The 288,358-nt window shown below is 47.0% G+C and overlaps 1 long non-coding RNA gene across 1 annotated transcript; it reads left to right on the top strand.

Annotated features, from left to right (window-relative positions):
• The first annotated feature begins 146,805 nt into the window (after nucleotides 1-146,805).
• LOC141191728 (uncharacterized) lies at nucleotides 146,806-156,817 on the top strand. The gene is made up of 3 exons (XR_012265447.1): nucleotides 146,806-147,052; nucleotides 151,670-151,787; nucleotides 156,232-156,817. It is a non-coding gene; the product is annotated as an uncharacterized lncRNA (long non-coding RNA).
• Nucleotides 156,818-288,358: the final 131,541 nt, after the last annotated feature.

The raw sequence follows: 288,358 nt of genomic DNA, 5'->3' as shown, positions 1-288,358 counted from the left end.
CAACACTGCATCAAGCAGCTCAGTAAGTAACACATCGCTGGAATCCAGGTACCACGGGTTTACCGTAACTAGAGGGGCCAGAAGACTGCGGCGTCTGAGCTCCTGCACTGATTAGAAGCACTTCACTATCATATTAAACCGTGAAGGTTTCTGCTAGCAGTGCAAAGGTTAATCTGTTCAGTTGAGAGCTGCTAGAGCTTTCCAGCATTGATGGTCTCAGCTGTTCAGTGTTGGCCTCTCCCCTCTCCTATATATACTCGCCTCTGGCAATCTTGGATTGCCAGTGTTAGATTTATGCTGCCTAGTTCTGGAGTCGGAGGTGTTGGTTGTTTTGAAGAGGCGTTTGTGTGTTAACCGCTGTCTTTGCCAGAGACATAAGGAGACACTCCAATTTGCAGGGGGCCTGGGGTCAAGGGCCCCTAGGTTTGAGTTAACTGAGGAACCCATGCTGTTGGGTGTGGCGACTTGTTCTGTTGGTCCAACTGTAGTTTGGCGGAAAGGGGGAGTGTGTGTGTGTGTGTCTTTCCTAAATTCCTAAACACCCACCAGAAAACTAAGGCGCCCGAGTTGCGGGGTGAATTGGCAACTCGGGGGTGTACTTATTTCCTCTGTGGGTAGGTCACAATTTTTTTTTTTTTACCGTCCAAGATCCATCTTGGCAAAAGTATGGTGGTAATTTCTGCCTTTCTGGACAGTGGGGCGGGGTTTATTTTGATCGACGCTAGGTTCGATCAGGACCTCAAACCTCATAAATTTTCTGGCTCAACACCCATAATCGCCATTGACTCTGCACCCTTGAGCTAGGGGTATTTTACTCTTATCGCTCGTGTGCTACATCTGCAGGTAGGGGCCTTGCACTCAAAATTTATTGACTGTTATGTGCTAGAGGGCTTGCCCTCTCCTGTGGTCCTTAGACTACCTTGGTTTACGCTGCACAATCCTGTGGTAGGTTGTGTGCCCATTTTATCTTTTAAGCGTTTCCGCAGCGGCAATTCCATTGCAGAAACGCTTAAACGCTTGGTAGAAGGTCTGCAATGTTCCCCAATGATAATCCGCATGTGCTGTGCACATGCTGCGGAAATTTCCGCTGCGCATTATCAGTGCGGAAAAATCCGCAGCACTACCAGTTATTTTGCGTAATCGCGACGTTTTACCTCCATTGACTTGCATTGAATCGCTTAATATCCGCATGACTACATGTGCACATGCGGATATTAAGCGATTCAACGTGCGGATGGTACCCGGGTCTGGAGAAGAGGAGACTCTCCTCCAGACCCGGGTACCATGGTACCTGTAAAAAAAAAAAAAAAAGACAAGAAAAAAATACATTATACTTACCTTGTGATGGCCCCCGGTCTTTTCTCCGCTGAGTCGAGTATCTTGTACGGCTCGTCGGCGGTCGCGTGACCTGTCACATGACTAAATGACGTCATGGAAGGTCCTTTCACACCACCGTGAGCCGTACAAGAGACCAGGGGCCATCAGAAGGTAAGTAAAATGTTTTTTTTTTTTTTTTTTTTTACCATTTTTAATCTTTTTTCTTCAACTATTAACTTGGTCACACTATATAAATCCATGCCGGTTGCCGGTTGCATGGATTTATATAGTGTGACCAAGTTGTCAAGCACTTTCCAAGTGATGCTAAAATCGCTTGGAAACCGCTTGACAACCCGCATGCGGAAATGCATGTGAAGAACGCTTCACATCCGCATGTCCCTGGCAGGAAAAACACATGTAAAATCCGCATGCATTTTTTCTGCCAGGGAGATGCAGAAACGCTCAGGAAAAATCCAGAGCATTTCTGCATCGTGGGCACTTAGCCGTAGACTGGCAGACTCGGGAGGTGGTAAAATGGAGCGAGTATTGCCAAGAACACTGCTTGGTCACTCGGATAGCCATGGTGGGTCTGATTTCAGGAATGTGTTTTCTGAACAGGGGAGTCAAGAACTTCCTCCCCATCATCCTTATGATTGCGTCGGTAATATTATTCCTGGGGCCAAGCTGCCAAAAAAGCAGGTTATATAATATCTCTGGTTCAGAGAGGCAGGCCATGAAAAACTAGATCACTGAAAGTCTACCAAAGGGCCATATAAGACGTTCTTCATCTCCCGTTGCAGTGGGGTTTTTCTTTGTCAAAAAAAAAAAAGACTAGGGGTTGCGCCCCTGCCTTGATTTTTGTGAGTTTAATCAGATCACGGTCTGGGATGCATATCCTCTCCCTCTCATCCCAGACCTCTTTAGAAAACCATTTGGCTCCTACAATTTGATTAAACTAGACCTCAGGGGGGCTTATAATCTCATTAACATTGAGGAGATGAGTGGAAGACGGCCTTCAATACTCCTGAGGGGCACTATGAAAACCTTGTGATGGCATTTGGGTTGACTAATGCTCCCATTTTTACTCATCTGGCATGTAGATCACAACATACCCATCTTGATGACATAATGGTAGACTCCATACTAAATAAGGAGGGAGTCACTGACTGTGGTGGCCCCTCCCCGGGCCATGGCGATTGGTGACCCCCCCCTTCGCTGCCCCTTACTGACCAGTGATCCTGAAGCCCCCAGAAGGATCCAATGAAGCGAAAGGGACGGCTGCTACAAGCCGTCCCATGGATACATAAACACCAGGACATCCCACGTTACTTCCTTTCTTTGCTGGTCCCGGAGTCGAACGTCATGGAGATTTCAGGATCAGGTCAGATTGCTGAGGCCCTCCAGGCTGGGTTTGCACAGGGGGGCGAGCGCTGGTTACAGGCTCTCATGTCGGGGCTCAGCGCTCATCCCCCTGGCCCCAGCTCTAAATCCCCTGATCACCCTGCCCCTGGCCCTCAACCCCTTATGGGAACATCATATTCCCCAGTCCCAGTCCCCTCACCACTTGGGCCTACTCACCCACTCCAATTGCCCACGGTACAACGGTCCCCTCCACGGCGGTCGGGTCATCTGGAACGGGGGGCTGCATTACTTCCGCGGCTTGGTCCCGATCCCCTTCCTCACCCGATCGCCGCATCCGCACAACTTTACAGTGTTCATCGGGCCACTCAACCCGGGGCGGTAGGCGGCTGCGGTAGTGCTGCGGGCGCTCGCTGACTCGGGGAAGCGGGCAGCCGTGGCGGTCCGGTGGCCGCACGCCAGTGGGGAAGGGCGCGCAGCGACAGCAGGGCGGCGGGCGCGCGCCGGCGTGGGGTTGGGGGGTTCCTCTCTGCGGTCGCGCGCCGGAGCAGGGAAGCAGGCGCGTGACTCCACTAGGCTGGAGAGGCATGTTGGGGGAGGCGGAGCTGGAGGGCAGGAAGCGCTCGATGCGCATGTACAGAGCGCGTGTCCGCCCCACGTGACCCCACAGGTCACGCCCCCCAGTTCAGAATGCTGCGGGGCGGAGCAGGAAGCTGAAGCTAGTGCGGCGGTGGACCCTGCGCCTCACTTACTGCGGGCGCAGGGCTCCTCTGCACTAATAAATGAGTGCGGGCTGTCTTCCATGTCGGCGGCGGGCACAGAGGGGATTCAGGTCTCCTGCCTGCCACCGGCGCTGGAGACAGCACACAGCCTGTTGTTCCCCACCCCCGTTAACACTCCTGTCCCGCATCCTGCCGAGGAGCGCCCTGGAGGGCGGAGGTCCAGCAGGCACTCCCGTCCTCCAGAGCGCTTTAGGCACAGCACCCCGAAGCCTCACAGAAGAAGCTGCGGGCCACTTAGTAACCATTCCCCGCCCCCTCAACACAGCAGGGGCTGTGGCAGAGCAGAGCTCCGGACAGGAATCCTCTGCCGGGGGCAGTGCTCTGCTTCCCCCCCAAACAATCCCCCACAGAAAAACTCCTATTAAAAATAAAAGAAAAAGTTCCCAAAACAGAACACGTGACACTACACATCCTGGGGACATTGCGGCCCCTGTAATCACCGCAGCCCATCCAGCGCCCAGTCACAGTATCAATACCCCCCTGATGGACACGATGCGGAGCCTAAACACTTCAGCGACCATCCTCGCCTCCCCCATATACCCCTATAATAGCGCAGCGACGCACGTGCTTGACTCCGTTATAGCATCGCCCTGGCCACAAATAGCACCGACATGTCCCGGCGGGACACATGTAAACTGTGCAGAACCCCCCATACACCCTTAGGGACACAGAGACTCCAGGCGTACTCACTCTGGGTGAACTCGCTGTAGTTCCTCCGACGACAGATCTACGCCATCGCACACAAGTCACTGGCGAAGGAAGCGGACATCTCAAGCAAAGTGGAGATCGGCATCCCACAGGAGGGGTCACAGGTCGCGGTCCTCAAGGTGGCGCTCACCATCCTCTGCATCAGAGATGTCGAGCCCCAACGATCCCGTCCTCCGGGGCACAGAAACGATACAATGGCACCCTCCAGAGCTTACAGTCTGCACGATACAACGATTTCACGCAGGTCTAAGAGCAGAGGCACGCCGCTCACCCCGAGCGAGACTGGTGTCAGAGTCCCTCCACACATCGGAGTCCCTCCTCCAGCCGCAGGAATGGGTACGTGCAATATAAGTATCACTGAAATGGGAAATAGTAACACCAACTTAATAGCGGCCCTTAAGGCCATAGTCGAACAACTATCCGTGCCACCAGGCGCTATACATAATTCTACTAAAACAACTCCACCATTAGCCAGCGTACACAAGGACGCATTCTTTTGCAGGATAAGCCCATTGGGCTCACACATAGACAAGGAAACCAGAATTAAAATATGGAATAATGACTACATCGACATTTGGGCACTTGTAACCGCTGACCAACATACTATAGACAAAGAGAAAAGGATAGTCGACAGACCATTCAACAGAAATAGACAAAAGGTCGCGAAGACAATGAGTAACTGGTTACAGGCGTTTTCAGTGCTGGGTTGCATCATGGGCCAAAAGCATCCGGAACGCTGCTCAGAACTATTCATATACCAGGATACGGTGTATAACTCGTACAAAGCCCACGGCGGTTCAGCATGGTGGCGCTACGATGAAGAGTTCCGGAGGCGGTTGGCCCTGCAACCACAGCTAGGCTGGGGGGTAAAAGCTACAGACATATGGTTGCGATTAATGCTGTTACAGAAACACCATCCCTTTCCAACAACGGCTACTGGACAACAGGCAACAGCAGGCCAAAATTCAGTGGTAGTACGTAGACCAGGGGCCTGCTGGCAGTACAATGAGGGACGCTGTCGTTTCTACGCCTTATGCAGATACAAACATGAATGCTCAGCCTGGGGTGCAGCCCACCCCGCGGCAAGATGTTCTCATCCTGCAAGCAAATTATCAATTAAACTCCCACAGTCAGAATCCAAGGACCCCGGTGAGCGTAAACGCGATGGGCCCCTGGCTAGACCAATATCCTAAGAAAGACGCAGCGGGGCAGTTACGTTTTGGTTTCACATACAGTTTTTTCCTCCCTTTCAAACTTAATAAATCACCCACCTTTGCAAATAACCTTAAATCTGCAAAAGAGCACCCTGAAATACTTAGGCAAAAAATACAAAAAGAAGTAGCTCTAGGCAGAGTGGCGGGCCCTTTCCCAACCCCACCATTCAGTAACATAAGAGTTTCCCCTCTGGGAATAATCCCCAAAAAAGAGCCAGGTTCATTCCGGCTTATCCATCATTTATCTTACCCAAAAGGAGAGTCTGTGAATGACGGTATTTCGTCTGAAGACGCCTCGGTCTCCTACGCGTCTTTCGACAGAGCAGTAATGTTAGTACGCGATGCGGGGCCCGGAGTGCTGCTCGCTAAATCCGACATAGAATCCGCCTTTCGCCTACTACCGGTGCACCCAAATTGCTACCACCTGCTGGGATGCCAAGTGGACAATGAATACTTCTACGACACTTGCCTCCCAATGGGTTGTTCAATATCTGTTATTACTTCGAACTATTCAGTTCCTTCCTAGAATGGGTGTTGAGGTACAAAACCGGCAATAGGTCCGTCACACATTACCTAGATGACTTCCTATTCGTCGGACCCAAAGACTCAAATCAATGCCAATCATTACTTAACGAATTCACAAACATCTTTTAACGGTTTGGAGTCCCATTGTGCCCTACAAAAAACATAGGCCCCACAACAAAGCTATCGTTCTTAGGCATCGAAATCGACACCACAGCAAGGTTATTCCACCTCCCAACAGAAAAAATACAAAAAACACTGCACCTCATCGAGGGATTTTGCACAGTACGGAAAGTAACACTACAACAGATGCAAGTGTTACTAGGTCTCCTCGTGTTCGCGAGCCGGGTGATGCCAGTCGGAAGGGTTTTCTCTCGTCGTTTATCCCTTGCAACAAAACGTGCATTAAAACCGAGTCATAGAATCAGAATCAGCAGGCAGCTTCGGGCAGACTTAGAGGTGTGGAAAACCTTCTTACAATCATTCAATGGTCACACGTTATTTATGTCAGCAGAACAGTCCAACATTGAACTAAAATTATTCACCGGGGCAGCAGAGGCGGGCGGATATGCAGCGATACTAGATAACTAGTGGTGCACAGGCTTATGGCCTCCGTATTGGTCTGAACAAGGGTTAACAAAAAAACAGACACTCCTGGAACTCTTCCCAATAGTGGTAGCCATAGAAATATGGGGCACGTACCTAGCGAACAAAAATATACGCTTCATAACAAATAACACCAGCCTAGCGCACTGCATTAATAAGATGGCATCATCGTTTCTCCCAGTGCTAGGCCTACTACGCCGGCTAGCATTCCTGTGCCTAAAACACAATGTATGGGTCCGCGCTAGCCACAATGTGGAGGGGGGATCTAACGCTGCTGCTAACGCTTTATCACAATTCAATTGGCAGGTTTTCAGAGAGCTCCTCCCCAACGCCCACCCGTCGGGCACCAGTTGCCCACCCTCCCTATGGGATCTAGTGGCGAACAGCTGATGCCATTAATCAGAGCGTCAGTCGCCCCGTCAACATGGAAAGCATACGGTAAGGCATGGGAAGACTGGATACGACTAGTAGCAGGCAGACGGGTTAACCAATGTGAACAAGCCAGACTAGATGTAACCATAGAATTTCTCCACCAGCTAATGATGAGGGGCATATCAGGGGCGTCAGCGCAGCGGTGGCGGACCGGAGTAGCATTTCATTTCCAACTACTGAATTGGGGAGATGTGACAAAAAGATTCATCATCAGTCAAGCCTTAAAAGGGTGGAAAAGAGGTCAGCCAAGTCAGGAGTGCAGACGTCCTGTGTCACTAAATCTGCTCTCAAAAATCATATCCCTAACACCATTAACATGCCACTCACAATTTGAAGCAACACTACTGTCTACTGCATTTGTGATCGCCTTTTTCAGGGCGCTACGCATAAGCGAATTAGTCCCTCGATCCAAAATCACCACCAGTGGAGGCTTATTACACCAGGACGTAGTCATAGCCAATAATGCAATACGCCTACGCATACGCAAATCCAAAACAGACCCAGCGGGCAAGGGCACTTGGGTGCTTCTAAAACCCACAAACAGTACACTGTGTCCGGTAACAATAGAAAAAACATATGCAGCCATCAGGCCACAAAGTAATTTCTTCCTATCACACATTGATTGTACGCCATTATCAAGATACCAGTTCCAATTTATATTTAATAAATGCCTAACATCAGCAGGGAACCACCCCAAAGATTACAGGACACACTCATTCCGCATAGGCGCGGCCACGGAAGCAGCTAGAGCAGGACTGTCAGAAACGGAAGTGCAGAGGATAGGGAGATGGCGATCCACGTGTTTGGCGAGATACATAAGACCGGACTTGTTATCCTAACGTGGTTTGTTTCTTTTACAGGTGACGATAAGCCAACAGTGTGGGTGATAGGCCACTCGTACATATACTGGGCAGAAAAAAGGGCGACAGTCCGCCCAGGCGGGAGGAATATGGGGTTTCATGACACATATTTCAACTGGAGAGGTATTAGAGGCCTGCGTTGGCCACAGGTACTAATGGAGGTAATCAACAGAGGGAGAGAAGCAACAGGTCCGGTTATCTTAGTTATACACGCTGGGGGAAACGACTTCGGTCATTACAAGAGCGCAGAACTAATGGCAATAATGAAGCTAGACACTGAGTGCTTCAGAGCATTTTTTAGTAAACTAACTATAATATGGTCAGAGATTGTGCCGAGAACGGTATGGCGAGGTGCGCGAGACAGTGCAGCCATCGAACGGACAAGGCGGCTAATAAATATTCGGATGGCAAGATTTTTAAAGGAAAGAGGTGGTGTAGTGATAAGACACCGAGAACTGGAAGGAGATAAAGCTGGCCTCATATGGCCCGACGGTGTTCATTTAACGGATATTGGACTGGACATATTCCTGTCAGGACTCCAGGACGGAGTGGAGCAAGCGTTAATGATGATGGGTGGGGGTCTGAGTCCTGCATACGAGTACGCAGGAACCTCCTTGACCTGAAATAGAAAGGACATGTTGGAAAGTTACTCTTGTTGGCCAACTTGCCGGTGTGGAGACACAGGGCATGCTGCAACAAGAGGAATTATTTTTGGAAATAAAATGCCTTTCTAATGGAATGAGTTAAAGAGTTAATAAAGCTGTGACCGATCCTCACCCATCCAGTTGTAAGAGTTACATTATTGTATTGTTAAGGAAGGGGTGGCGGTAGGGGGCCTGAGCGTCGGGGTTTGGTTGGGGGTCCCCACAGTCTAATTTATTCACCTCGTATCACATCAGGTACATGTCAGGCAGGTCTTACAGATACTCAAAGATAATACATTTCTCTGGTTTGACAAATAATTTATGTTCTCCATTCAGGAGGTCCCTTTTTTGGGTTATTTCTTATCATTCACTGTTTTTGCATGGATCTGGCAAAAGTCCGGACGGTACTGGATTGGTATTATATTAAGGACTTAAAGGCGTTACAAAGTTTTTTGGGTTTCGCCAGCTGCTACTGTAAGTTCATCAAAAACTTTTTGGTAGTGGCCAAACCTCTGATGGATGATTTTGCCAAATAATAAAATCTTAATTTTTTTTTTCTATTTTTCTTTCCAGTCTTGTAGCTAAACACAATCCAGCTAAGTTTTAAAATTGAAATGAAGTCCCTGTACCCCCCTCTCTAGGTGCTTCTGTACCAACTCCTCCCTGGTCCAGGATGGTCTCTGTATCACGGCCTCCATCAATAACCTATTGACACATGATTGTGGCAGCACTCACGTGCTGGTATATCACGCTGCCAATAGAAATGGGAAGCGGCACAGAAATCACAAAATAAAGGCAGTGTTTGTGGTAATGCAAGAATCCAACAAGCAGAGTAGTCCACACGTCGTACGACAGCCCAACATGGATGATGAAAAGCAGTGACCAGCCCAGGGGATGGGGATGACTCGGTACCCGGGCCTTTGCCTGGCCTTGGGGATGTCGCGGTGGTCGGCTCCTGGGCCCGTACCCTGGGGTCACTCTTTAAAAGGGTGGTTGTTTGTTCATTTTATGAAAGTTCGTGACGCCACCTGTGGTTTCTGATGATAATCACCAGCGCTGCGGCAGTCCACTGAGGCCGGTGATGAGGCAGCTCGATGGTATAGCTCCCCACAGGTGGATCTAGGCCTCAGGGCAGCGTATGCAAGGGGAATGCAGGACAGGCGAGACCCAGCCGGGTCAGAGCAAGAACGGGGACGGACACGGTAGTCACTTCAGTACCTTTTACTGATGGAAAGTCAGGCACATCCCGGAGCACTGTAGTGTGAAGGGTGCATATCAGGATCCTCCCCAATGAGCGGGTGTAGGGCCTCCTGTTTCTTGCCTCTGCGTAGTAAGTTTCTGACCTGCCTGGAGCTAGGCCTAACTTTGTCTCTGTCCTGCGCTGGCTGACCTTGTGGTAGGGCCTTTTCTTGGAGTGCACGCTCCTCAGCTTGCGAGGCCTATGTGTCTCCTGGCTCTGTTACGTATCAGCACTCTAGCGATCCTGGGACCTGTAGTTCTCCAGGGATTCCGGTTATGCTTTACTGGGTCGTAGAGATCCCGGTAAGCTTCGGACCCAGTGTCCGGTAAATGCTTCCGGGTGAGCTAATTAAGCTCCTCTGCCCCCTATGTACTCACTCTCCACTCGCCTTCGGCCCTTCTCAGGGCCCTCACTAGGCTACACACACTGCAGCCGGGACACGGTATCCACCGTTTGTCCAGAAGCATGCTTCTGGACAAACGGTGGATACCGCGTCCTGCGTCCTTTACAATTCAGCATACAACTTCCTAGCGGGCTACTGCCTCTGGTTATTCATTTTCTCCTACGGCCTATGGCACCGACCAGGCCATTACCTTTAAGTACCTACCGCAAGCAACGGTTTACAAATTTCTACAGACAGCGGCCCAAATGCATCACGCCTTTAATAAAACCGTACACCGATGAAGGTCTATTGTGACCGAAACGTCTGTTTATTTGTTATTTACTACATTACTTTATTAAAAATCACTAAAAGAACCCATGAGTCTTCTGAGTGCCAGGTTGTTTTTCTGGAATCACTCTACAGACTGTACTGAACTCTTTGTGCAGGAACTGCTAGGCTCTGGCTCGACTGAACTGAGTCCTTCTGTGTCTGAGCAGGAAACTGCTGAATCACTTTCTGGGCTGCCTGGCTCCACCTTCCCTTTATATATCCCTAACGGTCTCCCTCTGGTGGTCTGAGGTGGAAGGTGGAGGTGTGTGAATGTGTGGCACCCCAGGGGTCTGGTTTCCACAGTAACGGCAATGTTATGTCTGAGAGCAGGTGGGAGGTCTCTTGGTCAGGGATCCTGTGCATGCCACACCTCCTGCCCAGTCCTGGGAGGGGAAGAACTTCCCCTATATATAAACCTAGGGCTGAGGCAGGGTTAGTGAGTAGAGAAGAAGTAGAGACAGAGAAGAGAAGCAGATATAGGAAAGAACATCAGGAGCTCTGTGGGAGCAGTGCTACAAGGAGTCAGGGGCTGGCAGCTGCAGAGCTCGCCCTGACTGAGAAGTTATCACCGGACCCGGAGTCCGAGGCTGTGGGGACTAACTCCTATCCAGCAGCAGAAACCGACCGGCAGGGGATTGCAGGTCCTCTGGCCCAGAAACCCGAAGGCACGGTCACACGCGTGGGACCAGCACCGCCGTCGTGGAGCGGAAGCTACTAGAAGGCCCCGAGTCACCGGCCATACGGGTGAGCACCACACGGTACACTCAGGGACGTGGGCTACTTATACCCGCTTCTAGCAAGGTAGCCAGAAGAGTATCGTTAGTTTGGGAGGCCTACAACTCCGCCTGGCCAGGGGAGATCCCATCTGCTCAAGGACTGACCAGGCCCCAATCGCTAGCCAGTACTCCGGGAGGGTCTATCGTTGTCACCAGTAAAGACCCTGAACTACACCGTACCGTCTCTGAGTGGTTCCTGCTACCCCCATCATCCACGTCGGCTGCCCTGAGGCCATACCCCTCCCGTTGGGGGTTATACTATCACGCTGCACAATCCTACCACCGGCCTCAGCGGTCTGCCCTGCAGCAGCAGCTCCTTAGCTGTACTCAACGGGTGGCGTAGTCGTCCAACATCTACCGCTAATACAGCGCCACTTAGTCTGACTCCCTGGGCACGGACCGGATCACCGCCACGAGACTACAACCCTCAAGAGATCCGGCTCCGGGTAAGCTCCCGCATGCGCAACGCAGCGCGACACAGGCCCAGGGGCGCGTCAACTTTTGGCGTAGTCGGCAGGATTTCGTGCCCGCAACCACCGGGTACTGCGTGCCTGAAAAAGACTGTTCAAACTTACCTGTGGTGAAGATTCCCGCCATCTTCCGCTTCCTTCCCGCCATCGGTGGAGTTTTCCCGCCATCCGGCGCCATCTTCGGCCTTCTTCCCGCCACACGTGGAGTTTTCCCGCCATTGGACGCCATCTTGAGGACGCCGCGCGGGAAGAAGAGGGGCGTGGACTCCGAAAGCGCACGAGAACTGAAGCCCCGCCTCACGTCCGGACGTTGCGTAAGGTCCTGGAAGGAGCCCAGCAGACGCCGACGTCACAGGAGCGCGACGGAAGGTCCTCAACCCTGACGATCCACTGCGGAGCCGCGGCCTACGGAAGAGGATCATCGCAAAGTAGGCCACGGTCCACTAGGGGGGAGAAGGATGTCGGATACGGAGGAGAGCTTCACCGCTTCAACCCCCGCCAGCGCCACCGCTGTTGCGGTCATGCCTTTCACCATGCCCTATATCCCGGGGGCAGCCTGGCTACCCCAGTACTCAGGGGAGTCACATACCCTGCATGACTTTAGAGAAAAGCTGGATAGCCTCTTCCAGGTGTACCCCCTCACAGAGGAGCAAAAAGTGAGCATCCTGGTGGCCCAATTAACCGGAGCAGCCCAAAGGGAGGTAAAGTCCTGGCCACCTGGGGGGAGGACTGTCGCAGGGATACTAACCCGGCTGAGGGACACCTTTGATACCCGCACCTCAGCCGAGATCAAGCTTAGATTCTACGGGTGCAAACAGCGGGCACATGAGAGTATAAGGGACTATGCCCTGAACCTACAAGAGGCCCTGAGAGCCATTAAGCAGACCGACCCTGACGGCGTGGAAGACGAGGACAGGCTGTTGACTGAACAATTTATAGAGGGTTTATATTGCAATGCCCACCGAACCCAGTTGCGGGCAATGGCCTTACAGGACCCTCATCTGGGATTTGCACAGTTCAAGGACAGAGCCATCCGGGTGCTTCGAGAACCGGCACCAGGTGGCGTTGTGACCCCCAGACGCCCCACTACCACTTACCACCAGGAGGCGGCGCCCTTGTCGGCAGGGCCTGTGGGAGCTGATGCGCAGGCTTTGAACAATGACCCGGCTCCAGACCTGCACCATCAGGTCCAAGAGCTAGCTAAAAGCGTTGCTGCGCTAACCCGAACTGTGCAGTCTTTACAGGTTTCCACTCCAGGGAAGATCCAGCTGGCATCCGGACCGGAGGACATCCCGTGGCGTCGACCAAGGAGGACCCCACCGGCCAGAGGAAGACCCAGCGACCGATACAACGAGGACGGACGACCCATCTGCCGCCGCTGCAATCAACCCGGACATATGGCAAGGTACTGTCCTTTAAACTGGCACAACCTGGGGTAGAGGGCCAACCCCCAGGAAAAAGATCACCAGGCCCATCGAACTGGCGCGACAAATATGTGGGAGGACGTCCAGTCTTACCCGTGGTACTGGATGGCATTCCTATGAGTGCCCTACTGGACACCGGGTCACAGGTCACCACAATCCCGTACGTGCTCTTCAAGCAGTACTGGAATGACTCGGATATCACCCGCTACCCTGACGACGACTTGAGTATCATCGCCAGCAATGGTCAGCCCGTGCCACAGATTGGATTTAAAGAGGTGACCATTAAAATCGGTAGAGTCGAACTGGCAGCACAGGGACTGATCATTGTAGACATTGACAAACACGAGAGTCACCCAAAGATAACTCTAGGAACTAATGTAATTGAAAATTGTCTTGCAGAGGTGATTTTCCTTTTACAGCAGGTTGCCAAGAACGCCAGCTCCGGCCAGCAGCGAGTGCTCCAGAAAGAGATCCGGGCACTGATGCGACGGCAACAGCTAGAACTCTCCGGTGGTGAGATTGGTAGCGTGCGAATGTGTGACCCTTTCCCTATTGCCATGCCCCCGAAAAGTGAAATGATGATTTGGTGCCGGGCAGCTATTGGTCTGAGAGGTAGAGATTACCAGGCAATGGTAGAACCAGTTTACTCAGACAGTAGGCCCACCATTTTGACAGCACGGGGGGTGGTCAATGTACGCCATGGGAGGGTGCCCGTTCGCATAATAAATATCGGGAAGAGGGAAGTGTACCTGCCCCGGTATGCCACGCTAGCCAAATTGTATACCATCAATCAAGATTCCATACAGTCCGTAGAACCCTTGCCTCCATCTTCCCCGGAGGAAGGTAACGGCTCTCAGAAAACAATGGAGGACTGGTGTCAGCAACTACATTTGGGTACTGACTCCACTCCCTCACACCAGAAACAGGGAGTCTATCGGGTGGTGCAAGAGTACGAGAGAGTGTTTAGTAAACACCCGTTAGACTTCGGGCGAGTCAAGGGGGTAGAACACCACATCCCCACGGGAGACCATCCTCCCATAAAAGAGAGGTATCGACCCGTACCCCCTGCACACTACCAACACGCCAAGGGGATGCTTAGAGACATGAAGGAGGCTGGGGTGATCAGGGATAGCTGTAGCCCCTGGGCAGCTCCACTAGTCTTAGTCAAAAAGAAAGACAACACCATGAGGATGTGTGTAGATTACCGGAAAATCAACCGTATCACACACAAGGATGCGTACCCCTTACCAAGGATAGAGGAGTCTTTGGCTGCTTTAAGATCTGCTAACTTCTTCTCTACCTTGGATCTCACTAGTGGGTACTGGCAGGTTCCTGTAGCAGAGGCGGACCGGGAGAAGACCGCATTCACCACCCCGATGGGACTTAGCGAGTTTACCTGCATGCCGTTCGGACTCTGCAATGCACCAGGAACCTTCCAACGATTAATGGAGTGTTGTCTGGGCCACAGAAACTTTGAAACGGTCCTGTTGTACCTGGACGATGTCATCGTATATTCCAAGACGTATGAGGACCACCTGAAACACCTGGCGGAAGTGTTCGAAGCTCTGGCAAGCTACGGCCTAAAGGTGAAACCCTCCAAGTGTCACCTCCTGAAACCAAAGGTGCAGTACCTGGGACACGTGGTGAGCGCTGATGGAGTGGCTCCCGACCCTGATAAGATCACCGCAATTAAGGAATGGCCAAGTCCCTCCAGTGTAAAGGAAGTGCGGCAGTTCCTCGGGTTGGTAGGCTATTACCGCAGATTCATCCCCGGTTTCACCAAAAAGGCAGCTCCTATGCAGGACCTCCTGATAGGCCATTCCCGGAAGGCCAAGAACCAGAAGCCACCCTTCAGATGGGAGAAGTTAGAAGAAGAGTCCTTCCGCCAGCTGAAGATGGCCCTCACGGGGGATGAAATCCTGGCGTACCCTGATTACAGCCAGCCCTTTATCCTCTACACCGACGCAAGTAACATCGGGCTAGGAGCCGTGCTGTCCCAGATCCAGCAGGGGAAAGAACGAGTAATCGCTTACGCCAGCCGAAAACTGCGACCCACCGAAAGAAACCCTGAGAATTATAGCTCATTTAAGCTAGAGTTCCTGGCAGTGGTGTGGGCAGTCACCGAACGCTTTAAGCACTACCTCGCTTCTTCCCGGTTCACCGTGTACACGGATAACAACCCGTTGACACACCTGGACACTGCAAGACTCGGTGCCCTAGAGCAGAGATGGATGGCCCGTCTGTCCAACTACGAGTTCACAATCAAATACCGGGCAGGACGCTCCAATACCAACGCGGACGCCCTGTCCAGGATGCCAAACCTACCGGACGTAGGAGAAGGTCCAGAGGGACTGGAAGAAGTCGAACTCCCCGCGTTCCACCGTCATGGGACTATCCAGTATTCCCATCGGGTAAGGAGTAAGCAAGCCGCTTTGTTTAACCCCTTGCCTCACTACAACTGGGAGGATACGCAAGACAGTGACCCTGCCGTCCGGCTGGTGAAGGAGGTGCTGACTCGGCCAGAGGCTCGCCTTGACCCAGACGCGCCGGAGGAAGCCAAGCAACTGTGGGCTGAGAAGAGTCGACTGTTCCTTTACAAGGGGAAGTTGTGCCGCAGAATGGTTAACTCCCGGACGCATGAACTAATCTGGCAAGTAGTGGTGCCACGGAGAGACGCAGCCATGGTGATGGAAGCATACCACGACGGGGCTGGACACTTCGGATGGAAGAAGCTGGAGTTCCTGCTGCGTGGGCGGTTCCACTGGGTAGGCATGAGGGGAACCATCGAGAGGTGGTGCAGAGACTGTGGCCCGTGCAACCTAAGAAGGAAGGACCGTGCCAGTCAGAAGACTCCCCTGCAGTCCATCGTCACCCGGCAGCCGTTGGAACTGGTAGCCTTGGATCATGTAAAACTGACCCCAAGCAGAAGTGGCTACGTCTACGCGTTAACCATTGTGGATCATTACTCCCGGTTCTTGGTTGTCGTCCCCGTTAAGGACTTAACGGCTCAAACAGCAGCTAGAGCCTTCCAGCAGCACTTCTGCCGTCCACACGGGTACCCGGACCAAGTGCTGACGGACCAGGGACCTGCCTTTGAAGCGGAGGTCTTCCGGGAATTCTGCAATCTGTATGGCTGCCGGAAGATAAGGACGACACCCTATCATCCGCAAACTAATGGACTTTGTGTGAAAATGAACCAGGTGGTAATGGATCTCCTGAAAACGTTGCCCCTGGAAGAACTCAGTCTGTGGCCTGAGAAGCTGCCCGATCTAGTGGACCTATACAACCACATCCCGGTAGGTTCCACCAACTGTACCCCGGCTTACCTAATGAGGGCGAGACCTGGTAAGTTACCTATTGACCTGGAAATGGGAGTCCTGACACCCGAGGACACTTCACCAGAAGCAGACTGGGACACAGAGAGGCAGCAGCAGTACCGGAAAGTACAGGAGAGCGTGGAGCGAAGTCTCTGTCAGGCTAGGGAAAGACAAGAGAAAACTTACAAGCAGTATGCTCGCGCTGTTCCCCTGGTACCCGGAGAGCAGGTCTTGAAGAGAAAAAGACGGCTCCACAAGTTGGACGACCAGTGGGAGAAGGACCCGTACACCGTACTGCCCTCAAGCCACGAGAACCCGAAAGTCTGTACCATCAGTAAAGACGGAGGGGAGACCATAGCCATTGTATCCCGGGATCACCTGAAGAAGTGTCCTGAACAGCTACGGAACCCTGAAGAGGAACAAGAAGACCATCGACCCGTAGAGGAAAGGGAAGATATGGTTAGTACTGTGCTCGGAGACTTCCCTCGGTCCTGGACTCAAGTCAATGGTGCAGTTGTGGTACCCGTCCTCACGTTCCTCCAACCAGCATCCCAAGTGCCTACGGAGCAACAGGTAGAGCTGGAAGAGCAGCCGGTCCAGGAGGCAGAAGACTCCACACAAGCAGAACAGGAGGATCAACCCTCTGCTTATAGTGAGCCTGCCGTACCCCTAGTGAGCCAAAGAGCCGGTAGACAGCTGCCCAGTTTACCCTTGACAGCTCCTACACCCTGTAGTTCAGGGCTAGACAGTCAGCTCCGTAGGTCCACTAGGGCCACTAGAGGCCAGTTACCCGCACGTTGGAGGATTTGAAGTGTATAAATTGTTTTATTTGTGGTTACCTGTTTTTCTTGTTGCTTGTGTATAATTATGTGCTTCTAGTTATTTATATGAGTCCTTGGTGGATTTACCAGGAATCCTTGTACATGGTTGGAGCGTAACCTAGGAATGGACTAAAGACTGTTAAGGACTCGGGGCAGGACAGACCCCTACCTGGTTACGTCTCCCTGTTTTGGTGAAATGGACACCTTGCTTTTCTTCAAAGACTGCACCCGGTTGCGGACACGCTGTAACCATCTTTATGTGTTTTTCTTATTGTATTATTATTGTTTATACCTTGTTATGTTTTTCTAAAAATATGTTTAGTCCCGGAGTACTAAATTTCACTAGGGGGGAATGTGGCACCCCAGGGGTCTGGTTTCCACAGTAACGGCAATGTTATGTCTGAGAGCAGGTGGGAGGTCTCTTGGTCAGGGATCCTGTGCATGCCACACCTCCTGCCCAGTCCTGGGAGGGGAAGAACTTCCCCTATATATAAACCTAGGGCTGAGGCAGGGTTAGTGAGTAGAGAAGAAGTAGAGACAGAGAAGAGAAGCAGATATAGGAAAGAACATCAGGAGCTCTGTGGGAGCAGTGCTACAAGGAGTCAGGGGCTGGCAGCTGCAGAGCTCGCCCTGACTGAGAAGTTATCACCGGACCCGGAGTCCGAGGCTGTGGGGACTAACTCCTATCCAGCAGCAGAAACCGACCGGCAGGGGATTGCAGGTCCTCTGGCCCACAAACCCGAAGGCACGGTCACACGCGTGGGACCAGCACCGCCGTCGTGGAGCGGAAGCTACTAGAAGGCCCCGAGTCACCGGCCATACGGGTGAGCACCACACGGTACACTCAGGGACGTGGGCTACTTATACCCGCTTCTAGCAAGGTAGCCAGAAGAGTATCGTTAGTTTGGGAGGCCTACAACTCCGCCTGGCCAGGGGAGATCCCATCTGCTCAAGGACTGACCAGGCCCCAATCGCTAGCCAGTACTCCGGTAGGGTCTATCGTTGTCACCAGTAAAGACTCTGAACTACACCGTACCGTCTCTGAGTGGTTCCTGCTACCCCCATCATCCACGTCGGCTGCCCTGAGGCCATACCCCTCCCGTTGGGGGTTATACTATCACGCTGCACAATCCTACCACCGGCCTCAGCGGTCTGCCCTGCAGCAGCAGCTCCTTAGCTGTACTCAACGGGTGGCGTAGTCGTCCAACATCTACCGCTAATACAGCGCCACTTAGTCTGACTCCCTGGGCACGGACCGGATCACCGCCACGAGACTACAACCCTCAAGAGATCCGGCTCCGGGTAAGCTCCCGCATGCGCAACGCAGCGCGACACAGGCCCAGGGGCGCGTCAAATGCTTATGAGGGCCTCTTGTGGAGGAATCCATCAATGCACACTTCTAGGATCTGTGATACCAAGCGCAGCTGGGTGTCACCGCAGCGAACGTCGCGTCTTCAGGCGTCTGTGTAAGAACATCACATTTTTATTTTCCTCCCTGAATAAGCACCAAATGGAATAGCTGAATGCCAGGATACAGAGACCGGCGGGGGGCAGGGAGGCGCTGTCCGCTGGATTTTGTGCTGGTTTCACAAGCGGTCACCCTGCAGTTTTCTCTGAATTTGCTGTGGAGACTTTTCACAACACATCTAATAATTGTGAACCTTCCACCTCACATGTTTATTACCTTGTCAGCTGGGCGGGATGAAAGCCGGACAAGAATGATCCTTATTATATATAATGGCTGCACTGAGCGATGGGGAAAAGCCGCAGAGGACTGAGAGCAGAAGGGCAGAGGGGTTCCTCTTCCTCATAGGAGAAAGTCTACAGGGACCAGTACAGAAGCCGGTGCAGAAGGGGAGACAAGGGCTGAGCCACTTACACAGACAGAAAGCTGAGGAGAGGAGGACATGTTATTACTCCAGGATCCGCTCCATTCCTTCCCTATGTGGCATTCAAGCCCTGAGCTCGGCTTTTCTGGAGCCCCATAGAGAATGAATGGAGCTGCAGTTGAATCCTGACTTTCCACTCCTTCCCGATCAGACGATGGTTCGCAGCGGTCAGACCCCCACGATCAGTAAGTGATCACCGAGCCTGTGGATAAGTGATAACTTGTTTTCTTCAGACATCCCCTTTAAGCAATGGAGCATGCCAGCAGAGAAGGTGGGAGAAGGCGCTGGTTACAGGGGAGACTTTACCTCTGGAGGCCGCATATAGGATATGTGAGGGGCGGACACTTCCCGTATTCATCATTACTGAGCCCCCGCTCTGTACGGCTCTTATCTGAGCTGCAGGAGACGCAGCAGTTACTAATCAGCCGTTCTCCGTTCACTTGCAGCCATCCGAGCTCTGCTGTGCCTGTTAGGGGTGAAGTGTAGCGCCCCGAGGGTTCGGCCGCTACAGGGGTATTGCACCTCTGCCAGAGGTGTGATATTCCACTCCCGGGTAAGGATGGAGTGTGGACCAGGGCTCAGTTAGCTGCATGCAGCACACGCACCCCATTTCCGAGGGACAGCTCAACGGTGCTCCCACTAGACAGTAGTGCAGGCACGACCGATTATGTCCCTGCCTGGAGTGGGGAGGGCGGTGGAACACCCAGTGCTGTAGGGGCAGATAGGGGTTGGTTCCTGAGTGTAGGTAGGAGCCCATTGGTTGCTGGTCACCTGGGCTCATGGTCAGAGGGAGGTATAAAAGGTGGGCACCATCTTAGATCTAGGTTCTGTCCAGAGAGGAGAAGACAGGGAGTATAGGCTCTGTAGGAGCTCTACTCCAGGAGGGCCTAGTGAGAGGCCGAGGAGGAAGTGAAGGGGAGCTGTGGTGCCACCTGAGCCCAGCTCCATGAGAAGGGAGGAGAAGAAGGAACAGGAAAGACGGAGGAGAGACAGAGAAACAGAAGGGCTCAGGAACAAGAAGGTGGAAGGGACCCTAAGAACCCATGAGAATCCAGGGTCAAGGGTCAGGCAGATTAAGGGTACCGGATCCCAAGTTGGTGGAGGAGAAACAACCTTCAGCCAAAGACCGGTCGTCGTGATCATTTATTGGTGCGACACCTCATCAAACCTGCTAGGAAGGCACCATATAGGACAGCGGAGGACGGGGCCCACGTTTAACCGCACAAGTCCGCGGCAGCTGGACAGAAGTGGGTCACTGGTGAGGCAGGCCAGAGAAAGGAAAGAAGGGGGTCCTGTGCCATATTCCTGAGCTGCCTGGGAGTTGACCGAGCCCCTCACCTGGTGGACGCAGCACGGCTCGGGCGGTCACTACGTGCACAGAAGTGACCCGGAGTACCTGAACTGTGAGTAAAAGACATTGGACGTTGTTTGTGTGCTCTTTCGCTCCTCCAGCACTACCGGTACTGGGACTCTAACTACCATTACTCCCACCATCCACTACACTGCCCTGGGGCCGCACTCTTCCCGTGGGGAGTAACATCAGCCCCAGCGGACTGCCTTGCAGTGGCGGATCCTAATAACCGCAATCCACGGGTGGCGTAGTCGGACATTATCTAAAGTACAGCAGCAGACTACCATTGGTCTGACCACCCTGAGCCGCGGGACCGGGCCGCCACTACTACTCCCAGAGTCTCCCTATTGCCCGGTTCCGCGTGCCCCACGGCCCAGGGGGCGAGTCAGAAGTTCGGGTCCTAGGAGGCATCGACTATGCAGCCTGCACAGCAGATCACAGCCCGGGCACCACGTCTCCGGGTAAATCTCCACCTTTTGAGTTACTTCTTGTGCAGCTGCCCCATGCAAGTTGCTCCGCTCTCCTCGGCCAGCTCCTGCTGAAGACTGAGCTCCTCTGCCCAATCTAGGAGCTCAATAGCCCTGATCACGTCAGTGGTAGCCCAGCGCTGCTGGATCAGATTTACAAATGGAAAACTAATCAGCCCTAGGCATTTCTAATATGTGCAGAGCAGGCGACATAAGTCTCACCGGCATCCTCATAGACCTTTGCTCAGCCGGGGTCTAATAGGAGCAGTAAGATGGCCGTCATGGGGTCTATTGTTAGATCTCGGCTGCCATAGAAACTCATCGGCACCATGATCGCGCCTCCCTCTCCTGTCTAAAGTGCCTAAATGCTGTGGAAGCCCCCTACTGTGTCATACAGTGGATTAAACTGCCAGGGTCAGGGTTGGCTCCACTGTCGGAGGCTGAGGCAGGAGCAGGAATGTGTTATACAGCCACACTTCTGCCGCAGATCTTGTAAGAGCCCTGACAGGACCTGCCTGATGATAATGTGTCCTATAGAGCGGGTCCTGGTACCGGACTGCCCTGTACATATTCACCACTAGCTGGGAACCAGTTACTTACAAGGTCTAGTTTCGGATGTGTTTCCAGGTTCTGTAGTTGTCAGCATTTTATCCTTAAGGCCGAGTTATAATATCACTGTAACACTCTCGCCCTGTACCTGTATACCTGCCCTGTGTGCTGCACAAAAGTGTATAACAAAGTGTGTGTGTACACAGATATCTATCTCCTGAATGGAATTACTGCTAGATCTCCTGTACATAGAAATATGAGGTTCTTAGCACACATTTTGAGCAAATTGTGCGAGCCCATCTGCCAACGTCAAGGCGACCTCTTCAGATGGGTCCCTACACTAACACTACACTAACTTAGTAACTGGGACTAGTTTTTTTTATTGTTATTACCACCATTTTTACTATTTATTATTATTGCATTAATCCAATTAATTGTAACTGTTATAAAACTAATTAAAAAATTTAATTCAAATTTTTTTCTTATTCTTGTGATTCTAATAATGGTATTACTAAAATCCCTATGCCTGAAGCTGTTGATCCAGAAGAAGGCAAAAACCCCAGGACACCTACCGCCAATTTGTGTCACGGGAAAAATTCCTTCTTGACCCCGGGAAAAGGCGATCAGTCCTAGGACCCTGGATCAAACCTAATAATGCTATTACAAGTTATATATTACACTAATTATTGTACTACTGGAGTTATTTTAATTTGTTTTTATAAATCTAACTATTTGATATGGTTATTATTAACATTGTGCTATCTTATTACAGTATTATTCTTCTTTCCTATCACTACTAATACTGCCCTATACCTACAGTGTTGATCCAGAAGAAGGCAGAAACCCCAGGACACCTTCAGCCAATTTGTGTCACAGGGAAAAATTTCCTTCTTGACCCTGAGAAAAGACGATCAGTCCTAGGACCCCGGATCAAACCTAATTATGTTACTAGTTATGTAATTACTATTACTGTACTAAATGTACTACTACAGTTGTTTTTAATATAGTTTTTTATATATTTTGTCTTATGTCCTGCTTTCTTATTAAAGTACTACTCTAACTTTTCTATAACTATTTAATATTACAGTATTGATTGAACTACGTCTATAATTATTTTTATTTACTCTTTGTTCTTTCTATAGATATAACTAGTTTATATTTATTAATAATAATAACCTGATGTCTTATTACGGTATTATTCTTCTTTCCTATTGCTACTAATACTACCCTATACCTAGAGTGTTGATCCAAAAGAAGGCAAAAACCTCAGGATACCTTCAGCCAATTTGTGTCACAGCGGAAAAATTCCTTCTTGACCCCGAGAAAAGGCGATCAGTCCTAGAACCCTGGATCACACTGCTATTCTACCTACTACTATTACTATTGTTATTTTATTACTTTCTTACTATTATCACTAGTATTATTACTCAAATTACACTAATACTCATATACTACCACTATATAACTACTATCCTGCTATTATTACTTTGGTGGATTTATACTTACCAGCCGGTATTGCCGTATAATGTTATCGGCAGAGAGGTCCCAGCAGGATGGTCCACATGATGTTCCTCTTTCCTCTCAAATACCGGTTGATGTAATGGCGGACGTTGTTCTGGTTCTGCTTCTTCCTTTTTGTTGTAGGATCGATTGTTGTCTTTTCTGGCATTTGGCCATCCCTTTCCCCCTAGGGATCTTAAGGTGCAGTTCTGTCCTCTTCGGTCTCCTCTTCGGTGGGACTCCTCTTCGGTGGGTCTCCTCTTCGGTGGGACTCCTCTTCGGTGGGACTCCTCTTCGGTGGGTCTCCTCTTCGGTGGGACTCCTCTTCGGTGGGACTCCTCTTCGGTGGGACTCCTCTTCGGTCTCCTCTTCGGTGGGTCTCCTCTTCGGTGGGTCTCCTCTTCGGTGGGACTCCTCTTCGGTCTCCTCTTCGGTGGGACTCCTCTTCGGTGGGTCTCCTCTTCGGTGGGACTCCTCTTCGGTGGGACTCCTCTTCGGTGGGTCTCCTCTTCGGTGGGTCTCTTCTTCGGTGGGACTCCTCTTCGGTCTCCTCTTCGGTGGGACTCCTCTTCGGTGGGACTCCTCTTCGGTGGGTCTCCTCTTCGGTGGGTCTCCTCATCGGTGGGACTCCTCTTCGGTGGGTCTCTTCTTCTGTGGGACTCCTCTTCGGTCTCCTCTTCGGTGGGTCTCCTCTTCGGTGGGACTCCTCTTCGGTGGGACTCCTCTTCGGTGGGACTCCTCTTCGGTGGGTCTCCTCTTCGGTGGGACTCCTCTTCGGTGGGACTCCTCTTCGGTCTCCTCTTCGGTGGGTCTCCTCTTCGGTGGGACTCCTCTTCGGTCTCCTCTTCGGTGGGTCTCCTCTTCGGTGGGTCTCCTCTTCGGTGGGACTCCTCTTCGGTGGGACTCCTCTTCGGTGGGTCTCCTCTTCAGTCTCCTCTTCGGTGGGTCTCCTCTTCGGTGGGTCTCCTCTTCGGTGGGACTCCTCTTCGGTGGGACTCCTCTTCGGTGGGTCTCCTCTTCGGTGGGACTCCTCTTCAGTGGGTCTCCTCTTCGGTGGGTCTCCTCTTCAGTGGGACTCCTCTTCGGTGGGACTCCTCTTCGGTGGGACTCCTCTTCGGTCTCCTCTTCGGTGGGTCTCCTCTTCGGTGGGACTCCTCTTCGGTCTCCTCTTCGGTGGGACTCCTCTTCGGTGGGACTCCTCTTCGGTGGGTCTCCTCTTCGGTGGGACTCCTCTTCGGTGGGTCTCCTCTTCGGTGGGACTCCTCTTCGGTGGGACTCCTCTTCGGTGGGTCTCCTCTTCGGTGGGACTCCTCTTCGGTGGGTCTCCTCTTCGGTGGGACTTCTCTTCGGTCTCCTCTTCGGTGGGTCTCCTCTTCGGTGGGACTCCTCTTCGGTGGGACTCCTCTTCGGTGGGTCTCCTCTTCGGTGGGACTTCTCTTCGGTCTCCTCTTCGGTGGATCTCCTCTTCGGTGGGTCTCCTCTTCGGTGGGACTCCTCTTCGGTGGGACTCTTCTTCGGTGGGACTCCTCTTCGGTGGGTCTCCTCTTCGGTGGGACTCCTCTTCGGTGGGTCTCCTCTTCGGTGGGTCTCCTCTTCGGTGGGACTCCTCTTCGGTGGGACTCCTCTTCGGTGGGTCTCCTCTTTGGTGGGTCTCCTCTTCGGTGGGTCTCCTCTTCGGTGGGACTCCTCTTCGGTGGGACTCCTCTTCGGTGGGTCTCCTCTTCGGTGGGTCTCCTCTTCGGTGGGACTCCTCTTCGGTGGGTCCCCTCTTCGGTGGGACTCCTCTTCGGTGGGACTCCTCTTCGGTGGGTCTCCTCTTCGGTGGGACTTCTCTTCGGTCTCCTCTTCGGTGGGTCTCCTCTTCGGTGGGACTCCTCTTCGGTGGGACTCCTCTACGGTGGGTCTCCTCTTCGGTGGGACTCCTCTTCGGTGGGTCTCCTCTTCGGTGGGTTTCCTCTTCGGTGGGTCTCCTCTTCGGTGGGTCTCCTCTTCGGTGGGACTCCTCTTCGGTGGGACTCCTCTTCGGTGGGTCTCCTCTTCGGTGGGACTCCTCTTTGGTGGGTCTCCTCTTTGGTGGGACTCCTCTTCGGTGGGTCTCCTCTTCGGTGGGTCTCCTCTTCGGTGGGACTCCTCTTCGGTGGGTCTCCTCTTCGGTGGGACTCCTCTTCGGTGGGACTCCTCTTCGGTGGGTCTCCTCTTCGGTGGGTCTCCTCTTCGGTGGGTCTCCTCTTCGGTGGGACTCCTCTTCGGTGGGTCTCCTCTTCGGTGGGACTCCTCTTCGGTGGGACTCCTCTTCGGTGGGTCTCCTCTTCGGTGGGTCTCCTCTTCGGTCTCCTCTTCGGTGGGACTCCTCTTCGGTGGGACTCCTCTTCGGTGGGTCTCCTCTTCGGTGGGTCTCCTCTTCGGTGGGACTCCTCTTCGGTGGGTCTCCTCTTTGGTGGGACTCCTCTTCGGTGGGACTCCTCTTCGGTGGGACTCCTCTTCGGTGGGTCTCCTCTTCGGTGGGTTTCCTCTTCGGTGGGACTCCTCTTCGGTGGGTCTCCTCTTCGGTGGGTCTCCTCTTCGGTGGGTCTCCTCTTCGGTGGGACTCCTCTTCGGTGGGACTCCTCTTTGGTGGGTCTCCTCTTCGGTGGGACTCCTCTTCGGTGGGTCTCCTCTTCGGTGGGTTTCCTCTTCGGTGGGACTCCTCTTCGGTGGGTCTCCTCTTCGGTGGGTCTCCTCTTCGGTGGGACTCCTCTTCGGTGGGACTCCTCTTTGGTGGGTCTCCTCTTCGGTGGGTCTCCTCTTCGGTGGGACTCCTCTTCGGTGGGACTCCTCTTTGGTGGGTCTCCTCTTCGGTGGGTCTCCTCTTCGGTGGGACTCCTCTTCGGTGGGACTCCTCTTTGGTGGGTCTCCTCTTCGGTGGGACTCCTCTTCGGTGGGACTCCTCTTCGGTGGGTCTCCTCTTCGGTGGGACTCCTCTTCGGTGGGTCCCCTCTTCGGTGGGTCTCCTCTTCGGTGGGACTCCTCTTCGGTGGGACTCCTCTTCGGTGGGTCTCCTCTTCGGTGGGACTCCTCTTCGGTGGGACTCCTCTTCGGTGGGTCTCCTCTTCGGTGGGTTTCCTCTTCGGTGGGACTCCTCTCCGGTGGGTCTCCTCTTCGGTGGGTCTCCTCTTCGGTGGGACTCCTCTTCGGTGGGACTCCTCTTTGGTGGGACTCCTCTTCGGTGGGACTCCTCTTCGGTGGGACTCCTCTTCGGTGGGACTCCTTTTCGTCTCTGTTCGGTGGGTCTCCTCTTCGGTGGGTCTCCTCTTCGGTGGGACTCCTCTTCGATGGGTCTCCTCTTCGGTGGGACTCCTCTTCGGTGGGACTCCTCTTCGGTCTCCTCTTCGGTGGGACTCCTCTTCGGTGGGTCTCCTCTTCGGTGGGACTCCTCTTCGGTGGGACTCCTCTTCGGTGGGTCTCCTCTTCGGTCTCCTCTTCGGTGGGTCTCCTCTTCAGTGGGTCTCCTCTTCGGTGGGACTTCTATTCGGTGGGACTCCTCTTCGGTGGGACTCCTCTTCGGTGGGTCTCCTCTTCGGTGGGACTCCTCTTCGGTGGGACTCCTCTTCGGTGGGTCTCCTCTTCGGTGGGTCTCCTCTTCGGTCTCCTCTTCGGTGGGACTCCTCTTCGGTGGGACTCCTCTTCGGTGGGTCTCCTCTTCGGTGGGTCTCCTCTTCGGTGGGGCTCCTCTTCGGTGGGTCTCCTCTTCGGTGGGACTCCTCTTCGGTGGGACTCCTCTTCGGTGGGTCTCCTCTTCGGTGGGACTCCTCTTCGGTGGGACTCCTCTTCGGTCTCCTCTTCGGTGGGACTCCTCTTCGGTGGGACTCCTTTTCGTCTCTGTTCGGTGGGTCTCCTCTTCGGTGGGTCTCCTCTTCGGTGGGACTCCTCTTCGGTGGGTCTCCTCTTCGGTGGGACTCCTCTTCGGTGGGACTCCTCTTCGGTCTCCTCTTCGGTGGGACTCCTCTTCGGTGGGTCTCCTCTTCGGTGGGACTCCTCTTCGGTGGGACTCCTCTTCGGTGGGTCTCCTCTTCGGTCTCCTCTTCGGTGGGTCTCCTCTTCAGTGGGTCTCCTCTTCGGTGGGACTTCTATTCGGTGGGACTCCTCTTCGGTGGGACTCCTCTTCGGTGGGTCTCCTCTTCGGTGGGACTCCTCTTCGGTGGGACTCCTCTTCGGTGGGTCTCCTCTTCGGTGGGTCTCCTCTTCGGTCTCCTCTTCGGTGGGACTCCTCTTCGGTGGGACTCCTCTTCGGTGGGTCTCCTCTTCGGTGGGTCTCCTCTTCGGTGGGGCTCCTCTTCGGTGGGTCTCCTCTTCGGTGGGACTCCTCTTCGGTGGGACTCCTCTTCGGTGGGACTCCTCTTCGGTGGGTCTCCTCTTCGGTGGGTTTCCTCTTCGGTGGGACTCCTCTTCGGTGGGACTCCTCTTCGGTGGGTCTCCTCTTCGGTGGGTCTCCTCTTCGGTGGGACTCCTCTTTGGTGGGTCTCCTCTTCGGTGGGACTCCTCTTCGGTGGGACTCCTCTTCGGTGGGACTCCTCTTCGGTGGGACTCCTCTTCGTCTCTGTTCGGTGGGTCTCCTCTTCGGTGGGTCTCCTCTTCGGTGGGACTCCTCTTCGGTGGGTCTCCTCGTCGGTGGGTCTCCTCTTTGGTGGGACTCCTCTTTGGTGGAACTCCTCTTTGGTGGAACTCCTCTTCGGTGGAACTCCTCTTTGGTGTTTCTCCTCTTTGGTGGGTCCCCTCTTCTCAGGAAACACAACCAGATATTAGGAGCAATGCTCAACTGACAGAGTGCCACTACTGACCACCGTGCTGCCCTCATCCCACTAAGTAAAAGTGTTTTTTCCTGTTTTACGCAGAATGCGGACTACTGTGCAGCAACCTATACTCCCGAGGGGCCGCAGGAAACTGGAGTGAATAATGTCCTCCTCTTCCTTTAAATTACGCTTATGCCATGTTCTTACTGGTGAGACGTAATAAATAGCATTAAAGCTGCAGTAATTTTTTTTTTTATATACACTGCTCAAAAAAATAAAGGGAACACTTAAACAATAGAATATAACTCCAAGTAAATCAAACTTCTCTGAAATCAAACTGTCCACTTAGGAAGCAACACTGATTGACAATCAATTTCACATGCTGGAAATTATTGGCAATTATCAAGACATCCTCAATAAAGGAGTGGTTCTGCAGGTGGGGATCACAGACCACATCTCAGTACCAGTGCTTTCTGGCTGATGTTTTGGTCACTTTTCAATGCTGGTTGTGCTTTCACACTCGTGGTAGCATGAGACGGACTCTACAACCCACAGAAGATGCTCAGGTAGTGCAGGTCATCCAGGATGGCACATCTGTGAGAGCTGTGGCAAGGAGGTTTGCTGTGTCTGTCAGCGTAGTGTCCAGAGGCTGGAGACGCTACCAGGAGACAGGCCAGTACACCAGGAGACGTGGAGGGGACCGTAGGAGGGCAACAACCCAGCAGTAGGACCGCTACCTCCGCTTTTGTGCAAGAAGCAACAGGAGGAGCACTGCCAGAGCCCTGCATAATGACCTCCAGCAGGCCACAACTGTGCATGTGTCTGCACAAACGGTTAGAATTGACTCCATGAGCGTGGTATGAGGGCCCGACATCCACAGATGGGGGTTGTGCTCACAGCCCAACACTGTGCAGGACGCTTGGCATTTGCCACAGAACACCAGAATTGGCAAACTCACCACTGGCTCCCTGTGCTCTTCACAGATGAAAGCAGGTTCACACTGAGCACATGTGACAGACGTGACGGAGTCTGGAGACACCGTGGAGAGTGATCTGCTGCCTGCAACATCCTTCAGCACGACCGGTTTGGCAGTGGGTCAGTAATGGTGTGGAGTGGCATTTCTTTGGAGGGCTGCACAGCCCTCCATGTCCTCGCCAGAGGTAGCCTGACTGCCATTAAGTACCGAGATGAGATCCTCAGGCCCCTTGTGAGACAATATGCTGGTGCAGTGGGCCCTGGGTTCCTCCTAATGCAGGACAATGCCAGACCTCATGTGGCTGGAGTGTGTCAGCAGTTCCTGCAAGATGAAGGCTTTGAAGCTATGGACTGGCCCGCCTGTTCCCCAGAGCTGAATCCGATTGAGCACATCTGGGACATCATGTCTCGCTCCATCCACCAACATCACATTGCACCACAGACTGTCCAGGAGTTGGCGGATGCTTTAGTCCAGGTCTGGGAGGAGATCCCACAGGAGACCATCCGCAACCTCATCAGGAGCATGCCCAGGCATTGTAGGGAGATCATACAGGCATGTGGAGGCCACACACAATGCTGCGCCTCATTTTGACTTGTTTTAAGGACATTACATCAATGTTGGATCAGCCTGTAGTGTGTTTTTCCACTTTAATTTTGGGGGTGACTCCAAATCCAGGCCTCCATTGGTTAATAAATTTGATTTCCATTGATGATTTTTGTGTGATTTTGTTGTCAGCACATTCAACTTTGTACAGAACAAAGTATTCGATGAGAATATTTCATTCATTCAGATCTAGGATGTGTTATTTGAGTGTTCCCTTTATTTTTTTGAGCAGTGTATTTTAACCCAGCTAAAAAGTGAACTGGCCCCTCCTGAGGGGAAACTTGAAAAAATGTCTGAAGTCAGATCAAGTCCATTCTCTTCCTTCAGCTTGGCTCCGCTGGGCGCAGTTCTTCTTTAGCAAATGTTCATACAAAATCATCAATGGAAATCAAATTTATTAACCAATGGAGGCCTGGATTTGGAGTCACCCCCAAAATTAAAGTGGAAAACACACTACAGGCTGATCCAACTTTGATGTAATGTCCTTAAAACAAGTCAAAATGAGGCTGACACACTCCAGCCACATGAGGTCTGGCATTGTTCTGCATTAGGATGAACCCAGTGCCAACCGCACCAGCATATGGTCTCACAAGCGGCCTGAGGATCTCATCTCTGTACCTAATGGCAGTCAGGCTACCTCCGGCGAGCAGATGGAGGGCTGTGCGGCCCTCCAAAGAAATGCCACCTCACACTATTACTAACCCACTGCCAAACCGGTCATGCTGAAGGATGTTGCAGGCAGGAGATTGCTCTCCACGGCGTCTCCAGACTCTGTCACGTCTGTCACATGTGCTCAGTGTGACCCTGCTTTCATCTGTAAAGAGCACAGGGAGCCAGTGGCGACTTTGCCAATCCTGGTGTTCTGTGGCAAATGCCAAGCGTCCTGCACGGTGTTGGGTTGTGAGCACAACCCCCATCTGTGGACGTCGGGCCCTCATACCACCCTCATGGAGTCGGTGTCTAACCGTTTGTGCAGACACATGCACATTTGTGGTCTGTTGGAGGTCATTTTGCAGGGCTCTGGCAGTGCTCCTCCTGTTCCTCCTTGCACAAAGGCGGAGGTAGCAGTCCTGCTGCTGGGTTGTTGCCATCCTACGGCCCCCTCCACGTCTCCTGGTGTACTGGCCTGTCTCCTGGTAACGCCTCCAGCCTCTGGACGCTACGCTGACAGACACAGCAAACCTCCTTGCCACAGCTCGCATTGATGTGCCATCCTGGATGAGCTGCACTACCTGAGCAACTTCTGTGGGTTGTAGAGTCCGTCTCATGCTACCACGAGTGTGAAAGCACAACCAACATTCAAAATTGATCAAAACATCAGCCAGAAAGCACTGTTACTGAGATGTGGTCTGTGGTCCCCACCTGCAGAACCACTCCTTTGAGTGTGTCTTGATAATTGCCAATAATTTCCATCTATTGTCTATTCCATTTGCACAACAGCATGTGAAATTGATTGTCAATCAGTGTTGTTTCCTAAGTGGACAGTTTGATTTCAGAGAAGTTTGATTTACTTGGAGTTATATTCTGTTGTTTAGGTGTTCCCTTTATTTTTTTGAGCAGTGTGTATTTTCTTATGTCCATGTATTTACTACTAAAAGTAATTTTTTACATTTAGGTTTCATTTTTCACTGGTTATTACAGACTTATTGCTTCCCTGCACATTCAAGTTTCATGTTTTCTTTGGGCATAGATCAGCTAAAAGGCACTCAGGAAAAAAAACAGATGAAAGATCTACAACCTCTCCCTTAAGACTGTCAGAAGGAGCTCACTGATAGATTCTCAGTTAGCTAATTTTGCAGCCAGGAATAGACAGTGCAGCACAGATGCTACAGAAGGCAACATTTTTCATGAAACTCAATTACAGAAATCAATTTTAGCCCCAAATACTTGCATTAAAGTAAAAAAAACAAATGGCCGCAAAGCAGGACAACCGCTTTAACTCCTTACCAACATCTGCCGTACATGTCTGGTATAAGTCAGTAGCGGGTGTATGGAGCAGAGTCAGCTCGCCCCGTACATGGCAGATAATGGCTGTGACAAACAACCAGGACCTGCCTCTAAGAGCTGCGAGTGGAGCGAAGATCTGTCCACCACTGTTAACCTGTTCAGTGCTGCTGTCAATCACTAACAGCAGCATTAACAGCGCGCCGGCATTGGGACGCATCGTTCCATGCGCCCACCGGCGCTCCTGTGACGCGATCACAGGGCGCAGATGGACTGCTATGACATCCGGGGGTCTGCTGAAGCCTCCGTGCCTGTCATCATAAAGCTTCATTTGGGCTGTAAAGAAGACCGTGATTTTGCTATATGGAGCATTACTGTGGTATCGCTGTATATAGCACAAGCAATCAGATAATGTATACAAATGCAGTGAAAATTAAAAAAAAAAAAAAAAAGTGTAAAATATTAAAACCCCACACGTTCAACTCACCTCCCACTAAAAATAAAGATAATAAAAATCTACACATTTGTGGTATGGTCTCTTTCAGAGAAATATAATCTATCCAAATATAAAAAAAAATAAACTATCAGTGAACACAAAAAAAAATTCAAAAAGCCAAAATTACATTTTTTTCGTTCGCCACAATACTACAGAAAACCCTGTAAGAAGCGATGACCGTGTCATATGTGTCCCAAAATGTTATCAATAAAGTCCTCTTGCCCTTCAAAAAATAAGCCCCCACACAGCTCCATCAACCCGAAAAACGAAAATGTTACGGGTCTCAGAAAAAATGGTGACACCATAAAAAAAAGTTTTTTTCTTTTGCCAAAACTATTGGAGAAGTTTGGTCTTGCTGTGATCACACTGAGGAGTAGGATCCTATTACCAGGTCATTTTTACCACACTATGTACGCCGTTAAAACCCTTCCCAGATAAACAGGGTCAGGCTTTTTTTTTCCTCGCACTTTTACTGCACTTGGACTTTTTTTCCCGTTTTCTAGTACTATGTGGTAAATGAATGGTGGGATTTATAAGTACCGCTCATCCTACAAAATAACAAGACCTCACACTATGTGGACAGACATGAAAAAGTTATAGCCCTTGGAAAAAGCCAAGGAAAAAACAGAAAAAAACCATCAATTGGTTCTGTTGGGAAGGGGTAAAGCTGAAGAAACGCATGTAACAGCAGAATATGGAGGAAGGTGAGATATCACCGGCTGGTGGATACTACCTGCTCCATCGCTGGCAGAGTAACCCATCCCCATGGAGGCCGCTGAGATCTTCTCTTGTAGAAACGGATCCAAAATCTATAAAACATGGGGAACAGTCAGCAGAGGGTTTGGTGATTGGCTCATATTGGCGATATACCCAGGGGCATTACTGGGCACAGGGAAGATTGGGAATGAATAGGATTGGCTGTTAGATATGTGATCTCTTCAATTAAAGGGGATGTCTAGTTGGAACAAGTTCTCACTGATCTCTGGATAGGTGATGACTCTTAGATCGGTGGGTTTGGCCGCTATGACCCAATCAGCAGAACAGCACTTATAGATAGAAGTGAGCGAAGTGCAAATGTTCAACCGCCGGTCCGTTCATTCTCTATGGGCGGCGCTGTACTCAGTTTTCTCCTGCATAGAGAATGAATGGAGCGGTGGTCCGGGGAGGGTCTAGCAGGGATTAGTTGGGTTCCCAGCAGATCTAGAAGTTGTCACTTATCATGTGTTGGGGAATAATGACTTCTCCTCTGATAAATGTGCTGATTCCTGTCAGTTGTGGTCGCTGAGTGCGTGTGATGGGATGTGGCTCCGTCCGTTATATTATATCACGTCTTATACCTATAATCTCGCTGATCGCAGGTGTCTGTCTTCACACTCAGATGAGATGGAACAAACTGACCATATAGGACTTTTTTTTTTTTTCTTCTAATTCAAACCGAGCAATCCTATTGGCTGAGTATGAATGCAGTTACCATGGTGACAGAAGTAGCTGCAGATTTAAAGGGACAAGATACTAATATTGTACTAAAGTGTATTTTATTATATACTTCACATAACTGACTGGGTACACCTTGGTGCTGGTGGGATGGCTTTTTTTTTTTTAATCAAAAACCATGTTTACTAAGTACCCTATATTATATATATTTCCTATTGCTTTTTACTTACTTATAGCAGGGTATATGTTCATATTGTTTCTATCCTAAGTTTGTCTATTTTCTAATAGATGGGCAAACTTCTTCCTCGCCTTTGAAGCACAGCGTTCAATTATTCCTGTCGTAAACAAGGTAAAAAGCTTCGAGCCGAGCGCGATCAGACTCCTTCAGTCCCGCAGCAGGTAAATCTGTGACCATCGCCGGCACTCCTGCTGTTCCTAGTACCGATCCCTCTGAGCGGCTGTGCAGTAATGAAGGCTGGATTCACCCCAAACTTGCTCGTCTTTTTTTTTGATTTCCAGTTCTGGTAATTAGTGATACACATGTGTATATCCAGTGGTCAACTCAAAACCTATGTATGGAAAATCAATTGTTTGCTGTATGCATCTCATTTGTAGGATGCACACTATTCATTTCAATATGGAGCGGAGTAGGAGGAGACTTTCATTACTGTCGCCCTTTACTTCCTCCCTGCTGATAGGAAATGCCATGCTGTTTGCTTGTGTCCTGTGATTACAGCAGCCTGCAACAGTTTTCAGCGTGCACTCCCCGGCTCAGGCATCAAGCAGTAAATGATAACATTAAAACGCTGCTACCCCTTTGTTAGTCACTTTTTTATCTTCTTCCCCTTCTACGAATGCTATAGTCCATTATTCTAGAACTGCTCTGAAAATGGTTCTCTCTGGAGTGTTGGGATTTGGGTTTAGGGTGGGTTATGGGAATTGAAGTTCAGATACTTTGTTCATATTTTTACTATGGAATTACTATGTCATGTATGTTACTTGAAAGATGGAATATTTGTAGTTGAAGTTTTTCAATAAAAATGATTTGATTAAAAAAAAAATGAAATTAAAATTCCTCTGTTCTTGAGAAAGCATAGGATTTTACTAAGAGGTAAATTGCACGTTCCTTGTTTTCCGGGCACTTTACATTTTTGCTAGTTTTGTACGATTACACAATCCCTTTTATAGGCCAGTGCCAGTTGTACATCTCTCCCTAAACTCTTGTTCACACTATATTTTATGCCAGTTTTCTTATATGGTTTCTAGATGTTGTCCAGCTTTGATAAATAATTAGTATTTATACTTTTGCTTTTAGATAGACTTGAAGAATGCAGATCTGGAAAGGGTGGAGAAACAAATTGAGAAGATGTTTGACGTTCCCGCTAGTGACTGTATCCGGGTACGATGCGCTCCAGATCAAAATCATTCCTGTAGGCAAATTTAACTCCGCTGTCTGCACCTTGTCTTTTATTTTTTTCTACAAAATGTGGCTGGAAAAGGGGCAATGTAGCGAGGAATTTACATCAATTTTTGGTGTTAAAAAAAACAAAAAAACTTTTGTGATGCATCATTTTTGCGCAAAAATGTGCAGCTTCCTATTTTACAGCACTCTTGCAACTTTTAGAAATTGGGCTTGGTAAGCTACACCGGTCTAAGAACGACCCATTGGGGTTTTAGGTGTTAAAAAAATGATCATATGAAAGATTTTGTGATCTGCGTTTACCTGATTGTAATAACAACATTAAAGCCCCATTCAGATGTGCAGGTTTTATCCATGAGAAACTGAGCAGAATGATATATAGGTTTGTGGGAGAAGATTCAGTATGAATTGTAATTTATTCATTAGATTTGAGAGTCCTCAGTGGTTGATACCTTTAATGGCTAACGGAAAAGATGGTAACAAATTGCAAGCTTTCCAGACGACTCAGGCTTCTTCATCAGGCAGACCTGAGACCTGAGTAGTCTGGAAAGCCTGCAATTTGTTACTTTTTAATGGCTAACGGAAAAGATGGTATCAACCACTGAGGACTCTCAAATCTAAATACTCTTCTATCTACTGGCTAATACGGTACAAAGATAGATGTTTTTCCTGTATCAATTTATTCAGTGGAATCCTGCTGTTTGTACAGATGAGTCCAGTGGGTGGTCCTACTAGTGATTGACAGCTATCTTTGCCTGCATGGTCATACAGGGAACTGTCAATCACTTAGTAGGACCGCCCACTGGACTAGTGTACATACGGCAGGACTTTTCACTGCATAAAATGCCAGTTTTGCTGACTCTCTTCCCACAGATATGTCTATCAGTCTGATCAACTTCTCTGCTCTACAACACCCCCTACAGATCTTATACCATTTCAACATGACAGGTTCCTTTAATCATAGTTAGTAAAGCCGAATAAAGACTTGCGTCCATCAAGTTCGACCTGTTAGTTCTGTAATTGCTAAAGTTGATCCAGAGGAGGGCAAAAACCCCAAATGATTTGGCCAATCTTCACCTGAGGAAAAATTCCCTCCTGACTCTGAAACCAGCAGTCAGAATAAATCCCTGTATCAACTTACTATTTTATTTTATTGTTAAGTATATGCTGAAATCTGCCTGGTATCTAGAAATGCATCCAGTCCCCGCTTGAACTGGTTTAGTGAATCCGACATTACCGTCTCCTCACTCAGTGAATTCCATATTCTCACTGCTCTTACCGTAAAGAACCCCTTCCTATGCTGGTGCTGAAACCTTTTCTCTGCCAGTCTTAGTGAATGCCCTCTTGTTACCGTAATATCCCTCCTTTTGAACAAATCCTGGGCAAGATCTCTATACTGTCCCCTAACATATTTGTACACATTTATTATGTCCCCCCTCAACCTTCTCTTTTCCAGGCTGAATAGTCCTAGTTTTGCCAACCTCTCTGGGTATTGCAGTCCCTCCATTCCCTTTATTAATTTTGTTGCCCTCCTTTGTACATTTTCAAGCTCATTTATATCCTTTCTATATATTGGGGCCCATAACTGAGCACAGTATTCCAAGTGTGGTCTGACCAGTGCTTTGTACAGTGGAAGAACAATGTTCTCCTCCTTTGCAGCTATACCTCTTCTGATACATCCCATTACCCTGTTTGCCCTTACAGCAGCGGCCTGACTTTGGGCACTCCAATTTAGTTTGCCATCAATCAAGATGCCCAAGTCCTTCTCCATCTCTGAATTCCCCAATGATTTCCCATTCAGTGAGTACTGGTGACTTCCATTTTTCCTTCCCATATGTATGACCTTACATTTCTCCTCGTTAAACCTCATTTGCCATTTAATGCTCCACCTACCCAGCTTATCCAAATCCCTCTGTAGGTCTGCACTGTCCTCTTTTGTATTAATTGTTTTACATAACTTTGTGTCATCTGCAAATATTGATATTTTCCTATTTATCCCGTTGACTATGTCGTTAATAAAGATATTAAATAACATTGGGCCTAGTACAGACCCCTGTGGTACCCCACTAGTGACGCTTACCCAATCTGAGTATATTCCATTTATAACCACCCTCTGCCTTCTATCCCTTAGCCAGTTAGCTACCCACTTGCAGACATTTTCCCCCAGCCCCATCATTCTCATTTTGTATACCAACCTATTATGTGGCACGCTATCGAAAGCTTTTGAGAAGTCGAGATACACGACATCCACTGGTTCCCCCTGATCTACTCGAGAGCTAACCTCCTCGTAGAAGTCAATCAGGTTTGTTTGGCAGGAGCGATTCCTCATGAATCCATGTTGGTTCGGGATTAAAAGATTATTAGCATCAAGATGCTCCGTAATTGCCTCTTTAATGAAGCTTTCAAAAATTTTGCCCACAACGGACGTCAGACTCACCGGCCGATAGTTTCCGGCGTCACTTTTCGCTCCCTTTTTGAATATTGGCACTACATTCGCCTGTCGCCAATCAAGTGGCACAGACCCAGTCTCAACAGAGTCCTTAAATATAAGATATAACGGTCTGTCTATCACATTACTTAGTTCCCTTAGTACCCGTGGGTGTATGCCACCAGGTTCTGGTGATTTGTTTATTTTGAATGTTACTGAGGCGTTTCTGTACCCCAGCTTGGGTTAGATTTGTCATACTTAGTGGAGGATTAAGCTTGTCACTTCTCATTTCTCCTGTTAGTTTGATTTCCTTTGTGAAAGTTGTCGAAAAAAAATTATTTAATAGATTAGCTTTATCCTCATCTTTCTCTATGATTTTGCCTTCCTCACTTTTTATTGGTCCAATATTATCCGATTTAATCCTTTTACTATTTATATACGTAAAGAACAGTTTGGGATTTGATCTACTTTCCCCAGCAATACGTCTCTCTGTTTCCTCCTTCACTATTTTTCTTTGTTTTTTACAGGTTCTCGTTTTTTCCTTGTAACACATTAGTGCCTCCTTGCTGTTTTCCTGTTTTAATCTCTTGAATGCCTCTTTTTTGCTATTTAACGCCCCTTTTACGTTCTTGTTCAACCATATTGGTTTCCTCTTATTTCTGGCCCTTTTATTCCCATACGGTATATACCTCTCGCACTGAGTATTCAGAATTCTTTTGAAGGTTTCCCATTTACTATTCGTATTCCTTTGATTAAGAACTTTGTCCCAGTCAATAAGTTGAAGGCTTTCTTTCAGCTGATCAAACTTCGCCCTCCTAAAGTTTAATGTTTTTGTTGTTCCCTTATTGATAACCCTACTGAAGGGCATTTTGAAGTCGATAATATTATGGTCGCTATTACCTAGGTGCCCCCCTATCTGTACCTCAGTTATTCTATCAGGCCTATTAGTCAATATTAAGTCCAACACGGCCTTCCCTCTCGTTGGTTCCTGCACTAGTTGGGAGAGATAATTATCCTTAATATTTGTCAAGAACCTTTTTCCTTTCTGAGATCTACAGGTTTCTGTTTCCCAGTCAATATCCGGGTAGTTGAAATCCCCCATTACAATCACTTCATTATGTTTTGCTACTTTGTCTATTTGTCCTAATAGCAGATTCTCATTCTCCTCTGTTATATTGGGTGGCTTATAGCAGACCCCCAGTAATATTTTATTATTATTTTTAGTTCCCTCTATCTCTACCCACATGGACTCGACCCCCTCTTCTCCCTCTCCTATATCTTCCCTTAGTCTGGGTTTTAGACATGACTTTACATATAAGCAGACTCCTCCGCCTTTCCCCTGTTTCCGGTCCCTTCTAAATAAACTATAATCTAATAAATTTACCGCCCAGTCGTAGCTATCGTCTAGCCAAGTCTCTGTTATACCTACGATGTCATACCTCTCCTCCCATATAAGCGCCCGCAGCTCATCCGCCTTATTGGTCAGGCTTCTTGCGTTGGTCAGCATGCAAGATAAAACTTTGGGGTTATTTAGCATCCTATTCTTCTCTAACGATCTAACTGTACTATCCCCACCCCCCTCTCCACCCTCATTATATTCACTTCTCCCCTTCCCCCTTGCTTGCCTCACATCCCACCTATTTCCTTGGTTTCCCCCCCCCGTCTCTAGTTTAAAAACTCCTCCAACCTATTAGCTATCTTCTTCCCCAGCACCGCTGCACCCTCCCCATTGAGGTGCAGCCCGTCCCTACGGTAGAGCCTGTATCCGACCGCGAAGTCGGCCCAGTTCTCCATGAACCCAAACCCTTCTGCCTTGCACCAACTCTTTAGCCACTTATTCACCTCCCTAACTTCCTGTTGGCGCTCCTGTGTGGCTCGCAGGATTGGTAGTATTTCTGAGAAAACTACCTTGGAGGTCCTTGCCCTAAGCTTCCTACCTAGGTCCCTGAAATCATTTTTAAGGACCCTCCATCTACCACTCACTTTGTCATTGGTGCCGATGTGGACCATGACCGCTGGGTCTTCGCCAGCCCCACCCAGTAACCTGTCAACCCGATCCGCGATGTGCCGGACTCGAGCGCCAGGGAGGCAGCACACCGTTCGGCGATCCCGGTCTTTGTGACAGATTGCCCTGTCTGTCCCCCTAATAATAGAGTCACCCACTACCAGAACCTGTCTTGCCTGCCCTACACTTCCCCCCTCCCCCTCATTACTGGAGCATACACTCCCCCGGCGGTCAGAGGATCTGTCATGCTCCAATAATGCCGGTTCTGAACCAGCCTTCCTATACTTCTTCCCTCTATCCCTCCTTACTGTTATCCAGCTCCCTGCCTGTTCAGCCTGCACTTCCCCTCTATGCTCCACCCCCAGTATTGACCCATTGAGTGTCTGCTCGGTGAGCAGCAAACTCCGTTCTATGTTGTCGATGCTCCTCAGTACCGCTATCTGAGCACTTAGATCCAGAATTTGGGCTTCCAAGTGCACGATATGCTCACATCTCTCGCAGCAGTATGGATCCTCGAGTGGGTGCTCACGGAATGCATACATTGCGCAAGATGTACACTGCACGGCTCCGTCCAACATGGACGTCATTCTAAATATGGGGATACAGTCAGTATATATATACAAGTACAAAACACAATTATTTATATATAGGTGTATGGACGGGGATCAATTAGGGATGTGCAAGTGTATCAATTAGATATTGGCAGGGGATCAGTTAAGTATGGACGGGGGATCAATTAAGTATCAAGTATGGACGGGGGAATCAGCTAAGTAGGTCAGGTGGATTAATTAAGTAAAAAGTAAAGTAAAGAAAGAATGAAATACAGTCAGCAATTCAGTCCTAAGTCCTCCCTTCCAAACTCCCTGAATCCAAAGTCACTGAAAAACAAGTCACACACTTACTTTCGTTCGCACTTACGCTCCGGACACACGCAGCTCGTTCACACTCGCAAACTAAGAGATTTAAAGTGTTTGTTTTTTTGTTTTTTTTTTTCTTTTTCCAGCAATGTACCCTTCACCTCAATGCACTTCCAAAGGACTTTATGCCCAACCAGCTGCCCCTTATAAACCCTTAATTATGACCCCTTCCCCTTAATTAACCCCTTGTGAGTAAATCTACACCTCAGGATTTTAGTGCAATGTAGTTAACCTTTAAATACACAGGTAGTAAACTAAGAAACTAAAACTGTAGTGAGAAAATAGATTTTAAAAAGCCCAATAAATCTAAACAGGTAGAAAAGCACTCAGCAGATCACAATGCAGCACTCACCGCAATTCACACAGGTATTTTCTGCAGGATTCCCAATACCTCTTCACGCAATTCACACAGGTATTTTCTGCAGGATTCCCAATACCTCTTCACGCAATTCACACAGGTATTTTCTGCAGGATTCCCAATACCTCTTCACGCAATTCACACAGGTATTTTCTGCAGGATTCCCAATACCTCTTCACCTTCACCTCAATGCACTTCCAGTTCTAGGCTTTATCAGGTAAGTTTTGGCAAACTCCGGCCTGGCTTTTTTATGTCTCGGGGTAAGAAGTGGGGTCTTCCTGGGTATCCTACCATACAGTCCCTTTTCATTCAGACGCCGACGGATAGTATGGGTTGACACTGTTGTACCCTCAGACTGCAGGGCAGCTTGAACTTGTTTGGATGTTAGTCGAGGTTCTTTATCCACCATCCGCACAATCTTGCGTTGAAATCTCTCGTCAATTTTTCTTTTCCGTCCACATGTAGGGAGGTTAGCCACAGTGCCATGGGCTTTAAATTTCTTGATGACACTGCGCACGGAAGACACAGGAACATTCAGGTCTTTGGAGATGGACTTGTAGCCTTCAGATTGCTCATGCTTCCTCACAATTTGGTTTCACAAGTCCTCAGACAATTCTTTGGTCTTCTTTCTTTTCTCCATGCTCAATGTGGTACACACAAGGACACAGGACAGAGGTTGAGTCAACTTTAATCCATGTTAACTGGCTGCAAGTGTGATTTAGTTATTGCCAACACCTGTTAGGTGCCACAGGTAAGTTACAGGTGCTGTTAATTACACGAATTAGAGAAGCATCACATGATTTTTCAAACAGTGCCAATACTTTTGTCCATCCCCTTTTTTAGGTTTGATGTGGAATTATATCCAATTTGGCTTTAGGACAATTCTATTTGTGTTTTTTCATTGAAGACAAATTAAATGAAGATAATAATACCAAAGAATTTGTGATTGCAATCATTTTCAGGAAGAAACTGAGTATTATCTGACAGAATTGCCGGGGTGCCAATACTTTTGGCCACCACTGTATTTCATGCGGCAGAAGTTAGCCTCCAGCAATGGAAGAGGGAACCGAGAAAGTGTAGAAAATGCTCTATCATGGCAGCAGTGGTAAGAGACATTGGAAATGCACGATCAAACCTATCATATCATAGGATTATCTATCATCTATCTATCCTTATATTCTCTATTTCATATCTATCTATCCATCTATCTATCCATATATGTATCTATCTATCTTTCTATCTATCCATGTATGATGGATGGATAGATAGATGGATAGATGAATAAATAGATGGATAGATAGATGGATAGATAGATAAATAGATAGATAGATAGTGTAGGGATTTGTACTCACTGAGCCGCGTTGGAGGTAGGCACAGGTTCACACAGTGATGCAGTCCACGGGTTCAAACAAACTGGTGGCTTATTTTAGTGTCCATACACCAGTTAAGAAACAAAAGTTACAGCCTTTTCCTGGCACAAAAAGGAATAACAGAACAAAGCTCAAAATAACAAGTCCATGCAGCACGGCTTCAGCCGTTTAAACAAGGTGCTTTTCTCTGCCTCCTGCAGAGTCTAAGAAGCACCTGCAAGGTCTGCTCACCTTGCCCAGCAAACACAGACAGACAGAGACAGGCGCAGCTGTCTTAAATTAGCCTTCCAAGACCTGGACTGGAGGTAAGTGAGCAGCTGTTCCCCCCAGCTCTTTCAGCTGCTCATAAAACCCGGCCCTGTAATCCGGACCCATTAAATTCCTCTCAGCACTATGTGTGCTGGAGCCTGCTTCTCCGGATCCTACATCACCGAAGCATGGCACTTCGAGGACACATACCTCCCGTCCACGATCTGTCCGGCAGCAACCTTACATACACCCCCCCTCTGTCCAAAGCCGTAGGGCTTGGCACCTTCTGTCACCATACAATAAATCCTTGACAAGGCAGCGGCATTCCCATGTTGTTTCCCAGGCCTATGCTCTACCCGGAAACTAAAATCTTGTAGAGCCAGGAACCACCTAGTCACTCTGGCATTGTTTCCCTTCTTTTCTCGCATCCACCTCAATGGGGCATGGTCTGACACTAACCTGAACCTTCTACCTAATAGGTAATACCTCAGAGTGTCTAACGCCCACTTAATGGCCAAACATTCTTTTTCTACAATGGAGTAGTCCTTCTCACAAGCGGAGAGCATCAGACTGAGGTATTTTACAGGGTGTTCTTCTCCGTTAATCTCCTGGGACAAGACTGCTCCCAGCCCGACATCCGATGCATCCATCTGGACCACAAACTCCTTGGAGAAGCTGGGTGCCACCAAGACTGGTTGTTTACAGAGGACCAGTTTCAATTCCTGGCAGGTCGCTTCTGCTTCCGGGGACCACTTGGCCATAGCTGACTTCATCCCTTTCAGAAGATCCATCAGTGGGGCTGCTATCAGGGCAAAGTTAGGGACAAATCTTCGATAGTAGCCCACAATGCCTAGAAACGCCCTGACCTGCTTCTTCGAGAGGGGCTGTGGCCAGTTCAAGATCGCCTCGACCTTATTTATTTGTGGTTTTATTTCCCCTCTACCAACCACGTACCCTAGGTACTTGGCTTCCTCCATCCCCATGGCACATTTCTTCGGGTTGATAGTAAAGCCCGCCTTCCTTAGGGCATCAAGTATGGCTTGAACTTTGTCCAGATGACTTTCCCAGTCCTGGCTAAATATGACGATAGCATCTAGGTAGGCCGCTGCATACTGTTTGTGGGGTGCTAAGATCCGGTCCATGGCTCTCTGGAAGGTGGCCGGAGCTCCCTTCAACCCAAACGGCATCCTGACGTATTGGCGTCGAGAAGGCTGTCTTCTCCTTAGCCTCTTTGGACAGGGGAATTTGCCAATATCCTTTGGTGAGGTCCAGAGTGGTGATGTACCGAGCGGGTCCTAGCCTTTCGAAAAGCTCATCTACCCTAGGCATTGGGTAGGCGTCGAACTTTGAGACCTCCTTCAGCTTCCTATAGTCGTTGCAAAACCGCCATTCCCCATCTGGTTTCGGCACTAAGACTATAGGACTGGACCATCCACTTTTGGACTCTTCAATGACTCCCAGGTTTAGCATCCGCCTTACTTCTTTAGAGATCACCTCTCTGCGGGCTTCGGGGATCCGGTATGGTTTTAGATTGACGCGAACATGAGGCTCTGTGAGAACCTCATGCTCTATGACCTGAGTGAGTCCTGGCAACTCCGAAAACATGTCTTTATTTCGCTGTAACAACTCTTTGCACTGTTGCTTTTGGGCATGTGACAGTGACTCTGCCACCTTGACCTCTTTCACATCGGCCTCAGCCTCAGCCACTAAACAGGGAGCTTCCGCAGGCTCTCTATCTTGCCATGGCTTAATCAAGTTAACATGGTAAATTTGGTAGGGCTTCCTCTTCCCTGGTTGGTGGATCTTAAAGTTGACTTCCCCCACTTTCTCTACCACCTCATAGGGGCCCTGCCACTTGGCCATGAACTTGCTCTCCACTGTGGGACTAGCACAAGCACTCGATCTCCTGGGTTGAACGATCTCACCCTGGCCGACCTATTATACACCCTGGACTGTGCCTCTTGTGCCTTGAGGAGGTGCTCCCTCACAATGGGCATCACATGGGCAATCCTCTCTTGCATCTGGGCAACGTGCTCCACCACTCTCCTATAGGGAGTGGTCTCAGCTTCCCAGGACTCTTTCTCCACCTCCAGGAGTCCTGAGGGTGTCGTCCATAGAGTGGTTCAAACGGGGAGAAACCTGTGGAAGCTTTGGGAACTTCCCTCATGGCGAACAACATATAGTCCCAGTCTCGGCCATCCTTTTCCACTGCTTTCCTCAACATTGCTTTCAAGGTTTTGTTAAACCTCTCTACCAGTCCGTCCGTCTGGGGAGAGTACACGGAGGTTCTCAGTTGTGCAATCTGCAGTGTCTTGCACAATTCCCTCATGACCTTCGACATAAATGGAGTTCCTTGGTCTGTTAGGATCTCGTTAGGCAACCCGGTTCTTGAAAACATGTGGACTAACTCCCGGGCTATACACCTGGTGGAGGAGTTTCGTAGTGGTACGGCCTCCAGATACCATGTAGCATAATCTAATACCACCAGGATATACTGATGCCCTTGGGCGGACTTGACCAGAGGCCCCACTAGATCCATTGCTATGCGTTCGAATGGAACCTCGATGACTGGTAGTGGCACTAGGGGACTGCGGAAGTGGGCCACTGGGGAGGTTATCTGGCATGTGGGGCAGGAACGACAATAACTCTATATTTCTCTATAGCAACCTGGCCAGTAGAATCTTTGGAGGATCCGTTCTTGAATCTTGTCTGCACCCAGGTGACCACCCAACACATGAGAATGAGCCATGTCTAACACCCTGCGTCTATAGGGCCCTGGCACCAGCAACTGTTCTATTACCTCACCCCTTGGCTTGGTTATTCTGTACAGCAAATCCCCATTCACAGCAAAATGAGGGAACCGAGTGTCAGCCCCCGGTTCCTGAGGCACCCCATTTAACACAGTAACATTTTCAAAGACCCCTTTCAGAGTTAAATCCCTGAGTTGGGCAGTTCCAAAGTTTCCCTCGGACACCTCCAGCTCAGGGATATTGGACTCAGGGGATGCTACTTCATCCTCATTGCCCACCAGCACACACATGGGAAACTCATCTACTATGTTCTGCGGGTAAGTTTCCTTAGGGGCGATCTGGCTGTCGTCCAAGCAACCAGGTGTCCCCGCTTTCCCCCACATTTCCCAGAATAATGCAAAGTAACGTCCAATTATTATGGGATGCAATAGGTCCTTAACGACCGCCACTTCATGAGATGTGGTGCCACAGTCTGTGTTTACATCCACCTGGGCCACAGGATAGTTCTTAGCGTCCCCATGGATACACCGGACATCCACCACCTTCCCAGAAACCAGCCGATGAGGGAGTGTGGCCCTTATCAGGGTCACCAAACTTCCTGAGACCAGTAGTCCAGAGACTTGTGCCCCGTTAACTGACACTGAGCATGCCTGAGGGCCCTCGCCATGTTGACGAACCGCGCTGCAGGCGGGGTAGGCAAAATAAGAGCAACGCCGGCCCATGTTACAGTCCATTGGTTCAGAGGTTATGGGACACCGGGAGGCAATATGGCCAGGGGTATGACATCTCCAACACACTATATTATGGGGTGGGACCTTGGGCAGCAACTCAGACCCCTCCTGAACTCTAGGATGCCCCCCAGGTGTGGCGCTAGCTCGCTTCTTTTGGGTGTCCGCCATCTTTTGGGAACCCCAGTATTGAGAGGCTACGACCCCTTGTTTTCCCAACGGACTCTCAACCGCCTGGTATCTTTCCACCAACCCCACCAAGTCATCAGCATTATAGGGATCTCCCTGGGCAACCCAGGATTTTACCGACTTCGGGAGAGAGTGTATAAACCTGTCTATAACGACCTCTATCTCATATCATAGGACTATCTATCATCTATCTATTATCTATATGACGCGCCCCCTGGGCCATGGGGCACCCGGGACCGGACTTCAGGGCAATGCTGGGAGTAGTAGTGGCGACCCGGTCCCGTGGCTCAGGGTGGCCAGACCAATATTGTGGCAGTCTCTGTATCAGTATAATGCAATGTCCGACTACGCCACCCGTGGATTGCGGTCAATAAGAACCGCCGCTGCTGAGCAGACCTCTGAGGCTGATGTTGTGAGGGCAGCAGAGTGTAGTATAACTCCCCACGGGAGGAGTATAGCCTCAGGCTAGTGAGTGTGGATGATAGGAGTGATGGTGCACGAGCGCAGCAGGAACGACTCAGAGGCTTTGCAGTGCAGTTCAGGGTCTTTACTGATGGTGATAAGGCAGACCCTCCCGGGAGTACTGGCTAGCATAAGAGGCCTGGTCAGTCTGTGAGCAAACTGGAGTTCCCCTGGCCAGGTGGAGTTGTAGGCCTCCCTGACTATCTGCACTCTTCCTGGCTACCTTGCTGTAAGCGAGTGGAAGTAGCCCACGTCCCTGAGAGTTCCGTGTGGTGCTCACCTGTATGGCTGGTGACTTGGGGCCTTCTGATAGCCCCCGCTCCTCGATTGCAGTGCTGGTCCCTTGCTCGTGACTGAGCCTCCGGGCTTCTATGGCCAGAGGACTTGAAATCCCCTGCCGGCGGGTTTCTGCTGCTGGGTATATATAAGTCCCCGCAACCTCGGACTCCTGTGTCCGGTTCTCAGAGTCTTCTTCCAGGACGAACTCCGCTTAGCTCAAGTCCCTGGTCTTCAGCTCCTGCTCCTACAGAGCTCCTCGCTGTTACTTTCCCTGTGTCTGGAACTAACTCCAGGCTCTGACTTCACTAACCCCGCCCCAGATCCAGTTTATATAGGGCAGGTTCCTCCCCTATCTGGTCTGGGACAGGAGGTGTTGCATGTTTAAGGGCTCCGAACCAAGAAACCTCCCACTTGCTCTCAGACATAATATTTCTATTACAGTGGTAACCAGACCCTGGGGTGCCACATATCCATCTATCTATCTCATATCTATCTATCTATCAATCTCATATCTATCTATCTTCTCCACTTTTTATCTGGTCTCAGGTATGACTTTCATATTACCCACGACTGTTACTTGCCACAGGTGAGTTTTAACGAGCATCACATGCTTGAAGCAAAGTTGTTTTTCCACAATTTTGGAAAAGTGCCAACAATTTTGTCCGGCCCATTTTTGGAGTTTTGTGTGAAATTATGTCCAATTTGCCTTTTTTTCCCATTTTTTTGTGCTGTTTCAATACACACAAAGGAAATAAATATTATAACAAATGTATAACAAAACATGTGTAATTGTAATAATTTTCTGGGAGAAATACTTCACTTTCTGGAACAATCTCAAGGTTGCTAAACACTTCCAGCCATGACTGTGTGTATATATGGGCCCTCAATAAACCATCCCTCTCAACGAAAAGGCCACAGCAAGGGTCAGGAATCGGTGGCCTTCCCTCTCCGAATCTTAGGGAGAGACGGTTGTGCTTCCAGCATCCACCTAGGCTGCCACCCCAGTGGAACTAATAGCAGGGTAGCCAACTGTCCAGAAATTCTTGGACAGTCCATAAAAATAGGGCACTTTTTTCCCTGTCCGTAAAAAAAAATGTGATGCGTCCATAATCTTTCTGAAGCTGGAGAGACTTGTTCAGATGGAGGGAGATGTAGGGGCATCATATTGTGTATAGGGAGATGTAGGGGCATCATATTGTGTATAGGTATCATATTGTGTATCTGCATGTGTGGGGACATCATACGGTGTATATGGAGCTGTGAGCACATCATACTGTATTTAGGGAACAATGAGGGAATCATACTGTATACAAGGAGCTGTGGAAACATAATGCTGTGTAAAGGGTCTGTGGGGTCATCATCTAATATACAGTACAGACCAAAAGTTTGGACACACCTTCTCATTTAAAGATTTTTCTGTATTTTCATGACTATGAAAATTGTACATTCACACTGAAGGCATCAAAACTATGAATTAACACATGTGGAATTATATACTTAACAAAAAAAGTGTGAAACAACTGAAAATATGTGTTATATTCTAGGTTCTTCAAAGTAGCCACCTTTTGCTTTGATGACTGCTTTGCACACTCTTGGCATTCTCTTGATGAGCTTCAAGAGGTAGTCACCGGAAATGGTTTTCACTTCACAGGTGTGCCCTGTCAGGTTTAATAAGTGGGAGTTCTTGCCTTATAAATGGGGTTCGGATCATCAGCTGTGTTGTGCAGAAGTCTGGTGGATACACAGCTGATAGTCCTACTAAATAGACTGTTAGAATTTGTATTATGGCAAGATAAAAGCAGCTAAGTAAAGAAAAATGAGTGGCCATCATTACTTTAAGAAATGAAGGTCAGTCAATGCAAAAAATTGGTAAAACTTTGAAAGTGTCCCCAAGTGCAGATGCAAAAACCATCAAGCGCTGCAAGAAACTGGCTCACATGAGGACTGCCCCAGGAAAGGAAGACCAAGAGTCACCTCTGCTTCTGAGGATAAGTTTATCCGAGTCACCAGCCTCAGAAATCGCAGGTTAACAGCAGCTCAGATTAGAGACCAGGTCAATGCCACACAGAGTTCTAGCAGCAGACACATCTCTTCAACAACTGTTAAGAGGAGACTTTGTGCAGCAGGCCTTCATGGTAAAATAGCTGCTAGGAAACCACTGCTAAGGACAGGCAACAAGCAGAAGAGACTTATTTGGGCTAAAGAACACAAGGAATGGACATTAGACCAGTGGAAATCTGTGCTTTGGTCTGATGAGTCTAAATTTGAGATCTTTGGTTCCAACCACCGTGTCTTTGTGCGATGCAGAAAAGGTGAACGGATGGACTCTACATGTCTGGTTCCCACCGAGAAGCATGGAGGAGGAGGTGTGATGGTGTGGGGGTGCTTTGCTGGTGACACTGTTGGGGATTTATTCAAAATTGAAGGCATACTGAACCAGCATGGCTACAACAGCATCTTGCAGCGGCATGCTATTCCATCCGGTTTGCGTTTAGTTGGACCATCATTTATTTTTCAACAGGACAATGACCCCAAACACACCTCCAGGCTGTGTAAGGGCTATTTGACCAAGAAGGAGAATGATGGGGTGCTACGCCAGATGACCTGGCCTCCACAGTCACCAGACCTGAACCCAATCGAGATGATTTGGGGTGAGCTGGACCGCAGAGTGAAGGCAAAAGGGCCAACAAGTGCTAAGCATCTCTGGGAACTCCTTCAAGATTGTTGGAAGACCATTTCCATTGACTACCTCTTGAAGCTCATCAAGAGAATGCCAAGAGTGTGCAAAGCAGTCATCAAAGCAAAAGGTGGCTACTTTGAAGAACCTAGAATATAAGACATATTTTCAGTTGTTTCACACTTTTTTGTTAAGTATATAATTCCACATGTGTTAATTCATAGTTTTGATGCCTTCAGTGTGAATGTACAATTTTCATAGTCATGAAAATACAGAAAAATCTTGAAATGAGAAGGTGTGTCCAAACTTTTGGTCTGTACTGTATATAATCGTCTTATCCCGTCTGTCTGTCTGTCCTTCTGTCCAGGAAATCCTGCGTCGCTGATTGGTCCAGCTGCGGCCAATCAGCGACGCGGGATTTCAGAAAAAGATGGCGGCCGTTAGCAGCTCATCTGCCGCACGGAGGTCAGCGGCGATGCAGCCGGGAGATGACCGGCGCTAGCCGCTCATCTCCCGGCTGCTCGCAGCAGAAGTACCGCGACCGGCGGCGTCGCTGACCTCCATGCGGCTACCGTCGGGAGATCAATGGCTAGGGCCGCTGATCTCCCGACGGCAAGTGTGAAGCGAGGACCGGGGAGCGGCGCCGCCAGTCGGGATACTTCGGCTGTGAGCAGCCGGCCATCTCCCGGTTCCTTGCAGCGGAAGTACCCGCACAGGTAGCGTCGCTGCCCGGTCCTCAGTAATACGATTCGCTGATTGGTCGGAATCAGCGATATTGGTGCCGCGACCAATCAGCGATACTGGCGCCAAATTTAAACACCGCTCTGCTGATTGGTCGTGGCCGGCGGCCGCGACCAATCAGCGATTTTGGCTCCACATTTAAACACCACTCTGTTGATTGCGCCTGGTCGGCCGCATACAGATTCTAGAATACCCGATGCGTTAGAATCGGGCCACCATCTAGTACTGTATATAAAGAGCTGTGAGAGCCATCACACTATATATAGAGACCTGTGAAAAGCTTATGTGTTGATCCAGAGGAAGTAAAAAAAAAACATGAGGCAGATGCTGCTTGCCCAAAATTAGGGGAAAAATTCCTTCCCGACTCCACATATGGCAATCAGACTAGTTGCTTGGATCAACGTCCCATAACAAAATCTAGTATGAATAACCTGTAATGTTATTCAAGAAAGTCACACAGGACCTCCTTGAACTTTTTTTTAGAGAATTAAGTATTACAAGGTCATGTGGTAGAGAGTTCCATACCTCACACAATAAAACATTGCCATCTAACTTCCTTTAGACAAAGCGAATTAGGAGCTTGATGCTAGAGTAGTTGAATTAAAACTGAAAAAAATTATTAACACAGCAAAAAAGAGGAACAGTATTTATTCTCCAGCCCAGGTCTCAAAACTAATGCACTAATCAGGATGAAGCAAACCATATAATAAAGGCAGGGGCAGCACAGGTGCAAAATACTGATGAGACAACCAACTCATAACCTACCAATTCTTGGAGGGGGTCATTGCTTAGTATTAAAACTGCACACAAAAAATGGCTTGTATAGGTCACTGGTCACACACAGATTGTTAGGGGAATGGTTGCAAACAACTTTATTAAATAATGGAAAGCAAACGAACCCGGGGTCCGTGATGCAGCCTGGAGGACTGCGGACGAACACCTTCCGGGTAAGAAGGTAAAACAACCAACTGAAATAACAATCCCCCCCGTGTTACTGCACACCGGAACGGGAATAGGGATTCGCACTATCTCCGTTAACTGCACGAGAGATGTGCGACAAATAATGGAGCCGTAGCCCTGTTAACTGCACAGAGGCTACGCAGCAGGCGCTAGGATGCGTGTGTGATTCACGCAGGCGTATACATGCTCCCAGCCAGCGTGCTACCGGACTGAGGAGTATCTCTCCACGTGGCTAACAGGCGGTGCCGGGAATACGGAGTCCGCAGTCTGCTCGGGGTGTATAGCGACCCCCTTGTTGGAGCCAGACTGTCAGACGAAGCTACCTGCCTCCCTCCATCTAAGGCTGTCTATCCCCTGCTAAACCTGCCTGTCAGAAGCTATAACAGCAAAAGCACACGTGGAGCCGAAACGACCAAGCGTCCACACAATAACACCAACTCAGCTCAATGATCAGAGTGCGCCGCCATGTTTGTGGGCGTGCTATTTAAATATTAAGCCCTGCCCATCGTCACATTATTGGTGACGTCACCCGCGACCAATCAGGCGGTGCCAGGTCACCGGATCAGCTGACTCCCAAACCACCAATCACGGTCCGCCATGTCACGGGCATGCTCAGTGCAGTGTATCCTGGACTTAGGCTGTAACAGCCCTGTTTCCCTCCGCAACCTATCCTTCATGTTGCTAGGAACAAAGACCCAAGAGACAGCTTGTACATCTCGTGCACCAGCTAGGCGTTGGGACCGATGACGATGCTGAGAAGCATCTGGACCGGAATGGGAGACCACAGAATCCACTGATGATTCTGAACCCATTTCGGATCCAGAAAACACCTGACGCCTAACACAGATAGTGCTCAATATAGGGCTTACAGCCTATTAGTGACCCTCATACTGTTAGATTAGGTGGGCTGCAAAGCACTATCTAAGTGCACCCCATGAGGACAGACCCCCTAGTTTACAAATCCAGCATTGATGGGCTTGTCTGAACCCTGAATAAAAATAACGTGCAAAATCTATATATGAGGTTCTGGTAAATATTTTGGCGCTGGTCACGCACAGTGTCTGGTTTACAGCCTATTAGTGACGCCCATACTATTAGATTAGGCGGGCTATGCTCCCCTCATACACCTTACCACGGTGTGTAGTGTGACATGGAGCTAAACCCCCTGTCTTCTTAAGAAAAAGGCTGCGAAAAACCTTCTCTTTATTGATAGTAGAGAAACCTCCATACAGTAGATGCGGAAAACATACGATGAACCCCAGTATTGTACCACATAGATAGGACTCTTACCGGCTAAGCTTGGAGCAGGCTGTGTGCACAGAGCCCAAGATACAAAACTGTAGGGATGTGGACTGTCTTACCCTGTTCCTGCCCCTGAAGACAACAAACGCGTCATGTGAATACTGTCTTGCGGTTTTATATCTAAAAGTGATATGTGTCTTATGTAATGTATAATGGTGATGTAACAGCATGTGAAGTGTTAATGCATAATGTGAGTATAGCATAAGATAAGCTTAGGATACCATAAGACATAAGTATAACATAAACCCTAAAATACAAATTTTATTAAATCTCTTTAAAATCGGGACATGCGGCATAAAGATGATCCGCATCAGTATTGCACTTTATCAAGATAAGTTCCTTTTATTGTTTAGTCTTGTGATCATTTATGTCATTGATACCTCTATGGGTGATTAATTCCAGGGCTGGCTAGGGTTATCCAGGGATAGCCGCCGTGGAGCGGGGCGCCACAGTGTCAACATTAACTAGGGTGTCACCCTCCACTATAAGGCAGGTAATCAGCATCTAGGGTGTTGAACAGGGCTGATTGTAGCCTTTGTTTGGATGCCCGAATGTATCCTTTGGCTTGGAGGTCCAAAGATATTAGGAACGTTCTTGGGTGTTTTTATAAATTTGCACATTGTCACTTTATTCACTGTTGTCACTTTAATCATTTAGTACACACTGAGGATTGATTGTTTGATGTGATATCTGTACCAGTTTCTGGTAGACTGTCAGATCTTTGGTCTATGTAAATACGAATAAGGGACTTTTAGGGTCTAGGGGCAGCTGCCGTTCAGCAAGGGTGCCATTGTCATCTATATGTAGGATGCCCATCTCCGTTGACATGCAGGTTCAGGCTAGGGTATCTATAGGGTGAGTTTTATTGAAGTACAGTGGGTACGGAAAGCATTCAGACCCCTTTAAATTTTTCACTCTTTGTTTCATTGCAGCCATTTGGTAAATTCTAAAATGTTCATTTTTTTCTCATTAAAGTACACTGTGCACCCCATCTTGACTGAAAAAAACAGAAATGTAGAAATTTTTGCAAATTTATTAAAAAAGGAAAACTGAAATATCACATGGTCATAAGTATTCAGACCCTTTGCTCATATTTAAGTCACATGCTGTCCATTTCCTTGTGATCCTCCTTGAGATGGTTCTACTCTTTCATTGGAGTCCAGCTGTGTTTAATTAAACTGATAGGACTTGATTTGGAAAGGGACACACCTGTCTATATAAGACCTCACAGCTCACAGTGCATGTCAGACCAAATGACCAGTATTGAGTAGAAGCCCCCTTTTGAGCTAGTGCATCCATGAGTCTTCTTGGGAATGATGCAACAAGTTTTTCACACCTGGATTTGGGGTTCCTCTGCCATTCTTCCTTGCAGATCCTCTCCAGTTCTGTCAGGTTGGATGGTGAACGTTGGTGGACAGCCATTTTCAGGTCTCTCCAGAGATGTTCAATTGGGTTTAGGTCAGGGCTCTGGCTGGGCCAGTCTAGAATGGTCACAGAGTTGTTCTGAAGCCACTCCTTTGTTATTTTAACTGTGTGCTTAGGGTCATTGTCTTGTTGGAAGGTGAACCTTCGGCCAAGTCTGAGGTCCAGAGCACTCTGGAAGAGGTTTTCATCCAGGATATCTGTGTACTTGGCCGCATTCATGTTTCTTTCAATTCCAACCAGTCGTCCTGTCCCTGCAGCTGAAAAACACCCCCATGATGCTGCCACCACCATGTTTCACTGTTGGGATTGTATTGGGCAGGTGATGAGCAGTGCCTGGTTTTTTCCACACATACCCCTTAGAATTATCACCAAAAAGTTCTATCTTAGTCTCATCAGACCAAAGAATCTTATTTCTCATAGACTGGGAGTCCTTCATGTGTTTTTAAGCAAACTCTGTGCAGGCTTTCATATGTCTTGCACTGAGGAGAGGCTTCCGTTGGGCCACTCTGCCATAAAGGCTCGACTTGTGGAGGACTGCAGTGATAGTTGACTTTATGCAACTTTCTCCCATCTCCCTACTGCATCTTTGGAGCTGAGCCACAGTGATCTTGGGGTTCATCTTTACCTCTCTCACCAAGGCTCTTCTCCCACGATTGCTCAGTTTAGCTGGACGGCCAGGTCTAGGAAGACTTCTGGTGGTCCCAAACTTCTTCCACTTAAGGATTATGGAGGCCACTGTGTTCTTAGGACCCTTGACTAATGCAGAAATTCTTTTGTAAACTTGGCCAGATCTGTGCCTTGCCACAATTCTGTCTCTAAGCTCCTTGGGCAGTGTCAGGATGCCAGGTTTAATTTTACTTTGCCAGTAGTTTTTCCCTTAGCCAAGATGGCTTCCATTGCCTCACTGGGGTCATGTGTTTCCTGCCTGTGGACCTACTTAAACTGTATGTGTTGCAATCATGCCTTGCCTGAGTATTGTGTGCTTTTAGCTTTCTACTCACCTGTGCTAGCCCTCTGAATAGAGTCTTGCTGACCTTGTGTTTACTCCTAGTCATCCGCTGAAAGGATTGCTGCCTGAATCCTCTGCTAAGGGGACTTCTGCTGAAAGGAACCACTGGCTGTTGTTCACTCACGCTGGGATCTCTGAACTTTTGTCTTCCTGAAGAAAACTTCTCCTGGATCTCTACACCTCTGGTATAGTCACCATCTTGCTCTGTGTTTAAATACCCGGCTCCAGCTCTGCTTAAGACATCGCTGTTTCCTCCGCTGCACCTCCTGCATTCTTCAATATCCAGATCCATATTCCAGTTTGTCTTCTCTTCTGCACTACGTGAGTCCACAATCAACTGAGGAATACCTACGTCTGCTTACTATCCTTATTTCTGTTTGCATATTACTGTACCTAAGTAAACTTGGACTATCGTTAACGTTTACATACCCTAATAGTAATGAAGGCCGTGCCTTACAGATTAGGTTCTAAGAAGTATTGTTTGGAATGAACTTACCTTCATAAACTGTTTGCTGTGATCTTTTGCACTTGAGTTTAAAATAGACTTTCACACTACTCTTGTCTCAGTCTCTGCTTTTGGCCCACGCCATTGGACTTCAGGGTATCTACTAACATCGTAACAGGCAGTTCCTTTGAGCTCATGATTCTCATTTGGTCTGACATGCACTGTGAGCTGTGAGGTCTTATATAGACAGGTGTGTGCCTTTCCAAATCAAGTCCTATCAGTTTAATTAAACACAGCTGGACTCCAATGAAAGAGTAGAACCATCTCAAGGAGGATCACAAGAAATGGACAGCATGTGACTTAAATATGAGCAAAGGGTCTGAATACTTATGACCATGTGATATTTCAGTTTTCCTTTTTTAATAAATTTGCAAAAATTTCTACATTTCTGTTTTTTTTCAGTCAAGATGGGGTGCACAGTGTACTTTAATGAGAAAAAAAATGAACTTTTTAGAATTTACCAAATGGCTGCAATGAAACAAAGAGTGAAAGATGTAAAGGGGTCTGAATGCTTTCCGTACCCACTGTATATAGTACTCAATGTTCCAGGCAGTGGGAGGCATTACTGGGATCCAGAGCAGTCGCTCCAGTCACGTCCAGAGCCTAAGGTCTGGCATAGGAGCTGCCGGACACTTTGTGTGCTCTGAAGTACAAAGGAAGATGGACAGGGACCTGCATAGATGGAAGTTGAAGGCCAGTCCCGGGTGCACTGCAGAGGTGGACGAGAAATACAGGATGAGCTAGCAACAGGGCTGAAGAGGAGTTATGCTAAGAAGGAGGATAATGTGAATTGCTGTGCCTTATCCCATCTGTACCCACCTGATGAACTTGAACTGTCAAGTATATGTTTGACTGTTACAAAGAACTTTGTGTCCCCTAAATTGTGTGCGGCGGCTTCTGAGGACAGAAGCCTGAAGGCAGTGGAGGCCTGCGGCCTACAAGAGAGTGTGCTGCACCCCACACCCTAGAGCACACTGGGACTGGGACACCCATTGTCTGTAAAGTGCCAGAGCGAAATCAGACCGACGTTCAGTCACGACTACCGCTCTGTGCCACTTTACAAGATGAGTGATAAGGGAACTTCTCCATCAGAAGAGAAGAGGAAATAATGGTCGCTGCCCAAACTGTGACAAGAACAGGACCACAATGCAACAAGAACTGTCTCACAATGCTCTTGGAACTTTCCCATAATGCATTGCAAATTGAAACTAGAGCAAATACATTAAATCACTAGCAGACAGTGCAGTTATCAAACAATAAAAAAGAGACAGGATTCAAATGCAAGCAACATAATGTCAGAACTGATATACACATAAAGTGACTAGATTCCCTGGATAGCTAAATTCGCTGCTGAGGCAAGAACACGGGCTGCCCAGCACTATTTAAGTGCACCCCATGAAGATAGACACTCTAATTTACAAGGCCATAACATATAGGTGCATCTCACAAAATTAGAATATCATCAAAAAGTTAATTTATTTCAGTTCTTCAATGCAAAAAGTGAACCTCATATATTATATAGAGTCATTACAAACACAGTGATCTATTTCAAGTGTTTATTTCTGTTAATGTTGATGATTATGGCTTATAGCCAATGAAAACACAAAAGTCATTAACTCAGTAAATTAAAATAATTAACAAAAAACACCTGCAAAGACTTCCTAAGCATTTAAAAAGGTCCCTTAGTCTGTTTTAGTAGGCTCCACAATCATGACAATCATGATGAAGACTGCTGGCTTGACAGATGTCCAGAGTTCCAATTTTCATTTGAAATCAAGGTCCCAGAGTCTGGAAGAAGAGTGGAGAGGCCACAATCCAAGCTGCTTGAGGTCTAGTGTGAAGTTTCCACAATCAGTGATGGTTTGGGGAGCCGTGTCATCTGCTGGTGTAGGTCCACTGTGTTTTTTCAACACAAAAGTCAGCGCAGCCGTCTACCAGGAAATTTTAGAGCACTTCATGCTTCCCTCTGCCACAGTATCAAGCTACCAGGGGGGCAAAGGGGGCGGTGGCCCCGGGCCCCTCGCTCTTAGGGGGCCCATCCAGGGCTACGCCAGTGTAACTGTATCTAGCATGCCCCTGGTGCCAGCATCGGGCCCCACTGCCCGCCACCGCCGCAAGTTTACTGATGAGAGAGGGAGCGCGGATCTCTCTCCCATTAGTCCCTTCTGTGACTGACGTCTCTGACATCATCACTTGGCGCCCAGCCCGCTGTGCTGAAGATGTGTGCGTGCTGGGTGCTCTGAGCAGCGAGGGAACCAGGAGGAGAGATGAGTACTGTTTATTTATTTTTTGCCGGGTGGGGGGCGGCATTATATTACAGACTCTGCCTATGGGAAGGGGGAGGTGCATTATACTACAGACTCTGCCTATGGGGGAGCATTATCCTAAAGACTCTGCCCACAGAGAGGGGGGGCATTATACTAAAGACTCTGCCTATGGGGAGGGGGGGCATTATACTACAGACTGTCTATGGGGAGGGGGGGAGCATTATACTAAAGCCTCTGTCTATGGGGGGGCATTCTACTACAGACTCTGCCTATGGGGGGCATTATACTACAGACTCTGTTTATGAGCAGGGGAGAGCAGTAGACTACAGACTCTGCCTATGGGGGGACATTGTACTACAGACTCTGCCTATAAGAGGGGGAGCATTATACTACAGACTCTGCCTATGGGGGGTGCATTTTACTACAGACTCTGCCTATAGGTGGGGCATTATACTACAGACGCTGCCTATGAGATGGTGGGGGCATTATATCACAGACTCTGCCTATGAGGAGGGGGGGCACATTATACTACAGACTCTGCCTATGGGGGCGCATTATACTATACGAAGGACTATGGGGAGTGCATTATACTATATTGAGGACTATCTGGTGCATTATACTATATGTACTCTATTTATACAGTGTGGGAGATAATGTGGGTTCTTTGAACAGTGTGGGGGCCATCATACAGTGTGGGAGATAATGTGGGATCTTTGTATGGTGTGGAGGCCATCATACAGTGTTGGAGCCATCAGCTTGGGGGCTACTAAGGGGTCAGTATACTGTGTGGGGGTACAGTGAGGGGGAATTATATAGTGAATAGGAGAACATCATACTGGTTAGAGCGGAGCTCTACATGGGGGGAGACTCAGGACATTATTAAATCTTAGGTGGGCACTTATTGTTATAGGGGAACTCAGGTTATCGTGACTGTCGAAGGGGCACTATTACTTTCTAGGGGGCACAATGTGGGCACTGTTTTCTAGGACACTTGCACACGGCATTACTTTATTTTAGAGGTTTGTTTTACCATCTAGAGGGCACACAGTAGGTGCAGTAATAGGGACACATTTTGCAGCAGAGGCTCAGTATTGGGGTATCAGCAGGATGAGAAGTTTGTGCAGGTTGGGGATAGATGTGGTCAGTGCCTGAAATGTAAGGAGTCAAATGTGTCTTTGTTGTGAACTCTGCATACCTGAGACTCTGAGTCCTGGCTGGAGAAGTTGTCGTGTCGGTCTGGGCCAGATGGAAAAGACGGGAAAAGTGAACAATTTAATCAGAAAGAACGTCAGCTGTAAGGTACTATATATAACTGAGCTGTGATCTCTTATATGTTCTGCAGGACTGGCATCTATCAATATATGTCACCATATGGCGGTAATATCAGTGCTGGTCTTTGTATAGAGATTATTTTTAGTAACAGCGCGGTCATCTGCTGAGGTTTTCCTACATCAACTATCTGGGTGCGCCGCTATAGCTGGAATCAGGGTTACCTGGTTAGAGGCCTACTCAGAAGTTTCGGCCCCCTGAACCAAAACCTTAGCTACGCCAAGCTTTTTGGAGATGGACATTTCATTTTCCAGCAGGACTTGGCCCCTGTCCACACTGACAAAAGTAATAATACCTGGTTTAAAACAACAGTATCACTGTGCTTGATTGGCCAGCAAACTCACCTGACCTTAACCCCATAAAGAATCTATGGGGTATTGTCAAGAGGAAAATGAGAGACACCAGACCCAACAATGCAGACGAGCTGAAGGCTTCTATCAAAGCCACCTGGGCTTCCATAACCCCTCAGCAGTGCCACAGGCTGATCGCCTCCATGCCACATTGCCGCATTGATGCAGTAATTGATGTAAAAGGATCCCCGACCAAGTATTGAGGGGATTTATTGAACATACATTTCAGTAGGATAACATTTTGGATTTTGAAAACATTTTTCAAGCTGTTGTTATAAGGTATTCTAATTAATTGAAATAATGACTTTTGAGTTTTCATTGGCTGTAAGCCATAATCATCAACATTAACAGAAATAAACACGTGAAATAGATCACTCTGTGTGTAATGGCTCTATATAATATATGAGTTTCACGTTTTGTATTGAAGAACTGAAATAAATTAACTTTTATGGTGATATTCTAATTTTGTGAGATGCACCTGTAGATGGGCTTGGCTGCACCCTGAATAAAAATAGCATGTAAAAAATATATATGATATATATGAGGTATTGGTCGATATTTTGGCCAAAATATACAAGCTCGCAACCTGCTCAAGGGTCCTCATACTTGCGAGTCCCTACACTAACATTAAAAGCAAAGTCACAAAAACAAGGAATTAAAGTTCCCACCAAAATTCAAGAATTAACACAGCAAATACAGCAACAATAATTACAAGGATGCAGCAAACCCATATAATGAAGAAGTCAGCAACACAGGTGCAAAATATTGATGAGACAACCACTCACAACCTACCAATTCATGGAGGGGGTGATAGCTTAGTATTAAAACTGCACACAAATAAGCCTTGTATAGGGCACTGGTCACACATAGGTAGTGCACAATGTCTGGCTTACAGCCTATTAGTGAAGCCCAAACTATTAGATTAGGCGGGCTGCCCAGCACTTTTTAAGTACACCCCATGAAGACAGACACCCTAGTTTACAAGGCCAACATTGATGGGTCTGGCTGCACCCTGAATAAAAATAACGTGCAAAAAATATATATGATATATATGAGGTATTAGTAAATATTTTGGCCAAAATACACAAGCTCGCAACCCGCGTCAAGGGTCCTCATACTTGCGAGTCCCTACACTAACATTAAAAGCAAAGACAAATTTAAATTCCCACCAAAATTCAAGAATTAACACAGGAAAAAAGGGCAACAGTGTTTACCTGCCTAGGTCTCAGTACTAATCATACCATATAATAACGATGACAGCAATACAGGTGCAAAATACTGATGCGACAACCACTCACATATTACCAATTAATGGAGGGGGGTGATTACATAGTATTAAAACTGCACACAAAATTATATGGGATTGCTACATCCTAATAGTGCATTAGTTCTGAGATCTGGGCAGGTAAAAGCTATATTAATAATTGATTTTTTGGGGAAAGTTAAAATCTCTTTTGTTGGCTTTACTTTTAATCTAACTGAAATACACATAAGCTTTTTTCCTAAACATTAGGATCTGTTTAGAGCCATCAGCTCAAAAAGGCTTCCTTTGACAGACTTGGCATAAGCAGGTCAAAAGGAACCCTGATCTTTACCATTACGCCCCTTTACAGGAATGGAGACTTACCACATGCTCAGGGTTGCATCTACAGAGTAGCTGCTGGCCAGAGGAGCGAGCTTGAGGCTATAACTCTAACTAAAGCATTTTTATTACTAAATGATGGGTTCTGTCTAAGGCCATTGGCTCAAAAAGACTTCCTCGGACAGACTTGGCGCAAGCTACTCCATTCTGCAGATCCCAAGGGAACCCTGGCCTTTACCATTACACCCCTGTACAGGGATAGATACTTACCATAGGCCCAGGGTTGCATCTACAGAGTAGCTGCTGGCCGGAGGAGCGAGCTTGAGGCTATAGTGGTTGATTCAACTCTAACTAAAGCTTTTTTTTCCTAAATACTGGGATCTGTTTAAGGCTGTTGGCTCAAACAGACTTCCTCGGACAGACTTGGCGCAAGCTACTCCATTCTGCAGATCCCAAGGGAACCCTTATTTTTACCATTACACCCCTGTACAGGGATAGATACTTACCATAGGCCCAGGGTTGCATCTACAGAGTAGCTGCTGGCCGGAGGAGTGCGCTTGAGGCTTGAGTAGTTGAGTCAATCCTAACTAAAGAAAAACCTATCTAATGACACTTTCTTGTTAAGACCTGTCTGAGGCCCATGGCTCAAAAAAGCTTCTTTGGAAAAACTTGGCAAAAGCCAGTCTATCCTACAGGTTCCAAAGGAACTCTGACCTTCACTCTTACATCCCTGTACAGTGATAAAGACTTATTACAGGGCCTTGATTGCATCTACATAGTAGATGCTGACTGGAGGGGCAGACTTAAGGTTAGAATGGTTCAGCCAACCCTAACTATTGCTACTTTCTTAAATGTTAGGATATTTCTGAGGCCGTTGGCTCAAACAGGCTTCCTTGGACAGACTTGGCGCAAAACACACCATTTCTGATGTTTCCAAATGAACCCTGGGCTTCACCCTTGAACCTCTATACAGGGACCGTTTCATAGTTTTAAGGTTGAAAGACACAAGTCCATCAAGTTCAACCTAAAAGCTAATGTGTTGATCCAGAGGAAGGCAAAAACCCCATGAGGCAGATGCTAATTGCCCCATATTAGGGGAAAAATTCCTTCCCGACTCCACATATGGCAATCAGACTAGTTCCCTGGATCAACGTCCCATAACAAAATCTAGTACGGATAACCTGCAATTTTATATTATTCAAGAAAGGCACACACATGCCCTCCTTGAATTTTTTTTAGAAAATTAAGTATTTCAATTTCATGTGGTAGAGAGTTTCATAACCTCATTGCTCACACAATAAAAATTTGCCAACTAACTTCCTTTAGACAAAGTGAATTAGGATCTTTATGCTAGAGTAATTGAATTAACTCTAACTGAAATAGATTAATGCTTTTTTCCTAAATGTTGAAATTTGTTTAAATCCATCAGCTCAAAAAGGCTTTCTCGGACAGACTTGGCGCAAGCTACTCCATTCTGCAGATCCCAAGGGAACCCTGGCCTTTACCATTACACCCCTGTACAGGGATAGATACTTACCATAGGCCCAGGGCTGCATCTACAGAGTAGCTGCTGGCCGGAGGAGCGAGCTTGAGGCTATAGTGGTTGATTCAACTCTAACTAAAGCTTTTTTTTCCTAAATACTGGGATCTGTTTAAGGCTGTTGGCTCAAACAGACTTCCTCGGACAGACTTGGCGCAAGCTACTCCATTCTGCAGATCCCAAGGGAACCCTGGTTTTTACCATTACACACCTGTACAGGGATAGATACTTACCATAGGCCCAGGGTTGCATCTACAGAGTAGCTGCTGGCCGGAGGAGTGCGCTTGAGGCTTGAGTAGTTGAATCAATCCTAACTAAAGAAAAACCTATCTAATGCCACTTTCTTGTTAGGACCTGTCTGAGGCCTATGGCTCAAAAAAGCTTCTTTGGAAAGACTTGGCAAAAGCCAGTCTATCCTACAGGTTCCAGAGGAACTCTGGCCTTCACTCTTACAGCCCTGTACAGCGATAAAGACTTATTACAGGGCCTTGATTGCATCTACATAGTAGATGCTGACTGGAGGGGCAAACTTAAGGCTAGAATGGTTCAGCCAACCCTAACTATTGCTACTTTCTTAAATGTTAAGATATTTCTGAGGCCGTTGGCTCAAACAGGCTTCCTTGGACAGACTGGGCGCAAAACACACCATTTCTGATGTTTCCAAATGAACCCTGGGCTTCACCCTTGAACCTCTATACAGGGACCGTTTCATAGTTTTAAGGTTGAAAGACACAAGTCCATCAAGTTCAACCTAAAAGCTAATGTGTTGATCCAGAGGAAGGCAAAAACCCCATGAGGCAGATGCTAATTGCCCCATATTAGGGGAAAAATTCCTTCCCGACTCCACATATGGCAATCAGACTAGTTCCCTGGATCAACGTCCCATAACAAAATCTAGTACGGATAACCTGCAATTTTATATTATTCAAGAAAGGCACACACATGCCCTCCTTGAATTTTTTTTAGAAAATTAAGTATTTCAATTTCATGTGCTAGAGAGTTTCATAACCTCATTGCTCACACAATAAAAATTTGCCAACTAACTTCCTTTAGAAAAAGTGAATTAGGATCTTTATGCTAGAGTAATTGAATTAACTCTAACTGAAATAGATTAATGCTTTTTTCCTAAATGTTGAAATTTGTTTAAATCCATCAGCTCAAAAAGGCTTTCTCGGACAGACTTGGCGCAAGCTACTCCATTCTGCAGATCCCAAGGGAACCCTGGCCTTTACCATTACACCCCTGTACAGGGATAGATACTTACCATAGGCCCAGGGTTGCATCTACAGAGTAGCTGCTGGCCGGAGGAGCGAGCTTGAGGCTATATTGGTTGATTCAACTCTAACTAAAGCTTTTTTTTCCTAAATACTGGGATCTGTTTAAGGCTGTTGGCTCAAACAGACTTCCTCGGACAGACTTGGCGCAAGCTACTCCATTCTGCAGATCCCAAGGGAACCCTTATTTTTACCATTACACCCCTGTACAGGGATAGATACTTACCATAGGCCCAGGGTTGCATCTACAGAGTAGCTGCTGGCCGGAGGAGTGCGCTTGAGGCTTGAGTAGTTGAGTCAATCCTAACTAAAGAAAAACCTATCTAATGACACTTTCTTGTTAGGACCTGTCTGAGGCCCATGGCTCAAAAAAGCTTCTTTGGAAAAACTTGGCAAAAGCCAGTCTATCCTACAGGTTCCAAAGGAACTCTGACCTTCACTCTTACATCCCTGTACAGTGATAAAGACTTATTACAGGGCCTTGATTGCATCTACATAGTAGATGCTGACTGGAGGGGCAAACTTAAGGTTAGAATGGTTCAGCCAACCCTAACTATTGCTACTTTCTTAAATGTTAGGATATTTCTGAGGCCGTTGGCTCAAACAGGCTTCCTTGGACAGACTTGGTGCAAAACACACCATTTCTGATGTTTCCAAATGAACCCTGGGCTTCACCCTTGAACCTCTATACAGGGACCGTTTCATAGTTTTAAGGTTGAAAGACACAAGTCCATCAAGTTCAACCTAAAAGCTAATGTGTTGATCCAGAGGAAGGCAAAAACCCCATGAGGCAGATGCTAATTGCCCCATATTAGGGGAAAAATTCCTTCCCGACTCCACATATGGCAATCAGACTAGTTCCCTGGATCAACGTCCCATAACAAAATCTAGTACGGATAACCTGCAATTTTATATTATTCAAGAAAGGCACACACATGCCCTCCTTGAATTTTTTTTAGAAAATTAAGTATTTCAATTTCATGTGGTAGAGAGTTTCATAACCTCATTGCTCACACAATAAAAATTTGCCAACTAACTTCCTTTAGACAAAGTGAATTAGGATCTTTATGCTAGAGTAATTGAAGTAACTCTAACTGAAATAGATTAATGCTTTTTTCCTAAATGTTGAAATTTGTTTAAATCCATCAGCTCAAAAAGGCTTTCTCGGACAGACTTGGCGCAAGCTACTCCATTCTGCAGATCCCAAGGGAACCCTGGCCTTTACCATTACACCCCTGTACAGGGATAGATACTTACCATAGGCCCAGGGCTGCATCTACAGAGTAGCTGCTGGCCGGAGGAGCGAGCTTGAGGCTATAGTGGTTGATTCAACTCTAACTAAAGCTTTTTTTTCCTAAATACTGGGATCTGTTTAAGGCTGTTGGCTCAAACAGACTTCCTCGGACAGACTTGGCGCAAGCTACTCCGTTCTGCAGATCCCAAGGGAACCCTGGTTTTTACCATTACACACCTGTACAGGGATAGATACTTACCATAGGCCCAGGGTTGCATCTACAGAGTAGCTGCTGCCCGGAGGAGTGCGCTTGAGGCTTGAGTAGTTGAATCAATCCTAACTAAAGAAAAACCTATCTAATGACACTTTCTTGTTAGGACCTGTCTGAGGCCTATGGCTCAAAAAAGATTCTTTGGAAAGACTTGGCAAAAGCCAGTCTATCCTACAGGTTCCAAAGGAACTCTGGCCTTCACTCTTACAGCCCTGTACAGTGATAAAGACTTAATACAGGGCCTTGATTGCATCTACATAGTAGATGCTGACTGGAGGGGCAAACTTAAAGTTAGAATGGTTCAGCCAACCCTAACTATTGCTACTTTCTTAAATGTTAGGATATTTCTGAGGCCATTGGCTCAAACAGGATTCCTTGGACAGACTTGGCGCAAAACACACCATTTCTGATGTTTCCAAATGAACCCTGGGCTTCACTCTTGCACCTCTATACAGGGACCGTTTCATAGTTTTAAGGTTGAAAGACACAAGTCTGTCAAGTTCAACCTAAAAGCTAATGTGTTGATCCAGAGGAAGGCAAAAACCCCATGAGGCAGATGCTAATTGCCCCATATTAGGGGAAAAATTCCTTCCCGACTCCACATATGGCAATCAGACTAGTTCCCTGGATCAACGTCCCATAACAAAATCTAGTACGGATAACCTGCAATTTTATATTATTTAAGAAAGGCACACACATGCCCTCCTTGAATTTTTTTTAGAAAATTAAGTATTTCAATTTCATGTGGTAGAGAGTTTCATAACCTCATTGCTCACACAATAAAAATTTGCCAACTAACTTCCTTTAGACAAAGTGAATTAGGATCTTTATGCTAGAGTAATTGAATTAACTCTAACTGAAATAGATTAATGCTTTTTTCCTAAATGTTGAAATTTGTTTAAATCCATCAGCTCAAAAAGGCTTTCTCGGACAGACTTGGCGCAAGCTACTCCATTCTGCAGATCCCAAGGGAACCCTGGCCTTTACCATTACACCCCTGTACAGGAATAGATACTTACCATAGGCCCAGGGCTGCATCTACAGAGTAGCTGCTGGCCGGAGGAGCGAGCTTGAGGCTATAGTGGTTGATTCAACTCTAACTAAAGCTTTTTTTTCCTAAATACTGGGATCTGTTTAAGGCTGTTGGCTCAAACAGACTTCCTCGGACAGACTTGGCGCAAGCTACTCCATTCTGCAGATCCCAAGGGAACCCTGGTTTTTACCATTACACACCTGTACAGGGATAGATACTTACCATAGGCCCAGGGTTGCATCTACAGAGTAGCTGCTGGCCGGAGGAGTGCGCTTGAGGCTTGAGTAGTTGAATCAATCCTAACTAAAGAAAAACCTATCTAATGCCACTTTCTTGTTAGGACCTGTCTGAGGCCTATGGCTCAAAAAAGCTTCTTTGGAAAGACTTGGCAAAAGCCAGTCTATCCTACAGGTTCCAGAGGAACTCTGGCCTTCACTCTTACAGCCCTGTACAGCGATAAAGACTTATTACAGGGCCTTGATTGCATCTACATAGTAGATGCTGACTGGAGGGGCAAACTTAAGGCTAGAATGGTTCAGCCAACCCTAACTATTGCTACTTTCTTAAATGTTAAGATATTTCTGAGGCCGTTGGCTCAAACAGGCTTCCTTGGACAGACTGGGCGCAAAACACACCATTTCTGATGTTTCCAAATGAACCCTGGGCTTCACCCTTGAACCTCTATACAGGGACCGTTTCATAGTTTTAAGGTTGAAAGACACAAGTCCATCAAGTTCAACCTAAAAGCTAATGTGTTGATCCAGAGGAAGGCAAAAACCCCATGAGGCAGATGCTAATTGCCCCATATTAGGGGAAAAATTCCTTCCCGACTCCACATATGGCAATCAGACTAGTTCTCTGGATCAACGTCCCATAACAAAATCTAGTACGGATAACCTGCAATTTTATATTATTCAAGAAAGGCACACACATGCCCTCCTTGAATTTTTTTTAGAAAATTAAGTATTTCAATTTCATGTGGTAGAGAGTTTCATAACCTCATTGCTCACACAATAAAAATTTGCCAACTAACTTCCTTTAGACAAAGTGAATTAGGATCTTTATGCTAGAGTAATTGAATTAACTCTAACTGAAATAGATTAATGCTTTTTTCCTAAATGTTGAAATTTGTTTAAATCCATCAGCTCAAAAAGGCTTTCTCGGACAGACTTGGCGCAAGCTACTCCATTCTGCAGATCCCAAGGGAACCCTGGCCTTTACCATTACACCCCTGTACAGGGATAGATACTTACCATAGGCCCAGGGCTGCATCTACAGAGTAGCTGCTGGCCGGAGGAGCGAGCTTGAGGCTATAGTGGTTGATTCAACTCTAACTAAAGCTTTTTTTTCCTAAATACTGGGATCTGTTTAAGGCTGTTGGCTCAAACAGACTTCCTCGGACAGACTTGGCGCAAGCTACTCCATTCTGCAGATCCCAAGGGAACCCTGTTTTTTACCATTACACCCCTGTACAGGGATAGATACTTACCATAGGCCCAGGGTTGCATCTACAGAGTAGCTGCTGGCCGGAGGAGTGCGCTTGAGGCTTGAGTAGTTGAGTCAATCCTAACTAAAGAAAAACCTATCTAATGACACTTTCTTGTTAGGACCTGTCTGAGGCCCATGGCTCAAAAAAGCTTCTTTGGAAAAACTTGGCAAAAGCCAGTCTATCCTACAGGTTCCAAAGGAACTCTGACCTTCACTCTTACATCCCTGTACAGTGATAAAGACTTATTACAGGGCCTTGATTGCATCTACATAGTAGATGCTGACTGGAGGGGCAAACTTAAGGTTAGAATGGTTCAGCCAACCCTAACTATTGCTACTTTCTTAAATGTTAGGATATTTCTGAGGCCGTTGGCTCAAACAGGCTTCCTTGGACAGACTTGGTGCAAAACACACCATTTCTGATGTTTCCAAATGAACCCTGGGCTTCACCCTTGAACCTCTATACAGGGACCGTTTCATAGTTTTAAGGTTGAAAGACACAAGTCCATCAAGTTCAACCTAAAAGCTAATGTGTTGATCCAGAGGAAGGCAAAAACCCCCTGAGGCAGATGCTAATTGCCCCATATTAGGGGAAAAATTCCTTCCCGACTCCACATATGGCAATCAGACTAGTTCCCTGGATCAACGTCCCATAACAAAATCTAGTACGGATAACCTGCAATTTTATATTATTCAAGAAAGGCACACACATGCCCTCCTTGAATTTTTTTTAGAAAATTAAGTATTTCAATTTCATGTGGTAGAGAGTTTCATAACCTCATTGCTCACACAATAAAAATTTGCCAACTAACTTCCTTTAGACAAAGTGAATTAGGATCTTTATGCTAGAGTAATTGAAGTAACTCTAACTGAAATAGATTAATGCTTTTTTCCTAAATGTTGAAATTTGTTTAAATCCATCAGCTCAAAAAGGCTTTCTCGGACAGACTTGGCGCAAGCTACTCCATTCTGCAGATCCCAAGGGAACCCTGGCCTTTACCATTACACCCCTGTACAGGGATAGATACTTACCATAGGCCCAGGGCTGCATCTACAGAGTAGCTGCTGGCCGGAGGAGCGAGCTTGAGGCTATAGTAGTTGATTCAACTCTAACTAAAGCTTTTTTTTCCTAAATACTGGGATCTGTTTAAGGCTGTTGGCTCAAACAGACTTCCTCGGACAGACTTGGCGCAAGCTACTCCGTTCTGCAGATCCCAAGGGAACCCTGGTTTTTACCATTACACACCTGTACAGGGATAGATACTTACCATAGGCCCAGGGTTGCATCTACAGAGTAGCTGCTGCCCGGAGGAGTGCGCTTGAGGCTTGAGTAGTTGAATCAATCCTAACTAAAGAAAAACCTATCTAATGACACTTTCTTGTTAGGACCTGTCTGAGGCCTATGGCTCAAAAAAGATTCTTTGGAAAGACTTGGCAAAAGCCAGTCTATCCTACAGGTTCCAAAGGAACTCTGGCCTTCACTCTTACAGCCCTGTACAGTGATAAAGACTTAATACAGGGCCTTGATTGCATCTACATAGTAGATGCTGACTGGAGGGGCAAACTTAAAGTTAGAATGGTTCAGCCAACCCTAACTATTGCTACTTTCTTAAATGTTAGGATATTTCTGAGGCCATTGGCTCAAACAGGCTTCCTTGGACAGACTTGGCGCAAAACACACCATTTCTGATGTTTCCAAATGAACCCTGGGCTTCACTCTTGCACCTGTATACAGGGACCGTTTCATAGTTTTAAGGTTGAAAGACACAAGTCTGTCAAGTTCAACCTAAAAGCTAATGTGTTGATCCAGAGGAAGGCAAAAACCCCATGAGGCAGATGCTAATTGCCCCATATTAGGGGAAAAATTCCTTCCCGACTCCACATATGGCAATCAGACTAGTTCCCTGGATCAACGTCCCATAACAAAATCTAGTACGGATAACCTGCAATTTTATATTATTTAAGAAAGGCACACACATGCCCTCCTTGAATTTTTTTTAGAAAATTAAGTATTTCAATTTCATGTGGTAGAGAGTTTCATAACCTCATTGCTCACACAATAAAAATTTGCCAACTAACTTCCTTTAGACAAAGTGAATTAGGATCTTTATGCTAGAGTAATTGAATTAACTCTAACTGAAATAGATTAATGCTTTTTTCCTAAATGTTGAAATTTGTTTAAATCCATCAGCTCAAAAAGGCTTTCTCGGACAGACTTGGCGCAAGCTACTCCATTCTGCAGATCCCAAGGGAACCCTGGCCTTTACCATTACACCCCTGTACAGGGATAGATACTTACCATAGGCCCAGGGCTGCATCTACAGAGTAGCTGCTGGCCGGAGGAGCGAGCTTGAGGCTATAGTGGTTGATTCAACTCTAACTAAAGCTTTTTTTTCCTAAATACTGGGATCTGTTTAAGGCTGTTGGCTCAAACAGACTTCCTCGGACAGACTTGGCGCAAGCTACTCCATTCTGCAGATCCCAAGGGAACCCTGGTTTTTACCATTACACACCTGTACAGGGATAGATACTTACCATAGGCCCAGGGTTGCATCTACAGAGTAGCTGCTGGCCGGAGGAGTGCGCTTGAGGCTTGAGTAGTTGAATCAATCCTAACTAAAGAAAAACCTATCTAATGCCACTTTCTTGTTAGGACCTGTCTGAGGCCTATGGCTCAAAAAAGCTTCTTTGGAAAGACTTGGCAAAAGCCAGTCTATCCTACAGGTTCCAGAGGAACTCTGGCCTTCACTCTTACAGCCCTGTACAGCGATAAAGACTTATTACAGGGCCTTGATTGCATCTACATAGTAGATGCTGACTGGAGGGGCAAACTTAAGGCTAGAATGGTTCAGCCAACCCTAACTATTGCTACTTTCTTAAATGTTAAGATATTTCTGAGGCCGTTGGCTCAAACAGGCTTCCTTGGACAGACTGGGCGCAAAACACACCATTTCTGATGTTTCCAAATGAACCCTGGGCTTCACCCTTGAACCTCTATACAGGGACCGTTTCATAGTTTTAAGGTTGAAAGACACAAGTCCATCAAGTTCAACCTAAAAGCTAATGTGTTGATCCAGAGGAAGGCAAAAACCCCATGAGGCAGATGCTAATTGCCCCATATTAGGGGAAAAATTCCTTCCCGACTCCACATATGGCAATCAGACTAGTTCTCTGGATCAACGTCCCATAACAAAATCTAGTACGGATAACCTGCAATTTTATATTATTCAAGAAAGGCACACACATGCCCTCCTTGAATTTTTTTTAGAAAATTAAGTATTTCAATTTCATGTGGTAGAGAGTTTCATAACCTCATTGCTCACACAATAAAAATTTGCCAACTAACTTCCTTTAGACAAAGTGAATTAGGATCTTTATGCTAGAGTAATTGAATTAACTCTAACTGAAATAGATTAATGCTTTTTTCCTAAATGTTGAAATTTGTTTAAATCCATCAGCTCAAAAAGGCTTTCTCGGACAGACTTGGCGCAAGCTACTCCATTCTGCAGATCCCAAGGGAACCCTGGCCTTTACCATTACACCCCTGTACAGGGATAGATACTTACCATAGGCCCAGGGCTGCATCTACAGAGTAGCTGCTGGCCGGAGGAGCGAGCTTGAGGCTATAGTGGTTGATTCAACTCTAACTAAAGCTTTTTTTTCCTAAATACTGGGATCTGTTTAAGGCTGTTGGCTCAAACAGACTTCCTCGGACAGACTTGGCGCAAGCTACTCCATTCTGCAGATCCCAAGGGAACCCTGTTTTTTACCATTACACCCCTGTACAGGGATAGATACTTACCATAGGCCCAGGGTTGCATCTACAGAGTAGCTGCTGGCCGGAGGAGTGCGCTTGAGGCTTGAGTAGTTGAGTCAATCCTAACTAAAGAAAAACCTATCTAATGACACTTTCTTGTTAGGACCTGTCTGAGGCCCATGGCTCAAAAAAGCTTCTTTGGAAAAACTTGGCAAAAGCCAGTCTATCCTACAGGTTCCAAAGGAACTCTGACCTTCACTCTTACATCCCTGTACAGTGATAAAGACTTATTACAGGGCCTTGATTGCATCTACATAGTAGATGCTGACTGGAGGGGCAAACTTAAGGTTAGAATGGTTCAGCCAACCCTAACTATTGCTACTTTCTTAAATGTTAGGATATTTCTGAGGCCGTTGGCTCAAACAGGCTTCCTTGGACAGACTTGGTGCAAAACACACCATTTCTGATGTTTCCAAATGAACCCTGGGCTTCACCCTTGAACCTCTATACAGGGACCGTTTCATAGTTTTAAGGTTGAAAGACACAAGTCCATCAAGTTCAACCTAAAAGCTAATGTGTTGATCCAGAGGAAGGCAAAAACCCCCTGAGGCAGATGCTAATTGCCCCATATTAGGGGAAAAATTCCTTCCCGACTCCACATATGGCAATCAGACTAGTTCCCTGGATCAACGTCCCATAACAAAATCTAGTACGGATAACCTGCAATTTTATATTATTCAAGAAAGGCACACACATGCCCTCCTTGAATTTTTTTTAGAAAATTAAGTATTTCAATTTCATGTGGTAGAGAGTTTCATAACCTCATTGCTCACACAATAAAAATTTGCCAACTAACTTCCTTTAGACAAAGTGAATTAGGATCTTTATGCTAGAGTAATTGAAGTAACTCTAACTGAAATAGATTAATGCTTTTTTCCTAAATGTTGAAATTTGTTTAAATCCATCAGCTCAAAAAGGCTTTCTCGGACAGACTTGGCGCAAGCTACTCCATTCTGCAGATCCCAAGGGAACCCTGGCCTTTACCATTACACCCCTGTACAGGGATAGATACTTACCATAGGCCCAGGGCTGCATCTACAGAGTAGCTGCTGGCCGGAGGAGCGAGCTTGAGGCTATAGTGGTTGATTCAACTCTAACTAAAGCTTTTTTTTCCTAAATACTGGGATCTGTTTAAGGCTGTTGGCTCAAACAGACTTCCTCGGACAGACTTGGCGCAAGCTACTCCGTTCTGCAGATCCCAAGGGAACCCTGGTTTTTACCATTACACACCTGTACAGGGATAGATACTTACCATAGGCCCAGGGTTGCATCTACAGAGTAGCTGCTGCCCGGAGGAGTGCGCTTGAGGCTTGAGTAGTTGAATCAATCCTAACTAAAGAAAAACCTATCTAATGACACTTTCTTGTTAGGACCTGTCTGAGGCCTATGGCTCAAAAAAGATTCTTTGGAAAGACTTGGCAAAAGCCAGTCTATCCTACAGGTTCCAAAGGAACTCTGGCCTTCACTCTTACAGCCCTGTACAGTGATAAAGACTTAATACAGGGCCTTGATTGCATCTACATAGTAGATGCTGACTGGAGGGGCAAACTTAAAGTTAGAATGGTTCAGCCAACCCTAACTATTGCTACTTTCTTAAATGTTAGGATATTTCTGAGGCCATTGGCTCAAACAGGCTTCCTTGGACAGACTTGGCGCAAAACACACCATTTCTGATGTTTCCAAATGAACCCTGGGCTTCACTCTTGCACCTGTATACAGGGACCGTTTCATAGTTTTAAGGTTGAAAGACACAAGTCTGTCAAGTTCAACCTAAAAGCTAATGTGTTGATCCAGAGGAAGGCAAAAACCCCATGAGGCAGATGCTAATTGCCCCATATTAGGGGAAAAATTCCTTCCCGACTCCACATATGGCAATCAGACTAGTTCCCTGGATCAACGTCCCATAACAAAATCTAGTACGGATAACCTGCAATTTTATATTATTTAAGAAAGGCACACACATGCCCTCCTTGAATTTTTTTTAGAAAATTAAGTATTTCAATTTCATGTGGTAGAGAGTTTCATAACCTCATTGCTCACACAATAAAAATTTGCCAACTAACTTCCTTTAGACAAAGTGAATTAGGATCTTTATGCTAGAGTAATTGAATTAACTCTAACTGAAATAGATTAATGCTTTTTTCCTAAATGTTGAAATTTGTTTAAATCCATCAGCTCAAAAAGGCTTTCTCGGACAGACTTGGCGCAAGCTACTCCATTCTGCAGATCCCAAGGGAACCCTGGCCTTTACCATTACACCCCTGTACAGGGATAGATACTTACCATAGGCCCAGGGCTGCATCTACAGAGTAGCTGCTGGCCGGAGGAGCGAGCTTGAGGCTATAGTGGTTGATTCAACTCTAACTAAAGCTTTTTTTTCCTAAATACTGGGATCTGTTTAAGGCTGTTGGCTCAAACAGACTTCCTCGGACAGACTTGGCGCAAGCTACTCCATTCTGCAGATCCCAAGGGAACCCTGGTTTTTACCATTACACACCTGTACAGGGATAGATACTTACCATAGGCCCAGGGTTGCATCTACAGAGTAGCTGCTGGCCGGAGGAGTGCGCTTGAGGCTTGAGTAGTTGAATCAATCCTAACTAAAGAAAAACCTATCTAATGCCACTTTCTTGTTAGGACCTGTCTGAGGCCTATGGCTCAAAAAAGCTTCTTTGGAAAGACTTGGCAAAAGCCAGTCTATCCTACAGGTTCCAGAGGAACTCTGGCCTTCACTCTTACAGCCCTGTACAGCGATAAAGACTTATTACAGGGCCTTGATTGCATCTACATAGTAGATGCTGACTGGAGGGGCAAACTTAAGGCTAGAATGGTTCAGCCAACCCTAACTATTGCTACTTTCTTAAATGTTAAGATATTTCTGAGGCCGTTGGCTCAAACAGGCTTCCTTGGACAGACTGGGCGCAAAACACACCATTTCTGATGTTTCCAAATGAACCCTGGGCTTCACCCTTGAACCTCTATACAGGGACCGTTTCATAGTTTTAAGGTTGAAAGACACAAGTCCATCAAGTTCAACCTAAAAGCTAATGTGTTGATCCAGAGGAAGGCAAAAACCCCATGAGGCAGATGCTAATTGCCCCATATTAGGGGAAAAATTCCTTCCCGACTCCACATATGGCAATCAGACTAGTTCTCTGGATCAACGTCCCATAACAAAATCTAGTACGGATAACCTGCAATTTTATATTATTCAAGAAAGGCACACACATGCCCTCCTTGAATTTTTTTTAGAAAATTAAGTATTTCAATTTCATGTGGTAGAGAGTTTCATAACCTCATTGCTCACACAATAAAAATTTGCCAACTAACTTCCTTTAGACAAAGTGAATTAGGATCTTTATGCTAGAGTAATTGAATTAACTCTAACTGAAATAGATTAATGCTTTTTTCCTAAATGTTGAAATTTGTTTAAATCCATCAGCTCAAAAAGGCTTTCTCGGACAGACTTGGCGCAAGCTACTCCATTCTGCAGATCCCAAGGGAACCCTGGCCTTTACCATTACACCCCTGTACAGGGATAGATACTTACCATAGGCCCAGGGCTGCATCTACAGAGTAGCTGCTGGCCGGAGGAGCGAGCTTGAGGCTATAGTGGTTGATTCAACTCTAACTAAAGCTTTTTTTTCCTAAATACTGGGATCTGTTTAAGGCTGTTGGCTCAAACAGACTTCCTCGGACAGACTTGGCGCAAGCTACTCCATTCTGCAGATCCCAAGGGAACCCTGTTTTTTACCATTACACCCCTGTACAGGGATAGATACTTACCATAGGCCCAGGGTTGCATCTACAGAGTAGCTGCTGGCCGGAGGAGTGCGCTTGAGGCTTGAGTAGTTGAGTCAATCCTAACTAAAGAAAAACCTATCTAATGACACTTTCTTGTTAGGACCTGTCTGAGGCCCATGGCTCAAAAAAGCTTCTTTGGAAAAACTTGGCAAAAGCCAGTCTATCCTACAGGTTCCAAAGGAACTCTGACCTTCACTCTTACATCCCTGTACAGTGATAAAGACTTATTACAGGGCCTTGATTGCATCTACATAGTAGATGCTGACTGGAGGGGCAAACTTAAGGTTAGAATGGTTCAGCCAACCCTAACTATTGCTACTTTCTTAAATGTTAGGATATTTCTGAGGCCGTTGGCTCAAACAGGCTTCCTTGGACAGACTTGGTGCAAAACACACCATTTCTGATGTTTCCAAATGAACCCTGGGCTTCACCCTTGAACCTCTATACAGGGACCGTTTCATAGTTTTAAGGTTGAAAGACACAAGTCCATCAAGTTCAACCTAAAAGCTAATGTGTTGATCCAGAGGAAGGCAAAAACCCCCTGAGGCAGATGCTAATTGCCCCATATTAGGGGAAAAATTCCTTCCCGACTCCACATATGGCAATCAGACTAGTTCCCTGGATCAACGTCCCATAACAAAATCTAGTACGGATAACCTGCAATTTTATATTATTCAAGAAAGGCACACACATGCCCTCCTTGAATTTTTTTTAGAAAATTAAGTATTTCAATTTCATGTGGTAGAGAGTTTCATAACCTCATTGCTCACACAATAAAAATTTGCCAACTAACTTCCTTTAGACAAAGTGAATTAGGATCTTTATGCTAGAGTAATTGAAGTAACTCTAACTGAAATAGATTAATGCTTTTTTCCTAAATGTTGAAATTTGTTTAAATCCATCAGCTCAAAAAGGCTTTCTCGGACAGACTTGGCGCAAGCTACTCCATTCTGCAGATCCCAAGGGAACCCTGGCCTTTACCATTACACCCCTGTACAGGGATAGATACTTACCATAGGCCCAGGGCTGCATCTACAGAGTAGCTGCTGGCCGGAGGAGCGAGCTTGAGGCTATAGTGGTTGATTCAACTCTAACTAAAGCTTTTTTTTCCTAAATACTGGGATCTGTTTAAGGCTGTTGGCTCAAACAGACTTCCTCGGACAGACTTGGCGCAAGCTACTCCGTTCTGCAGATCCCAAGGGAACCCTGGTTTTTACCATTACACACCTGTACAGGGATAGATACTTACCATAGGCCCAGGGTTGCATCTACAGAGTAGCTGCTGCCCGGAGGAGTGCGCTTGAGGCTTGAGTAGTTGAATCAATCCTAACTAAAGAAAAACCTATCTAATGACACTTTCTTGTTAGGACCTGTCTGAGGCCTATGGCTCAAAAAAGATTCTTTGGAAAGACTTGGCAAAAGCCAGTCTATCCTACAGGTTCCAAAGGAACTCTGGCCTTCACTCTTACAGCCCTGTACAGTGATAAAGACTTAATACAGGGCCTTGATTGCATCTACATAGTAGATGCTGACTGGAGGGGCAAACTTAAAGTTAGAATGGTTCAGCCAACCCTAACTATTGCTACTTTCTTAAATGTTAGGATATTTCTGAGGCCATTGGCTCAAACAGGCTTCCTTGGACAGACTTGGCGCAAAACACACCATTTCTGATGTTTCCAAATGAACCCTGGGCTTCACTCTTGCACCTGTATACAGGGACCGTTTCATAGTTTTAAGGTTGAAAGACACAAGTCTGTCAAGTTCAACCTAAAAGCTAATGTGTTGATCCAGAGGAAGGCAAAAACCCCATGAGGCAGATGCTAATTGCCCCATATTAGGGGAAAAATTCCTTCCCGACTCCACATATGGCAATCAGACTAGTTCCCTGGATCAACGTCCCATAACAAAATCTAGTACGGATAACCTGCAATTTTATATTATTTAAGAAAGGCACACACATGCCCTCCTTGAATTTTTTTTAGAAAATTAAGTATTTCAATTTCATGTGGTAGAGAGTTTCATAACCTCATTGCTCACACAATAAAAATTTGCCAACTAACTTCCTTTAGACAAAGTGAATTAGGATCTTTATGCTAGAGTAATTGAATTAACTCTAACTGAAATAGATTAATGCTTTTTTCCTAAATGTTGAAATTTGTTTAAATCCATCAGCTCAAAAAGGCTTTCTCGGACAGACTTGGCGCAAGCTACTCCATTCTGCAGATCCCAAGGGAACCCTGGCCTTTACCATTACACCCCTGTACAGGGATAGATACTTACCATAGGCCCAGGGCTGCATCTACAGAGTAGCTGCTGGCCGGAGGAGCGAGCTTGAGGCTATAGTGGTTGATTCAACTCTAACTAAAGCTTTTTTTTCCTAAATACTGGGATCTGTTTAAGGCTGTTGGCTCAAACAGACTTCCTCGGACAGACTTGGCGCAAGCTACTCCATTCTGCAGATCCCAAGGGAACCCTGGTTTTTACCATTACACACCTGTACAGGGATAGATACTTACCATAGGCCCAGGGTTGCATCTACAGAGTAGCTGCTGGCCGGAGGAGTGCGCTTGAGGCTTGAGTAGTTGAATCAATCCTAACTAAAGAAAAACCTATCTAATGCCACTTTCTTGTTAGGACCTGTCTGAGGCCTATGGCTCAAAAAAGCTTCTTTGGAAAGACTTGGCAAAAGCCAGTCTATCCTACAGGTTCCAGAGGAACTCTGGCCTTCACTCTTACAGCCCTGTACAGCGATAAAGACTTATTACAGGGCCTTGATTGCATCTACATAGTAGATGCTGACTGGAGGGGCAAACTTAAGGCTAGAATGGTTCAGCCAACCCTAACTATTGCTACTTTCTTAAATGTTAAGATATTTCTGAGGCCGTTGGCTCAAACAGGCTTCCTTGGACAGACTGGGCGCAAAACACACCATTTCTGATGTTTCCAAATGAACCCTGGGCTTCACCCTTGAACCTCTATACAGGGACCGTTTCATAGTTTTAAGGTTGAAAGACACAAGTCCATCAAGTTCAACCTAAAAGCTAATGTGTTGATCCAGAGGAAGGCAAAAACCCCATGAGGCAGATGCTAATTGCCCCATATTAGGGGAAAAATTCCTTCCCGACTCCACATATGGCAATCAGACTAGTTCTCTGGATCAACGTCCCATAACAAAATCTAGTACGGATAACCTGCAATTTTATATTATTCAAGAAAGGCACACACATGCCCTCCTTGAATTTTTTTTAGAAAATTAAGTATTTCAATTTCATGTGGTAGAGAGTTTCATAACCTCATTGCTCACACAATAAAAATTTGCCAACTAACTTCCTTTAGACAAAGTGAATTAGGATCTTTATGCTAGAGTAATTGAATTAACTCTAACTGAAATAGATTAATGCTTTTTTCCTAAATGTTGAAATTTGTTTAAATCCATCAGCTCAAAAAGGCTTTCTCGGACAGACTTGGCGCAAGCTACTCCATTCTGCAGATCCCAAGGGAACCCTGGCCTTTACCATTACACCCCTGTACAGGGATAGATACTTACCATAGGCCCAGGGCTGCATCTACAGAGTAGCTGCTGGCCGGAGGAGCGAGCTTGAGGCTATAGTGGTTGATTCAACTCTAACTAAAGCTTTTTTTTCCTAAATACTGGGATCTGTTTAAGGCTGTTGGCTCAAACAGACTTCCTCGGACAGACTTGGCGCAAGCTACTCCATTCTGCAGATCCCAAGGGAACCCTGTTTTTTACCATTACACCCCTGTACAGGGATAGATACTTACCATAGGCCCAGGGTTGCATCTACAGAGTAGCTGCTGGCCGGAGGAGTGCGCTTGAGGCTTGAGTAGTTGAATCAATCCTAACTAAAGAAAAACCTATCTAATGCCACTTTCTTGTTAGGACCTGTCTGAGGCCTATGGCTCAAAAAAGCTTCTTTGGAAAGACTTGGCAAAAGCCAGTCTATCCTACAGGTTCCAAAGGAACTCTGGCCTTCACTCTTTCAGCTCTGTACAGCGATAAAGACTTATTGCAGGGCCTTGATTGCATCTACATAGTAGATACTGACTGGAGGGGCAAACTTAAGGCTAGAATGGTTCAGCCAACCCTAACTATTGCTACTTTCTTAAATGTTAAGATATTTCTGAGGCCGTTGGCTCAAACAGGCTTCCTTGGACAGACTGGGCGCAAAACACACCATTTCTGATGTTTCCAAATGAACCCTGGGCTTCACCCTTGAACCTCAATACATGGACAGTTTCATAGTTTTAAGGTTGAAAGACACAAGTCCATCAAGTTCAACCTAAAAGCTAATGTGTTGATCCAGAGGAAGGCAAAAACCCCATGAGGCAGATGCTAATTGCCCCATATTAGAGGAAAAATTCCTTCCCGACTCCACATATGGCAATCAGACTAGTTCCCTGGATCAACGTCCCATAACAAAATCTAGTACGGATAACCTGCAATTTTATATTATTCAAGAAAGGCACACATATGCCCTCCTTGAATTTTTTTTAGAAAATTAAGTATTTCAAGTTCATATGGTAGAGAGTTCCATAACCTCATTGCTCACACAATAAAAATTAGCCAACTAACTTCCTTTAGACAAAGTGAATTAGGATCTTTATGCTAGAGTAATTGAATTAACTCTAACTGAAATAGATTAATGCTTTTTTCCTAAATGTTGAAATTTGTTTAAATCCATCAGCTCAAAAAGGCTTTCTCGGACAGACTTGGCGCAAGCTACTCCATTCTGCAGATCCCAAGGGAACCCTGGCCTTTACCATTACACGCCTGTACATGGATAGATACTTACCATAGGCCCAGGGCTGCATCTACAGAGTAGCTGCTGGCCGGAGGAGCGAGCTTGAGGCTATAGTGGTTGATTCAACTCTAACTGAAGATTTTTTTTTTCCTAAATACTGGGATCTGTTTAAGGCTGTTGGCTCAAACAGACTTCCTCGGACAGACTTGGCGCAAGCTACTCCATTCTGCAGATCCCAAGGGAACCCAGGTTTTTACCATTACACCCCTGTACAGGGATAGATACTTACCATAGGCCCAGGGTTGCATCTACAGAGTAGCTGCTGGCCGGAGGAGTGCGCTTGAGGCTTGAGTAGTTGAATCAATCCTAACTAAAGAAAAACCTATCTAATGCCACTTTCTTGTTAGGACCTGTCTGAGGCCTTTGGCTCAAAAAAGCTTCTTTGGAAAGACTTGGCAAAAGCCAGTCTATCCTACAGGTTCCAAAGGAACTCTGGCCTTCACTCTTACAGCCCTGTACAGCGATAAAGACTTATTACATGGCCTTGATTGCATCTACATAGTAGATGCTGACTGGAGGGGCAAACTTAAGGCTAGAATGGTTCAGCCACCCTAACTATTGCTACTTTCTGAAATGTTAGGATATTTCTGAGGCCGTTGGCTCAAACAGGCTTCCTTGGACAGACTGGGCGCAAAACACACCATTTCTGATGGTTCCAAATGAACCCTGGGCTTCACCCTTGAACCTCAATACAGGGACAGTTTCATAGTTTTAAGGTTGAAAGACACAAGTCCATCAAGTTCAACCTAAAAGCTAATGTGTTGATCCAGAGGAAGGCAAAAACCCCATGAGGCAGATGCTAATTGCCCCATTTTAGGGGAAAAATTCCTTCTCGACTCCACATATGGCAATCAGACTAGTTCCCTGGATCAACGTCCCATAATAAAATCTATTACCACTAACCTGAAATGTTATATTATTCAAGGAACATTTTTCATCAAGCAGTTTTCACCGGAAATGTGTTGCACAACTGTTTGAATCTCAGTAAATTCCTGCGCAACTTACATTTGAATACTCTGACCTTTTTACACCCACTCTTTTAACTTCTTAAATAGTGAACAGAGCTTATCTGGACCGCTTGTGGCTTAGCTTTACCTGAAAACTTATTACAAATTAGGCTGGAAAAGTGGTGTAAATTAGGACTGAAATTGACTCCATCTTTTGACTGGAGTACATTTCTTGAGGTCTAGTACGTCAGCTTTAAGGGGATATTTCAATAAATGAATGACCCTGGCTGCAGGTATAAAGAATCAAACTGTGCTGTCCTGACCCATTCCTGGGATTGTGTATGGCACTGTCATCACCTCAATACTGCCGCAGCCAACAAATGTAATCAGACGGACTGCCCAGCTGAGCGCACTGAGCTGCTGCAGCTCTGAGATGGTGGAACCTCTTTTTTTTAATTAAATGACCTGCAGCTAGGGACATTCATTTATTGAAAGGGAACAACCCCTTTAAGGATGAGTCAAGTTCATTAAGAGGTTTAGTCTTTTTAATGAATTTGGTGCACGTTCCTCCAATAGGCGCTTCATGAATGCTGGTATAGAAATCCACCAGCCTTGATGAATCGGCCACCATAGGTTTACATGGCATGAGCATATACAGAACAGTTGTGTAGTATACGTTACCAGGCCCTCATGATGCTCTTGGTCCTGGATGGCCTTCCACAGTCTGCTTTCTTGCTTCATCATCTTGAAGGGCTCCACTTTCTTTTCTTCTGGCTGGCATGGTGCGGCTCTATCATCCTGCTCCTTTAACACGAAGGGACGACTGTAAAGCTGCCAGGAGCGTTTTTTTATCCCCTTAGATCATTGTGACACCACAAAGTGATGACATTGACAAGTGGGTGAGGAGCCTTTATTCAGTCATCGGGTGTGGTCAGAAGAAATTAGCATATTCCGTGATGTTACTACAATGAGAACAGACATGAACATTCTATTCGGAACCCGACCGCCATTATCAGCGGAACCTTCACTGCTGTCAGATTGGCACTAAAAACAAAAAGAGACAGCGGTGAACCTGGACAGTAACAATCTACAGGGACAGTGACTGCTAAGCGGACTTCATGTCAGATGTTATGCAGTTTTGTCAGAAAAAAAAACAATAAAATATATAAAAGACAGGCTCCAATAAACCTTAAACACTGGGCTGTAGTCACAGATTCTGCTTTCACCTGCAGCACATTGCTCCCCTGCCTAACCCTCCCCGTCCTGCAGCATATTTCTCACCGCTTAATTCTCCCACTCCTGCAGCAGATCGCTCCCCTGTCTAAACCTCCCCCTCTTGCGGCACATTGGTCCCGTCTAATCCTCCCCTCCTTGCAGCACATTGTTCCCTTTCTAAATCTCCCCCTTCCTGCACCACATTGCCCACTGCAAAATCCCCTCTTACACCACATCGCCCACAGCCAAATCCTCCACCTACTGCAGCACATCGCTCCACTGTCTAAACCTCCCCCTCTTGCGGCACATTGCTCCCGTCTAATCCTCCCCTCCTTGCAGCACATTGTGCCCTTTCTAAATCTCCCCCTTCCTGCACCACATCACCCACTGCCAAATCCCCTCTTGCACCACATCGCCCACTGCCAAATCCTGCACTTCCTGCAGCATATCGCTCCCTGCCTAATCCTCTCCTATTGCATTACATCACTCCCCTGCATAAGCCACCTCTTCCTGCAGCACATCGCTTCCCTGCCTAAGCCTCCCCCTCCTGCATTACATCACTCCCCTGCCTAATCCTCCTCTTCCTGCAGCACAGCGCTCCCTGCCTAATCCTCCTCTTCCTGCAGCACACCACTCCCCTGGCTAATCTTCCCCCTCCTGCAGCACATCGCTCCCCTGACCCCCTCTTACGTGACATCTTTTCTATCAGTTACATTTGTGAAGTAACTGCTGTCTCCTGTGAGCAGTGGAGAGCGAAGCTGAGAGCCAGGAGGCTCTGCTCCTCTGCCCCTTCTTGCCACATCATCATCCATCTACATCAGGGCTGTCAAACTCAAATATATAGAGGGCCAAAAGGAAGAGTTTAACTCAGAAAAATAAGTCAACACTTTATCAGATGTTTCTGTGAAAACTTGAGTACAACAAATAAGATTTTGTTATTTTCCCTCAGTTATAAAAAAAATAGTTATGAGAAAAGTGTGACAAAAAGGAGTCATAAAATGCACCAAAATGAAATATCACAATTTATGGCTCAAATTGAGGTGAAGCAAGGAAGAGGTTGAGCTTAGCTAATGAGATGCATCAAACATACAGGTGCTTCTCACAAAATTAGAATATCATCAAAAAGTTTATTTATTTCAGTTCTTCAATCCAAAAAGTGAAACTCATATATTATACAGAGTCATTACAGAGTGATCTATTTCAAGTGTTTATTTCTGTTAATGTTGATAATGATGGCTTACAGCCAATGAAAACACAAAAGTCATTATCTCAGTAAATTAGAATAATTAACAAAAAACACCTGAAAAGGCTTCTTACACATTTAAAAAGGTCCCTTTGTCTGTTTCAGTAGGCTCCACAATCATGGGGAAGACTGATGACTTGACAGATGTCCAGAAGGCAGTCATTGACACACTCCACAAGGAGTGTAAACCACATAAGGTCATTGCTAAAGAAGCTGGCTGTTAACAGAGTGCTGTATCCAAGCATATTTATGGAAAGTTGAGTGGAAAGAAAAAGTGTGGTAGGAAGAGGTGCACAAGCAACCGGGATAACCGCAGCCTTGAAAAGATTGTTAAGGAAAGGCCATTCAAACATTTGGGGAAGATTCACAAGGAGTGGACTGCTGCTGGAGTCATTGCTTCAAGAGCCACCACACACAGACGTATCCAGGACATGGGCTACAAGTGTCACATTCCTTGTGTCGAGCCACTCATGACCAATAGACAACGCCAGAAGCATCTTACCTGGGCCAAGGAGAAAAACACCTGGACTGTTGCTCAGTGGTCCAAGGTGTTGTTTTCCGATGAAAGTAAATTTTGCATTTAATTTGGAAATCAAGGTCCCAGAGTCTGGAGGAAGAGTGGAGAGGCCACAATCCAAGCTGCTTGAGGTCTCGTGTGAAGTTTCCACAATCGGTGATGGTTTGGGTAGCCATGTCATCTGCTGGTGTAGGTCCACTGTGTTTTATCAAGACCAAAGTCAGCGCACCCGTCTACCAGGACATTGTAGAGCCCTTCATGCTTCCCTCTGCCGACAAGCTTTATGGAGATGGAAATGTCATTTTCCAGCAGGACTTGGCCCCTGTCCACACGGCCAAAAGTACCAATACCTGGTTTACACAACAGTATCACTGTGCTTGATTGGCAGCAAACTCACCTGACCTTAACCCCCTAGAGAATCTATTATAGAGAATCTATGGGGTATTGTCAAGAGAAAGATGAGAGACACCAGACCCAACAATGCAGACGAGCTGAAGGCTTCTATCAAAGCCACCTGGGCTTCCATAACACCTCAGCAGTGTCACAGGCTGATCGCCTCCATGCCACATTGCCGCATTGATGCAGTAATTGATGCAAAAGGAGCCCCGACCAAGTATTGAGGGCATTTACTGAACATACATTTCAGTAGGACAACATTTCAGATTTTAAAAACATTTTTCAAGCTGGTGTTATAAAGTATTCTAATTTACTGAGATAATAGCATTAACAGAAATAAACACTTGAAATAGATCACTCTGTCTGTAATGACTCTATATAATATGAGTTTTACTATTTGTATTGAAGAACTGAAATAAATTAACTTTTTGATGATATTCTAATTTTGTGAGAAGCACCTATAGTATGCTATATGCCCAATTTTAACAAATGTACTGCAATTTTTGCTGAATGTGTTCAGAAATGTACAGATGTGTAAGCAGACAAATGCAGAGACTTAGGCTATGTGCCCACGATGCACAAAAGCTCCGGATTTTTCCTGAGCGTTTCTGCATCTCGCTGGCAGAAAAAACGCATGCGGATTGTACATGCGGATTGTACATGCGGATTGTACATGCGGATTGTACACGCGGATTGTACACGCGGATTGTACACGCGGATTGTACATGCGGATTGTATATGCGGATTGTACACGCGGATTGTACATGCGGATTGTATATGCGGATTGTACACGCGGATTGTACATGCGGATTGTATATGCGGATTGTACACGCGGATTGTACACGCGGATTGTACATGCGGATTGTACATGCGGATTGTATATGCGGATTGTACACGCGGATTGTACATGCGGATTGTATATGCGGATTGTACATGCGGATTGTATATGCGGATTGTACATGCGTTTTTCCTGCCAGGGACATGCAGAAGTGGAGCGCTCTTCACATGCATTTCCACATGCGGGTTGTCAAGCGCTTTACAAGCGATTTTAGCATCACTTGGAAAGTGCTTGTCAACTTGGTCACACTATAGAAATCCATGAAAACGGCATGGATTTATATAGTGTGACCCCAACGACTGGTTAAAAATAAAAAAATAAATCTATACTTACCTTCCGATGGCCCCCGCAGTCTCGCTTCGCTCCGTCCTGGCTGCCGGCAGATCGCGGTACACTGAAGGACCTGCCGTCACATGACTATGACGTCAGCGCTGGTCCTTCAGTCCATCGCGAGCTGCCGACATGGGAGGACGAGCGCAGCGGGGGCCGTCAGAAGGTAAATATAACATTTATTTTTTATTTTATTCTTTATTTTGACAGGTTCTATGGTACCCGGGTCCGGAGGAGAGTCTCCCATCCTCCACACCCGGGTACCATCCGCACATTGAACTCATGTATTCCGCATGTGCTTATCTAGTGAAGCGGAATCCATGCGTTCCAATGCAAGTCAATGGCCAGGAAAACGCTGCGCTTCCGCAAAATAATTGGTAGTGCTGCGTTTTTTTCCGCAATGATAATCCGCAGCGGAAATTTCCGCAGCATGTGCACAGCACATGCGGACTATCATTGGGGAACATGGCAGACCTTCTAACATGCGTCTTTAAGCGTTTCTGCAGCGTTTTTGCCATGCGGAAACGCTTAAAATACGCGTCGTGGGCACACAGCCTTAGGCCATGTGCCCACGTAGCGTTTTTGTAGCGTTTTTGCGGCGTTTTTACGGCCGCAAAAACGCTTGTAAAACAGTCTGCCATGCAAAGCCATGTGAATTCGGATGTGCTGTGCACATGATGCGCTAATTTGCGCGCCGAATTCGCATTACTTTGCAAAACGCAGCATGACCATTTCTACTGCGATTACGCTGAAGCTTATTCGCGATGCGTGTGGTATCTGGGAGGAAGACGAGACTACAACTCCTCTTCATCCCGGCTACCACGCGGTGAAAAAAAGAAATAAAAAAGTTAAAAACAAACAAAACCTGTATATTCACCTCTCCGGCGGCCCCCGGTCTGCTCTCCGGTCTCCTCCGGTCTGCTGTCTGTACTGTCAGGACCTGTGCTGACGTCATTTAGTCAGGTGATGGTCGCATGACCGCTGACGTCGGCATCAGGTGATGGTCGCGTGGCCATCAGCTGACTAAATGACGTCACCGCAGGTCCTGACCGTACACTGCAGGACGCTGAAGAGAGAAGACGCGGCCGGGAGCAGACCGGAAGAGACCGGAGAGCAGACCGGGGGCCGCCGGACAGGTGAATATACCGTTGTTTTTTTTTATTTATTAACGTTTTGATTCTTTTTTTTACTATAGATGCTGCATTTAAAGCATCTAAGTTGTTCACACATTATAGATCCATGTCGGTTGCATCGATTTATATTGTGTGATCAACTTGTCAAGCACTTTTCCAAGTGATGCTCAAAATCGCTTGGAAAATTGCTTGAAAAAATGCATGTGAAAACGCTTCTCTCTAGCAGAAAAAACGCATGTAAATCTGCATGAGAGAGGCAAAAACGCTCTGCATCAAATCTGCTAGGTGTGCACACAGCCTTATAGCTGGTTTTGCTCTGAGCTGAGATGTCCGGGCTGAATAATGCTCTGGGAGCAGAACCCATCAGCAGAATCTGTTTCCTGCCTTGTAGCAGTGGATCCCGGCTATTTAGCTCACAGAGCATTGTCTACACAAGATACAATTGTATCCAATTTTCAGCTGGGAACAGGACTATGGACAAGTATTGCAGCAACTGCATTTGTGATAGGAAATGTTGATCAATCTAGATTTTCTTCAGTGTTCTTATTCATTGCAGAAAATCTTAAAAAAGCCGAGGAATGTGGGCAACATGGTGGGTCAATGATTAACGCTGTGGGGCTGGGTTCATATAATAGCAAGGACAACATCTGCAAGGAGTTTGTATGTTCTCCCCGTGTTTGTGTGGGTTTCCTCCGGGTTCTCCGGTTTCCTCCCACACTCCAAAGACATACTGATAGGGAATTCATATTGTGAGCCCCAATGGGGACAGTGATGATAATGTCTGTAAGGTGCTACAAAATCTAACGGCGCTATATAAGAGAGTAAAATAAATATATAACTAAATAAAATGAATGTATTAAAAGGCTAAGATTGCAAAGAGCTTGTAAAAACAAGAAACTTTGCAATTTCCTTCTTATTCAAAATCTTCTCTGTTCTCAAGAAGGAAAAGATTTTTAATTCTGCAGTGTACAGCTCATTGCTATGGTTACTGACCACCTGAGAAGTGGCCGGTCTCCTTGGCAAGAAGCGCTCACTTGCAGACTGGTGGACTTCAGCGCCCCTGTGCCTGTCCCATTCTGCAGAGGCAAAGCCGCCTCTGCCCACAGAATGCAAGAGGGCACAATTCAGACAAGCGGCTCAGCCAAGCCACCGGCCAGAACTGTAAATCTTCAGCTTCTGATGAGAGGAACACAAGACCACCCCTTTAATAAAGGAGTAGAGCAGAACTCATACAGTGATTAGTGGGGGTCTGACACCTGAAATCCCCAGACATCAGCTACTTCTGCAAGATGATGTACACAGTGTTAAGAGCTGGAATAGCACAGCTCCGCACACTGTGCAATGGCTGGTTTCAGGTACTACAGCTCAGATCACAATCATTTCAATAGGAGCTGCAGTACCAAGATCGGCCACTACACAGTGTACAGCGCTGTGCTGTTTGGTCTCTACGCTGAGTATTTCCAGCTGCTGTCTTATTGGTGAGGGGGCCGTGTGTTGGAACCTCACTGATCTGATATTGATGACCAGGGTCGGACTGCGGTGTCTGGGGCCCACAGGGGAAATTAACTCTAGGGGCCCACCTACAGCAAGATGCAAATATCTGTTATCCGCTCTCCCTGTTATAGTGGAGCATTGACTGGCGGCTCCTGCACATCTACTGGGCGACACTCTAACTGGGATGGACATGTTTGCATTAAAGGGCTTCTTTGGTTAAAACTAGTGTTGAGCGAGTATGTTCTGTTAACCCTTTCGGCGAGTATGCTCGGGCCGAGCTCCGAGTATTTATAGCTGCTCGGTGATATGGTTGAATCGCTCCCGTGTGCATGATTTGCGACTGTTTGACGGTTTTAATACATGTGAGGAATGTGTAAGAAATAGACATTCCTCACATGTATTAACCCCTTAAGCCGCGGAGCATTTTCCGTTTTTGCATTTTCGCTTTTTGCTCCACTTGTTCCCAGAGCCATAGCGTTTTTATTTTTTGGTCAATATGGCCATGTTAGGGCTTATTTTTTGCGGGACGAGTTGTACTTTTCAACGCCATTACTAGTTTTACCATGCCGTGTACGGGAAAACGGGAAAAAAATTCCAAGCGCCGTGAAATTGCAAAAAAAGTGCAATACCACTGAGGTTTTTTTTTATTTTTTTTACCACGTTCACTGAATGCTAAAACTGACCTGCCATTATTATTCTCCATGTCATTAAGAGCTCGTAGACACCAAACATGTATAGGTTCTTTTTTATTTAAGTGATGAAAAAAAAATCCAAAATTTGGTAAAAAAAAAAAAAAAAAAAAAAATGGTGCCATTTTCCGAGACCCGTAGCGTCTCCATTTTTCGGGATCTGGGGCAGGGTGAGGGCTTATTTTTTGTGAACCGAGCTGAAGTTTTTATAGATGCTATTTTGGGGTAGATCCAATGTTTTGATCGTCCGTTATTGCATTTTATTGCAATTTTACGGTGACCAAAAAACGTAATTCTGGCGTTTAGAATTTTTTTCTCATTACGCCATTTACCGATCGCATTAATTCTATTTTTATATTGATAGATCAGGCGATTCTGAACGCGGCAATACCAAATATGTGTATGTGGGGTTTATTTTATGATTTTATTTTGAATGGGGCGAAAGGGGGGTGATTTAAACTTTTACATTTTTTTATTTTTTTTCATATTTTTTAAAACTTTTTTTTTCACTTTTTGCTTGCTTCTGTACTCTACATAGGAGACTTGAAGCAGCAACTGTCCGATCACCTCTGCTACATACAGGGAACCAGCAGATCCCCTGTATGCAGCAGAAATGGTCCTGTCCTATGAGCACCGACCACTAGATGGCGCTCATAGCAATTCCACCCGCGCCTGTTGCGGGCACATGTCAGCTGTAAGAATCAGCTGACATGTGCTTGGTTCAGTGCGGGCTCAGCGCCGGAGCCCTCACTGAACCGGAGGATAACGACATGCGCGTACTAATACGTGACATGTCGTTAAGGGGTTAAAGCTGTCAAACAGTTGCAAATCATGCACACGGGAGCGATTCAACCATATCACCGAGCAGCTGTAAATACTCGGCGCTCGGCCCGAGCATACTCGGACAGAACATACTCGCTCAACACTAGTTAAAACAAGTTATCACCGATCCATGGGCTCTACAGGATAGGTGATCACTTATTGAGCATTTGTGTCCGAACATTGGAAAACGCACCTATCGGAAGAATGGGGAAGTTTTATCCCTGACAGAACACTTATCCCTATTTTAAAATGCTGCGGCAGGTGGGACGTCTGACCGCAGCTCTATTCATTCTCTTAGAGACTTGCAAAAAAGAGCAGCGCTCACAGCCACTGAGAGAATGAATGGATCAGTGGTCGCATCTCACATGCCGCTCCAGTCTAATGGGGAGAAAAGCTCCACATTCTGCCGGTGTGTGCAAGCAGTCAGACCCCCACCAATCAATATTATCAATGATCCTGTGGAGAGGCGATTACTTGTTTTCACCGGAGAACCCCTGTAAGTGCATCTCTGCCGCTCTGGTCCAAGTATTTAATCGCTAAGGCCACGGCCCTACTATCAGTATTCGGTCAGTATCCAGTCAGTATTTTTTCTCAGGAGTGGGAGCCAAAACAGGTGATGAACAATCAGAGAAAAGGTATAATAGAAACAAGTCACCAATTCTGCATTTATCAACCATTCCTGGTTTCGGCAGCCACTCCTGAGAAAAATACTGACCAAATACTGATGGTGGGGCTGTGGCCTAATGGAAAAAAATCTTTTCCTAGTTAAGATCAGCGAGAACAAAATGACCGCCATACACAGCACAGTCCACTATATCAACACCAATAATACCACATACAAAAGGGACAAATATCGCCACACCTTGACTAGATCACATATTACCACTACATAGTGACTGAATAATACCACATACAAGGAACAAATATGGCCAAACTATGACCAGACCATATATTACCACCCCAAGGTGACCAAATACTACAGTACTGATCATGAATACAAAACCACAAAACTAACAACACTGTTATTACCACCAGCGACATTATACACAGGAGCTCTGTATATAGTGCCAGTGTACAGGTAACACAGTGATCACCAGTGACATTATAGACAGGAGCTCTGTATATAGTGTATAGGTAATACAGTGATCACCAGTGACATACACAGGAGCTCTGTATATACTATATACACACGTGGTCAAAATTGTTGGTACCCCTCGTTTAATGAAAGAAAAACCCACAATGGTCACAGAAAAAACTTGAATCTGACAAAAGTAATAATAAATTAAAAATCGATGAAAATGAACAAATGAAAGACAGACATTGCTTTTCAACCCTGCTTCCACAGAATTTAAAAAAAATTAAACTCTTGAAATAGGCCTGGACAGAAATGATGGTACCCCTGAAAATAATGTGACAAAAGGGACATGTTAAATCAAGTTGTGTCCACTAATTAGCATCACAGGTGTCTACAATCTTGTAATCAGTCAGTGGGCCTGTATATAGGGCTACAGATACTCACTGTGCTGTTTGGTGACATGGTGTGTACCACACTCAACATGGACCAAAGGAAGCAAAGGAAAGAGTTGTCTCAGGAGATTAGAAAGAAAATTATAGACAAACATGTTAAAGGTAAAGGTTATAAGACCATCTCCAAGCAGCTTGATGTTCCTGTAACTACAGTTGCACATATTATTCAGAAATTTAAGATCCATGGGACTGTAGCCAACCTCCCTGGACGTGGCCGCAGGAGGAAAATTGATAACAAATCAAAGAGACGAATAATATGAATGGTAACAAAAGAGCCCAGGAAAACTTCTAAAGAGATTAAAGGTGAACTTCAAGCTCAAGGAACATCAGTGTCAGATCGCACCATCCGTCGTTGTTTGATCTAAAGTGGACTTCATGGGAGACGACCAAGGAGTACACCATTGTTGAAAAAAAATCATAAAAAAGCCAGACTGGAATTTGCCAAACTACATGTTCACAAGTCACAAAGCTTTTAGGAGAATGCCCTATGGACAGATGAGACAAAAATGGAAGTTTTTGGCAAGGCACATCAGATCTATGTTCACAGATGGAAAAATGAAGCATATCAAGATAAGAACACTGTCCCTACTGTGAAACATGGAGGAGTCTCTTTTATGTTTTGGGGCTGGTCTGCCGCATCTGGCACAGGGTGTCTTGAATCTGTGCAGGGTACAATGAAATCTCAAGACTATCAAGGGATTCTAGAGAGAAATGTGCTGCCCAGTGTCAGAAAGCGTGGTCTCAGTCGCAGGTCATGGGTCTTGCAACAGTATTATGACCCAAAACACACAGCTAAAAACACCCAACAATGGCTAAGAGGAAAACATTGGACTATTCTGAAGTGACCTTCTATGAGCCCTGACCTAAATCCTATTGAGCATCTTTGGAAAGAGCTGAAACATGACGTCTGGAAAAGGCAACCTTCAACCATGAGACAACTGGAGCAGTTTGCTCATGAGGAGTGGCCAAAATACCTGTGGAGAGGTGCAGAAGTCTCATTGACAGTTACAGGAGTCGTTTGATTGCAGTGATTGCCTCAAAAGGTTGTTCAGCAAAATATAAAGTTAAGAAGAACCATCATTTCTGTCCAGGCCTGTTTCATCAGTTTATTTATTTTTTTTTATTCTGTGGAAGCAGAAAAGCAATGTCTGACTTTCATTTGTTCATTTTCATAGATTTTTAATTTATTATTACTTTTGTCAGATTCAAGTTATTTCTGTGACCATTGTGGGTTTTTCTTTCATTAAACGAGGGGTACCAACAGTTTTGACCACGTGTGTAGTGTAAGTGTACATGTGTGTCACCCTGGCCTGGATGCCACAAGTGTAATTAAAGCTGTGTCTGAGAGCAGGGGGGAGGTTCTCTAGTCAGGGGAACATTAGCATGCAATGCCTCCTGTCTCAGGCCAGTAGGGGGAGCAGGCTGCCCCTATAAAAGCTGGTGCTGAGGGCAGGGTTAGAGAGAACCCAGATGACCTGTCTCAGGACTGAGACGTGTCTCAGCAGAGCAGGGACAGACAATTGCACTGCACCTAAGAGGAAGTGTGGCAGGTGGAGAGCCACAAGCCAGAGACAAGAGGCGAAGAGAGCCTGTCTTGGCAGATAACAGACTTAATCTACCAGAGTTTGGTGTCTGAGGCTGGAAGGATTCCACATCCCCCAGCAGAGAACCAGTCCGCAAGGGACTGTATATTCCTTGGCCTAAGAAGCCTGGAGGCCCTGCCACAACAGAAGGGACCAGTAAAGCCATACAAGGCTGGGAGCAGAAAGGAACCCACGTCGCAGGCCATACAGGCGAGAAAACATGGAAAGCTCGGAAACGTGGGCTGTTACCCTATCAGGAGGAGATAGCCAGAAGGAGCGCAGAAAGCACGGTAGGCCTACACCCTCACCCTGACCAGGGCCAATTTCCCCGTTGCTCTCAGACATCCAGGTCCCCTCCTAGCCGGGACTGTTTGTGGGTCAGTTTACCTGTTTAGTAAAGACCCTGGACTGCAACCTGTTGTCTGTGTGCTCCTTGCTCCTCCAGCACTATCAGCACTGGGACTCCCACTACCATCACTCCCAACATCCATTATACTGCCCTGGGGCCGCACTCTTCCCGTGGAGAGTCACACTACCCTAGCTGCACACCTCATCAGCCCCAGCGGTCTGCATGCAGCGGCGGTTCCTAATAACCGCAATCCATGGGTGGCGTAGTCGGACATTATCAGCAGAACATAGCAGACTACCATTGGCCTGACCACCCTGAGCCACGGAACCGGGTCGCCACTACTACCCCCATCGTCTCCCTATTGCCCGGATCCGAGTGCCGCACGGCCCAGGGGGCTAGTCAGCTTTGGCGTAGTCGGCAGGATTTCGTGCCTGCAACCACCGGGTACTGCGTGCCTGAAAAAGACTTTTATAACTTACCTGTGGCAAAGTTTCCCGCCGTCCGGAGTCTTTTCCCGCCATCCGGAGCCGATTCCCGCCATCGGACGCCATCTTGGCCCGTTTCCTGCCGTCTTCTGCCGCCTTCCCGCCATCCGCAGCTGCTTCCCGCCATCGGACGCCATCTTCAGGACGCCGCGCGGGAAGAAGAGGGGCGTGGACGTCAAAACCGCGCGAGATCCGAAGCTCCGCCCCACGCACCGACGCTGCGCAAGGTCCTGGAAGGGAGAGAGAGCGACGCTGACGTAATCAGGACGCGACGCCAGGTCCTCGTCCATAGCAGCAGCAGCGGAGCCGCGGCCTACAGAAGAGGATCGTCGGAAGGTAGGCCATGCGGAACTAGGGGGGGAGGAAGATGACGAACACAGAGGCGCCCACTACCACCAACGCAACTGCAGCAGCGGTGATGCCCTTTTCCTTGCCCTACATCCCTGGAGCGGCCTGGCTGCCCAAATACTCAGGGGAGCCCCATGCCCTAACTGACTTCAAGGAAAGGCTATACAGTTTCTTCCACGTTTACCCCCTGACAGAGGAACAGAAGGTCAGCATATTAACAGGGCAGTTAACTGGCGCAGCCCAGCGGGAGGTAAAATCATGGCCCACTGAGGAGAAAAGGACTGTGAAGGGTATTCTGGCCCGGCTGCGGGGTACCTTTGACACACGTACCTCCGCTGAGATTAAAATGAGGTTCTATGGATGTAAGCAGCGGGCACAGGACAGCATCAGAGACTATGCCCTAAATCTGCAGGAAGCCTTGAGGGCTATTCAACAAACTGACCCTGGCAGTGTGCAGGAAACGGATAAGCTGCTAACAGAACAATTCATAGAAGGTCTGCTGTCTAGCGCCCACAGGGCCCAACTGCGCCTCATGTTCTTTCAGAACCTCGACCTGACCTTTGCCCAATTTAAGGACAGGGCCATAAGGGTGCTCCGTGAATCTGCAACCAGTGGCGCTATAAACCCCCGGCGCCCTGCTATCACTTACCACCAGGAGGCGGCGCCCTCCTCTATGGACTCCGTGGAGGCTGATGCACAGGCCCTGAACCAAGCCCCGTCGAAAGATCTGCACCAACAAGTCCAGGAGCTGACCAGGAGCGTCGCGGCGTTGACCAGGACCGTCCAGGCGTTGCAAGTGGACCCGTCAAGACCCATCGAGCTGGCTTCAAGTCCGGAGGATGTCCCATGGCGTCGACAGAGGATGGACAGCCCATTTGCCGTCGATGCAACCAGCCCGGACACATTTCCAGGTACTGTAATTTAAACGGGTCCAACCTGGGGCAGAGGGCCAACCCCCAGGCATAAGATCACCAGGCCCTTACAATTGGCGTAATAAGTACGTTGGGGGGCGCCCGGTTTTACCCGTGGTGCTGGACGGTATCCCCATGAGCGCCTTGCTGGATACTGGGTCACAAGTAACCACTATCCCTTATGTACTTTTTAAGCAGTATTGGACTGATGCTGATATCACACGGTATCCAGACGGTAACTTGAGCATCATCGCCAGTAATGGCTTACCCGTGCCGCAGATGGGGTTCAAGGAGATGACCATTAAGATTGGTAAAGTTGAACTACCGGCACAGGGAGTGATTATTGTGGACATTGACCGTCGTGAAAGTCACCCTAAAATAACTGTGGGTACTAATGTAATTGAAAATTGTCTTTCAGAGGTAATTGTAATCTTACAACAGGTGGCGGTGAATGCTAGTTCCAGCCAACAGAGAGTCCTCAACAAGGAGATAAAGGCCCTGATGAGACGGCAGCAGGTAGAACTGTCTGGTGGTGAGATCGGTAGCGTAAGACTGAGTGACCCATTCCCCATTTCCATGCCTCCCAAAAGTGAAATGATGATCTGGTGTCGGACTGCAATCGGGTTGAGAGGTAGAGACTACCAAGCCATGGTAGAACCCGTGTACTCAGACAGCAGGCCCACCATTTTGACAGCCCGGGGGGTGGTTGATGTCCGTCATGGGAGGGTGCCCGTCCGCATCCTCAACATTGGGGAGCGGGAGGTACACTTACCCAGGTACGCTACACTCGCCAAGCTGTTTGTGGTCGAACACAAAGCTATCAGGGCCGTGCAACCCTTGCCTCCATCTCCTCAGGCGGAGGGTAATGGCTCCCAGAAACAAAAGGAGGACTGGTGCCAGAAACTCCACGTGGGTGCTGACTCCACTCCCCTGCACCAAAAACAAGGAGTCTACCGGGTGGTACAGGAGTACGAGAGAGTCTTTAGTAAGCACCCGCTAGACTTCGGCAGAGTAAAGGGGATAGAACACCACATCCCCACAGGGAGCCACCCACCGATAAAAGAGAGGCACAGACCTGTACCCCCTGCACATTATCAGAACGCAAGGGGCATGCTAAGAGAGATGAAAGAAGCTGGGGTTATTAGAGACAGCTGTAGCCCCTGGGCAGCCCCCTTGGTTCTGGTCAAAAAGAAAGACGGCACCATGAGAATGTGCGTCGACTATAGACAAATCAACCGTATCACTCACAAAGACGCATATCCGCTGCCTAGAATAGAGGAGTCTTTAGCCGCACTAAAATCAGCTAACTTCTTTTCTACTTTGGACCTTACTAGCGGGTACTGGCAGGTTCCTGTGGCAGAGGCTGACAAGGAGAAGACCGCCTTCACCACCCCGATGGGACTGAGCGACTTCAACTGCATGCCTTTCGGGCTCTGCAACGCACCAGGGACCTTCCAGCGGCTGATGGAATGCTGTCTAGGGCACCGAAACTTCGAAACTTCGAGACGGTCCTCCTTTACCTGGACGACGTGATCGTCTATTCGAAGACCTACGAGGACCATCTGAAGCACCTGGCCGAGGTGTTCGAAGCCCTGGCAGGCTATGGCCTGAAGGTGAAACCATCGAAGTGTCACCTGCTGAAACCAAAGGTCCAGTACCTAGGGCACGTGGTAAGCGTGGAAGGAGTGGCCCCCGACCCTGACAAGGTCACGGCAATCAAGAGCTGGCCAAGCCCCTCGAACATGAAAGAGGTGAGACAGTTTCTCGGGTTGGTAGGCTACTACCGAAGATTCATCCCCGGGTTCACCAAGATGGCAGCTCCTATGCAGGACCTCCTGACAGTCTAAGTCCAGGAGGCAAAAGCCGCCCTTCAAGTGGGATAAACCGGAAGAGGAGTCCTTCCGCCAGCTAAAGATGGCCCTCACAGGGGATGAGATCCTGGCCTACCCTGATTATGGCCAGCCTTTCATTCTCCACACAGATGCCAGTAATGTGGGACTGAGAGCCGTATTGTCCCAAAACCAACAGGGCAGAGAACGGGTGATCGCATACGCCAGCCGGAAGCTGAGGCCCACCGAGAGGAACCCGGAGAATTACAGCTCCTTCAAGCTAGAATTCTTGGCGGTGGTGTGGGCCGTGACGGAACGCTTCAAGCATTACCTGGCCTCCGCAAAGTTCACCATGTACACGGACAACAACCCGTTGACACACCTGGACAATGCAAGACTGGGTGCCCTGGAACAGCGGTGGATGGCCCGTCTCTCCAACTATGACTTCGTGATCAAGTACCGGGCAGGCAAAACCAACTCCAACGCGGACGCCCTATCAAGGATGCCTCACTTACCTGAAGGTGACGAAGACCCAGAAGAGCTGGAGGAGGTAGAACTCCCCGCGTTTCACCGGTATGGAGCCGCTCAACAATCTCACCGCGTGAAGGAGGAGGATCTAACAACTGTGATGATGAATCCCCTACCTCACCACAGCTGGGCCGAGACCCAAGATAGTGACCCTGCAGTCCGCCTGGTGAAAGATCTGCTGACGCGGGAAGACGCCCGCTTAGATCCAGATGCCCCAGAGGAAGCCAAGCAGCTATGGAAGGAGAAGAGCAAGCTGTTCCTCTACGAAGGCAAGTTGTGCAGAAGGATTGTCAACCACCGGACGCACGAGCTGACCTGGCAAGTCGTGGTCCCAAGGAGGGATGCAGCTATGGTCCTGGGGGCTTACCATGACAGAGCGGGACACTTCGGTTGGAAGAAACTGGAGTTCCTACTAAGAGGAAGATTCTTTTGGGTCGGCATGAGAGGAGCTGTAGAAAAATGGTGCAGAGACTGTGGCCCTTGTCACCTAAGGAGGAAGGACCGTGCCAGCCAGAAGACACCCTTGAGGCCCATCATCACCACGCAGCCTCTTGAGCTGGTAGCTCTGGACCATGTCAAATTGGCTCCCAGCCGGTCAGGATACATCTATGCCCTGACAATCGTGGACCACTATTCCCGTTTTCTAGTGGTGGTCCCGGTAAAGGACTTGACAGCCCAAACAGCGGCCAGAGCCTTCCAGCAATATTTCTGCCGTCCACACGGGTATCCGGAACAGGTCCTGACAGACCAGGGTCCAGCGTTCGAGGCTGAAATCTTCCAGGAGTTCTGCAACCTCTATGGCTGTAAGAAGATTCGTACAACGCCTTACCACCCCCAAACCAACGGGATGTGTGAGAAGATGAACAATATAGTCATTGATCTCCTGAAGACGTTGCCCCTGGAGGAACGCAGCCTGTGGCCAGAAAAACTGCCGGACCTGATAGACCTACAACAATATCCTGGTGAATGCTACAAACTGCACCCCGGCTTACCTGATGCGAGCTAGACCAGGAAAGCTGCCCGTAGACCTGGAGATGGGAGTCCTAATACCTGAGGACACCTCCCCGGATGCGGACTGGGATACGGAAAGGCAACTGCAGTACAAGAAGGTACAGGAGAGTGTGGAGAAGAGCCTGGCCCAGGTGAGAGAGAAGCAAGAAAGACTCTTCAATCAACACGCCCCTGCTAGTCCCCTAGAACCTGGTGAGCAAGTCCTAAAGCGAAAAAGAAGGCTACATAAGTTGGACGACCAGTGGGAAAGGGATCCCTACACCGTACTGCAGTCTGACCACGACAACCCAAAGGTGTGCGTAATCACCAAGGACGGAGGAGAAACCACTAGTGTCGTCTCCAGAGACCATCTCAAAAGGTGCCCCGAGCAACTCCGTAGTGCAGAAGAGGATCAGAGTGACCTTGAACCCGCAGAGGACAAGGAAGAAATGATCAGCACCGTTCTCGGAGAGTTTCCTCAGTCCTGGACTCGCATAAATGATGCCATAGTGGTACTTGTCCTGCATTTCCTGCAACCGGCACAGCAACAACCAACACCAGAGCCGGAAGGTGAAGAGGAGCAAGCAGTTCCAAAGGCAGAAGAGCCTGTACCAGCAGCCCAGGAGAGTCAACCCTCTGCTGACAGTGAGCCTGCCATGCCTGCGGTAAGCCAAAGGACCCGCAGACAGCTGCCTGCCCTACCTGTACACCCAGCTGGTAGCTGCACCCCTAACGCTAGTGGGGAAAGCCAAGTCAGTCCACCACCAGACAGTGGGCTACGTAGGTCAACCAGGAGCACAAAGGGACAGATACCCGCTCGCTGGAGAATATAGTGTACTAAAATTGTAAATAACCCTGTTGCCAAATGTTGAATTGTTTGCAAAGTTACATGCATGTTTGGTAATACTCTGTTTCAGTTTCTTGCAGCTACCGTAAGGACTCACAGGTTATGGACTTTTTATAACCGGGACCTTGTATGGACTGCGTTCAGAGCCTAACCCAGGAATGAACTAAGACTGTGAAGGACTTGGGGTAGGACAGACCCCCACCTGGTTAAGGCTCCCCGTTGTGCTGGTGATATGGACACCCGGTCACAGGCCACACTGTGACCTTAAGAACTCAATTTGTGCGTCGTCTGTCTATTAATGTTTTATTGTTTTGCATATTGTCTTTGTTTACTGTTTAGTCCCGGAGTACTAAATTTCACTAGGGGGGAATGTGTCACCCTGGCCTGGATGCCACAAGTGTAATTAAAGCTGTGTCTGAGAGCAGGGGGGAGGTTCTCTAGTCAGGGGAACATTAGCATGCAATGCCTCCTGTCTCAGGCCAGTAGGGGGAGCAGGCTGCCCCTATAAAAGCTGGTGCTGGGGGCAGGGTTAGAGAGAACCCAGATGACCTGTCTCAGGACTGAGACGTGTCTCAGCAGAGCAGGGACAGACAGTTGCACTGCACCTAAGAGGAAGTGTGGCAGGAGGAGAGCCACAAGCCAGAGACAAGAGGCGAAGCAAGCCTGTCTTGGCAGATAACAGACTTAATCTACCAGACTTTGGTGTCTGAGGCTGGAAGGATTCCACATCCCCCAGCAGAGAACCAGTCCGCAAGGGACTGTATATTCCTTGGCCTAAGAAGCCTGGAGGCCCTGCCACAACAGAAGGGACCAGTAAAGCCATACAAGGCTGGGAGCAGAAAGGAACCCACGTCGCAGGCCATACAGGCGAGAAAACACGGAAAGCTCGGAAACGTGGGCTGTTACCCTATCAGGAGGAGATAGCCAGAAGGAGCGCAGAAAGCACGGTAGGCCTACACCCTCACCCTGACCAGGGCCAATTTCCCCGTTGCTCTCAGACATCCAGGTCCCCTCCTAGCCGGGACTGTATGTGGGTCAGTTTACCTGTTTAGTAAAGACCCTGGACTGCAACCTGTTGTCTGTGTGCTCCTTGCTCCTCCAGCACTATCAGCACTGGGACTCCCACTACCATCACTCCCAACATCCATTATACTGCCCTGGGGCCGCACTCTTCCCGTGGAGAGTCACACTACCCTAGCTGCACACCTCATCAGCCCCAGCGGTCTGCATGCAGCGGCGGTTCCTAATAACCGCAATCCACGGGTGGCGTAGTCGGACATTATCAGCAGAACATAGCAGACTACCATTGGCCTGACCACCCTGAGCCACGGAACCGGGTCGCCACTACTACCCCCATCGTCTCCCTATTGCCCGGATCCGAGTGCCCCACGGCCCAGGGGGCGAGTCACATGTAATACACTGACTCACCAGTGACGTCTCTAGGTGAAGTCCTTCATCTTCGCTTTTCTTCTTCATCTGGCACAGACGGCCATCACTTCTTCCAGCCAGGAATCATCTCTGCAGAAAATAACACACAGTTATCAATAACTGATCTCTTCTAGGGAATATTCCCACTCCACCCCCCGACTTCTACACTACACCAGTTGAAGAAAAAAAGCGATATAGTGCCGCCCTGCACAGTAACAGGAGCCCGCTTTTGTCCTATCCCATGGAAAACAATTTCCTAAAAAGTAAATTATATTACAGAAGTAATAATGTCTCTAATTGGACTCTAAAATAATAATGTTCCTCACTGGCCACCATAAACTAATAAAGTATGTTCCTCAATCTGGCCCCAAACAGTAATTAAGTCCCTTGTTCAGCCTGGCACCCCCATATATCCATCCTGGCCCCCCCTTCCCTGCATATATCCATCCTGACACCCCCCATATATCCCTTCTGGCCCCCATATGTCCAGTGTGACCCCTCCATATATTTATCCTAGCCCACGTGTATCGAGCCTGCCCCCTCCCATATACCCATCCTAGTCCCCCATGTGGCCCTCCTGTTCCCCCCATATATCCATCCTGGCCTCCATGTGTCCAGCCTGCCCCCCCACATATCCATCCTGGCCTCCATGTTTCCAGCCTGCCCCCCCATATATCTGTCCTGGCCTCCATGTGTCCAGCCTGCCCCCTCCCATATATCTGTCCTAAAGCCCCATGTGTCAAGCCTGCCCCCCATATATCCATCCTGGCCTCCATGTGTCCAGCTTGCCCCCCCTACATATCCTTCCTGGCCTCCATGTGTCCAGCCTGCCCCCCACAATATATCCATCCTGGCCTCCATGTTTCCAGCCTGCCCCCCATATATCCATCCTGGCCTCCATGTGTCCAGCCTGCCCCCTCATATATCCATCCTGCCCTTCCCCCCTGCATATATCCATCCTGACACCCCCCCATATATCCATACTGGCCCCCATATGTCCAGCGTGGCCCCTCCATATATTTATCCTAGCCCACGTGTATCGAGCCTGCCCCTCCACATATCTATCCTAGCCCCCCATGTGTCCAGCCTGCCCCCCACATATCCATCCTGGCCATCATGTGTCCAGCTTGCCCCCCCCCATATATCCGGCCCCCCCATATATCCATCCCCCTCACATATCCATCCTGGCCTCCATGTGTCCAGCCTGCCCCACCATATAGCCATCCTGCCCACCCTTTCCCATGTGTCCAGCCAGGCTCCCCCTTATGTGTCCAGCCAGGCTCCCCCCCTTTGTGTCCAGCCAGGGTTCCCCCTTGTGTGTCCAGCCAGGCTCTCACCCTTGTGTGTCCAGCCAGTGTTCACCCTTGTGTGTCCAGCCAGGGTTCCCCCTTGTGTGTCCAGCCAGGGCTCCCTCTTGTGTGTCCAGTCAGGGCTTCCCCTTGTGTGTCCAGCCAGGGCTCCCCCTTGTGGGTCCAGCCAGGGTTCCCCCTTGTGTGTCCATCCAGCTCCCCCTTGTGTGTCCAGCCAAGGCTCCTCCTTGTGTGTCCAGTCAGGGCTCCCTCTTGTGTGTCCAGCCAGGGCTCCCCCTTGTGTGTCCAGCCAGGGCTCCCCCTTGTGTGTCCAGCCAGGGTTCCCTCTTGTGTGTCCAGTCAGGGCTCCCCCTTGTGTGTCCAGTCAGGGCTCCCCCTTGTGTGTCCAGCCAGGGCTTCCCCTTGTGTGTCCAGCCAGGGCTCCCCCTTGTGTGTCCAGCCAGGGCTCCCCCTTGTGTGTCCAGCAAGGCCCCCCTTGTGTGTCCATCCGGGCCCCCCCTTGTGTGTCCAGCCAGGGTCCCCCCTTGTGTGTCTAGCCGGGCCCCCCCTTGTGTGTCCAGCCAGGGGCCCATCCCATTCTGCATCCACTCATATACACACAGACACACACACAGACACCTCTTACCTTCCTGCCCTCCCGTGCGGTGTCCTCCTTCTCCGGTGACGTCATACGCCGGCCGGGGAAGGGAGACGCGCAGCTTCAGCTGCTTCACTGGGACGTGTGTCGCGGCGGTTCAGGTAATGAACGCCGCGTGCGCGCGTCCCTGCATACACTGTGCCTGCGCTTTTAAAGGGCCCGTGCCCCTTAAAACCGCAGGTTTTTTTATTTTTTCATTCTCTTCTCCCCCTCTCCTCTGCAGAAGGGTACCCCGCCAGCCCAGTCCCACCCTGTTGATGACTTATCCTAAAATCGGTCATTAATATATAAGTCCTGGACAGTCCCGTTAAGCTTGTTTTACCTAGTTATAAAAGCCCTTTAAGTCCTCATTATAAGGTAAGGTATGAATGGATCTAATTAAATTCTCCAAAGAGAACTATTTATACATTTTAGTCACTGTGAGCTTTCTACAAGATATTGCGGGCAGTATATAGCGAATATACGGACACAGAGCCATTCGCCGGCTCAGATTGCCAATAAGCACCTTGTAAATATGAGACCTTGACATCATAGGTTACTTGGCTTAATATGAAATTGTCCCTCATGTGTTCCGCATTGTGGGCAGGGACTATATGTACATCACTGCAGAATATGTTGGCAATAAAAAGTCAACAGAAATGAATATCATGCAGATCCTCACCAGGACTCCAGCAGTGTCACCATCCTGCCACCATACAGCTATAGAAGGACAATAAACCTGCAGGGTTCTCCCCTCAGTTATTTTTCCTTTAATTTTATTATCTGTTTCTTACTCACAGTGAAAGAACAGTCATCAGATATTTTATTGTTCACTTTTTATTTTACAGTCTCAGCTCTGAAGAATAGAACGTCTTATGAATAAATGACAGCTCACTTATTACAGTGGTGGCCAAAAGTATTGGCACCCCTGCAATTCTATCAGATAATACTCAGTTTCTTCCTGAAAATGATTGCAATCACAAATTCTTTGGTATTATTATCTTCATTTAATTTGCTTGCAAGGAAAAAACACAAAAGAGAATGAAGCAAAAATCAAATCATTGATCATTTCACACAAAACTCCAAAAATGGGCCAGACAAAAGTATTGGCACCCTCAGCCTAATACTTGGTTGCACAACCTTTAGCCAAAATAACTGCGAACAGCCACTTCCGGTAACCATCAATGAGTTTCTTACAATGCTCTGCTGGAATTGTAGACCATTCTTCTTTGGCAAACTGCTCCAGGTCCCTGATATTTGAAGGGTGCCTTCTCCAAACTGCCATTTTGTGATCTCTCCACAGGTGTTCTATGGGATTCAGGTCTGGACTCATTGCTGGCCACCTTAGAAGTCTCCAGTGCTTTCTCTAAAACCATTTTATAGTGCTTTTGGAAGTGTGTTTTGGGTCATTGTCCTGCTGGAAGACCCATGACCTCTAAGGGCGACCCAGCTTTCTCACACTGGGCCCTACATTATGCTGCAAAATTTGTTGGTAGTCTTCAGACTTCATAATGCCATGCACACGGTCAAGCAGTCCAGTGCCAGAGGCAGCAAAGCAACCCCAAAACATCAGGGAACCTCCGCCATGTTTGACTGTAGGGACCATGTTCTTTTCTTTGAATGCCTCTTTTTTTTTCCTGTACACTCTATGTTGATGGTTTTTCCCAAAAAGCTCGACTTTTGTCTCATCTGACCAGAGAACATTCTTCCAAAACATAGTAACATAGTTTGTAAACATAGTTAGTAAAGCCGAATAAAGACTTGCGTCCATCAAGTTCGACCTGTTAGTTCTGTAATTGGTAAAGTTGATCCAGAGGAGAGCAAAAACCCCAAATGATTTGGCCAATCTTCACCTGAGGAAAAATTCCCTCCTGACTCTGAAACCAGCAGTCAGAATAAATCCCTGTATCAACTTACTATTTTATTTTATTTTTAAGTATATGCTGAAATCTGCCTGGTATCTAGAAATGCATCCAGTCCCCGCTTGAACTGGTGTAGTGAATCTGACATCACCGTCTCCTCACTCTGTGAATTCCATATTCTCACTGCTCTTACCGTAAAGAACCCCTCTAGTGACGCTTACCCAATCTGAGTATATTCCATTTATAACCACCCTCTGCCTTCTATCCCTTAGCCAGTTAGCTACCCACTTGCAGACATTTTCCCCCAGCCCCATCATTCTCATTTTGTATACCAACCTATTATGTGGCACGCTATCGAAAGCTTTTGAGAAGTCGAGATACACGACATCCACTGGTTCCCCCTGATCTACTCGAGAGCTAATCTCCTCGTAGAAGTCAATCAGGTTTGTTTGGCAGGAGCGATTCCTCATGAATCCATGTTGGTTCGGGATTAAAAGATTATTAGCATCAAGATGCTCCGTAATTGCCTCTTTAATGAAGCTTTCAAAAATTTTGCCCACAACGGACGTCAGACTCACCGGCCGATAGTTTCCGGCGTCACTTTTCGCTCCCTTTTTGAATATTGGCACTACATTCGCCTGTCGCCAATCAAGTGGCACAGACCCAGTCTCAACAGAGTCCTTAAATATAAGATATAACGGTCTGTCTATCACATTACTTAGTTCCCTTAGTACCCGTGGGTGTATGCCATCAGGTTCTGGTGATTTGTTTATTTTAATGTTACTGAGGCGTTTCTGTACCTCAACTTGGGTTAGATTTGTCATACTTAGTGGAGGATTAAGCTTGTCACTTCTCATTTCTCCTGTTAGTTTGATTTCCTTTGTGAAAGTTGTCGAAAAAAAATTATTTAATAGATTAGCTTTATCCTCATCTTTCTCTATGATTTTGCCTTCCTCACTTTTTATTGGTCCAATATTATCCGATTTAATCCTTTTACTATTTATATACGTAAAGAACAGTTTGGGATTTGATCTACTTTCCCTAGCAATACGTCTCTCTGTTTCCTCCTTCGCTATTTTTATTTGTTTTTTACAGGTTCTCGTTTTTTCCTTGTAACACATTAGTGCCTCCTTACTGTTTTCCTGTTTTAATCTCTTGAATGCCTCTTTTTTGCTATTTAACGCCCCTTTTACGTTCTTGTTCAACCATATTGGTTTCCTCTTATTTCTGGCCCTTTTATTCCCATACGGTATATACCTCTCGCACTGAGTATTCAGAATTCTTTTGAAGGTTTCCCATTTACTATTCGTATTCCTTTGATTAAGAACTTTGTCCCAGTCAATAAGTTGAAGGCTTTCTTTCAGCTGATCAAACTTCGCCCTCCTAAAGTTTAATGTTTTTGTTGTTCCCTTATTGATAACCCTACTGAAGGGCATTTTGAAGTCGATAATATTATGGTCGCTATTACCTAGGTGCCCCCCTATCTGTACCTCAGTTATTCTATCAGGCCTATTAGTCAATATTAAGTCCAACACGGCCTTCCCTCTCGTTGGTTCCTGCACTAGTTGGGAGAGATAATTATCCTTAATATTTGTCAAGAACCTTTTTCCTTTCTGAGATCTACAGGTTTCTGTTTCCCAGTCAATATCCGGGTAGTTGAAATCCCCCATTACAATCACTTCATTATGTTTTGCTACTTTGTCTATTTGTCCTAATAGCAGATTCTCATTCTCCTCTGTTATATTGGGTGGCTTATAGCAGACCCCCAGTAATATTTTATTATTATTTTTAGTTCCCTCTATCTCTACCCACATGGACTCGACCCCCTCTTCTCCCTCTCCTATATCTTCTCTTAGTCTGGGTTTTTGACATGACTTTACATATAAGCAGACTCCTCCGCCTTTCCCCTGTTTCCGGTCCCTTCTAAATAAACTATAATCTAATAAATTTACCGCCCAGTCGTAGCTATCGTCTAGCCAAGTCTCTGTTATACGTACGATGTCATACCTCTCCTCCCATATAAGCGCCCGCAGCTCATCCGCCTTATTGGTCAGGCTTCTTGCGTTGGTCAGCATGCAAGATAAAACTTTGGGGTTATTTAGCATCCTATTCTTCTCTAACGATCTAACTGTACTATCCCCACCCCCCTCTCCACCCTCATTATATTCACTTCTCCCCTTCCCCCTTGCTTGCCTCACATCCCACCTATTTCCTTGGTCCCCCCCCCCGTCTCTAGTTTAAAAACTCCTCCAACCTATTAGCTATCTTCTTCCCCAGCACCGCTGCACCCTCCCCATTGAGGTGCAGCCCGTCCCTACGGTAGAGCCTGTATCCGACCGCGAAGTCGGCCCAGTTCTCCATGAACCCAAACCCTTCTGCCTTGCACCAACTCTTTAGCCACTTATTCACCTCCCTAACTTCCTGTTGGCGCTCCTGTGTGGCTCGCGGGATTGGTAGTATTTCTGAGAAAACTACCTTGGAGGTCCTTGCCCTAAGCTTCCTACCTAGGTCCCTGAAATAATTTTTAAGGACCCTCCATCTACCACTCACTTTGTCATTGGTGCCGATGTGGACCATGACCGCTGGGTCTTCGCCAGCCCCACCCAGTAACCTGTCAACCCGATCCGCGATGTGCCAGACTCGAGCGCCAGGGAGGCAGCACACCGTTCGGCGATCCCGGTCTTTGTGACAGATTGCCCTGTCTGTCCCCCTAATAATAGAGTCACCCACTACCAGAACCTGTCTTGCCTGCCCTACACTTCCCCCCTCCCCCTCATTACTGGAGCATACACTCCCCCGGCGGTCAGAGGATCTGTCATGCTCCAATAATGCCGGTTCTGAACCAGCCTTCCTATACTTCTTCCCTCTATCCCTCCTTACTGTTATCCAGCTCCCTGCCTGTTCAGCCTGCACTTCCCCTCTATGCTCCACCCCCAGTATTGACCCATTGAGTGTCTGCTCGGTGAGCAGCAAACTCCGTTCTATGTTGTCGATGCTCCTCAGTACCGCTATCTGAGCACTTAGATCCAGAATTTGGGCTTCCAAGTGCACGATATGCTCACATCTCTCGCAGCAGTATGGATCCTCGAGTGGGTGCTCACGGAATGCATACATTGCGCAAGATGTACACTGCACGGCTCCGTCCAACATGGACGTCATTCTAAATATGGGGATACAGTCAGTATATATATACAAGTACAAAACACAATTATTTATATATAGGTGTATGGACGGGGATCAATTAGGGATGTGCAAGTGTATCAATTAGATATTGGCAGGGGATCAGTTAAGTATGGACGGGGGATCAATTAAGTATCAAGTATGGACGGGGGAATCAGCTAAGTAGGTCAGGTGGATTAATTAAGTAAAAAGTAAAGTAAAGAAAGAATGAAATACAGTCAGCAATTCAGTCCTAAGTCCTCCCTTCCAAACTCCCTGAATCCAAAGTCACTGAAAAACAAGTCACACACTTACTTTCGTTCGCACTTACGCTCCGGACACACGCAGCTCGTTCACACTCGCAAACTAAGAGATTTAAAGTGTTTTTTTTTTTTTTTTTTTTTTCCTTTTCCAGCAATGTACCCTTCACCTCAATGCACTTCCAAAGGACTTTATGCCCAACCAGCTGCCCCTTATAAACCCTTAATTATGACCCCTTCCCCTTAATTAACCCCTTGTGAGTAAATCTACACCTCAGGATTTTAGTGCAATGTAGTTAACCTTTAAATACACAGGTAGTAAACTAAGAAACTAAAACTGTAGTGAGAAAATAGATTTTAAAAAGCCCAATAAATCTAAACAGGTAGAAAAGCACTCAGCAGATCACAATGCAGCACTCACCGCAATTCACACAGGTATTTTCTGCAGGATTCCCAATACCTCTTCACGCAATTCACACAGGTATTTTCTGCAGGATTCCCAATACCTCTTCACGCAATTCACACAGGTATTTTCTGCAGGATTCCCAATACCTCTTCACGCAATTCACACAGGTATTTTCTGCAGGATTCCCAATACCTCTTCACCTTCACCTCAATGCACTTCCAGTTCTAGGCTTTATCAGGTAAGTTTTGGCAAACTCCAGCCTGGCTTTTTTATGTCTCGGGGTAAGAAGTGGGGTCTTCCTGGGTATCCTACCATACAGTCCCTTTTCATTCAGACGCCGACGGATAGTACGGGTTGACACTGTTGTAGCCTCGGACTGCAGGGCAGCTTGAACTTGTTTGGATGTTAGTCGAGGTTCTTTATCCACCATCCGCACAATCTTGCGTTGAAATCTCTCGTCAATTTTTCTTTTCCGTCCACATGTAGGGAGGTTAGCCACAGTGCCATGGGCTTTAAATTTCTTGATGACACTGCGCACGGAAGACACAGGAACATTCAGGTCTTTGGAGACGGACTTGTAGCCTTCAGATTGCTCATGCTTCCTCACAATTTGGTTTCACAAGTCCTCAGACAATTCTTTGGTCTTCTTTCTTTTCTCCATGCTCAATGTGGTACACACAAGGACACAGGACAGAGGTTGAGTCAACTTTAATCCATGTTGGCTGCAAGTGTGATTTAGTTATTGCCAACACCTGTTAGGTGCCACAGGTAAGTTACAGGTGCTGTTAATTACACGAATTAGAGAAGCATCACATAATTTTTCAAACAGTGCCAATACTTTTGTCCATCCCCTTTTTTAGGTTTGATGTGGAATTATATCCAATTTGGCTTTAGGACAATTCTATTTGTGTTTTTTCATTGAAGACAAATTAAATGAAGATAATAATACCAAAGAATTTGTGATTGCAATCATTTTCAGGAAGAAACTGAGTATTATCTGACAGAATTGCCGGGGTGCCAATACTTTTGGCCACCACTGTATTTCATGCGGCAGAAGTTAGCCTCCAGCAATGGAAGAGGGAACCGAGAAAGTGTAGAAAATGCTCTATCATGGCCGCAGTGGTAAGAGACATTGGAAATGCACGATCAAACCTATCATATCATAGGATTATCTATCATCTATCTATCCTTATATTCTCTATTTCATATCTATCTATCCATCTATCTATCCATATATGTATCTATCTATCTTTCTATCTATCCATGTATGATGGATGGATAGATAGATGGATAGATGAATAAATAGATGGATAGATAGATGGATAGATAGATAAATAGATAGATAGATAGTGTAGGGATTTGTACTCACTGAGCCGCGTTGGAGGTAGGCACAGGTTCACACAGTGATGCAGTCCACGGGTTCAAACAAACTGGTGGCTTATTTTAGTGTCCATACACCAGTTAAGAAACAAAAGTTACAGCCTTTTCCTGGCACAAAAAGGAATAACAGAACAAAGCTCAAAATAACAAGTCCATGCAGCACGGCTTCAGCCGTTTAAACAAGGTGCTTTTCTCTGCCTCCTGCAGAGTCTAAGAAGCACCTGCAAGGTCTGCTCACCTTGCCCAGCAAACACAGACAGACAGAGACAGGCGCAGCTGTCTTAAATTAGCCTTCCAAGACCTGGACTGGAGGTAAGTGAGCAGCTGTTCCCCCCCAGCTCTTTCAGCTGCTCATAAAACTCGGCCCTGTAATCCGGACCCATTAAATTCCTCTCAGCACTATGTGTGCTGGAGCCTGCTTCTCAGGGTCCTACATCACCGAAGCATGGCACTTCGAGGACACATACCTCCCATCCACAACCTGTCCGGCAGCAACCTTACATACACCCCCCCTCTGTCCAAAGCCGGAAGGCTTGGCACCTTCTGTCACCATACAATAAACCCTTGACAAGGCAGCGGCATTCCCATGTTGTTTCCCAGGCCTATGCTCTACCCGGAAACTAAAATCTTGTAGAGCCAGGAACCACCTAGTCACTCTGGCATTGTTTCCCTTCTTTTCTCGCATCCACCTCAATGGGGCATGGTCTGACACTAACCTGAACCTTCTACCTAATAGGTAATACCTCAGTGTCTAACGCCCACTTAATGGCCAAACATTCTTTTTCTACAATGGAGTAGTTCTTCTCACAAGCGGAGAGCTTCCGACTGAGGTATTTTACAGGGTGTTCTTCTCCGTTAACCTCCTGGGACAAGACAGCTCCCAGCCCGACATCCAATGCATCCATCTGGACCACAAACTCCTTGGAGAAGCTGGGTGCCAACAAGACTGGTTGTTTACAGAGGACCAGTTTCAATTCCTGGCAGGTCGCTTCTGCTTCCGGGGCCCACTTAGCCATAGCTGACTTCATCCCTTTCAGAAGATCCGTCAGTGGGGCTGCTATCAGGGCAAAGTTTGGGACAAATCTTCGATAGTAGCCCACAATGCCTAGAAACGCCCTGACCTGCTTCTTCGAGAGGGGCTGTGGCCAGTTCAAGATCGCCTCGACCTTATTTATTTGTGGTTTTATTTCCCCTCTACAACCATGTACCCTAGGTACTTGGCTTCCTCCATCCCCATGGCACATTTCTTCGGGTTGATAGTAAAGCCCACCTTCCTTAGGGCATCAAGTATGGCTTGAACTTTGTCCAGATGACTTTCCCAGTCCTGGCTAAATATGACGATGTCATCTAGGTAGGCCGCTGCATACTGTTTGTGGGGTGCTAAGATCCGGTCCATGGCTCCCTGGAAGGTGGCCGGAGCTCCCTGCAAACCAAACGGCATCCTGACGTATTGGCGTCGAGAAGGCTGTCTTCTCCTTGGCCTCTTTGGACAGGGGAATTTGCCAATATCCTTTGGTGAGGTCCAGAGTGGTGATGTACCGAGAGGGTCCTAGCTTTTCGATAAGCTCATCTAACCTAGGCATTGGGTAGGCGTCGAACTTTGAGACCTCGTTCAGCTTCTTATGGTCGTTGCAAAACCGCCATTCCCCATCTGGTTTCGGCACTAAGACTATAGGACTGGACCATCCACTTTTGGACTCTTCAATGACTCCCAGGTTAAGCATCCGCCTTACTTCTTTAGAGATCACCTCTCTGCGGGTTTCGGGGATCCGGTATGGTTTTAGATTGACGCGAACATGAGGCTCTGTGAGAACCTCATGCTCTATGACCTGAGTGAGTCCTGGCAACTCTGAAAACATGTCTTTATTTCGCTGTAACAACTCTTTGCACTATTGCTTTTGGGCACATGACAGTGACTCTGCCACCTTGACCTCTTTCACATCGGCCTCAGCCTCAGCCACTAAACAGGGAGCTTCCGCAGGCTCTCTATCTGGCTTAATCAAGTTAACATGGTAAATGTGGTAGGGCTTCCTCTTCCCTGGTTGGTGGATCTTATAGTTGACTTCCCCCACTTTCTCTACCACCTCATAGGGGCCCTGCCACTTGGCCATGAACTTGCTCACCACTGTGGGACTAGCACAAGCACTCGATCTCCTGGGTTGAACGATCTCACCCTGGCCGACCTATTATACACCCTGGACTGTGCCTCTTGTGGCTTGAGGAGGTGCTCCCTCACAATGGGCATCACATGGGCAATCCTCTTTTGCATCTGGGCAACGTGCTACACCACTCTCCTATAGGGAGTGGTCTCAGCTTCCCAGGACTCTTTCGCCACCTCCAGGAGTCCTCGAGGGTGTCGTCCATAGAGTGGTTCAAACGGGGAGAAACCTGTGGAAGCTTTGGGAACTTCCCTCATGGCGAACAACAGATAGTCCCAGTCTCGGCCATCCTTTTCCACTGCTTTCCTCAACATTGCTTTCAAGGTTTTGTTAAACGTCTCGACCAGTCCGTCCGTCTGGGGATGGTACACGGAGGTTCTCAGTTGTGCAATGTGCAGTGTCTTGCACAATTCCCTCATGACCTTCGACATAAATGGAGTTCCTTGGTCTGTTAGGATCTCCTTAGGCAACCCGGTTCTTGAAAACATGTGGACTAACTCCGGGGCTATACACCTGGCGGAGGAGTTTCGTAGTGGTACGGCCTCCGGATACCGGGTAGCTTAATCTAATACCACCAGGATATACTGATGCCCTTGGGCGGACATGACCAGAGGCCCCACTAGACCCATTGCTATGCGTTCGAATGGAACCTCGATGACTGGTAGTGGCACTAGGGGACTGCGGAAGTGGGCCACTGGGGAGGTTATCTGGCATGTGGGGCAGGAACGACAATAACTCTATATTTCTCTATAGCAACCTGGCCAGTAGAATCTTTGGAGGATCCGTTCTTGAATCTTGTCTGCACCCAGGTGACCACCCAACACATAAGAATGAGCCATGTCTAACACCCTGCGTCTATAGGGCCCTGGCACCAGCAACTGTTCTATTACCTCACCCCTTGGCTTGGTTATTCTGTACAGCAAATCCCCATTCACAGCAAAATGAGGGAACCGAGTGTCAGCCTCCGGTTCCTGAGGCACCCCATTTAACACAGTAACATTTTCAAAGGCCCCTTTCAGAGTTAAATCCCTGAGTTGGGCAGTTCCAAAGTTTCCCTCGGACACCTCCAGCTCAGGGATATTGGCCTCAGGGGATGCTACTTCATCCTCATTGTCCACCAGCACACACATGGGAAACTCATCTACTATGTTCTGCGGGTAAGTTTCCTTAGGGGCGATCTGGCTGTCGTCCAAGCAGCCAGGTGTCCCCACTTTCCCCCACATTTCCCAGAATAATGCAAAGTCACGTCCAATTATTATGGGATGCAATAGGTCCTTAACGACCGCCACTTCATGAGATGTGGTGCCACAGTCTGTGTTTACATCCACCTGGGCCACAGGATAGTTCTTAGCGTCCCCATGGATACACCGGACACCCACCACCTTCCCAGGAACCAGCCGATGAGGGAGTGTGGCCCTTATCAGGGTCACCAAACTTCCTGAGTCCAATAGTCCAGAGACTTGTGCCCCTTTAACTGACACTGAGCATGCCTGAGGGACCTCGCCATGTTGACGAACCGCGCTGCAGGCGGGGTAGGCAAAATAAGAGCAACGCCGGCCCATGTTGCAGTCCATTGGTTCAGCGTTTATGGGACACCGGGCGGCAATATCGCCAGGGGTATGACATCTCCAACACACCATATTATGGGGTGGGACCTTGGGCAGCAACTCAGACCCCTCCTGAACTCTAGGATGCCCCCCAGGTGTGGCGCTAACTCCCTTCTTTTGGGTGTCCGCCACCTTTTGGGAACCCCAGTATTGAGAGGCTACGACCCCTTGTTTTCCCAACGGACTCTCAACCGCCTGGTATCTTTCCACCAACCCCACCAAGTCATCAGCATTATGGGGATCTCCCTGGGCAACCCAGGATTTCACCGACTTCGGGAGAGAGTGTATAAACCTGTCTATAACGACCTCTATCTCATATCATAGGACTATCTATCATCTATCTTTTATCTATCCATCTATCTATCTCATATCTATCTATCTATCTATCAATCTCATATCTATCTATCTTCTCCACTTTTTATTTGGTCTCAGGTATGACTTTCATATTACCCACGACTGTTACTTGCCACAGGTGAGTTTTAACGAGCATCACATGCTTGAAGCAAAGTTGTTTTTCCACAATTTTGGAAAGTGCCAATTTTGTCCGGCCCATTTTTGGAGTTTTGTGTGAAATTATGTCCAATATTCCTTTTTTTCTCATTTTTTTGTGCTGTTTCAATACAGACAAAGGAAATAAATATTATAACAATTGTGTAACAAAACATGTGTAATTGTAATAATTTTCTGGGAGAAATACTTCACTTTCTGGAACAATCTCAAGGTTGCTAAACACTTCCGGCCATGACTGTGTGTATATATGGGCCCTCAATAAACCATCCCTCCCAAGGAAAAGGCCACAGCAAGGGTCAGGAATCGGTGGCCTTCCCTCTCCGAATCTTAGGGAGAGACGGTTGTGCTTCCAGCATCCACCTAGGCTGCCACCGCAGTGGAACTAATAGCAGGGTAGCCAACTGTCCTGAAATTCTTGGACAGTCCATAAAAATAGGGCACTTTTTTCCCTGTCCGTAAAAAAAAATGTGATGCGTCCATAATCTTTTTGAAGCTGGAGAGACTTGTTCAGATGTAGGGAGATGTAGGGGCATCATATTGTGTATAGGGAGATGTAGGGGCATCATATTGTGTATAGGTATCATATTGTGTATCTGCATGTGTGGAGACATCATACGGTGTATATGGAGCTGTGAGCACATCATACTGTATTTAGGGAACAATGAGGGAATCATACTGTATACAAGGAGCTGTGGAAACATCATGCTGTGTATAGGGTCTGTGGGGTCATCATCTAATATATATAATCGTCTTATCCCGTCTGTCTGTCTGTCCTTCTGTCCAGGAAATCCTGCGTCGCTGATTGGTCCGGCCGCGGCCAATCAGTGACGCGAGATTTTAGAAAAAGGTGGCGGCCGTTAGCGGCTCATCTGCCGCACGGAGGTCAGCGGCGATGCAGCCGGTAGATGACCGGCGCTAGCCGCTCATCTCCCGGCTGCTCTCAGCAGAAGTACCGCGACCGGCGGCGAAGCTGGCCTCCATGCGGCTACCATCGGGAGATCAGTGGCTAGGGCCGCTGGGGGAGCGGCGCCGCCAGTCGGGATACTTCGGCTGTGAGCAGCCGGCCATCTCCCGGTTCCTCGCAGCGGAAGTACCCGCACAGGCAGCGTCGCTGTCCGGTCCTCAGTAATACGATTCGCTGATTGGTCGGAATCAGCGATATTGTCGCCGCGACCAATCAGCAATATTGGTGCCAAATTTAAACACCGCTCTGCTGATTGCGCCTGGTCGGCCGCATACAGAATCTAGAATACCCGATGCGTTAGAATCGGGCCACCATCTAGTACTGTATATAAAGAGCTGTGGGAGCCATCACACTATATATAGAGACCTGTGAAAAGCTAATGTGTTGATCCAGAGGAAGTCAAAAAACCCCATGAGGCAGATGCTGCTTGCCCAAAATTAGGGGAAAAATTCCTTCCCGACTCCACATATGGCAATCAGACTAGTTCCCTAGATCAACGTCCCATAATAAAATCTAGTATGAATAACCTGTAATGTTATTCAAGAAAGTCACACAGGACCTCCTTGAACTTTTTTTTAGAGAATTAAGTATTACAAGGTCATGTGGTAGAGAGTTCCATAACTCACACAATAAAAAATTGCCATCTAACTTCCTTTAGACAAAGCGAATTAGGAGCTTGATGCTAGAGTAGTTGAATTAAAACTGAAAAAAATGATTAACACAGCAAAAAAGAGGAACAGTATTTATTCTCCAGCCCAGGTCTCAAAACTAATGCACTAATCAGGATGAAGCAAACCATATAATAAAGGCAGGGGCAGCACAGGTGCAAAATACTGATGAGACAACCAACTCATAACCTACCAATTCTTGGAGGGAGTCATTGCTTAGTATTAAAACTGCACACAAAAAATGGCTTGTATAGGGCACTGGTCACACACAGATTGTTAGGGGAATGGTTGCAAACAACTTTATTAAATAATGGAAAGCAAACGAACCCGGGGTCCGCGATGCAGCCTGGAGGACTGCGGACGAACACCTTCCGGGTAAGAAGGTAAAACAACCAACTTAAATAACAATCCCCCCCCCGTGTTACTGCACACCGGAACGGGAATAGGGATTCGCACTATCTCCGTTAACTGCACGAGAGATGTGCGACAAATAATGGAGCCGTAGCCCTGTTAACTGCACAGAGGCTACGCAGCAGGCGCTAGGATGCATGTGTGATTCACGCCGGCTTATACGTGCTCCCAGCCAGCGTGCTACCGGACTGAGGAGTATCTCTCCACGTGGCTAACAGGCGGTGCCGGGAATACGGAGTCCGCAGTCTGCTCGGGGTGTATAGCGACCCCCTTGTCGGAACCAGACTGTCAGACGAAGCTACCTGCCTCCCTCCATCTAAGGCTGTCTATCCCCTGCTAAACCTGCCTGTCAGAAGCTATAACAGCAAAAGTACACGTGGAGCCGAAACGTCCAAGCGTCCACACAGTAACACCAACTCAGCTCAATGATCAGAGCGCGCCGCCATGTTTGTGGGCGTGCTATTTAAATATTAAGCCCTGCCCACCCTCATATTATTGGTGACGTCACCCGCGACCAATCAGGCGGAGCCAGGTCACCGAATCAGCCGACTCCCAAACCACCAATCACGGTCCGCCATGTCACGGGCATGCTCAGTGCAGTGTATCCTGGACTTAGGCTGTAACAGCCATGTTTCCCTCCGCAACCTATCCTTCATGTTGCTAGGAACAAAGACCTAGAGACAACTTGTACATCTCGTGCACCAGCTAGGCGTTGGGACCAATGATGATGCTGAGCAGCATCTGCCCTGGCTGGACTGGAATGGGAGACCACAGAATCCACTGATGATTCTGAACCCCTTTCAGATCCAGAAAACACCTGACACCTAACACAGATAGTGCTCAAAATAGGGCTTACAGCCTATTAGTGACCCTCATACTATTAGATTAGGTGGGATGCAAAGCACTATCTAAGTGCACCCCATGAGGACAGACCCCCTAGTTTACAAATCTAACATTGATGGGCTTGGCTGCACCCTGAATAAAAATAATGTGCAAAATCTATATATGAGGTACTGGTAGATATTTTGGCGCTGGTCACGCACAGTGTCTGGTTTACAGCCTATTAGTGACGCCCATACTATTAGATTAGGCGGGCTATGCTCCCCTCATACACCTTACCACGGTGTGTAGTGTGACATGGAGCTAAACCCCCTGTCTTCTTAAGAATAAGGCTGCGAAAACCTTCTCTTTATTGATAGTAGAGAAACCTCCATACAGTAGATGCGGAAAACATACGATGAACCCCAGTATTGTACCACATAGATAGGGCTCTTACCGGCTAAGCTTGGAGCAGGCTGTGTGCACAGAGCCCAAGATACAAAACTGTAGGGATGTGGACTGTCTTACCCTGTTCCTGCCCCTGAAGACAACAAACACCTCATGTGAACACTCTCTTGCGGTTTTATATCTAAAAGTGATATGTGTCTTATGTAATGTATAATGGTGATGTAACAGCATGTGAAGTGTTAATGCATAATGTGAGTATAGCATAAGATAAGCTTAGGATACCATAAGACATAAGTATAACATAAACCCTAAAATACAAATTTTATTAAATCTCTTTAAAATCGGGACATGCGGCATAAAGATGATCCGCATCAGTATTGCACTTTATCAAGATAAGTTCCTTTTATTGTTTAGTCTTGTGATCATTTATGTCATTGATACCTCTATGGGTGATTAATTCCAGGGCTGGCTAGGGTTATCCAGGGATAGCCGCCGTGGAGCGGGGCGCCACAGTGTCAACATTAACTAGGGTGTCACCCTCCACTATAAGGCAGGTAATCAGCATCTAGGGTGTTGAACAGGGCTGTTTGTAGCCTTTGTTTGGATGCCCGAATGTATCCTTTGGCTTGGAGGTCCAAAGATATTAGGAACGTTCTTGGGTGTTTTTATAAATTTGCACATTGTCACTTTATTCACTGTTGTCACTTTAATCATTTAGTACACACTGAGGATTGATTGTTTGATGTGATATCTGTACCAGTTTCTGGTAGACTGTCAGATCTTTGGTCTATGTAAGTACGAATAAGGGACTTTTAGGGTCTAGGGGCAGCTGCCGTTCAGCAAGGGTGCCATTGTCATCTATATGTAGGATGCCCATCTCCGTTGACATGCAGGTTCAGGCTAGGGTATCTATAGGGTGAGTTTTATTGAAGTACAGTGGGTATGGAAAGTATTCAGACCCCTTTAAATTTTTCACTCTTTGTTTCATTGCAGCCATTTGGTAAATTCTAAAAAGTTCATTTTTTTTCTCATTAAAGTACACTCTGCACCCCATCTTGACTGAAAAAAAACAGAAATGTAGAAATTTTTTCAAATTTATTAAAAAAGAAAAACTGAAATATCACATGGTCATAAGTATTCAGACCCTTTGCTCATATTTAAGTCACATGCTGTCCATTTCCTTGTGATCCTCCTTGAGATGGTTCTACTCTTTCATTGGAGTCCAGCTGTGTTTAATTAAACTGATAGGACTTGATTTGGAAAGGCACACACCTATCTATGTAAGACCTCACAGCTCACAGTGCATGTCAGACCCTTTGCTCAGTATTGAGTAGAAGCCCCCTTTTGAGCTAGTTCATCCATGAGTCTTCTTGGGAATGATGCAACAAGTTTTTCACACCTGGATTTGGGGTTCCTCTGCCATTCTTCCTTGCAGATCCTCTCCAGTTCTGTCAGGTTGGATGGTGAACGTTGGTGGACAGCCATTTTCAGGTCTCTCCAGAGATGTTCAATTGGGTTTAGGTCAGGGCTCTGGCTGGGCCAGTCTAGAATGGTCACAGAGTTGTTCTGAAGCCACTCCTTTGTTATTTTAACTGTGTGCTTAGGGTCATTGTCTTGTTGGAAGGTGAACCTTCGGCCAAGTCTGAGGTCCAGAGCACTCTGGAAGAGGTTTTCATCCAGGATATCTGTATACTTGGCCGCATTCATGTTTCTTTCAATTGCAACCAGCCGTCCTGTCCCTGCAGCTGAAAAACACCCCCATGATGCTGCCACCACCATGTTTCACTGTTGGGATTGTATTGGGCAGGTGACGAGCAGTGCCTTGTTTTCTCCACACATACCGCTTAGAATTATCACCAAAAAGTTCTATCTTCGTCTCATCAGACCAAAGAATCTTATTTCTCATAGACTAGGAGTCCTTCATGTGTTTTTAAGCAAACTCTGTGCGGGCTTTCATATGTGTTGCACTGAGGAGAGGCTTCCGTTGGGCCACTCTGCCATAAAGGCTCGACTTGTGGAGGGCTGCAGTGATAGTTGACTTTATGCAACTTTCTCCCATCTCTCTACTGCATCTCTGGAGTTCAGCCACAGTGATCTTGGGGTTCTTCTTTACCTCTCTCACCAAGGCTCTTCTCCCACGATTGCTCAGTTTAGCTGGACGGCCAGGTCTAGGAAGACTTCTGGTGGTCCCAAACTTCTTCCATTTAAGGATTATGGAGGCCACTGTGTTCTTAGGACCCTTGACTAATGCAGAAATTCTTTTGTAAACTTGGCCAGATCTGTGCCTTGCCACAATTCTGTCTCTAAGCTCCTTGGGCAGTGTCAGGATGCCAGGTTTAATTTTACTTTGCCAATAGTTTTTCCCTTAGCCAAGATGGCTTCCATTGCCTCACTGGGGTCATGTGTTTCCTGCCTGTGGACCTACTTAAACTGCATGTGTTGCAATCATGCCTTGCCTGAGTATTGTGTGCTTGTAGCTTGCTACTCACCTGTGCTAGCCCTCTGAATAGAGTCTTGCTGACCTTGTGTTTACTCCTAGTCATCCGCTGAAAGGATTGCTGCCTGAATCCTCTGCTAAGGGGACTTCTGCTGAAAGGAACCGCTGGCTGTTGTTCACTCACGCTGGGATCTCTGAACTTTTGTCTTCCTGAAGAAAACTTCTCCTGGATCTCTACACCTCTGGTAAAGTCACCATCTTGCTCTGTGTTTAAATACCCGGCTCCAGCTCTGCTTAAGACATCGCTGTTTCCTCCGCTGCACCTCCTGCATTCTTCAATATCCAGATCCATATTCCAGTTTGTCTTCTCTTCTGCACTACGTGAGTCCACAATCAACTGAGGAATGCCTACGTCTGCTTACTATCCTTATTTCTGTTTGCATATTACTGTACCTAAGTAAACTTGGACTATCGTTAACGTTTACATACCCTAATAGTAATGAAGGCCGTGCCTTACAGATTAGGTTCTAAGAAGTATTGTTTGGAATGAACTTACCTTCATAAACTGTTTGCTGTGATCTTTTGCACTTGAGTTTAAAATAGACTTTCACACTACTCTTGTCTCAGTCTCTGCTTTTGGCCCACGCCATTGGACTTCAGGGTATCTACTAACATCGTAACAGGCAGTTCCTTTGAGCTCATGATTCTCATTTGGTCTGACATGCACTGTGAGCTGTGAGGTCTTATATAGACAGGTGTGTGCCTTTCCAAATCAAGTCCTATCAGTTTAATTAAACACAGCTGGACTCCAATGAAAGAGTAGAACCATCTCAAGGAGGATCACAAGGAAATGGACCGCATGTGACTTAAATATGAGCAAAGGGTCTGAATACTTATGACCATGTGATATTTCAGTTTTCCTTTTTTAATAAATTTGCAAAAATTTCTACATTTCTGTTTTTTTTCAGTCAAGATGCGGTGCACAGTGTACTTTAATGAGAAAAAAAAAAGAACTTTTTAGAATTTACCAAATGGCTGCAATGAAACAAGGAGTGAAAAATGTAAAGGGGTCTGAATGCTTTCCGTACCCACTGTATATAGTACTCAATGGGTGTGGCCTGCCTCTGATTGAGAAGTGCCTCTTCCCGCAGTCTGAATAAGGGTCTATCATTAGGGGTGTGACTAATTTGTTTTCACTTAAGGTGATATATGTCCCGCTTTTAATGAGATTTAATAACATTTGTATTTTAGGGTTTCTATTATAATTCTGGGATTTCCTAATTTGTTTATAGAATTTTTGAATTGCATAACACATAGGATAAGGATAATAGGTTTAGTATATGAGATAGGAAATAGTTATTGATAGAACTAGTGCAGTGGATGGGCACTAGTGTTAATAAAAAGAGGGGCATTTCCTGATAGTGTGCGCCATGTCCCATGATTTGGGAATCTTACAGACCATATTGCACTATCATTAACCCCTTCCCGACCCGTTTCACACCGTCTGTGACATGGAATTCAGTTCGTTCCCGACCCGTGTCACAGCGTCTGTGACATGGAGGGATCGCTCCCCTGCAGTGCCTGCGAGCAGGGTCGCTCAGGTGTCACAGTTGCTACTGCAACTGTGACACCTGTAGTTGACCCCACAGGTGGTGGATTAACCCTCCCGTGCCTAAAACCCCCCCAATTGGCAGTTTCACTTTCACTTTAGTGAAACTGACAATCGGAATGAATTAAATATTTCACCAATGGAAATTGGTGAAATATTTACTATCTGGGCATGGATTGATGCATATAGCATGAGCCATTGGCTGGGGGGAGTGTCACCTCTGCCCCCCCCCTCCCCCCAGATCTGATTGGGGGGCTAGCGTCACATGGACACTAGCCCCAATCAGATGTGGAGGGAGTTGTTCACGATGGCTGAAACTCCCCAGCTCCATCCCGTCCCTGGATCGTCTGCTGCCACCGTGGATCGTCCTGCTGCCGCCGTGGATCGTCCTGCTGCCGCCGCCATGGATTGTCCTGCTGCCGCCGCCGTGGATCGTCCTGCTGCCGCCGCCGTGGATCGTCTGCTGCCGCCGCTGATCCGCCACCGCTGATCCGCAGCAGGTAGTATTGCCCCCACTTCCCCCCGACCCCTCCCCACCTCCACTACCCCCTCCACCCCCTCCCAATTTCTTACCTGCACCCCGACCTCCGCTCCCAATATCTTCCACGTCTTCATCCACCGGCTGCTGCTCTCCTTCTGACAGCCGGTGGACTGTGATCACAGGCAGCAGCAGGCTCAGTGTAAATGCCCTGCGCCTGTGATCACACCCACCATCCCCCAGTCCCAGTGATCTCACCCACCATCTCCCCCTCCCAGTGATCACCCCCCCTCCCAATGATCAGCCCCTCCCAATGATCACCCCCTCTCCCCAGTGAACACCCCCCCTCCCAATGATCACCCCCTCCCCCCAGTGATCACCCCCCCATCCGAGTGATCACCCCCCCTGCTGCTGCCAGCTACTGCCTGCCGGCTCCTACCCCCGCTTGCTGCTGCTGGCTCCTGCCCCCCTTTCTGCCCCCTTTTGCCCCAGTGATCACCCCCCCCCTGCTGCTGCTGGCTCTTCCATCTCCTCAGCCCCCTCCTGCTCCCCGTGTGCCTGAGCGTGCCCCCTCCTGCGCCGCGTGTGCCTGAGCGTGCCCCCTCCTGCGCCGCGTGTGCCTGAGCGTGCCCCCTCCTGCGCCGCGTGTGCCTGAGTGTGCCCCCTCCTGCGCCCCGTGTGCCTAAACATTGAAGCTCCCCCACAAGTGACCCCATTTTGGAAACTAGACCCCCCAAGGCACCTATCTAGATGCATAGTGAGCATTTGGTACCCCCAGGTGCTTCACAAATTGTTTCATAAAAATGAAAAAGTGGAAAAAAAAAATACTTTTTCATTTTTACGGATTAATTTGTGAATCACCTGGGGGTTCAAAATGCTCACCACCCATCTAGATAAGTTCCCTGGGGGGTATAGTTTCCAAAATGGGGTCACTTGTTGGAGAGCTCCAATGTTTAGACACACAGGGGCACTCCAAACGCAACATGGTGTCCGCTAACAATTTGAGCTGATTTTCCATTCAATTTGTTAGCAGACACCATGTCGTGTTTGGAGAGCCCCTGTGTGCCTAAACATTGGAGCTCCCCCACAAGTGACCCCATTTTGGAAACTAGACCCCCCAAGGCACCTATCTAGATGCATAATGAGCACTTGGAACCCCCAGGTGCTTCACAAATGTTGATGATTATGGCTTACAGCGAATGAAAACACAAAAGTCATTAACTCAGTAAATTAAAATAATTAACAAAAAACACCTGCAAAGACTACCTAAGCATTTAAAAAGGTCCCTTAGTCTGTTTCAGTAGGCTCCACAATCTTGGTGAAGACTGCTGACTTGACAGATGTCCAGAAGCCAGTCATTGACACACTCCACAAGGTCCCAGAGTTCCAATTTTCATTTGAAATCAAGGTCCCAGAGTCTGGAAGAAGAGTGGAGAGGCCACAATCCAAGCTGCTTGAGGTCTAGTGTGAAGTTTCCACAATCAGTGATGGTTTGGGGAGCCGTGTCATCTGCTGGTGTAGGTCCACTGTGTTTTTTCAACACCAAAGTCAGCGCAGCCGTCTACCAGGAAATTTTAGAGCACTTCATGCTTCCCTCCGCCACAGTATCATAGCTACCAGGGGGGCAAAGGGGGCGGTGGCCCCGGGCCCCGCGCTCTTAGGGGGCCCATCCAGGGCTACGCCAGTGTAACTGTATCTGGCATGCCCCTGGTGCCAGCATCGGGCCCCACCGCCTGTCACCGCCGCAAGTTTACTGATGAGAGAGGGAGCGCGGATCTCTCTCCCATTAGTCCCTTCTGTGTCTGACGTCTCTGACATCATCACTTGGCGCCCGGCCCGCTGTGCTGAAGATGTGTGCGGGCTGGGTGCTCTGAGCAGTGAGGGAACCAGGAGGAGAGGTGAGTACTGTTTATTTATTTTTTGCCGGGAGGGGGGCGGCATTATATTACAGACTCTGCCTATGGGAAGGGGGAGGTGCATTATACTACAGACTCTGCCTATGGGGGAGCATTATCCTAAAGACTCTGCCCACAGAGAGGGGGGGGGCATTATACTAAAGACTCTGCCTATGGGGAGGGGGGGCATTATACTACAGACTGTCTATGGGGAGGGGGGGAGCATTATACTAAAGACTCTCTCTATGGGGGGGCATTATACTACAGGCTCTGCCTATGGGGGGCATTATACTACAGACTCTGTTTATGAGCAGGGGAGAGCAGTATACTACAGACTCTGCCTATGGGGGGGACATTGTACTACAGACTCTGCCTATAAGAGGGGGAGCATTATACTATGGACTCTGCCTATGAGATGGGGGGGCATTATACCACAGACTCTGCCTATGAGGAGGGGGGCCCATTATACTACAGACTCTGCCTATGAGATGGGGGGGGCATTATACTACAGATTCTGCCTATGAGGAGGGGGGGGCATTATACTACAGACTCTGTCTATGAGGAGGGGGGAGCATTATACTACAGACTCTGCCTATGGGGGGGGGCATTATACTGCAGACTCTGCCTATGGGGGGGCATTATACTACAGACTCTGCCTATGAGGAGGGGGGGAGCATTATACTACAGACTCTGCCTATGGGGGGGGAGCATTATACTACAGACTCTGTCAATGGGGGGAGCATTTTACTACAGACTCTGCCTATGGGGGCGCATTATACTATACGAAGGACTATGGGGAGTGCATTATACTATATTGAGGACTATCTGGTGCATTATACTATATGAAGGCTATTTATACAGTGTGGGAGATAATGTGGGTTTTTTGAACAGTGTGGGGGCCATCATACAGTGTGGGAGATAATGTGGGGTCTTTGTATAGTGTGGAGGCCATCATACAGTGTTGGAGCCATCAGCTTGGGGGCTACTAAGGGGTCAGTATACTGTGTGGGGGTACTATACAGAGAGGGGGAATTATATCGTGAATAGGAGAACATCATACTGGTTAGAGCGGAGCTCTACATGGGGGGAGACTCAGGACATTATTAAATCTTAGGTGGGCACTTATTGTTATAGGGGAACTCAGGTTATCGTGACTGTCGAAGGGGCACTATTACTTTCTAGGGGGCACAATGCGGGCACTGTTTTCTAGGACACTTGCACACGGCATTACTTTATTTTAGAGGTTTGTTTTACCATCTAGAGGGCACACAGTAGGTGCAGTAATAGGGACACATTTTGCAGCAGAGGCTCAGTATTGGGGTATCAGCAGGATGAGAAGTTTGTGCAGGTTGGGGATAGATGTGGTCAGTGCCTGAAATGTAAGGAGTCAAATGTGTCTTTGTTGTGATCTCTGCATACCTGAGACTCTTAGCCCTGGCTGGAGAAGTTGTTGTGTCGGTCTGGGCCAGAAGGAAAAGACGGGAAAAGTGAACAATTTAATCAGAAAGAACGTCAGCTGTAAGGTACTATATATAACTGAGCTGTGATCTCTTATATGTTCTGCAGGACTGGCATCTATCAATATATGTCACCATATGGCGGTAATATCAGTGCTGGTCTTTGTATAGAGATTATTTTTAGTAACAGCGCGGTCATCTGCTGAGGTTTTCCTACATCCACTATCTGGGTGCGCCGCTATAGTTGTAATCAGGGTTACCTGGTTAGAGGCCCACTCAATAGTTTCGGCCCCCTGAACCAAAACCTTAGCTACGCCAAGCTTTTTGGAGATGGAAATTTCATTTTCCAGCAGCACTTGGCCCCTGTCCACACTGACAAAAGTACTAATACCTGGTTTACACACAACAGTATCACTGTGCTTGATTGGCAGCAAACTCGCCTGACCTTAACCCCATAAAGAATCTATGGGGTATTGTCAAGAGGAAAATGAGAGACACCAGACCCAACAATGCAGACGAGCTGAAGGCTTCTATCAAAGCCACCTGGGCTTCCATAACCCCTCAGCAGTGCCACAGGCTGATCCCTCCATGCCACATTGCCGCATTGATGCAGTAATTGATGTAAAAGGAGCCCCGACCAAGTATTGAGGGCATTTATTGAACATACATTTCAGTAGGATAACATTTTGGATTTTAAAAACATTTTTCAAGCTGTTATAAGGTATTCTAATTAATTGAAATAATGACTTTTGAGTTTTCATTGGCTGTAAGCCATAATCATCAACATTAACAGAAATAAACACTTGAAATAGATCACTCTGTGTGTAATGGCTCTATATAATATATGAGTTTCACTTTTTGTATTGAAGAACTGAAATAAATTAACTTTTCTGGTGATATTCTAATTTTGTGAGATGCACCTGTAGATGGGCTTGGCTGCACCCTGAATAAAAATAGCATGTAAAAAATATATATGATATATATGAGGTTTTGGTCGATATTTTGGCCAAAATATACAAGCTCGCAACCTGCTCAAGGGTCCTCATACTTGCGAGTCCCTACACTAACATTAAAAGCAAAGTCACAAAAACAAGGAATTAAAGTTCCCACCAAAATTCAAGAATTAACACAGCAAATACAGCAACAATAATTACAAGGATGCAGCAAACCCATATAATGAAGAAGTCAGCAACACAGGTGCAAAATATTGATGAGACAACCACTCACAACCTACCAATTCATGGAGGGGGTGATTGCTTAGTATTAAAACTGCACACAAATAAAGCCTTGTATAGGGCACTGGTCACACACAGGTAGTGCACAATGTCTGGCTTACAGCCTATTAGTGAAGCCCAAACTATTAGATTAGGCGGGCTGCCCAGCACTTTTTAAGTGCACCCCATGAAGACAGACACCCTAGTTTACAAGGCCAACATTGATGGGTCTGGCTGCACCCTGAATAAAAATAACGTGCAAAAAATATATATGATATATATGAGGTATTAGTAAATATTTTGGCAAAAATACACAATCTCGCAACCCGCGTCAAAGGTCCTCATGCTTGCGAGTCCCTACACTAACATTAAAAGCAAAGACAAATTTCAATTCCCACCAAAATTCAAGAATTAACACAGCAAGAAAAGGGCAACAGTGTTTACCTGCCTAGGTCTCAGTACTAATCATACCATATAATAACGATGACAGCAACACAGGTGCAAAATAGTGATGTGACAACCACTCACATATTACCAATTAATGGAGGGGGGTGATTACATAGTATTAAACTGCACACAAAATTATATGGGATTGCTACATCCTAATAGTGCATTAGTTCTGAGATCTGGGCAGGTAAATGCTATATTAATAATTGATTTTTTGGGGAAAGTTAAATTCTCTTTTGTTGGCTTTACTTTTAATCTAACTGAAATAAACATAAGCTTTTTACCTAAACATTAGGATCTGTGTAGAGCCATCAGCTCAAAAAGGCTTCCTCGGAGAGACTTGGCATAAGCAGCTCAAAAGGAACCCTGACCTTTACCATTACACCCCTGTACAGGAATGGAGACTAACCACATGCTCTGGGTTGCATCTACAGAGTAGCTGCTGGCCAGAGGAGCGAGCTTGAGGCTATATCTCTAACTAAAGCTTTTTTATTACTAAATAATGGGTTCTGTCTAAGGCAATTGGCTCAAAAAGGCTTCCTCGGACAGACTTGGTGCAAGCTACTCCATTCTGCAGATCCCAATGGAACCCTGGCCTTTACCATTACACCACTGTACAGGGATAGATACTTACCATAGGCCCAGGGCTGCATCTACAGAGTAGCTGCTGGCTGGAGGAGCGAGCTTGAGGCTATAGTGGTTGATTCAACTCTAACTAAAGCTTTTTCTTCCCTAAATACTGGGATCTGTTTAAGGCTGTTGGCTCAAACAGACTTCCTCGGACAGACTTGGCGCAAGCTACTCCATTCTGCAGATCCCAAGGGAACCCTGGTTTTTACCATTACACCCCTGTACAGGGATAGATACTTACCATAGGCCCAGGGTTGCATCTACAGAGTAGCTGCTGGCCAGAGGAGTGCGCTTGAGGCTTGAGTAGTTGAATCAATCCTAACTAAAGAAAAACCTATCTAGTGACACTTTCTTGTTAGGACCTGTCTGAGGCCTATGGCTCAAAAAAGCTTCTTTGGAAAGACTTGGCAAAACCAGTCTATCCTACAGGTTCCAAAGGAACTGTGGCCTTCACTTTTACAGCCCTGTACAGCGATAAAGACTTATTACAGGGCCTTGATTGCATCTACATAGTAGATGCTGACTGGAGGGGCAAACTTAAGGCTAGAATGGTTCAGCCAACCTTAACTATTGCTACTTTCTTAAATGTTAGGATATTTCTGAGGCCGTTGACTCAAACAGGCTTCTTTGGACAGACTTGGCTCAAAACACACCATTTCTGATGGTTCCAAATGAACCCTGGGCTTCACCTTTGAACCTCAATACAGGGACAGTTTCATAGTTTTAAGGTTGAAAGACACAAGTCCATCAAGTTCAACCTAAAAGCTAATGTGTCGATCCAGAGGAAGGCAAAAACCCCATGAGGCAGATGCTAATTTCCCCATATTAGGAGAAAAATTCCTTCCTGACTCCACATATGGCAATTGTTATGTTCTGCTACCAGAGCTAAGGAAAGAGAGGAGATCTGTCCCTACGATAGAACTCAGCTTAATCCCTACGATGTAACAGGGGACCTGATCCTGCGATCAGACCTGCTAAAGTCCTAAGCTAGTCTGTACGGAGACCTATAGATGTGGGGAAGGAATCCCTACAATTACTAAGGACTGGGAGGAATATGGGACACCTCCTAACAGAAATAGTAGCAGACAGACGAACAAACAAAATATATAGAACATAGAGGTCAGTAGACCAAGCAAACTAACAGAGCAATACACAGAGCACAGGCTAGCTAGAAAGTAGATATACAATGAAGTCCAGCAAAGCCAGAAGGGCGGAGCAGGCTTAAATAGGCCAACAAGGTCATGTGACCAGCAAAGGAAAAAAAAACTAAGAGCAAGGTTCTAACAGTACCCCCCCTTCTAAGAGGATCCTCCGGATCCCCAAGGACCAGGCTTATCAGGAAATCTCCTGTGAAACGCTCTGATAAGTCTGGACGCGGAAACATCATCCGACCTCACCCAAGAGTTATCCTCAGGTCCGAAACCTTTCCAGGCAACAAGATACTGCAAACTACCTCTAAACAGTCTAGAGTTAAGGATGCGAGAAATTTCATATTCCCCGTCCTCCACCACCGGATGAAGAGAGGCAGAGGCGTCACAATCCGATACAACAGCTTTTTTCAACAGAGAGACATGAAATACCGGATTAATTCTCCAGGAGGTAGGAACCTCCAACCTAACAGCAGATTGGTTGACAACCTGAAGCACCTTAAAGGGCCCTACAAACTTGGGACCCAATTTCTTAGAAGGAATCCTCAACCGCAGATTCCTAGAGGACAACCAAACCGTGTCACCAACAGCGAACAAAACCTCCTGTCGTTTCCTATCAAAGTAGTCCTTAGATTTTCTGTTGGCCTCCTGAAGATTACCACGCACATCCGTCCAAGCTCTCTCCAAATCACCGGAAAAATTCTCCTCCTCAGGCACGGCAGATCCCAACTTGGAGAACGACCCAAACGACGGATGTCTCCCAGAACAACAAAAAAAAGGCGAACAACCAGCAGAAGAAGATGTATGATTGTTCAGAGCAAATTCAGCAAGTGGCAGAAACTCAGACCACCCCTCTTGATTGTCTGTCACAAAACAACGCAAGAACTGCTCAACATCCTGGTTTTTCCTTTCTGTCTGGCCATTAGATTCAGGATGATATCCGGACGAGAACGATAAATGAACTCCCAACCTGTCACAAAAGGCACGCCAAAAAGGAGCTACGAACTGAGGACCCCTATCAGAAACAATGTCAGTAGGAACGCCATGAAGTCTGACAATTTCCTTGACAAAGGCCTTAGCGAGAGTTTTAGCGCAGGGCAGTTTGACAAAGGGAACCAAGTGACACATCTTGCTAAAACGGTCCACGACCACCCAGATGACAGTAAAACCCTCAGAGGGGGGAAGGTCAGTTATAAAGTCCATAGCCAAATGTGTCCAAGGAGCACTGGGAACCTCCAAAGGACAAAGCAACCCCGCAGCAGGAGTATGTGAGGACTTAGATCTAGCACATATAGTACATTGACGCACCCACTTAATGACTTCCTTCTGCCATCCAGGCCACCAAAAACTGCGACCCACCAGTCTCTTGGTCTCAGAGATTCCGGGATGACCTGCCAACCGAGATTCGTGACACTCAACAAACAAATCTCTCCTAAAGGTCCCAGGCACAAACAACCTCCCATGAGGAGTGTTAGAAGGGGCATTCTCCTGTGCTTTAAGAATCTCATTTTCCAAAACGGAGTCCAAAGCAGCTATCACAACACCTTCTTGTAAAATGTTCTCCTCTTTCTCAGCACCGACTATGGGAGAAAAACTGCGAGACAAGGCATCCGCCTTAACATTCTTAGTACCAGGGATGTAAGTAACGGAGAAATTAAACCGCGAGAAAAACAGTGCCCACCTAGCCTGACGGGCATTCAGGCGCTTGGCAGCATCAAGATATATCAGATTTTTATGATCCGTAAGAACCTGAACGGGAAATTCCGCACCTTCCAAGAAGTGGCGCCAGTGTTCAAATGCGAGTTTAATAGCCAATAATTCCCGATTACCAATATCGTAATTCAGTTCAGTCTCCGAAAATTTTTTTGAAAAAAAAGCACAGGGATGTAATCCATCCCCGTTATCCTGAGACAATACTGCGCCAACCCCCACAGAGGAAGCATCAACCTCAACCAAAAACGGCCTAGTAACATCAGGCTGCATAAGGATGGGAGCAGAGGTGAACCTCTCCTTGAGATACACAAAAGCTTCAATGGCCTCAGAAGACCACTGAACCGCATCAGCACCTTTCCTGGTGAGATCGGTCAGAGGTTTGACAATACTAGAAAATTTTTTTATGAATTTTCTGTAATAATTGGCGAAACCTAAAAACCTCTGTATCGATTTCAAACCAATAGGCCTGGGCCATTCCTGTACAGCTTGAACTTTAACCGGGTCCATCTCAAAACCTTCGCTGGAGATAATGTAACCCAAAAAACTAATTCTCTGTACAGCGAACTCACATTTCTCCAGCTTAGCAAAAAGCGAATTGTCCATTAATAACTGTAATACCTCACGTACGCTCCGCCAATGAGACTCCAGATCCGGCGAATAAATCAAAATGTCATCCAAATACACAACCACATTTTTGCCGATCAAAGGTCTAAGGATGTCATTAATAAGATTCTGAAAAAATGCAGGAGCATTAGTAAGACCAAAAGGCATAACCAGATTCTCAAAATGACCCACAGGAGTGTTAAAAGCAGTCTTCCATTCGTCACCCTCCTTCATGCGCAACAGATTGTATGCCCCCTTAAGGTCAATTTTAGAGAACCACTTGGCCCCCATTAACTGGTTAAACAGATCAGGAATCAATGGCAGTGGGTAAGGATTGCGTACAGTAATTTTGTTAATCTCACGAAAATCCAGACAAGGACGTAAACCGCCGTCCTTTTTTTTTACAAAAAAAAATCCAACCGCCACAGGAGACTTAGAAGGCCTAATGTGACCGGCGGCCAAACTTGTCTGTATGTATTCCTCCAAAGCCTTCCTCTCAGGAATAGTAAGGTTAAATAAACGACTTTTAGGAAGAGTCGCTCCAGGGACAAATTCAATAGAACAATCATAGTCTCTATGGGGAGGCAAAACCTGCGATTCCTTCTCAGAAAAAACTCTCCAAAAATCCTGAATAGGAACAGGCAATTCTCCCCTATCCAAAGCTGCAATACGCCCGTTACAACACTTGTCATAACATTTATGGCTCCAGGATTTAATTTCACTGGTAGACCAATCCAGTACAGGATTGTGAAATTTTAACCAGGGCAATCCCAATATTACTGGAGAAGGCAAGTTATTCAACACTACCAAATCCAATTTCTCATGGTGAACACCATTAATAGTGAGAGGAAATTCACAGACCTTGAGAGTAATATTCTTCAAAGGGGAACCATCCACAGAAACCACAGCAATGGGGGATGATAAAGGTTCGGGTTTTAAATTGAGTCTTTCCAAGAATCCCCCATCAATTACATTCAGAGTAGACCCGCAATCAACAAACACCCGAAATTCCATTAATTTTTCCTGAGCAATCGTGGAAGCAGCTAAAAATACACCCTTGGAATTTAAACAGGCAATACGGGCATGACTGACCATTTTTTTTTCTTTCTTCATACGAAGCTCACAGCCTTTAATCAAATGACCAGATTTTCCGCAATAGAAACACAAGCCTTCAGAAAATCGACGGTCTTTTTCTTGAGAGCGAGGTGCCACCGATCCAATCTCCATCGGTTCACCACTGTTAGTACACACATTCTCATAACCAGAAACTGACATAGCAGAGGATTTGCTCTCATTAACCCTTGCACGCAGTCTTCTATCCACCCGTATAGCTAATTGCATAGCCTGTTGCAAATCTTCAGGTGTAGGATAAGCAATTAGCAGGTCTTTAACCCTTTCACTGAGCCCAGCAAGAAATAGACTTTTCAGAGCAGAATCGTTCCACCCTGTTTGAGTAGACCAACGACGGAAATGAGTACAATATTTTTCCACATTACCTGATCCCTGTTTTAAACGTCTCAACTCAGTCTCAGCTGATGCGACACGGTCAGGATCATCATATAATAGTCCCAAAGCAGAAAAAAAACTATCCACTGATCTGAAGCATGTATCACTAGGTTGCAAAGAAAAGGCCCACTCCTGAGGCTCTTTGCGCAAAAGTGACATTATGAACCCTACGCGCTGGGATTCATCCCCAGAGGACTTAGGTCTCAAACGAAAATACAATAAGCAAGCATTTTTAAATGAAAAAAAATTCTCGGTGTTCACCAAAAAATAAATCCGGCAAACATACCTTAGGCTCCAAGAAATGTGCTCCAGGACAGTTACTCACGTGCTGACGGAGCTCGGCCACCTCCAGAGAGAGTCCCTGCAGGCGATGAACCAAATCCTGAACCGACACCATGATGGAACAGAAAAATCTTTCCTTAGAGAATTTGCTGGCTGGACTTACTGTTATGTTCTGCTACCAGAGCTAAGGAAAGAGAGGAGATCTGTCCCTACGATAGAACTCAGCTTAATCCCTACGATGTAACAGGGGACACCTCCTAACATAAATAGTAGCAGACAGACGAACAAACAAAATATATGGAACATAGAGGTCAGTAGACCAAGCAAACTAACAGAGCAAGACACAGAGCACAGGCTAGCTAGAAAGTAGATATACAATGAAGTCCAGCAAAGCCAGAAGGGCAGAGCAGGCTTAAATAGGCCAACAAGGTCATGTGACCAGCAAAGGAAAAAAAACCTAAGAGCAAGGTTCTAACACAGCATGTGGGAGATTATTACAAGAAGGAGCCAGGATGGGGGACATTACTACATAGGGAGAGAACACATATTTCTTTATAGGATCCAGAACGCTACAAGGGCCCATACATCTGACCAACATGCCGGTGGGGGCCTATCAGACTCTAGTTACTCCACTAGGTGGGACCAGATCATTTCCAGGACTCCTTGTTCTTTACATTGAAGATAATTCTTAATGACATTGGCTGTATGTTTGGGGTTGTTGTTCTGCTGAAGAAAACATTTGGATCCAATCGGACACCTCCCTGATGATATTGCAGGATGGATAAGTATCTGCCTCTATATCTCAGCATTGAGGGAACCAATAATTCTGACCCAATTTCCACCTCCATTTGCTGAAATGCAGCCCCAAACTTACTGGACCCTCCACCGTGCTTATGCATCACTATTGCCCACAGACGCTCATTATTGTACTGCTCTCCAGCCCTTCAGTGAACAAAATCTCTTCTGTAATAACATTTTTCATATTTTGACTCAACCGTCCAGAGCACATCCTGCCAATTTTCTACACCCTGGTTCCTCTGTTTTAATGCATAGTTGAGTCACTTGGCCTTGTTTTGATGTGGAAGATATGGCTTTTTCACCACAATTTTGCTATGAAGACCACTTCTGGCCAGTCTTCTCTGAACAGTAGATGAGTGAAGCTGAGTCCCACTGGTTGCTGCCAGTTCTGAGCTGATGGCACTGCTGGACATCTTCTGCTTTTGAAGCAAAGTAACCATAATGTGTCATACATCTGCTGCACTAAGTTTCCTTGGCCGACCACTGCATCTACTGACCTCGACGTTGCACATTTTCTTGTGCATCTTCACAAGTGCTTGAATGACACATCTTGAACCCTCAATCTGCTTTGAAATTTGTGCCTTAGAGACCTTGCTGATGTAGTATAACTTCCTTGTGTATTCTTGCTCAGTCTTGCCATGGTGTATGACCAGACACCTGACTGTATTATTACAAAATCCCTGACTTTGCGCAGGTGTACCTAGAAGAATTGACGCTGTTTTAAAGTGAAAAGTTGGTCACACTAAATATTGATTGGATCTAGATTTTTTGTTTGTTCATTCACTTGTATTTTGTTAATTGATTAAATAGATCATTAACATTTCTATTTTTGAAGCATTCTTACTTTACAGCATTTTTTCTACACCTTTCTAAAGATTCTTTTTATGTGATTGTGTCTTTTATTTGCTCATTAATAATCTGATATACCTTTTGGTATTTTGTTTATAGTTGTTTTTTTGCTGTTGGGGTAAATTGTAGGATATTGATTTCAGAGGGGTTTCCTGATCCTTTGATTGTAGGAATGAGTGGTATATATGTGCTAATAAATTAGGACAAAACGTAGGAAATTTAGGAAAAAACTGAACATCTCAGCAGTAATAACATGCTGATTGTGATGTCATGAAGATGACTTGAATTTCCACCAATCAGAGATCAGCATGTATCAGGTCACCCAGATAGAACAGTCCATGAAACATGAGTCTCGGCCACTGTGAGGTCATAATGCTGATTAGAATTTCCACCAGTCAGAAAACAGAACCGCCCAGAAGAACCACCCAGGAGGTATGAGTCATCGCCCCTGTGAGGTCATAATGCTGACCAATCACAGAGCAGCCACACCCAGATTTTCCACCAATCAGAGAGCAGCCACACCCAGATCTTCCACCAATCAGAGATCAGCAGTGGGTATAAATAGCCGCTACCACCTGCCCGGCTTAGCCTTGCACTGGTTGGGTCTCTCTTTTTTTTCCTCTCTCTTGGTCTCTCTCTCTCTCTCTTCTCTCTCTCTTCTCTCTCTCTCTCTCTCTCTCTCTCTCTCTCTCTCTCTTCTCTCTCTCTTCTCTCTCTCTCTCTCTCTCTCTCTCTCTCTCTCTCTCTCTCTCTCTCTCTTTCTCTCTCTCTCTTTCTCTCTCTCTTCTCTCTCTCTCTCTCTCTCTCTCTTCTCTCTCTCTTCTCTCTCTCTCTCTCTCTCTTCTCTCTCTCTTCTCTCTCTCTTCTCTCTCTCTCTCTTCTTCTCTCTCTCTTCTCTCTCTCTCTCTCTCTCTTCTCTCTCTTCTCTCTCTCTCTCTCTTTCTCTCTCTCTCTTCTCTCTCTCTCTTCTCTCTCTCTCTCTCTCTCTCTCTCTCTCTCTTCTCTCTCTCTTCTCTCTCTCTTCTCTCTCTCTCTCTTTCTCTCTCTCTCTCACTCTCTCTCTCCGGCCCTCTTAAGGGCTACCCCAAATGTGTAAAAGATAGAACCAATATTTGTGTTGTTTGTCCGTTTTATGAGGCCTTTGATTAACCCCTTCCCACTCTTTGCCATATATATATATATATATATATATATATATATATATATATATATATATACATAGTATGTGCAGGTGGGCCTTAAAGGGAATTTCCAGGACAAACATATTGATGGCCTATCCCCTGGTTATCTCATTAATATCAGATTTGTGGGGGTCCGGCACGTGGCTCCTCCACTAATCAGCTGTTTGCAGCTTCGGTTGAGATCAGATGTAAACATTGTTGAGGAGCTGAACATCACAGCTCTGGTCACTGTGTAGTGGCCGCTCCCTGGTGCTGCAGATCAGCTCCTATTACATGAATATTAGCTGATCTGCAGGACCCGCAGTACAGTGAATGGAGCGGTGATGTTCAATCTTCACACTATTTACATCTGAGCGCTGCAATCAGCTGATGGGTAGAGCCAGTGCCGCGTGTCGGAGCCCCACCGATCTGATCTTGATAACCCATCCCCAGGATAAATCATCATTATTATACTACTGGAAACTCCATTAATGGATTGTCTGGGATTAATAACACGAGCCCCTTCTTTAAGAAAAAACAGTCCCTAACTGGTCACAGGATAAATGTGGGATTTCAGGTCACCCATTTACTGCAATGTAGCTGGCAATGCCACCCAGCGGATCTAAGCAAGTCCCGGGGCCTCAACAATATACAGCCAGTGCCCGAGTATAGGATGGAAGATTAAAAAAAATCTTCAAAAATGTATTTAGTGTGAGGCATACATCAAAAATACATGCAATGCTTTTCCTGACAACACTGAGTTTTATAATGTGGAAAAAATCGTTTAAATAAACACTGTGTGAACATAACCCTAACTGCATTGTGACTGTGTATATACATATATAAGCTGCCCCTCCCCCACCATGTGAGCATTCTCAGCGCGTACTGACCAATGCTGTCCACCAGGTGGCATCAGCAGGAAATTACAGCGATGAGACAAGCACTGCATGACAGCCCCGCCCCAATCTGCCCTATACCAGACACGCCCCCTACCAACGCCCCGCCTCCACTGCCATGACAACCGAATTATTTAATGGCAGAAAGAGAGACCTTATATGAGCAGAGAAGTAGCGGCCGGAGCGCGGGGTCCGCACAGGTGAGCGCCCCCATAACACAGTGTATGTACTGCGCGTCAGCTCTATGGCAGACTGTCACCTGTGCTGGATCCAGTACGTGTTACACTTATATCTGTACAGAGACACAGAGGACGCAGCGGGGCCCTGTCGCCAGATATATATATATATGTGTGTGTGTGTGTGTATATACAGTATATATGTGTATGTATATGCTGTATTACTGTATATATGTGTGTGTGTGTGTATATACAGTATATATGTGTATGTATATGCTGTATTACTGTATATATGCGTGTATATATGTACTAGCTATTGAACCCGTTCTACGCCCGGGTGGCGAGCATTTTTATTGGGATATGGTCTCCCATCCTGGTATTTGTGCTGCCCCCATCCTATTGTGGTATGCATGGTCCCTCCACCCCCCAATCCTGGTATGCATGGTCCCTCCACCCCCCAATCCTGGTATACATGGCACACCTCATTCCCCAATCATGGTATGTATGGTCCCCTCACCCCCCAACCCTGGTATGCATGGCACACCTCACCCCCCAATCATGGTATGTATGGTCCCCTCACCCCCCAATCCTAGTATGCATGGCACACCTCATTCCCCAATCCTGGTATGCATGGTCCCCTCACCTCCCAATCCTGGTATACATGGCACCCCTCACCCCCCAATCCTGGTATGCATGGCACCCCTCACCCCCAATCCTGGTATACATGGCACCCCTCATTCCCCAATCCTGGTATGCATGGCACCCCTCATTCCCCAATCCTGGTATGCATGGCACCCCTCATTCCCCAATCCTGGTATACATGGCACCCATCACCCCCCAATCCTGGTATGCATGGTCCCCTCACCCCCCAATCCTGGTATGCATGGTCCCCTCACCCCCCAATCCTGGTATGCATGGTCCCCTCACCCCCCAATCCTGGTATACATGGTCCCCTCACCCCCCAATCCTGGTATACATGGCACCCCTCATTCTCCAATCCTGGTATGCATGGTCCCCTCACCCCCCAATTCTGGTATACATGGTACCCCTCACCCCCAATCCTGGTATGCATGGTACCCCCTCATCCCTATTCTGGTATCTATGGTACCCCCTCACATCCCCAATCCTGGTATGCATGGTACCCCTCATCCCTATCCTGATATGCATGGCACCCCTCACCCCCAATCCTGTTATGCATGGCACCCCTCACCCCCAATCCTGTTATGTATGGTCCCCTCACCCCCAATCCTGTTATGCATGGTCCCCTTACCCCCCAATCCTGTTATGCATGGTCCCCTCACCCCCAATCCTGTTATGCATGGTCCCCTTACCCCCCAATCCTGGTATGCATGGCACCCCTCACCCCCCAATCCTGGTATGGATAGTCCCCTCACCCGCCAATCCTGGTATGTATGGTCCTCTCACCCCCCAATCCTGGTATGTATGGCACCCCTCACCCCCCAATCCTGGTATGTATGGCACCCCTCATCCCTATCATGCTACACACACATACAAGAAAATAAACACTTATACTCACCTTTCTTCCCTGTGCTCCAGCGCTGTTTCCCGTTCTGCTGGAGGCCGGGGGAGGAGTGCGGCGCCGAAGTACGCGTGTGCTCATACCACGCTGTCCGGCTCCATTTTGCTGAAGACACATTGCAAATGTATCTTCAGTAAAATGACGCCGGATAGCGCTATGCGCATGTGCCGATTTCAATGCCTCCCTCTTCCCCCGGACTCCGGACCGAACAGAAGCGCCGCGGTAGCGCTCATCCCGGTCAGGTAAGTATGTAAGTATGGCGCCAGAGATCGCGGTATGTGTTCAGTGTATACGCATACCGTGATCTCCTGCACCATACACTCCTCTTACCTGTAACGGCTCCATGCGTTCTTCAGTCTGGAGCCAGACTGTGCAGGCGTGTCGCACTAGCGCAGACTATAAAGGCTTCAGACAGAGGGACGCTTGTAGCGTTATATTATAGATACTCTATATGTATGTATATATATATATGTATACTGTATATGTGTATATGCATACTGTATGTATATATATATGTATACTGTATATGGGTGTGTATATATGTATACTGTATATGGGTGTGTATATGTATACTGTATATGGGTGTGTATATATGTATACTGTATATGTGTGTGTATATCTATACTGTGTATATATGTATACTGTATATGGGTGTGTATATATGTATACTGTATATAGGTGTATATATATGTATACTGTAGATGTGTGTATATGTATACTGTATATGGGTGTATATATGTATGCTGTATGTGTGTGTATATATATATGTACAGTGCTGGCCAAAAGTATTGGCACCCCTGCAATTCTGTCAGATAATACTCAGTTTCTTCCTGAAAATGATTGCAATCACAAATTCTTTGGTATTATTCTCTTCATTTAATTTGCTTGCAAGGAAAAACACAAAAGAGAATGAAGCAAAAATAAAATCATTGATCATTTCACACAAAACTCCAAAAATGGGCCGGACAAAAGTATTGGCACCCTCAGCCTAATACTTGGTTGCACAACCTTTAGCCAAAATAACTGCGAACAACCGCTTCCGGTAACCATCAATGAGTTTCTTACAATGCTCTGCTGGAATTGTAGACCATTCTTCTTTGGCAAACTTGTAGTGAGCTGGCCGTCTCTGGCTGTTCTGTGATAATTGATATAGAGCCTGTTACAGAAGTGATTACACAGGATGATGTTGCCACCTTGTGGCCAGAGGTTGCACCTGCGCAGGGTGTGATGACAGAGAAAAAGACTGAGCCTCCTGTGTCCCGCCCTAGAGAGTCACGTGACCAAAGTGGGAAGCAGGAAAAAGCGCGCGCAGAGTCTGCTGTGGTCTGTGAAAAGAGCCAGGACGGTGTGCAGGCCCTCGTGTGTGGCGCAGGAGAGACTCTCAACGTGATTTCTTCTATCTGACACCATATCCTCGGAGCCTTCCCCAGCTCCTGCACTGCTGAAGGATTCAGCTGTTACACTCCCTGCTACTGGAGTGTGGACTACATAAGGGGACCCACCAGAGCTTCTATCCGGATCAGAGAGACTGTAAGCGGGACCTCTGGCGAGAGGCCGAAGTATCCCTTCCTTTGTTTCCGCGAATTCTGCTGTTCCTGTTTTTTTTCCGGCTGGGACGCCTTCCTGCAAAGACAGACAGGCCTGCGACGGGGGACACATCCTTCTGGAGTAAAGGACTGGTAACGTGTGAGTAGGGACAGTGAGGGTCAGCTTATCAGTACACGTTATTACTGTGCATATTTACGGTTGTCATTTATTGTTTTTTTTTCTTTGCTGTGTTAAAAATGTATGCGAGTAAAGATACGGTTGTCAAGATAGAGTCTGTGTGTGGGGATCTTGCTGGGCCAGATCATAGATACCAATGCGCGGCCTTGCCCGCGGTCACTTCAAACTGCTCCAGGTCCCTGATATTTGAAGGGAGCCTTCTCCAAACTGCCATTTTGCGATCTCTCCACAGGTGTTCTATGGGATTCAGGTCTGGACTCATTGCTGGCCACCTTAGAAGTCTCCAGTGCTTTCTCTAAAACCATTTTATAGTGCTTTTGGAAGTGTGTTTTGGGTCATTGTCCTGCTGGAAGACCCATGACCTCTGAGGGAAACCCAGCTTTCTCACACTGGGCCCTACATTATGCTGCAAAATTTGTTGGTAGTCTTCAGACTTCATAATGCCATGCACATGGTCAAGCAGTCCAGTGCCAGAGGCAGCAAAGCAACCCCAAAACATCAGGGAACCTCCGCCATGTTTGACTGTAGGGACCGTGTTCTTTTCTTTGAATGCCTCTTTTTTTTTCCTGTACACTCTATGTTGATGCTTTTTCCCAAAAAGCTCTACTTTTGTCTCATCTGACCAGAGAACATTCTTCCAAAACGTTTTAGGCTTTCTCAGGTAAGTTTTGGCAAACTCCAGCCTGGCTTTTTTATGTCTCGGGGTAAGAAGTGGGGTCTTCCTGGGTATCCTACCATACAGTCCCTTTTCATTCAGACGCCAACGGATAGTATGGGTTGACACTGCTGTACCCTCGGACTGCAGGGCAGCTTGAACTTGTTTGGATGTTAGTCGAGGTTCTTTATCCACCATCCGCACAATCTTGCGTTGAAATCTCTCGTCAATTTTTTTTTCCGTCCACATCTAGGGAGGTTAGCCACAGTGCCATGGGCTTTACACTTCTTGATGACACTGCGCACGGAAGACACAGGAACATTCAGGTCTTTGGAGATGGACTTGTAGCCTTGAGATTGCTCATGCTTCCTCACAATTTGGTTTCTCAAGTCCTCAGACAGTTCTTTGGTCTTCTTTCTTTTCTCCATGCTCAATGTGGTACACACAAGGACACAGGACAGAGGCTGAGTCAACTTTAATCCATGTTAACTGGCTGCAAGTGTGATTTAGCTATTGCCAACACCTGTTAGGTGCCACAGGTAAGTTACATGTGCTGTTAATTACACGAATTAGAGAAGCATCACATGATTTTTCAAAGGGTGCCAATACTTTTGTCCACCCCCTTTTTTAGGTTTGGTGTGGAATTATATCCAATCTGGCTTTAGGACAATTCTTTTTGTGTTTTTTTCATTGAAGACAAATTAAATGAAGAGAATAATACCAAAGAATTTATGATTGCAATCATTTTCAGGAAGAAATTGAGCATTATCTGACAGAATTGCAGGGGTGCCAATACTTTTGGCCAGCACTGTATACTGTATATGGGCGTGTGTATATATATATGTATACTGGTATGTGTGTGTATATGTGTGTATATATGTGTATATATGTATACTGTATATGTGTGTATATATGTATACTGTATATGTGTGTATATATGTATACTGTATATGGGTGTGTATATATATATATATATATATATATATATACAGTATATGGGTGTGTATATATATATATATACTGTATACTGGGTGTGTATATATGTATACTGTATAAGTGTGTATATATATGTATACTGTATATGGGTGTATATATATGTATACTGGTATATGTGTGTATATATGTATACTGTATATGGGTGTATATATGCATACTGTATATGTGTGTATATATGTATACTGTATATGTGTGTATATATGTATACTGTATATGTGTGTATATATATGTATACTGTATATGGGTGTGTATATATGTATACTGTATATGTGTGTATATGTATACTGTATATGGGTGGATATATACAGTACAGACCAAAAGTTTGGACACACCTTCTCATTTAAAGATTTTTCTGTATTTTCATGACTATGAAAATTGTACATTCACACTGAAGGCATCAAAACTATGAATTAACACATGTGGAATTATATACTTAACAAAAAAGTGTGAAACAACTGAAAATATGTCTTATATTCTAGGTTCTTCAGAGTAGCCCCCTTTTGCTTTGATGACTGCTTTGCACACTCTTGGCATTCTCTTGATGAGCTTCTAGAGGTAGTCACTGGAAATGGTCTTCACCTCACAGGTGTGCCCTGTCAGGTTTAATATGATAAAGTGCTTTATTCTTTGTTGGGTCCAGGGGTCCTGTAGAATGTGAATCCCTGAGGAACAGCGGATCCTTGGCTTGTGCCAAGACAGAAGAAAAGTTGCTGAACACTTGGTACCCCAAAGTGATCAATCTATTTGCCAATCAAGATGCCCTGCAGTTGATTAATGCGGACAAATTGGATTCCTTTTATAACTGCGTCTCGACTAGCGGGGTGCCTCAAGGGTCTGTCTTGGGCCCTATATTATTTAATATACTTATTAATGATCTAGTGGAAGGGTTGCATAGTAAATTAGCAATATTTGCAGATGATACTAAACTTTGTAACGTAGTTAATACAGATGAGGATAGGGCACAGCTACAGGAGGATTTAGATAAATTGGGGAGTTGGGCCAAAAAATGGCAAATGGGGTTCAATGCCGATAAATGTAAGGTCATGCACATGGGAAAGAAAAACAGCAGTCACCCATACATATTAAATGGGAAACCGTTGGGGAAATCTGACATGGAGAAGGACCTGGGTGTCTTGGTTAACAGCAAATTAAATTGGAGTGCCCAGTGTCAGGCAGCAGCTGCGAAGGCAAATAGAGTCATGGCATGCATCAGAAGAGGAATAGGGGCATATGATGAGAACATTGTTCTTCCTCTGTATAAAGCGCTGGTAAGGCCGCACTTAGAATATTGTGCACAGTTCTGGGCTCCGGTACTCAGGAAAGACATATTGGAGCTAGAGAGGGTACAAAGGAGAGCGACTAAGGTAATAAAGGGAATGGAGGGACTAGAATACCCAGAGAGGTTGTCCAAATTAGGCCTATTTACGTTGGAAAAGAGAAGGCTTAGGGGAGACCTCATAAACATGTATAAATACATCAGGGGGCTGTACAGAGATCTCTCCCATGACCTGTTTATACCAAGGATGGTGACAAAGACGAGGGGGCACACTATGCGTCTGGAGGAAAGGAGGTTCCTGCACCAGCATAGAAGGTGATTCTTTACGGTCAGAGCTGTGAGACTCTGGAATTCTCTGGGAGAGGAAGTGGTGATGTCCAACTCACTTAATGAGTTCAAGAGAGGACTGGACGCCTTTCTTGAGAACAATAAAATTACATCTTATGCTTAGTGATAGTTAATTAATCCAGGGATTTAATCTGACTGCCAGATTGGAGTCGGGAAGTGAATTTTTCCTCAATGATGTAAATTGGCCTATACCGCATGTTTTTTTTTTGCCTTCCCCTGGATCAACGCTGCGGAATAGCTGCAGTGCACAAGAAATAGGCTGAACTGGATGGACGCTTGTCTTTTTTCGGCCTTTTAAACTATGTAACTATGTAACACTTATGTCCAAGCAGGTAAAGGCGGCTGCAAGATCCGTGATATATAAGGATTCATGTTCATTATTGTATCTCTGGATCAGACATAGACTCAGAGTGATACAACTAAATAGACCCTATAGGGGTAAAGTTGGCATATCCGGGGGGAAATATATCCCAGATTTGCCAAACTGAGCCAACTCATGAAACACATGGGTACATAGGAGAAGAAAGAGTTAATTGGCGTAAAAAATATAAATTTTTATTCCATCAAGTTAAAAAACGTACATAGTAAAAAGAGAAATGACATAATACGGATAGTATAAAGACACTAATTAGATTACCAATGTAGCAAGATATGTTACAAAGTATACATATATGGTCACGCATATGGTCACAGTGGGACATGAGCAATATAGATAATATAGCATAAGGTTAGTATATCAAGACAATCCAATGAGTGTAATAATATATCAAAAAGTAATCCATAAGTATTCCATAGTCATTGGATTTACACTTGCCATATGCATCAGGTATCCATCTAAATAATGCTCCTGCCCACAAATAATCAGATACATGTCACATAAAACATTTTTTAAGGTAGTCTCTTACCACAAAGAGTGCCAAAAAGGAGGGTAAAGTGCATAAAGGAACGCACAGTGGCAGAGTGATATTCCCATCTCATATATTTATGGCACTTCCACAGTCTGAGGACGCACATTCGGCTGAAGTATATTGCTGCGCAGGGACATGCCGGGTCCCTGAGCTGCAATGCATGCCGCCAGCCAATCAAAGGCCAGTAGCTGATGTCGGCGTGCCAGTCACGAGCGACGCATGGAAGTGACGTCATGCGCTGCCCTTGCCGGCACACTGAAATCAGCTACAGAAGAAGACGCCGCATGTCGTGGGAGCGCAGGAAGGTAAGAAGAATCATTTATTTTTGTTTATTTAATGTATTAGAAAAGAACGACAGAACATTATACCAGGAAAGGGCCAAGGATGGGGAGCATTAGACAAGGAAGGGGCTCAGGGTGGGGAGAATTAGACAAGGAAGGGGCCCAGGATGGGGAGCATTATATAAAGAAGGGGCCCAGGATGGGGAACATTATACAAGGAAAGGGCCCAGGATAGGGAGCATTATACCAGAATGGGGGTCATTATACCATGACATGGGCCAGGATGAAGGACATTACACCAGGAAGGGCACAAGGATGGAGGTCATTATACCAGAATGGGGCCTAGGATGGGGGACAGGATACCAGGATGGAGGACATTGTTATAGGATGGGGGACATTGTACCAGGATTGGGGACATTGTTACAGGAAGGGGCCAGGATGGGGGACATTATTACAGTAAGAGGCCCAGGACCAAGGACATTATACCAGGAAGGAGCCCAGGATTGGGACGTTATTGCTGAAAGGGGCTCAGGATGGGGGGTATTATACACAGAAGGTGGATATTATAACAGGAAGAGGCCCAGGATCGGGGATATTATAACAGGAAGGGGCGCAGGATGGGGAACATTATACCAGGAAGGGGCCTAGAATGAGAGACATTATTATAGGATGGGGCTACAATGGGAAACATCCAAGGCAGGGACGAACACGCGCATCATTATCGGATCTAGAATGCTACAAGGGCCCATACATCTGACCAACATGCTGGTGGGGGCCCAGGTCCAAATTTTGCACATCTGCAGGAACATGGCATATGGCTTAACAGTATGTCATATGTTGGGAAGGGGTTAAGCTACAGCACATTACATAGCCTCTTGCAGCTATATCAATGGAAAAATTAAAAAATGTATGGCTTTTTGAAGAAGGGAAGGAAAAAATGCAAAACAAAAAATTATCCGGTCCTGAAGGGATTAAGGAGTTCCCACCCACAGTAAATGTTGTCACTCAGCTTAAAATCTTCACTTGCTTATTAGCAGAAGCTAAGGTTTCATTAGGATCTCCGAGGCTAAAGTTACATGCGGCTCCAGCTTACATGTAAAGGGGATGGTATCAAGGAGTCTCACCAAACTTTCCCTACAAATGTCCAACAATTCAGAATTCATATCCATTGATAATTTATCTTCTAAAATGATAGCATTTTTTTTCTATCCTTTTCATTTTATGTGTAATTAACTTTTTGCTCTCCTCCTTTAAGCAATGGGAGGAACGACTGATAAGGATCCAGGAAACCATTGATGAATGGCTGAAGGTGCCGACCCAGTGGCTTTAATCTTCTCTTCTGAGGACATCATGCAGCAAATGCCTGAAGAAGGACGCTTATTCCAGACTGTGGACAGAAACTGGAGAGAGATCATGAAACATTGCGTTAAAGACCCGAAGGTAAATGGATGCTTCATGGTGGACTGATACAAGAAAGCACGGTCATCTTGCATCCAGGATTGATGTTTTCCAAGAGTCCGTGTCCTGATGCTTCCATCACAAGGATCCCGGGTTATGGGGCTCCGCACTGCCTGGACTCCAGCCTCCCGCATCTTCTATTTTCTATCCAAATAGGTTCTAATTTTTCTTTTAATATAAACTATTGGCACAATAGTCAATGAATGTGACCTTTTTTCAGTCTCTATAACTATATAATGGAATCTTACTTATGGGCTATCTACTTTGTTTTAGGTTTTAAGCGCCACTTCTCTGACCGGACTTCTGGAGAAACTTCAGGACAGCAATGTGCTTCTGGATAAAATCATGAAAGGGCTGAATGCCTATCTGGAGAAGAAGAGGCTTTTTTCCACGGTATAGTCCTTTCACTTGTTGCAATGATTGTATATATTCCTTAAATATTTTTTTTTCTTATTTAAACGCATTGAAATCATTTTTGTAATTGGATTTCATTAATAATTTTGCACTGTTTGCCTTCTATTGGCTCTGTGTTGCGCTGGCTATTGGACTTATTTTTAATCGGTCTTTTTTCAGCTCCTCTTAGCCGATTTATGACCACAGATCACATCAAAGCTGAATGTGCAGGAAACAAAAAGCCTAACGGTGCAACATTTTTAATGAAACTGAATTGTCGCAAATACTCGCAATTAAATGGGTATTCCCATCTCCAAGATCCTATCCCAATATGTAGTAGGCGTAGTAATAATAATAATATTAGCAAATACCTCCAATTAGAAGTGTAGTATAGTTCTTCTGATTCACTATGTCGCTTTCCCCATGTGCAAGGCATTGCAGTAGCTTCGGTATCCATGGTTACGACCACTCATATAGTGACAGTTATTTGCTAGTGGTCGTAACCTAAGCTACTGCAATGCCCTGCACATGGGGTAAGCGACAAAACAAATCAGAAGAACTATACTAAACTTCTAATTGGAGGTATTTGCTAATATTATTATTATTACGCATACTACATATTGGGGTAGAATCCTGGAGATGGGAATACACATTTCAGTTAAATAAAAAAAAGTTCCCAAAGCTGGATAGCCCCATAAAGCTAACCATACGCATGACATATGAGATACCCGTGGTCTGAATGGTTATTTGGCTATTTCTCCTGACTCCCACCTATTCTGCTGAACAGTCATGTGGTTTTAATGGGGAGAGAGGAGAAAGTCGGTACTGGACACCTCCGGCAGCGGGTTATCTCCCCTGAGAACCAAAAGACCGGGTATTGAAATCCCATCTGCCCGATCCTTCTGGCCCTGACATCCTCTATCGGGGGAGAGTCAGGAGACCCCCATACACATCAGTGGGTAGGCCGGTCCTGCTGCAATCGTCAGGTTTAAACTATTTTAATCCAATGTGTATGGGGACTGAATCTTTACTTTAAAGCTTTGCTTTTCTATTTTCTCACATAGACACTAATACAAATGGCGCCTGACCCAATACTTTAATGACATCTTTATCATATTGTGCATTTTCGCTTTAGCTTTTTCTTCCTGTCCAGCGACTAAATGCTAGAAATTCTCTCTGAGACTAAAGATCCTCTGCGGGTCCAACCACATCTAAAGAAGGGCTTTGAAGGCATCGCAAAGCTGGAGCTCCTTCCTAACCTGGACATCAAAGCCATGTACAGCACCGAGGGGGAACGCGTAGAGCTCATCCAGACCATCTCCACCTCCGAGGCTCGGGGGGCCGTGGAGAAGTGGCTCATCCAAGGGGAAGATGTCATGTTAAGGAGCGTGCATGATGTTATTGCTCGGTCACGAATGGTACGGATCTACCTACAGACCAAAAGCATTAATTGGAACTAATCTAGTCTATATATATAATCGTCTTATCCCGTCTGTCTGTGTGTCTGTGTGTCTGTCTGTCCAGGAAATCCCGCGTCGCTCATTGGTCCGGCAGCGGCCAATCAGCGCCGGGGGATTTCTAAAAAAAGATGGCGGCCGTTAGCGGCTCATCTGCGGGACGGAGCTGAGCGGCGATGCAGCCGGGAGATGACCGGCGCAAGGCGCTCATCTCCCGGCCGGCAACAGCAGAAGGAACCCGACCGACGGACCCATCTGCGGGATGGAGATGCAGCCGGAAGATGAGCGCCGCGAGGCGCTCATCTCCCGGCCGGTAGCAGCGGAAGGACCGCCGGCGTCGCTGACCTCCATGCGGAAGGGAGGACCGGGGAGCGGCGCTGCGGGTCGGGATACTTCTGCTGTGAGCGCCCGCTATGTCCCGGGTTCTCGCAGCGGAAGTAGCCGCACAGGCAGCGCCGCTCCCCGGTCCTCACCAAGACGATTCGATGATTGATCGCGGTCTTCGGACCCGACCAATCACTGATCTTAGCGCAAAACTTAAACACCGCTGTGCTGATTGGTCGCCGACGCTACCCGCGACCAATCACCGATCTTGGCTCCACATTTAAACACCGCTGTGGTGATTGGTCGCGGCCGATATTTAAATTTGGCGCCAAAATCGGTGATTGGTCGCGGCCGATATTTCAATTTGGCGCCCAAATCGGTGATTGGTCGCGGTCAGCGTCCGCGACCAATCAGCACAATAGTGTTTAACTTTGGCGCCAAGATCAGTCATTGGTCGCGGGCCAAGACAGCGACCAATCACCGATTTGTGCGGCACTTTTAAATAGCGTCCGTGACCAATTGGATGTCAGCGCCGCTCCCCGGTCCTCCCTTCACACCCTAGCCGCATGGATGTCAGCGCCGCTCCCCGGTCCTCCCTTCACACCCTAGCCGCATGGATGTCAGCGGCGCTGCCTGTGCGGATACTTCCGCTCCGAGAACCCGGGACATGAGCGGGCGCTCGCAGCAGAAGTATCTGGACTCGCAGCGCCGCTCCCCGGTCCTCCCTTAACACCCTAGCCGCTGATGTCCCCACTGTATCCGCATGGTCTTACAAAGGTCCGGACATTTGTGTTAAAAATCGCTGATTGGTCGCTGGCGCTGCCCGCCACCAATCACCGATTTGGGCGCCAAATTTAAATATCAGCCGCGACCAATCAGCACAGCGGTGTTTAAATGTGGAGCCAAGATCGGTGATTGGTCGCGGCCGATATTTAAATTTGGCGCCCAAATCGGTGATTGGTCGCGGGCAGCGCCAGCGACCAATCAGCGATTTTTAACACATATGTCCGGACCTTTGTAACACCATGCGGATACTGTGGGGACATCAGCGGCTAGGGTGTGAAGGGAGGACCGGGGAGCGGCACTGCGGGTCGGGATACTTCTGCTCCGAGCGCCCGCTCATGTCCCGGGTTCTCGGAGCGGAAGTATCCGCACAGGCAGCGCCGCTGACATCCATGCGGCTAGGGTGTGAAGGGAGGAACGGGGAGCGGCGCTGACATCCAATTGGTCGCGGACGCAATTTAAAAGTGCCGCACAAATCGGTGATTGGTCGCGGTCTTGGCCCACAACCAATCACGGATCTTGCCGCAAAAGTTAAACACTACGGTGCTGATTGGTCGCGGACGCTGACAGCGACCAATCACCGATTTTGGCGCCACATTCAAATATCGGCCGCGACCAATCACCGATCTTGGCTCCACATTTAAACACCGCTGTGCGGATTGGTCGCGGACGCTATTTAAATGTGGCACCAAAATCGGTGATTGGTCGCGCCCAGCGTCGGCGACCAATCAGCACAGCGGTGTTTAAATGTGGAGCCAAGATCGGTGATTGGTCGCGGCCGATATTTGAATGTGGCGCCCAAATCGGTGATTGGTCGCTGTCAGCGTCCGCGACCAATTAGCACCGTAGTGTTTAACTTTGGCCGCAAGATCAGTGATTGGTTGCGGGCCAAGTCGGCGATCAATCACCGATTTGTGCGGCACATTTAAATAGCGGCCGCGACCAATTGGATGTCAGCGCCGCTCCCCGGTGCTCCCTTCACGCCCTAGCCGCATGGATGTCAGCGCCGCTGCCTGTGCGGATACTTCCGCTCCGAGAACCCGGGACATGAGCGGGCGCTCGCAGCAGAAGTATCCCGACCCGCAGCGCCGCTCCCCGGTCCTCCCTTCACACCCTAGCCGCTGATGTCCCCACAGTATCCGCATGGTGTTACAAAGGTCCGGACATTTGTGTTAAAAATCGCTGATTGGTCGCTGACGCTGCCGCCGACCAATCACCGATTTAGGCGCCAAATTTAAATATCGGCCGCGACCAATCACCGATCTTGGCTCAACATTTAAACACCGCTGTACTGATTGGTCGCGGACGCTATTTAAATGTGCCGCCAAAATTGGTGATTGGTCGCGCACAGCGTCGGCGACCAATCAGCACAGCGGTGTTTGAATTTGCCGCCAAGATCGGTGATTGGTCGCGGCCAGCGCCAGCGACCAATCAGCGATTTTTAACACAGATGTCCTGACCTTTGTAACACCATGCGGATACTGTGGGGACATCAGTGGCTAGGGTGTGAAGGGAGGACCGGGGAGCGGCGCTGCGAGTCCGGATACTTCTGCTGCGAGCGCCCGCTCATGTCCCGGGTTCTTGCAGCGGAACTATCCGCACAGGCAGCGGCGCTGACATCCATGCGGCTAGGGTGTGAAGGGAGGACCGGGGAGCGGCGCTGACATCCAATTGGTCGCGGCCGCTATTTAAATTTAAATGTGGCGCCAAAATCGGTGATTGGTCGCGCCCAGCGTCGGCGACCAATCAGCACAGCGGTGTTTAAATGTGGAGCCAAGATCGGTGATTGCTCGCGGCCGATATTTAAAATTGGCGCCCAAATCGGTGATTGGTTGCGGGCAGCGCCAGCGACCAATCAGCGATTTTGAACACAAATGTCCGGACCTTTGTAACACCCTGCGGATACTGTGGGGACATCAGCGGCTAGGGTGTGAAGGGAGGACCGGGGAGCGGCGCTGCGGGTCGGGATACTTCTGCTCCGAGCGCCCGCTCATGTCCCGGGTTCTCGCAGCGGAAGTAGCCGCACAGGCAGGGGCGCTCCCCTGTCCTCTCTAATACGATTCCGCTCCCCGCTCCTCACCAATACGATTCGCTGATTGGTCGCGCTCTCCACACCCGACCAATCAGTGATCTTGGCGCTAAAGTTAAACACCGCTCTGCTGATTGGTCGCGTCCGCTGCCCGCAACCAATCACCGATTTGGGCGCCACATTTAAATAGCGGCCGCGACCATTCACCGATCTTGCCGCCACATTTAAACACTGCTGTGCTGATTGGACGCGGACGCCGGACGCGTCCAATCAACGAGATTGGCGCCAAATTTAAGCAACGCTCTGCTGATTGATCGCGGTCGCTGGCCGAGATCAATCAGCAGTATTGGCGCAAAATGTAAACAACGCTCTGCTGATTGGTCGCGGTTGTCGGCCATGACCAGTCAGCAGTATTGGCGCCAAATTTAAACCTCACTCTGCTGATTGGTCGCAACCACCGGCCGCGACCAATCTGCGTTTTTGGTGCCAAATTTAAACAACGCTCTGCTGATTGGTCACGGTCGCCGGCCGAGACCAATCAGCAGCATTGGGGCCAAATGTAAACCCCGCTGTGCTGATTGGTCGCCGGCAAAGACCCATCAGCATTATTGGTGCCAAATTTAAACCCTGCTCTGCTGATTGGTCGCAGCCGCCAGCCGCGACCAATCAGCGAGATTGGCGCCAAATTTAAACGCCGCTCTGCTGATTGGTCGCGGCCGCCATCCGCGACCAATCAGCGAGATTGGCGCCAAATTTAAACAACGCTCTGCTGATTGTTCGCTGTCGCCGGCCTCGACCAATCAGCGATTTTGGCGCCAAATTTAAAGAATGCTCTGCTGTTTGGTCACGGCCGGCGACCAATCTGTGATTTTGGCGCCGAATTTAAACCCCGCTCTGCATCGCTCTACTGATTGGTCGCGGTCGGCGGCCATGACCAGTCAGCAGTATTGGCGCCAAATTTAAACACCGCTCGGCTGATTGGTCGCGACTAATCAGCGATTTTGGTGCCAAATTTAAACACGCTCTCCAGTCCTCACTAACACGGTTCGCTGATTGGTCGCGGCCGCCGCCCGCGACCAATCATCGATATTGCCGCCAAATTTAAACACCGCTTTGCTGATTGGTCGCGGTTGCCGAACGCGACCAATCAGCGATTTTGGCGCCAAATTTAAACACAGCTCTGCTGATTGCACCCGGTCGGCCGCATACCTATTCTAGAATACCCGATGCATTAGAATCGGGCCACCATCTAGTTCTTTTATATTTGTATAAGATTATTTGGCGGCAGTGAATGATTTGTGGATGATGTATCTCTTGCAATAGAGCCAGGTAGCAGATCTTCTACCTGCAATCGGTAGAAATGAATTTGCTAGATAATACTAGTAAGGTTGTCCCTCTCTTAAATGCTTCTGTCAACGTAATTTAACTTTCTTTTTTAAAAGGCATACCCTGCGACTGCAAGAAAAGACTGGGTGAGGGAATGGCCGGGACAGGTCGTGCTCTGTGTGTCTCATGTTCTGGACAAGTGAAGTGCATGAAGCTATCGGCAGTGGCCCGGAGGTACGGCATAAGCTCCTTTACTGATCAAGGTTGCTTCACTATAAACAGTCATGGCCGGAAGTGTTGGCACCCTTGAAGTTGTTCCAGAAAATGAAGTATTTTTCCATAAAAAATTGCATGTGTATTTTCTGTTATACACATGTTTATTTCCTTTGTATGTATTGGAACAACACAAAAAAAGGCAAATTGGATATAATTTCACACAAAACCCCATAAATGGGTCGGACAAAATTGTTGGCATCTTTCCAAAATTGTGGGTAAACAATTTTGTTTCAAGCATGTGATGCTCGTTCAAAGTCACCTGTGGCAAGTAAAAGGTGCGGGCAATATGAAAATCACACCTGAAACCTGATACAAAGGGGAAAATTTGACGCAGTCTTTGCGTTGTTACGTGCCACACTAAGCAGGGAGAACAGAAAGAGGAGAAGAGAACTGTCTGAGGACTTGAGAACCAAAATTGTTGACTAATATCTTCTTTTTGTGTTGTTCCAATATACACAAATGAAATAAACATGTGAACAACAAAACGTGTAATTGTAATAATTTTCTGGGAGAAATACATATATATACATTCATAGACAGACTTCATGAGTTCTCCTGCTAATAGACTGTCATACCCAGAGACGCAGCTTATAGGAGTTTCCAGGGGGGGATATACCATTGGTGCAACAGAGGTAAGGGGACCCACATTCACATCCAAAGATGCAAGCAGCTTATTTCACAGTACGTTATTAGACTGCAAAGAGCCCATGTAGTGTTGTTGCCCAGGGGTCTTCTCCTGGGGGTTGCAGTTGTACAGCGGCTCAATATCTTGAAGGTACCCAAAAGGCTCCATAGTATTGTTGGGATTTTGCATTGATTCATGCATCTTGTCTAGAGATGCGCAACTAAATTTGCAGGACCTTGGTCTAAGAGAGCAGGTTAGTAGTCTGTGGCTGTTGGATGGGAGCCTTGCTAACCGCCTCTTACATGCCGGCATCCCTGGCTCCTCTTTTGATTAGCCGGCCAGGCGTGATGTCATTTGTGCCTCACACCACAACTATGACATCGACATCAAAAGAGGAGCTGGAGATGCCGGTTCACGGGGCTCCGGTCCTGCGGCCGTGGAATACTGACCGGACTGTTGGACCAGAGTCCTGCAAATCCATTTGCTCATCTCTACTCTCGTCATATCTACCAATAAGGGAAGACATTGTATGGGATTTCCCATAATACCAGCATAAAATTAATCCATCTGCATTGAGTTTTCCATGCTGTTTGTAGCAGGGTTTTATAGAGGTACATCTGGGTATTTGGAGCAATTTGCGAGGAGGCAAATTGTCCCAGCAGACTCGCAGCACATTGGGGGCTCTCGTCACCATAGAGGGGCACGCTCGTGACGTGGTCAGGGAAATGATCGAAACAGGTTTGTGCAAACATCATGGCTGGCAGCAAACTTTCCAATACCATGTTCTATTTATTATACACTACATGGAGAAAGGTATTGTGCCCCCTCCACATTACACCTACAGGGGCTTTTATGGCCTCCTATTCTAATCCATATCCAGGATGTTAATATGGAGTCCGTCCCTCTACAGATATCACAGCTCAGTATGCCGAGCACCTTCATACATTTCACCATATTCCCATGTTCTTTCCATATCTATGTTATGTTCCCTCCTCTTTTCTTTGAGTTTTCATAGGACACAATTGATCTTGTCACAGTAAAGCAATCTTGGGGTGTACTTACAATGACGTCTATGGGGCAGTAGTCATTTCTGCATATTGAGATGGTGGTCCCTATATAGGAATGTTTTGGCATCTGTAGGTGTAGGCATCCCCTGTATATGACTCATTGCCACAATTGATCTTCTTTATAGTCAGTGGTTTGGATGGCCTAGGTGCGGTTTGTAATATTTTCTATCAATGGTGTGTGTGCCCTCCTCTGTGCAGTGTCGTTCTATAACCATGGATGGACTAATAAAGGGGTTTTATGTCAATTCCTTTAATGACCTTTTGTTCGGTTTCTTTGTAGGTATTATGTCATTCTCCGAGTGGTCAGCCATTCTAAGCCTGAGCAGACATATGGCAATGTAATTGATGTGTGCCTGACATTGTTCTTCCCTATGTGGCGGTGACATATTTATGCTGCCATTCTCCAGTATTTGTTCTAATTAATCATCCTAAAGGTGTTTAGTGGGGTTGAGGTTGAGAACGTGTGGGAAACAGTTCTGCTCTTCTATTCCCTTAGGGTTGGAAGCTACAATTGTTTAAAATGTCTTGTGCTGAAGCATTAAGATATCTTTTCACTGGAACTAAGGGGCCTAGACCACCCCCTAAAAACAAGGCCATACCTCCACCACCAAACTGCCCAGCGGGCACAATGCAGTTAATAGGGTAACGTTCTCCTGGCATTCACCAAATCCAGACTCGTCCATCAGATGCCAGATAGAGAAGTGTGATCCGTCACTGCACAGAACAGGTCTCCTCCAGAGTCCTGTGGTGGCGGCTTCACACCACTCCATCCGACGCTCGGCATCGTGCTTGGTGATGTAAGGCTGCATGCAGCTGCTCGGCCATAAAGCTCCAGGCGGGGGCGCAGTGTTTGTGGTGATGTTGTTACCAAAGTAGATCTGGACTCTGCAGTTATGGAGTCAGGAGAGCGTTCTGCCCTCTGCTCCTCAGCACTCAGTGACCCCGCTCTGTAATGTTCTGGGGTCTCCTGAGTTGCTGCAGTTCCTTCCACTCCTTAATAATATCACTCACATGTGATGGGGGAAGATTTAGGAGGGAAGAAATGTAATATCCAGACTTGTTACCCCGGTGGCTCCTATTACAGGACCGCGCTGGTATCAGAGAGCTCTGCACCACCAGCCGTTCTGTCATATGTTAGTAACAGCACACAGCATGGGAGGGCGGATGTTATACACCGGGGGGCGTGGGGATTGATGTTATACACTGGTGGGGGGCGAGAGTCTTAATGTTATACAAGGCCAAGGGGCCAGATGTTATACCCTAGGGGTACGAGGGGCTAGATGTTATACTGTCCGAGGGCTGGATGTTATACACTGAGGAGCAAGGGGACGGATATTATATATCGGGGTGAGGGGACGGATATTATACACCGGGGGGCGTGGGGACGGATATTATACACCAGGTGCGAGGGGACAGATATTATACACCAGGTGCGAGGGGACGGATATTATACACCAGGGGTGAGGGGACGGATATTATACACCAGGGGCGGGGGGACGGATATTATACACCAGGGGTGAGGGGACGGATATTATACACCAGGGGCGGGGGGACGGATATTATACACCAGGGGCGAGGGGACAGATATTATACACCAGGGGCGGGGGGACGGATATTATACACCAGGGGTGAGGGGACGGATATTATACACCAGGGGCGGGGGGACGGATATTATACACCAGGGGCGAGGGGACGGATATTATATACCGGGGTGAGGGGACGGATATTATACACCGGGGTGAGGGGACAGATATTATACACCGGGGGGCGTGGGGACGGATATTATACACCAGGGGCGAGGGGACGGATATTATACACCAGGGGCGAGGGGACGGATATTATACACCAGGGGTGAGGGGACAGATATTATACACCAGGTGCGAGGGGACGGATATTATACACCAGGGGTGAGGGGACGGATATTATACACCAGGGGCGAGGGGACGGATATTATACACCAGGGGCGGGGGGACGGATATTATACACCGGGGCGAGGGGACGGATATTATACACCGGGGGGGCGAGAGGCCAGATGTTATACACAAGGGGGAGGGAGCGAGGGGACAGATGTTATACACCGGGGCTGGGGGCCGGATATTATGCAAAGAAGGGCTTGGGGTTGGATGTTATACAGTGGGGTTGAGGGGATGGATTTTATACACTGGCGGGGGGGGGCGAGGGGACGGATGTTATACACCAAGGGGAGGGAGCGAGGGGACAGATGTTATACACCGGGGGGAGGGAGCGAGGGGACGGATATTATACACCGGGGGGGCGAGAGGCCGGATGTTATACACCAGGGGGAGGGAGCGAGGGGACAGATGTTATACACCGGGGCTGGGGGCCGGATGTTATACCCTGGGGGCCAGATGTTATGCAATGGAGCGCTTGGGGTTGGATGTTATACAGTGGGGTTGAGGGGATGGATTTTATACACTGGCGGGGGGGGCGAGGGGAGAGATGTTATACTAAACTAGGGGCGAGGGGTGGATGTTATACACCGGGGGAGGCGAGAGGCCGGATTTTATAAACTGGGGGCTGAGAGTCCGGATGTTATACACCGTGGGCAATGGGACTAAATGAAAAAAGCAGAATTCGGTGACTAGGAGTTTTGTCCTATAATGTATGTGCATTTGCCTTCCCTTTAGAAACTCTCCCTTGTGATTCTGCAGTGTCTTAGAGGTTGACTATCTTTTCCTACATTCCTCAGGAGTTTCTCATGAACAGACTTCCGGTGGCTTGCCCAACTCCGCTATTACTGGGAGAATGAGAATGCGAGAGTGCGAATCATCAACTGCAATGTGAAGTCCGCCTATGAGTACCTGGGCAGCTCCCCACGCCTGGTCATCACTCCGCTCACTGACCGATGCTAGCGGACTCTGCTATGATGTGATGGGTTATGCTCAGAAATGTTTTTGACTTTTGTATGATGCATGAAACTTATTAGCAATTATTATTGATATTTCATACCAGTTCTTTCATGTTTCATTGGTAGATCGGTGCTTTTTATCTAAATCTTGGTGGAGCTCCAGAAGGTCCGGCCGGCACAGGAAAAACTGAGACCACCAAAGATTTGGCCAAGGCGCTGGCCGTGCAGTGTGTGGTCTTTAACTGCTCTGATGGTTTGGACTACATAGCAATGTCAAAGGTACATACAATGTTAAGCTGCTCCATTGCAGATAATAAACTGACTCCATCCGATGTTCTGCTGACATCTTTTGATTATATAGTACAGACCAAAAGTTTGGACACACATTCTCATTTAAAGATTTTTCTGTATTTTCATGACTATGAAAATTGTACATTCACACTGAAAGCATCAAAACTATGAATTAACACATGTGGAATTATATACTTAACAAAAAAGTGTGAAACAACTGAAAATATGTCTTATAGTCTAGGTTCTTCAAAGTAGCCAAGAGGTAGTCACCGGAAATGGTTTTCACTTCACAGATGTGCCCTGTCAGGTTTAATAAGTGGGATTTCTTGCCTTATAAATGGGGTTGGGACCATCAGTTGTGTTGTGCAGAAGTCAGGTGAATACACAGCTGATAGTCCTACTGAATAGACTGTTAGAATTTGTATTATGGCAAGAAAAAAGCAGCTAAGTAAAGAAAAACGAGTGGCCATCATTACTTTAAGAAATGAATGTCAGTCAGTCCGAAAAATTGGGAAAACTTTGAAAGTGTCCCCAAGTACAGTTGCAAAAACCATGAAGCGCTACAAAGTAACTGGGTCACATGAGGACCGCCCCAGTAAAGGAAGACCAAGAGTCACCTCTGCTTCTGAGGATAAGTTTATCCGAGTCACCAGCCTCAGAAATCGCAGGTTAACAGCAGCTCAGATTAGAGACCAGGTCAATGCCACACAGAGTTCTAGCAGCAGACACATCTCTACAACAACAGTTAAGAGGAGACTTTGTGCAGCAGGCCTTCATGGTAAAATAGCTGCTAGGAAACCACTGCTAAGGACAGGCAACAAGAAGAAGAGACTTGTTTGGGCTAAAGAACACAAGGAATGGACACTAGACCAGTGGAAATCTGTGCTTTGGTCTGATGAGTCCAAATTTTAGATCTTTGGTTCCAACCACCGTGTCTTTGTGCGACGCAGAAAAGTTGAACGGATGGACTCTACATGCCTGGTTCCCACCGTGAAGCATGGAGGAGGAGGTGTGATGGTGTGGGGGTGCTTTGCTGCTGACACTGTTGTGGATTTATTCAAAATGGAAGGCATACTGAACCAGCATGGCTACCACAGCATCTTGCAGTGGCATGCTATTCCATCTGGTTTGCGTTTAGTTGGACCATCATTTATTTTTCAACAGGACAATGACCCCAAACACACCTCCAGGCTTTGTAAGGGCTATTTGACCAAGAAAGAGAGTGATGGGGTGCTACACCAGTTGACCTGGCCTCCACAGTCACCAGACCTGAACTCAATCGAGATGGTTTGGCGTGAGCTGGACCACAGAGTGAAGGCAAAAGGGCCAACAAGTGCTAAGCATCTCTGGGAACTCCTTCAAGATTGTTGGAAGACCATTTCCGGTGACTACCTCTTGAAGCTCATCAAGAGAATGCCAAGAGTGTGCAAAGCAGTCATCAAACCAAAAGGTGGCTACTCTGAAGAACCTAGAATATAAGACATATTTTCAGTTGTTTCACACTTTTTTGTTAAGTATATAATTCCACATGTGTTAATTCATAGTTTTGATGCTTTCAGTGTGAATGTACAATTTTCAAAGTCATGAAAATCCAGAAAAATCTTTAAATGAGAAGGTGTGTCCAAACTTTTTTCTGTACTGTATATACACACACATATATATACTCTATATATACACACACATATATATATATATATATATATACACACACACACATATATATATATATATATATTGTATATATACACAACACATATATATATTGTGTATATATACACACACACACATATATATATATACTGTATATAGACACACACACATATATACTGTATATAGACACACACATATATATATACTGTATATACACACACACATATACAGTATATACTGTATATAGACACACACATATATATATTGTATATAGACACACACATATATATATATATATATACTGTATATACACACACATATATATATACTGTATATATACACACACACAAATATATAGCTGCGTCCTCTGTGTCTCTGTACAGATATAAGTGTAACACGTACTGGATCCAGCACAGGTGACAGTCTGCCATAGAGCTGACGTGCAGTACATACACTATGTTATGGGGGCGCTCACCTGTGCGGACCCCGCTCTCCGGCCGCTACTTCTTTGCTCATATAAGGTCTCATTCTGCCATTAAACAATTCGGTTGTCATGGCAGCGGGGGTGGGGCGTTGGTAGGGGGCGTGTCTGGTATAGGGCAGATTGGGGCGGGGCTGTCATGCAGTGCTTGTCTCATCCCTGTAATTTCCTGCTGATGCCACCTGGTGGACAGCATTGGTCAGTACACGCTGAGAATGCTACATTTGCATTGTACTGTGGGAGCTGCTGGTACTACTGGTGCTTCCTGACTGCTGTCCCTATGAGGTATGCAGTATGTCACATGGTGGGGGAGGAACATTTTATATATGTATATGCACTGCTCAAAAAATAAAGGGAACTGTGCGGCCCTCCAAACAAATGCCACCCCACACCATTACTGACCCACTACCAAACCGGTCATGCTGAGGGATGTTGCAGGCAGCAGATCGCTCTCCACGGCGTCTCCAGACTCTGTCACGTCTGTTACATGTGCTCAGTGTGAACCTGCTTTCATCTGTGAAGAGCACAGGGCGCCAGTGGCGACTTTGCCAATCCTGGTGTTCTGTGGCATTTCTTTGGATGGCCGCACAGCCCTCCTTGTGCTCGGCAGAGGTAGCCTGACTGCCATTAGGTACCGAGATGAGATCCTCAGACCCCTTGTGAGACCATATGCTGGTGCGGTTGGCCCTGGGTTCCTCCTAATGCCGGACAATGCCAGACCTCATGTGGCTGGAGTGTGTCAGCAGTTCCTGCAAGATGAAGGCATTGAAGCTATGGACTGGCCCGCCCGTTCCCCAGACCTGAATTCGGGACACATCTGGGACATCATGTCTCGCTCCATCCATAAAACGGACAAACAACACAAATATTGGTTCTATCTTTTACACATTTGGGGTAGCCCTTAAGAGGGCCATTGGGTCAAAGAGAGAGAGAGAAGAGAGAGGGGAGGGAGAGAAGAGAGAGGGAAGGGAGAGATACCGGGAGATACCAAGAGAGGGAAAAAAGAGAGACCCAACCAGTGCAAGGCTAAGCCAGGCAGGCGGCAGCGGCTATTTATACCCACTGCTGATCTCTGATTGGTGGAAAATCTGGGTATGGCTGCTCTGATTGGTGGAAAAACTGGGTGTGGCTGCTCTGTGATTGGTCAGCATTATGACCTCATAGTGGCGATGACTCATACCTCCTGGGTGGTTGTTTTTAATGTATTTTTTGTTGTAACATTTTGTATGGCTGTTTGGTGCAGGGGGTGGGGTCGGGAGTATTTTAACCCCTGAACACCCCCATGACCATATGCCTCGACCCGTAGAAGCGTGATAGACACGCGAAACGGCCGTCGTCCGCAAAAGGCGCCGCTTCCCTGTATTTTTAATGGAAATGGAATAAAAGAAGATTTTATTAAATCGGTGTGCCACCTCGCTTTCTTCATGTATGAGTAGTATAATAATGATGATTTATCCTGGGGATGGGTTATCAATATCAGATCGGTGGGGCTCCGACACGCGGCACCGGCTCTACCCATCAGCTGATTGCAGCGCTCAAGTGTAAATAGTGTGAAGATTGAACATCACAGCTCCATTCACTGTACTGTGGGTCCTGCAGATCAGCTAATATTCATGTAATAGGAGCTGATCTGCAGCACCAGGGAGCGGCCACTACAGAGTGAACAGATCAGTGATTTTTCAGCTCCTCAACACTGTTTACATCTGACCTCGGCCGAAGCTGCAAACAGCTGATTAGTGGAGGAGCCACGTGCCGGACCACCACAAATCTGATATTAATGAGCTAACCAGGGGATAAGCCATCAAAATGTTTGTCCTGGAAAATCCCTTTAAGGCCCACCTGCACATAATAATATATATATATATATATATATATATATATATATATATAGCAAAGAGTGGGAAGGGGTTAATCAAAGGCTCATAAAACGGACAAACAACACAAATATTGGTTCTATCTTTTACACATTTGGGGGAGGGATAGATACCGGGAGATACCAAGAGAGAGAAAAAGAGAGAGACCCAACCAGTGCAAGGCTAAGCCGGGCAGGCGGCAGCAGCTATTTATACCCACTGCTGATCTCTGATTGGTGGAAAATCTGGGTGTGGCTGCTATTTATACCCACTGCTTATCTCTGATTGGTGGAAAATCTGGGGGTGCCTGCTCTGTGATTGGTGGAAAATCTGGGCATGGCTGCTCTGTGATTGGTCAGCATTATGACCTCACAGTGGCGATGACTCATACCTCCTGGGTGGTTCTTCTGGGCAATTCTGTTTTCTGATTGGTGGAAATTCTAATCAGCATTATGACCTCACAGTGGCCGTGACTCATGTTTCATGGACTGTTCTATCTGGGTGACCTGAAACATGCTGATCTCTGATTGGTTGAAATTCAAGTCATCTTCATGACATCACAATCGAGAAGAATGAATATCCAATTTACTTAATATAAATGACCAGCAATGCTGTTCTCTTAATGGTGGAAATTCAAGTCATCTTCATGACATCACAATCAGCATGTTATTACTGCCGATATGTCCAATTTTTTTCCTAAATTTCCTACGTTTGTCCTAATTTATTAGCACATATATACCACTCATTCCTACAATCAAAGGATCAGGAAACCCCTCTGAAATCAATATCCTACAATTTACCCCAACAGCAAAAAAACAACTATACACAAAATACCAAAAGGTATATCAGATTATTAATGAGCAAATAAAAGACACATAAAAATAATTTTTAGAAATGTGTAGAAAAAATGCTGTAAAGTAAGAATGCTTCAAAAATAGAAATGTTAATGATCTATTTAATCAATTAACAAAATACAAGTGAATGAACAAACGAAAAATCTAGATCCAATCAATATTTGGTGTGACCAACTTTTCACTTTAAAACAGCGTCAATTCTTCTAGGTACACCTGCGCAAAGTCAGGGATTTTGTAATAATGCAGTCAGGTGTTTGGTCATACACCATGGCAAGACTGAGCAAGAATACACAAGGAAGTTATACTACATCAGCAAGGTCTCTAAGGCACAAATTTCAAAGCAGATTGAGGGTTCAAGATGTGTCATTCAAGCACTAGTGAAGAAGCACAAGAAAATGTGCAAGGTTGAGGTCAATAGATGCAGTGGTCGGCCAAGGAAACTTAGTGCAGCAGATGTATGACACATTATGGTTACTTTCCTTCAAAAGCGGAAGATGTCCAGCAGTACCATCAGCTCAGAACTGGCAGCAACCAGTGGGACTCAGCTTCACTCATCTACTGTTCAGAGAAGACTGGCCAGAAGTGGTCTTCATAGCAGAATTATGGTGAAAAAGCCATATCTTCCACATCAAAACAAGGCCAAGTGACGCTGAGTCACTGCATTAAAACAGAGAAAACGGGGAAGGAGGGGGGGGGATTGGCAAGATGTGCGCGGTTGAGCCAAAATATGAAAAATGTGGTTGTTACTGTAGGGAGTTTGTTCACTGAAGGGCTGGAGAGCAGAACAATAATGAGTGTCTGTGGTCAATAGTGATGCATAACCACGGTGAAGGGTCCTGTAAGTTTGGGGCTGCATTTCAGCAAATGGAGTTGGGAATTGGGTCAGACCTCATGCTATAACATTTTCCCCCATCATGGGCCCCTCTCTGGCATATTGTCCCCATTCTGGCATAATTTCCCTCATTCTGGTTTAAGACATCGCTGTTTCCTCCGCTGCACCTTCTGCATTCTTCAATATCCAGATCCATATTCCAGTTTGTCTTCTCTTCTGCACTACGTGAGTCCACAATCAACTGAGGAATGCCTACGTCTGCTTACTATCCTTATTTCTGTTTGCATACTACTGTACCTAAGTAAACTTGGACTATCGTTAACTTTTGCATACCCTAATAGTAATGAAGGCCGTGCCTTACAGATTAGGTTCTAAGAAGTGTTGTTTGGAATGAACTTACCTTCATAAACTGTTTGCTGTGATCTTTTGCACTTGAGTTTAAAATAGACTTTCACACTACTCTTGTCTCAGTCTCTGCTTTTGGCCCACGCCATTGGACTTCAGGGTATCTACTAACATCGTAACAGGCAGTTCCTTTGAGCTCATGATTCTCATTTGGTCTGACATGCACTGTGAGCTGTGAGGTCTTATATAGACAGGTGTGTGCCTTTCCAAATCAAGTCCTATCAGTTTAATTAAACACAGCTGGACTCCAATGAAAGAGTAGAACCATCTCAAGGAGGATCACAAGGAAATGGACAGCATGTGACTTAAATATGAGCAAAGGGTCTGAATACTTATGACTAGAGATGAGCGTTGTTCTACTCGAACTGTTCGCCAATCTCAAATTCGAGCTGTTTTGGGCGGTGTTCGAGCCGTTCGGCGAACACGAACAATTTGAGAAAAATTCGGCTGTTCGAGGTTATGTTCGATAACTGTTCGTGCACCAAAATCATAACTGGATTTTTTCTCAGTAATGATGAAAATTAATGTTAATACGCAGTTTGAGTGTACAGCGGGGCGGGGGGAGGGGCAGGGGATGGATCTCTGCAGGAACAATGAAGCTCTCCATTTTTTTTTCTCTTTCCCGCATTTGCAGTGGGGAGGTGCAATCTGTCAGCCTATCAGCAGCGCACACACGGAGCGAAGTGCTTTTTTTCACACAAGCAAGGGCATGTGTCATTGGCAGAGTATGTCACATGTCCTTGCCCTATAAGACCAAGCCATTTTCCCCGTCGCCACCATTTTCTCACTGCTGCAGCTGCGTGTTAGACGGCACCGCTGTTGCTGTGTGCGCTATACCTTGTTAATTTCAAGCCAATTTTCGCACAAATATACAGATAGCTTGGGAGTAGGGAATAGTTGTGATTGCAGTCCTTTTAAGGACTAGGTTACAGCATTTCCTACGACTTTTATCAGGCAGGTCTGTGCTCTTAAATAGATAGGTTGTGGGAGTAAAGACTAATTGTAATTGGAGTCCTTTTCAGGACTAGGTTACATCAGTTCCTATCAGTTTTTGCCAGGCAGGTCTGTGCCAGTGCTGTGCAAGTTTTTTTCACAGCATTTGGCTGAATCTAGCAAAGCTAATCCTTTTTGGCCTATTGCAGAGTGTGTTAGTCAGTGGAGTAGCCTATCTGTGTTGCAAGATATACCACCTGTGTATAGAATACCAATTTTTTTACTGCACCTAGTGAAGTAAAATCTTTTGGGCATAGCATCATTCTATTAGTCCATCTATACTGACCTCCATCAGGTTGCAAATTAAAACAAATTTTTATCTGCATCTACAATACCTCTGAAAAAATATTTGGGCTTCTAGCAGTGTGTGGGACTTGTTCTATTAGTCCATCTATACTGACCTCCATCAGGTTGCAAACTGAATATATTTTTTTCTGCATCTACCTCTGAAAAAATATTGGGCTTCTAGCTGTGTGTGGGTCTTGTTCTATTAATCCATCTATACTGACCTCCATCAGGTTGCAAACTGAATATAATTTTTTTCTGCATCTAGCTCTGAAAAAATATTTGGCCTTCTAGTAGTGTGTCGGACTTTCTCTATTAGTCCATCTATACTGACCTCCATCAGGTTGCAAATTAAAAATAATTTTTATCTGCATCTACAGTACCTCTGAAAAAATATTTGGGCTTCTAGCTGTGTGCGGGACTTGTTGTATTAGTCCATCTATACTGACCTCTATCAGGTTGCAAACTGAATATATTTTTTTCTGCATCTACCTCTGAAAAAATATTTGGCCTTCTAGTAGTGTGTCGGACTTTCTCTATTAGTCCATCTATACTGACCTCCATCAGGTTGCAAATTAAAACTAATTTTTATCTGCATCTACAGTACCTCTGAAAAAATATTTGGGCTTCTAGCAGTGTGTGGGACTTGTTCTATTAGTCCATCTATACTTTCCTCCATCAGGTTGCAAACTGAATATATTTTTTTCTGCATCTAGCTCTGAAAAAATATTTGGGCTTCTAGCAGTGTGTGGGACTTTCTCTATTAGTCCATCTATACTGACCTCCATCAGGTTGCAAATTAAAACTAATTTTTATCTGCATCTACAGTACCTCTGAAAAAATATTTGGGCTTCTAGCTGTGTGTGGGACTTGTTGTATTAGTCCATCTATACTGACCTCCATCAGGTTGCAAATTCAAAATAATTTTTTTCTGCATCTAACCCAGCCAATAGTTTTGGCCTAATACCACAGTTTGGCCACTCAGCTCTGCTCGGTTACCATCCATTGTTTTTTTGTGCAAACAACTCCAGAGTTGTGAATTAGTTAACCACCAAAATGAGTGGAAAAAGGCCTGCTGCTGGTGGAAAGGGGAATAGGCGTGTTGGGAAGGGGAAAAAAGGTTGTGTCCGTGGGGTAGGTGTTAAAGCAACAGTAACATCTGCAGAAGAAAGACCATCTTCCAGCCAAACTAAAATGTCTACTTCTTTTAGCGGACAATGTGATAAGATCCCTTTCTTACGGCCACGCCAATCGCTACAAATTCCAGATGAGGCACAAAAACAGCAGGTGCTTCAACGGATATCAAGTGCTCCTTTAAGTGGGCTCTCCTCCACATCAACTTCAACATCACAAATACTCCAGTCCTCAAAGGTGTCACCCAAATCGCACTTGCTTCCTCACAGCTCCCAAATCTCCAGCTGCCCGTCTGAGTATGAGGTAGAACAGATGGTTGAGTCTGCAGAGCTGTTTACTCATACTATAGCCTGGGAATCAGAGTTCGACTCCAGCGCTTCTGTGAATCCAGACGAGGAAATGATCTGCACTGATGCCCAGAATCTTTATGAGTCGGATCCAGGACCAGACGCAGAAGGTTCTGACCATAATGTAGACCCTCATTCCCAAACTGTAACTCCTGTTGGTGGAGACAATGAGGAAGACGATGATAAGACTCAAATACCTGATTGGAGCGACAACTTTAGTTTTTTGTCAGGGCAGGAACAGGTTGGCTCTGAGGACAACGGGTGTGATAACGCACAGGGTGATGATGATGAGGTCGGAGATCCCACTTACTGTCAACCCACAGTCAGCCAAGAGATGAGGTCAGCAGAGGAGGTGGAGGAAGATGCTAGTGACGACGAGGTCAGGTTGCGCCTTCCTGGACAGAGACGTAGTACTGGAAGCACGTCAACAACTGCATCCTCAAACACAACTCTGCCTCTCACCACAAGTCGTGGTGGCTCTTCAGGTCGCATGGGTGCTAAGCCTTGCATAGCCTGGGCATTTTTTCAGATCGATAAAGATGACCCAACTCGTGTTATCTGTAACATTTGTCAGCAAAAGCTAAGTAGAGGCCAAAAAATACATAGTTTGAGTACTTCATGCATGAACCGGCACATGGACATGAAGCATAAGTTGCAGTGGGAAGCTCAGTGTGCTACAATGCGGCCTAGCCGGCCGGGCCAACCACCGTCTGCCATATCTTGTGCATCCGCGGCCTCTTCATCCTCTGTGACTGGGGGGACAGCAGTCACACCTGTTTTGGGGCGCAGACCTGCCACCTCTTTACCCGCAACAGCCAGCGTGATTGGCAGGTCATCATTTTCTTTGGAGGTGGTAACAGCAGCTGGTGTTGAGCGCTGTCCGACATCGATAGCACCACCTTTGGATCAAGGCAACCTAACATGTCCGCCTGCATCTTCCTCACAGACCGGCAGTTTGCCGGGGACACCCTTATCAACCCCGTCTAAGCACAATAGCCAGCCCTCGGTCCCTCAGATGTGGACAAGTAAAAGACCATTTCCTCCTAGCCATGAGAAAGCTAAGAGGTTGAATTTCACCATCTGCAAGCTCTTGGCTACAGAAATGCTGCCTTTCCGCCTGGTGGACACAGAGGATTTTCGAGACCTTATGTCCGTCGCAGTGCCCCAGTACCAGATGCCCAGTCGGCACTACTTCTCAAAGAAAGGTGTGCCTGCGCTCCACCAGCATGTCGCACACAACATCACCGCTTCTTTGAGAAACTCTGTGTGTGACAGGGTGCATTTCACCACAGACACTTGGACGAGTAGGCATGGACAGGGGCGTTACATGTCGCTGACTGGGCACTGGGTAACTATGGTGACAGCAGGACAAGGGGCTGCTGTCCAAGTCTTGCCGTCCCCACAAGTTGTGCGTCAATCCTCTTTATGTCAAAGTTCCTCCACTGCTTCTGCCTCCTCAACCTCCTCTCGGTCTTCCACCTGCACCCAAAGCCTGTCTGGTCATGCCACAAGCTTTCTAACTGCGCAGAAGGGATCCTGCACACCTCCTTACTATGCTGGCAGTAGGGCTCAACGTCATCAGGCGGTTTTTACATTGAAATGTCTGGGAAATGTGAGTCACACAGCTGAGGAGTTGTGGTCAGCTCTGGAGAAAAATTTCATGAATGGTTGTCTCCATTGGACCTGAAACCAGGGAAGGCCGTGTGCGACAATGCTGCAAACCTGGGTGCGGCCCTTCGCCGGGGCAATGTCACACACGTGCCTTGTATGGCTCACGTGTTGAACCTGGTTGTCCAGCAATTTTTAGCCCACTATCCCAGACTAGATGGCCTTCTGCAGAGGGCACGGTCGCTGTGTGCTCACTTCCGCCGTTCGCATCCCGCAGCTCAGCGACTTACATCTCTACAGAAGTCGTTGGGCCTGCCACTTCACCGGCTAAAATGCGATGTGCCTACCCGGTGGAATTCAACTCTGCACATGTTGCAGCGACTGTGGCAGCACCGACAAGCCCTGGTGCAATACGTTCTGACGTATAGCCTGGGCCAACGAGATTCAGAGGTGGGGCAAATCACGCTGGAGGAGTGGTCTCAGATCAGGGACCTATGCACCCTTCTGCACAGTTTTGAAATGGCGACGAAGATGTTTAGTGCTGACGATGCCATTATCAGCATGACTATTCCGGTGATTTACATGCTGGAGCACATGTTAAACAGAATTCGGAGTCAGGTGGTGGCACAAGAGGAGGTGGAGGAAGTAGAGGAGGAGGAGTTGTATGCGGAAGGGCTAACATCTGCAAGGTCCAGAAGGTCGGCAGCACCAAGGCGGCAGGCATGTGAGGGTGGGGGAGATGGTTTTACCAGGGCGCATGGTAGCAGCCAAACTAGTGAGGAAGGTGCAGGAGCCCAGGAAGAAGTGGAGGACGAACTGATGGAAGACTCATCAGATGAGGGAGACCTTGATCACATTTCTGTTGTGCGAGGTTGGGGGGAGAGGACAGAGGAAGGAAGCATGATTGTTACCTCGCCACCAACACAACAGGGACTTGGTGCTCCTGGATGCGCAACACACATGAGTGCCTTCTTGCTGCACTACCTGCAACATGACCCTCGAATTGTGAGAATTAGAAATAATCCTGACTACTGGGTTGCCACACTGTTAGATCCCCGGTACAAAAGTAAATTTGCAGAAATTATTCCTGCCATAGAAAGGGATGCACGCATGCAGGAGTATCAGCAGAGACTGTTGCAGAATCTTACATGTGCTTTTCCACAAAATACCAGTGGTGCACGTAGTGAATCTCACAGTTCCAACTTGCCAACCGTGGGACCGTCAAGTGTTCAGCACTCAAACCGTAACAGAACCACAGTATCTGCTGGTAACATCAATTTTGCGGAATCATTTCACCACTTTTTTAGCCCATCCTTTGCAAGGCCACAGGAGACAAGAAGTCTGACACATAGTCAACGCCTAGAGACGATGGTACAGGAGTATCTCCAAGTAAACATTGAAGCCACGACTGTGTCACTGGACCCTTGCTCTTTTTGGGCTTCCAATCTGGATAAATGGCTGGAGCTAGCCACTTACGCCTTGGAGATCTTGTCATGCCCCGCAGCCAGCGTTCTGTCTGAACGTGTGTTCAGCGCTGCTGGTGGTGTGCTGACAGATAAGCGCACGCGGCTCTCCACTGATAATGTAGACAGACTCACGTTCATAAAGATGAACAAATCATGGATCCGAAACGACTTTTCTACCCCTGTGTCATCCTGGGGAGAGTAAAAGCTTGATGATTGGTTAAAATCACCCTACCAAACGTTTTAAGCTTTTAAATTACTAATCATGTTTATCTGTATCTTGACTGGAAAATAATTTGGGCTTTGTAGCAGTGTGCAGCACTGATCCTATTAGGCCATCTATAATAAGCTCCACCAGATTTAAAATTAAAAATAATTTTTAGCTGCATCTAGCCCGGAAAATAATTTTGGGGCTCCGAGATGCGCAAGACACATAAGTGCCTTCTTGCTGCACTACCTGCAGCATGACCCTCATATTGTCAGAATTCGAAGTAATCATGACTACTGGGTTGCCACACTCTTAGATCCCCCAAACTTTTCGATCAACCTTTTCATTTTAATAAAGACCAAAAAAATGGTCATTTTTGAAATTATAAGCATTAGCAGGTTGTTAGAAACTGAAATCAAACAGTTTTCAACTCAAAACTTTATTCTAGGTGATGTTACATTTTCACATAGGACCCCTTGTTCGAAAGGAGCTTCTGAACTCTCTCGTCCATTGAATTTGTCAGGTTTTGGATGGTTTCTGCTTCAATTGTTTTGCATGAGGACAGAATACCCTCCCAGAGCTGTTGCTTAGATGTGAACTGCCTCCCGCCATCATAGACACTCCTTTTAATGATGCTCCAAAGGTTCTGAATGGGGTAGAGGTCAGGGGAGCATGGGGGTCACACCATAAGTTTGTCCCCTTTTATGCCCATATCAGCCAGAGATGCAGATGTTTTATGTGCAGCATGAGATGGTGCATTATCATGCAGAAAAATGATCTTGCTGTGAAATACACGGTTCTTCTTCTTGAACCATGGCAGGAAGTGCTGTTTGAGAAAATCCACATACATTATGGAGTTCATCTTTAGCGCCTTCAGGGATCCTAAAGGGGCCGACAATCTCTCTCCCCATGATTCCAGCCCAAAACATTACTCCACCTCCTCCTTGTTGGCGCTGTAGCCGTGTTTGCGTGGGGTGTCCATCAACCAGCCATCCTCCACTCCATTCATCTGGACCATCGAGCGCTGCACGGCACTCATCCGTGAACAAAACAGTTTTGAAATCAGTCTTCATGTAATGTTTGGCCCACTGGAGCCGTTTCTGCTTGTGTGAAGTGGATAGAGGAGGTCGACAGGATGGCGTATGCACAGCTGCAAACCTCTGAAGGACCCTGCATCTTGTTGTTCGGGGGACGTTGGAGGCACAAGCAGCTTCAAAAACTTGTCTGCTGCTATGACAAGGCTTTTTTGCCGCTGCTCTTTCAACCTGACGTAATTGCCTGTAGGAAAGAGTCCTCAATTTGCCCTTATCAGCACGCACACGTGTGTACTGTGAATCAGCTACATACTTCTTGATTGCCAAGACACTTCATCCTGATCATCGCACAATGTTGATTGTAGTCATGCCTTGACCTAAACACTCCACAATTTGTTGCTTCTCAGCAGCCGACACATCCTTTTTCTTTCCCATTTTGGCAGAAAATGTAGGCTGCTTAATAATGTGAGAGAGCCTTCTTAAGTAGTCTTGCCTTTCATTGGACACACCTGCCAAACTAATTAGCACAGGTGTCTGCAATTGCTTACAGTGATATAAAGAGCCCTGACACACATCACCATCAATGAGTTTAACTGACAAACAAACAAATTCTTCCCTTATCACTCCTAAACACTTTTTGCATAATAATTTGGAACGCGGTGTACATGTGCTTTTCCACAAAACACCAGCGGTTCACGTAGTGAATCTTACAGTTCTAACTTGCCAACCGTGGTCTGTATGGAATTGTTCAATAAAGGGCCCAAAATTAAGATAACATAGATGGGAGAGGTCTCTATGAATAGGAATTCCTAAGTATTTGATACCCTGTGAGGGCCAGGCAAAGGGAAAGTTGGACTGGATGGAATCCTATATGGATTTGGGGAGGGAGACATCGAGGGCCTCAGACTTCGCTGCATTGATTTTAAAATTTGACCATGTAACAAAGTGATCTATTTCAGCCATAACAGCATGGATGGATATATGTGATTGAGTGATATATACTAGGACATCATCAGCAAATAGAGAGCACTTGTACTCGGTGCCTCCCACCTCAATCCACCTAATATTGGGGTTATGGCGAATTGATGAGAGCAGGTGCTCCGTCACTAGGATGTATAAGAGAGGGGACAGAGGACATCCCTGCCTTGTCCCATTGGTGATTGTGAAAGGTGATGAAAATGTTCTGACGCACCCCCTGGGCCTTGGGACACCCGGAGCCGGACCCTTTTTGGTGGATGCTGGTGGCTGTAGTCTTCGTGGCGGCGACCCGGTTCCGTGGCTCAGGGCGGTCAAACCAGTGGCGGAACTATTTATGTGGTTTTGATGTTTAAATGTCCGACTACGCCACCCGTGGATTGCGGTCAGAGTGAACCGCTGCTACAGGGCAGACCGCTGAGGCTGGTGTTGTGGGTGCAGCAGAGCGTAGCATAACTCCCCACGGGAGGAGTATAGCCTCAGGGCAGTGTATGCGGAGGATGGGGGTGATGGTGCAGGGCAGCAGCAGTAACGACACGGAGTCAGTGATGCAGTCCAGGGCCTTTACTCACAGTTCTTATTATCCAGACCACGTCTGCAGGTAACCCGTGGTGCTGAACGGTATCCCCATGAGCGCCTTGCTGGATACCGGGTCGCAAGTAACTACTATCCCTTATGTACTTTTTAAGCAGTATTGGACTGATGCTGATATAACACGGTACCCAGACAGTGACTTGAGCATCATCGCCAGTAATGGCTTGCCCGTGCCGCAGATGGGGTTCAAGGAAATGACCATTAAAATTGGTAAAGTTGAACTACCGGCACAGGGAGTGATTATTGTGGACATTGACCGTCGTGAAAGTCACCCTAAAATAACTGTGGGTACTAACGTGATTGAAAATTGTCTTTCAGAGGTAATTGTAATTCTACAACAGGTGGCAGTGAATGCTAGTTCCAGCCAACAGAGAGTCCTCAACAAGGAGATAAAAGCCCTGATGAGACGGCAGCAGGTAGAACTGTCTGGTGGTGAGATCGGTAGCGTAAGACTGAGTGACCCATTCCCCATTTCCATGCCTCCCAAAAGTGAAATGATGATCTGGTGTCGGACTGCAATCAGGTTGAGAGGTAGAGACTACCAAGCCATGGTAGAACCCGTGTACTCAGACAGCAGGCCCACCATTTTGACAGCCTGGGGGGTGGTTGATGTCCGTCATGGGAGGGTGCCCGTTCACATTCTCAACATTGGGGAGAGGGAGGTACACTTACCCAGGTACGCTACACTTGCCAAACTGTTTGCTGTTGAGCACAAAGCTATCAGGGCCGTGGAACCTTTGCCTCCCTCTCCACAGGCGGAGAGTAATGGCTCCCAGAAACAAAAGGAGGACTGGTGCCAGAAACTCCATGTGGCTGCTGACTCCACTCCCCTGCACCAAAAACAAGGAGTCTACCGGGTGGTACAGGAGTACGAGAGAGTCTTTAGTAAGCACCCGCTAGACTTCGGCAGAGTAAAAGGGATAGAACACCACATCCCCACAGGGAGCCACCCACCAATAAAAGAGAGACACAGGCCTGTACCCCCTGCACATTATCAGAACGCCAAAGGTATGCTGCGGGAAATGAAAGAAGCTGGGGACATTAGAGATAGCTGTAGCCCCTGGGCAGCCCCCCTGGTTCTGGTAAAAAAGAAAGACGGCACCATGAGAATGTGCGTGGACTATAGACAAATCAACCGTATCACCCACAAAGACGCATATCCGCTGCCTAGAATAGAAGAGTCTTTAGCCGCACTAAAATCAGCTAACTTCTTTTCTACTTTGGACCTTACTAGCGGGTACTGGCAGGTTCCTGTGGCAGAGGCTGACAAGGAGAAGACCGCCTTCACCACCCCGATGGGACTGAGCGAGTTCAACTGTATGCCCTTCGGGCTCTGGAACGCACCAGGGACCTTCCAGAGGCTGATGGAATGCTGTCTAGGGCTGTCTAGGGCACCGAAACTTCGAGACTGTCCTCCTTTACCTGGACGACGTGATCGTCTATTCGAAGACTTACGAGCACCATCTAAAGCACCTGGCCGAGGTGTTCGAAGCCCTGGCAGGCTATGGCCTGAAGGTGAAACCATCAAAGTGTCACCTGTTGAAACCGAAGGTCCAGTACCTAGGGCACGTGGTAAGTGCGGAAGGAGTAGCCCCCGACCCTGACAAGGTCACGGCAATCAAGAGCTGGCCAAGCCCTTCGAACATCAAGGAAGTGAGGCAATTCCTCTGGTTGGTAGGCTACTACCGAAGGTTCATCCCCGGGTTCACTAAGATGGCAGCTCCTATGCAGGACCTCCTGATAGGACAGTCTAAGTCCAGAAGCCAAAAGCCACCCTTCAAGTGGGATAAACCGGAAGAGGAGTCCTTCCGTCAGTTGAAGATGGCCCTCACAGGGGATGAGATCCTGGCCTACCCTGATTATGGCCAGCCTTTTATTCTCCACACAGACGCCAGTAATGTGGGACTGGGAGCCGTACTGTCACAAAACCAACAGGGCAGAGAAAGAGTGATCGCGTACGCCAGTCGGAAGCTGAGGCCCACCGAGAGGAACCCGGAGAATTACAGCTCCTTCAAGCTAGAATTCTTGGCGGTGGTGTGGGCCCTAACGGAACGCTTCAAGCATTACCTGACCTCCGCAAAGTTCACTGTGTACACGGACAACAACCCGTTAACACACCTAGACAGTGCAAGACTTGGTGCCCTGGAACAGCGGTGGATGGCCCGTCTCTCCAATTATGACTTCGTGATCAAGTACCGGGCAGGCAAAACCAATGCCAACGCTGATGCCCTATCGAGAATGCCTCACTTACCTGAAGGTGACGAAGACCCAGAAGAGCTGGAGGAGGTCGAACTCCCCGCGTTTCACCGGTATGGGGCCGCTCAATACTCCCACCGCGTGAAGGAGGAAGATTTAACAACCGTTATGATCAATCCCCTACCTCACCACAGCTGGGCCGAGACCCAAGATAGTGACCCTGCAATCCGCCTGGTGAAAGATCTGCTGACCCAGGAAGATGCCCGCTTAGATCCGGATGCTCCAGAGGAAGCCAAGCAGCTATGGAAAGAGAAGAGCAAGCTGTTCCTCTATGAAGGCAAGCTGTACAGAAGACTTGTCAACCACCGGACACAAGAGCTGACCTGGCAAGTCGTGGTCCCAAGGCGGGATGCAGCTATGGTCCTGGGGGCTTACCATGACAGAGCGGGGCACTTCGGTTGGAAGAAACTGGAGTTCCTGCTAAGAGGACGGCTCTTTTGGGTCGGCATGAGAGGGGCTGTAGAGAAGTGGTGCAGGGACTGTGGCCCTTGTAACTTAAGGAGAAAAGACCGCACCAGCCAGAAGACACCCTTGAAGCCCATCGTCACCCAGCAGCCTCTTGAGCTGGTAGCTCTGGACCACGTCAAATTGGCTCCAAGCCGGTCAGGATACATCTACGCCCTGACAATCGTGGACCACTATTCCCGTTTTCTAGTGGTGGTCCCGGTAAAAGACTTGACAGCCCAAACGGCGGCCAGAGCCTTCCAGCAATACTTCTGCCGTCCACACGGGTATCCGGAACAGGTCCTGACGGACCAGGGTCCAGCGTTCGGAGCTGAAATCTTGCAAGAGTTCTGCAACCTCTATGGCTGTAAGAAGATTCGGACAACGCCTTACTGCCCACAAACCAACGGGATGTGTGATTAAATGAACAATATAGTCATTGATCTCCTGAAGACGTTGCCCCTGGAGGAATGCAGCCTGTGGCCAGAAAAACTGCCGGACCTGATAGACTTATACAACCATATCCCGGTGAACGCTACAAACTGCACCCCGGCTTACCTGATGCGAGCCAGACCAGGTAAGCTGCCCCTAGATCTGGAGATGGGAGTCCTAACATCTGAGGACACCTCCCTGGATGCGGACTGGGATACGGAGAGGCGACTGCAGTACAAGAATGTACAGGAGAGTGTGGAGAAGAGCCTGGCCCAGGTGAGAGAAAGGCAAGAAAGACTCTTCAACCAACACGCCCCTGCTGGTCCCCTAGAACCTGGTGAGCAGGTCCTGAAGCGAAAGAGAAGGCTACATAAGATGGACGACCAGTGGGAAAGGGAACCCTACACCGTACTGCAGTCTGATCATGACAACTCGAAGGTGTGCGTGATCACCAAGGATGGAGGAGAAACCACTAGTACCGTCTCCAGAGACCACCTAAAAAGGTGCCCCGAACAACTCCGTAGTGCAGAAGAGGATCAAAGTGACCTTGAACCCGCAGAGGACAAGGAAGAAATGATCAGCACCGTTCTCTGAGAGTTCCCTCAGTCCTGGACTCGAATAAACGATGCCATAGTGGTACCCGTCCTGCATTTCCTGCAACCGGCTCAGCAACAACCTACACCAGAGCCGGAAGGTGAAGAAGAGCAAGCAGTTCCAGAGGCAGAAGAGCCTGTACCAGCAGCCCAGGAGAATCAACCCTCTGCTGACAGTGAGCCTGCCATGCCTGCGATGAGCCAAAGGACCCGTAGACAGCTGCCTGCCCTACCTGTACACCAAGCTGGTAGCTCTACCCCTAACGCTAGTGAAGAAAATCAGGTTGGTCCACCACCAGACAGTGGGTTACGCAGGTCAACCAGAAGCACAAAGGGGCAGATACCCGCTCGCTGGAGAATATAGGGTGCACTAAAACTGTAAATAACCCTGTTGCCAAGTGTTGAAATGTTTGCAAATTTACATGCATGATTAGTAATTGTGTATTTCAGTTTCTTACAGTTACCGTACGGACTCAAAGGTTATGGACTTTTAATAACCGGGACTTTGTATGGACTGCGTTCGGAGCCTGACCAAGGAATGAACTAAGACTGTAAAGGACTTGGGGCTAGGACAAACCCCCACCTGGTTAAGGCTCCCCGTTGTGTTGGTGAAAATGGACACCCGGTCACAGACCACACTGTGACCTTAAGAACTCAATCTGTGCGTCACTTGCCTGATAATGTTTTATGGTCATGCATATGATCTTTGTTTATTGTTTAGTCCCGGAGTACTAAATTTTACTAGGGGGGAATGTGTCACCCTGGCCTGGATAACACAAATGTATAATAAAGCTGTGTCTGAGAGCAAGGGGGAGGTCCTCTAGTCAAGGGCCATTAGCATGCAATACCTCCTGTCACAGGCCAGTAGGGGGAGCAGGCTGCCCCTATAAAAGCTGGAACTGGGGGCAGGGTTAGAGAGAACTGGACAACCTGTCTCTGGATTGAGAGGTGTCCCAGAGCAGGGACAGACAGTTGTGTTGCAGCCTAAGAGGACGTGTGGCAGTAGGAGAGCCATGAGCCAGCGACAAAAGGCGAAGTGAGTCTGTCCTGGCAGATAAAGAAACTAATTTTCCAGACTTTGGTGTCTGAGGCTGTGAGGATTCCACATCCTACAGCAGATAACCAGTCCGCAGGGGACTGTATGTTCCTTGGCCTAAGAAGCCCGGAGGCTCCGCCACAGCAGAAGGGACCAGCAGAGCCGTACCAGGCCGGGAGTAGCAAGGGACCCAAGTTGCAAGCCATAAGGGCGAGAGGACACGGTGAGCTCAGGAATGTGGGCTGTTACATTACCAGAAGGGAAATAGCCAGAAGGAGCACAGAGAGCACGGTAGGCCGACACCCTCACTCTGACCAGGGCCAGCTTCCCACTTGCTCTCAGACATCCAGGCCCCCTCCTAGCCGGGCCTGTTTCTGGGTCGTTTTACCTGTTCTAATAAAGACCCTGAACTGTTTAAGAGGCCTCCGTTTCCTGGCTAATGCGGTTGGAATCATCTCCTCCATCATCCATCATATACTACCCTGGGGCCCTACTCTTCCCGTGGGGAGTTGTACTATTCGGAGCTGCACATTTACATCTGCCCCAGAGGTCTGCACTGCAGCGGCGGTTAGCACTGACCGCAATCCACGGGTGGCGTAGTCGGACATTACTTAAAACTTACAAAGGACTGCCACTGGCCTGACCACCCTGAGCCACGGACCGGGTTGCCACCACTACCCCCATCTTCTCCCTATTGCCCGGCTCCGAGTGCCCGAGAGCAAATACATTAAATCACTAGCAGACAGTGCAGTTATCAAACAATAAAAAATAGACAGGATTCAAATGCAAGCAACATAATGTCAGAACTGATATACACATTAAGTGACTAGATTCCCTGGATAGCTAAATTCGCTGCTGAGGCCAGAACATGGGCTGCCCAGCACTATTTAAGTGCAACCCATGAAGATAGACACTCTAATTTACAAGGCCATAACATATAGGTGCATCTCACAAAATTAGAATATCATCAAAAAGTTAATTTATTTCAGTTCTTCAATGCAAAAAGTGAACCTCATATATTATATAGAGTCATTGCAAATACAGTGATCTATTTCAAGTGTTTATTTCTGTTAATGTCGATGATTATGGCTTACAGCCAATGAAAACACAAAAGTCATTAACTCAGTAAATTAAAATAATTAACAAAAAACACCTGCAAAGACTTCCTAAGCATTTAAAAAGGTCCCTTAGTCTGTTTCAGTAGGCTCCACAATCATGGTGAAGACTGCTGACTTGACAGATGTCCAGAAGGCAGTCATTGACACACTCCACAAGGTCCCAGAGTTCCAATTTTCATTTGAAATCAAGGTCCCAGAGTCTGGAAGAAGAGTGGAGAGGCCACGATCCAAGCTGCTTGAGGTCTAGTGTGAAGTTTCCACAATCAGTGATGGTTTGGGGAGCCATGTCATGTGCTGGTGTAGGTCCACTGTGTTTTTTCAACACCAAAGTCAGCGCAGCCGTCTACCAGGAAATTTTAGAGCATTTCATGCTTCCCTCCGCCACAGTATCATAGCTACCAGGGGGGCAAAGGGGCGGTGGCCCCGGGCCCCTCGCTCTTAGGGGGCCCATCCAGGGCTACGCCAGTGTAACTGTATCTGGCATGCCCCTGGTGCCAGCATCGGGCCCCACCGCCCGTCACCGCCGCAAGTTTACTGGTGAGAGAGGGAGCGCGGATCTCTCTCCCATTAGTCCCTTCTGTGACTGACGTCCCTGGCATCATCACTTGGCGCCCGGCCCGCTGTGCTGAAGATGTGTGCGGGCTGGGTGCTCTGAGCAGCGAGGGAACCAGGAGGAGAGGTGAGTACCGTTTATTTATTTTTTGCCGGGTGGGGGGCGGCATTATATTACAGACTCTGCCTATGGGAAGGGGGAGGTGCATTATACTACAGACTCTGCCTATGGGGGGCATTATACTACAGACTCTGCCTATGGGGGGGACATTGTACTACAGACTCTGCCTATAAGAGGGGGAGCATTATACTACAGACTCTGCCTATGGGGGGTGCATTTTACTACAGACTCTGCCTATAGGTGGGGCATTATACTAGAGACGCTGCCTATGAGATGGGGGGGCATTATACCACAGACTCTGCCTATGAGATGGGGGGGGCATTATACTACAGATTCTGCCTATGAGGAAGGGGGGGGCATTATACTACAGACTCTGCCTATGAGGAGGGGGGAGCATTATACTACAGACTCTGCCTATGGGGGGGGCATTATACTGCAGACTCTGCCTATGGGGGGGCATTATACCACAGACTCTGCCTATGATGAGGGGGGGAGCATTATACTACAGACTCTGCCTATGGGGGGGAGCTTTATACTACAGACTCTGTCAATGGGGGGAGCATTTTACTACAGACTCTGCCTATAGGGGCGCATTATACTATACGAAGGACTATGGGGAGTGCATTATACTATATTGAGGACTATCTGGTGCATTATACTATGGGGGGGCATTATACTACAGACTCTGCCTATGGGGGTGCATTATACTATACGAAGGACTATGGGGAGTGCATTATACTATATTGAGGACTATCTGGTGCATTATACTATATGTAGGCTATTTATACAGTGTGGGAGATAATGTGGGTTCTTTGAACAGCGTGGGGGCCATCATACAGTGTGGGAGATAATGTGGGGTCTTTGTATAGTGTGGAGGCCATCATACAGTGTTGGAGCCATCAGCTTGGGGGCTACTAAGGGGTCAGTATACTTTGTGGGGGTACTATACAGTGAGGGGGAATTATATCGTGAATAGGAGAACATCATACTGGTTAGAGCGGAGCTCTACATGGGGGGAGACTCAGGACATTATTAAATCTTAGGTGGGCACTTATTGTTATAGGGGAACTCAGGTTATCGTGACTGTCGAAGGGGCACTATTACTTTCTAGGGGGCACAATGCGGGCACTGTTTTCTAGGACACTTGCACACGGCATTACTTTATTTTAGAGGTTTGTTTTACCATCTAGAGGGCACACAGTAGGTGCAGTAATAGGGACACATTTTGCAGCAGAGGCTCAGTATTGGGGTATCAGCAGGATGAGAAGTTTGTGCAGGTTGGGGATAGATGTGGTCAGTGCCTGAAATGTAAGGAGTCAAATGTGTCTTTGTTGTGATCTCTGCATACCTGAGACTCTGAGTCCTGGCTGGAGAAGTTGTCGTGTCGGTCTGGGCCAGATGGAAAAGACGGGAAAAGTGAACAATTTAATCAGAAAGAACGTCAGCTGTAAGGTACTATATATAACTGAGCTGTGATCTCTTATATGTTCTGCAGGACTGGCATCTATCAATATATGTCACCATATGGCGGTAATATCAGTGCTGGTCTTTGTATAGAGATTATTTTTAGTAACAGCGCGGTCATCTGCTGAGGTTTTCCTACATCCACTATCTGGGTGCGCCGCTATAGTTGTAATCAGGGTTACCTGGTTAGAGGCCCACTCAGAAGTTTCGGCCCCCTGAACCAAAACCTTAGCTACGCCAAGCTTTTTGGAGATGGAAATGTCATTTTCCAGCAGGACTTGGCCCCTGTCCACACTGCCAAAAGTACCAATACCTGGTTTACACAACAGTATCACTGTGCTTGATTGGCAGCAAACTCACCTGACCTTAACCCCATAGAGAATCTATTATAGAGAATCTATGGGGTATTGTCAAGAGAAAGATGAGAGACACCAGACCCAACAATGCAGACGAGCTGAAGGCTTCTATCAAAGCCACCTGGGCTTCCATAACCCCTCAGCAGTGCCACAGGCTGATCCCTCCATGCCACATTGCCGCATTTATGCAGTAATTGATGTAAAAGGATCCCCGACCAAGTATTGAGGGCATTTATTGAACATACATTTCAGTAGGATAACATTTTGGATTTTGAAAACATTTTTCAAGCTGTTGTTATAAAGTATTCTAATTAATTGAAATAATGACTTTTGAGTTTTCATTGGCTGTAAGCCATAATCATCAACATTAACAGAAATAAACACGTGAAATAGATCACTCTGTGTGTAATGGCTCTATATAATATATGAGTTTCACTTTTTGTATTGAAGAACTGAATTAAATTAACTTTTCTGGTGATATTCTAATTTTGTGAGATGCACCTGTAGATGGGCTTGGCTGCACCCTGAATAAAAATAGCATGTAAAAAATATATATGATATATATGAGGTATTGGTCGATATTTTGGCCAAAATATACAAGCTCGCAACCTGCTCAAGGGTCCTCATACTTGCGAGTCCCTACACTAACATTAAAAGCAAAGTCACAAAAACAAGGAATTAAAGTTCCCACCAAAATTCAAGAATTAACACCGCAAATACAGCAACAATAATTACAAGGATGCAGCAAACCCATATAATGAAGAAGTCAGCAACACAGGTGCAAAATATTGATGAGACAACCACTCACAACCTACCAATTCATGGAGGGGGTGATTGCTTAGTATTAAAACTGCACACAAATAAGCCTTGTATAGGGCACTGGTCACACACAGGTAGTGCACAATGTCTGGCTTACAGCCTATTAGTGAAGCCCAAACTATTAGATTAGGCGGGCTGCCCAGCACTTTTTAAGTGCACCCCATGAAGACAGACACCCTAGTTTACAAGGCCAACATTGATGGGTCTGGCTGCACCCTGAATAAAAATAACGTGCAAAAAATATATATGATATATATGAGGTATTAGTAAATATTTTGGCCAAAATACACAAGCTCGCAACCCGCGTCAAGGGTCCTCATACTTGCGAGTCCCTACACTAACATTAAAAGCTAAGACAAATTTAAATTCCCACCAAAATTCAAGAATTATCACAGCAAAAAAAGGGCAACAGTGTTTACCTGCCTAGGTCTCAGTACTAATCATACCATATAATAACGATGACAGCAATACAGGTGCAAAATACTGATGCGACAACCACTCACATATTACCAATTAATGGAGGGGGGTGATTACATAGTATTAAAACTTTACCCAAAAATTATATGGGATTGCTACATCCTAATAGTGCATTAGTTCTGAGATCTGGGCAGGTAAATGCTATATTAATAATTGATTTTTGGGGGAAAGTTAAATTCTCTTTTGTTGGCTTTACTTTTAATCTAACTGAAATAAACAAAAGCTTTTTTCCTAAACATTAGGATCTGTGTAGAGCCATCAGCTCAAAACGGCTTCCTCGGACAGACTTGGCATAAGCAGGTCAAAAGGAACCCTGACCTTTACCATTACACCCCTGTACAGGAATGGAGACTTACCACATGCTCATGGTAGCATCTACAGAGTAGCTGCTGGCCAGAGGAGCGAGCTTGAGGCTATAACTCTAACTAAAGCTTTTTTATTACTAAATGATGGGTTCTGTCTAAGGCCATTGGCTCAAAAAGGCTTCCTCGGACAGACTTGGCGCAAGCTACTCCATTCTGCAGATCCCAAGGGAACCCTGGCCTTTACCATTACACCCCTGTATAGGGATAGATACTTACCATAGGCCCAGGGCTGCATCTACAGAGTAGCTGCTGGCCGGAGGAGCGAGCTTGAGGCTATAGTGGTTGATTCAACTCTAACTAAAGCTCTTTTTTCCTTAAATACTGGGATCTGTTTAAGGCTGTTGGCTCAAACAGACTTCCTCGGACAGACTTGGCGCAAGCTACTCCATTCTGCAGATCCCAAAGGAACCCTGGTTTTTACCATTACACCCCTGTACAGGGATAGATACTTACCATAGGCCCAGGGTTGCATCTACAGAGTACCTGCTGGCCGGAGGAGTGCGCTTGAGGCTTGAGTAGTTGAATCAATCCTAACTAAAGATAATCCTATCTAATGACACTTTCTTGTTAGGACCTGTCTGAGGCCTATGGCTCAAAAAAGCTTATTTGGAAAGACTTGGCAAAAGCCAGTCTATCCTACAGGTTCCAAAGGAACTCTGGCCTTCACTCTTACAGCCCTGTACAGCGATAAAGACTTATTACATGGCCTTGAATGCATCTACATAGTAGATGCTGACTGGAGGGGCAAACTTAAGGCTAGAATGGTTCAGCCAACCCTAACTATTGCTACTTTCTTAAATGTTAAGATATTTCTGAGGCCGTTGGCTCAAACAGGTTTCCTTGGACAGACTGGGCGCAAAACACACCATTTCTGATGGTTCCAAATGAACCCTGGGCTTCACCCTTGAACCTCAATACAGGGACAGTTTCATAGTTTTAAGGTTGAAAGACACAAGTCCATCAAGTTCAACCTAAAAGCTAATGTGTTGATCCAGAGGAAGGCAAAAACCCCATGAGGCAGATGCTAATTGCCCCATATTAGGGGAAAAATTCCTTCCCGACTCCACATATGGCAATCAGACTAGTTCCCTGGATCAACATCCCATAACAAAATCTAGTACGGATAACCTGCAATTTTATATTATTCAAGAAAGGCACACACATGCCCTCCTTGAATTTTGTTTTAGAAAATTAAGTATTTCAAGTTCATGTGGTAGACAGTTTCATAACCTCATTGCTCACACAATAAAAATTTGCCAACTAACTTCCTTTAGGCTGAGTTCACACGATGCATATTTAATGCGTTTCCGCGGCGTTTTTGCAGTTGCGTAAACGCCGCGGAAACGCATGAAAAACGCATGGTAGAAGGGCAGCAATGTTCCCCAATTGAAATCCGCATGTGCTGTGCCCATGATGCGGATTTTTCCGCAGCGTAAACGCTGCGCTCAAAAATCCGCAGCATGTCAATTAATTTTGCGTAAACGCAGCGTTTTCGCCGCCATTGACTTGCATTAGAACGCGCCAATTCCGCAAGACAGCATCTGTACTTGCGTAATTGGCGCGTTCTAATGTGCGGATGGTACCCGAGTGTGGAGAAGAGGAGAGTCTCCTCCACACACAGGTACCATTAAAAAAGCTGTAAAACAAGAATAAAATAAAAAATATATATATACTTACCATCTGTCGGCCCGCACAGCGCTCCTGCTTGGTTCCCGGCACTTGCAGTGAGTTGAAGGACCTGTGCTGACGTCAGAGTCATGTGACGGGTCACGTGACGCTGACGTCGGCAGGTCTTTCAATTCAAAGTTGCCGGCAGCCGGGAGAACGGAGTGTAAAGCAGGACAGCGCGGGCCATCGGAGGTAAGTATATACACTCTCTCGGGTCACGCTATATAAATCCATGCTGTTTGCATGGATTTATATAGTGTGACCTAGTTGTCAAGCACTTTCCAGGTGATGCTAAAATCGCCTGGAAAGCGCTTGTCAATCTGCATGCGGAAATGCATGTGAATCCGCATGTGGATCCGCATGTATTCTGCAGGAAAAACGCATGCACAATCTGCATGCGTTTTTTCTGCCAGGGAGATGCAGAAATGATGCAGAAATTTTCTGCTTCATTTCTGCATCGTGTGCACATACCCTTAGACAAATTGAATTAGAATCTTTATGCTAGAGTAATTGAATTAACTCTAACTGAAATAGATTAATGCTTTTTTCCTAAATGTTGAAATTTGTTTAAATCCATCAGCTCAAAAAGGCTTTCTCGGACAGACTTGGCGCAAGCTACTCCATTCTGCAGATCCGAAGGGAACCCTGGCCTTTACCATTACACCCCTGTACAGGGATAGATACTTACCATAGGCCCAGGGCTGCATCTAAAGAGTAGCTGCTGGCCGGAGGAGCGAGCTTGAGGCTATAGTGGTTGATTCAACTCTAACTAAAGCTTTTTTTTTCCTAAATACTGGGATCTGTTTAAGGCTGTTGGCTCAAACAGACTTCCTCGGACAGACTTGGCGCAAGCTACTCCATTCTGCAGATCCCAAGGGAACCCTGGTTTTTACCATTACACCCCTGTACAGGGATAGATACTTACCATAGGCCCAGGGTTGCATCTACAGAGTAGCTGCTGGCCAGAGGAGTGCGCTTGAGGCTTGAGTAGGTGAATCAAGCCTAACTAAAGAAAAACCTATCTAATAACACTTTCTTGTTAGGACCTGTCTGAGGCCTATGGCTCAAAAAAGCTTCTTTGGAAAGGCTTGGCAAAAGCCAGTCTATCCTACAGGTTCCAAAGGAACTCTGGCCTTCACTCTTACAGCCCTGTACAGCGATAAAGACTTATTACAGGGCCTTGATTGTATCTACATAGTAGATGCTGACTGGAGGGGCAAACTTAAGGCTAGAATGGTTCAGCCAACCCTAACTATTGCTACTTTCTTAAATGTTAGGATATTTCTGAGGCCGTTGGCTCAAACAGGCTTCCTCGGACAGACTGGGCGCAAAACACACCATTTCTGATGGTTCCAAATGAACCCTGGGCTTCACCCTTGAACCTCAATACAGGGACAGTTTCATAGTTGTAAGGTTGAAAGACACAAGTCCATCAAGTTCAACCTAAAAGCTAATGTGTTGATCCAGAGGAAGGAAAAAACCCATGAGGCAGATGCTAATTGCCCCATATTAGGGGCAAAATTCCTTCCCGACTTCACATATGGCAATCAGACTAGTTCCCTGGATCAATGTCCCATATCAAAATCTAGTACGAATAACCTGCAATTTTATATTATTCAAGAAAGGCACACACATGCCCTCCTTGAATTTTTTTTAGAAAATTAAGTATTTCAAGTTCATGTGGTAGACAGTTTCATAACCTCATTGCTCACACAATAAAAATTTGCCAACTAACTTCCTTTAGACAAAGTGAATTAAGATCTTTATGCCAGAGTAATTGAATTAACTCTAACTGAAATAGATTAATGCTTTTTTCCTAAATGTTGAAATTTGTTTAAATCCATCAGCTCAAAAAGGCTTTCTCGGACAGACTTGGCGCAAGCTACTCCATTCTGCAGATCCCAAGGGAACCCTGGCCTTTACCATTACACCCCTGTACAGGGATAGATACTTACCATAGGCCCAGGGCTGCATCTACAGAGTAGCTGCTGGCCGGAGGAGCGAGCTTGAGGCTATAGTGGTTGATTCAACTCTAACTAAAGCTTTTTTTTTTCCTAAATACTGGGATCTGTTTAAGGCTGTTCGCTCAAACAGACTTCCTCGGACAGACTTGGCGCAAGCTACTCCATTGTGCAGATCCCAAGGGAAGCCTGGTTTTTACCATTACACCCCTGCACTGGGATAGATAGTTACCATAGGCCCAGGGTTGCATCTACAGAGTAGCTGCTGGCCGGAGGAGTGCGCTTCAGGCTTGAGTAGTTGAATCAATCCTAACTAAAGAAAAACCTATGTAATGCCACTTTCTTGTTAGGACCTGTCTAAGACCTATGGCTCAAAAAAGCTTCTTTGGAAAGACTTGGCAAAAGCCAGTCTATCCTACAGGTTCCAAAGGAACTCTGGCCTTCACTCTTACAGCCCTGTACAGTGATAAAGACTTATTACAGGGCCTTGGATTGCATCTACATAGTAGATGCTGACTGGAGGGACGAACTTAAGGCTAGAATGGATCACCCACCCTAACTATTGCTACTTTCTTAAATGTTAAGATATTTCTGAGGCCGTTGGCTCAAACAGGCTTCCTTGGACAGACTGGGCGCAAAACACACCATTTCTGATGGTTCCAAATGAACCCTGGGCTTCACCCTTGAACCTCAATACAGGGACAGTTTCATAGTTTTAAGGTTGAAAGACACAAGTCCATCAAGTTCAACCTAAAAGCTAATGTGTTGATCCAGAGGAAGGCAAAAACCCCATGAGGCAGATGCTAATTGCCCCATCTTAGGGGAAAAATTCCTTCCCGACTCCACATATGGCAGTCAGACTAGTTCCCTGGATCAACGTAACATAACAAAATCTATTACCACTAACCTGAAATGTTATATTATTCAAGGAACATTTTTCATCAAGCAGTTTTCACCGGAAATGTGTTGCACAACTGTTTGAATCTCAGTAAATTCCTGCACAACTTACATTTGAAAACTCTGACCTTTTTACACCCACTCTTTTAACTTCTTAAATAGTGAACAGAGCTTATCTGGACCGCTTGTGGCTTAGCTTTACCTGAAAACTTATTACAAATTAGGCTGGAAAAGTGGTGTAAATTAGGACTGAAATTGACTCCATCTTTTGACTGGAGTACATTTCTTGAGGTCTAGTACGTCAGCTTTAAGGGGATATTTCAATAAATGAATGAAGGTATAAAGAATCAAACTGTGCTGTCCTGACCCATTCCTGGGATTGTGTATGGCACTGCCATCACCTCAATACTGCCGCAGCCAACAAATGTAATCAGATGGACTGCCCAGCTGAGCGCACTGAGCTGCTGCAGCTCTGAGATGGTGGAACCTCTTTTTTTTAATTAAATGACCTGCAGCTAGGGACATTCATTTATTGAAAGGGAACAACCCCTTTAAGGATGAGTCAAGTTCATTAAGAGGTTTAGTCTTTTTAATGAATTTGGTGCACGTTCCTCCAATAGGCGCTTCATGAATGCTGGTATAGAAATCCACCAGCCTTGGTGAATCGGCCACCATAGGTTTACATGGCATGAGCATATACAGAACAGTTGTGTAGTATACGTTACCAGGCCCTCATGATGCTCTTGGTCCTGGATGGCCTTCCACAGTCTGCTTTCTTGCTTCATCATCTTGAAGGGCTCCACTTTCTTTTCTTCTGGCTGGCATGGTGCGGCTCTATCATCCTGCTCCTTTAACACGAAGGGACGAATGACTGTAAAGCTGCCAGGAGCGTTTTTTTATCCCCTTAGATCATTGTGACACCACAAAGTGATGACATAGACAAGTGGGTGAGGCGCCTTTATTCAGTCATCGGGTGTGGTCAGAAGAAATTAGCATATTCCGTGATGTTACTACAATGAGAACAGACATGAACATTCTATTCGGAACCCGACCGCCATTATCAGCGGAACCTTCACTGCTGTCAGATTGGCACTAAAAACAAAAAGAGACAGCGGTGAACCTGGACAGTAACAATCTACAGGGACAGTGACTGCTAAGCGGACTTCATGTCAGATGTTATGCAGCTTTGTCAGATAAAAAAACAATAAAATATATAAAAGACAGGCTCCAATAAACCTTAAACACTGGGCTGTAGTCACAGATTCTCCTTCCACCTGCAGCACATTGCTCCCCTGCCTAACCCTCCCCGTCCTGCAGCATATTTCTCACCGCTTAATTCTCCCACTCCTGCAGCACATCACTCCCCTGTCTAAACCTCCCCCTCTTGCGGCACATTGCTCCCGTCTAATCCTCCCCTCCTTGCAGCACATTGTGCCCTTTCTAAATCTCCCCCTTCCTGCACCACATCACCCACTGCCAAATCCCCTCTTGCACCACATCGCCCACTGCCAAATCCTGCACTTCCTGCAGCATATCGCTCCCTGCCTAATCCTCTCCTATTGCATTACATCACTCCCCTGCATAAGCCACCTCTTCCTGCAGCACATCGCTTCCCTGCCTAAGCCTCCCCCTCCTGCATTACATCACTCCCCTGCCTAATCCTCCTCTTCCTGCAGCACAGCGCTCCCTGCCTAATCCTCCTCTTCCTGCAGCACATCGCTCCCCTGACCCCCTCTTACGTGACATCTTTTCTATCAGTTACATTTGTGAAGTAACTGCTGTCTCCTGTGAGCAGTGGAGAGCGAAGCTGAGAGCCAGGAGGCTCTGCCCCTCTGCCCCTTCTTGCCACATCATCATCCATCTACATCAGGGCTGTCAAACTCAAATATATAGAGGGCCAAAAGGAAGAGTTTAACTCAGAAAAATAAGTCAACACTTTATCAGATGTTTCTGTGAAAACTTGAGTACAACAAATAAGATTTTGTTATTTTCCCTCAGTTATAAAAAAAATAGTTATGAGAAAAGTGTGACAAAAAGGAGTCATAAAATGCACTAAAATGAAATATCACAATTTATGGCTCAAATTGAGGTGAAGCAAGGAAGAGGTTGAGCTTAGCTAATGAGATGCATCAAACATACAGGTGCTTCTCACAAAATTAGAATATCATCAAAAAGTTAATTTATTTCAGTTCTTCAATCCAAAAAGTGAAACTCATATATTATACAGAGTCATTACAGAGTGATCTATTTCAAGTGTTTATTTCTGTTAATGTTGATAATGATGGCTTACAGCCAATGAAAACACAAAGTCATTATCTCAGTAAATTAGAATAATTAACAAAAATCACCTGCAAAGGCTTCTTACGCATTTAAAAAGGTCCCTTTGTCTGTTTCAGTAGGCTCCACAATCATGGGGAAGACTGCTGACTTGACAGATGTCCAGAAGGCAGTCATTGACACACTCCACAAGGAGTGTAAACCACAAAAGGTCATTGCTAAAGAAGCTGGCTGTTAACAGAGTGCTGTATCCAAGCATATTTATGGAAAGTTGAGTGGAAAGAAAAAGTGTGGTAGGAAGAGGTGCACAAGCAACCGGGATAACCGCAGCCTTGAAAAGATTGTTAAGGAAAGGCCATTCAAACATTTGGGGAAGATTCACAAGGAGTGGACTGCTGCTGGAGTCATTGCTTCAAGAGCCACCACACACAGACGTATCCAGGACATGGGCTACAAGTGTCACATTCCTTGTGTCGAGCCACTCATCACCAATAGACAACGCCAGAAGCATCTTACCTGGGCCAAGGAGAAAAACACCTGGACTGTTGCTCAGTGGTCCAAGGTGTTGTTTTCCGATGAAAGTAAATTTTGCATTTAATTTGGAAATCAAGGTCCCAGAGTCTGGAGGAAGAGTGGAGAGGCCACAATCCAAGCTGCTGGAGGTCTCGTGTGAAGTTTCCACAATCGGTGATGGTTTGGGGAGCCATGTCATCTGCTGGTGTAGGTCCACTGTGTTTTATCAAGACCAAAGTCAGCGCACCCGTCTACCAGGACATTGTAGAGCCCTTCATGCTTCCCTCTGCCCACAAGCTTTATGGAGATGGAAATGTCATTTTCCAGCAGGACTTGGCACCTGTCCACACGGCCAAAAGTACCAATACCTGGTTTACACAACAGTATCACTGTGCTTGATTGGCAGCCATCTCACCTGACCTTAACCCCATAGAGAATCTATTATAGGGAATCTATGGGGTATTGTCAAGAGAAAGATGAGAGACACCAGACCCAACAATGCAGACGAGCTGAAGGCTTCTATCAAAGCCACCTGGGCTTCCATAACACCTCAGCAGTGTCACAGGCTGATCGCCTCCATGCCACATTGCCGCATTGATGCAGTAATTGATGCAAAAGGAGCCTGGCCAAGTATTGAGGGCATTTACTGAACATATATTTCAGTAGGATAACATTTCAGATTTTAAAAACATTTTTCAAGCTGGTGTTATAAAGTATTCTAATTTACTGAGATAATAGTATTAACAGAAATAAACACTTAAAATAGATCACTCTGTCTGTAATGACTCTATATAATATGAGTTTTACTTTTTGTATTGAAGAACTGAAATAAATTTGTAGCACCCTGAGGATTCGGCTGCTACAGGGGTATTGCGCCTCAAGCCAGAGGTGTAGTATTCCACTCCCGGGTAAGGATGGAGTGTGGAACTGAGCTCAGTTAGCTGCATGCACTACATACATCCCATTTCCGGGGGACAGAACAACGGTACTCCCACCAGTTTATGTGCAGGTACGACAGTGTCTGTTCCTGGCTGGAGTGGGAGGGGGGGTGGAACATCCCAGTAGTGTAGGGGCAGATAGGGGGAGCAGCCTGGGTAAAGTTAGGAGCTCATTGGGTGCTGGTCACCTGAGCTCACACATAGAGGGAGTATATAAGGTGGGAACCATCTTAGATCAGGGTCAGTCGGTCAGTCAGTTGTCAGTCTGTGAGACGTCAGTCGGTTGTCAGTCAGCCAGTCAGACAGTCTGTCTGAGAGCCTGAGAAGCAGAGCAGAGGAGAAGAGAGAGAGACCCAGAGGCGCAGAGGGGACCCCAAGAGCCCATAAGAGAGCTAATAGGGTGAAGGGTCGGCAACAGGGTACCGGATCCCAAGCTGGCAGAGGCTACAGCACACCTTAGCCAGGAACCGGAGGTCGTGGGCAGGATCTGCCACGATCACCCACTAAATCCACCCGGAAGGCAGACCAAGAATAGGGTCAGGGAGCCCAGAGGAGGCTTGACCAACAAGAGGCCCGAGGGAGCCGGACTTAGGTGGATCCCTGGTGGGAACGGCCAGAAGAAGGGAGAGACAAAAAGGAGCTCAGGACCACACTCCGGAGTTGCCTGGGAGTTGACCGAGTCCAGGACCTGGTGGACGCAGCACGGCTTGGGTGGTCACTGCTGTACACAGTGACCCGAGCAACACCAGTAAGTAAAACCCTGGAACTGCATTTTATGCCTCTGAGTCTCCTTGCTGCACCTTCACAACCACCATCCTCCACGGCTGACCCCCTGAGGCTATACCCCTCCCGTTGGGGGTTATACTACCTAAGCTGCACTCACATCATCAGCCTCAGTGGACCCTGCTGCAGCGGCGGCCGTATTGACCGCAAATCAACGGGTGGCGTAGTCGACATAAAAGAACATCTAGTAACATCTATAAGGACTGCCACACACTGAGCTTGACACCCTGGGCACGGACCGGGTCACAGCCACTCGGAGACTACAACCCCCATCTGATCCGGCTCCGGGTATCCCCAACAACACTGGCCCAGGGGGCGCGTCAACTTTGGCGTAGTCGGCAGGATAACGTGCCCGCAACAACCGGGTACTGCGTGCCTGAAGAAAAGTTCACCGTTACCTCAAAAAGAAGTCTCCTGCCGGTTCCGGAGGGTCCCCGCCAACGGACCCCATCACAGGTCGTTTCGCGCCGGTTGTCCGCCATTTGCAGCTTTTTCCCGCCATTTCCGAAGATTTCCCGCCTTGGAAGAGCGGACGCCATTATGGGCGTGCCGGAGGGTGGCAAGAGGCCACCTCCCATCGTGGGCCAGGTCGAAGAATGGCGCCAAAAGCGGAAACTGCGCCCACCAACAGAGACTGTGATGCTGGAAGTGTCCATCAGCGTAAGAGAACTGCCCCTGGAACTGACAATCACTAAGTTGCCCCGGGACCACCCTCGATGTGGGCGGAGACAGAACAAGAGAGCAAAGATGGGTGTCGCCTGGAGGAGTCTGGAGAGAGCGCACCCGGAGACAAGACGTCTGGAGGAGAGTCCAGAGAGAGCGTACCCGGAGATGGAGGGAGAGACAGGCAGCACCGACCCAGTGGTCAGGAGCCTGCTGCAAGCAACAACCCCACTAGGCTTAGTGGAGATCCTGGCACAGCTCCCCCGAGACCGGGAGTGTGCACAGACCGCGCTGGAGGGCCTCGCACGGAGGATGGCCCAGGTGCAGCGGGAGACGTTGGCGGAGTGGAGCCGAGAGATGGCCCAGCAGACCGGAACCCGTCAGCGGAGCACGCCGCCCGAGACGAGGAGACAGACCGCCTCTGAGGATGGCGCAGGAGGAATGAAGGCAGGAGACGGCGCCGAGAAGGGAGCTGAACGGACGGAGGCAGGTAAAGGGGACGTCTTTACCCCAAGCCGAGAAACCGCACGCCTGCCCCAGCTCCCCGTCGCAGAGCCCGAAATTCCCCCTGCCGTGCCCGTCGCTGCATCGTCACCGCCGCCGACTAGGCCTCAACCGGAAACCGCGGCCGCGACCCCTGTGACGTCACACGCCTCGACCTCGAGCGCGGCGAAGCAGGAAATACCATCGGCCTGGTCGCAAGGTCTAGTACCTCCGGGCGCCGCAATTCCAACAGCGCCCCCTACCTCCGCGGAGCCACCGGCCTGGTCGCAGGGCCGAGTAACCACGGGCGCCGCCGTTCTTACGGTGCCCTTTGCCTTTAAGGTGCCCCAGGCCTGGTCGCAAGGCCTGGTTAACCCGGGCGCCGCTACCATCAACGCGCCCTCAACATCTAGAGTGCCGCACCTGGGTGAAAATCTATTTGCCCAGCATACGTGCCCAGCATACGTGCCCTTCATATGGCCCCAGGAGTACATTCAGCTGGAACTCCAGAGAGCAAGGCCCATGTGCGAGCCCCTGATTCCGGCTCCGAAGCCCGTAAAGAGGACCTCGCCCCCGCTGGAGGAGGCACAGTTCGAGTGGGACCCCACTGGAGAAGACCTCATGGGGTTCACTCAGGAGACTCGGGCGGCCGCAGCGGAGCGTGCAGAGTGCTGCCGCCAGCAGCTCGAGGTCTTCGAGAGGGAGCGGAGAGAGAGGCGGGTCCGGGAACAGCAAATGCAGATAAGGAGCGTGGAGCAGAAGAGCCGGACCAGGAGGAAACCCCGTGCAGCTCATGGTCCCCGTGCCACCGGGACTGTGATAAAATTCAACATGCAGCATGGGTGGGGCTTCATTAGAGACCATCATACCCCCGGCGACGTCTTTGTGACCCGCAGAGACGTAGAAAGCCATCTGCCGGAGGGACACAGAGGTCGTGACCTGTACGTAGGGGACGAGGTCACCTTCACCCGGCACAAGTGTGCCAAAGGACCCTACGCCCTCCATGTGCATCGCCTGACGGAGGAGGAGCTGCGGTGTGAGGAGGAGCAAGAGGACCCGGACGGGTCTGAAGAATCTAAAGAAGGAGCAGGAGGCGCCGTCGTTGAAGTACGGTAGAGAGAGACTGTACATAGTTACCCGTCAGGGTATAAGAACTCTTCTAGTTAAAATATAGTCCCCGTTGGGACCAGCCAATTGAACTGAAACCCGTGTGTCCCTATTCCCACTGACCGAGGACTGAGAGCGGTCATTCCTCCCTAATACCTGGCCGAGGACTGAGAGCGGCCATATTTCCCTTGTACATAGTTGCGCTTCTTAAAGCGCCCCCTACCGGTTTTATAGGAAACTGTGTTTTTTTCTACAGGAGACTGTTGCACTTTACCCGGTCACAAGTTGCACCGTGGCCGGAGGAACAAGAATGTTATTTATGAAAAGTTTTATATGAAAAGTTTATTGCTGATGATATCTATATGATGTTTTCTATGTTTATGTTTATGAAAAAATTGTATGTTTTGGATGTTTTTTTATATCTTACAGCCCGAGGACGTGCTGTGGTTTACCAGGGGGGAATGTAGCACCCTGAGGATTCGGCTGCTACAGGGGTATTGCGCCTCAAGCCAGAGGTGTAGTATTCCACTCCCGGGTAAGGATGGAGTGTGGAACTGAGCTCAGTTAGCTGCATGCACTACATACATCCCATTTCCGGGGGACAGAACGACGGTACTCCCACCAGTTTATGTGCAGGTACGACAGTGTCTGTTCCTGGCTGGAGTGGGAGGGGGGGTGGAACATCCCAGTAGTGTAGGGGCAGATAGGGGGAGCAGCCTGGGTAAAGTTAGGAGCTCATTGGGTGCTGGTCACCTGAGCTCACACATAGAGGGAGTATATAAGGTGGGAACCATCTTAGATCAGGGTCAGTCGGTCAGTCAGTTGTCAGTCTGTGAGACGTCAGTCGGTTGTCAGTCAGCCAGTCAGACAGTCTGTCTGAGAGCCTGAGAAGCAGAGCAGAGGAGAAGAGAGAGAGACCCAGAGGCGCAGAGGGGACCCCAAGAGCCCATAAGAGAGCTAATAGGGTGAAGGGTCGGCAACAGGGTACCGGATCCCAAGCTGGCAGAGGCTACAGCACACCTTAGCCAGGAACCGGAGGTCGTGGGCAGGATCTGCCACGATCACCCACTAAATCCACCCGGAAGGCAGACCAAGAATAGGGTCAGGGAGCCCTGAGGAGGCTTGACCAACAAGAGGCCCGAGGGAGCCGGACTTAGGTGGATCCCTGGTGGGAACGGCCAGAAGAAGGGAGAGACAGAAAGGAGCTCAGGACCACACTCCGGAGTTGCCCGGGAGTTGACCGAGTCCAGGACCTGGTGGACGCAGCACGGCTTGGGTGGTCACTGCTGTACACAGTGACCCGAGCAACACCAGTAAGTAAAACCCTGGAACTGCATTTTATGCCTCTGAGTCTCCTTGCTGCACCTTCACAACCACCATCCTCCACGGCTGACCCCCTGAGGCTATACCCCTCCCGTTGGGGGTTATACTACCTAAGCTGCACTCACATCATCAGCCTCAGTAGACCCTGCTGCAGCGGCGGCCGTATTGACCGCAAATCAACGGGTGGCGTAGTCGACATAAAAGAACATCTAGTAACATCTATAAGGACTGCCACACACTGAGCTTGACACCCTGGGCACGGACCGGGTCACAGCCACTCGGAGACTACAACCCCCATCTGATCCGGCTCCGGGTATCCCCAACAACACTGGCCCAGGGGGCGCGTCAAATTAACTTTTTGATGATATTCTAATTTTGTGAGAAGCACCTATAGTATGCTATATGCCCAATTTTAACAAATGTACTGCAATTTTTGCTGAATGTGTTCAGAAATGTACAGATGTGTAAGCAGACAAATGCAGAGACTTAGGCTATGTGCCCACGATGCACAAAAGCTCCGGATTTTTCCTGAGCGTTTCTGCATCTCCCTGGCAGAAAAAACGCATGCGGATTGTACATGCGGATTGTACATGCGGATTGTATATGCGGATTGTATATGCGGATTGTATATGCGGATTGTATATGCGGATTGTACATGTAGATTGTATATGCGGATTGTATATGCGGATTGTATATGCGGATTGTATATGCGGATTGTACATGCGGATTGTATATGCGGATTGTATATGCGGATTGTATATGCGGATTGTACACGCGGATTGTACACGCGGATTGTATATGCGGATTGTACACGCGGATTGTACATGTAGATTGTACATGCGGATTGTATATGCGGATTGTACATGCGGATTGTATATGCGGATTGTACATGCGGATTGTACATGCGTTTTTCCTGCCAGGGACATGCAGAAGTGAAGCGTTCTTCACATGCATTTCCACATGCGGGTTGACAAGCGCTTTACAAGCGATTTTAGCATCACTTGGAAAGTGCTTGTCAATTTGGTCACACTATAGAAATCCATGAAAACGGCATGGATTTATATAGTGTGACCCCAAAGACTGGTTAAAAATAAAAAAATCTACTGTATAATTGTCTTTTCCCATCTGTCTGTCTGTCTGTTTGTCCGTCTGTCCTGGAAATCCCGCGTCGCTCATTGGTCCGGCAGCGGCCAATCAGCGCCGCGGGATTTCTGAAAAAAGATGGCGGCCGTTAGCGGCTCATCTGCGGGACGGAGCTCAGCGGCGATGCAGCCGGGAGATGAGCGCCGCGAGGCGCTCATCTCCCGGCCGGTACCAGCAGAAGGACATCGACCGCCGGACCCATCTGCGGGACGGAGATGCAGCCGGGAGCCAAAATCGTGTAGCCAAGATCGGTGATTGGTCGCGGCCGATATTTAAATTTGGCGCCCAAATCGGTGATTGGTCGCGGGCAGCGTCCGCGACCAATCAGTACAGTAGTGTCTAACTTTTGCGGCAAGATCAGTGATTGGTCGCGGGCCAAGACCGCGACCAATCACCGATTTGTGCGGCACATTTAAATAGCGGCCGCGACCAATTGGATGTCAGCGCCGCTCCCCGGTCCTCCCTTCACCCCCTAGCCGCATGGATGTCAGCGCCGCTCCCCGGTCCTCCCTTCACACCCTAGCCGCTGCTGTCCCCACAGTATCTGCATGGTGTTACAAAGGTCCGGACATTTGTGTTAAAAATCGCTGATTGGTCGCCGACGCTATTTAAATGTGGCGCCAAAATCGGTGATTGGTCGCGCCCAGCGTCGGCGACCAATCAGCGATTTTTAACACAATTGTCCGGACCTTTGTAACACCATGCGGATACTGTGGGGACATCAGCGGCTAGGGTGTGAAGGGAGGACCGGGGAGCGGCGCTGACATCCAATTGGTCGCAGCCGCTATTTAAATGTGCCGCACAAATCGGTGATTGGTCGCGGTCTTGGCCCTCGACCAATCACTGATCTTGCCGCAAAAGTTAAACACTACTGTGCTGATTGGTCGCGGACACTGCCCGCGACCAATCACCGATTTGGGCGCCAAATTTAAATATCGGCCGCGATCAATCACCGATCTTGGCTCCACATTTAAACACCGCTGTACTGATTGGTCGCGGACGCTATTTAAATGTGGCGCCAAAATCGGTGATTGGTCGCGCCAAGCGTCGGCGACCAATCAGCACAGCGGTGTTTAAATGTGGAGCCAAGATCGGTGATTGGTCGCGGCCGATATTTAAATTTGGCGCCCAAATCGGTGATTGGTCGCGGGCAGCGTCAGCGACCAATCACCGATTTTTAACACAAATGTCCGGACCTTTGTAACACCATGCGGATACTGTGGGGACATCAGCGGCTAGGGTGTCAAGGGAGGACCGGGGAGCGGCGCTGCGGGTCCGGATACTTCTGCTGCGAGCAGTCGCTCATCTCCCGGCTTCTCGCAGCGGAAGTAGCCGCACAGGCAGCGGCGCTCCCCGGTCCTCACTAATACGATTCCGCTCCCCGGTCCTCACCAATACGATTCGCTGATTGGTCTCGCTCTCCACACGCGACCAATCAGTGATCTTGGCGCTAAAGTTAAACACCGCTCTGCTGATTGGTCGCGGCCGCTGCCCGTGACCAATCACCGATTTGGGCGCCACATTTAAATAGCGGCCGCGACCAATCACCGATCTTGCCGCCACATTTAAACACTGCTGTGCTGATTGGTCGCGGACGCCAGACGCGACCATTCAGCGATTTTGGCGCCAAATTTAAACCCGCTCCGCTAGTTGGTCGCGGATGCCGGCCGCGACTAATCAGCATTACTGGCGCCAAATTTAAACACCGCTCTGCTGATTGATCGCGGTCGCCGTCCGCGACCAATCAGCAATATTGGCGCAAAATTTAAACACCGCTCTGCTGATTGGTCGCGGTCGCCGTCCGCGACCAATCAGCAGTATTGGCGCCAAATTTAAACCCCGCTATGCTGATTGGTCGCGGTTGCCGGCCGCGACCAATCAGCAGTATTGGCGCCAAGTTTAAACACCGCTCTGCTGATTGGTCGCGGTGGCCAGCCGCGACCAATCAGCGATTTTGGCGCCAAATTTAAACACCGCTCTGCTGATTGGTCGCGAGCGGCGATTGCGACCAATCAGCATTATTGGCGCCAAATTTAAACCCCGCTCTGCTGATTGGTCGAGACAGCCGGCCGCCACCAATCAGCAATTTTGGCGCCAAACTTAAACCCCGCTTTGCTGATTGGTCGCGGTTGCCGGCCGCGACTAATCAGTATTGTTGGCGCCAAATTGCCGGCCGCGACTAATCAATATTATTGCCGCCAAATTTAAACACCGCTCTGCTGAATGGTCGTGGCCGTGACCAGTCACCACTATTGGCGCCAAATTTAAACACCGCTTTGCTGATTGGTCGCGACCGGCGGCTGCAACCAATCAGCATTATTGGCGCAAAATTTAAACCCCGCTCTGCTGATTGGTCACGTTCGCTGGCCGCGACCAATCAGCATTATTGGCGCAAAATTTAAACCCCGCCCTGCTGATTAGTCGCGACTGCCGGCCGTGACCAATCAGCGATATAGCCGCCAAATTTCAACACCCCTTTGCTGATTGCGCCCGGTCTGCCGCATACATATTCTAGAATACCCGATGCGTTAGAATCAGGCCACCATCTATAAATCTATACTTAACTTCCGATGGCCCCCGCAGTCTTGCTTCGCTCCGTCCTGGCTGCCGGCAGATCGCGGTACACTGAAGGACCTGCTGTCACATGACTATGACGTCAGCGCAGGTCCTTCAGTCCATCGCGAGCTGCCGGCATGGGAGGACGAGCGCAGCGGGGGCCGTCAGAAGGTAAATATAACATTTATTTTATATTTTATTCTTTTTTTTGACAGGTTCTATGGTACCCGGGTCCGGAGGAGAGTCTCCCATCCTCCACACGCGGGTACCATCCGCACATTGAACGCATGTATTCCGCATGTGCTTATCTAGTGAAGCGGAATCCATTTGTTCCAATGCAAGTCAATGGCGGCGAAAAAGCAGCGCTTACGCGAAATAATTGGTAGTGCTGCGTTTTTTTCCGCAATGATAATCCGCAGTGGAAATTTCCGCAGCATGTGCACAGCACATGCGGACTATCATTGGGGAACATGGCAGACCTTCTAACATGCGTTTTTAAGCGTTTCTGCAGCGTTTTTGCCATGCCGAAACGCTTAAAAAACGCATTGTGGGCACACAGCCTTAGGCCATGTGCCCACGTAGCGTTTTTGTAGCATTTTTGCGGCATTTTTATGGCCGCGAAAACGTTTGTAGAACAGTCTGCCATGCAAAGCCATGTGAATTCGGATGTGCTGTGCACATGATGCGCTAATTTGCGCGCCGAATTCGCATTACTTTGCAAAACGCAGCATGACCATTTCTATTGCGATTACGCTGAAGCTTATTCGCGATGCGTGTGGTATCTGGGAGGAAGACGAGACTAGAACTCCTCTTCATCCCGGCTACCACGCGGTGAAAAAAAGAAATAAAAAAGTTAAAAACAAACAAAACCTGTATATTCACCTCTCCGGCGGCCCCCGGTCTGCTCTCCGGTCTCCTCCGGTCTGCTGTCTGTACTGTCAGGACCTGCGGTGACGTCATTTAGTCAGGTGATGGTCGCATGACCGCTGACGTCGGCATCAGGTGATGGTCGCGTGACCATCAGCTGACTAAATGACGTCACCGCAGGTCCTGACCGTACACTGCGGGACGCTGAAGAGAGAAGACGCGGCCGGGATCAGACCGGAGGAGACCGGAGAGCAGACCGGGGGCCGCCGGAGAGGTGAATATACCGTTGTTTTTTTTTTATTTATTAACGTTTTCTTTTTTTTACTATAGATGCTGCATTTAAAGCATCTAAGTTGTTCACACATTATAGATCCATGTCGGTTGCATGGATTTATATTGTGTGATCAACTTGTCAAGCACTTTTTCAAGTGATGCTCAAAATTGCTTGGAAAAGTGCTTGAAAAAACGCATGTGAAAACGCTTCTCTCTGGCAGAAAAAACGCATGTAAATCTGCATCAAATCTGCTAGGTGTGCACACAGCCTTATAGCTGGTTTTGCTCTGAGCTGAGATGTCCGGGCTGAATAATGCTCTGGGAGCAGAACCCATCAGCAGAATCTGTCTGTTTCCTGCCTTGTAGCAGTGGATCCCGGCTATTTAGCTCACAGAGCATTGTCTACACAAGATACAATTGTATCCAATTTTCAGCTGGGAACAGGACTATGGACAAGTTTTGCAGCAACTGCATTTGTGATAGGAAATGTTGATCAATCTAGATTTTCTTCAGTGTTCTTATTCATTGCAGAAAATCTTAAAAAAGCCGAGGAATGTGGGCAACATGGTGGGTCAATGATTAACGCTGTGGGGCTGGGTTCATATAATAGCAAGGACAACATCTGCAAGGAGTTTGTATGTTCTCCCCGTGTTTGTGTGGGTTTCCTCCAGGTTCTCCGGTTTCCTCCCACACTCCAAAGACATACTGATAGGGAATTCATATTGTGAGCCCCAATGGGGACAGTGATGATAATGTCTGTAAGGTGCTACAAAATCTAACGGCGCTATATAAGAGAGTAAAATAAATATATAACTAAATAAAATGAATGTATTAAAAGGCTAAGATTGCAAAGAGCTTGTAAAAACAAGAAACTTTGCAATTTCCTTCTTATTCAAAATCTTCTCTGTTCTCAAGAAGGAAAAGATTTTTAATTCTGCAGTGTACAGCTCATTGCTATGGTTACTGACCACCTGAGAAGTGGCCGGTCTCCTTGGCAAGAAGCGCTCACTTGCAGACTGGTGGACTTCAGTGCCCCTGTGCCTGTCCCATTCTGCAGAGGCAAAGCCGCCTCTGCCTGCAGAATGCAAGAGGGCACAATTCAGACAAGCGGCTCAGCCAAGCCACCGGCCAGAACTGTAAATCTTCAGCTTCTGATGAGAGGAACACAAGACCACCCCTTTAATAAAGGAGTAGAGCAGAACTCATACAGTGATTAGTGGGGGTCTGACACCTGAAATCCCCAGACATCAGCTACTTCTGCAAGATGATGTACACAGTGTTAAGAGCTGGAATAGCACAGCTCCGCACACTGTGCAATGGCTGGTTTCAGGTACTACAGCTCAGATCACAATCATTTCAATAGGAGCTGCAGTACCAAGATCGGCCACTACACAGTGTACAGCGCTGTGCTGTTTGGTCTCTACGCTGAGTATTTCCAGCTGCTGTCTTATTGGTGAGGGGGCCGTGTGTTGGAACCTCACTGATCTGATATTGATGACCAGGGTCGGACTGCGGTGTCCGGGGCCCACAGGGGAAATTAACTCTAGGGGCCCACCTACAGCAAGATGCAAATATCTGTTATCCGCTCTCGCTGTTATAGTGGAGCATTGACTGGCGGCTCCTGCACATCTACTGGGCGACACTCTAACTGGGATGGACATGTTTGCATTAACACTAGAACTACTGATGGAGTCATTTTGACTCCTTTCGTTTTTTATTTCTCTTCTGTGACTACATTTTTCAGAATTCCGGCTTGAAACTCGGTGACTTTTCCTCAAATATGATGTGAAAAAAGATTTTGTGAGAATAAATAATTTTGGTGAAAAATTTGCGCGTTTTTTTCAAAATTTACCAAGAACTACTGAAGGGAGTCATTTTGACTCCCTACTATATTTTGAGGTCCTTTTGTCACTAAATGTTGCTATAAAGTTTTGTGCATAATTTTTTCACTCTGTCTTATTTACCCTGATGTTCATATAGATGTAATTCAATTGACATCTCAACTTTTCACATTTTCCTTGTGTTTTACCTGCTTGTATTACTGTGTAATGCTGAACAAACTCTATCTGATGAGGAGCTAGATGCATTCATTGCGATATTCTATGCTCGTGGAATATCTGGCACGAACCGTCACTCGATTAGCAGTATTTGGTGTAATGACTGGGGAATACCGTTTTGCAAAGCGACAATGTCTAGGGACCGCTTTGTTGAAATTATGAGGTTTCTCAGATTTGATGAGAAATCTACTCGATCGGAGAGACTGCAAACGGACAAGTTTGCTCTATTTTCTACTGTGTGGGACAGGTTTATTGAAAATTGTATTGCGTGTTACAAACCTGGCCCATACATAATGGTGGATGAGCAACTTTTCCCAAGCAAAACTAGGTGTCCATTCACGCAGTACATGCCTTCCAAACCAGATAAATATGGCCACAAATATTGGCTAGCTGTTGATAAGAGGAGCAAATATCTGGCAAATGGCTTCCCTTATCTAGGCAAAGATGACACACGCCGTGCTGAGGACCGTTTAGCTGACCATGTGGTAATGAAGTTATTGGACCCGTTTTTGAAAAAAGGTCGCAATGTTACAACCGATAATTATTTTACTTCAGTAAAATTAGCTAAACAGCTAAAAAGCAAAGGAACAACCATCGTGGGAACACTGAACAAGATAAGGCGAGAAGTGCCTAAAGAAATAAAATCCATGAAAGAGGAATTGTACAACACTAAAGTGTTTAGAAATGAAGACAATTTTACACTTACAGTATATCAAGGAAAGCCCAACAAAAATGTTGTCATTTTGAGTTCCGTCCATCCAGATGTTGTTGTTGCGTCTGATTCCGCTAAAAAAACTCCAGAAACGGTAAAGTTTTACAATGAAACAAAATATGGAGTAGATGTAGTGGATCAGATGGCACGAAAATATACCACACGAACATGCACAAGGAGATGGCCTGTTCATGCATTTGAAAATGCCTTAGACTTTGCGGGTATAAATGCATGGATAATATTCAAGGAGATTACCCACCAAAAAATGTCACGCAAGGCATTTTTGCAAACGCTTGTGAGAGAGTTGAGTGGTCCTTATGTCACAGATAGGGAAAAGGGTTCCACGTCCCAAGTTTCTACATGCTCAGAAGTGATGGTTCAAACAAAATTTTGCCAGATCAAAGAAAAGTGCAAGAAAAATAGATCTGTCGGAAATTGTAAGACTTGTGGTAAGTCTTTGTGTGGGCAATGTACTGCCATAAATCAAAGGCAATGCCTAAAATGAGAAACACCAAATGTTTAGAAGGTGAATTCTGCGCCATATTTTCATTTTTATGCTCCTCCACCTACATTTTCTCTGCTTTTTGTTCTTCAGTTGTTGTTTATATGTGTGCACTTGAATAAAAAAAAATGTTTGAAAAACGTCTATTATAATTATTGTTATTTTCTGTAGAAAAATAAGAAAAGCAGAAAAAAAACAATCAAAAGCATTACTGTTGGATCTCACAATAATAATACATTACAAAAAATATAATTATTAATAAATAACCACAAATGAAACTCTAAAAATAAACGAAAACAAGCAAGGAGTCAAAATGACTCCTTTCAGTAGTTCTAGGCGGGGTCACGAGTCCAGTAGTCCTAGTGTTAAATGTTAAGATATTTCTGAGGCCGTTGGCTCAAACAGGCTTCCTTGGACAGACTGGGCGCAAAACACACCATTTCTGATGTTTCCAAATGAACCCTGGGCTTCACCCTTGAACCTCTATACAGGGACCGTTTCATAGTTTTAAGGTTGAAAGACACAAGTCCATCAAGTTCAACCTAAAAGCTAATATGTTGATCCAGAGGAAGGCAAAAACCCCATGAGGCAGATGCTAATTGCCCCATATTAGGGGAAAAATTCCTTCCCGACTCCACATATGGCAATCAGACTAGTTCCCTGGATCAACGTCCCATAACAAAATCTAGTACGGATAACCTGCAATTTTATATTATTCAAGAAAGGCACACACATGCCCTCCTTGAATTTTTTTTAGAAAATTAAGTATTTCAATTTCATGTGGTAGAGAGTTTCATAACCTCATTGCTCACACAATAAAAATTTGCCAACTAACTTCCTTTAGACAAAGTGAATTAGGATCTTTATGCTAGAGTAATTGAATTAACTCTAACTGAAATAGATTAATGCTTTTTTCCTAAATGTTGAAATTTGTTTAAATCCATCAGCTCAAAAAGGCTTCCTCGGACAGACTTGGCGCAAGCTACTCCATTCTGCAGATCCCAAGAGAACCCTGGCCTTTACCATTACACCCCTGTACAGGGATAGATACTTACCATAGGCCCAGGGCTGCATCTACAGAGTAGCTGCTGGCCGGAGGAGCGAGCTTGAGGCTATAGTGGTTGATTCAACTCTAACTAAAGCTTTTTTTTCCTAAATACTGGGATCTGTTTAAGGCTGTTGGCTCAAACAGACTTCCTCGGACAGACTTGGCGCAAGCTACTCCATTCTGCAGATCCCAAGGGAACCCTGTTTTTTACCATTACACCCCTGTACAGGGATAGATACTTACCATAGGCCCAGGGTTGCATCTACAGAGTAGCTGCTGGCCGGAGGAGTGCGCTTGAGGCTTGAGTAGTTGAATCAATCCTAACTAAAGAAAAACCTATCTAATGCCACTTTCTTGTTAGGACCTGTCTGAGGCCTATGGCTCAAAAAAGCTTCTTTGGAAAGACTTGGCAAAAGCCAGTCTATCCTACAGGTTCCAAAGGAACTCTGGCCTTCACTCTTTCAGCTCTGTACAGCGATAAAGACTTATTGCAGGGCCTTGATTGCATCTACATAGTAGATACTGACTGCAGGGGCAAACTTAAGGCTAGAATGGTTCAGCCAACCCTAACTATTGCTACTTTCTTAAATGTTAGGATATTTCTGAGGCCGTTGGCTCAAACAGGCTTCCTTGGACAGACTGGGCGCAAAACACACCATTTCTGATGTTTCCAAATGAACCCTGGGCTTCACCCTTGAACCTCAATACATGGACAGTTTCATAGTTTTAAGGTTGAAAGACACAAGTCCATCAAGTTCAACCTAAAAGCTAATGTGTTGATCCAGAGGAAGGCAAAAACCCCATGAGGCAGATGCTAATTGCCCCATATTAGAGGAAAAATTCCTTCCCGACTCCACATATGGCAATCAGACTAGTTCCCTGGATCAACGTCCCATAACAAAATCTAGTACGGATAACCTGCAATTTTATATTATTCAAGAAAGGCACACATATGCCCTCCTTGAATTTTTTTTAGAAAATTAAGTATTTCAAGTTCATGTGGTAGAGAGTTCCATAACCTCATTGCTCACACAATAAAAATTTGCCAACTAACTTCCTTTAGACAAAGTGAATTAGGATCTTTATGCTAGAGTAATTGAATTAACTCTAACTGAAATAGATTAATGCTTTTTTCCTAAATGTTGAAATTTGTTTAAATCCATCAGCTCAAAAAGGCTTTCTCGGACAGACTTGGCGCAAGCTACTCCATTCTGCAGATCCCAAGGGAACCCTGGCCTTTACCATTACACGCCTGTACATGGATAGATACTTACCATAGGCCCAGGGCTGCATCTACAGAGTAGCTGCTGGCCGGAGGAGCGAGCTTGAGGCTATAGTGGTTGATTCAACTCTAACTGAAGCTTTTTTTTTTTCCTAAATACTGGGATCTGTTTAAGGCTGTTGGCTCAAACAGACTTCCTCGGACAGACTTGGCGCAAGCTACTCCATTCTGCAGATCCCAAGGGAACCCAGGTTTTTACCATTACACCCCTGTACAGGGATAGATACTTACCATAGGCCCAGGGTTGCATCTACAGAGTAGCTGCTGGCCGGAGGAGTGCACTTGAGGCTTGAGTAGTTGAATCAATCCTAACTAAAGAAAAACCTATCTAATGCCACTTTCTTGTTAGGACCTGTCTGAGGCCTATGGCTCAAAAAAGCTTCTTTGGAAAGACTTGGCAAAAGCCAGTCTATCCTACAGGTTCCAAAGGAACTCTGGCCTTCACTCTTACAGCCCTGTACAGCGATAAAGACTTATTACATGGCCTTGATTGCATCTACATAGTAGATGCTGACTGGAGGGGCAAACTTAAGGCTAGAATGGTTCAGCCACCCTAACTATTGCTACTTTCTGAAATGTTAGGATATTTCTGAGGCCGTTGGCTCAAACAGGCTTCCTTGGACAGACTGGGCGCAAAACACACCATTTCTGATGGTTCCAAATGAACCCTGGGCTTCACCCTTGAACCTCAATACAGGGACAGTTTCATAGTTTTAAGGTTGAAAGACACAAGTCCATCAAGTTCAACCTAAAAGCTAATGTGTTGATCCAGAGGAAGGCAAAAACCCCATGAGGCAGATGCTAATTGCCCCATTTTAGGGGAAAAATTCCTTCCCGACTCCACATATGGCAATCAGACTAGTTCCCTGGATCAACGTCCCATAATAAAATCTATTACCACTAACCTGAAATGTTATATTATTCAAGGAACATTTTTCATCAAGCAGTTTTCACCGGAAATGTGTTGCACAACTGTTTGAATCTCAGTAAATTCCTGCGCAACTTACATTTGAATACTCTGACCTTTTTACACCCACTCTTTTAACTTCTTAAATAGTGAACAGAGCTTATCTGGACCGCTTGTGGCTTAGCTTTACCTGAAAACTTATTACAAATTAGGCTGGAAAAGTGGTGTAAAATAGGACTGAAATTGACTCCATCTTTTGACTGGAGTACATTTCTTGAGGTGTAGTACGTCAGCTTTAAGGGGATATTTCAATAAATGAATGACCCTGGCTGCAGGTATAAAGAATCAAACTGTGCTGTCCTGACCCATTCCTGGGATTGTGTATGGCACTGACATCACCTCAATACTGCCGCAGCCAACAAATGTAATCAGACGGACTGCCCAGCTGAGCGCACTGAGCTGCTGCAGCTCTGAGATGGTGGAACCTCTTTTTTTTAATTAAATGACCTGCAGCTAGGGACATTCATTTATTGAAAGGGAACAACCCCTTTAAGGATGAGTCAAGTTCATTAAGAGGTTTAGTCTTTTTAATGAATTTGGTGCACGTTCCTCCAATAGGCGCTTCATGAATGCTGGTATAGAAATCCACCAGCCTTGATGAATCGGCCACCATAGGTTTACATGGCATGAGCATATACAGAACAGTTGTGTAGTATACGTTACCAGGCCCTCATGATGCTCTTGGTCCTGGATGGCCTTCCACAGTCTGCTTTCTTGCTTCATCATCTTGAAGGGCTCCACTTTCTTTTCTTCTGGCTGGCATGGTGCGGCTCTATCATCCTGCTCCTTTAACACGAAGGGACGAATGACTGTAAAGCTGCCAGGAGCGTTTTTTTTATCCCCTTAGATCATTGTGACACCACAAAGTGATGACATAGACAAGTGGGTGAGGCGCCTTTATTCAGTCATCGGGTGTGGTCAGAAGAAATTAGCATATTCCGTGATGTTACTACAATGAGAACAGACATGAACATTCTATTCGGAACCCGACCGCCATTATCAGCGGAACCTTCACTGCTGTCAGATTGGCACTAAAAACAAAAAGAGACAGCGGTGAACCTGGACAGTAACAATCTACAGGGACAGTGACTGCTAAGCGGACTTCATGTCAGATGTTATGCAGCTTTGTCAAAAAAAAAACAATAAAATATATAAAAGACAGGCTCCAATAAACCTTAAACACTGGGCTGTAGTCACAGATTCTCCTTCCACCTGCAGCACATTGCTCCCCTGCCTAACCCTCCCCGTCCTGCAGCATGTTTCTCACCGCTTAATTCTCCCACTCCTGCAGCACATCACTCCCCTGTCTAAACCTCCCCCTCTTGCGGCACATTGCTCCCGTCTAATCCTCCCCTCCTTGCAGCACATTGTGCCCTTTCTAAATCTCCCCCTTCCTGCACCACATCACCCACTGCCAAATCCCCTCTTGCACCACATCGCCCACTGCCAAATCCTGCACTTCCTGCAGCATATCGCTCCCTGCCTAATCCTCTCCTATTGCATTACATCACTCCCCTGCATAAGCCACCTCTTCCTGCAGCACATCGCTTCCCTGCCTAAGCCTCCCCCTCCTGCATTACATCACTCCCCTGCCTAATCCTCCTCTTCCTGCAGCACAGCGCTCCCTGCCTAATCCTCCTCTTCCTGCAGCACATCGCTCCCCTGACCCCCTCTTACGTGACATCTTTTCTATCAGTTACATTTGTGAAGTAACTGCTGTCTCCTGTGAGCAGTGGAGAGCGAAGCTGAGAGCCAGGAGGCTCTGCCCCTCTGCCCCTTCTTGCCACATCATCATCCATCTACATCAGGGCTGTCAAACTCAAATATATAGAGGGCCAAAAGGAAGAGTTTAACTCAGAAAAATAAGTCAACACTTTATCAGATGTTTCTGTGAAAACTTGAGTACAACAAATAAGATTTTGTTATTTTCCCTCAGTTATACAAAAAATAGTTATGAGAAAAGTGTGACAAAAAGGAGTCATAAAATGCACCAAAATGAAATATCACAATTTATGGCTCAAATTGAGGTGAAGCAAGGAAGAGGTTGAGCTTAGCTAATGAGATGCATCAAACATACAGGTGCTTCTCACAAAATTAGAATATCATCAAAAAGTTTATTTATTTCAGTTCTTCAATCCAAAAAGTGAAACTCATATATTATACAGAGTCATTACAGAGTGATCTATTTCAAGTGTTTATTTCTGTTAATGTTGATAATGATGGCTTACAGCCAATGAAAACACAAAAGTCATTATCTCAGTAAATTAGAATAATTAACAAAAAACACCTGCAAAGGCTTCTTACGCATTTAAAAAGGTCCCTTTGTCTGTTTCAGTAGGCTCCACAATCATGGGGAAGACTGATGACTTGACAGATGTCCAGAAGGCAGTCATTGACACACTCCACAAGGAGTGTAAACCACAAAAGGTCATTGCTAAAGAAGCTGGCTGTTAACAGAGTGCTGTATCCAAGCATATTTATGGAAAGTTGAGTGGAAAGAAAAAGTGTGGTAGGAAGAGGTGCACAAGCAACCGGGATAACCGCAGCCTTGAAAAGATTGTTAAGGAAAGGCCATTCAAACATTTGGGGAAGATTCACAAGGAGTGGACTGCTGCTGGAGTCATTGCTTCAAGAGCCACCACACACAGACGTATCCAAGACATGGGCTACAAGTGTCACATTCCTTGTGTCGAGCCACTCATGACCAATAGACAACGCCAGAAGCATCTTACCTGGGCCAAGGAGAAAAACACCTGGACTGTTGCTCAGTGGTCCAAGGTGTTGTTTTCCGATGAAAGTAAATTTTGCATTTAATTTGGAAATCAAGGTCCCAGAGTCTGGAGGAAGAGTGGAGAGGCCACAATCCAAGCTGCTGGAGGTCTCGTGTGAAGTTTCCACAATCGGTGATGGTTTGGGGAGCCATGTCATCTGCTGGTGTAGGTCCACTGTGTTTTATCAAGACCAAAGTCAGCGCACCCGTCTACCAGGACATTGTAGAGCCCTTCATGCTTCCCTCTGCCCACAAGCTTTTTGGAGATGGAAATGTCATTTTCCAGCAGGACTTGGCCCCTGTCCACACTGCCAAAAGTACCAATACCTGGTTTACACAACAGTATCACTGTGCTTGATTGGCAGCAAACTCACCTGACCTTAACCCCATAGAGAATCTATTATAGAGAATCTATGGGGTATTGTCAAGAGAAAGATGAGAGACACCAGACCCAACAATGCAGACGAGCTGAAGGCTTCTATCAAAGCCACCTGGGCTTCCATAACACCTCAGCAGTGTCACAGGCTGATCGCCTCCATGCCACATTGCCGCATTGATGCAGTAATTGATGCAAAAGGAGCCTGGCCAAGTATTGAGGGCATTTACTGAACATATATTTCAGTAGGACAACATTTCAGATTTTAAAAACATTTTTCAAGCTGGTGTTATAAAGTATTTTAATTTACTGAGATAATAGCATTAACAGAAATAAACACTTGAAATAGATCACTCTGTCTGTAATGACTCTATATAATATGAGTTTTACTTTTTGTATTGAAGAACTGAAATAAATTAACTTTTTGATGATATTCTAATTTTGTGAGAAGCACCTATAGTATGCTATATGCCCAATTTTAACAAATGTACTGCAATTTTTCCTGAATGTGTTCAGAAATGTACAGATGTGTAAGCAGACAAATGCAGAGACTTAGGCTATGTGCCCACGATGCACAAAAGCTCCGGATTTTTCCTGAGCGTTTCTGCATCTCCCTGGCAGAAAAAACGCATGCGGATTGTACATGCGGATTGTACATGCGGATTGTACATGCGGATTGTACACGCGGATTGTACACGCGGATTGTACACGCGGATTGTACATGCGGATTGTACACGCGGATTGTACATGCGGATTGTATATGCGGATTGTACATGCGGATTGTACACGCGGATTGTACACGCGGATTGTACATGCGGATTGTATATGCGGATTGTACACGCGGATTGTACATGCGGATTGTATATGCGGATTGTACACGCGGATTGTACATGCGGATTGTATATGCGGATTGTACACGCGGATTGTACATGCGGATTGTACATGCGGATTGTACATGCGGATTGTACACGCGGATTGTACACGCGGATTGTACATGCGGATTGTATATGCGGATTGTACACGCGGATTGTACATGCGGATTGTATATGCGGATTGTACACGCGGATTGTACATGCGGATTGTATATGCGGATTGTACACGCGGATTGTACACGCGGATTGTACATGCGGATTGTACATGCGGATTGTATATGCGGATTGTACATGCGGATTGTATATGCGGATTGTACACGCGGATTGTACATGCGGATTGTATATGCGGATTGTACATGCGGATTGTATATGCGGATTGTACATGCGTTTTTCCTGCCAGGGACATGCAGAAGTGGAGCGTTCTTCACATGCATTTCCGCATGCGGGTTGACAAGCGCTTTACAAGCGATTTTAGCATCACTTGGAAAGTGCTTGTCAACTTGGTCACACTATAGAAATCCATGAAAACGGCATGGATTTATATAGTGTGACCCCAACGACTGGTTAAAAATAAAAAAATAAATCTATACTTACCTTCCGATGGCCCCCGCAGTCTCGCTTCGCTCCGTCCTGGCTGCCGGCAGATCGCGGTACACTGAAGGACCTGCCGTCACATGACTATGACGTCAGCGCTGGTCCTTCAGTCCATCGCGAGCTGCCGACATGGGAGGACGAGCGCAGCGGGGGCCGTCAGAAGGTAAATATAACATTTATTTTTTATTTTATTCTTTATTTTGACAGGTTCTATGGTACCCGGGTCCGGAGGAGAGTCTCCCATCCTCCACACCCGGGTACCATCCGCACATTGAACGCATGTATTCCGCATGCGCTTATCTAGTGAAGCGGAATCCATGCGTTCCAATGCAAGTCAATGGCCAGGAAAACGCTGCGCTTCCGCAAAATAATTGGTAGTGCTGCGTTTTTTTCCGCAATGATAATCCGCAGCGGAAATTTCCGCAGCATGTGCACAGCACATGCGGACTATCATTGGGGAACATGGCAGACCTTCTAACATGCGTCTTTAAGCGTTTCTGCAGCATTTTTGCCATGCGGAAACGCTTAAAATACGCGTCGTGGGCACACAGCCTTAGGCTATGTGCCCACGTAGCGTTTTTGTAGCGTTTTTGCGGCGTTTTTACGGCCGCGAAAACGCTTGTAAAACAGTCTGCCATGCAAAGCCATGTGAATTCGGATGTGCTGTGCACATGATGCGCTAATTTGCGCGCCGAATTCGCATTACTTTGCAAAACGCAGCATGACCATTTCTACTGCGATTACGCTGAAGCTTATTCGCGATGCGTGTGGTATCTGGGAGGAAGACGAGACTACAACTCCTCTTCATCCCGGCTACCACGCGGTGAAAAAAAGAAATAAAAAAGTTAAAAACAAACAAAACCTGTATATTCACCTCTCCGGCGGCCCCCGGTCTGCTCTCCGGTCTCCTCCGGTCTGCTGTCTGTACTGTCAGGACCTGCGCTGACGTCATTTAGTCAGGTGATGGTCGCATGACCGCTGACGTCGGCATCAGGTGATGGTTGCGTGACCATCAGCTGACTAAATGACGTCACCGCAGGTCCTGACCGTACACTGCGGGACGCTGAAGAGAGAAGACGCGGCCGGGAGCAGACCGGAGGAGACCGGAGAGCAGACCGGAGAGCAGACCGGGGGCCGCCGGAGAGGTGAATATACCGTTGTTTTTTTTTATTTATTAACGTTTTCTTTTTTTTTACTATAGATGATTCATTTAAAGCATCTAAGTTGTTCACACATTATAGATCCATGTCGGTTGCATGGATTTATATTGTGTGATCAACTTGTCAAGCAATTTTCCAAGTAATGCTCAAAATCGCTTGGAAAATTGCTTGAAAAAATGCATGTGAAAACGCTTCTCTCTAGCAGAAAAAACGCATGTAAATCTGCATCAAATCTGCTAGGTGTGCACACAGCCTTATAGCTGGTTTTGCTCTGAGCTGAGATGTCCAGGCTGAATAATGCTCTGGGAGCAGAACCCATCAGCAGAATCTGTCTGTTTCCTGCCTTGTAGCAGTGGATCCCGGCTATTTAGCTCACAGAGCATTGTCTACACAAGATACAATTGTATCCAATTTTCAGCTGGGAACAGGACTATGGACAAGTTTTGCAGCAACTGCATTTGTGATAGGAAATGTTGATCAATCTAGATTTTCTTCAGTGTTCTTATTCATTGCAGAAAATCTTAAAAAAGCTGAGGAATGTGGGCAACATGGTGGGTCAATGATTAATGCTGTGGGGCTGGGTTCATATAATAGCAAGGACAACATCTGCAAGGAGTTTGTATGTTCTCCCTGTGTTTGTGTGGGTTTCCTCCGGGTTCTCCGGTTTCCTCCCACACTCCAAAGACATACTGATAGGGAATTCATATTGTGAGCCCCAATGGGGACAGTGATGATAATGTCTGTAAGGTGCTACGAAATCTAACGGCGCTATATAAGAGAGTAAAATAAATATATAACTAAATAAAATGAATGTATTAAAAGGCTAAGATTGCAAAGAGCTTGTAAAAACAAGAAACTTTGCAATTTCCTTCTTATTCAAAATCTTCTCTGTTCTCAAGAAGGAAAAGATTTTTAATTCTGCAGTGTACAGCTCATTGCTATGGTTACTGACCACCTGAGAAGTGGCCGGTCTCCTTGGCAAGAAGCGCTCACTTGCAGACTGGTGGACTTCAGCGCCCCTGTGCCTGTCCCATTCTGCAGAGGCAAAGCCGCCTCTGCCCGCAGAATGCAAGAGGGCACAATTCAGACAAGCGGCTCAGCCAAGCCACCGGCCAGAACTGTAAATCTTCAGCTTCTGATGAGAGGAACACAAGACCACCCCTTTAATAAAGGAGTAGAGCAGAACTCATACAGTGATTAGTGGGGGTCTGACACCTGAAATCCCCAGACATCAGCTACTTCTGCAAGATGATGTACACAGTGTTAAGAGCTGGAATAGCACAGCTCCGCACACTGTGCAATGGCTGGTTTCGGGTACTACAGCTCAGATCACAATCATTTCAATAGGAGCTGCAGTACCAAGATCGGCCACTACACAGTGTACAGCGCTGTGCTGTTTGGGCTCTACGCTGAGTATTTCCAGCTGCTGTCTTATTGGTGAGGGGGCCGTGTGTTGGAACCTCACTGATCTGATATTGATGACCAGGGTCGGACTGCGGTGTCTGGGGCCCACAGGGGAAATTAACTCTAGGGGCCCACCTACAGCAAGATGCAAATATCTGTTATCCGCTCTCGCTGTTATAGTGGAGCATTGACTGGCGGCTCCTGCACATCTACTGGGCGACACTCTAACTGGGATGGACATGTTTGCATTAAAGGGCTTCTTTGGTTAAAACTAGTGTTGAGCGAGTATGTTCTGTTAACCCTTTCGGCGAGTATGCTCGGGCCGAGCTCCGAGTATTTATAGCTGCTCGGTGATATGGTTGAATCGCTCCCGTGTGCATGATTTGCGACTGTTTGACGGTTTTAATACATGTGAGGAATGTGTAAGAAATAGACATTCCTCACATGTATTAACCCCTTAAGCCGCGGAGCATTTTCCGTTTTTGCATTTTCGCTTTTTGCTCCACTTGTTCCCAGAGCCATAGCGTTTTTATTTTTTAGTCAATATGGCCATGTTAGGGCTTATTTTTTGCGGGACGAGTTGTACTTTTTAACGCCATTACTAGTTTTACCATGCCGTGTACGGGAAAACGGGAAAAAAATTCCAAGCGCCGTGAAATTGCAAAAAAAGTGCAATACCACTGAGGTTTTTTTTTATTTTTTTTACCACGTTCACTGAATGCTAAAACTGACCTGCCATTATTATTCTCCAGGTCATTACGAGTTCGTAGACACCAAACATGTATAGGTTCTTTTTTATTTAAGTGATGAAAAAAAATTCCAAAGTTTGGTAAAAAAAAAAAAAATGGTGCCATTTTCCGAGACCCGTAGCGTCTCCATTTTTCGGGATCTGGGGCAGGGTGAGGGCTTATTTTTTGTGAACCGAGCTGAAGTTTTTATAGATGCTATTTTGGGGTAGATCCGATGTTTTGATCGCCCGTTATTGCATTTTATTGCAATTTTACGGTGACCAAAAAACGTAATTCTGGCGTTTAGAATTTTTTTCTCATTACGCCATTTACCGATCGCATTAATTCTATTTTTATATTGATAGATCAGGCGATTCTGAACGCGGCAATGCCAAATATGTGTATGTGGGGTTTATTTTATGATTTTAGGGGGTGATTTAAACTTTTAAATTTTTTTATTTTTTTTCATATTTTTTAAAACTTTTTTTTTTCACTTTTTGCTTGCTTCTGTAGTCTCCATAGGAGACTTGAAGCAGCAACTGTCCGATCACCTCTGCTACATACAGGGGACCAGCAGTTCCCCTGTATGCAGCAGAAATGGTCCTGTCCTACGAGCGCCGACCACTAGATGGCGCTCATAGCGACAGGATCATTACAACCACTGGTGTCTGCTGCAGACCCAGGGTTGTCATGACCACACATTGCCGACCCGCGATTATGTGACGGGGTCGCCGATGGGCGGGGTAAGTGACGCGCTTCCAGGAAGCGCGCATTAAATGCCACTGTCGGAGATTGACAGCGGCATTTAATATGTTAACAGCCGCTGGTGGATCACGATTCCACCCGCGCCTGTTGCGGGCACATGTCAGCTGTAATAATCAGCTGACATGTGCTTGGTTCAGTGCGGGCTCAGCGCCGGAGCCCTCACTGAACCGGAGGATAACGACATGCGCGTACTAATACGTGACATGTCGTTAAGGGGTTAAAGCTGTCAAACAGTTGCAAATCATGCACACGGGAGCAATTCAACCATATCACCGAGCAGCTGTAAATACTCGGCGCTCGGCCCGAGCATACTCGGACAGAACATACTCGCTCAACACTAGTTAAAACAAGTTATCACCGATCCATGGGCTCTACAGGATAGGTGATCACTTATTGAGCATTTGTGTCCGAACATTGGAAAACGCACCTATCGGAAGAATGGGGAAGTTTTATCCCTGACAGAACACTTATCCCTATTTTAAAATGCTGCGGCAGGTGGGACGTCTGACCGCAGCTCTATTCATTCTCTTAGAGACTTGCAAAAAAGAGCAGCGCTCACAGCCACTGAGAGAATGAATGGATCAGTGGTCGCATCTCACATGCCGCTCCAGTCTAATGGGGAGAAAAGCTCCACATTCTGCCGGTGTGTGCAAGCAGTCAGACCCCCACCAATCAATATTATCAATGATCCTGTGGAGAGGTGATTACTTGTTTTCACCGGAGAACCCCTGTAAGTGCATCTCTGCTGCTCTGGTCCAAGTATTTAATCGCTAAGGCCACGGCCCTACTATCAGTATTCGGTCAGTGTCCAGTCAGTATTTTTTCTCAGGAGTGGGAGCCAAAACAGGTGATGAACAATCAGAGAAAAGGTATAATAGAAACAAGTCACCAATTCTGCATTAATCAACCATTCCTGGTTTCGGCAGCCACTCCTGAGAAAAATACTGACCAAATACTGATGGTGGGGCTGTGGCCTAATGGAAAAAAATCTTTTACTAGTTAAGATCAGCGAGAATAAAATGACCGCCATACACAACACAGTCCACTATATCAACACCAATAATACCACATACAAAAGGAACAAATATCGCCACACCTTGACTAGATCACATATTACCACTACATAGTGACCGAATAATACCACATACAAGGAACAAATATGGCCAAACTATGACCAGACCATATATTACCACCCCAAGGTGACCAAATACTACAATACTGATCATGAATACAAAACCACAATACTAACAACACTGTTATTACCACCAGCAACATTATACACAGGAGCTCTGTATATAGTGTCAGTGTACAGGTAACACAGTGATCACCAGTGACATTATAGACAGGAGCTCTGTATATAGTGTATAGGTAATACAGTGATCACCAGTGACATACACAGGAGCTCTGTATATACTATATACACACGTGGTCAAAATTGTTGGTACCCCTCGTTTAATGAAAGAAAAACCCACAATGGTCACAGAAAAAACTTGAATCTGACAAAAGTAATAATAAATTAAAAATCGATGAAAATGAACAAATGAAAGACAGACATTGCTTTTCAACCCTGCTTCCACAGAATTTAAAAAAAAATTAAACTCTTGAAATAGGCCTGGACAGAAATGATGGTACCCCTGAAAATAATGTGACAAAAGGGACATGTTAAATCAAGTTGTGTCCACTAATTAGCATCACAGGTGTCGACAATCTTGTAATCAGTCAGTGGGCCTGTATATAGGGCTACAGATACTCACTGTGCTGTTTGGTGACATGGTGTGTACCACACTCAACATGGACCAAAGGAAGCAAAGGAAAGAGTTGTCTCAGGAGATTAGAAAGAAAATTATAGACAAGCATGTTAAAGGTAAAGGTTATAAGACCATCTCCAAGCAGCTTGATGTTCCTGTAACTACAGTTGCACATATTATTCAGAAATTTAAGATCCATGGGACTGTAGCCAACCTCCCTGGACGTGGCCGCAGGAGGAAAATTGATAACAAATCAAAGAGACGAATAATATGAATGGTAACAAAAGAGCCCAGGAAAACTTCTAAAGAGATTAAAGGTGAACTTCAAGCTCAAGGAACATCAGTGTCAGATCGCACCATCCGTCTTTGTTTGATCTAAAGTGGACTTCATGGGAGACGACCAAGGAGTACACCATTGTTGAAAAAAAATCATAAAAAAGCCAGACTGGAATTTGCCAAACTACATGTTCACAAGTCACAAAGCTTTTAGGAGAATGCCCTATGGACAGATGAGACAAAAATGGAAGTTTTTGGCAAGGCACATCAGATCTATATTCACAGATGGAAAAATGAAGCATATCAAGATAAGAACACTGTCCCTACTGTGAAACATGGAGGAGTCTCTTTTATGTTTTGGGGCTGGTCTGCCGCATCTGGCACAGGGTGTCTTGAATCTGTGCAGGGTACAATGAAATCTCAAGACTATCAAGGGATTCTAGAGAGAAATGTGCTGCTCAGTGTCAGAAAGCGTGGTCTCAGTCGCAGGTCATGGGTCTTGCAACAGTATTATGACCCAAAACACACAGCTAAAAACACCCAACAATGGCTAAGAGGAAAACATTGGACTATTCTGAAGTGGCTTCTATGAGCCCTGACCTAAATCCTATTGAGCATCTTTGGAAAGAGCTGAAACATGACGTCTGGAAAAGGCAACCTTCAACCATGAGACAACTGGAGCAGTTTGCTCATGAGGAGTGGCCAAAATACCTGTGGAGAGGTGCAGAAGTCTCATTGACAGTTACAGGAGTCGTTTGATTGCAGTGATTGCCTCAAAAGGTTGTTCAGCAAAATATAAAGTTAAGAAGAACCATCATTTCTGTCCAGGCCTGTTTCATCAGTTTATTTTATTTTTTTTATTCTGTGGAAGCAGAAAAGCAATGTCTGACTTTCATTTGTTCATTTTCATAGATTTTTAATTTATTATTACTTTTGTCAGATTCAAGTTATTTCTGTGACCATTGTGGGTTTTTCTTTCATTAAACGAGGGGTACCAACAGTTTTGACCACGTGTATAGTGTAAGTGTACATGTGTGTCACCCTGGCCTGGATGCCACAAGTGTAATTAAAGCTGTGTCTGAGAGCAGGGGGGAGGTTCTCTAGTCAGGGGAACATTAGCATGCAATGCCTCCTGTCTCAGGCCAGTAGGGGGAGCAGGCTGCCCCTATAAAAGCTGGTGCTGAGGGCAGGGTTAGAGAGAACCCAGATGACCTGTCTCAGGACTGAGACGTGTCTCAGCAGAGCAGGGACAGACAGTTGCACTGCACCTAAGAGGAAGTGTGGCAGGAGGAGAGCCACAAGCCAGAGACAAGAGGCGAAGAGAGCCTGTCTTGGCAGATAACAGACTTAATCTACCAGAGTTTGGTGTCTGAGGCTGGAAGGATTCCACATCCCCCAGCAGAGAACCAGTCCGCAAGGGACTGTATATTCCTTGGCCTAAGAAGCCTGGAGGCCCTGCCACAACAGAAGGGACCAGTAAAGCCATACAAGGCTGGGAGCAGAAAGGAACCCACGTCGCAGGCCATACAGGCGAGAAAACATGGAAAGCTCGGAAACGTGGGCTGTTACCCTATCAGGAGGAGATAGCCAGAAGGAGCGCAGAAAGCACGGTAGGCCTACACCCTCACCCTGACCAGGGCCAATTTCCCCGTTGCTCTCAGACATCCAGGTCCCCTCCTAGCCGGGACTGTTTGTGGGTCAGTTTACCTGTTTAGTAAAGACCCTAGACTGCAACCTGTTGTCTGTGTGCTCCTTGCTCCTCCAGCACTATCAGCACTGGGACTCCCACTACCATCACTCCCAACATCCATTATACTGCCCTGGGGCCGCACTCTTCCCGTGGAGAGTCACACTACCCTAGCTGCACACCTCATCAGCCCCAGCGGTCTGCATGCAGCGGCGGTTCCTAATAACCGCAATCCATGGGTGGCGTAGTCGGACATTATCAGCAGAACATAGCAGACTACCATTGGCCTGACCACCCTGAGCCACGGAACCGGGTCGCCACTACTACCCCCATCGTCTCCCTATTGCCCGGATCCGAGTGCCGCACGGCCCAGGGGGCGATTCAGCTTTGGCGTAGTCGGCAGGATTTCGTGCCCGCAACCACCGGGTACTGCGTGCCTGAAAAAGACTTTTATAACTTACCGGTGGCAAAGTTTCCCGCCGTCCGGAATCTTTTCCCGCCATCCGGAGCCGATTCCCGCCATCGGACGCCATCTTGGACCGTTTCCTGCCGTCTTCTGCCGCCTTCCCGCCATCCGCAGCTGCTTCCCGCCATCGGACGCCATCTTCAGGACGCCGCGCGGGAAGAAGAGGGGCGTGGACGTCAAAACCGCGCGAGATCCGAAGCTCCGCCCCACGCACCGACGCTGCGCAAGGTCCTGGAAGGGAGAGAGAGCGACGCTGACGTCATCAGGACGCGACGGCAGGTCCTCGTCCATAGCAGCAGCAGCGGAGCCGCGGCCTACAGAAGAGGATCGTCGGAAGGTAGGCCACGCGTAACTAGGGGGGGAGGAAGATGACGAACACAGAGGCGCCCACTACCACCAACGCAACTGCAGCAGCGGTGATGCCCTTTTCCTTGCCCTACATCCCTGGAGCGGCCTGGCTGCCCAAATACTCAGGGGAGCCCCATGCCCTAACTGACTTCAAGGAAAGGCTATACAGTTTCTTCCACGTTTACCCCCTGACAGAGGAACAGAAGGTCAGCATATTAACAGGGCAGTTAACTGGCGCAGCCCAGCGGGAGGTAAAATCATGGCCCACTGAGGAGAAAAGGACTGTGAAGGGTATTCTGGCCCGGCTGCGGGGTACCTTTGACACACGTACCTCCGCTGAGATTAAAATGAGGTTCTATGGATGTAAGCAGCGGGCATAGGACAGCATCAGAGACTATGCCCTAAATCTGCAGGAAGCCTTGAGGGCTATTCAACAAACTGACCCTGGCAGTGTGCAGGAAACGGATAAGCTGCTAACAGAACAATTCATAGAAGGTCTGCTGTCTAGCGCCCACAGGGCCCAACTGCGCCTCATGTTCTTTCAGAACCTCGACCTGACCTTTGCCCAATTTAAGGACAGGGCCATAAGGGTGCTCCGTGAATCTGCAACCAGTGGCGCTATAAACCCCCGGCGCCCTGCTATCACTTACCACCAGGAGGCGGCGCCCTCCTCTATGGACTCCGTGGAGGCTGATGCACAGGCCCTGAACCAAGCCCCGTCGAAAGATCTGCACCAACAAGTCCAGGAGCTGACCAGGAGCGTCGCGGCGTTGACCAGGACCGTCCAGGCGTTGCAAGTGGACCTGTCAAGACCCATCGAGCTGGCTTCAAGTCCGGAGGATGTCCCATGGCGTCGACAGAGGAGGATCCTGTCGTTCCGAGGGAGGCCCACAGACCGCTACGCAGAGGATGGACAGCCCATTTGCTGTCGATGCAACCAGCCCGGACACATTTCCAGGTACTGTAATTTAAACGGGTCCAACCTGGGGCAGAGGGCCAACCCCCAGGCATAAGATCACCAGGCCCTTACAATTGGCGTAATAAGTACGTTGGGGGGCGCCCGGTTTTACCCGTGGTGCTGGACGGTATCCCCATGAGCGCCTTGCTGGATACTGGGTCACAAGTAACCACTATCCCTTATGTACTTTTTAAGCAGTATTGGACTGATGCTGATATCACACGGTATCCAGACGGTAACTTGAGCATCATCGCCAGTAATGGCTTACCCGTGCCGCAGATGGGGTTCAAGGAGATGACCATTAAGATTGGTAAAGTTGAACTACCGGCACAGGGAGTGATTATTGTGGACATTGACCGTCGTGAAAGTCACCCTAAAATAACTGTGGGTACTAATGTAATTGAAAATTGTCTTTCAGAGGTAATTGTAATCTTACAACAGGTGGCGGTGAATGCTAGTTCCAGCCAACAGAGAGTCCTCAACAAGGAGATAAAGGCCCTGATGAGACGGCAGCAGGTAGAACTGTCTGGTGGTGAGATCGGTAGCGTAAGACTGAGTGACCCATTCCCCATTTCCATGCCTCCCAAAAGTGAAATGATGATCTGGTAAAGCACTATCTAAGTGCACCCCATGAGGACAGACCCCCTAGTTTACAAATCCAGCATTGATGGGCTTGTCTGAACCCTGAATAAAAATAACATGCAAAATCTATATATGAGGTTCTGGTAGATATTTTGGCGCTGGTCCCGCACAGTGTCTGGTTTACAGCCTATTAGTGACGCCCATACTATTAGATTAGGCGGGCTATGCTCCCCTCATACACCTTACCACGGTGTGTAGTGTGACATGGAGCTAAACCCCCTGTCTTCTTAAGAATAAGGCTGCGAAAAACTTCTCTTTATTGATAGTAGAGAAACCTCCATACAGTAGATGCGGAAAACATACGATGAACCCCAGTATTGTACCACATAGATAGGACTCTTACCGGCTAAGCTTGGAGCAGGCTGTGTGCACAGAGCTCAAGATACAAAACTGTAGGGATGTGGACTGTCTTACCCTGTTCCTGCCCCTGAAGACAACAAACGCGTCATGTGAATACTGTCTTGCGGTTTTATATCTAAAAGTGATATGTGTCTTATGTAATGTATAATGGTGATGTAACAGCATGTGAAGTGTTAATGCATAATGTGAGTATAGCATAAGATAAGCTTAGGATACCATAAGACATAAGTATAACATAAACCCTAAAATACAAATTTTATTAAATCTCTTTAAAATCGGGACATGCGGCATAAAGATGATCCGCATCAGTATTGCACATTATCAAGATAAGTTCCTTTTATTGTTTAGTCTTGTGATCATTTATGTCATTGATACCTCTATGGGTGATTAATTCCAGGGCTGGCTAGGGTTATCCAGGGATAGCCGCCGTGGAGCGGGGCACCACAGTGTCAACATTAACTAGGGTGTCACTGACGCGCCCCCTGGGCCAGTGTTGTTGGGGATACCCGGAGCCGGATCAGATGGGGGTTGTAGTCTCCGAGTGGCTGTGACCCGGTCCGTGCCCAGGGTGTCAAGCTCAGTGTGTGGCAGTCCTTATGATGTTACTAGATGTTCTTTTGTGTCGACTACGCCACCCGTTGATTTGCGGTCAAAAGGCCGCCGCTGCAGCAGGGTCCACTGAGGCTGATGATGTGAGTGCAGCTTAGGTAGTATAACCCCCAACGGGAGGGGTATAGCCTCAGGGGGTCAGCCGTGGAGGATGGTGGTTGTGAAGGTGCAGCAAGGAGACTCAGAGGCATAAAATGCAGTTCCAGGGTTTTACTTACTGGTGTTGCTCGGGTCACTGTGTACAGCAGTGACCACCCAAGCCGTGCTGCGTCCACCAGGTCCTGGACTCGGTCAACTCCCAGTCAACTCCGGAGTGTGGTCCTGAGCTCCTTTCTGTCTCTCCCTTCTTCTGGCCGTTCCCACCAGGGATCCACCTAAGTCCGGCTCCCTCGGGCCTCTTGTTGGTCAAGCCTCCTCTGGGCTCCCTGACCCTATTCTTGGTCTGCCTTCCGGGTGAATTTAGTGGGTGATCGTGGCAGATCCTGCCCACGACCTCCGGTTCCTGGCTAAGGTGTGCTGTAGCCTCTGCCAGCTTGGGATCCGGTACCCTGTTGCCGACCCTTCACCCTATTAGCTCTCTTATGGGCTCTTGGGGTCCCCTCTGCGCCTCTGGGTCTCTCTCTCTTCTCCTCTGCTCTGCTTCTCAGGTTACACTCTGACAGACTGACGTCTCACAGACTGACAACTGACTGACTGACTGACCCTGATCTAAGATGGTTCCCACCTTATATACTCCCTCTATGTGTGAGCTCAGGTGACCAGCACCCAATGAGCTCCTAGCTTTACCCAGGCTGCTCCCCCTATCTGCCCCTACACTACTGGGATGTTCCACCCCCCTCCCACTCCAGCCAGGAACAGACACTGTCGTACCTGCACATTTCTCTAGTGGGAGTACCATCGGTCTGTTCCCCGGAAATGGGATGTGTGTAGTGCATGCAGCCTACTAGCTCAGTTCCACACTCCATCCTTACCCGGGAGTGGAATATCACACCTCTGGCTTGAGGTGTAATACCCCTTTAGCAGCCGAATCCTCAGGGTGCTACATCACCCTCCACTTTAAGGCAGGTAATCAGCATCTAGGGTGTTGAACAGGGCTGATTGTAGCATTTGTTTGGATGCCTGAATGTATCCTTTGGCTTGGAGGTCCAAAGATATTAGGAACGTTCTTGGGTGTTTTTATAAATTTGCACATTGTCACTTTATTCACTGTTGTCACTTTAATCATTTAGTACACACTGAGGATTGATTGTTTGATGTGATATCTGTTCCAGTTTCTGGTAGACTGTCAGATCTTTGGTCTATGTAAGTACGAATAAGGGACTTTTAGGGTCTAGGGGCAGCTGCCGTTCAGCAAGGGTGCCATTGTCATCTATATGTAGGATGCCCATCTCCATTGACATGCAGGTTCAGGCTAGGGTATCTATAGGGTGAGTTTTATTGAAGTACAGTGGGTACGGAAAGCATTCAGACCCCTTTAAATTTTTCACTCTTTGTTTCATTGCAGCCATTTGGTAAATTCTAAAAAGTTCATTTTTTTTCTCATTAAAGTACACTCTGCACCCCATCTTGACTGAAAAAAAACAGAAATGTAGAAATTTTTGCAAATTTATTAAAAAAGGAAAACTGAAATATCACATAGTCATAAGTATTCAGACCCTTTGCTCATATTTAAGTCACATGCTGTCCATTTCCTTGTGATCCTCCTTGAGATGGTTCTACTCTTTCATTGGAGTCCAGCTGTGTTTAATTAAACTGATAGGACTTGATTTGGAAAGGCACACACCTGTCTATATAAGACCTCACAGCTCACAGTGCATGTCAGACCAAATGACCAGTATTGAGTAGAAGCCCCCTTTTGAGCTAGTGCATCCATGAGTCTTCTTGGGAATGATGCAACAAGTTTTTCACACCTGGATTTGGGGTTCCTCTGCCATTCTTCCTTGCAGATCCTCTCCAGTTCTGTCAGGTTGGATGGTGAACGTTGGTGGACAGCCATTTTCAGGTCTCTCCAGAGATGTTCAATTGGGTTTAGGTCAGGGCTCTGGCTGGGCCAGTCTAGAATGGTCACAGAGTTGTTCTGAAGCCACTCCTTTGTTATTTTAACTGTGTGCTTAGGGTCATTGTCTTGTTGGAAGGTGAACCTTCGGCCAAGTCTGAGGTCCAGAGCACTCTGGAAGAGGTTTTCATCCAGGATATCTGTGTACTTGGCCGCATTCATGTTTCTTTCAATTCCAACCAGTCGTCCTGTCCCTGCAGCTGAAAAACACCCCCATGATGCTGCCACCACCATGTTTCACTGTTGGGATTGTATTGGGCAGGTGATGAGCAGTGCCTGGTTTTTTCCACACATACCCCTTAGAATTATCACCAAAAAGTTCTATCTTAGTCTCATCAGACCAAAGAATCTTATTTCTCATAGACTGGGAGTCCTTCATGTGTTTTTAAGCAAACTCTGTGCAGGCTTTCATATGTCTTGCACTGAGGAGAGGCTTCCGTTGGGCCACTCTGCCATAAAGGCTCGACTTGTGGAGGGCTGCAGTGATAGTTGACTTTATGCAACTTTCTCCCATCTCCCTACTGCATCTTTGGAGCTGAGCCACAGTGATCTTGGGGTTCATCTCTACCTCTCTCACCAAGGCTCTTCTCCCACGATTGCTCAGTTTAGCTGGACGGCCAGGTCTAGGAAGACTTCTGGTGGTCCCAAACTTCTTCCACTTAAGGATTATGGAGGCCACTGTGTTCTTAGGACCCTTGACTAATGCAGAAATTCTTTTGTAAACTTGGCCAGATCTGTGCCTTGCCACAATTCTGTCTCTAAGCTCCTTGGGCAGTGTCAGGATGCCAGGTTTAATTTTACTTTGCCAGTAGTTTTTCCCTTAGCCAAGATGGCTTCCATTGCCTCACTGGGGTCATGTGTTTCCTGCCTGTGGACCTACTTAAACTGCATGTGTTGCAATCATGCCTTGCCTGAGTATTGTGTGCTTTTAGCTTTCTACTTACCTGTGCTAGCCCTCTGAATAGAGTCTTGCTGACTTTGTGTTTACTCCTAGTCATCCGCTGAAAGGATTGCTGCCTGAATCCTCTGCTAAGGGGACTTCTGCTGAAAGGAACCGCTGGCTGTTGTTCACTCACGCTGGGATCTCTGAACTTTTGTCTTCCTGAAGAAAACTTCTCCTGGATCTCTACACCTCTGGTATAGTCACCATCTTGCTCTGTGTTTAAATACCCGGCTCCAGCTCTGCTTAAGACATCGCTGTTTCCTCCGCTGCACCTCCTGCATTCTTCAATATCCAGATCCATATTCCAGTTTGTCTTCTCTTCTGCACTACGTGAGTCCACAATCAACTGAGGAATACCTACGTCTGCTTACTATCCTTATTTCTGTTTGCATATTACTGTACCTAAGTAAACTTGGACTATCGTTAACGTTTACATACCCTAATAGTAATGAAGGCCGTGCCTTACAGATTAGGTTCTAAGAAGTATTGTTTGGAATGAACTTACCTTCATAAACTGTTTGCTGTGATCTTTTGCACTTGAGTTTAAAATAGACTTTCACACTACTCTTGTCTCAGTCTCTGCTTTTGGCCCACGCCATTGGACTTCAGGGTATCTACTAACATCGTAACAGGCAGTTCCTTTGAGCTCATGATTCTCATTTGGTCTGACATGCACTGTGAGCTGTGAGGTCTTATATAGACAGGTGTGTGCCTTTCCAAATCAAGTCCTATCAGTTTAATTAAACACAGCTGGACTCCAATGAAAGAGTAGAACCATCTCAAGGAGGATCACAAGAAATGGACAGCATGTGACTTAAATATGAGCAAAGGGTCTGAATACTTATGACCATGTGATATTTCAGTTTTCCTTTTTTAATAAATTTGCAAACATTTCTACATTTCTGTTTTTTTTCAGTCAAGATGGGGTGCAGAGTGGACTTTAATGAGAAAAAAAAAAGAACTTTTTAGAATTTACCAAATGGCTGCAATGAAACAAAGAGTGAAAGATGTAAAGGGGTCTGAATGCTTTCCGTACCCACTGTATATAGTACTCAATGTTCCAGGCAGTGGGAGGCATTACTGGGATCCAGAGCAGTCGCTCCAGTCACGTCCAGAGCCTAAGGTCTGGCATAGGAGCTGCCGGACACTTTGTGTGCTCTGAAGTACAAAGGAAGATGGACAGGGACCTGCATAGATGGAAGTTGAAGGCCAGTCCCGGGTGCACTGCAGAGGTGGACGAGAAATACAGGATGAGCTAGCAACAGGGCTGAAGAGGAGTTATGCTAAGAAGGAGGATAATGTGAATTGCTGTGCCTTATCCCATCTGTACCCACCTGATGAACTTGAACTGTCAAGTATATGTTTGACTGTTACAAAGAACTTCGTGTCCCCTAAATTGTGAGCGGCGGCTTCTGAGGACAGAAGCCTGAAGGCAGTGGAGGCCTGCGGCCTACAAGAGAGTGTGCTGCACCCCACACCCTAGAGCACACTGGGACTGGGACACCCATTGTCTGTAAAGTGCCAGAGCGAAATCAGACCGACGTTCAGTCACGACTACCGCTCTGTGCCACTTTACAAGATGAGTGATAAGGGAACTTCTCCATCAGAAGAGAAGAGGAAATAATGGTCGCTGCCCAAACTGTGACAAGAACAGGACCACAATGCAACAAGAACTGTCTCACAATGCTCTTGGAACTTTCCCATAATGCATTGCAAATTGAAACTAGAGCAAATACATTAAATCACTAGCAGACAGTGCAGTTATCAAACAATAAAAAAGAGACAGGATTCAAATGCAAGCAACATAATGTCAGAACTGATATACACATAAAGTGACTAGATTCCCTGGATAGCTAAATTCGCTGCTGAGGCAAGAACATGGGCTGCCCAGCACTATTTAAGTGCACCCCATGAAGATAGACACTCTAATTTACAAGGCCATAACATATAGGTGCATCTCACAAAATTAGAATATCATCAAAAAGTTAATTTATTTCAGTTCTTCAATGCAAAAAGTGAACCTCATATATTATATAGAGTCATTACAAACACAGTGATCTATTTCAAGTGTTTATTTCTGTTAATGTTGATGATTATGGCTTACAGCCAATGAAAACACAAAAGTCATTAACTCAGTAAATTAAAATAATTAACAAAAAACACCTGCAAAGACTTCCTAAGCATTTAAAAAGGTCCCTTAGTCTGTTTTAGTAGGCTCCACAATCATGACAATCATGGTGAAGACTGCTGGCTTGACAGATGTCCAGAGTTCCAATTTTCATTTGAAATCAAGGTCCCAGAGTCTGGAAGAAGAGTGGAGAGGCCACAATCCAAGCTGCTTGAGGTCTAGTGTGAAGTTTCCACAATCAGTGATGGTTTGGGGAGCCGTGTCATCTGCTGGTGTAGGTCCACTGTGTTTTTTCAACACAAAAGTCAGCGCAGCCGTCTACCAGGAAATTTTAGAGCACTTCATGCTTCCCTCTGCCACAGTATCAAGCTACCAGGGGGGCAAAGGGGGCGGTGGCCCCGGGCCCCTCGCTCTTAGGGGGCCCATCCAGGGCTACGCCAGTGTAACTGTATCTAGCATGCCCCTGGTGCCAGCATCGGGCCCCACTGCCCGCCACCGCCGCAAGTTTACTGATGAGAGAGGGAGCGCGGATCTCTCTCCCATTAGTCCCTTCTGTGACTGACGTCTCTGACATCATCACTTGGCGCCCAGCCCGCTGTGCTGAAGATGTGTGCGTGCTGGGTGCTCTGAGCAGCGAGGGAACCAGGAGGAGAGATGAGTACTGTTTATTTATTTTTTGCCGGGTGGGGGGCGGCATTATATTACAGACTCTGCCTATGGGAAGGGGGAGGTGCATTATACTACAGACTCTGCCTATGGGGGAGCATTATCCTAAAGACTCTGCCCACAGAGAGGGGGGGCATTATACTAAAGACTCTGCCTATGGGGAGGGGGGGCATTATACTACAGACTGTCTATGGGGAGGGGGGGAGCATTATACTAAAGCCTCTGTCTATGGGGGGGCATTCTACTACAGACTCTGCCTATGGGGGGCATTATACTACAGACTCTGTTTATGAGCAGGGGAGAGCAGTAGACTACAGACTCTGCCTATGGGGGGACATTGTACTACAGACTCTGCCTATAAGAGGGGGAGCATTATACTACAGACTCTGCCTATAGGTGGGGCATTATACTACAGACGCTGCCTATGAGATGGGGGGGCATTATATCACAGACTCTGCCTATGAGGAGGGGGGGACATTATACTACAGACTCTGCCTATGAGATGGGGGGGCATTATACTACAGATTCTGCCTATGAGGAGGGGGGGGGATTATACTACAGACTCTGACTATGAGGAGGGGGGAGCATTATACTACAGACTCTGCCTATGGGGGGGCATTATACTGCAGACTCTGCCTATGGGGGGGCATTATACTACAGACTCTGCCTATGAGGAGGGGGGGAGCATTATACTACAGACTCTGCCTATGGGGGGGACATTGTACTACAGACTCTGCCTATAAGAGGGGGAGCATTATACTACAGACTCTGCCTATGGGGGGTGCATTTTACTACAGACTCTGCCTATAAGTGGGGCATTATACTACAGACGCTGCCTATGAGATGGGGGGGCATTATACCACAGACTCTGCCTATGAGGAGGGGGGGCACATTACACTACAGACTCTGCCTATGAGATGGGGGGGGGCATTATACTACAGATTCTGCCTATGAGGAGGGGGGGGGGGCATTATACTACAGACTCTGCCTATGAGGAGGGGGGAGCATTATACTACAGACTCTGCCTATGGGGGGGGCATTATACTGCAGACTCTGCCTATGGGGGGGCATTATACCACAGACTCTGCCTATGAGGAGGGGGGGAGCATTATACTACAGACTCTGCCTATGGGGGGGAGCTTTATACTACAGACTCTGTCAATGGGGGGAGCATTTTACTACAGACTCTGCCTATAGGGGCGCATTATACTATACGAAGGACTATGGGGAGTGCATTATACTATATTGAGGACTATCTGGTGCATTATACTATATGTAGGCTATTTATACAGTGTGGGAGATAATGTGGGTTCTTTGAACAGCGTGGGGGCCATCATACAGTGTGGGAGATAATGTGGGGTCTTTGTATAGTGTGGAGGCCATCATACAGTGTTGGAGCAATCAGCTTGGGGGCTACTAAGGGGTCAGTATACTTTGTGGGGGTACTATACAGTGAGGGGGAATTATATCGTGAATATGAGAACATCATACTGGTTAGAGCGGAGCTCTACATGGGGGGAGACTCAGGACATTATTAAATCTTAGGTGGGCACTTATTGTTATAGGGGAACTCAGGTTATCGTGACTGTCGAAGGGGCACTATTACTTTCTAGGGGGCACAATGTGGGCACTGTTTTCTAGGACACTTGCACACGGCATTACTTTATTTTAGAGGTTTGTTTTACCATCTAGAGGGCACACAGTAGGTGCAGTAATAGGGACACATTTTGCAGCAGAGGCTCAGTATTGGGGTATCAGCAGGATGAGAAGTTTGTGCAGGTTGGGGATAGATGTGGTCAGTGCCTGAAATGTAAGGAGTCAAATGTGTCTTTGTTGTGATCTCTGCATACCTGAGACTCTGAGTCCTGGCTGGAGAAGTTGTCGTGTCGGTCTGGGCCAGATGGAAAAGACGGGAAAAGTGAACAATTTAATCAGAAAGAACGTCCGCTGTAAGGTACTATATATAACTGAGCTGTGATCTCTTATATGTTCTGCAGGACTGGCATCTATCAATATATGTCACCATATGGCGGTAATATCAGTGCTGGTCTTTGTATAGAGATTATTTTTAGTAACAGCGCGGTCATCTGCTGAGGTTTTCCTACATCCACTATCTGGGTGCGCCGCTATAGTTGGAATCAGGGTTACCTGGTTAGAGGCCCACTCAGAAGTTTCGGCCCCCTGAACCAAAACCTTAGCTACGCCAAGCTTTTTGGAGATGGAAATTTCATTCTCCAGCAGGACTTGGCCCCTGTCCACACTGACAAAAGTACTAATACCTGGTTTAAAACAACAGTATCACTGTGCTTGATTGGCAGCAAACTCGCCTGACCTTAACCCCATAAAGAATCTATGGGGTATTGTCAAGAGGAAAATGAGAGACACCAGACCCAACAATGCAGACGACCTGAAGGCTTCTATCAAAGCCACCTGGGCTTCCATAACCCCTCAGCAGTGCCACAGGCTGATCGCCTCCATGCCACATTGCCGCATTGATGCAGTAATTGATGTAAAAGGATCCCCGACCAAGTATTGAGGGCATTTATTGAACATACATTTCAGTAGGATAACATTTTGGATTTTGAAAACATTTTTCAAGCTGTTGTTATAAGGTATTCTAATTAATTGAAATAATGACTTTTGAGTTTTCATTGGCTGTAAGCCATAATCATCAACATTAACAGAAATAAACACGTGAAATAAATCACTCTGTGTGTAATGGCTCTATATAATATATGAGTTTCACGTTTTGTATTGAAGAACTGAAATAAATTAACTTTTATGGTGATATTCTAATTTTGTGAGATGCACCTGTAGATGGGCTTGGCTGCACCCTGAATAAAAATAGCATGTAAAAAATATATATGATATATATGAGGTATTGGTCGATATTTTGGCCAAAATATACAAGCTCGCAACCTGCTCAAGGGTCCTCATACTTGCGAGTCCCTACACTAACATTAAAAGCAAAGTCACAAAAACAAGGAATTAAAGTTCCCACCAAAATTCAAGAATTAACACCGCAAATACAGCAACAATAATTACAAGGATGCAGCAAACCCATATAATGAAGAAGTCAGCAACACAGGTGCAAAATATTGATGAGACAACCACTCACAACCTACCAATTCATGGAGGGGGTGATAGCTTAGTATTAAAACTGCACACAAATAAGCCTTGTATAGGGCACTGGTCACACATAGGTAGTGCACAATGTCTGGCTTACAGCCTATTAGTGAAGCCCAAACTATTAGATTAGGCGGGCTGCCCAGCACTTTTTAAGTACACCCCATGAAGACAGACACCCTAGTTTACAAGGCCAACATTGATGGGTCTGGCTGCACCCTGAATAAAAATAACGTGCAAAAAATATATATGATATATATGAGGTATTAGTAAATATTTTGGCCAAAATACACAAGCTCGCAACCCGCGTCAAGGGTCCTCATACTTGCGAGTCCCTACACTAACATTAAAAGCAAAGTCAAATTTAAATTCCCACCAAAATTCAAGAATTAACACAGGAAAAAAGGGCAACAGTGTTTACCTGCCTAGGTCTCAGTACTAATCATACCATAAAATAACGATGACAGCAATACAGGTGCAAAATACTGATGCGACAACCACTCACATATTACCAATTAATGGAGGGGGGTGATTACATAGTATTAAAACTGCACACAAAATTATATGGGATTGCTACATCCTAATAGTGCATTAGTTCTGAGATCTGGGCAGGTAAATGCTATATTAATAATTGATTTTTTGGGGAAAGTTAAATTCTCTTTTGTTGGCTTTACTTTTAATCTAACTGAAATACACATAAGCTTTTTTTCCTAAACATTAGGATCTGTTTAGAGCCATCAGCTCAAAAAGGCTTCCTTTGACAGACTTGGCATAAGCAGGTCAAAAGGAACCCTGATCTTTACCATTACACCCCTTTACAGGAATGGAGACTTACCACATGCTCAGGGTTGCATCTACAGAGTAGCTGCTGGCCAGAGAAGCGAGCTTGAGGCTATAACTCTAACTAAAGCTTTTTTATTACTAAATGATGGGTTCTGTCTAAGGCCATTGGCTCAAAAAGACTTCCTCGGACAGACTTGGCGCAAGCTACTCCATTCTGCAGATCCCAAGGGAACCCTGGCCTTTACCATTACACCCCTGTACAGGGATAGATACTTACCATAGGCCCAGGGTTGCATCTACAGAGTAGCTGCTGGCCGGAGGAGCGAGCTTGAGGCTATAGTGGTTGATTCAACTCTAACTAAAGCTTTTTTTCCTAAATACTGGGATCTGTTTAAGGCTGTTGACTCAAACAGACTTCCTCGGACAGACTTGGCGCAAGCTACTCCATTCTGCAGATCCCAAGGGAACCCTGTATTTTACCATTACACCCCTGTACAGGGATAGATACTTACCATAGGCCCAGGGTTGCATCTACAGAGTAGCTGCTGGCCGGAGGAGTGCACTTGAGGCTTGAGTAGTTGAGTCAATCCTAACTAAAGAAAAACCTATCTAATGACACTTTCTTGTTAGGACCTGTCTGAGGCCTATGGCTCAAAAAAGCTTCTTTGGAAAAACTTGGCAAAAGCCAGTCTATCCTACAGGTTCCAAAGGAACTCTGACCTTCACTCTTACAGCCCTGTACAGTGATAAAGACTTATTACAGGGCCTTGATTGCATCTACATAGTAGATGCTGACTGGAGGGGCAAACTTAAGGTTAGAATGGTTCAGCCAACCCTAACTATTGCTACTTCCTTAAATGTTAGGATATTTCTGAGGCCGTTGGCTCAAACAGGCTTCCTTGGACAGACTTGGCGCAAAACACACCATTTCTGATGTTTCCAAATGAACCCTGGGCTTCACCCTTGAACCTCTATACAGGGACCGTTTCATAGTTTTAAGGTTGAAAGACACAAGTCCATCAAGTTCAACCTAAAAGCTAATGTGTTGATCCAGAGGAAGGCAAAAACCCCATGAGGCAGATGCTAATTGCCCCATATTAGGGGAAAAATTCCTTCCCGACTCCACATATGGCAATCAGACTAGTTCCCTGGATCAACGTCCCATAACAAAATCTAGTACGGATCACCTGCAATTTTATATTATTCAAGAAAGGCACACACATGCCCTCCTTGAATTTTTTTTAGAAAATTAAGTATTTCAATTTCATGTGGTAGAGAGTTTCATAACCTCATTGCTCACACAATAAAAATTTGCCAACTAACTTCCTTTAGACAAAGTGAATTAGGATCTTTATGCTAGAGTAATTGAATTAACTCTAACTGAAATAGATTAATGCTTTTTTCCTAAATGTTGATATTTGTTTAATTCCATCAGCTCAAAAAGGCTTTCTCGGACAGACTTGGCGCAAGCTACTCCATTCTGCAGATCCCAAGGGAACCCTGGCCTTTACCATTACACCCCTGTACAGGGATAGATACTTACCATAGGCCCAGGGCTGCATCTACACAGTAGCTGCTGGCCGGAGGAGCGAGCTTGAGGCTATAGTGGTTGATTCAACTCTAACTAAAGCTTTTTTTTCCTAAATACTGGGATCTGTTTAAGGCTGTTGGCTCAAACAGACTTCCTCGGACAGACTTGGCGCAAGCTACTCCATTCTGCAGATCCTAAGGGAACCCTGGTTTTTACCATTACACACCTGTACAGGGATAGATACTTACCATAGGCCCAGGGTTGCATCTACAGAGTAGCTGCTGGCCGGAGGAGTGCGCTTGAGGCTTGAGTAGTTGAATCAATCCTAACTAAAGAAAAACCTATCTAATGCCACTTTCTTGTTAGGACCTGTCTGAGGCCTATGGCTCAAAAAAGCTTCTTTGGAAAGACTTGGCAAAAGCCAGTCTATCCTACAGGTTCCAAAGGAACTCTGGCCTTCACTCTTACAGCCCTGTACAGTGATAAAGACTTATTACAGGGCCTTGATTGCATCTACATAGTAGATGCTGACTGGAGGGGCAAACTTAAAGTTAGAATGGTTCAGCCAACCCTAACTATTGCTACTTTCTTAAATGTTAGGATATTTCTGAGGCCATTGGCTCAAACAGGCTTCGTTGGACAGACTTGGCGCAAAACACACCATTTCTGATGTTTCCAAATGAACCCTGGGCTTCACCCTTGAACCTCTATACAGGGACCGTTTCATAGTTTTAAGGTTGAAAGACACAAGTCTGTCAAGTTCAACCTAAAAGCTAATGTGTTGATCCAGAGGAAGGCAAAAACCCCATGAGGCAGATGCTAATTGCCCCATATTAGGGGAAAAATTCCTTCCCGACTCCACATATGGCAATCAGACTAGTTCCCTGGATCAACGTCCCATAACAAAATCTAGTACGGATAACCTGCAATTTTATATTATTTAAGAAAGGCACACACATGCCCTCCTTGAATTTTTTTTAGAAAATTAAGTATTTCAATTTCATGTGGTAGAGAGTTTCATAACCTCATTGCTCACACAATAAAAATTTGCCAACTAACTTCCTTTAGACAAAGTGAATTAGGATCTTTATGCTAGAGTAATTGAATTAACTCTAACTGAAATAGATTAATGCTTTTTTCCTAAATGTTGAAATTTGTTTAAATCCATCAGCTCAATAAGGCTTTCTCGGACAGACTTGGCGCAAGCTACTCCGTCCTGCAGATCCCAAGGGAACCCTGGTTTTTACCATTACACACCTGTACAGGGATAGATACTTACCATAGGCCCAGGGTTGCATCTACAGAGTAGCTGCTGGCCGGAGGAGTGCGCTTGAGGCTTGAGTAGTTGAATCAATCCTAACTAAAGAACAACCTATCTAATGCCACTTTCTTGTTAGGACCTGTCTGAGGCCTATGGCTCGAAAAAGCTTCTTTGGAAAGACTTGGCAAAAGCCAGTCTATCCTACAGGTTCCAAAGGAACTCTGGCCTTCACTCTTACAGCCCTGTACAGCGATAAAGACTTATTACACTGGAGGGGCAAACTTAAGGCTAGAATGGTTCAGCCAACCCTAACTATTGCTACTTTCTTAAATGTTAAGATATTTCTGAGGCCGTTGGCTCAAACAGGCTTCCTTGGACAGACTGGGCGCAAAACACACCATTTCTGATTTTTCCAAATGAACCCTGGGCTTCACCCTTGAACCTCTATACAGGGACCGTTTCATAGTTTTAAGGTTGAAAGACACAAGTCCATCAAGTTCAACCTAAAAGCTAATGTGTTGATCCAGAGGAAGGCAAAAACCCCATGAGGCAGATGCTAATTGCCCCATATTAGGGGAAAAATTCCTTCCCGACTCCACATATGGCAATCAGACTAGTTCCCTGGATCAACGTCCCATAACAAAATCTAGTACGGATCATCTGCAATTTTATATTATTCAAGAAAGGCACACACATGCCCTCCTTGAATTTTTTTTAGAAAATTAAGTATTTCAATTTCATGTGGTAGAGAGTTTCATAACCTCATTGCTCACACAATAAAAATTTGCCAACTAACTTCCTTTAGACAAAGTGAATTAGGATCTTTATGCTAGAGTAATTGAATTAACTCTAACTGAAATAGATTAATGCTTTTTTCCTAAATGTTGAAATTTGTTTAAATCCATCAGCTCAAAAAGGCTTTCTCGGACAGACTTGGCGCAAGCTACTCCATTCTGCAGATCCCAAGGGAACCCTGGCCTTTACCATTACACCCCTGTACAGGGATAGATACTTACCATAGGCCCAGGGTTGCATCTACAGAGTAGCTGCTGGCCGGAGGAGCGAGCTTGAGGCTATAGTGATTGATTCAACTCTAACTAAAGCTTTTTTTTCCTAAATACTGGGATCTGTTTAAGGCTGTTGGCTCAAACAGACTTCCTCGGACAGACTTGGCGCAAGCTACTCCATTCTGCAGATCCCAGGGGAACCCTGGTTTTTACCATTACACCCCTGTACAGGGATAGATACTTACCATAGGCCCAGGGTTGCATCCACAGAGTAGCTGCTGGCCGGAGGAGTGCGCTTGAGGCTTGAGTAGTTGAGTCAATCCTAACTAAAGAAAAACCTATCTAATGACACTTTCTTGTTAGGACCTGTCTGAGGCCTATGGCTCAAAAAAGCTTCTTTGGAAAAACTTGGCAAAAGCCAGTCTATCCTACAGGTTCCAAAGGAACTCTGACCTTCACTCTTACATCCCTGTACAGTGATAAAGACTTATTACAGGGCCTTGATTGCATCTACATAGTAGATGCTGACTGGAGGGGCAAATTTAAGGTTAGAATGGTTCAGCCAACCCTAACTATTGCTACTTTCTTAAATGTTAGGATATTTCTGAGGCCGTTGGCTCAAACAGGCTTCCTTGGACAGACTTGGCGCAAAACACACCATTTCTGATGTTTCCAAATGAACCCTGGGCTTCACCCTTGAACCTCTATACAGGGACCGTTTCATAGTTTTAAGGTTGAAAGACACAAGTCCATCAAGTTCAACCTAAAAGCTAATGTGTTGATCCAGAGGAAGGCAAAAACCCCATGAGGCAGATGCTAATTGCCCCATATTAGGGGAAAAATTCCTTCCCGACTCCACATATGGCAATCAGACTAGTTCCCTGGATCAACGTCCCATAACAAAATCTAGTACGGATAACCTGCAATTTTATATTATTTAAGAAAGGCACACACATGCCCTCCTTGAATTTTTTTTAGAAAATTAATTATTTCAATTTCATGTGGTAGAGAGTTTCATAACCTCATTGCTCACACAATAAAAATTTGCCAACTAACTTCCTTTAGACAAAGTGAATTAGGATCTTTATGCTAGAGTAATTGAATTAACTCTAACTGAAATAGATTAATGCTTTTTTTCCTAAATGTTGAAATTTGTTTAAATCCATCAGCTCAAAAAGGCTTTCTCGGACAGACTTGGCGCAAGCTACTCCATTCTGCAGATCCCAAGGGAACCCTGGCCTTTACCATTACACCCCTGTACAGGGATAGATACTTACCATAGGCCCAGGGCTGCATCTACAGAGTAGCTGCTGGCCGGAGGAGCGAGCTTGAGGCTATAGTGGTTGATTCAACTCTAACTAAAGCTTTTTTTTCCTAAATACTGGGATCTGTTTAAGGCTGTTGGCTCAAACAGACTTCCTCGGACAGACTTGGCGCAAGCTACTCCATTCTGCAGATCCCAAGGGAACCCTGGTTTTTACCATTACACCCCTGTACAGGGATAGATACTTACCATAGGCCCAGGGTTGCATCTACAGAGTAGCTGCTGGCCGGAGGAGTGCGCTTGAGGCTTGAGTAGTTGAATCAATCCTAACTAAAGAAAAACCTATCTAATGCCACTTTCTTGTTAGGACCTGTCTGAGGCCTATGGCTCGAAAAAGCTTCTTTGGAAAGACTTGGCAAAAGCCAGTCTATCCTACAGGTTCCAAAGGAACTCTGGCCTTCACTCTTACAGCCCTGTACAGCGATAAAGACTTATTACAGAGCCTTGATTGCATCTACATAGTAGATGCTGACTGGAGGGGCAAACTTAAGGTTAGAATGGTTCAGCCAACCCTAACTATTGCTACTTTCTTAAATGTTAGGATATTTCTGAGGCCGTTGGCTCAAACAGGCTTCCTTGGACAGACTTGGCGCAAAACACACCATTTCTGATGTTTCCAAATGAACCCTGGGCTTCACCCTTGAACCTCTATACAGGGACCGTTTCATAGTTTTAAGGTTGAAAGACACAAGTCCATCAAGTTCAACCTAAAAGCTAATGTGTTGATCCAGAGGAAGGCAAAAACCCCATGAGGCAGATGCTAATTGCCCCATATTAGGGGAAAAATTCCTTCCCGACTCCACATATGGCAATCAGACTAGTTCCCTGAATCAACGTCCCATAACAAAATCTAGTACGGATAACCTGCAATTTTATATTATTCAAGAAAGGCACACACATGCCCTCCTTGAATTTTTTTTAGAAAATTAAGTATTTCAATTTCATGTGGTAGAGAGTTTCATAACCTCATTGCTCACACAATAAAAATTTGCCAACTAACTTCCTTTAGACAAAGTGAATTAGGATCTTTATGCTAGAGTAATTGAATTAACTCTAACTGAAATAGATTAATGCTTTTTTCCTAAATGTTGAAATTTGTTTAAATCCATCAGCTCAAAAAGGCTTTCTCGGACAGACTTGGCGCAAGCTACTCCATTCTGCAGATCCCAAGGGAACCCTGGCCTTTACCATTACACCCCTGTACAGGGATAGATACTTACCATAGGCCCAGGGCTGCATCTACAGAGTAGCTGCTGGCCGGAGGAGCGAGCTTGAGGCTATAGTGGTTGATTCAACTCTAACTAAAGCTTTTGTTTCCTAAATACTGGGATCTGTTTAAGGCTGTTGGCTCAAACAGACTTCCTCGGACAGACTTGGCGCAAGCTACTCCATTCTGCAGATCCCAAGGGAACCCTGGTTTTTACCATTACACACCTGTACAGGGATAGATACTTACCATAGGCCCAGGGTTGCATCTACAGAGTAGCTGCTGGCCGGAGGAGTGCGCTTGAGGCTTGAGTAGTTGAATCAATCCTAACTAAAGAAAAACCTATCTAATGACACGTTCTTGTTAGGACCTGTCTGAGGCCTATGGCTCAAAAAAGCTTCTTTGGAAAGACTTGGCAAAACCCAGTCTATCCTACAGGTTCCAAAGGAACTCTGGCCTTCACTCTTACAGCCCTGTACAGTGATAAAGACTTATTACAGGGCCTTGATTGCATCTACATAGTAGATGCTGACTGGAGGGGCAAATTTAAAGTTAGAATGGTTCAGCCAACCCTAACTATTGCTACTTTCTTAAATGTTAGGATATTTCTGAGGCCATTGGCTCAAACAGGCTTCCTTGGACAGACTGGGCGCAAAACACACCATTTCTGATGTTTCCAAATGAACCCTGGGCTTCACCCTTGAACCTCTATACAGGGACCGTTTCATAGTTTTAAGGTTGAAAGACACAAGTCTGTCAAGTTCAACCTAAAAGCTAATGTGTTGATCCAGAGGAAGGCAAAAACCCCATGAGGCAGATGCTAATTGCCCCATATTAGGGGAAAAATTCCTTCCCGACTCCACATATGGCAATCAGACTAGTTCCCTGGATCAACGTCCCATAACAAAATCTAGTACGGATAACCTGCAATTTTATATTATTTAAGAAAGGCACACACATGCCCTCCTTGAATTTTTTTTAGAAAATTAAGTATTTCAATTTCATGTGGTAGAGAGTTTCATAACCTCATTGCTCACACAATAAAAATTTGCCAACTAACTTCCTTTAGACAAAGTGAATTAGGATCTTTATGCTAGAGTAATTGAATTAACTCTAACTGAAATAGATTAATGCTTTTTTCCTAAATGTTGAAATTTGTTTAAATCCATCAGCTCAAAAAGGCTTTCTCGGACAGACTTGGCGCAAGCTACTCCATTCTGCAGATCCCAAGGGAACCCTGGCCTTTACCATTACACCCCTGTACAGGGATAGATACTTACCATAGGCCCAGTGCTGCATCTACAGAGTAGCTGCTGGCCGGAGGAGCGAGCTTGAGGCTATAGTGGTTGATTCAACTCTAACTAAAGCTTTTTTTTCCTAAATACTGGGATCTGTTTAAGGCTGTTGGCTCAAACAGACTTCCTCGGACAGACTTGGCGCAAGCTACTCCATTCTGCAGATCCCAAGGGAACCCTGGTTTTTACCATTACACCCCTGTACAGGGATAGATACTTACCATAGGCCCAGGGTTGCATCTACAGAGTAGCTGCTGGCCGGAGGAGTGCGCTTGAGGCTTGAGTAGTTGAATCAATCCTAACTAAAGAAAAACCTATCTAATGCCACTTTCTTGTTAGGACCTGTCTGAGGCCTATGGCTCGAAAAAGCTTCTTTGGAAAGACTTGGCAAAAGCCAGTCTATCCTACAGGTTCCAAAGGAACTCTGGCCTTCACTCTTACAGCCCTGTACAGCGATAAAGACTTATTACAGAGCCTTGATTGCATCTACATAGTAGATGCTGACTGGAGGGGCAAACTTAAGGTTAGAATGGTTCAGCCAACCCTAACTATTGCTACTTTCTTAAATGTTAGGATATTTCTGAGGCCGTTGGCTCAAACAGGCTTCCTTGGACAGACTTGGCGCAAAACACACCATTTCTGATGTTTCCAAATGAACCCTGGGCTTCACCCTTGAACCTCTATACAGGGACCGTTTCATAGTTTTAAGGTTGAAAGACACAAGTCCATCAAGTTCAACCTAAAAGCTAATGTGTTGATCCAGAGGAAGGCAAAAACCCCATGAGGCAGATGCTAATTGCCCCATATTAGGGGAAAAATTCCTTCCCGACTCCACATATGGCAATCAGACTAGTTCCCTGGATCAACGTCCCATAACAAAATCTAGTACGGATAACCTGCAATTTTATATTATTTAAGAAAGGCACACACATGCCCTCCTTGAATTTTTTTTAGAAAATTAAGTATTTCAATTTCATGTGGTAGAGAGTTTCATAACCTCATTGCTCACACAATAAAAATTTGCCAACTAACTTCCTTTAGACAAAGTGAATTAGGATCTTTATGCTAGAGTAATTGAATTAACTCTAACTGAAATAGATTAATGCTTTTTTCCTAAATGTTGAAATTTGTTTAAATCCATCAGCTCAAAAAGGCTTTCTCGGACAGACTTGGCGCAAGCTACTCCATTCTGCAGATCCCAAGGGAACCCTGGCCTTTACCATTACACCCCTTTACAGGGATAGATACTTACCATAGGCCCAGGGCTGCATTTACAGAGTAGCTGCTGGCCGGAGGAGCGAGCTTGAGGCTATAGTGGTTGATTCAACTCTAACTAAAGCTTTTTTTTCCTAAATACTGGGATCTGTTTAAGGCTGTTGGCTCAAACAGACTTCCTCGGACAGACTTGGCGCAAGCTACTCCATTCTGCAGATCCCAAGGGAACCCTGGTTTTTACCATTACACACCTGTACAGGGATAGATACTTACCATAGGCCCAGGGTTGCATCTACAGAGTAGCTGCTGGCCGGAGGAGTGCGCTTGAGGCTTGAGTAGTTGAATCAATCCTAACTAAAGAACAACCTATCTAATGCCACTTTCTTGTTAGGACCTGTCTGAGGCCTATGGCTCGAAAAAGCTTCTTTGGAAAGACTTGGCAAAAGCCAGTCTATCCTACAGGTTCCAAAGGAACTCTGGCCTTCACTCTTACAGCCCTGTACAGCGATAAAGACTTATTACAGGGCCTTGATTGCATCTACATAGTAGATGCTGACTGGAGGGGCAAACTTAAGGCTAGAATGGTTCAGCCAACCCTAACTATTGCTACTTTCTTAAATGTTAAGATATTTCTGAGGCCGTTGGCTCAAACAGGCTTCCTTGGACAGACTGGGCGCAAAACACACCATTTCTGATGTTTCCAAATGAACCCTGGGCTTCACCCTTGAACCTCTATACAGGGACCGTTTCATAGTTTTAAGGTTGAAAGACACAAGTCCATCAAGTTCAACCTAAAAGCTAATGTGTTGATCCAGAGGAAGGCAAAAACCCCATGAGGCAGATGCTAATTGCCCCATATTAGGGGAAAAATTCCTTCCCGACTCCACATATGGCAATCAGACTAGTTCCCTGGATCAATGTCCCATAACAAAATCTAGTACGGATAACCTGCAATTTTATATTATTCAAGAAAGGCACACACATGCCCTCCTTGAATTTTTTTTAGAAAATTAAGTATTTCAATTTCATGTGGTAGAGAGTTTCATAACCTCATTGCTCACACAATAAAAATTTGCCAACTAACTTCCTTTAGACAAAGTGAATTAGGATCTTTATGCTAGAGTAATTGAATTAACTCTAACTGAAATAGATTAATGCTTTTTTCCTAAATGTTGAAATTTGTTTAAATCCATCAGCTCAAAAAGGCTTTCTCGGACAGACTTGGCGCAAGCTACTCCATTCTGCAGATCCCAAGGGAACCCTGGCCTTTACCATTACACCCCTGTACAGGGATAGATACTTACCATAGGCCCAGGGTTGCATCTACAGAGTAGCTGCTGGCCGGAGGAGCGAGCTTGAGGCTATAGTGGTTGATTCAACTCTAACTAAAGCTTTTTTTTCCTAAATACTGGGATCTGTTTAAGGCTGTTGGCTCAAACAGACTTCCTCGGACAGACTTGGCGCAAGCTACTCCATTCTGCAGATCCCAAGGGAACCCTGGTTTTTACCATTACACCCCTGTACAGGGATAGATACTTACCATAGGCCCAGAGTTGCATCTACAGAGTAGCTGCTGGCCGGAGGAGAGAGCTCGAGGCTATAGTGGTTGATTCAACTCTAACTAAAGCTTTTTTTTCCTAAATACTGGGATCTGTTTAAGGCTGTTGGCTCAAACAGACTTCCTCGGACAGACTTGGCGCAAGCTACTCCATTCTGCAGATCCCAAGGGAACCCTGGTTTTTACCATTACACACCTGTACAGGGATAGATACTTACCATAGGCCCAGGGTTGCATCTACAGAGTAGCTGCTGGCCGGAGGAGTGCGCTTGAGGCTTGAGTAGTTGAATCAATCCTAACTAAAGAAAAACCTATCTAATGCCACTTTCTTGTTAGGACCTGTCTGAGGCCTATGGCTCAAAAAAGCTTCTTTGGAAAGACTTGGCAAAAGCCAGTCTATCCTACAGGTTCCAAAGGAACTCTGGCCTTCACTCTTACAGCCCTGTACAGCGATAAAGACTTATTACAGGGCCTTGATTGCATCTACATAGTAGATGCTGACTGGAGGGGCAAACTTAAGGCTAGAATGGTTCAGCCAACCCTAACTATTGCTACTTTCTTAAATGTTAAGATATTTCTGAGGCCGTTGGCTCAAACAGGCTTCCTTGGACAGACTGGGCGCAAAACACACCATTTCTGATGTTTCCAAATGAACCCTGGGCTTCACCCTTGAACCTCTATACAGGGACCGTTTCATAGTTTTAAGCTTGAAAGACACAAGTCCATCAAGTTCAACCTAAAAGCTAATGTGTTGATCCAGAGGAAGGCAAAAACCCCATGAGGCAGATGCTAATTGCCCCATATTAGGGGAAAAATTCCTTCCCGACTCCACATATGGCAATCAGACTAGTTCCCTGGATCAACGTCCCATAACAAAATCTAGTACGGATAACCTGCAATTTTATATTATTCAAGAAAGGCACACACATGCCCTCCTTGAATTTTTTTTAGAAAATTAAGTATTTCAATTTCATGTGGTAGAGAGTTTCATAACCTCATTGCTCACACAATAAAAATTTGCCAACTAACTTCCTTTAGACAAAGTGAATTAGGATCTTTATGCTAGAGTAATTGAATTAACTCTAACTGAAATAGATTAATGCTTTTTTCCTAAATGTTGAAATTTGTTTAAATCCATCAGCTCAAAAAGGCTTTCTCGGACAGACTTGGCGCAAGCTACTCCATTCTGCAGATCCCAAGGGAACCCTGGCCTTTACCATTACACCCCTGTACAGGGATAGATACTTACCATAGGCCCAGGGCTGCATCTACAGAGTAGCTGCTGGCCGGAGGAGCGAGCTTGAGGCTATAGTGGTTGATTCAACTCTAACTAAAGCTTTTTTTTCCTAAATACTGGGATCTGTTTAAGGCTGTTGGCTCAAACAGACTTCCTCGGACAGACTTGGCGCAAGCTACTCCATTCTGCAGATCCCAAGGGAACCCTGGTTTTTACCATTACACCCCTGTACAGGGATAGATACTTACCATAGGCCCAGGGTTGCATCTACAGAGTAGCTGCTGGCCGGAGGAGTGCGCTTGAGGCTTGAGTAGTTGAATCAATCCTAGCTAAAGAAAAACCTATCTAATGCCACTTTCTTGTTAGGACCTGTCTGAGGCCTATGGCTCAAAAAAGCTTCTTTGGAAAGACTTGGCAAAAGCCAGTCTATCCTACAGGTTCCAAAGGAACTCTGGCCTTCACTCTTTCAGCTCTGTACAGCGATAAAGACTTATTGCAGGGCCTTGATTGCATCTACATAGTAGATACTGACTGGAGGGGCAAACTTAAGGCTAGAATGGTTCAGCCAACCCTAACTATTGCTACTTTCTTAAATGTTAGGATATTTCTGAGGCCGTTGGCTCAAACAGGCTTCCTTGGACAGACTGGGCGCAAAACACACCATTTCTGATGGTTCCAAATGAACCCTGGGCTTCACCCTTGAACCTCAATACAGGGACAGTTTCATAGTTTTAAGGTTGAAAGACACAAGTCCATCAAGTTCAACCTAAAAGCTAATGTGTTGATCCAGAGGAAGGCAAAAACCCCATGAGGCAGATGCTAATTGCCCCATTTTAGGGGAAAAATTCCTTCCCGACTCCACATATGGCAATCAGACTAGTTCCCTGGATCAACGTCCCATAATAAAATCTATTACCACTAACCTGAAATGTTATATTATTCAAGGAACATTTTTCATCAAGCAGTTTTCACCGGAAATGTGTTGCACAACTGTTTGAATCTCAGTAAATTCCTGCGCAACTTTCATTTGAATACTCTGACCTTTTTACACCCACTCTTTTAACTTCTTAAATTGTGAACAGAGCTTATCTGGACCGCTTGTGGCTTAGCTTTACCTGAAAACTTATTACAAATTAGGCTGGAAAAGTGGTGTAAAATAGGACTGAAATTGACTCCATCTTTTGACTGGAGTACATTTCTTGAGGTGTAGTACGTCAGCTTTAAGGGGATATTTCAATAAATGAATGACCCTGGCTGCAGGTATAAAGAATCAAACTGTGCTGTCCTGACCCATTCCTGGGATTGTGTATGGCACTGACATCACCTCAATACTGCCGCAGCCAACAAATGTAATCAGACGGACTGCCCAGCTGAGCGCACTGAGCTGCTGCAGCTCTGAGATGGTGGAACCTCTTTTTTTTAATTAAATGACCTGCAGCTAGGGACATTCATTTATTGAAAGGGAACAACCCCTTTAAGGATGAGTCAAGTTCATTAAGAGGTTTAGTCTTTTTAATGAATTTGGTGCACGTTCCTCCAATAGGCGCTTCATGAATGCTGGTATAGAAATCCACCAGCCTTGGTGAATCGGCCACCATAGGTTTACATGGCATGAGCATATACAGAACAGTTGTGTAGTATACGTTACCAGGCCCTCATGATGCTCTTGGTCCTGGATGGCCTTCCACAGTCTGCTTTCTTGCTTCATCATCTTGAAGGGCTCCACTTTCTTTTCTTCTGGCTGGCATGGTGCGGCTCTATCATCCTGCTCCTTTAACACGAAGGGACGAATGACTGTAAAGCTGCCAGGAGCGTTTTTTTATCCCCTTAGATCATTGTGACACCACAAAGTGATGACATAGACAAGTGGGTGAGGCGCCTTTATTCAGTCATCGGGTGTGGTCAGAAGAAATTAGCATATTCCGTGATGTTACTACAATGAGAACAGACATGAACATTCTATTCGGAACCCGACCGCCATTATCAGCGGAACCTTCACTGCTGTCAGATTGGCACTAAAAACAAAAAGAGACCGCGGTGAACCTGGACAGTAACAATCTACAGGGACAGTGACTGCTAAGCGGACTTCATGTCAGATGTTATGCAGTTTTGTCAGAAAAAAAAACAATAAAATATATAAAAGACAGGCTCCAATAAACCTTAAACACTGGGCTGTAGTCACAGATTCTCCTTCCACCTGCAGCACATTGCTCCCCTGCCTAACCCTCCCCGTCCTGCAGCATGTTTCTCACCGCTTAATTCTCCCACTCCTGCAGCACATCACTCCCCTGTCTAAACCTCCCCCTCTTGCGGCACATTGCTCCCGTCTAATCCTCCACTCCTTGCAGCACATTGTGCCCTTTCTAAATCTCCCCCTTCCTGCACCACATTGCCCACTGCCAAATCCTGCACTTCCTGCAGCATATCGCTCCCTGCCTAATCCTCTCCTATTGCATTACATCACTCCCCTGCATAAGCCACCTCTTCCTGCAGCACATCGCTTCCCTGCCTAAGCCTCCCCCTCCTGCATTACATCACTCCCCTGCCTAATCCTCCTCTTCCTGCAGCACAGCGCTCCCTGCCTAATCCTCCTCTTCCTGCAGCACATCGCTCCCTGCATGATTCTCCCTATCCTGCATTACATCACTCCCCTGCATAATCCTCCTCTCCCTGCAGCACATCACTCCCCTGGCTAATCTTCCCCCTCCTGCAGCACATCGCTCCCCTGACCCCCTCTTACGTGACATCTTTTCTATCAGTTACATTTGTGAAGTAACTGCTGTCTCCTGTGAGCAGTGGAGAGCGAAGCTGAGAGCCAGGAGGCTCTGCCCCTCTGCCCCTTCTTGCCACATCATCATCCATCTACATCAGGGCTGTCAAACTCAAATATATAGAGGGCCAAAAGGAAGAGTTTAACTCAGAAAAATAAGTCAACACTTTATCAGATGTTTCTGTGAAAACTTGAGTACAACAAATAAGATTTTGTTATTTTCCCTCAGTTATAAAAAAAATAGTTATGAGAAAAGTGTGACAAAAAGGAGTCATAAAATGCACCAAAATGAAATATCACAATTTATGGCTCAAATTGAGGTGAAGCAAGGAAGAGGTTGAGCTTAGCTAATGAGATGCATCAAACATACAGGTGCTTCTCACAAAATTAGAATATCATCAAAAAGTTTATTTATTTCAGTTCTTCAATCCAAAAAGTGAAACTCATATATTATACAGAGTCATTACAGAGTGATCTATTTCAAGTGTTTATTTCTGTTAATGTTGATAATGATGGCTTACAGCCAATGAAAACACAAAGTCATTATCTCAGTAAATTAGAATAATTAACAAAAATCACCTGCAAAGGCTTCTTACGCATTTAAAAAGGTCCCTTTGTCTGTTTCAGTAGGCTCCACAATCATGGGGAAGACTGCTGACTTGACAGATGTCCAGAAGGCAGTCATTGACACACTCCACAAGGAGTGTAAACCACAAAAGGTCATTGCTAAAGAAGCTGGCTGTTAACAGAGTGCTGTATCCAAGCATATTTATGGAAAGTTGAGTGGAAAGAAAAAGTGTGGTAGGAAGAGGTGCACAAGCAACCGGGATAACCGCAGCCTTGAAAAGATTGTTAAGGAAAGGCCATTCAAACATTTGGGGAAGATTCACAAGGAGTGGACTGCTGCTGGAGTCATTGCTTCAAGAGCCACCACACACAGACGTATCCAGGACATGGGCTACAAGTGTCACATTCCTTGTGTCGAGCCACTCATCACCAATAGACAACGCCAGAAGCATCTTACCTGGGCCAAGGAGAAAAACACCTGGACTGTTGCTCAGTGGTCCAAGGTGTTGTTTTCCGATGAAAGTAAATTTTGCATTTAATTTGGAAATCAAGGTCCCAGAGTCTGGAGGAAGAGTGGAGAGGCCACAATCCAAGCTGCTGGAGGTCTCGTGTGAAGTTTCCACAATCGGTGATGGTTTGGGGAGCCATGTCATCTGCTGGTGTAGGTCCACTGTGTTTTATCAAGACCAAAGTCAGCGCACCCGTCTACCAGGACATTGTAGAGCACTTCATGCTTCCCTCTGCCGACAAGCTTTATGGAGATGGAAATGTCATTTTCCAGCAGGACTTGGCCCCTGTCCACACGGCCAAAAGTACCAATACCTGGTTTACACAACAGTATCACTGTGCTTGATTGGCAGTAAACTCACCTGACCTTAACCCCATAGAGAATCTATTATAGAGAATCTATGGGGTATTGTCAAGAGGAAGATGAGAGACACCAGACCCAACAATGCAGACGAGCTGAAGGCTTCTATCAAAGCCACCTGGGCTTCCATAACACCTCAGCAGTGTCACAGGCTAATCGCCTCCATGCCACATTGCCGCATTGATGCAGTAATTGATGCAAAAGGAGCCTGGCCAAGTATTGAGGGCATTTACTGAACATACATTTCAGTAGGAGAACATTTCAGATTTTAAAATCATTTTTCAAGCTGGTGTTATAAAGTATTCTAATTTACTGAGATAATAGCATTAACAGAAATAAACACTTAAAATAGATCACTCTGTCTGTAATGACTCTATATAATATGAGTTTTACTTTTTGTATTGAAGAACTGAAATAAATTAACTTTTTGATGATATTCTAATTTTGTGAGAAGCACCTATAGTATGCTATATGCCCAATTTTAACAAATGTACTGCAATTTTTGCTGAATGTGTTCAGAAATGTACAGATGTGTAAGCAGACAAATGCAGAGACTTAGGCTATGTGCCCACGATGCAGAAATGCTCCGGATTTTTCCTGAGCGTTTCTGCATCTCCCTGGCAGAAAAAACGCATGCGGATTGTACATGCGGATTGTACATGCGGATTGTACATGCGGATTGTACATGCGGATTGTACATGCGGATTGTACATGCGGATTGTACATGCGGATTGTGCATGCGGATTGTACATGCGGATTGTACATGCGGATTGTACATGCGGATTGTGCATGCGGATTGTACATGCGGATTGTACATGCGGATTGTACATGCGGATTGTATATGCGGATTGTACATGCGGATTGTACATGCGGATTGTACATGCGGATTGTGCATGCGGATTGTGCATGCGGATTGTACATGCGGATTGTACATGCGGATTGTACATGCGGTTTGTATATGTGGATTGTACATGCGGATTGTACATGCGGATTGTACATGCGGATTGTATATGCGGATTGTACATGCGTTTTTCCTGCCAGGGACATGCAGAAGTGGAGCGTTCTTCACATGCATTTCCACATGCGGGTTGACAAGCGCTTTACAAGCGATTTTAGCATCACTTGGAAAGTGCTTGTCAATTTGGTCACACTATAGAAATCCATGAAAACGGCATGGATTTATATAGTGTGACCCCAAAGACTGGTTAAAAATAAAAAAATCTACTGTATAATTGTCTTATCCCGTCTGTCTGTCTGTCTGTTTGTCCGTCTGTCCTGGAAATCCCGCGTCGCTCATTGGTCCGGCAGCGGCCAATCAGCGCCGCGGGATTTCTGAAAAAAGATGGCGGCCGTTAGCGGCTCATCTGCGGGACGGAGCTCAGCGGCGATGCAGCCGGGAGATGAGCGCCGCGAGGCGCTCATCTCCCGGCCGGTACCAGCAGAAGGACATCGACCGCCGGACCCATCTGCGGGACGGAGATGCAGCCGGGAGCCAAGATCGTGTAGCCAAGATCGGTGATTGGTCGCGGCCGATATTTAAATTTGGCGCCCAAATCGGTGATTGGTCGCGGGCAGCGTCCGCGACCAATCAGTACAGTAGTGTTTAACTTTTGCGGCAAGATCAGTGATTGGTCGCGGGCCAAGACCGCGACCAATCACCAATTTGTGCGGCACATTTAAATAGCGGCCGCGACCAATTGGATGTCAGTGCCGCTCAACGGTCCTCCCTTCACACCCTAGCCGCATGGATGTCAGCGCCGCTCCCCGGTCCTCCCTTCACACCCTAGCCGCATGGATGTCAGCACCGCTCCCCGGTCCTCCCTTCACACCCTAGCCGCTGATGTCCCCACAGTATCTGCATGGTGTTACAAAGGTCCGGACATTTGTGTTAAAAATCGCTGATTGGTCGCCGACGCTATTTAAATGTGGCGCCAAAATCGGTGATTGGTCGCGCCCAGCGTCGGCGACCAATCAGCGATTTTTAACACAATTGTCCGGACCTTTGTAACACCATGCGGATACTGTGGGGACATCAGCGGCTAGGGTGTGAAGGGAGGACCGGGGAGCGGCGCTGACATCCAATTGGTCGCAGCCGCTATTTAAATGTGCCGCACAAATCGGTGATTGGTCGCGGTCTTGGCCCGCGACCAATCACTGATCTTGCCGCAAAAGTTAAACACTACTGTGCTGATTGGTCGCGGACGCTGCCCGCGACCAATCACCGATTTGGGCGCCAAATTTAAATATCGGCCGCGACCAATCACCGATCTTGGCTCCACATTTAAACACCGCTGTACTGATTGGTCGCGGACGCTATTTAAATGTGGCGCCAAAATCGGTGATTGGTCGCGCCAAGCGTCGGCGACCAATCAGCACAGCGGTGTTTAAATGTGGAGCCAAGATCGGTGATTGGTCGCGGCCGATATTTAAATTTGGCGCCCAAATCGGTGATTGGTCGCGGGCAGCGCCAGCGACCAATCACCGATTTTTAACACAAATGTCCGGACCTTTGTAACACCATGCGGATACTGTGGGGACATCAGCGGCTAGGGTGTCAAGGGAGGACCGGGGAGCGGCGCTGCGGGTCCGGATACTTCTGCTGCGAGCAGTCGCTCATCTCCCGGCTTCTCGCAGCGGAAGTAGCCGCACAGGCAGCGGCGCTCCCCGGTCCTCACTAATACGATTCCGCTCCCCGGTCCTCACCAATACGATTCACTGATTGGTCTCGCTCTCCACACGCGACCAATCAGTGATCTTGGCGCTAAAGTTAAACACCGCTCTGCTGATTGGTCGCGGCCGCTGCCCGTGACCAATCACCGATTTGGGCGCCACATTTAAATAGCGGCCGCGACCAATCACCGAACTTGCCGCCACATTTAAACACTGCTGTGCTGATTGGTCGCGGACGCCAGACGCGACCAATCAGCGATTTTGGCGCCAAATTTAAACCCGCTCCGCTAGTTGGTCGCGGATGCGGGCCGCGACTAATCAGCATTACTGGCGCCAAATTTAAACACCGCTCTGCTGATTGATCGCGGTCGCTGGCCGAGATCAATCAGCAGTATTGGCGCCAAATTTAAACACCGCTCTGCTGATTAGTCGCGGTCGCCGTCCGCGACCAATCAGCAATATTGGCGCAAAATTTAAACACCGCTCTGCTGATTGGTCGCGGTCGCCGTCCGCGACCAATCAGCAGTATTGGCGCCAAATTTAAACCCCGCTCTGCTGATTGGTCGCGGGCGGCGATTGCGACCAATCAGCATTATTGGCGCCAAATTTAAACCCCGCTCTGCTGATTGGTCGAGACAGCCGGCCGCCACCAATCAGCAATTTTGGCGCCAAATTTAAACCCCGCTCTGCTGATTGGTCGCGGTTGCCGGCCGCGACTAATCAGTATTGTTGACGCCAAATTGCCGGCCGCGACTAATCAGCATTATTGCCGCCAAATTTAAACACCGCTCTGCTGAATGGTCGTGGCCGTGACCAGTCACCACTATTGGCGCCAAATTTAAACACCGCTTTGCTGATTGGTCGCGACCGGCGGCTGCAACCAATCAGCATTATTGGCGCAAAATTTAAACCCCGCTCTGCTGATTGGTCACGTTCGCTGGCCGCGACCAATCAGCATTATTGGCGCAAAATTTAAACCCCGCCCTGCTGATTAGTCGCGACTGCCGGCCGTGACCAATCAGCGATATAGCCGCTAAATTTCAACACCGCTTTGCTGATTGGTCGCGGTTGTTGGCCGCGACCAATCAGCGATTTTGGCGCCAAATTTAAACACCGCTCTGCTGATTGCGCCCGGTCTGCCGCATACATATTCTAGAATACCCGATGCGTTAGAATCAGGCCACCATCTATAAATCTATACTTAACTTCTGATGGCCCCCGCAGTCTTGCTTCGCTCCGTCCTGGCTGCCGGCAGATCGCGGTACACTGAAGGACCTGCTGTCACATGACTATGACGTCAGCGCAGGTCCTTCAGTCCATCGCGAGCTGCCGGCATGGGAGGACGAGCGCAGCGGGGGCCGTCAGAAGGTAAATATAACATTTATTTTATATTTTATTCTTTTTTTTGACAGGTTCTATGGTACCCGGGTCCGGAAGAGAGTCTCCCATCCTCCACACGCGGGTACCATCCGCACATTGAACGCATGTATTCCGCATGTGCTTATCTAGTGAAGCGGAATCCATTTGTTCCAATGCAAGTCAATGGCGGCGAAAAAGCAGCGCTTACGCGAAATAATTGGTAGTGCTGCGTTTTTTTCCGCAATGATAATCCGCAGTGGAAATTTCCGCAGCATGTGCACAGCACATGCGGACTATCATTGGGGAACATGGCAGACCTTCTAACATGCGTTTTTAAGCGTTTCTGCAGCGTTTTTGCCATGCCGAAACGCTTAAAAAACGCATTGTGGGCACACAGCCTTAGGCCATGTGCCCACGCAGCGTTTTTGTAGCATTTTTGCGGCATTTTTACGGCCGCGAAAACGTTTGTAGAACAGTCTGCCATGCAAAGCCATGTGAATTCGGATGTGCTGTGCACATGATGCGCTAATTTGCGCGCCGAATTCGCATTACTTTGCAAAACGCAGCATGACCATTTCTACTGCGATTACGCTGAAGCTTATTCGCGATGCGTGTGGTATCTGGGAGGAAGACGAGACTACAACTCCTCTTCATCCCGGCTACCACGCGGTGAAAAAAAGAAATAAAAAAGTTAAAAACAAACAAAACCTGTATATTCACCTCTCCGGCGGCCCCCGGTCTGCTCTCCGGTCTCCTCCGGTCTGCTGTCTGTACTGTCAGGACCTGTGCTGACGTCATTTAGTCAGGTGATGGTTGCATGACCGCTGACGTCGGCATCAGGTGATGGTTGCGTGGCCATCAGCTGACTAAATGACGTCACCGCAGGTCCTGACCGTACACTGCGGGACGCTGAAGAGAGAAGACGCGGCCGGGAGCAGACCGGAGGAGACCGGAGAGCAGACCGGGGGCCGCCGGAGAGGTGAATATACCGTTGTTTTTTTTATTTATTAACGTTTTCTTTTTTTTTACTATAGATGCTGCATTTAAAGCATCTAAGTTGTTCACACATTATAGATCCATGTCGGTTGCATGGATTTATATTGTGTGATCAACTTGTCAAGCACTTTTCCAAGTGATGCTCAAAATTGCTTGGAAAAGTGCTTGAAAAAACGCATGTGAAAACGCTTCTCTCTGGCAGAAAAAACGCATGTAAATCTGCATCAAATCTGCTAGGTGTGCACACAGCCTTATAGCTGGTTTTGCTCTGAGCTGAGATGTCCAGGCTGAATAATGCTCTGGGAGCAGAACCCATCAGCAGAATCTGTTTCCTGCCTTGTAGCAGTGGATCCCGGCTATTTAGCTCACAGAGCATTGTCTACACAAGATACATTTGTATCCAATTTTCAGCTGGGAACAGGACTATGGACAAGTTTTGCAGCAACTGCATTTGTGATAGGAAATGTTGATCAATCTAGATTTTCTTCAGTGTTCTTATTCATTGCAGAAAATCTTAAAAAAGCCGAGGAATGTGGGCAACATGGTGGGTCAATGATTAACGCTGTAGGGCTGGGTTCATATAATAGCAAGGACAACATCTGCAAGGAGTTTGTATGTTCTCCCCGTGTTTGTGTGGGTTTCCTCCGGGTTCTCCGGTTTCCTCCCACACTCCAAAGACATACTGATAGGGAATTCATATTGTGAGCCCCAATGGGGACAGTGATGATAATGTCTGTAAGGTGCTACAAAATCTAACGGCGCTATATAAGAGAGTAAAATAAATATATAACTAAATAAAATGAATGTATTAAAAGGCTAAGATTGCAAAGAGCTTGTAAAAACAAGAAACTTTGCAATTTCCTTCTTATTCAAAATCTTCTCTGTTCTCAAGAAGGAAAAGATTTTTAATTCTGCAGTGTACAGCTCATTGCTATGGTTACTGACCACCTGAGAAGTGGCCGGTCTCCTTGGCAAGAAGCGCTCACTTGCAGACTGGTGGACTTCAGCGCCCCTGTGCCTGTCCCATTCTGCAGAGGCAAAGCCGCCTCTGCCCGCAGAATGCAAGAGGGCACAATTCAGACAAGCGGCTCAGCCAAGCCACCGGCCAGAACTATAAATCTTCAGCTTCTGATGAGAGGAACACAAGACCACCCCTTTAATAAAGGAGTAGAGCAGAACTCATACAGTGATTAGTGGGGGTCTGACACCTGAAATCCCCAGACATCAGCTACTTCTGCAAGATGATGTACACAGTGTTAAGAGCTGGAATAGCACAGCTCCGCACACTGTGCAATGGCTGGTTTCAGGTACTACAGCTCAGATCACAATCATTTCAATAGGAGCTGCAGTACCAAGATCGGCCACTACACAGTGTACAGCGCTGTGCTGTTTGGTCTCTACGCTGAGTATTTCCAGCTGCTGTCTTATTGGTGAGGGGGCCGTGTGTTGGAACCTCACTGATCTGATATTGATGACCAGGGTCGGACTGCGGTGTCTGGGGCCCACAGGGGAAATTAACTCTAGGGGCCCACCTACAGCAAGATGCAAATATCTGTTATCCGCTCTCGCTGTTATAGTGGAGCATTGACTGGCGGCTCCTGCACATCTACTGGGCGACACTCTAACTGGGATGGACATGTTTGCATTAAAGGGCTTCTTTGGTTAAAACTAGTGTTGAGCGAGTATGTTCTGTTAACCCTTTCGGCGAGTATGCTCGGGCCGAGCTCCGAGTATTTATAGCTGCTCGGTGATATGGTTGAATCGCTCCCGTGTGCATGATTTGCGACTGTTTGACGGTTTTAATACATGTGAGGAATGTGTAAGAAATAGACATTCCTCACATGTATTAACCCCTTAAGCCGCGGAGCATTTTCCGTTTTTGCATTTTCGCTTTTTGCTCCACTTGTTCCCAGAGCCATAGCGTTTTTATTTTTTGGTCAATATGGCCATGTTAGGGCTTATTTTTTGCGGGACGAGTTGTACATTTCAACGCCATTACTAGTTTTACCATGCCGTGTACGGGAAAACGGGAAAAAAAATCCAAGCGCCGTGAAATTGCAAAAAAAGTGCAATACCACTAAGGTTTTTTTTTATTTTTTTTACCACGTTCACTGAATGCTAAAACTGACCTGCCATTATTATTCTCCAGGTCATTACGAGTTCGTAGACACCAAACATGTATAGGTTCTTTTTTATTTAAGTGATGAAAAAAAATTCCAAAGTTTGGTAAAAAAAAAAAAAATGGTGCCATTTTTCGAGACCCGTAGCGTCTCCATTTTTCGGGATCTGGGGCAGGGTGAGGGCTTATTTTTTGTGAACCGAGCTGAAGTTTTTATAGATGCTATTTTGGGGTAGATCCGATGTTTTGATCGCCCGTTATTGCATTTTATTGCAATTTTACGGTGACCAAAAAAACGTAATTCTGGCGTTTAGAATTTTTTTCTCATTACGCCATTTACCGATCACATTAATTCTATTTTTATATTGATAGATCAGGCGATTCTGAACGCGGCAATGCCAAATATGTGTATGTGGGGTTTATTTTATGATTTTAGGGGGTGATTTAAACTTTTACATTTTTTTATTTTTTTTCATATTTTTTAAAACTTTTTTTTTTCACTTTTTGCTTGCTTCTGTAGTCTCCATAGGAGACTTGAAGCAGCAACTGTCCGATCGCCTCTGCTACATACAGGGGACCAGCAGTTCCCCTGTATGCAGCAGAAATGGTCCTGTCCTATGAGCGCCGACCACTAGATGGCGCTCATAGCGACAGGATCATTACAACCACTGGTGTCTGCTGCAGACCCAGGGTTGTCATGACCACACATCGCCGACCCGCGATCATGTGACGGGGTCGCCGATGGGCGGGGTAAGTGACGCGCTTCCAGGAAGCGCGCATTAAATGCCGCTGTCGGAGATTGACAGCGGCATTTAATATGTTAACAGCCGCTGGTGGATCGCGATTCCACCCGCGCCTGTTGCGGGCACATGTCAGCTGTAATAATCAGCTGACATGTGCTTGGTTCAGTGCGGGCTCAGCGCCGGAGCCCTCACTGAACCGGAGGATAACGACATGCGCGTACTAATACGTGACATGTCGTTAAGGGGTTAAAGCTGTCAAACAGTTGCAAATCATGCACACGGGAGCGATTCAACCATATCACCGAGCAGCTGTAAATACTCGGAGCTCGGGCCGAGCATACTCGGACAGAACATACTCGCTCAACACTAGTTAAAACAAGTTATCACCGATCCATGGGCTCTACAGGATAGGTGATCACTTATTGAGCATTTGTGTCCGAACATTGGAAAACGCACCTATCGGAAGAATGGGGAAGTTTTATCCCTGACAGAACACTTATCCCTATTTTAAAATGCTGCGGCAGGTGGGACGTCTGACCACAGCTCTATTCATTCTCTTAGAGACTTGCAAAAAAGAGCAGCGCTCACAGCCACTGAGAGAATGAATGGATCAGTGGTCGCATCTCACATGCCGCTCCAGTCTAATGGGGAGAAAAGCTCCACATTCTGCCGGTGTGTGCAAGCAGTCAGACCCCCACCAATCAATATTATCACTGATCCTGTGGAGAGGTGATTACTTGTTTTCACCGGAGAACCCCTGTAAGTGCATCTCTGCCGCTCTGGTCCAAGTATTTAATTGCTAAGGCCACGGCCCTACTATCAGTATTCGGTCAGTGTCCAGTCAGTATTTTTTCTCAGGAGTGGGAGCCAAAACAGGTGATGAACAATCAGAGAAAAGGTATAATAGAAACAAGTCACCAATTCTGCATTAATCAACCATTCCTGGTTTCGGCAGCCACTCCTGAGAAAAATACTGACCAAATACTGATGGTGGGGCTGTGGCCTAATGGAAAAAAATCTTTTCCTAGTTAAGATCAGCGAGAATAAAATGACCGCCATACACAACACAGTCCACTATATCAACACCAATAATACCACATACAAAAGGGACAAATATCGCCACACCTTGACTAGATCACATATTACCACTACATAGTGACCGAATAATACCACATACAAGGAACAAATATGGCCAAACTATGACCAGACCATATATTACCACCCCAAGGTGACCAAATACTACAATACTGATCATGAATACAAAACCACAATACTAACAACACTGTTATTACCACCAGCAACATTATACACAGGAGCTCGGTATATAGTGTCAGTGTACAGGTAACACAGTGATCACCAGTGACATTATAGACAGGAGCTCTGTATATAGTGTATAGGTAATACAGTGATCACCAGTGACATACACAGGAGCTCTGTATATACTATATACACACGTGGTCAAAATTGTTGGTACCCCTCGTTTAATGAAAGAAAAACCCACAATGGTCACAGAAAAAACTTGAATCTGACAAAAGTAATAATAAATTAAAAATCGATGAAAATGAACAAATGAAAGACAGACATTGCTTTTCAACCCTGCTTCCACAGAATTTAAAAAAAAATTAAACTCTTGAAATAGGCCTGGACAGAAATGATGGTACCCCTGAAAATAATGTGACAAAAGGGACATGTTAAATCAAGTTGTGTCCACTAATTAGCATCACAGGTGTCGACAATCTTGTAATCAGTCAGTGGGCCTGTATATAGGGCTACAGATACTCACTGTGCTGTTTGGTGACATGGTGTGTACCACACTCAACATGGACCAAAGGAAGCAAAGGAAAGAGTTGTCTCAGGAGATTAGAAAGAAAATTATAGACAAGCATGTTAAAGGTAAAGGTTATAAGACCATCTCCAAGCAGCTTGATGTTCCTGTAACTACAGTTGCACATATTATTCAGAAATTTAAGATCCATGGGACTGTAGCCAACCTCCCTGGACGTGGCCGCAGGAGGAAAATTGATAACAAATCAAAGAGACGAATAATATGAATGGTAACAAAAGAGCCCAGGAAAACTTCTAAAGAGATTAAAGGTGAACTTCAAGCTCAAGGAACATCAGTGTCAGATCGCACCATCCGTCGTTGTTTGATCTAAAGTGGACTTCATGGGAGACGACCAAGGAGTACACCATTGTTGAAAAAAAATCATAAAAAAGCCAGACTGGAATTTGCCAAACTACATGTTCACAAGTCACAAAGCTTTTAGGAGAATGCCCTATGGACAGATGAGACAAAAATGGAAGTTTTTAGCAAGGCACATCAGATCTATGTTCACAGATGGAAAAATGAAGCATATCAAGATAAGAACACTGTCCCTACTGTGAAACATGGAGGAGTCTCTTTTATGTTTTGGGGCTGGTTTGCCGCATCTGGCACAGGGTGTCTTGAATCTGTGCAGGGTACAATGAAATCTCAAGACTATCAAGGGATTCTAGAGAGAAATGTGCTGCCCAGTGTCAGAAAGCGTGGTCTCAGTCGCAGGTCATGGGTCTTGCAACAGTATTATGACCCAAAACACACAGCTAAAAACACCCAACAATGGCTAAGAGGAAAACATTGGACTATTCTGAAGTGGCCTTCTATGAGCCCTGACCTAAATCCTATTGAGCATCATTGGAAAGAGCTGAAACATGCCGTCTGGAAAAGGCAACCTTCAACCATGAGACAACTGGAGCAGTTTGCTCATGAGGAGTGGCCAAAATACCTGTGGAGAGGTGCAGAAGTCTCATTGACAGTTACAGGAGTCGTTTGATTGCAGTGATTGCCTCAAAAGGTTGTTCAGCAAAATATAAAGTTAAGAAGAACCATCATTTCTGTCCAGGCCTGTTTCATCAGTTTATTTTATTTTTTTAATTCTGTGGAAGCAGAAAAGCAATGTCTGACTTTCATTTGTTCATTTTCATAGATTTTTAATTTATTATTACTTTTGTCAGATTCAAGTTATTTCTGTGACCATTGTGGGTTTTTCTTTCATTAAACGAGGGGTACCAACAGTTTTGACCACGTGTGTAGTGTAAGTGTACATGTGTGTCACCCTGGCCTGGATGCCACAAGTGTAATTAAAGCTGTGTCTGAGAGCAGGGGGGAGGTTCTCTAGTCAGGGGAACATTAGCATGCAATGCCTCCTGTCTCAGGCCAGTAGGGGGAGCAGGCTGCCCCTATAAAAGCTGGTGCTGAGGTCAGGGTTAGAGAGAACCCAGATGACCTGTCTCAGGACTGAGACGTGTCTCAGCAGAGTAGGGACAGACAGTTGCACTGCACCTAAGAGGAAGTGTGGCAGGAGGAGAGCCACAAGCCAGAGACAAGAGGCGAAGAGAGCCTGTCTTGGCAGATAACAGACTTAATCTACCAGAGTTTGGTGTCTGAGGCAGGAAGGATTCCACATCCCCCAGCAGAGAACCAGTCCGCAAGGGACTGTATATTCCTTGGCCTAAGAAGCCTGGAGGCCCTGCCACAACAGAAGGGACCAGTAAAGCCATACAAGGCTGGGAGCAGAAAGGAACCCACGTCGCAGGCCATACAGGCGAGAAAACATGGAAAGCTCGGAAACGTGGGCTGTTACCCTATCAGGAGGAGATAGCCAGAAGGAGCACAGAAAGCACGGTAGGCCTACACCCTCACCCTGACCTGGGCCAATTTCCCCGTTGCTCTCAGACATCCAGGTCCCCTCCTAGCCGGGACTGTTTGTGGGTCAGTTTACCTGTTTAGTAAAGACCCTAGACTGCAACCTGTTGTCTGTGTGCTCCTTGCTCCTCCAGCACTATCAGCACTGGGACTCCCACTACCATCACTCCCAACATCCATTATACTGCCCTGGGGCCGCACTCTTCCCGTGGAGAGTCACACTACCCTAGCTGCACACCTCATCAGCCCCAGCGGTCTGCATGCAGCGGCGGTTCCTAATAACCGCAATCCATGGGTGGCGTAGTCGGACATTATCAGCAGAACATAGCAGACTACCATTGGCCTGACCACCCTGAGCCACGGAACCGGGTCGCCACTACTACCCCCATCGTCTCCCTATTGCCCGGATCCGAGTGCCGCACGGCCCAGGGGGCGAGTCAGCTTTGGCGTAGTCGGCAGGATTTCGTGCCCGCAACCACCGGGTACTGCGTGCCTGAAATAGACTTTTGTAACTTACCTGTGGCAAAGTTTCCCGCCGTCCGGAGTCTTTTCCCGCCATCCGGAGCCGATTCCCGCCATCGGACGCCATCTTGGACCGTTTCCCGCCATCTTCTGCCGCCTTCCCGCCATCCGCAGCTGCTTCCCGCCATCGGACGCCATCTTCAGGACGCCGCGCGGGAAGAAGAGGGGCGTGGACGTCAAAACCGCGCGAGATCCGAAGCTCCGCCCCACGCACCGACGCTGCGCAAGGTCCTGGAAGGGAGAGAGAGCGACGCTGACGTCATCAGGACGCGACGCCAGGTCCTCGTCCATAGCAGCAGCAGCGGAACCGCGGCCTACAGAAGAGGATCGTCGGAAGGTAGGCCACGCGTAACTAGGGGGGGAGGAAGATGACGGACACAGAGGCGCCCACTACCACCAACGCAACTGCAGCAGCGGTGATGCCCTTTTCCTTGCCCTACATCCCTGGAGCGGCCTGGCTGCCCAAATACTCAGGGGAGCCCCATGCCCTAACTGACTTCAAGGAAAGGCTATACAGTTTGTTCCACGTTTACCCCCTGACAGAGGAACAGAAGGTCAGCATATTAACAGGGCAGTTAACTGGCGCAGCCCAGCGGGAGGTAAAATCATGGCCCACTGAGGAGAAAAGGACTGTGAAGGGTATTCTGGCCTGGCTGCGGGGTACCTTTGACACACGTACCTCCGCTGAGATTAAAATGAGGTTCTATGGATGTAAGCAGCGGGCACAGGACAGCATCAGAGACTATGCCCTAAATCTGCAGGAAGCCTTGAGGGCTATTCAACAAACTGACCCTGGCAGTGTGCAGGAAACGGATAAGCTGCTAACAGAACAATTCATAGAAGGTCTGCTGTCTAGCGCCCACAGGGCCCAACTGCGCCTCATGTTCTTTCAGAACCTCGACCTGACCTTTGCCCAATTTAAGGACAGGGCCATAAGGGTGCTCCGTGAATCTGCAACCAGTGGCGCTATAAACCCCCGGCGCCCTGCTATCACTTACCACCAGGAGGCGGCGCCCTCCTCTATGGACTCCGTGGAGGCTGATGCACAGGCCCTGAACCAAGCCCCTTCGAAAGATCTGCACCAACAAGTCCAGGAGCTGACCAGGAGCGTCGCGGCGTTGACCAGGACCGTCCAGGCGTTGCAAGTGGACCCGTCAAGACCCATCGAGCTGGCTTCAAGTCCGGAGGATGTCCCATGGCGTCGACAGAGGAGGATCCCGTCGTTCCGAGGGAGGCCCACAGACCGCTACGCAGAGGATGGACAGCCCATTTGCCGTCGATGCAACCAGCCCGGACACATTTCCAGGTACTGTAATTTAAACGGGTCCAACCTGGGGCAGAGGGCCAACCCCCAGGCATAAGATCACCAGGCCCTTACAATTGGCGTAATAAGTACGTTGGGGGGCGCCCGGTTTTACCCGTGGTGCTGGACGGTATCCCCATGAGCGCCTTGCTGGATACTGGGTCACAAGTAACCACTATCCCTTATGTACTTTTTAAGCAGTATTGGACTGATGCTGATATCACACGGTATCCAGACGGTAACTTGAGCATCATCGCCAGTAATGGCTTACCCGTGCCGCAGATGGGGTTCAAGGAGATGACCATTAAGATTGGTAAAGTTGAACTACCGGCACAGGGAGTGATTATTGTGGACATTGACCGTCGTGAAAGTCACCCTAAAATAACTGTGGGTACTAATGTAATTGAAAATTGTCTTTCAGAGGTAATTGTAATCTTACAACAGGTGGCGGTGAATGCTAGTTCCAGCCAACAGAGAGTTCTCAACAAGGAGATAAAGGCCCTGATGAGACGGCAGCAGGTAGAACTGTCTGGTGGTGAGATCGGTAGCGTAAGACTGAGTGACCCATTCCCCATTTCCATGCCTCCCAAAAGTGAAATGATGATCTGGTGTCGGACTGCAATCGGGTTGAGAGGTAGAGACTACCAAGCCATGGTAGAACCCGTGTACTCAGACAGCAGGCCCACCATTTTGACAGCCCGGGGGGTGGTTGATGTCCGTCATGGGAGGGTGCCCGTCCGCATCCTCAACATTGGGGAGAGGGAGGTACACTTACCCAGGTACGCTACACTCGCCAAGCTGTTTGTAGTCGAACACAAAGCTATCAGGGCCGTGGAACCCTTGCCTCCATCTCCTCAGGCGGAGGGTAATGGCTCCCAGAAACAAAAGGAGGACTGGTGCCAGAAACTCCACGTGGGTGCTGACTCCACTCCCCTGCACCAAAAACAAGGAGTCTACCGGGTGGTACAGGAGTACGAGAGAGTCTTTAGTAAGCACCCGCTAGACTTCGGCAGAGTAAAGGGGATAGAACACCACATCCCCACAGGGAGCCACCCACCGATAAAAGAGAGGCACAGACCTGTACCCCCTGCACATTATCAGAACGCAAGGGGCATGCTAAGAGAGATGAAAGAAGCTGGGGTTATTAGAGACAGCTGTAGCCCCTGGGCAGCCCCCTTGGTTCTGGTCAAAAAGAAAGACGGCACCATGAGAATGTGCGTCGACTATAGACAAATCAACCGTATCACTCACAAAGACGCATATCCGCTGCCTAGAATAGAGGAGTCTTTAGCCGCACTAAAATCAGCTAACTTCTTTTCTACTTTGGACCTTACTAGCGGGTACTGGCAGGTTCCTGTGGCAGAGGCTGACAAGGAGAAGACCGCCTTCACCACCCCGATGGGACTGAGCGAATTCAACTGCATGCCTTTCGGGCTCTGCAACGCACCAGGGACCTTCCAGTGGCTGATGGAATGCTGTCTAGGGCACCGAAACTTCGAGACGGTCCTCCTTTACCTGGACGACGTGATCGTCTATTCGAAGACCTACGAGGACCATCTGAAGCACCTGGCCGAGGTGTTCGAAGCCCTGGCAGGCTATGGCCTGAAGGTGAAACCATCGAAGTGTCACCTGCTGAAACCAAAGGTCCAGTACCTAGGGCACGTGGTAAGCGCGGAAGGAGTGGCCCCCGACCCTGACAAGGTCACGGCAATCAAGAGCTGGCCAAGCCCCTCGAACATCAAAGAGGTGAGACAGTTTCTCGGGTTGGTAGGCTACTACCGAAGATTCATCCCCGGGTTCACCAAGATGGCAGCTCCTATGCAGGACCTCCTGATCGGACAGTCTAAGTCCAGGAGGCAAAAGCCGCCCTTCAAGTGGGATAAACCGGAAGAGGAGTCCTTCCGCCAGCTAAAGATGGCCCTCACAGGGGATGAGATCCTGGCCTACCCTGATTATGGCCAGCCTTTCATTCTCCACACAGATGCCAGTAATGTGGGACTGGGAGCCGTATTGTCCCAAAACCAACAGGGCAGAGAACGGGTGATCGCATACGCCAGCCGGAAGCTGAGGCCCACCGAGAGGAACCCGGAGAATTACAGCTCCTTCAAGCTAGAATTCTTGGCGGTGGTGTGGGCCGTGACGGAACGCTTCAAGCATTACCTGGCCTCCGCAAAGTTCACCGTGTACACGGACAACAACCCGTTGACACACCTGGACAATGCAAGACTGGGTGCCCTGGAACAGCGGTGGATGGCCCGTCTCTCCAACTATGACTTCGTGATCAAGTACCGGGCAGGCAAAACCAACTCCAACGCGGACGCCCTATCAAGGATGCCTCACTTACCTGAAGGTGACGAAGACCCAGAAGAGCTGGAGGAGGTAGAACTCCCCGCGTTTCACCGGTATGGAGCCGCTCAACACTCTCACCGCGTGAAGGAGGAGGATCTAACAACTGTGATGATGAATCCCCTACCTCACCACAGCTGGGCCGAGACCCAAGATAGTGACCCTGCAGTCCGCCTGGTGAAAGATCTGCTGACCCGGGAAGACGCCCGCTTAGATCCAGATGCCCCAGAGGAAGCCAAGCAGCTATGGAAGGAGAAGAGCAAGCTGTTCCTCTACGAAGGCAAGTTGTGCAGAAGGATTGTCAACCACCGGACGCACGAGCTGACCTGGCAAGTCGTGGTCCCAAGGAGGGATGCAGCTATGGTCCTGGGGGCTTACCATGACAGAGCGGGACACTTCGGTTGGAAGAAACTGGAGTTCCTACTAAGAGGAAGATTCTTTTGGGTCGGCATGAGAGGAGCTGTAGAAAAATGGTGCAGAGACTGTGGCCCTTGTCACCTAAGGAGGAAGGACCGTGCCAGCCAGAAGACACCCTTGAGGCCCATCATCACCACGCAGCCTCTTGAGCTGGTAGCTCTGGACCATGTCAAATTGGCTCCCAGCCGGTCAGGATACATCTATGCCCTGACAATCGTGGACCACTATTCCCGTTTTCTAGTGGTGGTCCCGGTAAAGGACTTGACAGCCCAAACAGCGGCCAGAGCCTTCCAGCAATATTTCTGCCGTCCACACGGGTATCCGGAACAGGTCCTGACAGACCAGGGTCCAGCGTTCGAGGCTGAAATGTTCCAGGAGTTCTGCAACCTCTATGGCTGTAAGAAGATTCGTACAACGCCTTACCACCCCCAAACCAACGGGATGTGTGAGAAGATGAACAATATAGTCATTGATCTCCTGAAGACGTTGCCCCTGGAGGAACGCAGCCTGTGGCCAGAAAAACTGCCGGACCTGATAGACCTATACAACAATATCCCGGTGAATGCTACAAACTGCACCCCGGCTTACCTGATGCGAGCTAGACCAGGAAAGCTGCCCGTAGACCTGGAGATGGGAGTCCTAATACCTGAGGACACCTCCCCGGATGCGGACTGGGATACGGAAAGGCAACTGCAGTACAAGAAGGTACAGGAGAGTGTGGAGAAGAGCCTGGCCCAGGTGAGAGAGAAGCAAGAAAGACTCTTCAATCAACACGCCCCTGCTAGTCCCCTAGAACCTGGTGAGCAAGTCCTAAAGCGAAAAAGAAGGCTACATAAGTTGGACGACCAGTGGGAAAGGGAACCCTACACCGTACTGCAGTCTGACCACGACAACCCAAAGGTGTGCGTAATCACCAAGGACGGAGGAGAAACCACTAGTGTCGTCTCCAGAGACCATCTCAAAAGGTGCCCCGAGCAACTCCGTAGTGCAGAAGAGGATCAGAGTGACCTTGAACCCGCAGAGGACAAGGAAGAAATGATCAGCACCGTTCTCGGAGAGTTTCCTCAGTCCTGGACTCGCATAAATGATGCCATAGTGGTACCTGTCCTGCATTTCCTGCAACCGACACAGCAACAACCAACACCAGAGCCGGAAGGTGAAGAGGAGCAAGCAGTTCCAGAGGCAGAAGAGCCTGTACCAGCAGCCCAGGAGAGACAACCCTCTGCTGACAGTGAGCCTGCCATGCCTGCGGTAAGCCAAAGGACCCGCAGACAGCTGCCTGCCCTACCTGTACACCCAGCTGGTAGCTGCACCCCTAACGCTAGTGGGGAAAGCCAAGTAGGTCCACCACCAGACAGTGGGCTACGTAGGTCAACCAGGAGCACAAAGGGACAGATACCCGCTCGCTGGAGAATATAGAGTGTACTAAAATTGTAAATAACCCTGTTGCCAAATGTTGAATTGTTTGCAAAGTTACATGCATGTTTGGTAATACTCTGTTTCAGTTTCTTGCAGCTACCGTAAGGACTCACAGGTTATGGACTTTTTATAACCGGGACCTTGTATGGACTGCGTTCAGAGCCTAACCCAGGAATGAACTAAGACTGTGAAGGACTTGGGGTAGGACAGACCCCCACCTGGTTAAGGCTCCCCGTTGTGCTGGTGATATGGACACCCGGTCACAGGCCACACTGTGACCTTAAGAACTCAATTTGTGCGTCGTCTGTCTATTAATGTTTTATTGTTATGCATATTGTCTTTGTTTACTGTTTAGTCCCGGAGTACTAAATTTCACTAGGGGGAAATGTGTCACCCTGGCCTGGATGCCACAAGTGTAATTAAAGCTGTGTCTGAGAGCAGGGGGGAGGTTCTCTAGTCAGGGGAACATTAGCATGCAATGCCTCCTGTCTCAGGCCAGTAGGGGGAGCAGGCTGCCCCTATAAAAGCTGGTGCTGGGAGCAGGGTTAGAGAGAACCCAGATGACCTGTCTCAGGACTGAGACGTGTCTCAGCAGAGCAGGGACAGACAGTTGCACTGCACCTAAGAGGAAGTGTGGCAGGAGGAGAGCCACAAGCCAGAGACAAGAGGCGAAGCAAGCCTGTCTTGGCAGATAACAGACTTAATCTACCAGACTTTGGTGTCTGAGGCTGGAAGGATTCCACATCCCCCAGCAGAGAACCAGTCCGCAAGGGACTGTATATTCCTTGGCCTAAGAAGCCTGGAGGCCCTGCCACAACAGAAGGGACCAGTAAAGCCATACAAGGCTGGGAGCAGAAAGGAACCCACGTCGCAGGCCATACAGGCGAGAAAACACGGAAAGCTCGGAAACGTGGGCTGTTACCCTATCAGGAGGAGATAGCCAGAAGGAGCGCAGAAAGCACGGTAGGCCTACACCCTCACCCTGACCAGGGCCAATTTCCCAGTTGCTCTCAGACATCCAGGTCCCCTCCTAGCCGGGACTGTTTGTGGGTCAGTTTACCTGTTTAGTAAAGACCCTGGACTGCAACCTGTTGTCTGTGTGCTCCTTGCTCCTCCAGCACTATCAGCACTGGGACTCCCACTACCATCACTCCCAACATCCATTATACTGCCCTGGGGCCGCACTCTTCCCGTGGAGAGTCACACTACCCTAGCTGCACACCTCATCAGCCCCAGCGGTCTGCATGCAGCGGCGGTTCCTAATAACCGCAATCCACGGGTGGCGTAGTCGGACATTATCAGCAGAACATAGCAGACTACCATTGGCCTGACCACCCTGAGCCACGGAACCGGGTCGCCACTACTACCCCCATCGTCTCCCTATTGCCCGGATCCGAGTGCCCCACGGCCCAGGGGGCGAGTCACATGTAATACACTGACTCACCAGTGACGTCTCTAGGTGAAGTCCTTCATCTTCGCTTTTCTTCTTCATCTGGCACAGACGGCCATCACTTCTTCCAGCCAGGAATCATCTCTGCAGAAAATAACACACAGTTATCAATAACTGATCTCTTCTAGGGAATATTCCCACTCCACCCCCCGACTTCTACACTACACCAGTTGAAGAAAAAAAGCGATATAGTGCCGCCCTGCACAGTAACAGGAGCCCGCTTTTGTCCTATCCCATGGAAAACAATTTCCTAAAAAGTAAATTATATTACAGAAGTAATAATGTCTCTAATTGGACTCTAAAATAATAATGTTCCTCACTGGCCACCATAAACTAATAAAGTATGTTCCTCAATCTGGCCCCAAACAGTAATTAAGTCCCTTGTTCAGCCTGGCACCCCCATATATCCATCCTGGCCCCCCCTTCCCTGCATATATCCATCCTGACACCCCCCATATATCCCTTCTGGCCCCCATATGTCCAGTGTGACCCCTCCATATATTTATCCTAGCCCACGTGTATCGAGCCTGCCCCCTCCCATATACCCATCCTAGTCCCCCATGTGGCCCTCCTGTTCCCCCCATATATCCATCCTGGCCTCCATGTGTCCAGCCTGCCCCCCCACATATCCATCCTGGCCTCCATGTTTCCAGCCTGCCCCCCCATATATCTGTCCTGGCCTCCATGTGTCCAGCCTGCCCCCTCCCATATATCTGTCCTAAAGCCCCATGTGTCAAGCCTGCCCCCCATATATCCATCCTGGCCTCCATGTGTCCAGCATGCCCCCCCTACATATCCTTCCTGGCCTCCATGTGTCCAGCCTGCCCCCCACAATATATCCATCCTGGCCTCCATGTTTCCAGCCTGCCCCCCATATATCCATCCTGGCCTCCATGTGTCCAGCCTGCCCCCTCATATATCCATCCTGCCCTTCCCCCCTGCATATATCCATCCTGACACCCCCCCATATATCCATACTGGCCCCCATATGTCCAGCGTGGCCCTCCATATATTTATCCTAGCCCACGTGTATCGAGCCTGCCCCTCCACATATCTATCCTAGCCCCCCATGTGTCCAGCCTGCCCCCCACATATCCATCCTGGCCATCATGTGTCCAGCCTGCCCCGCCCCCCATATATCCGGCCCCCCCATATATCCATCCCCCTCACATATCCATCCTGGCCTCCATGTGTCCAGCCTGCCCCACCATATAGCCATCCTGCCCACCCTTTCCCATGTGTCCAGCCAGGCTCCCCCTTATGTGTCCAGCCAGGCTCCCCCCCTTGTGTGTCCAGCCAGGGTTCCCCCTTGTGTGTCAAGCCAGGCTCTCACCCTTGTGTGTCCAGCCAGTGTTCCCCCTTGTGTGTCCAGCCAGGGTTCCCCCTTGTGTGTCCAGCCAGGGTTCCCTCTTGTGTGTCCAGTCAGGGCTTCCCCTTGTGTGTCCAGCCAGGGCTCCCCCTTGTGGGTCCAGCCAGGGTTCCCCCTTGTGTGTCCATCCAGCTCCCCCCTTGTGTGTCCAGCCAGGGCTCCCCCTTGTGTGTCCAGTCAGGGTTCCCTCTTGTGTGTCCAGTCAGGGCTCCCCCTTGTGTGTCCAGTCAGGGCTCCCCCTTGTGTGTCCAGTCAGGGCTCCCCCTTGTGTGTCCAGCCAGGGCTTCCCCTTGTGTGTCCAGCCAGGGCTCCCCCTTGTGTGTCCAGCCAGGGCTCCCCCTTGTGTGTCCAGCAAGGCCCCCCTTGTGTGTCCATCCGGGCCCCCCCTTGTGTGTCCAGCCAGGGTCCCCCCTTGTGTGTCTAGCCGGGCCCCCCCTTGTGTGTCCAGCCAGGGGCCCATCCCATTCTGCATCCACTCATATACACACAGACACACACACAGACACCTCTTACCTTCCTGCTCTCCCGTGCGGTGTCCTCCTTCTCCGGTGACGTCATACGCCGGCCGGGGAAGGGAGACGCGCAGCTTCAGCTGCTTCACTGGGACGTGTGTCGCGGCGGTTCAGGTAATGAATGCCGCGTGCGCGCGTCCCTGCATACACTGTGCCTGCGCTTTTAAAGGGCCCGTGCCCCTTAAAACCGCAGGTTTTTTTATTTTTTCATTCTCTTCTCCCCCTCTCCTCTGCAGAAGGGTACCCCGCCAGCCCAGTCCCACCCTGTTGATGACTTATCATAAAATCGGTCATTAATATATAAGTCCTGGACAGTCCCGTTAAGCTTGTTTTACCTAGTTATAAAAGCCCTTTAAGTCCTCATTATAAGGTAAGGTATGAATGGATCTAATTAAATTCTCCAAAGAGAACTATTTATACATTTTAGTCACTGTGAGCTTTCTACAAGATATTGCGGGCAGTATATAGCGAATATACGGACACAGAGCCATTCGCCGGCTCAGATTGCCAATAAGCACCTTGTAAATATGAGACCTTGACATCATAGGTTACTTGGCTTAATATGAAATTGTCCCTCATGTGTACCGCATTGTGGGCAGGGACTATATGTACATCACTGCAGAATATGTTGGCAATAAAAAGTCAACAGAAATGAATATCATGCAGATCCTCACCAGGACTCCAGCAGTGTCACCATCCTGCCACCATACAGCTATAGAAGGACAATAAACCTGCAGGGTTCTCCCCTCAGTTATTTTTCCTTTAATTTTATTATCTGTTTCTTACTCACAGTGAAAGAACAGTCATCAGATATTTTATTGTTCACTTTTTATTTTACAGTCTCAGCTCTGAAGAATAGAACGTCTTATGAATAAATGACAGCTCACTTATTACAGTGGTGGCCAAAAGTATTGGCACCCCTGCAATTCTATCAGATAATACTCAGTTTCTTCCTGAAAATGATTGCAATCACAAATTCTTTGGTATTATTATCTTCATTTAATTTGCTTGCAAGGAAAAAACACAAAAGAGAATGAAGCAAAAATCAAAACCTTGATCATTTCACACAAAACTCCAAAAATGGGCCAGACAAAAGTATTGGCACCCTCAGCCTAATACTTGGTTGCACAACCTTTAGCCAAAATAACTGCGAACAGCCACTTCCAGTAACCATCAATGAGTTTCTTACAATGCTCTGCTGGAATCGTAGACCATTCTTCTTTGGCAAACTGCTCCAGGTCCCTGATATTTGAAGGGTGCCTTCTCCAAACTGCCATTTTGTGATCTCTCCACAGGTGTTCTATGGGATTCAGGTCTGGACTCATTGCTGGCCACCTTAGAAGTCTCCAGTGCTTTCTCTAAAACCATTTTATAGTGCTTTTGGAAGTGTGTTTTGGGTCATTGTCCTGCTGGAAGACCCATGACCTCTAAGGGCGACCCAGCTTTCTCACACTGGGCCCTACATTATGCTGCACAATTTGTTGGTAGTCTTCAGACTTCATAATGCCATGCACACTGTCAAGCAGTCCAGTGCCAGAGGCAGCAAAGCAACCCCAAAACATCAGGGAACCTCCGCCATGTTTGACTGTAGGGACCATGTTCTTTTCTTTGAATGCCTCTTTTTTTTTCCTGTACACTCTATGTTGATGGTTTTTCCCAAAAAGCTCGACTTTTGTCTCATCTGACCAGAGAACATTCTTCCAAAACATAGTAACATAGTTTGTAAACATAGTTAGTAAAGCCGAATAAAGACTTGCGTCCATCAAGTTCGACCTGTTAGTTCTGTAATTGGTAAAGTTGATCCAGAGGAGGGCAAAAACCCCAAATGATTTGGCCAATCTTCACCTGAGGAAAAATTCCCTCCTGACTCTGAAACCAGCAGTCAGAATAAATCCCTGTATCAACTTACTATTTTATTTTATTTTTAAGTATATGCTGAAATCTGCCTGGCATCTAGAAATGCATCCAGTCCCCGCTTGAACTGGTGTAGTGAATCTGACATCACCGTCTCCTCACTCTGTGAATTCCATATTCTCACTGCTCTTACCGTAAAGAACCCCTCTAGTGACGCTTACCCAATCTGAGTATATTCCATTTATAACCACCCTCTGCCTTCTATCCCTTAGCCAGTTAGCTACCCACTTGCAGACATTTTCCCCCAGCCCCATCATTCTCATTTTGTATACCAACCTATTATGTGGCACGCTATCGAAAGCTTTTGAGAAGTCGAGATACACGACATCCACTGGTTCCCCCTGATCTACTCGAGAGCTAATCTCCTCGTAGAAGTCAATCAGGTTTGTTTGGCAGGAGCGATTCCTCATGAATCCATGTTGGTTCGGGATTAAAAGATTATTAGCATCAAGATGCTCCGTAATTGCCTCTTTAATGAAGCTTTCAAAAATTTTGCCCACAACGGACGTCAGACTCACCGGCCGATAGTTTCCGGCGTCACTTTTCGCTCCCTTTTTGAATATTGGCACTACATTCGCCTGTCGCCAATCAAGTGGCACAGACCCAGTCTCAACAGAGTCCTTAAATATAAGATATAACGGTCTGTCTATCACATTACTTAGTTCCCTTAGTACCCGTGGGTGTATGCCATCAGGTCCTGGTGATTTGTTTATTTTAATGTTACTGAGGCGTTTCTGTACCCCAGCTTGGGTTAGATTTGTCATACTTAGTGGAGGATTAAGCTTGTCACTTCTCATTTCTCCTGTTAGTTTGATTTCCTTTGTGAAAGTTGTCGAAAAAAAATTATTTAATAGATTAGCTTTATCCTCATCTTTCTCTATGATTTTGCCTTCCTCACTTTTTATTGGTCCAATATTATCCGATTTAATCCTTTTACTATTTATATACGTAAAGAACAGTTTGGGATTTGATCTACTTTCCCTAGCAATACGTCTCTCTGTTTCCTCCTTCGCTATTTTTATTTGTTTTTAACAGGTTCTCGTTTTTTCCTTGTAACACATTAGTGCCTCCTTACTGTTTTCCTGTTTTAATCTCTTGAATGCCTCTTTTTTGCTATTTAACGCCCCTTTTACGTTCTTGTTCAACCATATTGGTTTCCTCTTATTTCTGGCCCTTTTATTCCCATACGGTATATACCTCTCGCACTGAGTATTCAGAATTCTTTTGAAGGTTTCCCATTTACTATTCGTATTTCTTTGATTAAGAACTTTGTCCCAGTCAATAAGTTGAAGGCTTTCTTTCAGCTGATCAAACTTCGCCCTCCTAAAGTTTAATGTTTTTGTTGTTCCCTTATTGATAACCCTACTGAAGGGCATTTTGAAGTCGATAATATTATGGTCGCTATTACCTAGGTGCCCCCCTATCTGTACCTCAGTTATTCTATCAGGCCTATTAGTCAATATTAAGTCCAACACGGCCTTCCCTCTCGTTGGTTTCTGCACTAGTTGGGAGAGATAATTATCCTTAATATTTGTCAAGAACCTTTTTCCTTTCTGAGATCTACAGGTTTCTGTTTCCCAGTCAATATCCGGGTAGTTGAAATCCCCCATTACAATCACTTCATTATGTTTTGCTACTTTGTCTATTTGTCCTAATAGCAGATTCTCATTCTCCTCTGTTATATTGGGTGGCTTATAGCAGACCCCCAGTAATATTTTATTATTATTTTTAGTTCCCTCTATCTCTACCCACATGGACTCGACCCCCTCTTCTCCCTCTCCTATATCTTCCCTTAGTCTGGGTTTTAGACATGACTTTACATATAAGCAGACTCCTCCGCCTTTCCCCTGTTTCCGGTCCCTTCTAAATAAACTATAATCTAATAAATTTACCGCCCAGTCGTAGCTATCGTCTAGCCAAGTCTCTGTTATACCTACGATGTCATACCTCTCCTCCCATATAAGCGCCCGCAGCTCATCCGCCTTATTGGTCAGGCTTCTTGCGTTGGTCAGCATGCAAGATAAAACTTTGGGGTTATTTAGCATCCTATTCTTCTCTAACGATCTAACTGTACTATCCCCACCCCCCTCTCCACCCTCATTATATTCACTTCTCCCCTTCCCCCTTGCTTGCCTCACATCCCACCTATTTCCTTGGTTTCCCCCCCGTCTCTAGTTTAAAAACTCCTCCAACCTATTAGCTATCTTCTTCCCCAGCACCGCTGCACCCTCCCCATTGAGGTGCAGCCCGTCCCTACGGTAGAGCCTGTATATGACCGCGAAGTCGGCCCAGTTCTCCATGAACCCAAACCCTTCTGCCTTGCACCAACTCTTTAGCCACTTATTCACCTCCCTAACTTCCTGTTGGCGCTCCTGTGTGGCTCGCGGGATTGGTAGTATTTCTGAGAAAACTACCTTGGAGGTCCTTGCCCTAAGCTTCCTACCTAGGTCCCTGAAATCATTTTTAAGGACCCTCCATCTACCACTCACTTTGTCATTGGTGCCGATGTGGACCATGACCGCTGGGTCTTCGCCAGTCCCACCCAGTAACCTGTCAACCCGATCCGCGATGTGCCGGACTCGAGCGCCAGGGAGGCAGCACACCGTTCGGCGATCCCGGTCTTTGTGACAGATTGCCCTGTCTGTCCCCCTAATAATAGAGTCACCCACTACCAGAACCTGTCTTGCCTGCCCTACACTTCCCCCCTCCCCCTCATTACTGGAGCATACACTCCCCCGGCGGTCAGAGGATCTGTCATGCTCCAATAATGCCGGTTCTGAACCAGCCTTCCTATACTTCTTCCCTCTATCCCTCCTTACTGTTATCCAGCTCCCTGCCTGTTCAGCCTGCACTTCCCCTCTATGCTCCACCCCCAGTATTGACCCATTGAGTGTCTGCTCGGTGAGCAGCAAACTCCGTTCTATGTTGTCGATGCTCCTCAGTACCGCTATCTGAGCACTTAGATCCAGAATTTGGGCTTCCAAGTGCACGATATGCTCACATCTCTCGCAGCAGTATGGATCCTCGAGTGGGTGCTCACGGAATGCATACATTGCGCAAGATGTACACTGCACGGCTCCGTCCAACATGGACGTCATTCTAAATATGGGGATACAGTCAGTATATATATACAAGTACAAAACACAATTATTTATATATAGGTGTATGGACGGGGATCAATTAGGGATGTGCAAGTGTATCAATTAGATATTGGCAGGGGATCAGTTAAGTATGGACGGGGGATCAATTAAGCATCAAGTATGGACAGGGGAATCAGCTAAGTAGGTCAGGTGGATTAATTAAGTAAAAAGTAAAGTAAAGAAAGAATGAAATACAGTCAGCAATTCAGTCCTAAGTCCTCCCTTCCAAACTCCCTGAATCCAAAGTCACTGAAAAACAAGTCACACACTTACTTTCGTTCGCACTTACGCTCCGGACACACGCAGCTCGTTCACACTCGCAAACTAAGAGATTTAAAGTGTTTTTTTTTTTTTTTTCCTTTTCCAGCAATGTACCCTTCACCTCAATGCACTTCCAAAGGACTTTATGCCCAACCAGCTGCCCCTTATAAACCCTTAATTATGACCCCTTCCCCTTAATTAACCCCTTGTGAGTAAATCTACACCTCAGGATTTTAGTGCAATGTAGTTAACCTTTAAATACACAGGTAGTAAACTAAGAAACTAAAACTGTAGTGAGAAAATAGATTTTAAAAAGCCCAATAAATCTAAACAGGTAGAAAAGCACTCAGCAGATCACAATGCAGCACTCACCGCAATTCACACAGGTATTTTCTGCAGGATTCCCAATACCTCTTCACGCAATTCACACAGGTATTTTCTGCAGGATTCCCAATACCTCTTCACCTTCACCTCAATGCACTTCCAGTTCTAGGCTTTATCAGGTAAGTTTTGGCAAACTCCAGCCTGGCTTTTTTATGTCTCGGGGTAAGAAGTGGGGTCTTCCTGGGTATCCTACCATACAGTCCCTTTTCATTCAGACGCCGACGGATAGTACGGGTTGACACTGTTGTACCCTCAGACTGCAGGGCAGCTTGAACTTGTTTGGATGTTAGTCGAGGTTCTTTATCCACCATCCGCACAATCTTGCGTTGAAATCTCTCGTCAATTTTTCTTTTCCGTCCACATGTAGGGAGGTTAGCCACAGTGCCATGGGCTTTAAATTTCTTGATGACACTGCGCACGGAAGACACAGGAACATTCAGGTCTTTGGAGACGGACTTGTAGCCTTCAGATTGCTCATGCTTCCTCACAATTTGGTTTCACAAGTCCTCAGACAATTCTTTGGTCTTCTTTCTTTTCTCCATGCTCAATGTGGTATACACAAGGACACAGGACAGAGGTTGAGTCAACTTTAATCCATGTTAACTGGCTGCAAGTGTGATTTAGTTATTGCCAACACCTGTTAGGTGCCACAGGTAAGTTACAGGTGCTGTTAATTACACGAATTAGAGAAGCATCACATGATTTTTCAAACAGTGCCAATACTTTTGTCCATCCCCTTTTTTAGGTTTGATGTGGAATTATATCCAATTTGGCTTTAGGACAATTCTATTTGTGTTTTTTCATTGAAGACAAATTAAATGAAGATAATAATACCAAAGAATTTGTGATTGCAATCATTTTCAGGAAGAAACTGAGTATTATCTGACAGAATTGCCGGGGTGCCAATACTTTTGGCCACCACTGTATTTCATGCGGCAGAAGTTAGCCTCCAGCAATGGAAGAGGGAACCGAGAAAGTGTAGAAAATGCTCTATCATGGCAGCAGTGGTAAGAGACATTGGAAATGCACGATCAAACCTATCATATCATAGGATTATCTATCATCTATCTATCCTTATATACTCTATTTCATATCTATCTATCCATCTATCTATCCATATATGTATCTATCTATCTTTCTATCTATCCATGTATGATGGATGGATAGATAGATGGATAGATGAATAAATAGATGGATAGATAGATGGATAGATAGATAAATAGATAGATAGATAGTGTAGGGATTTGTACTCACTGAGCCGCGTTGGAGGTAGGCACAGGTTCACACAGTGATGCAGTCCACGGGTTCAAACAAACTGGTGGCTTATTTTAGTGTCCATACACCAGTTAAGAAACAAAAGTTACAGCCTTTTCCTGGCACAAAAAGGAATAACAGAACAAAGCTCAAAATAACAAGTCCATGCAGCACGGCTTCAGCCGTTTAAACAAGGTGCTTTTCTCTGCCTCCTGCAGAGTCTAAGAAGCACCTGCAAGGTCTGCTCACCTTGCCCAGCAAACACAGACAGACAGAGACAGGCGCAGCTGTCTTAAATTAGCCTTCCAAGACCTGGACTGGAGGTAAGTGAGCAGCTGTTCCCCCCAGCTCTTTCAGCTGCTCATAAAACCCGGCCCTGTAATCCGGACCCATTAAATTCCTCTCAGCACTATGTGTGCTGGAGCCTGCTTCTCCGGATCCTACATCACCGAAGCATGGCACTTCGAGGACACATACCTCCCGTCCACGATCTGTCCGGCAGCAACCTTACATACACCCCCCCTCTGTCCAAAGCCGTAGGGCTTGGCACCTTCTGTCACCATACAATAAATCCTTGACAAGGCAGCGGCATTCCCATGTTGTTTCCCAGGTCTATGCTCTACCCGGAAACTAAAATCTTGTAGAGCCAGGAACCACCTAGTCACTCTGGCATTGTTTCCCTTCTTTTCTCGCATCCACCTCAATGGGGCATGGTCTGACACTAACCTGAACCTTCTACCTAATAGGTAATACCTCAGAGTGTCTAACGCCCACTTAATGGCCAAACATTCTTTTTCTACAATGGAGTAGTCCTTCTCACAAGCGGAGAGCTTCAGACTGAGGTATTTTACAGGGTGTTCTTCTCCGTTAATCTCCTGGGACAAGACTGCTCCCAGCCCGACATCCGATGCATCCATCTGGACCACAAACTCCTTGGAGAAGCTGGGTGCCACCAAGACTGGTTGTTTACAGAGGACCAGTTTCAATTCCTGGCAGGTCGCTTCTGCTTCCGGGGACCACTTGGCCATAGCTGACTTCATCCCTTTCAGAAGATCCATCAGTGGGGCTGCTATCAGGGCAAAGTTAGGGACAAATCTTCGATAGTAGCCCACAATGCCTAGAAACGCCCTGACCTGCTTCTTCGAGAGGGGCTGTGGCCAGTTCAAGATCGCCTCGACCTTATTTATTTGTGGTTTTATTTCCCCTCTACCAACCACGTACCCTAGGTACTTGGCTTCCTCCATCCCCATGGCACATTTCTTCGGGTTGATAGTAAAGCCCGCCTTCCTTAGGGCATCAAGTATGGCTTGAACTTTGTCCAGATGACTTTCCCAGTCCTGGCTAAATATGACGATAGCATCTAGGTAGGCCGCTGCATACTGTTTGTGGGGTGCTAAGATCCGGTCCATGGCCCTCTGGAAGGTGGCCGGAGCTCCCTTCAACCCAAACGGCATCCTGACGTATTGGCGTCGAGAAGGCTGTCTTCTCCTTAGCCTCTTTGGACAGGGGAATTTGCCAATATCCTTTGGTGAGGTCCAGAGTGGTGATGTACCGAGCGGGTCCTAGCCTTTCGATAAGCTCATCTACCCTAGGCATTGGGTAGGCGTCGAACTTTGAGACCTCCTTCAGCTTCCTATAGTCGTTGCAAAACCGCCATTCCCCATCTGGTTTCGGCACTAAGACTATAGGACTGGACCATCCACTTTTGGACTCTTCAATGACTCCCAGGTTTAGCATCCGCCTTACTTCTTTAGAGATCACCTCTCTGCTGGCTTCGGGGATCCGGTATGGTTTTAGATTGACGCGAACATGAGGCACTGTGAGAACCTCATGCTCTATGACCTGAGTGAGTGCTGGCAACTCCGAAAACATGTCTTTATTTCGCTGTAACAACTCTTTGCACTGTTGCTTTTGGGCATGTGACAGTGACTCTGCCACCTTGACCTCTTTCACATCGCCCTCAGCCTCAGCCACTAAACAGGGAGCTTCCGCAGGCTCTCTATCTTGCCATGGCTTAATCAAGTTAACATGGTAAATTTGGTAGGGCTTCCTCTTCCCTGGTTGGTGGATCTTAAAGTTGACTTCCCCCACTTTCTCTACCACCTCATAGGGGCCCTGCCACTTGGCCATGAACTTGCTCTCCACTGTGGGACTAGCACAAGCACTCGATCTCCTGGGTTGAACGATCTCACCCTGGCCGACCTATTATACACCCTGGACTGTGCCTCTTGTGCCTTGAGGAGGTGCTCCCTCACAATGGGCATCACATGGGCAATCCTCTCTTGCATCTGGGCAACGTGCTCCACCACTCTCCTATAGGGAGAAGTCTCAGCTTCCCAGGACTCTTTCTCCACCTCCAGGAGTCCTGAGGGTGTCGTCCATAGAGTGGTTCAAACGGGGAGAAACCTGTGGAAGCTTTGGGAACTTCCCTCATGGCGAACAACATATAGTCCCAGTCTCGGCCATCCTTTTCCACTGCTTTCCTCAACATTGCTTTCAAGGTTTTGTTAAACCTCTCTACCAGTCCGTCCGTCTGGGGAGAGTACACGGAGGTTCTCAGTTGTGCAATCTGCAGTGTCTTGCACAATTCTCTCATGACCTTCGACATAAATGGAGTTCCTTGGTCTGTTAGGATCTCGTTAGGCAACCCGGTTCTTGAAAACATGTGGACTAACTCCCGGGCTATACACCTGGTGGAGGAGTTTCGTAGTGGTACGGCCTCCAGATACCATGTAGCATAATCTAATACCACCAGGATATACTGATGCCCTTGGGCGGACTTGACCAGAGGTCCCACTAGATCCATTGCTATGCGTTCGAATGGAACCTCGATGACTGGTAGTGGCACTAGGGGACTGCGGAAGTGGGCCACTGGGGAGGTTATCTGGCATGTGGGGCAGGAACGACAATAACTCTATATTTCTCTATAGCAACCTGGCCAGTAGAATCTTTGGAGGATCCGTTCTTGAATGTTGTCTGCACCCAGGTGACCACCCAACACATGAGAATGAGCCATGTCTAACACCCTGCGTCTATAGGGCCCTGGCACCAGCAACTGTTCTATTACCTCACCCCTTGGCTTGGTTATTCTGTACAGCAAATCCCCATTCACAGCAAAATGAGGGAACCGAGTGTCAGCCCCCGGTTCCTGAGGCACCCCATTTAACACAGTAACATTTTCAAAGGCCCCTTTCAGAGTTAAATCCCTGAGTTGGGCAGTTCCAAAGTTTCCCTCGGACACCTGCAGCTCAGGGATATTGGACTCAGGGGATGCTACTTCATCCTCATTGCCCACCAGCACACACATGGGAAACTCATCTACTATGTTCTGCGGGTAAGTTTCCTTAGGGGCGATCTGGCTGTCGTCCAAGCAACCAGGTGTCCCCGCTTTCCCCCACATTTCCCAGAATAATGCAAAGTAACGTCCAATTATTATGGGATGCAATAGGTCCTTAACGACCGCCACTTCATGAGATGTGGTGCCACAGTCTGTGTTTACATCCACCTGGGCCACAGGATAGTTCTTAGCGTCCCCATGGATACACCGGACATCCACCACCTTCCCAGAAACCAGCCGATGAGGCAGTGTGGCCCTTATCAGGGTCACCAAACTTCCTGAGACCAATAGTCCAGAGACTTGTGCCCCGTTAACTGACACTGAGCATGCCTGAGGGCCCTCGCCATGTTGACGAACCGCGCTGCAGGCGGGGTAGGCAAAATAAGAGCAACGCCGGCCCATGTTACAGTCCATTGGTTCAGAGGTTATGGGACACTGGGAGGCAATATGGCCAGGGGTATGACATCTCCAACACACTATATTATGGGGTGGGACCTTGGGCAGCAACTCAGACCCCTCCTGAACTCTAGGATGCCCCCCAGGTGTGGCGCTAGCTCGCTTCTTTTGGGTGTCCGCCACCTTTTGGGAACCCCAGTATTGAGAGGCTATGACCCCTTGTTTTCCCAACGGACTCTCAACCGCCTGGTATCTTTCCACCAACCCCACCAAGTCATCAGCATTATAGGGATCTCCCTGGGCAACCCAGGATTTTACCGACTTCGGGAGAGAGTGTATAAACCTGTCTATAACGACCTCTATCTCATATCATAGGACTATCTATCATCTATCTATTATCTATATGACGCGCCCCCTGGGCCATGGGGCACCCGGGACCGGACTTCAGGGCAATGCTGGGAGTAGTAGTGGCGACCCGGTCCCGTGGCTCAGGGTGGCCAGACCAATATTGTGGCAGTCTCTGTATCAGTATAATGCAATGTCCGACTACGCCACCCGTGGATTGCGGTCAATAAGAACCGCCGCTGCTGAGCAGACCTCTGAGGCTGATGTTGTGAGGGCAGCAGAGTGTAGTATAACTCCCCACGGGAGGAGTATAGCCTCAGGCTAGTGAGTGTGGATGATAGGAGTGATGGTGCACGAGCGCAGCAGGAACGACTCAGAGGCTTTGCAGTGCAGTTCAGGGTCTTTACTGATGGTGATAAGGCAGACCCTCCCGGGAGTACTGGCTAGCATAAGAGGCCTGGTCAGTCTGTGAGCAAACTGGAGTTCCCCTGGCCAGGTGGAATTGTAGGCCTCCCTGACTATCTGCACTCTTCCTGGCTACCTTGCTGTAAGCGAGTGGAAGTAGCCCACGTCCCTGAGTGTTCCGTGTGGTGCTCACCTGTATGGCTGGTGACTTGGGGCCTTCTGATAGCCCCCGCTCCTCGATTGCAGTGCTGGTCCCTTGCTCGTGACTGAGCCTCCGGGCTTCTATGGCCAGAGGACTTGAAATCCCCTGCCGGTGGGTTTCTGCTGCTGGGTATATATAAGTCCCCGCAACCTCGGACTCCTGTGTCCGGTTCTCAGAGTCTTCTGCCAGGACGAACTCCGCTTAGCTCAAGTCCCTGGTCTTCAGCTCCTGCTCCTACAGAGCTCCTCGCTGTTACTTTCCCTGTGTCTGGAACTAACTCCAGGCTCTGACTTCACTAACCCCGCCCCAGATCCAGTTTATATAGGGCAGGTTCCTCCCCTATCTGGTCTGGGACAGGAGGTGTTGCATGTTTAAGGGCTCCGAACCAGGAAACCTCCCACTTGCTCTCAGACATAATATTTCTATTACAGTGGTAACCAGACCCTGGGGTGCCACATATCCATCTATCTATCTCATATCTATCTATCTATCAATCTCATATCTATCTATCTTCTCCACTTTTTATCTGGTCTCAGGTATGACTTTCATATTACCCACGACTGTTACTTGCCACAGGTGAGTTTTAACGAGCATCACATGCTTGAAGCAAAGTTGTTTTTCCACAATTTTGGAAAAGTGCCAACAATTTTGTCCGGCCCATTTTTGGAGTTTTGTGTGAAATTATGTCCAATTTGCCTTTTTTTCCCATTTTTTTGTGCTGTTTCAATACACACAAAGGAAATAAATATTATAACAAATGTATAACAAAACATGTGTAATTGTAATAATTTTCTGGGAGAAATACTTCACTTTCTGGAACAATCTCAAGGTTGCTAAACACTTCTGGCCATGACTGTGTGTATATATGGGCCCTCAATAAACCATCCCTCTCAACGAAAAGGCCACAGCAAGGGTCAGGAATCGGTGGCCTTCCCTCTCCGAATCTTAGGGAGAGACGGTTGTGCTTCCAGCATCCACCTAGGCTGCCACCCCAGTGGAACTAATAGCAGGGTAGCCAACTGTCCAGAAATTCTTGGACAGTCCATAAAAATAGGGCACTTTTTTCCCTGTCCGTAAAAAAAAATGTGATGCGTCCATAATCTTTCTGAAGCTGGAGAGACTTGTTCAGATGGAGGGAGATGTAGGGGCATCATATTGTGTATAGGGAGATGTAGGGGCATCATATTGTGTATAGGTATCATATTGTGTATCTGCATGTGTGGGGACATCATACGGTGTATATGGAGCTGTGAGCACATCATACTGTATTTAGGGAACAATGAGGGAATCATACTGTATACAAGGAGCTGTGGAAACATAATGCTGTGTAAAGGGTCTGTGGGGTCATCATCTAATATACAGTACAGACCAAAAGTTTGGACACACCTTCTCATTTAAAGATTTTTCTGTATTTTCATGACTATGAAAATTGTACATTCACACTGAAGGCATCAAAACTATGAATTAACACATGTGGAATTATATACTTAACAAAAAAAGTGTGAAACAACTGAAAATATGTCTTATATTCTAGGTTCTTCAAAGTAGCCACCTTTTGCTTTGATGACTGCTTTGCACACTCTTGGCATTCTCTTGATGAGCTTCAAGAGGTAGTCACCGAAAATGGTTTTCACTTCACAGGTGTGCCCTGTCAGGTTTAATAAGTGGGAGTTCTTGCCTTATAAATGGGGTTCGGATCATCAGCTGTGTTGTGCAGAAGTCTGGTGGATACACAGCTGATAGTCCTACTAAATAGACTGTTAGAATTTGTATTATGGCAAGAAAAAAGCAGCTAAGTAAAGAAAAATGAGTGGCCATCATTACTTTAAGAAATGAAGGTCAGTCAATGCAAAAAATTGGTAAAACTTTGAAAGTGTCCCCAAGTGCAGATGCAAAAACCATCAAGCGCTGCAAGAAACTGGCTCACATGAGGACTGCCCCAGGAAAGGAAGACCAAGAGTCACCTCTGCTTCTGAGGATAAGTTTATCCGAGTCACCAGCCTCAGAAATCGCAGGTTAACAGCAGCTCAGATTAGAGACCAGGTCAATGCCACACAGAGTTCTAGCAGCAGACACATCTCTTCAACAACTGTTAAGAGGAGACTTTGTGCAGCAGGCCTTCATGGTAAAATAGCTGCTAGGAAACCACTGCTAAGGACAGGCAACAAGCAGAAGAGACTTATTTGGGCTAAAGAACACAAGGAATGGACATTAGACCAGTGGAAATCTGTGCTTTGGTCTGATGACTCTAAATTTGAGATCTTTGGTTCCAACCACCGTGTCTTTGTGCGATGCAGAAAAGGTGAACGGATGGACTCTACATGTCTGGTTCCCACCGAGAAGCATGGAGGAAGAGGTGTGATGGTGTGGGGGTGCTTTGCTGGTGACACTGTTGGGGATTTATTCAAAATTGAAGGCATACTGAACCAGCATGGCTACAACAGCATCTTGCAGCGGCATGCTATTCCATCCGGTTTGCGTTTAGTTGGACCAGCATTTATTTTTCAACAGGACAATGACCCCAAACACACCTCCAGGCTGTGTAAGGGCTATTTGACCAAGAAGGAGAATGATGGGGTGCTACGCCAGATGACCTGGCCTCCACAGTCACCAGACCTGAACCCAATCGAGATGATTTGGGGTGAGCTGGACCGCAGAGTGAAGGCAAAAGGGCCAACAAGTGCTAAGCATCTCTGGGAACTCCTTCAAGATTGTTGGAAGACCATTTCCATTGACTACCTCTTGAAGCTCATCAAGAGAATGCCAAGAGTGTGCAAAGCAGTCATCAAAGCAAAAGGTGGCTACTTTGAAGAACCTAGAATATAAGACATATTTTCAGTTGTTTCACACTTTTTTGTTAAGTATATAATTCCACATGTGTTAATTCATAGTTTTGATGCCTTCAGTGTGAATGTACAATTTTCATAGTCATGAAAATACAGAAAAATCTTGAAATGAGAAGGTGTGTCCAAACTTTTGGTCTGTACTGTATATAATCGTCTAATCCCGTCTGTCTGTCTGTCCTTCTGTCCAGGAAATCCTGCGTCGCTGATTGGTCCAGCCGCGGCCAATCAGCGACGCGGGATTTCAGAAAAAGATGGCGGCCGTTAGCAGCTCATCTGCCGCACGGAGGTCAGCGGCGATGCAGCCGGGAGATGACCGGCGCTAGCCGCTCATCTCCCGGCTGCTCGCAGCAGAAGTACCGCGACCGGCGGCGCTGCTGACCTCCATGCGGCTACCGTCGGGAGATCAATGGCTAGGGCCGCTGATCTCCCGACGGCAAGTGTGAAGCGAGGACCGGGGAGCGGCGCCGCCAGTCAGGATACTTCGGCTGTGAGCAGCCGGCCATCTCCCGGTTCCTCGCAGCGGAAGTACCCGCACAGGTAGCGTCGCTGCCCGGTCCTCAGTAATACGATTCGCTGATTGGTCGGAATCAGCGATATTGGCGCCGCGACCAATCAGCGATACTGGCGCCAAATTTAAACACCGCTCTGCTGATTGGTCGTGGCCGGCGGCCGCGACCAATCAGCGATTTTGGCGCCACATTTAAACACCACTCTGTTGATTGCGCCTGGTCGGCCGCATACAGATTCTAGAATACCCGATGCGTTAGAATCGGGACACCATCTAGTACTGTATATAAAGAGCTGTGGGAGCCATCACACTATATATAGAGACCTGTGAAAAGCTAATGCGTTGATCCAGAGGAAGTCAAAAAACCCCATGAGGCAGATGCTGCTTGCCCAAAATTAGGGGAAAAATTCCTTCCCGACTCCACATATGGCAATCAGACTAGTTGCTTGGATCAACGTCCCATAACAAAATCTAGTATGAATAACCTGTAATGTTATTCAAGAAAGTCACACAGGACCTCCTTGAACTTTTTTTTAGAGAATTAAGTATTACAAGGTCATGTGGTAGAGAGTTCCATACCTCACACAATAAAACATTGCCATCTAACTTCCTTTAGACAAAGCGAATTAGGAGCTTGATGCTAGAGTAGTTGAATTAAAACTGAAAAAAATTATTAACACAGCAAAAAAGAGGAACAGTATTTATTCACCTGCCCAGGTCTCAAAACGAATGCACTAATCAGGATGAAGCAAACCATATAATAAAGGCAGGGGCAGCACAGGTGCAAAATACTGATGAGACAACCAACTCATAACCTACCAATTCTTGGAGGGGGTCATTGCTTAGTATTAAAACTGCACACAAAAAATGGCTTGTATAGGTCACTGGTCACACACAGATTGTTAGGGGAATGGTTGCAAACAACTTTATTAAATAATGGAAAGCAAACGAACCCGGGGTCCGCGATGCAGCCTGGAGGACTGCGGACGAACACCTTCCGGGTAAGAAGGTAAAACAACCAACTGAAATAACAATCCCCCCCGTGTTACTGCACACCGGAACGGGAATAGGGATTCGCACTATCTCCGTTAACTGCACGAGAGATGTGCGACACATAATGTAGCTGTAGCCCTGTTAACTGCACAGAGGCTACGCAGCAGGCGCTCGGATGCGTGTGTGATTCACGCAGGCGTATACATGCTCCCAGCCGGCGTGCTACCGGACTGAGGAGTATCTCTCCACGTGGCTAACAGGCGGTGCCGGGAATACGGAGTCCGCAGTCTGCTCGGGGTGTATAGCGACCCCCTTGTTGGAGCCAGACTGTCAGACGAAGCTACCTGCCTCCCTCCATCTAAGGCTGTCTATCCCCTGCTAAACCTGCCTGTCAGAAGCTATAACAGCAAAAGTACACGTGGAGCCGAAACGACCAAGCGTCCACACAATAACACCAACTCAGCTCAATGATCAGAGCGCGCCGCCATGTTTGTGGGCGTGCTATTTAAATATTAAGCCCTGCCCACCGTCACATTATTGGTGACGTCACCCGCGACCAATCAGGCGGTGCCAGGTCACCGGATCAGCTGACTCCCAAACCACTAATCACGGTCCGCCATGTCACGGGCATGCTCAGTGCAGTGTATCCTGGACTTAGGCTGTAACAGCCCTGTTTCCCTCCGCAACCTATCCTTCATGTTGCTAGGAACAAAGACCCAAGAGACAGCTTGTACATCTCGTGCACCAGCTAGGCGTTGGGACTGACGACGATGCTGAGAAGCATCTGGACCGGAATGGGAGACCACAGAATCCACTGATGATTCTGAACCCATTTCAGATCCAGAAAACACCTGACGCCTAACACAGATAGTGCTCAATATAGGGCTTACAGCCTATTAGTGACCCTCATACTGTTAGATTAGGCAGGCTGCAAAGCACTATCTAAGTGCACCCCATGAGGACAGACCCCCTAGTTTACAAATCCAGCATTGATGGGCTTGTCTGAACCCTGAATAAAAATAACGTGCAAAATCTATATATGAGGTTCTGGTAAATATTTTGGCGCTGGTCACGCACAGTGTCTGGTTTACAGCCTATTAGTGACGCCCATACTATTAGATTAGGCGGGCTATGCTCCCCTCATACACCTTACCACGGTGTGTAGTGTGACATGGAGCTAAACCCCCTGTCTTCTTAAGAAAAAGGCTGCGAAAACCCTTCTCTTTATTGATAGTAGAGAAACCTCCATACAGTAGATGCGGAAAACATACGATGAACCCCAGTATTGTACCACATAGATAGGGCTCTTACCGGCTAAGCTTGGAGCAGGCTGTGTGCACAGAGCCCAAGATACAAAACTGTAGGGATGTGGACTGTCTTACCCTGTTCCTGCCCCTGAAGACAACAAACACCTCATGTGAATACTGTCTTGCGGTTTTATATGTAAAAGTGATATGTGTCTTATGTAATGTATAATGGTGATGTAACAGCATGTGAAGTGTTAATGCATAATGTGAGTATAGCATAAGATAAGCTTAGGATACCATAAGACATAAGTATAACATAAACCCTAAAATACAAATTTTATTAAATCTCTTTAAAATCGGGACATGCGGCATAAAGATGATCCGCATCAGTATTGCACTTTATCAAGATAAGTTCCTTTTATTGTTTAGTCTTGTGATCATTTATGTCATTGATACCTCTATGGGTGATTAATTCCAGGGCTGGCTAGGGTTATCCAGGGATAGCCGCCGTGGAGCGGGGCGCCACAGTGTCAACATTAACTAGGGTGTCACCCTCCACTATAAGGCAGGTAATCAGCATCTAGGGTGTTGAACAGGGCTGATTGTAGCCTTTGTTTGGATGCCTGAATGTATCCTTTGGCTTGGAGGTCCAAAGATATTAGGAACGTTCTTGGGTGTTTTTATAAATTTGCACATTGTCACTTTATTCACTGTTGTCACTTTAATCATTTAGTACACACTGAGGATTGATTGTTTGATGTGATATCTGTACCAGTTTCTGGTAGACTGTCAGATCTTTGGTCTATGTAAGTACGAATAAGGGACTTTTAGGGTCTAGGGGCAGCTGCCGTTCAGCAAGGGTGCCATTGTCATCTATATGTAGGATGCCCATCTCCATTGACATGCAGGTTCAGGCTAGGGTATCTATAGGGTGAGTTTTATTGAAGTACAGTGGGTACGGAAAGCATTCAGACCCCTTTAAATTTTTCACTCTTTGTTTCATTGCAGCCATTTGGTAAATTCTAAAAAGTTCATTTTTTTCTCATTAATGTACACTCTGCACCCCATGTTGACTGAAAAAAACAGAAATGTAGAAATTTTTGCAAATTTATTTAAAAAGGAAAACTGAAATATCACATGGTCATAAGTATTCAGACCCTTTGCTCATATTTAAGTCACATGCTGTCCATTTCCTTGTGATCCTCCTTGAGATGGTTCTACTCTTTCATTGGAGTCCAGCTGTGTTTAATTAAACTGATAGGACTTGATTTGGAAAGGCACACACCTGTCTATATAAGACCTCACAGCTCACAGTGCATGTCAGACCAAATGACCAGTATTGAGTAGAAGCCCCCTTTTGAGCTAGTGCATCCATGAGTCTTCTTGGGAATGATGCAACAAGTTTTTCACACCTGGATTTGGGGTTCCTCTGCCATTCTTCCTTGCAGATCCTCTCCAGTTCTGTCAGGTTGGATGGTGAACGTTGGTGGACAGCCATTTTCAGGTCTCTCCAGAGATGTTCAATTGGGTTTAGGTCAGGGCTCTGGCTGGGCCAGTCTAGAATGGTCACAGAGTTGTTCTGAAGCCACTCCTTTGTTATTTTAACTGTGTGCTTAGGGTCATTGTCTTGTTGGAAGGTGAACCTTCGGCCAAGTCTGAGGTCCAGAGCACTCTGGAAGAGGTTTTCATCCAGGATATCTGTGTACTTGGCCGCATTCATGTTTCTTTCAATTCCAACCAGTCGTCCTGTCCCTGCAGCTGAAAAACACCCCCATGATGCTGCCACCACCATGTTTCACTGTTGGGATTGTATTGGGCAGGTGATGAGCAGTGCCTGGTTTTTTCCACACATACCCCTTAGAATTATCACCAAAAAGTTCTATCTTAGTCTCATCAGACCAAAGAATCTTATTTCTCATAGACTGGGAGTCCTTCATGTGTTTTTAAGCAAACTCTGTGCAGGCTTTCATATGTCTTGCACTGAGGAGAGGCTTCCGTTGGGCCACTCTGCCATAAAGGCTCGACTTGTGGAGGGCTGCAGTGATAGTTGACTTTATGCAACTTTCTCCCATCTCCCTACTGCATCTTTGGAGCTGAGCCACAGTGATCTTGGGGTTCATCTTTACCTCTCTCACCAAGGCTCTTCTCCCACGATTGCTCAGTTTAGCTGGACGGCCAGGTCTAGGAAGACTTCTGGTGGTCCCAAACTTCTTCCACTTAAGGATTATGGAGGCCACTGTGTTCTTAGGACCCTTGACTAATGCAGAAATTCTTTTGTAAACTTGGCCAGATCTGTGCCTTGCCACAATTCTGTCTCTAAGCTCCTTGGGCAGTGTCAGGATGCCAGGTTTAATTTTACTTTGCCAGTAGTTTTTCCCTTAGCCAAGATGGCTTCCATTGCCTCACTGGGGTCATGTGTTTCCTGCCTGTGGACCTACTTAAATTGCATGTGTTGCAATCATGCCTTGCCTGAGTATTGTGTGCTTTTAGCTTTCTACTCACCTGTGCTAGCCCTCTGAATAGAGTCTTGCTGACCTTGTGTTTACTCCTAGTCATCCGCTGAAAGGATTGCTGCCTGAATCCTCTGCTAAGGGGACTTCTGCTGAAAGGAACCACTGGCTGTTGTTCACTCACGCTGGGATCTCTGAACTTTTGTCTTCCTGAAGAAAACTTCTCCTGGATCTCTACACCTCTGGTATAGTCACCATCTTGCTCTGTGTTTAAATACCCGGCTCCAGCTCTGCTTAAGACATCGCTGTTTCCTCCGCTGCACCTCCTGCATTCTTCAATATCCAGATCCATATTCCAGTTTGTCTTCTCTTCTGCACTACGTGAGTCCACAATCAACTGAGGAATACCTACGTCTGCTTACTATCCTTATTTCTGTTTGCATATTACTGTACCTAAGTAAACTTGGACTATCGTTAACGTTTACATACCCTAATAGTAATGAAGGCCGTGCCTTACAGATTAGGTTCTAAGAAGTATTGTTTGGAATGAACTTACCTTCATAAACTGTTTGCTGTGATCTTTTGCACTTGAGTTTAAAATAGACTTTCACACTACTCTTGTCTCAGTCTCTGCTTTTGGCCCACGCCATTGGACTTCAGGGTATCTACTAACATCGTAACAGGCAGTTCCTTTGAGCTCATGATTCTCATTTGGTCTGACATGCACTGTGAGCTGTGAGGTGTTATATAGACAGGTGTGTGCCTTTCCAAATCAAGTCCTATCAGTTTAATTAAACACAGCTGGACTCCAATGAAAGAGTAGAACCATCTCAAGGAGGATCACAAGAAATGGACAGCATGTGACTTAAATATGAGCAAAGGGTCTGAATACTTATGACCATGTGATATTTCAGTTTTCCTTTTTTAATAAATTTGCAAAAATTTCTACATTTCTGTTTTTTTTTCAGTCAAGATGGGGTGCACAGTGTACTTTAATGAGAAAAAAAATGA

This window comes from Phyllobates terribilis, unplaced genomic scaffold, assembly GCF_046119375.1.
Source record: "Phyllobates terribilis strain yellow unplaced genomic scaffold, ASM4611937v1 Scaffold_51__1_contigs__length_9155689, whole genome shotgun sequence".
In the NCBI taxonomy this organism is placed as follows: Eukaryota; Metazoa; Chordata; class Amphibia; order Anura; family Dendrobatidae; genus Phyllobates; species Phyllobates terribilis.
The sequence above is the reverse complement of the archived record's forward strand: the minus strand, read 5'-3'. Positions and strand labels throughout refer to the sequence as shown.